Source organism: Monodelphis domestica, chromosome 3 (genome assembly GCF_027887165.1).
Source record: "Monodelphis domestica isolate mMonDom1 chromosome 3, mMonDom1.pri, whole genome shotgun sequence".
Lineage (NCBI taxonomy): Eukaryota > Metazoa > Chordata > Mammalia > Didelphimorphia > Didelphidae > Monodelphis > Monodelphis domestica.
In genome coordinates, this window is record NC_077229.1 from 189,123,614 (window position 1) to 189,411,971 (window position 288,358).

Sequence of the window (288,358 nt, forward strand, 5' to 3'; positions counted from 1 at the left end):
AGTAGGACCCTAATAACTGCCCATTCCCTTCCTTGCCCCTTGCTTAGATCACAAGGGTGATAGTAAGCTGGGGAAAATCCAGATGACAACCAGGATGTTATCTATATGGCATGAGGGTTAACTGAAGAAATAGCAAGATTTAATTCAGGAAAAAAAGATATGGGAGAAGTCCTGATAGAATATTTGTGTTCAAATTTGTGTTCAAAATTGTGTTCAAATCTTCTAAAATGAAGGTTCTTAATTTGAAGACACACTGGGGACATCAAGGGAAGTCACAGAAATTAACAAGTTGGAAGGGACCTCAGTGGCTATTTGGCCAAACTTGGAAGGAATCATCACTATGCATACTGGACTTTAAGATTTATCAAGCACTGTTACCTTACTGCCCCTGCTTTCTCAGTCTTCTCTCACATGTGCCAATTGACAATCCTTTTTAAAACTATGGTGTCCAAAATTGGAAAATGAGGGGATGCCCATCAATTGGGGAATGGCTGAACAAATTGTGGTATATGTTGGTGATGGAATACTATTGTGCTCAAAGGAATAATAAAGTGGAGGATTTCCATGTGAACTGGAACAACCTCCAGGAAGTGATGCAGAGCGAGAGGAGCAGAACCAGGAGAACATTGTACACAGAAACTAATACACTGTGGTATAATCGAATATAATGGACTTCTCCATTAGTGGTGGTGTAATGTCCCTGCACAATCTGCAGGGATCAAGGAGAAAAAAACACTATCCAAAAGCAGAGGACAAACTGAGGGAATAGAAACACCAAGGAAAAGCAACTGCCTGACTACAATGGCTGAGGGGACATGACAGAGGAAAGACTCGGAGCGAACACTCTGATGCAAATACTAACAACATGGCAATGGGTTCAAGTCAAGAACACATATGATACCAGTGGAATCACGCGTCGGCCACGGGGGGTGGGAGGGAGGAAAAGAAAATGATCTTTGTCTTTAATGAAAAATGCATGGAAATGAACAAATAAAATACTATAAAATTTAAAAAAAAAAAAAAATAAAATAAAACTATGGTGTCCAAACTAAACCTGGCACTCCTTATTTGGTCTCACCTAGGCAGAGTACAGGGACGGTATAGCTCCTTATGTCTAGAATAAACTTCATTCTTATGGTCTGTTCAGTTCAATGCTTTAAAATAACATTTTGGTTAAAGGGAAAGCCTATTAAATCGCAGATAACACAATAGTGAGGATAATTGTTTGGATGACAGAATGGTGGCCTGAAGCTAATGACACAAAATATGATAAACACAGATGTAACATCGTCTCAAAGGGCTTAAGAAGTCATCCTGTATAAATATAGAATAGGAATGGGTTGGGGAAATAGAGCTAGAGTTCCTATGGAAAAAAGATGAGTCTGTACTATCATAATCAGAAGGTAATGTGGAAGGCACAAGAACTAACGTAATCTTGCTGTTTTAAGAGGAATGAGTATTCAGAGCTGCCCTCTTCTCACTCATAAAATTGTTTTTTGGAATTTAAGCACAAGAACCATTGATGACTATACTTCTGAGTGTCATTCATTAAACTATTTCTGCATGTGCCTCTACCTTCTCCACAATTGTAATAACAGGCTTATCAAGGGTTTTGATAAAATCTAGGTTAGCACCTAATGTCATTCCCCTGATTTACAGGTTACACAAGCTTCTACAAAAATCAATAAAGCAGGCTAGTTTGGCATATTAATTTTTCTCTGGCCTGAAATGTGAAAGAATTTGAAAACTGCACCACCTGTCAATGTTAGAGGGAACTCTTCATTAAAAACACTGTTTTTCACCATTTCCTTTATGAGTTTTTTCTTGTATGTGCAATATGTCTTCTTTCAGGATACAGGGAATATAGAAATATGTAGTTGATGATCACACTGGTATAGTCTGTATCAATTATTCAGTTTCAGGGAGAACAGAATTTATATGGCAAAATGTCAGAAAACAATTGTCGAAAATTCCTTCTGTGTGTAATTGGGGGGGGGGGGGGAAATACAGAAAAGGAAAAAAAAATCCAAAGATTGCCCTAAATTATCTCTGTGGACCCATCTAGCTCCAAAATTTATAATCTGTGATAATCATTTGTTAGTTTCCGCTAAGCTGTCTCATCACCATTAGTTATTAGTATCTTCTAGTAAACATTAATTTTTAAATTTCATCCGTGTTTCAAAGTTGTGGTTTAGGAACAGGGACTCACTCACATACTAAAGTTAAAACTGAGGAATCAGATATTCCTTGAAATAGCCAATGATTGTCCTTCATTATAACTCTTTTCATTCTTTTCCTGCTTAAAAAAAAAAAAGTTATTCACTGCTTTAATAATTCAGCAAGAACAGCCACCAGATGTGTCTTCACTGGCTAAGCCAACCAGTAGTAGGCAAGTGGTTTTTTAGTGTCCCATTTCCACTGAATCAAGCTATATTTGTCCATGTAATAATTTGGGTTTTGCACAAGTTGATGGAATCTATAAAAATGAAGAGGAACCTGGGAAATTCTGGGCCAAAAGGGCATTTAAAGTATTTTCAATTTCCCATTATAAGCATTTGAATACCCCTATGGCTGCAGGATGCTTCTACCTGCTGACTCTCACTTTCATTTTCACTCAAAGGAAAGCTTGGACTGCAAACCTTGGGGAAAGCTGGGCTCTGAAAGTTGAGCTTTCCTTTGTTTTTGTTCAGATAGGCCTCCATACTACTCAGGCATTCTATGTCAAAACCTTTCCTGGAACCTAAGGCTTTTTAGCTCCACTTTTTATGTTGTCTTCGTGTATTAGAATGTAAGCTCCCTGAGGATATGTACTGTTTTGCTTGATTGTATTTTTATCTCCAGCTCTTGGCACAGTGCTAGGAACATTTAATTAATGCTGTAACTATTTTTAGTGTCCTATTTAAGGTTCTGGAGAGGAAAATGCCACTAACTTCATAAGCCTTTCCCACCCCTTAGAACATAGGCGGCTTCCTAGAACACAGTTTGCAGGATTCATCCACAATTCCAAACCCCTCCTCTAAAGGCCCTTGCTACTCCCTTCTTGGCTTTCCTTGCTCCTTCCATCAGTGATCATATTTGGAGACCTATCATTTCTGTAAGGATAATTTTAGGGTTGTGACCTAATCTAAATTATTTTTGGTCACCAGGGAATACCCGAGTCAGTTTTTTAATTTATGGTGGTTTAATTAATATAGAGGGAAGGAATTAAGGAGAAGGGAGAGGGAAAAGGTGTAGGATTTCTCCTGCCTGGCCTGTGCCAGGGGCAGTTCAAAGTTCTCTGCCATGAGGTCCCTGACAAAGATTAGTGGCTTTCTAAGAGGATAGTGTTTGGAAGGTAAAGGAGAAAGAATCAGCCTAAACTCTGATAAAGCTCAGTAAAGATGACTCACCTAAACTGGGCTCAGCTTCCTTCCTCAAGTATGGTATCAAGAAAAACTCACTGCTAAACCCAGATAATAGCAGCCGCCACCCAAGATGCTTAAACGCTCAGCATGCTCCGCCAGCCACCTCTCTGCTGCCAAAGAGGCCGGAGAGAGGAAGTCATGCAAAATATATAGATGGTTTTTACATCACTTTCCTACGTCTTATATGTACCAATGGTAGGTTAAGCTTGACTTAGGACAGCCCAGAGGTCTGTCAGTTGTTTCTGATTTGTCATTTGCTAACACATGACTGTCATAGGCCATCCTCCTACTTAATCCTTAAGTATGGGTGTAGACCTTTCTGTTTTTGTTAGACTAAGTAGGGTGGAGTAATCTAAAGTTCACATCTCCTTAAAATAAGATGTTTTAAGTCAGAATACCAATGACCCCTAAAACTAAGATCCTTTTGAAAAAACATTGCTGGCTGGGTTCTCCAAACAGCTGTATTGTACTTGGCCTTAGTATTTGTCACAGCATTTAACCAGTAACCAAAATATTTGAATACACCCCCTCCTTCTCTAGTTCTATCATTTTTTTGGCAATGAAAGGGGAAAATAAAGATTCAAGAATACTTTGAAATAGCTTTATTGGTTCATAAGACCTTTCCATATAAAAAAAATACTCAAAACACTATGTGGTATTAAATTGTAATTATTTTTTTCCTTAACAGTTAAAATTACCCAGAATATACACTTTTAAAAAAGGAAAACTACTATACTACTGAACTGAATTACAAAATGGATTTGCAACTTAAATACTCTGACAAAATAGCTATCTCCTTACTGACACACTCACTCATTGCACATTGCTGCCAGTTTTTTCCCTTAGCATTGCTTTGCAGAGTACAAATGAACAGCATTTCAAGGTCAGGCATTTGGTCACGGAAGTAATTCTGCCTCCCAATTGAAGGATTTAAGATCCTGGCACAAACTGTTGATAATTTAACCACCCCCTACCCTCCCACCCTCCCAAACAGGCAATAAACTGGAAAAAAAATCCAGGGGCTCTTCCTTCTTGGCCCTCCCTAGAAAAACACCAAATCATTTACTTGTACCACAAGTTCAGCATCGTTTTTGCTTAAAGAAATCTATTCCTCTTAATTCTTCCGGTAAATATTCCTGCTCCACGGGATCCTTGTAGGCAGGATTGTATTTGTAGCCTTTGCCATAGCCCAAATCCTTCATGAGCCTGGTGGGTGCATTCCTCAGGTGCATCGGGACAGGTGGAAGAGGACCCTGGTGGTTTCTCAAGCAGGCTTTGACATTGTTGTAAGCATTGTACACTTCAATAGACTTTGGGGCTCTGGCAAAATAAACGACACACTGGGCTAGAAGGACCTGTGCAGAAGGAAAATACAGAAGAGAGAGTGTCATGATTTCGGTTTAGGCTGCTTTAGAACACTAGTATTTTCTGTTTTTCAAAACCCACTAATTACAATATCATAAAATTCCCTCCATTTTGAAATAATGTAACTATCATCCCCTTTTAAAAAATAAATTAGCAAATAAATAGAAACCCAAAATTTAAGTGGCTTACTCAGATCACATATAACAAAGAGGAAGAGAGAACTATATTTATACACAGGAAAGCAAAGAGCATAAAAACAGATGAACATGAAGCCAAACTGATTACTGTACCTCACATTCTGGCATCCCTATAAAATGACAACCCTGATAAGCAGCTACTGCGTGGGTCAATGCAGAAGGATCAGCCAGGCCTGTAACACACCCAAAACAACAAAGAAAAAGTTGGTAAAATGACAAGTTTATTGTGTAAGCAAGTCATTACTATTATCAGAGAGGAACAAGTCTATTTACATGCTAATCAAGTGGAATTCAGTGTGAAATACACTAAATGCCTTTCCCCTTTTCTTCTCTTGAAGGCAGAGTACAAAGTAAGAGCACTTTATAGAAACACACATCCCCAAATATACATGCCATGAAATTAGCTTATATGGCATTAATCAATCACCCTGTTCTCTTTTTAAAATTTCTTCCATTCAGTGAATAAACACACTCATTATGTGGAATCCACTTTTTCTGTTAAACCCCATAGCCAAATTTGTACACACTAAACTCCAAAAGTTTAGATAATACAATATAGCCAATAAATTGGCAAATGGCATGAATAGAATCATGAGGATGAATGAATTTGAGGGGAAAAACCCCATTAATTGCCTGCTAAAGCCATGGCTAAGACAGTTTTCCAGAGTTTGATCTGTCTAATATACAGGATTCTGTAATCCTTAGGAGTTGCCCAATGAGGAACTTAATTCAATTCAACAAACATTTATTATTAAACTACAGATTTACATGTGACACACTCCCTTGCCCCCAGGGACTTTTATTCCTGAATGCAAATCCACAAGTATTTATTGGGCTCTCACACTCTGAGGAACTACAGATGTTACTCAAATAACAAATATAAAACAAAAGTACTTTGTGGAAATAAACATCCCAAGACATACATACCACAAAATGAATGTTTATGTGTCATTTAAAAATTTCCTCACTTTTCTCCTCCCTCCTAACAGCATCACGACCCAATAATTTTCTGCCAAAAATACTTCAGGGTTGAAATAATGCTTCCAAAGAGTGGCAGGGCCATCCCATCATGCTCACCTATGTCTTCGCTGGCAAATCTCACCAGTCTCCGAGCTACATACAGTGGGTCCTCGCCACCTTCGAGCATTCGGGCAAGCCAGTAGAGAGAAGCATTCTGGTCTGAGCCACGCATGGATTTATGGAGCGCAGAGATACAGTTATAATGCTCTTCTCCTAGACATCAGGAGGAAAAGCATGAGAAAGATAAGGAAGGCTCACAAGAGTATAAACAAATATCAACTAACTGTTTATCTTGCATTTTGTAATAGTAAACTAATGAGAAAAGCTTAAGGAAAATAAGGTTGACAGCTGTTCTCTAAAGGGAGGGTGCATACTCAGACTGTACCCTGGTCAAATGGGCAAGATGGTGCAAATAGCATGGGTATGGACCTCGGGATGTGCGCAATGGTCATGTGACCACCTTAGGGGTATACTTCTTTGGTAACTGCAGCTCTTCTCACTCCTATCTCCGGGACGGTACATTCAATGGGAATTTCTGAGGTTACTCCAAGAGGCTGCACAGAGGAAGAAGAAAACATTCTTCTGGAAGGGTATCTTTGAAAGGATAACTACATCTACTATCTATCCAGAGGTAAGGGTCAAGGGGACAGTGACCCCAATACTTTAGCTTTAGAATACTGGCTACTGCATGGCTAAAGAAAATGCTAATCTCCAAACTGTGGGTGCTGTGCTGTCTTGGACATGGAGTGGGTGATCGTGATGGGTATCAGAGGTGCAAAAGGATCTGTGCTGCCCATACTTTCTTAAGTACTCCCAGGTTTTCTTTAAAATGTGGCAGACCAAGACACCTAGACTCAATACCATGATGCTGGGAGCCCTAAAACAGCAGTTTCTCACAGAAGAGCTCATTTACTCTAGGTAGGTGAACTGCTTACACTATGAAGGGATCTTACTAACTTTCTATGACCCTAAGGCATGCCATGGAAAAAAATCACCTTGCTGGGATTAAGATGAGTTCAACCCTAAATTCTCCCATTTTACCTCACATGTGACTTTGGACAAGTCACCAAATTTCTGACCTTCATTTCTTCTAACATTAAGGAACTGAATTGGACTAAAGGATAATTTTTAAAGTCTCTTTTAGCTCCAAATCTGTGAATATCTGTCCAAAGATTAAAAGGAATATAACAACAACACTAGGCAGAGCTGTAAAGCTTACATACATTATCTGATCCTGTGGAAGCATACAGCACTAAGATCTGAATTATGTTCTAAAAATATTAAAAAGCAATATTTCAATGTCTTTTATAGCACAACTGAGGCTTCAGTGACTTATGTTTCCATAATTTTATGACTTTTTCTAAGATCTATAAACATTCATTAAAATACATTCCAGGAAAGAAAAATAAGCCACAGACCAACAGGAACTTACAGCTAGCTAAGAAAGCCTTGGCAAAGAGGCTGTGGAATTTCTAAAATATTTTCCTGTTTTTATATTGTATTATTCTGATTGTGTATGCAAAAGGGTGTTCTACAACGATGCCCACAGGAGAATGCAGCCAGCTATTTTTAAGAGTGTTAAGAGTGCGATCCCTTCAAGAGAGGCACCTGGCATGCTCCCATCATGAGGCCAGCACAAACAATGTGCCTATGTTCTCTTCCTCATAGCATATGAGTCCCAGGAACAAATCCCAGCAGCTGAACTCCCTGGTAAGGAGATACTTAGTCTTTTTTGGAGCGAGAGGACCTTCAATAAGATACTGAGCTCTGTCAAAAGGAAAAGGGCAGTCAGGCTAACTAGAGAGAGAACCTGATATCCTCTGATTGCAAAGGAGGGCCAAAGCTAGTAAATAATTTTCTCCTCAGCTCTCAGGTTACCAAAACAATCCATGATGATCACTTATCCCAGGTAGAACGGGACTTTCCGTATTACAGGGTTTGTGATCTGAGTACCAAGGAGAGTTGTAGAAGAGTCAATGTCCTAGGCGAAATTCAAGTGGCTGTCACAGTCTGTCCAGTCTATCAACCTGGCGCCTCCTGCTCTGTGCTTGGTTCCAATTTAGCTTTACCAGAACCTCCTTGTAAAGACCACTGACAGAGTGGCAAAGAGGAGAAAGCACTGTCCACAGAGAACGAGTCTAATCCCTCCTTCACACGGAGGCAACTATGATGTGCTCTAAGTCTTCTCTTCTCTGGGCTAATCGAAATCAGTTCTTTCAACCAAACTTCTTATGTCATGAACTCAATGCCCTGCCCATACTGGTCATCTCTTCTCTGGACACTCTCTAGCCTATCAAGTCCTTCTTGAAAACTGCAGCCTTTGACCTGATAAAAAAACTGCAGAAGAGGATGAGGAGGGGAAGAATATACCGAGAGTGTCCTATGTTCTCCTCTACAGCATTAGGAGCCCCAGTAACAAATCTCAGCAGCTGAACTCCCTGGTAAGGAGATACTTTATCACCTCTTACTCTAAACTATGGCTCCTAAGCACATAAGATTTTCTGGCTGCTATACAATACAGCACTGCTGACTCATATTGAGCTTGTGGTCCCCTGAAATTCCTCCATGCCATGAGTAAGTACAGAACAAGAACAGAGTACAATGATTTGGAATTTACTCTTCTGAAATTTCTGTCTAAACTAGAAGATAATGATGCCAATCTATCTAGACTTGGGAAGCTCCCATACTATCACCACTGATCTTTGATGCTATTATTTCCCCACCTTGAAATGTCTACTAGAAGTAGAGATACTTGCATCAGATCTCCCCAAATAGAGGGTACCCTATGCACAATCTACCTCTCTTTAATATGAATCACTCAGGAGAAGGAGATACTTTGGCTTTGACTTGGAGGATCTGAGCTAATTATTCTCTGATTCCTCATTTACTGAATCTTGGTGGTGAACAAAAAAATAACACTTGAAAAGAACCAATTGTAACTTCTAGCTTGGTGTGGACTGACTTCTACAAGTATAGGCCACTCCAAAAGTACAGTTTTACACTTTGATTGGTTTTAATAGTATAAAACTACACGGCTACCCCAAATGCCTTCACCTTAAGTTTATGAAATGAAAGTTATCAGGGATTAGTTTTCCATTAATTCTAGTAGTTTCCTGACTTGTTTTGAATTCAGTCACATTCATGCCACTATCTATAGATCTCTAGGGCACTACAAGGTACTTGCTATATCAACATGAAATTTATGGGGTCCAGGAGAGGAAAATATAGTTTAAGGAGAGGCAACTGAAGAATATTATAGAGGTTTTTTGTGATATGGCTAATATGGAAATGTTTTTATATAATTTCAAATGTATAACTGATATATAGCTTGACTTTTTAGTGGAGGGGAGGGATAGGAGGAAGGGAGAGGATTCAGAACTCAAAATTTAAGAAAAAAAGTTAAAAATACATTTTTTTAATTAAAAAAGAATATAAGAGGGACTTTAGCATACTTTGTGTGAAGACTTGTGGAGAATTTAGGGATATCCTCCTTTAGCACCACTAATTTTAGTCCTATTGAGGCCTCCCTGATCTAACAAAGAAATAGGCAGAAAGTGGTTCCTATCCATATGGTTTTCCTCCATCCACTGTGGGTCATGTAGGTGGAAATCCTAGGATCAGAGCTTCCTAAAATGCTAGGAGAGCTTCTCTTCATCTCAGGAAGGGCTTCCCTAGGAGGGCAAATTTGATGGCAATAATAATAAGGCAAGACAGGATGCCTGAACATCCTGACACCAGGTGAGAGATAGCTAATGAGCACAGCTAGGAAGAGAGGGGCTTCATGAGCTTAAGATTAGGGGGAAGGGCCACTCTATTAGAACTCCAGAGGCAGGGGGTATCTATCTAGAGCTCATAGTGGAGATTTTGTTACTTTTGAATTTTCTTTAACTCCAATTTCTTTAATGTGTGTAAAAGGAAAATAGGATTCTGTATGTAGCTTGTTCCATTAAGGCTTTTGGATAGTTTTTCAGAAGTGCATATGATGGCTTGATCAGCCAAAAGCTGTTTGATTAACTGGAATTCAGGGCTCATTTGTGCCCCTGCCCTTGTCCACAATGGCATCAGTAATCTTGATTCCCTACCAGTACTTTTTATCTAAATGCTGTTAATGTGCTATTAACTACAGTTAAGCCCTGCCACAGTGACTGCCATCAGGAAGAGCAAATACAGGCCAAAATGCCTGTGTCCCATACTGAAGGTCAAATGATGAGTCAAGAGGCAGTACCAGAATCAAACTCACTTTCTATTCCCTCTTCTAACCACAACCCAGCCCTCTCCCAACAACATCTGGGTATACCCATAGAAAGCTGGGGTATACAGAACAATGTCTGTGCCAGAACACTGAATTATTAGTGTCCTATTCTGGCTGAGCTAAACAGAAGTGTAGAAAAATCTGCGTTCATGGAAGTCTTACTAAAGTAGGATCCTACAGACACCAAGTACCAGAAGACCAGTCTAAGTCGGTCTCTATCACCCACCTACTTCTCTTTATAAAAAGAAAGAAACGTGCTCTATTGGTGACATGTGAAGTTGCCAAGTCATGAATTTCATTAAGAGCTGGTATCAGATTTACTATTTGTAAATGCACTTAAATGTAAAACCTCCTGACAAATGCAAACTGCAAAATTCATTTCCTTAAAAAGCTTTCCCAAAAATAAAAGCATCAAGACCAACCAAAATGAAGGGGGGCTGGTTGGAGCTTTAGTGTTTATAAAAAGGATGCAAACAATAAAGTTTTATTCATCACCCATAAAAGGGTTCTAAAAACAAAGTAGTTTATTCTTTCAGAGTTCCTTTCTCTGCTCTGCACCACGCTGGATTATGGCCACAAGAACTCCTCACTATTTAGGGTAGAGATCAATAGGCAGGTAGCAAAATGTCTGGCTGGGAAGTCAAGAAGTTCAAGTCCTGCCTATGACAGACACTAGCTAACTGGGTGACTATGGGCAAGTCTTTCAGTGCCCAGGCAGTTCTCAAAGGCTAAAAGCTTCAGAGATTATTAACAGCAAGCGATGAATGTCCCAGGAATGAAACTGCTTAAAGACCCAAGCCCCTCTACGCCTTCCCCTTTTATCCATTCCCCAAAAGTTATAGGGCAATGCTTTATAGCAAATGTGCCTTTAAGAATACTTAACTAGAAGATAACTATAGTTACCTGTAACTGAAATGAAAATATAATCAATCTAGAGTATAAACTTGATTTCTAATACAGATACATTCTAAATTCTAATCTAGTTTTGGGTCCTAAAGAAGTTAGAATCTTTGTCCAGAGTAGTTGGGTTGAGAGATGTTTCAAACCATATTTCCCCCTCCCCCTCTTTTAAATTTAGAATATTTTCCCATGGTTACATGACTCCTCCCCATCCTCCCCCCACCCCCATCCCCCTGCTCCTTTCCTCTCCCCTCCTGGAGTTGACAAGCAGTTCCAACTGGGTTATACATTCAAACCCGATTTTATTCACTTTGGGGAACTATTCTACTCTCTTACGTGTTGAAATCCTATTGGGAATCTCTTGTATAATTTGGACCTAGTGGGTAGTCAGGAACCTGGAAGTTTTGCTACTTGTGAGTTAGTATGAATTTAAAATTCATTATTTCCAAGACTATAATCTCAACAACTCACCTGCTCGGTCATACAAAATGTGGGATCTCTGCAGGCCCTCCTTTATGTCATTTTCTGTAATTAAAACGCTTTCACCAGAATAATTTTGCACGGTCTTCTTACAAAATGGTTTCCTTGAGCCTAGCTTGGCCTGGACAGCCAACTGTAGTCCATTCAGTCCAGTCCTGGCATCCCCATCACAGAGATAAGCTAGAGTATTGACTGCTTTGTCCTCTATGTACACAAGGGGCCTGGAACAGAATTAAGTGACAAATTATCATCATGCTCAATGAATCGTCATTACACATCGCCCTGAAAGTTTTATTTCCTAACAAAGTGATCACAAAACCCACCGGGCTCAGGGTTGGTTGGCAGGGTCCTTTTTTTTGTCCTTCCTACTTGTGCTACTGTTAGGTATTATCAAGTTTCAGGAAAAGAATGTGACCGTATATACTCTGTTGTGCATTTCACTGCAGAAGCACAACGGTGCATGTGAAGGGTGCACTGGTGGGGGGGGGGGGGTTTCTATATATTTGTTCTCAATGCTGGGTTTCCTTGATTTGCTGGTAGAGGATGGAGAAGTCCTTCTAAAGGGAGGCTTCCAATTTTGACATGGCAATAGAATCTTCTTCATAATGCAAAGGAAATACAGGTCTTCTGTGTAAAGTGCATAACTTTCTGTGCTACAAAATTTTAGATCTGGAAGAGAATTGAGAGGTCATCTTGTCCAGTCTCTTAATTGATATATGAGGGCCCGGAGGCTCAAGGATACAGGTTTCCTGACAATTGGTCTAGTCCCCTTCTAGGTCTATAATATATGAACAAAACCCATAGCACAGAGTAAGGTTCTTTATGATGGAGTTTTACCTAGGAGAGACAATAAAAAGAGCATTGCACTGAATGTCAGGAGACCTGGATTCTAATTGTGAGACGATACGATCCTAAGCAAACCATGTGTCTGATCTTGGTGTCAGATTCTTCCCCTCAAAAAGGAAATGGAACTAAATGCCAAGTTCTTTTGAAATTTTGTTTAAAACACCATACTCCAATCATGTAATAGTAACATTTTTAATAAGGTATCACCTTTCCCCTACCTTAAGGTTTCTTATGAAGCCCAAGGACCCCTTCTCAGAGTAATAGTTTTAAATGCATAACAGAAAATACATAGAATCAAAAAAGGAAGTAAATTAAGCTGAAATACAATTATCAAAATATTTAAAGCATAAGTTCTCAACCCATTGGTTAAGAACTCCACCCTAGCAGGCTAAAATATTTTCCTGAAATCTCCTTCTGAAGGTTTGTAATCCTGTCCATCATGAAAAATTTCATCACTCCAAAATAATCACATTTTTAATGTTAATTATAAATATATGCAAATGCAAATCAATATGGTAATTTATGAAAGGAGAAACTTAAAAGCACGAAAACTATACTGTTTTAAAGTCAGCAGTTTAAATAGTGAGAAAACCTAGCCCATGAGTTCACTTTATAATTGGAATTTGAGACCTTCCTTTGCTACTTCCTTCCAATTAAGGTAAATATTTGAATAAAGCCCCAGAAGGTCACATAAAAATAAAGGTGTCATATGCACCAAAACACTGATAGCAACACTTTTTTATAGAGGCAAAGAATTGTAAACAAAGTTAATGCCCATTCAAATTGTGGTTCATGAAGGTAATGAAATATTACTGTGCTGCAAGAAACAATGAATATGAAGAATGCAGAGAAGCAAGTTAGACTTCTGTGAACTGAAAAAGTGAAGTAAACAGAACCAGAACAACATATATAACATAAATGAAATTGAAAATAAGCATTGTGAAGAAGAGATCAAAATGTACTTCTTTCCCTTTTCTGTAGAGGTGGGGGACTATGGACTTGGGAACCTTCTAATGGCAAATGTGATTAATGTATAGGTTAGTTGTGGCAAATCACTTTTTTTCCCTCCACATTCTTAATTCTTTTTATAAAAAAGGGACAGGTCAGAAAGGGAGAGGGACGTACTGAGAAATGAAAGTGACATTAAAAACAAAATGTATCATTTAAAAATATATATAAAGTCTTTTGCTATTTAATAATAATAATTATAAATAATATGAGTAATAAATAAAATTAATTTAAAAATTCATCATTGAAGATATGCGACTTTCTTAATATGAAGAACTTGGTATGGAAACTCTCTCCATCAACATTCTGCAACTTCTTACCCATTTACTAAATCCCAGAGAGTTGTTTGAGGAAGTAGAAGGTTAAAGTGCCTTACTCTGGGCCAGACAACCAGTAGGCATCATAGGTGAAAGAGGAACCTAGAGCTTTTGAGATTCCAACTCCAGCACTGCTATTTATTTATCTGCTGTGTTGGCCTCTGTCATTCAAGAAACTTTCCCCCCCTTTAACACCCTATGACAAAATTTTCTACTCTTTTTATTCTAGTGAACTCTAAGAACAACCATAAGTTTCAAGGCAGAAGATTGGTAAGGGCTAGGCAACTGAGGTTAAATGACTTTGCCCAAGAGCCTGAGAACAGATTTGAACCCAGGAATGCCTGTCTTCAGGATTCTCTATCCACTGAGCTACCTCGCTGCCCTCTACCTGACCAAAAAAAAAAAAGGCGATTATTTCCTTACTGAGTGAACTTCTTTTCACATGTTTGTGACTGATGAACTCAAATCACTATCAGTGTGTCCTCAGAGTTAAAAAAACTTTAGCTGATGTCCTGCCCCCCAACATGTGCTGGGTGCTTCATCCTGAGAAAGTTGGCAATTGTCTTACGACTGTAAGTTGCAGAGCAGGTGTAGACCTGCATTGGGAAAGGCACAAGGAGTTTGAAATCACAGCTTGTCCAAAAAAATAAAGATTTTTTAAAAATTTCTTTTGGCTTTAACAAATATCTTACACATTCCCAAGCAAAGAAGAGACAGGGACACTGATGATGATAAACTTGGACACCACAGCTCATCACTGCTCTGATGCATCGCTAGCTGCGTTTGGAGAGTAACCAAGTAAAAAAACAATTTAACAACTCTAGGTTTGAGTTTGCCATTTTCTGTCCATGAAACAGACCCCATGTTAATGGGGATAATTGGTTACTGCCTCAGAGCTTTACTCAAAGTAGCTATTGACACATAATGTGAAGCTACACTAAAAACACAAAATTAAGATCCTATCCTTGACCAGGAATCACCATCAGCTCCTGGATATAGAATATACTCATGGACAGTCAATCTTAGTTAATTCTTTTTTTCTTTTTGAAGGGAATAGGTATTTATATATTCCCTACTATGTGCCAGGTATTATGCTGAGTTTTTGACAAATATTTTCTCATCTAATCCTTTCTACACCCCTGAAAGGTATGTGTTGTTATTATTCTTGTTTCATAGTTGAGGAAAGGAGGCAAACAGAGGTTAAGTGACTTAACCAAGGCCACAGAGTAAACATCTGAGACCAGGTTTGAACTCAGAGGCCCAACTATTTACCATGACACACAGTGTGCTGACTTTCATTTTATTTATTTAACCCTTACCTTTGGCCTTAAAAATTGATACTGAGTATCAGTTCCAAGGCAGAGTGGTATGGGTTAGGCAATGGGTGACTTGCCCCACACAGCTAGGAAGCTTCTGAGGTCAGATTTGTACTTAAGACTTCCTGTCTCCATGTCTGGCTCTGTAACTAGTAGGCCACCTAACTGCCCTGAAGATACCTTTAAAAAAAAAAAGTCCATTATTTCCTTCCTGAGTGTCCTTCTTCCCCTAACATGCTTGTGATTTATTCATTGGCCTGAAAATATGTATTTCCCCTCTGTAAAGGAATTCTTGATGCTTTGAAATACTGATGCTTAAAATTCTTGATGTTTTAAAAAACCCACTCATTTCTGAAAAAACCATTCACTACCTTCTCTTTGAAAGAAAGAAAGAAAAAAGAAAAATAGTTAAGCAAAACAAAAACAAAACTCAAACCTAAAATAGTGAGTAGGGCTTAAATACTGACCACTATACTCCAGTAGTTCCCCTCTGCTGTGGAAGCATTAATTTCCTTAACTGTAAAACCAGAAAGTTGGCTAGAAGACCTAGAAGATTCTTTCTAGGTCTAAATCTATGGCCCCATTTATATGAATTAAACCATCCAACATTTATTACAATCTCCCACGTGCACAGAACTTTTCTAGGCACTGGAAATCAAAAGAATAACTTTGCTCTGGCCCTGCTGGAGCTTTGGACTAGTAGGCTAAGGTGACAGGAAAAAAAACTATTTTAGAAGAATCACACATGATAAATACCATGTGAGGTTCGACAGGCACTAGATCATAAGAGGAAAGGGAGATCAGAGAAAGTTTCATGGGAGAGGTGGCATCTGAGCTGAGATTCTAGAGGATGAAAATGATGTAAACAAGTGGGAATGGAATGTGCAAGGGAAGAAGAGAACACTGCAGGTGGGAGAGAAAGTATGGAAAACGTATAGGAGATGGCAATTAGTCCAGCTTAACTAGAATATAAAATACAAAGAAGAGAACAGTATGAAATAAGCATGGAGAGGCAGGAGGGCATCAGGTTGTGGAGGATCTGAAATGCCAGACTAAAAAATTTGAACCGCATTTGCTGTCATTCTTATGACTGAAATGTTTGAGATCCCCCAGATTCTAGCCTGGCTCCTTCCTTTACCATAGCCAAAGTTTTCAGTCATCTGGCCCGATTATGGTCCTGTTTGTAACAAATGTCATACTAGAATGTGCAACAAATGGCACATTCAATAGCAATTATTCTTTCTCCTTCCATATGTCTCAATCTCGATCAACAAATAGCTGAAGAGAATACTCACATCAGACACTGAGTGCCACTCAACTGGCTTTTTTCAAAGATTGGGGGTCGATTCCTCACCCAATATGTGCTACCACAGTTTCTGAAAGATAATTTTTAAAAGAATGATAGATACTGAATATGAGACAAAAGAAAATCTTTGCTCTAGGGATCAGAACTAGATATTGCACTGTAAGAACACAAGCTAATAGAAAAGGGTATGAGAAAGCTGGAAACACAGTATCTTCTGCCTGGGTGAAGACTGAACCAATCATGGTCTATGAAGGCAACGGAAAACGACTGGGCTGTAAGAAATGATGAGTATGAAGAACAAAGAGAAACTCAGGAAGACTGAACAAAGTTAGCAGAGCCAAAAAAGCAATGCACACAATGACTATGAGAATGCAAATGAAAACACCACAAAAAAAGCAGTTGATTTCAAGATTAAATGCAATAACCAGTATAGCTTCTAGGAGGGAAGGAATATACCTATGTGTGTGTAGTGTAAGCACAGAGCTCGGAGAACTATTGAGATCCAGTGTTGCATATGTGGCCAGATGCTAGGGCAGTGGGTTTTGCCTAATGTTCTTACAAGAAGGGGTTGTTCTATGTGGGGATAGATCAGGAAATGAGTAAGATGTAAAAATTAAAAAACCAAAACACATCAATAATTTTTTTTAAAAAGCACATTCTAATTATGTACAGTCAATTCTCACTTATTCCTGAAAAAGTCACTAAAAATCTGCAAATTACCTGAAGGATCCCTCCACTAGTGGCAAAATGGATTTCTACTTTCTACCTCAGCATAACTAGAGAAGAAAAGCAGTAAAATGGCCAGAAAAGAGGAAGAAGAAAGAAAAGAAAAGGTGCCTTGATAAACCTCAAATTGAATAATTAGTATGTAACTCCTCAAGAGCCAACTATGTTAGTTGACTTTAAATCTGCAATACACTTAGAATGAGCCACTAAATTACAAGCAAGGGAATGGAACTGAATGCCTTTTTGCTTTTTAAAAGCTCCTAAGGGGAGAGGCAAACAGGAACATTCACTTAGGGCTGTAACAAAAGGGCAGTTTTTTTACCTCCTATCATTCATTTCAGTGACTTCATTTGGGGTTTTCTTTGCAAAGATACTGGAGGGCTTTGCCATTTTCTTCTACACAGCACTCATGATGTTACCTCCCCAATAAAAATAACCTTATAGCTACCCCATATTTTTAAAAAAGGCAGTGTTGTTTCCCACACTTTATATTATTAATTTTTTAAATAATTTTTTACTGAATGTGACTGTCCCTCTCTTAACACAGATCAGAACATTCTCTTAAATTTAGAATCTAATAATTGTTCGGTGTTATGAAGGACTTAAATGCCTTGTTCAGTGTCTGCAACAAGACTTGAATTCAGGTCTTTATATAACTCCATAGCTGGCTTTCTATAAAATCCTATAATTAAGACTAGAGAAAAAGGGGTGTTTGTATCTTTTATGTAAAATAAAAAACAAAATGACCCTCCCCCAAAAGAGGAAAATGGTCTCAAAATTCTTATTCTCATATTAAAAGTTCACAATTCCTTTAATTTTGTAAATTTTTTTTTTACTAAAAATTTCAGAACACTTAAAAATAGAATCTCTGGTTGGATTAAAAAAAATTTTAAGACAAGTATATGTCTTTATTGAAGTGCCACCTAGAAGGTCTAGAGAATCCTCCAAGCTGTAAAAGCTTCAGCTCTGCTCTAGAAATGAACAGGATGACATCAGTTGAGGACAGGCCTGGCTCAGTCTGGAAAGACTATCACACAGGCTGGCCAGAGGGGAGTGGTTGGATTTGTCTCAGTGAGCAGGTACAAACACAGACTAAATTTTGAACCCATGAATCACATAACCCAACAAAGTATATGTTCTGCTGTGTTCTTTGTCCAGTTACTTGGGTTACACAAATCACAGGCACAATTAAACTCCTTCAATAAAATCAGAGAACAATGATGCTAAAAACAAAGTTGCCATTTCTTCATTCTTCTTTATAATCTGTGATAGTCTTTCATTCCAAATTTCACCCCCTCCAAAATGAACAAGTATTTTAAAACACAAATAAATCTGTCAGCATTTCTGTTCCTGTAATAAAATCAGATCACTGGTGGTAATGACAACTGACAAATAAATAAGACACAATAATAGAAACTACCTACACTAAGAACACTTTGCAAGAGGAGAGGGCAGAGAGATAGGGCCAGGGCAAAAAAAAAAAAAGGTGACCTGGTGATTATTTACTTGATTTGAAGTAGTGTGTCCTAGCAGAGAAAGGTCTAGATTTAGAGTCAGAAGAGCTGGGTTCAAGTTTTGCCCTGTCCCATCTCCCAGCCATTTACTAGCTGATGTGATGACTCAATCAATAAAATATTTATTAAATGTTAAATCCTTCACAAATATCATTTCACTTGATCCTCACAACCATGTGTGTATTGGTGTAAGTGATATTATCCCCATTTTATAGTTGAGGAAACTGAGGCAGAGACTAAATGACTCATCCAGGGCAACAAAGACACTAAAAAACTAAGGCTGGATTTGAACTCAGGAATTTTCAGACCCAGTAGTCCTACCCAACACTTAGGTCTATTAGATTATTTTCAAAATGACCCTTTACTTCTAACATTCCAAGTCTATAACCTCCTTGGGTGCACAGGTCTTTTACAAAAACTCAAAATGACTTTCTCCAGTATGCCCAATTTGAAAATTCTCACTTAGGTTGGAATTCAAGTTTATGCCCTCAGCTTTAAGGCTTGTGTTCGATGACCTAAGCATGTCACTTTCTTTGCCGATCCTTTGCTGCTTTTCAGGTTGAGTGGGTGGGCAGGTGGGAGATGGGAGCCTGGACTTGCCTTTCATCCAGGCTAACTGTGGAGCAGCTACACCAGGACCAAAATGCCCCTGCTAGCCGAGGCTTTGATTTGTTCTTCTTCTGACCTGGACAGTTTACCCCTCCTTACACAGCCTGGTACCTCCTGTCAGACCCCTCCCTCAGGGGCTTACCATCCTGGTGCCAGAATTAGCATGGGCTTAGTGTGGCTCAGTATACTGCTGCTCAAAACTCTGAAACTCAAATATTTCCTCAGCTTCCTCATACCAGGGATTACAGGCAGGGGTTATGCCTGGCTCCTTTACTACTTCCTAAGAATTTTTTCAACTCTGATTTTATATAAGGGTAAGGAGAATAAATACTTAGAACACAATTTTTATGATTACTTTGAATTTTAATTTGGTATTCATTTGAGATTCTTTCATCTCTTTACAGAAGAGACCCAAACCCATTGTTTCAAATTGAAACCTTCCTACTGCTACTACTCATCTAAAAGGTCCCCCGCTTTTCCCTTCAGTTCACTTAAGGAAATACAAAAATGAATCACTTCCTTCTTTCTTGCAGGGAAGATAAATCTGTCTGTTTGGGAAGTATGTATTTCTGTCTTGCTACTATTTAGAGGCTTTTTTCAAATAACCACACCCTCCCTCTCCCAACTCCCTCTATTCAGGTAGAAATATGAACTATTAAATATTAGGCAAAATCTGCACACTAACTGAGGCTAATTAGATGAGGTTATCCCTACTAAGAGCTTCAGATACTGGCTTCTTTTACAAACTGATTCAATATTATTTCTGATCAAACCCATAAAAATTATAAATAACTAAATAAAAACCAAAACTAAGTAAGTTTCATTACACCACTATTTCCATGGATGGGCTTAAACATCCTTAGAAACCTTCTACCATGTAAAAGGAGAGGGCGTGAGTGGCAAATATAAGAAAAAAATATGCTTTTGTTAAGAAAGCTCAAGATGAGTTGAAATAAACTAAATGAGCTCAAGGAGGCCTCTGATAAAGCGAAGATCTCCATATACACTAAAATACTTACAGCAGCACTTTTTATAATAGCAAAGAATTAAAAACAAAGTAGTAGATGCCCATTGACTGGAAAAGAGCTAAACCAATTATGGAATGAATTCTAAAGATTAAGTATGGCTCTGCAGAGGTAAGAGATCCACAAGGCATACAGTGTACATATTTCCAGACTTTTCCAATGTCTTATCAATTATGCTGAATTTTTCACTGTTTCTTGTCTTTCAAAAAGGGGGACATACCTGTAGAAATTATGTTAATAGCAATCAAAACAATTCTAAAAATAAAAACTAAAAGAAGTAGCACAGACAGAGGAAAAATTAGATTAGAGGGCCAATTACTGCTGGAGTGACTTTTAGGACACTACAAGCAAGGGGTTAAATTAAGAGAATTTCTATAGGCCTTTTCTAGCTCTAGTGCTAGGATCCTATTCATAAGCTTTACTTAAAATCCTGAACCTTCCTGCTACACACCAAGGATTGAGCAATTACCCAAAGAGGTACCTGTAAAGAAGACCAAAGCAAAGAGTAATGGGGGAACAGAGACAACTGTCATATGAAAGTCAGTCACTGGAAGGAAAAAATTAAAACCCAACTATCTTTCCTAAATATAGTATCTTCCATGTATTATCTTGGATATTGGAGGTGCAATGAAAATGAATTAAATTCTGTTATTTCTACTGTAAGTGTTTGGAGACCTCATTTTAAGGCATATTAATATACCTTTTCTTTATTTAAATAACAGTTCTTATGGTGTATGTGTGTGTGTGAGACACCTTTTAAAGGGTAAACACCAAAGTCCATTCTTTCTACTGTAGAAGTGCTATTGGCTAGGACTGTTTTTGTGTTGAAACAAAGCAATAACATCTTTTTCTTTTCTATTATTCAGTACAAAAGGTTATTTTTAAGAGATAAGCAAAGCACTTCATACTTTCTTGCAGGTCTCTGCCAGTGGAGTTCAAAATAAAACAAGTCACAATCTTGAAAATAATCAAAATGTTCAGGATACATTAATGAGACTCCTAAGACTGAAAAGCTGCTGCCTAGCAATGGACTACATAATCTGAGAACAAAAGGCAAAAGCTATTTCAGGTGATACTGGAACATAAGCAAAACCTAAATCTAAATGCAAAATGTTGGTAGGAAGGGAGTTAATGTGCAGCATAAACAGGATTCTCTATGGCTCTATATTATGATTTCAAGAAATTTCATTCACTGCATCTAGGAAGTAGTCAATGATTACCCTTTATAGGAAGCAAGAGATAAAAATGTTGGAGAAAGAACATGGTCAAAGTATCTGTTAATAGTTCAAACAAAATAACAAAAACACTGTTAATCTTCCAACTGGCTGACAAGTTTCCCCATCTTGCCTAAGCCCACTCCTTGGCTCCCCTTCCAATGCATTCCCCTTGTGTTTCCTACTCTGCCGTGGAAGCTGTCAGCCCCTCTGTCTGCTGTAAAAAACTAGTCTCTAAGCTTGCTAGGTGACACAGTGAATAGGGAACCCAACTACATCTCAGACACTACAAATGTGATGCTGGGCAAAACACTTAACCACCACTTTCCTCTTTGCTTCCTAATCTGTAAAATGGGGATAATAATAGCATCTACCTCCTAAAGTTGTTGTGCAGATCAAATGAAATAATATCAAAGCACTCGGCATAGTGCTGGTATTTAATAAGTACTGTATCACTAATTAGTATCAGAGTAAGATATTATCATTATTATTACTGTAATTAGTTTACATCTATGGTACTGATGCATGACATAAAACAGTGATTTGTACCTTCTCAAATGCAATGGGGTTAATGATTTACTTTCACCAAAAGTAACTGCTTGTCAAGGAATATGACTGACATAAAATTGAAGCAAAACGGCTTTCTATTAATGACAAGGATTTTCTGATGACATTGTAGTAAACACTAAAATTCTCCTTCATACAATGTATTAACAGTGCAAAAGAAACTGAACTAACCATCCATGATGAAAGAAAGAAAAAACAAACAAGCAGATTAACTTGTATATTGGCCACATTGAGAAAACATTTAATCTGGGAGTCCAAAATCCTGAGTTTACAAAGGGAAATTTACTTACATGTCCACAAGTAAGACAAGTCCTGAGTCTGTTTCCTAATCTGAAAATGGTGATAATGTTTATATTCTCCAGCAAATATTGCATCTCTAGCAAATATCTCATAGCAAATTTGCTACTATGGGGGAAGTGCTCTGTGAATCTTAAAATGCTATGTAATTCTCGGTAGTTATGGTGTGTAGTTGGAGAGTTATCAATTAACGAATATGATGCACCATCAACTGCGTCCAGAACTGAACAGTGGGTAGTGATCAAACTAAATCACATTAGAGAAACTGTTTAGTGCTTTCCAAGACTCCAAAAGGCCCAATAAGGTAAAAGTCCTTCTCTAACACCAAGATTTTCACTATTTTGCTGTGTGGCTATGAATAATGATTTCAGAAGGAATAAAACGACAAATGACCCAAAACAGCAATGGAAAGATACACAGCGGTGTCACCAAGCTGCAGGATGTTATTTGTAATAAAGAGGCATAAAAGACATTCTCAAGGATATGAATGACTTTTTTGGAAAGGAAGGAGTGGGGTTGGTCATGTAATGAGAAAAAGAGACAACAAATGGACAACGCAAGTGATTTATGAGTACCTCCAAAATATTATAAGAACAAAAGGAAGGTCTCCAGCACATTGGGTAGATCCTCTACGAAGGATTTATGGTGAAAACCTGGACAAGAATTATAGAATAAGAAGGTGAGGAAAGGTTAACATCAGCCTTGGTGGGAGAAGTGCTCACACCAGTACAATTACAGTGCCCACAGTAGCCATAAAGAAGTACAATCGACTGATAGAAGTTTTATCTCTTTATTTCCTATTAGGAAATTTCTTATTTCCCTACCCATTTCTTATTAGAAATGAAACAAAAGACTCTGAGGAAAATGCTTTGTAAATATTAGGGTGCTATAAATGTTATCAGCATCATCACCCTCCTCCTCCATAATGACTTCAAAGAGAAGATTCTAGATAATTTAGGAACTAGCCAACCAGGGCCATCCTGAGTTGACCCTACTAATGGACACAAATCAGATCAGTTCCATTTCTCTCCTAATGACAGCAATCCAGGGCATTGCTTAAGAATGATAGGGCTCACAGGAAGAAAAAAAACCAAAATAAGAATTTAATTAAATCTAAATTGCTGGCAATGCTATTGATGGAAGTGAATCACCTTTGATTGATTGCTACTTTCTTCCTCTTAGTAGCAGGAACTGAAGTATTATTTGTAGTTTTTACCTCTATTTCCAAAAGGCACTGGAGTGGTTTCTCTTAATTTTCAGGAAACGAAGGTAATCTCATAGCCTTCATTTAACTCTCTTGTTCACAGACAATAGAACATGTTTCCCTACAGGGTCTGTCACTAAGCTCACACATACTGCACTGCATCAGTTGCTCATAGGATTATAGATCATGTCGGAAAGAATCTCAGAGGTTACTAGTCCAACTTCCTAATTACGAAAATGAAGAAAGCAGGGCCCCAAAAAGTAAAGGGATCAAACAGGTACCCCAAGTAGTAGAGAGATTTGAACCAGGCCTGCTGATTTCTAAGCTTCTATTGTACCATGCTGCCTTCCTCATCATTTTCCCCTTACAATTAATATTTAATTAGAATAGTGAAGGAACATTTTCATTAAGTTATAAACACAGTCTTGAATCTATACATATTGGAAAGATATCTTATCCCAATGAATTACCTACCCCCTTCTGAATATAAGCCAAATCTTATGATAAAAACAGCCTGAATTAAAATTAATTTTTTTAAAATGGGAATATTTGAACAATTCAAACAATTCCCTGTTGCTATGATGTTTGAAGGAAAAGCAATACTAAATGCTAGGAGATAGTAATTACAAGTCCAAACTTTTGTTAAGCTAATAAAACAATCAATGTAGCATACATAAAGTCCTTTCCTAGCTCATTCCCAGTTACCTAGCACCCTGTGGACCCTTAAATACTAGTTTATATTATGAATATAAAAATGTTTGACATATTTCTTGCTCATGGCTTGGTCAATATCCTATTACGTGTCCATTCTGAAATGAACCCACCTTATCCTCCCTATGGTCACTGGGCCAAAAATGTTTCAAGTCTTTCATTAAGCAGAGCATAATTCTTAGATCTGACACAGCAAGTGGGGGAGGTCAGGGACAGAGAGAGACTGGCGAAACCCAAACCCTGAACAAGTGGAGCCTGAAACTATGCCTTGTACTTTAATCCCTACAGAAAGGAGAGTCTCCAAAACTTAGCCGGGGGCAGCCGCTAACACAGCTGTGTGGGTATACAGACTCAGCAGAATTAACCTCTTCCTAGGCCCAGATTATATTCCATGATACTTTCTCAAATGATACATGGGCATACTGTATCTGGCACAGTGGCCTGAAGAAGACCTGAAGAGGAAACTTTCTAAATCATATATAATCCAACCTAAAATTCCTAATATACACACCTGATATTACAAACTCAAAAAATAAAAAGGATTTAGGAAATTGAAGGTTGTATTAAAAGATTTTTTTTTTAAAAAAGGAATGTTCTCTAGAATTTCATTTTTTGTTGAAATTCTTTCATGGTCCATCTGACTCTTAGGAGATTCATTCAGAGAATAGAAATATATTTCAGCATTATTCAAGATAATTCAAAGAATAAATTATGTGTTTAGTGGAACTTCATTTTCAATCTATTATCTTTTTTGAAAAGAGCAAATTCTAGAATAGCAAGGAATTAGAATGAGTAAAAAAATAATTCTTTAAAAATCCTTAAGGATTTCTTCTTTAAAATTGCATTTAAGAGCTATAGTATGCTTCACAAACTTTGAACTAGGAAACTCTGGTATTCCACAGAATATTATAAGAAAGCACTTAAATGCTAGTTCTGATGTAATACTTCTTGTAGAGCTGGAGAATATGACCACAGTGGCTAGGTGTGTTCCTTGGTCCCCATCACCCTGCCCCAGAACCTTAGGTCTCATTGGAGCTCATTATTTCTTCCCCCAGTGTAAGACACTTCTAATTGAGTCCTCCCAAGACCGCAGTGCTATACACATACACTTCTAAGTGACTAGCATTTGTGAGTTCTATCAATATATTTCAAACATGGAAATGTTCCATGGTCAAATAAGCCTGTGTGACACCGATCCACTTTATTTTGAACATATTTCTCTATAATGCCTTCTTCCTTTTCATACAAAATACATGGACACATGAAAGCACTTCTAATAAAATTAGGATTCTCTCAGTTGAAAGTGTCCACTCTCCCCTCAAGCACTTGGTCTGGATCTTTTCTTTGTCCCTACCATGCTCTCCTTGCATTATACTTTTCCATATACATGTTCTATTCTCCCAGTAAAACGCAGTAAGCTCCTTTATGTTTGTTTTCCCAGGTGGTAGCAAACTACTTGCACATAGTAGGAGTTTAATAAATCTTTACTATTTTTATTGTTTTTCTTGAAAGATCATTGAAGTTTCTCACAATCTTCTCTAAAGCATTTTAGAAACTAAGTGACCAAATGTTTTATTATCACCACCATCACTATTGTAATGAATAACATTAATAATAGCAGTTCCCATTTATAGTACGCTTTATGATTTACAAAGCACTTTCCTTCTCTGACCCTGACACAGGCATAGGAAATCACAGCAAAGAATAAGTGCCAAGGCCTTGTTACTGACCCATGAGACTTACAGAGGTAGCCACTATAAACCCTACTATAAAACGACATCCTGATCCAGAGAAGGGGATTATTTTCTGCAGATACAAGTCAGGACAACTTTATGTATCTCTTGCTCCTTTCCTGGCCTCCTTTTATTTTCGTCCCCTCCATCCCCACCCTTTCTGGCCACCTGCCAAGAGATTCCTCGGGTTGTATGTGTTCTCCTGCCACAGCTCGTAGTCAACTTACTCAGAACTGCTGCTACTGCAGCTGCTGCTGTTGCCGTGGCTCACAGAGTCCGTGGGCCTGCCTTGGTCCAGCACCCGCAGCCCCAGGGAGCTGACTGCTCGCATTAAAATTGTTTTCATTGCTTCTGCTGAGAGCTTCTCCAGAACAATCACCCGGCACCGACTGAGAAGAGCAGCGTTGACTTGGAAGGAAGGGTTCTCCGTAGTGGCTCCAATCAGGGTCACCGTCCCACACTCCACGTGAGGAAGGAAAGTGTCCTAGCCATGGGAGGAAAGCAGAAGAAACTGATTCCGGTTAATGACAACCTGCAAAAACCTATGTGAGTTAGTTCTCTGCACCTCCTTTTCGTCGTTTTTGTCTTTGGGGTTTAAGGGCATCACCTCTACTTTGTGAGGTATGAATGGAGTTACCAGTAGTTTGATGAGTTTGGCCTTTGTCTTTATGAGCCCAGAAAATGCTCTCTGAGCCACCAGATGTATAGAAGTCAGTTCTCTATAGATAGCAAAGCTAGTGAATGTGGAATGTTATCCTAGTTTTGACATAAATGCTACTTTTTTCTGAGTAATCTTTCTCCCTAACCATTACTGTTGGAGCCTCCCATCCCACTCCTATACCAGCCCAAGGTTGAACTGGAATAATTAAGTTAAAACCAGAACTTTCTCTTTTATTTCTTCCCCAAAGAATAATATATGAAAAAAATGCTAATTTACTAATATTCACAAATTTTTCTCCTTTACAACCTATCGAACTATACTGTTGTCCTCCCAAAAACTATTGTGGGCTATGCAATTGTTATCTCCTATATTATTAATAAAGGAACAGTGAAATATAAGAGAAGGCCAGCATTGGAGTCAGGAAGAGCTGGGTTCAAGTCAAATCTCTTACACCTATTGGGCAAATCAACTTAAATTCCCTTGGGCCCTGCCAACTCTCTCATGATTATAAGTTATAGGTGAGTGGCTGATACATGGGTGGAAAAGGTAAAATGTAAATGAAAAATTTTAGTCAAACTACAACCCCAATCTCAAAGATTGTTTTACAAAGTAAGTCCATTTGGAGAAGAGCTTTCAGTTTAAATTTAAAATTTTTACCCCTGGTTAAAATAGTAAAATAAAAAATATTCAAAGAAAAAAATTCTTAATTAGAACACTTTTTTTCTGGCTCTAGCTGGGAGATTCCACAATCTGCTAATGCATGTAATGACAGTGATACCATAACTCGTTTTTATTTCAGAAAACCAGTCAATTTAATAATAAAGACCTGAATATCTGACCTTATATTGATGTTAATAATAAGGGCTGGGAACAAAGGGGAAAAAAATGCAGGTTCTTCAAGAACAAATATACAAGAGCTACTTTATACATAAGAGAAAAAATAATGCTAATGCTTTTGAAAATAAATTATTAAAAATACTGAATCAAAGCCTAAGTTAGAAATCCTACAGAACAGAAATTTGGTCTAATAGTCTTCTTTACTTTTGATGTTTCACCTATTTGTTAAATATTTCAATTCCCAGGTGGAGAAATCATTTCCAAGTCAGTAAAACATAACATTCTGAAGAACTGAAAAAATCTGGACCTAACAGTATTTGGAAAGACTGGTCTTGTACTTCTTCTCTGAAGTAATAAGATCACAGGTTTAGAGCTAGAAGGTACAAAAAAGATCATGAGGTCAACCCCCCATTTTATAGATGAGGAGCCAGGGCCCAGAGAGCCAATGTTTTGCTCAAGGCTGTGGCAGAGCTAGGATTTGAGTCCAGGTACTTCAACAAAACTCCCCCATGCTCTGGTGGTACACATCGCCTTGAATTTGTGTAGCACACTCTGTCCCCTCTCAGGTGCTGGTTCATCTACATCCCTTCACATGCAATTCTCAGGGTCATTCTCTGAGGCAGAGGGAAAGTAGTAAGTACCTGCTGAGATTTATTGAAACGATGAATCTCATCAATAAAAAGGATGGTTTTCCTTTTGAAAAAGTTCTTTTCATTTTGGGCTTGCTTTATGACATCTCGGACATCACTTGTCTTGGCACTTGTTGCAGACAGAGTCACAAACCTCATGCTATTTTTCTTGCTGTTGTTGGCTATGATATATGCCAAAGTGGTCTGAAAAAGAGGACAAACACAGAAACCTTAAGGTATTGGTTTAACTCAAAGAAGCATGTTCTGCATTAGCAGACCCAGAATGGCAGGTCAGAACATTTAAAAAATAACAATCTCATATTCCCAAACAGCCTTCGCCGCCTCTCACTCCTCCTAAAGAAATCAGGTGAAATGAAGCAGGAAAGGAACTAATCTCTTCCTGACTCTGAATCCTCTCCTTCCTACCTCCCCATTTTTGATCCCCCCTTTCAGGCCTGTGGGATCTTTGGTATCCCTGTAAAAAGAGCCAGTGTCCTGATTTAGCATTGGGTGACAGCTGTACTATCTCACTAAAGAAAAAGAAAATTCTCCCTCCCCCACCCTATTTCTCCTCATGACAAATAAGGGGACAGATACAAGGGAGGAAATAGGGATTACTATATCATAGAATTGGATGGGACTTGAAGAGTCTCTACCTCCTCTCTATCTCCCATTTAACAGATGGGAAACTAGTAATAAGGTTTAGAAGAAGTCTGCAAACTATATAGCTATTTAAACGATTATTTAAAAAAAACAAAAAACCATACCTTCTGTCTTAGAATTGAAACTAAGAATCAGTTCCAAGACAGAAAAGAGGAAAAGGGTTGGGCAATGGGGGTTAAGTGACTTGCCCAGGATCATTCTGCAAGTGTCTGAGCTCTCTACTTAAATGACTGTATCTCAACTCAAAGTCTACAATTCCCTTTTTTCTTTTTTTAAAGTAAGTTTTTATCAGTATTATCTTTACATTGCCTAAATTTCCCAGTGTATCCCTACTTCTCCCTTTTCCAGAAAACATCCTTTGTAACAAAATTTTTCAATTCTCTTCTTTCAAAGCAAAAAAGTAATACCAGCTAAGTTTGCCATTATTATATGGACAGGTAAAGTCTAGCCTGAAGAAAGGAGATTCAGAGGGGAAAAAAAGGAAAATATTTCAGCAAGGCAAAAATCCCTTTATAGTTAAACCTAGACTTAAAGGGCTTTTCAGAGTTTAAAAGCCTACAAATATAGCCTCCAATGCTCTCCCAGCTTTACCTTATCACATAGCCATGACTAACCAGCCATTCCATTAGGCAGGCTCCCTCCCCAAAGCCTTTTGTCTGGCACCTTCCCATGAGCTCACTTTCTCTTTTAGTTGCATTGTTCCCAACAAGAGCCAGGAGAACATGAAAGGCTTTTTTATTTCTTTAAAAAATAAAGAGAAAAATACCTTTCCCTTCTGAGTTAGAATCAATACTGTGTATTGGTTCCAAGGCAGAAGAACAGTAAGGGCTAGCCAATGGGGGTTAAGTGACTTGCCCAGGGTCACACAGTTAGGAAGTGTCTGAACCCAGGATCTCTCAACTTTAGACCTGGCTCTCAATCCACTGAGCCACAGAACTGCCCTTCCAAAGGCCTTTTCTTTACCATGTGAAGGCACCAAAGCCAGACCATCTTGTTTCAGTGATAATCCATACAGAACTCAAGGACAAGATTTCTGGAAAGCATCTCTCCACATCTCCATCCCAGCCTCCTTAAGCCAGGAAGGGATTTGTTCAGGACAGTTAAAAAAAAAAAATTATTTGGGGACTTGAGCTGTTCTACCCATAGTAGTAACTACTAATTCAGGAGATTAAAAAAAAAAAGGCTATAGTTCACATGGGAGACAGGTAATTCACTTAATTTTTCAGACACACAGACACACACAGACAGACACACAGACACACAGACAGACACACAGACACACACACACAGACAGACAGACACACAGACACACACCTTAAGGCTAGAAGCTGCAAAGCAGGCCAGGATGCACTGAGGAAATGTTCCTCAACCACTAAAATCATAGTTCTTGTTTCCCTTTCCCATTAAAAAAACTTTATGATTAAAAAAAGTGAAAAATGTGGTACAGTTAAATTATGTTTCACAGAAAACTGCTTCTCCATCTCCATGTCTCCTAGTCTGAGGGTAAGTGAGGAGTTTCCTTTCCTTTGTATCCCTGAGACATCTTTTTGGCCTCTGGCCTTTTCTCTTACATGGAAAGCTAAGGGAAGAGTGGCAAATGCAAAGCTAGAGGAATGGCAGTGCAGAATTCATACCAAGATGAAGCTTTATTCCACACTCTCCCAACCTTTTGTTTTTGCAAGGAATCAGTTGGGAGGCAGCAGTCTGGTATTGGACACATAGGGCCAAGAGTAGGAGTCAGGAAGACTTGGGTTCAAATCTGGCCTTTTGACACATAATTTGTAGTGACCCTGGGGGAGGGGAGACTTCTCAGTGTGGGATCCCCTCAGTAACTCTAGAACCTAATAAGGAGCAGTTGGTTTGCATTGGTAGGGGAAGTTTCCAAGCTAGGAGTTCCCCCAAAGAAAGTACAGGTCTTGAATTACAATATTAAAATGAAAAGGAATCAAATTTGCCTCCAAGCTGTTGCTATTTAATTATGAGGGCCCCTCCACTAAAAGAAGGAAATGAATGGGCTAAAGTCTGGTAGAATAATCCCAAGAATTCTAGAAAAAGAATTGAAATAGTTAAGACAAAAGGGGCATTACAAGTAATGGCACCATTTACTCTACTTATTGTGTTGCTGCAAATTTGTACAATGCTATCTATATGATGCAGGAATTTCACCAAACACAAAACAAAACTCAAAAGACAGGCTCTAGTTAGTTCCTAAAGCTCAAATAAAATATATCAGAGAAGCCACATTTAGTTAGCACTTAGCAATTGCTTGTATGCATTGCAATCTTGAAAAGGTTGCCAAATTCTTCCTACTAGATTTAGACAAGAAGACTGCAGCTTTAATATAGAGTAGGCCAAAAGAACAGTTGTATGCAATTTTCAAATACTTCAGTTTTTAAAATTTAAAAATAATTTGCCCAGCACAGATTCCCAAAATTCCAGTTTGCTGGTTCTATAGTCATCATCTTCTCCTCCCCTATTTGGATACCTCTTTAGAAATTTCATCTTTGACATGAAAAGGACCTTCAAAGTGTCTGTTTAGAACCAGTTTAAATTTCAGTGAAAAAGTGCTAGCACCTGTTTTTGACACCAAGAATGCTGGGAAATGATGTGGTCCCCACCCAAAAGAGGAAGGGACAAAATAGATTGGGTGACAAAGAGTGCAAAGAATGGGCTGCTTAGTGACTTTCTCAAGTATTGTTATATCTCTGGTATTTCTTCCTTTGTTTCTATCAGAAGTAGAATTAGTGAGGGTAGAAGAATTTTCTTTTTTTCTTTAATAAAAGTACAGCTGTCATTCAATTAAAAAAGCATCTCTAACACAGTATTACTAAAGAATACTCCACATACAACCTTTTAAATGCTTAGTCTGGCCTAGTCAATAGTCATTTGCTCCAAGCAAATAATTAGTTAGCAAATGATAACTTTGAAATAGCAGCAAAGAATGCTTATTTAGTCTTAGAAGGTCCTAGAGTAAAAGAAGATTTACCCAATAACTTAACTCAGAAGCAATTCTCTCTAGCTCTAGCTAACTTTTATTTTGGTTTACATCCATGATATTTTCAGTGAGGCACTCCCAGGATAGAGAATTCCCTCCATTAATGCAATCTGTTAACTCATCAATAATTTATATTCAGAAGATGGCTTGGAATACTGAGTTTGATTAGTCTATTTTTTGATGGTAAAGGGAAGAATTTGAACCCAGACTTTTCAGACTCCTCACGCCACCAGTTGGAAATATCAAATTGGCAAAGTGAGGATTCCAAAATTAGACTGAACTTTTCATTTCTCTGGTGACAATGAAGCTCATGTAAATTTTGTTACTTTTTGGATGTAATGTGAATTTTATTGGTGTATTTAAACTCTTCAGAGAAAAGTTCACCTACCAAAGCAAACATCTCAAACTGTTTGACAACTTCAAATTTCAAGCAAGTTGCCAGGAGCACTAGAAAGTTTAATGACTTGTCCAGAGCCCCTCCTCTACCAAGTGTCAGAAGCTATACTTGGTCATGAACCCAGCAAGGTCTCCTTAATCTCAAGGCTAGCTGGATAGTTTCTTTCTCAAGTAATTGGAAGGATAAATTTATTGGATTCATTTTTTTTAAACCCTTATCTTCTGTCTTGGAATCAATACTCAGTATTGGTTCCAAGGCAGAAGAGTGGTAAGGGCTAGGCAATGGGGGTTAAATGACCTGCCCAGGGTCACACAGCTGGGAAGTGTCTGAGGCCAGATTTGAACCTAGAACCTCCTGTCTCTAGGCTTGGCTCTCAATCCATTAAGCTACCCAGCTGCCCCCTGGATTCAGTTTAAAGAATTAAATCTAATTAAAATTTTAACATAAATAAGGCCATATCCTGTTGTATCTTTTGCCTGACTAATCTTTAACCAATGAGAAGAAAAACTCTGGGTTAAAGAAAAACAATTGAAATGTAAAGATCTGGCCAAGTCACTTCTTTATGTCAAATGGAAATATGGGGAGTGCACGCAAAGAAAGAATGATTTATGTCATGAGGTTATCCTATAGGACTTGGGGATTTCCCCTGCTATTTGGTATTCCATAGTATCCTATATTGTAAGCCATAGAGGGCCTACTCAGGTTGCAAAGATAGGCTAGAAATTGGGATTTGAGAAGCAAGATCCCTGAAGATGGTGGTAACACTGGAGATGTCTTATTTTATTTATGTCTGCCACCCAGGAGAGTCATTAAGGACTCATCTGTACTCCTGGCCTGGTTTATATTGGTTCCATGCAGTCCACAGCTGTTCCAATAAATTTCCTGTCTACACAACAAAGAAATAGTAATTTCAATCAGTAAAGTTTAAACCAGGTCACAAACTAGGTTTAGGAAGAAACAACTATAGGAGGCCACTCAAAGACTTAATTAGATGGCAGATTTAAAATAGTTTTAACAGGTTAAAGAGAGGCAAAAAAGCCATAGAAGACCCAAGTCCTACTTCTGAAACATGTATTGACTGACTGTGGGCAAATCTGTTCAACTTCTCAAGAGCTGTAGACAATTAAGTTTCAGATTAAATACCCACCTGCATTAGTAGGGGAGTTTCCCCACCTGGGAGTTCACTAAATCAAAGAAACAAGTTTGGTCCCTATCCCTCTAGAAGCCACCTAATCCAAACTTCCACCAGGTGAGAAATCTTCCCTACTACCATTTTAATTTATGGTTATCTAGTGTCTACTAGGCAGTTCATTATTCAACATATAAGCATGGCATGTTCCACTGCTGGGCAAGTTCCTGTAGGTAGTATGGAAGAGCAGATAGAGCACTTACTTACCAATAGGTATAAAATATGAATTCCAGTGCTCTAGCTTTGAAATTCATTAGTTCTGTAATTTCTGGCAAATCACATTCCTCCTGGGTCTATTTCATCATATTTAAAATGGGGATGATAACCTTTGGGAATTGTGAGGTCTGTTCACCTTAGAATTCAGTGGGAGGGAGGATATGAGATATGTGAACAAGATACACAAACTAGAAGGAAGAACAACTGTACAAATGGAAGCTATATCTTAAATTTTGAAATATCAGTCTAATGAACTAATATCTGACTTCCATTCATTTTCACCCAAAGATCCTGTTTCTGCCTCAGTAGCAACACAGAACAAGTCACCTTAAGCAACAACTCTTAACTACTTGAACTCGGTTACCTTCTTTCACTTCCTTAGTCATCTCTTCTCTAGAATAAACAACCACGATTCTTTCTAGTGGCTTTTGAATGGCATGGCTTTCAGACCCCCTTTCACTATCTATCTTGGTTTTCTTATGGATGCAAATTCTACTTCATTACTGCTTCTCTTCAACCCAGTAAACAGTGGCACCCAGAATTACCCAGTGTTGCTTTGTGGACCCAGGCAAGTAATTTAAACCTGTTTGCCTCAGTCTTCTCATCTATAAAATGAGCTGGAAAAAAAACTGCAAGTTTCTCCAACATCTTTGCCAAGAAAACTCTAAACGAGGTCAAGAAGAACTGCTCAAGATTCACCAACAAACCAGACTGGTATCTCTCTCAGGTTTGAAGGCTGTGGGGTGCACAGGAAGAGCACTGGCATTTGCTTTTCTCAAGTTTTTTAATTCACTGATCCCAAGGGCCTCCTTAATTAAATTGCTAAAATCCCCTATTAGATAACAAACTCCTTGAGGGCAGAGGCTATCCTTTTTTGTATTTCCAGAGTTTATCACAATGCCTGGCACATAGGAGGTCCTTAATAAAAGTTGATTGCTTTATTTCAGTGTCTTGCCACAGTACTTTTGGACTACCCAAGTCTCAAATCAATTGAAAGCTACTGAATTATCAAAAGATAGTCAGATACAAAGGATTTGGAGGCAGTGACCCCGAGTTTAACATCCAGCACTGCCTCTTTACTTGGGGAGTGGGGGAAGGAATCATTTAACCTCTAGATATCTAGTTTCATTTTACAAATGAGAGGTTGGTACCAGAATATCTCCAAGGTTCTACTAAGACAACCCTCAAACTTGGCACTTGCAGTTCACCCAAATGGGAAGAGAAGAAAGGGTTTGGGGCTAAAATATTCTCGGCACCATTCAGGGAAAACCCATGCAACCTAGTCTCATCAGCTGCCTAGGCCCCTGAGCCATTGTATTAACTCTGGCATTTTAAGAAGCACTAACAATAGGTCCCGAGGCACCGAGAGAATGAACGCTTAGGAAGGAGATGAAGGGGGGGAAATGGAGGAAGGGAGAGGGGAAGGGCTCGCCTCTTTCTAGAAGGAGACCACCCCCCCCCACTCACCTTGCCACATCCCGGGGGGCCCCAGAGGATGAGGGAGGGGATCTCGTTGGACTCCAGGAGGGACCGTAGCAGGGTCTCTTGGCCCACCACCTTGTTCTGTCCTATGTACTCCTGCAGCGTAGCAGGGCGCATCTTATCGGCCAGAGGTTTGCCCACCAACTTCTGCCAGATCTCCTCGCGCGCTGGGGTTCGGGGCTGAGCGCGCCCGGGGCCCAGGTGCCCGCTGCTTTCTCGGAAGGCGGCGGTGGAGGGCGCCGAGGCCTCCCAATCCTCTCGGTCCTCCTCGTCATCGTCCTCAGCCCCCATCGCTGCTGCTGCTGCTGCTTCTGCAGCAGCAGCAGCAGCCGCCGCCGCCGCCTCTTCGTCGTCGTCTTCATCCTCGTAGTCCTCGTCGTCCTGGGAGCGCTCGCTCTCCTTCCAGCACCTCGGGGATGCTGAGACTGCGGCGGCCGAAGAGGAGGCGGTGGCAGAGGCAGAGGCTGCAGCCGCGACCGGTCTTTTGCCGGACACCTTCCTCCGCAGGAGCGGGCTCCCGGACGGGCCGCGGACAAAGGCGGGGATGAGGTGGGCACCGGCGCAGGGGCTAGGGCAGCGGTCGTAGGGGTCCCTCCCGTCGGGCGGTCCCGGCCCGTCAGGGTCCTCCGGCTCGCCGTCGCTGCTGTCGCCAGTCGGAGTGGCGGGCGGCAGGCGCAGGGAGCCTCCAGACAGGCGCCTCCTCTTGCAGCTGCCCAAAGGCGGCGGCGGAGGGGGAGGCGGCGGCGAGTTCGGCCTCCTCCCGGGCTCCGAGGACCCGAGGCTCTCCTCCTCGTCGGGCTCTGAGAGCCCGGCTGGATGCAGCAGCAAACATCTGTCCAGGTGCGCGTTGATATGGGCAGCAGGCAGCGCCTGCTGGCACACCGGGCACTGCACCTGGTGCAGCTGCGACAGGAAAGGGTCGTCTTCCGGCCCGCTCACCTCCATCGCGGCCCTTCCTCTCGCCCAACCCCCGCTCCGGCCGCCGCCGGAACCCGCCCCGGATCCCAGGCCCTGCAAGATGCAAGGGCTCCTTTGGGAGCCCCGGAGCCGAGAGGAGGAAGGAAGCTTCTGAGAGTCCCGAAGATGGGCCCGGGATCGAGGAGAAGGAGAGGAAGGAAGGGAACTCCAAACTTCCCGTCCCGGCCCGGGCTCGGGCCTGCGGCGCCTCGAGCAGCACTTCGGGAGCTGTAGTCCCGCCGCCCCTGCCGCCCCCACCGCCGCCGCCGCTGTCGCCCGGGCTCGGCCGCGCCCAGCCCCACTTCCTGCTCTCCCTCCACAGCCAGGGGGGAAAAGAGCCCCGGGGGTGGTCTTGGCGGGAAGCGTCGCTACTTTGTGTCTTTTCTTTGCCTCCCCGGGGTTCCGAGCGTGTGTGTGTGCTTGGAGAGGGGGGGAAAAAAACACGGCATCAAATTCGAGAGCTTCATGATACTGTGCCGGGAGTTGCACGGATAAAATTGTATTATTGTCCGCCTTTTATGGTTGACAGTTTTTTCTCCCCCCTAATCCTTCTCAGCTGCCCTGAACTTCTAGGAACAGATGGGGAATCAGAGAAAGAGCCCTTTGATTGAGGCTTGCAGCTCAGGAACATGGTATTCTTATTTTGAATCACACACACATACAAATCTTGTGTATTATAAAATCAGCAGCAGCATCATAATTGTATCTTTAGAGTGCTTTAAGGTTTACCAAACATCTTTGTTCCAATAACCTTGTGACTTAGATAGTATTATTTTTACAAACGTTATTGTTATTCTCACCTTTTGCAAATTAGAAAATTATTTGCCCAGGGATCGCTACAACCATTAAGCTGTTAAAACTATTTCAAAATCAAGCCTTTTATTGTATTATACAGACTCACAATTAGAAGGAATCTCTCCATAGGAAGAACACTATTAGAATAGAAATCCATTGTACAACAATACTCCTAAGTGGTTATGTTACTTCTTTTTCTACTCTTATTCCTGTGTGACTGGATGAGTCCAGTAGCCTCCTTGAGCCTCAGCTTTCTTTAATCAACATTTATTAAGTTATGGCTCAGTACAGAGCATAGGACCATAGAAGACCCACCCATAAAAGATCATCGAGTATCTTCTAGCATAACCCCTTCATTTTACAAGTGTATCCTGGAATTAGGTGCTGGCCTCCTGTGATGCAGGTGACCCCTTATCTAAGAGAAAGGAGATAAAAATATATTTAAAACACATAACTGAACACTTTTACATGATTTTATAGAAAGAAGCAAACTAAGGCTGAGGTTAAAAAATAAATTTTATTTGAACCCCATAACAATCCTATTACACAGACTGGCATAGGAATATTATGCAGATAGCATTGGTATTATTTCACAGATGAGGAAGTAGGATTAGGGAGGTTGTGATTTCCCCAAGGCCACAACTACATACCAGAGTCAAACAACTATTAAGTATCTAGGACAGGATTTGAACTCCCTTCCAGAGCTCCTCTCCAAATCCTATAGACACTCACTAAAGCAATTTGTAGTCCTGCTGTCTATTATCAAAACAAAAGTAAAAGAGAGGAACAAAAGTAAAACATTAAGTGAAGTCTAGGGAAGAAGGTCATAAATAACCTGAGGGAATCAGGTGGACTGTGCTGAGAAGGTTGTATTAAATTGGACTTAAGTTTGGGTGGGAATACTGTGGTCTTAGGCAAGGAACAGAGGACAGTGCTAGGACTTTTCTGGGGCTGGCTAAAGGGAAGTAAAATATATAACTAGAAAACTTAGAGGGGTAGCCAACTGAGGTGGACCTTGAAGGGCAGAAAGAGAGGTTGAACATTTTTATCAGTAAATATAGTGGAGCCACCAAAGGTTTTTGACAAGGGGAGTAATATTTAAAAAAAAAAAGAAAAGTTGCTCTGGAAGTGGTGCAAAAAATGAATTAGAAAGAGGAAAAAGAATGAAAGCAGAGTCATTAGGAGAGTCCAAGCAGACTGTGTACCTTGGCATGGCAATGATAATTAATATTTTATAACCCTTGAAGTTTACAAAGATCTTTGGTTGCATATGCAGACTTTGCTAAAATCTAGGTCTTCAGCTCATTTCCCATACGTCTCCAAACCATGCACTCCCCCCTCCCCCTTCCATTTCCAACTCCACTGTTTATGTTGTCTTTCTCCATTAGAATATAAGCTTTTTGAGCCTAAGGACTAATATGACTTGCATTTGTATGCCTAATGCTTAGCACAAAGCCTGGGACAGTGAACACTTAATAAATCATATCTATCTATCTATCTATCCATCCATCCATCCTTCCATCCTTCCATCCATTCATCCATCTATCTGCCAACCTGTCTATCTATCTATCTATCATCTACCTGTCTGTCTGTCTATCTATCTATCTACCAATCTATCTATCTATCTATCTATCTATCTATCTATCTATCTATCTATCTATCTGTCTGTCTGTCATTTTACTTGAGCCTCTTAACAGCCTTATAAAGTAGGTAGTATATTATTATATAGAAGAAGCAGGGTTAGAGAGATTGTGACTTCCCTGACTACATAGCTAGTAATTTTTGGAGGGAGCACTCTGTCCACTAATAATAATACATTCCACTCTTTAAGGTCCAGAAAGTACTTTATTTATATTAATTTGTTTGATTCCATACCATGCTAGGGTTGTAGCAATGGAGAATGTGAAAATAGACAAGATGCTGACAGATGTCAAGGAGATTGCTGTGGACTGATTTGATATGAAAGCTGAGTGAGATGGAAAAATTCCTAACAATGCTATGGACTTGGGAAAAATGTGAACCTAGGAATAAAGGAACTGTTGGTAAATCCTATTCATTTTCTTTGCTCCCACAATCTATCCCTCTTTTAAACTTTGTCATTTCTTTTGAGAATACCACAATCTTCCCAGTCATACAAGTCCATAATTTCTGTATCTTCTTTGCTTCCTTTTTCTCATCCTATCTCCCTGCCAAACAAAGTTCCCAGCACTTGTAAAATTTTCCCCCAAAATTCTTTGTTGGTTCATGGGTCCACCAACCTAGATCAGGCCTTCATCATCTCTTGCTGGTGCTATTATATCAGTCTCAATGAGTTTTAGTTTGCAGTTCCCCTCTCCAGTCAATTTTTTTGTACAGCTGTCAAAAAAATACATCTTTTAAGTCATAGATCACATCTTTTCCCCTTCCTCACAAACTTCCAAAGAAGAAATACAAACATCTTAACTTAGAATTTTAGTCCTTTTGGGATCAGTCTCCTACCTACCCCTCAAGCCGTATTTTACATTACTTCTTTCAAATGTTAATTGTTTCAACCTTCTATTTATTTGCATTCACAAACTATTAACTGCCCATTCCCTCCTCCAATACTTTCTCTCCTGTAATGCTCTATTCTTTTGCCACCTCCTTCCAGAAGCCTTCCAGATCTTTTTTGCAGTTAGTACTTTATACCTCTTCAGTTTACTTGTTTATTTATCTATTGTAACATGTATCTCATCCTTCCCCCTCCCCTTGCAGATTTAGCCACCTTAAAGACATCTAGAAGAACTTGATAAACATGTATTTGTTGTTTAGTCATTTTTTCAATTATGTATGACTTCTTTCTAACTCCTTTTGAGGTTTTCTTGTCAAAGATATTAGAGTGGCTTGCTATTTCCTTCTCCAGCTCATTTTACAGATGAGGAAACCTAGGCAAATAGAGTTAAATGACTTGCCCAAAGTCACATAGCTAGTTTGTGTCTGAGGCCACATTTTAATTCATGTGTTCCTAACTCCAGACCCAGCCCTCTATTCCATTGTGACACCTAACTGCCCATAAGAAACATTTATGAATTTGGATTAATTTAGGCATACTGAATTTGACATGCTAGTAGGGCGTTCAGGTGCAGATGACTTGTCAGCAGTTGGAGATGTTAATTTTGCAGGTACCTCAAAAAGAAGTCAGAACTAGACAAGATTTGGTAATAAACTTTTTAGAGGTAGTCACTGAATCCAGAGTTGTAAATCAGATTGTCAAGGGAGAAAATGAACAGGAAGAGAAAGCTAAAAGAGACATCACCCAAATTAAGGGATCCAGGAGAGGATGCAGAACTGTTGAAGGAGACAGAGAAGCAGTAGTTAGAAAGACAGGGATTAGTTATCAACATGTATTATATAAGATATAAAAATATATATAAATATATAAACTTGATAACTTTGTTAATATGTACTTAGATGTTCTATGACTTCAAGGTGAAGATGGATATAAAGGGAGATGACAATATGGATTATCTAGAAAATGAGAACGGCAAGCTTCTTGAAATCTCATAACTATGTATCATGAACACTTTCTTCCAGAAAAAGTTTAAAAGCCTAGGCATCAAAAACAAATGAAGGTGACTATCTTAAGAGACTTGAAACCTGTTGGTTACTGTTATGAATCATATCAGAATCATGTATCTTTAGTCTGACTATTAATTAGTTAGAACCCAAATCAAAAGTAACATCTAATTGGGGGAAAGTAGAGTCAGGGTTTTCTTGACTTAATGGATTTATTACAAGGGATTTATTTTTGGTTTTTCCTTATACAATACGGTGAATGAAGAGATTGAGCAGGGATAGATATAGGATGGCCAAAAAAAAAAAGGGAAAATAAAAGAGAGTCATTGAGCTATCTTTTTTTTTAAATGCACACAACAGACCAGAAACTATAGATTGAACTTCAGTCAGTCATTCAATAAACAAATATTTATTATCCAATACACAAATATGTGTTAGGCATTGTACCAAGCTGTACCTTATAAATATATGCATATATGTATACATATGTGGCAAAAATGTATTTTGTGCTTAAATTCTGAATAAAAAATAAATTTAAAACACAAGAAAGGCTAAATACAACAATCGGGATGACTTAAACCTGATGTATTTAAGGTAAGCCAGGATAAAGAAATGGAAACTGAAGGGATGTCCATCACCTGGGGAATGGCTAATCAAGTTGTGGTACATGATTGTAATGGAGTTCTATTCTACTGTGCTATAAGAAATGATTAGAAGGATGATTTAAGAAAAATTTGGAAAGACCTACATCAACTGATGCAAAGTGAGGTTAGCAGAACCAGGAGAACATTGTATGCACTAACAGCAATATTATATGATGAACATTTATGAATTACTTAGCTATTTTTTATAATACAGTTTTCCAAGAAAATCCTCAAGGACTCATGATAAAAAATGCCATTCATCTCTTAAAAAAGAACTGATGGAGTCTGAATGCAGACCAAGATATGCTATAATTCACTTTATTTCTTCACTTCCATTAGTTTGAGTTCTCTCAGAAAAATGACCAATATGGAAAGATGGTTTACACTATTACATATGTAAACTCTATATCAGATTGCCTGACATCTCAGAAACAAGATTAGACAACTGATACTTGATCCTCTTAAAGCAGGGAGAGGGTAATAATGGGTTGGGACACATCTAAAGAAGACAAAGAATACTATGAGTATTTTTAAAGGTGAGCCATTGATCATAAATACTTGTAATTGTAAAGCTTTGAAAATACTTATAATACATTGAAATACAAAGGAAGAGGGGAAAATAATTCTACAGACAGCTTGGCATGAGACCCAACTAAACCACAAAAGATCAAAGATGAAACAGGAAGATAACAAAGCTCAATGATGGAAGAAATTGTCAACATTTCTAAAGTATCCCATCACATTTCTATAACATTATCAGTGGCAGAGAATCCATCCCAGTGGAATTCTACGTTTCTCCCTGATGCTCTGGTCTAGGAAGCAGAAAGTCCACATAAGAAAGCAGTTCTGGAAAGAGTTACTGGACCAGATCAAGTACACATTAAGAAAACAGTTGGTGAGAATCACCTAATCTTTACAGCTTTATAGCAAAAGAATGAGTTAAAAAAAAAGAACACAACATTAACAACTGCCAAACTGTATGCCTATTTTCTCATTTAAAAAAAATTTCTTTATGAAAATATTTTACATATTCTTTGATGAAAATATGAGAAGAAAACAGATGGGCTTTGAAAATAATTCTTTACACAACTTCATAGTCACACAATTCACTGGAAGGTCCAGAGCATACAAGATTTTAATGCTATTTATTTTTTGCTGATTACCTAAAGAATTTTAACTCAGAATAAAATATAATCTTAATAACTTATCACCAACAAGGAGTTTCTCATGGACGTTAAGATTATACAAGAAGAATCCTTGATAAATATAACCAATTAGATAACTATTCAATGAATCACTAGTAATTTTTTAAGTTAAAAAGTGCTCAGTGATTCTTTCTGCTTTTATATCACTGACATTTTTGGATATACTGTCATCATTCTAATATTGAATTCTCTCTTGCATTGAAGAAAAAAATCACTAAGCAAAAATAGTAAGTCCAGTGACCAGGTGTTACAACATATACAACATTCTACCTTCTTTGTTCCCCATCTCTTTCCCAAAGCAGAGTTGTTTCATTATCTGTTCTTGAGGACCATTATTATTTTGTTTTCACTTAATCAGTTCAGTTTTCTTTTACTTTTCATTTGCATTGCCCAATTCATTGCTTATATACCTCTAGTTCTACTTATTTCTTTGCCTCAGTTCACCTAAAGCTTAGTAAATTCCTTGATATTCCTTAGTGCCCAACAATTTTCCATGATATTCATATGTCACAGTTTGTCCAGCCATTTTCCTAATCAATAGATGTCCACTTTGTTTTTGGGTAGTTGATACACAAAGAATGCTGCTATGAATATTTTGGTTTAGGGTGAATCTTGTTTCTTGTCTTTGTTCTCCAGTGCATTAGGTGATATGCTTAGTAAATGGATTGCTGGGTCAAAACGACAGTCACTTAATCACCTTTCTTATATAATGCCAAATAGTTTTTATAAAGTGTTGGACCAATGCACAGTTCCAATAACAATGTATTAGTGTGCTTGTCTTCTTCCAGCTCGCTGACATTGTTTCATATTTTTGTCATCTTTACAATTTTTTATAGTGTGAGATAAAACTTTAGTTGTCAAAATTTGCATTTCTCTTCTTATTAGTGATTTGGAGCACATTTTTATGTGGTTATTCATTTTTGGGGAAAAATTTTCATATCCTTTGACCACTTATTAAATTGAGTAATGTCTCTTAATGTGTACCAATATCGTATTTATTTTGGGCCTCAATTAATTAGTGACATTTGATATAAAGATTTTTCTACTTGTGAATAATTATAGTTGAGACATAAGTCAGGGAAATAGATTTTTATCAAAAGTATAAACTTTCACATAGACAATATTTGCATCAAGTCCAAATGCAAGATGTAATACCTATAAATAAGAGATTCTTAATCTGCATTCATAAATAAATAAGGGATTCTTTTGCAAGTCTGTTGGAACCTAGTTACCATCTCCCTCCTCAGAATAGTCTTTCTAAATTCAGAAAATAAAATACCCAGATTACAAAGGAAGACAATTATACTTGATTATCAATATATTAAAAAAATAAGTTAGAAGTATACTCTGTTTCCCAAGGAGATTCAGGAAAGAAGAAAAGAATGTTCCAAAGTACTTATAGTAGCTTTCTTTGTGGTGGCAGAGAACTGGAAAACTGAGGGGGTGTCCATCAGTGAGGGAATGTCTGAACAAACTATAGTATAAGATTGAGATGAAATATTTCTGCACCACAAGAAATGATGAGCAGACTGATTTATTTTAATTGGAAAGAACTACGTGAGATAATGAACAATGAAATGAGTAGAACCAGGAGAAGATCATACACAGCCATAGAATTCATTCTGGAAGAATAAATTGTGAATGTTACCTCCAGAAAGTGAATAGAAAGGTGAAATTTGAAAGTCTTAATTTATATGTCCATGTTGGTCACTTTGATGATATTTTTTTGTGATGAAGGGAGGGTGAAAAGGCTAAGATACTAGTGGACAGGATTTATGATGTAAATATGAAGAAAGATGAGCTAAACATATACAGATTTGTGATTTCATTTGTGTACTATCTTCTTTTTTGTATATGGAAATGCTTGCTTCATTTGGTTTTGTAAATAAAAATTTTTTTAAAGTCAGAATTTCTGCTACTACTGATATTAGTTAGCATTTATTTAGCATTTTAAGCATTGCAAAGCACTTTACAAATATCATCTCATTTGATGCCAAAACAAATGAGAGAACTGAAGCAGAGGTTAGGTGACTTGCCCAGGGTCACAAAGCTATTGTCTGCAGCTAGATTTGCACTCATGTTCCTGACTCTAGGTCCTATGTGGTCTTCAATATGCCACCTAGATGCATAGCTGGTCATAGATGGTGAGGTCCTCCAAATGCTTCTGTTTATGCATGATATTGTGTTGATTGAGTTTCTTCCTAAAACTTTTCAGGCGCTTTTCTTTTTCTTTTTTTTTAAATCATTAATTATTTATTTATTTTTAACCCTTACTTTCTGTCTTGGAATCAATACTGAGTATTGATTCCAAGGCAGAAAAGTGGTCAAGTGACTTGCCCAGGGTCACATAGCTGGGAAGTGTCTGAGGCCAAATTTGAACCCAGGACATCCTGTCTCTAGGCCTGGCTCTCAATCCACTGAGCTACCCAGTTGCCTCCTTTTCAGGTTCTTTTTCAATGAGATCCTTCAGTACCCAAAAGAGATCAGCCTAACAATGTAGAGAAAAATCCAATGGATGAAAATTACCTATTGTTCAGATAATGATATTGCATTGGATGGCTAGTTCATTGAGCTGACATATCAGTATTAAAATGGGATTGGAACTCCAAAAGGACAGTGGGTTGGTCTAGGATTTGAACTGGAATAAGGATGCATGCTGGATTACATTTGGAAAACTGTATGGTGCTTTTTTAATTATTCAAAGCTGATTTCCTGGCACACACACACTCATTCACATATACACACAAATCTTTAAAAACAACATACTAAGCCTGCGGATGCTACATGCTCATAAATCCTTCCATGCCACAACATTCAAAGCATTCAAAATTGAGGATAACCTAAAAAGATTATGGTGATGTGTATGGTGGACACAAATAGGTTCTCATATTTCCAATGATGACACTGCAAATGGAAAAGGCAAGAGGGAACGCTAATTGATAAATACCTGCAGGGTTCCATTGGTACCCAGGAAATTAAAAAAGAGACCTATGCAAGGATGAGTAACCTTTAGGAAGGGTCTATGTTAGGGTACAAATGAAAAAAATTGAAAAGATGAAGAAGGGCAAGTGAGATATCTTTCCCCTTTGGTTTTCATTAAAATTGGTAGAGCACTTGCTTCTTATATTGGCAAAGACCTGGATTCAGAAGAGATATCTATTGATTGGGGAATGACTAAGCAAACTGAAGGACATGAATATAAGGGAATATTATTTTGCTGTATGAAATGAAGTATGTGAAGGGAAAAATGCTAGTTGATTATAACACATAAACAAAAAGAACCTCAAAGCAAATGAAAAGGAATTCCATAAAATTATAATAACTGAACTTGGCCCAAAGAAGATATATGAAAATGACTCTTTCTCTTCTTCTTTGCAAAGCAGAGGGACAAGGGTATGGAGCACTCATGCAACATCAGACTTGGCTGATATATTGATTAGTTTTGTTGAACTGCTTTTTCTTTCCCTTTTGTGCTCCTTGTTAGAAAGGTCAGCTTTCTGGGAGAGGTGAAAGGATATATAAGAAAGTGTTGATCATATAAAAGAAAAAGATATCTTCCTACCTCACCAAGATGGTTGTGAGAATAAAATCATGTAACATATGTAGAGGACTGCTTTACAAAACTTAAAGCATTATATAAGCGCTAGCTATTATTATTACTATCATTGCTATTGCTGTTGTTATATTATCACTCTCTCTGTCCAGTTTTTCTATTTTTGAAAACTAGATTATCAGAATTTATGCTTAGTCTATAAAATAGCATATGATTTTAAAATTGGGCAAAACAAAAAGTCATTAAACTGTGTATGTCCTTTGACCCAGAGTAACCTCTATAAGGACTACTCTACAAAGAGCAAAGAGAGGGTAAAATAAGACATACATTTTCAGACACAACTAATTTAGGAATTTATATTGCTTGACTATTTATTTTTGTTAAAAGAGCATTATTTTCCCTAGTTTTTTTTCTGCACAATGATAGGGGTTAGTGAAAAAAATGAAAGTTTTTGAGCTAAAATAGCACAAAAAAGAAAAAGAAAGAAAAGGTCACAAAGCAGTTTGAAGTTTATCTTATAGTGAAAGAATTTTAGTTCTCAGATTTGTTCATTTGGATTTTGCAGAAGGATATGGAAGGCTATTCTAAAATGTGATCATATGGTTTACTTAATTATTTGGGAATAAAATTTGCAGGACTTGATTTTTACTCTGAGGATAGCTTTCAAATATTGTTTTTCCTCTCCTCCCTGCAAATAGGCTAAATTAGTAATCCGTTTACATGTTGTAGTAAAGTGCATAAGAAGTATAATAAATGGAAGATTCTTTCAACCATTATGAAGATTAAAAGAACTAAACTTTGTTCAAAATTTCTTGATGAGATTACTTTAAAATTTTGTTTTCTCTACCCCTCTCTTTTCCATTCCTGGCCTTTTTTTACCCTTCTAATTATATTTTTAGTTTTGATTAGTCACAATTTAGCAACTGGTTCCCTGACACTTGAAAATTTCAAGGGTCTAATGTCAAACTGACTTGTAAACAAGCCTGAACACTTTGTAACACTACCAGCCTCCCTGCTTAAATTGTCCACCCTGCAGGCAAGACATGTGAGATAGAAATCAGTCAGAGGCAATAATTAAAAAAAAATATTAGGCATGAAACTTATCAGTGAAATAGCATTTAAATTAAAAAAAGAAGACAGAACTATAGTAAATCTCCCCTTTTCACAGCTTCTCTTTCTTTTTTTTCCCCCACCTCATATACTCTAAGACCTAGAATGTATAGGGAAGGATTTTAATCTTTTTTTGATGCCAACATTGGTGACTTAAGACCAATTCTTCACAAGCTCTTCAGAAATGATTTTTGTTTTATTTAGTAGAGGAGAGGGTTGTAGGTAGTAAGAAAAGTGAAACAATTCTCCACTCCAAAATAGTTAGAATCCTTAGCTGCCTTCAAAACATAATTCAGGGTCTAGCGCCTACATTGGGACTTTCTTGTTTACCTGAGTTATCACTCTTTCCCTCTTGAAATGACTTTGCCTGGATTTGCTGAGCTGCATACCTCATGCCCAACTCTCAGGAAAATGGAGGCCCTTGGAGGTCAGAGATTGTCTCCCTATACATTCTAGGTCATAGGGGATATGAGGTGGGGAAAAAACTGGAAGAGAAGCTGTGAAAAGGGGAGATTTAGTATAGTTGTTTCTCTCTCTGTCTCTGTCTGTCTGTCTGTCTGTCTGTCTGTCTGTCTGTCTGTCTGTCTTTAAAAAGCCTACCACAATGCTTGGTACTAGAAGACAGTTATTACTTATTGAATTGAATTGAAAAGCTGCAGCATCCATTTTAGCATTAGCCAAGAGTGTGCCATATAAGAGTGTGAATCTTTTTTTTTTTAAACTTTACCTTCTGTCCTATTGGTTCCAAGGCAAAAGAATGGCAAGGATTAGGCATTTGGGGTTAAGTGACTTGCCCAGGTAGGAAGTATGTGAGGCCAGATTTGAACTCAAGTCCTTCTCACTCCAGACCTGGCACTGTATCCACTGAGCCACCTAGCTGCCTCTGTCATTTTGTCTTTATACACATGTAATATGGTAGGTGAATAGTTTAAATTCCAATTGTTTTTGTGATATTATACATAAAGAGAATGCCACCAAAATCCATCCAGACTAAGAGTCCAACTCTAGTAGTTATAACTGTTGCCAAAGAAGTGCCTTACTTTTTTTAGAATTTTTCTTTGACAGACAGGACTTTTATAATTATATATTATCATATTGGGAAACTGTGGGGATAGAAAATGAATTGCTAGTATTTTATGCAGCTGGGATCAAAATAAATAGAGCAATAGATTGGATATCAGTACATAGAGGTATATGAGAATTTATTTTTCACATACTATATTAATTCCTGCATAGTAAGGAGACTTACTGTGTATTCTTGTGTCTGGAATCTGGGTCAGAGATACCATCTAGTCTGTTACTTTTTGCATTTTCATTGTTGTTGGGAATCCCAAGGAATGGCTTCCTTTTTAACAGAATTTGGATAATAAGTGAAGGAGAGAAGAGTTTTCTGGCATATGTGACCTGCCCACCTGTGGAGATAGGGAGGGGTTAATTGATTGATGGACCCCCTCTTAATTAACTATCACCAATTAAAGATATCTTGGGATGGTCAAGGGAGTGCCTGAATAATGAGCTCCTATTTATTGGGCTGCTTTGACCCATCCCTGGTTATGAGAGAGTTATGGAAACCTATGATACTGGCCTAATCAATAAACCTGATATAATCAATAAGCTTATATTCTTACCCCAAAATCAGTCTCGAGATCATTTTAATAATAACAGGTGTGATGTGACTCTGGCCTGCTACTTTCTATCTATATGGCTCTGGGCAAGCCTCTTTGAAGCTTCAGTTTTCTCATCTTAAAAATGGAGATAATTATCCCTGTCTACCATACTTCCCAGGGTTTTTATAAAGATCAAATGAAATAATATTGACATACTTTATAAACTTTAAAGTATTCTTAGGATATAAGAGATTTAATTTTGAAGGAATTTTAGTTAGACTAAGCCTAGTAACATTTTCATAAAAATTAAGCCATGGAATATTTTGGGAAATGAAATACATTGAAAAAGGCCCAAAATGTGAATCCCCAAGATTCAGAGTAGGGAATGTTTCCAGAATATAGGGAATTAGAGAAATTTTGATCAAAATGAAAAAGTCAAACCTATCTTTATGCTCTCATTTGCTTCATGTAGCAAGTATTTTAACATATAACAAATATAATAAACATGAGGAAGCAGGCTGGGCTCACAAAAGCTGAGGCACTGTGCATGTTCTAGTCTTTACCTGACCATATGGACCAGATTCTGTTCTGAGGAGCTTGCTTCTAATGAGAGAAGATAGCATCCTATTTCTTAAATTTAAGATTTTCCTAATTTATCACCTCATAGACAAAATATACTTATAGCTTAGGTAATGCCTTATGTCTAGGGCAGGGGTCCCCAAACTATGGCCCGTGGGCTGCATGTGGTCCCTTGAGGCCATTTATCCGGCCCCCACCACACTTCTGGAAGGGGCACCTCTTTCATTGGTGGTCAGTGAAAGGAGCACAGGATGCATCTGCATCCTGTGCTCCTGGAGTACTGTATGTGGTACAGTTCTACTTCCAGTGACATAATCCTTTACGTGATGCCTTGTCCTGAGAGTAACTGAATGAGAACAAGGTGCTGTGCAAAGGATTATGTGGCTGCACAATGGAAGATGTCAGCATGGTGAGTGGCGATCTGGGGGAGGGGATTCCGCACTGTGTATACTGTTGTCCAGTATAGGGGTGGCGGTGATGATGTGCAATGTGCATAGGGATTTGTTCATAGTTTTTTTTATAGTCTGTCCCTCCAACAGTCTGAGGGACAGTGAACTGGCCCCCTGTTTAAAAAGTTTGGGGACTCCTGCTCTAGGGTTTCCTCAAAAAGGGTTGGGAAGAGAATAAAAGGGTATCCAATGTACAATATGAAATTAGGCATGGGACAGGTAATTTATTCTTACACATAAAAGAAATGCTGAACTTGAAAGGCTTGTAGTATGCCCTAATACTCTACTATACCATTTTTCAACTATAGTTCAGTCATGTCCAACTCTTCATGATATCATTTGGGATTTTCTTGGTGAAGATACTGGAATGATTTGCCTTTTCTTTCTCCAGCTCATTTAATAGACAAAGAAATCAAGGCAAAAAAAAAAGGTTGTGACTTCTCTAGTGTTACAGTTAGTAAGTGTCTGAGGCCAGATTTGAACTCAAGAAGATGAGTCTTCCTGACTTCAGACCCAGCACTATATCAACTGTGCCACCTAGCTGCCCCCAGCAGAGGTCTGGATTTGCAGTTTATTAAGTGGAAGTACAATCTAAAAGGAAGGATATGTCACAGGAGAAAAATGTTAATATTATACTATACAATGTAGACTAAAGTCTGCCAGAAGCAATTTTATTTAATTTGATGTAATAATACTGTCAATAAAAGAATAATAGCTAACATTTACATAGTGCTTACTATATTCTAGGTGCTCTATAATTATTATCTTATTTGATCCTTACAACAACCCTGGGAGGTAGGTGCTATTATTATTTTTATTTTACAGATGAGGAAATTGAGGCTGAGAGGTTAGTATCTTGTCTAAGGTCACCCAGCCAGTAAGTGTCTGATTGGGACTTGAATTCAGATATTCCTGATTCCATGTCCAACACTATCAACTTTATAAGATATTTATATCGATATCTAGCCATATTATAGCTAGATATAAAGAGAAAGAGACAGGATAGCTGAATAATGAAAAAAAATATATCTAATGGAGTTTTGCTCTGACCATTTTTCCAAATTTAATTCAGCCCCTTCTGGGTCCAGGTTTTAGAATTATCAAAGTCCCCTCAATAATTTCTTTCACACACAGGGCAATGTCTAACTCTATTACCTGCCCAAAATATAGATATTGGTAAATCAATTTAATTTATATTATTATTTTAAAAAAATCTCTGAGGATAACAACTAATAACCCATACCCCTATCTTCTAATCTCTATTAAATATTTTTTTATTTTTTCAAATTCTAAACTTAAATGACAAAAAAGGACATTCCTATATTCACAGCAGAATACAAGAAGATTTATATGAAACTGGGAACCTCCATGTCATATTGTAACCTAAGCCTCAAAACTTGTTTGTATGAAGGACTATCTTTACCAGTCAAAATTAATTGCTTGGCTCTCCATATCTGTGTGAGGGGACCAGTTGGTTTCGTAGAAAAAGCTGGGGAAAAGAGAGATTCTGGGTTTCTGGTTTCCAACTTCAAAATAGAAGGCACATAACTCTATTCTTCCTTCAGCCTGAAAGGAGAGAAAGTCTTTAGGAAGAAGATGCATATTTTTTGTGGATAAATGAGCTGACTTGCTATATATGTTCATTGTGGAACTGTCATCTGGTGGGAAGAGAGTCCAATCTTGGATTTATAGGTGGGAAGGGGTTTCTCTTTCCTCATTAAGAAGTAGTGATCAGGAATGCAGCTTGAGTCTAAAAATGGCTTTCCCTAGATTAATAATATTTAAAGGAGCAAATAGATGTAATTTTATCCTTGAATACTCTCTTTCTGAGGAGAAAAGGGTGGTCTGACGCCTTCTGTGCCCAACTTCTGGCTTCTTCTCCTTCCCCTGGGAGAAGGATAAGGGGAGAAAACTCCAGAGATATCTATTCTTGCCTCCCTATGAGCCACATCTAGGCAGATCTACACAAAGGCCATGAAGTGGGCAAAACACTCTACCACACATACTTCCTATAATACTATGTGTGTTTTTAAAAATATATATATAATAAATTCCAGATATTACTTTCAAAACTACCTTGAATGTTTGCACTTCATTTTAAACTTCTCTCTTATCTCATCTACATTTAAAAACATGTTTCAGTGGTCTTTTTTTGGCATCGCTACTGCTGACTTTCCTCCTTCTCTTTCCTAATTATCTACTGGTAATTGGTGTCCCTCTTATTCCCTACCTTCATTTCCTGCCTTGTTTCCCTATTGAATTTGATATATTTCTATACAAAGTTAGCTATATGTGTTCAACTCTTTTTGTGTCTGTGTCAGATATAAGTGAGGTTCATCTGATACCCACCTACCAGCTATTCTTCTATGTTTGTATATTCTTTTTATTCTACACCTTCTTCCTCATTTTACTCCAGTAAAACAAGTATATTACTTTTATTCCCTTTATCATTTCCCTCTTAAAATCCTTCTCCATTATTATCCTTAAAGTCCTCTCATTTAACTCATTCAATACTCTTTGAAGCCATTAAAGTTGTAAAAGGATGTGTCTTTTCTTCTCTATTAAAATAGTAATACTATTTTATTATGCAGTCCTTTCTAATTACTCAAAAAGATTTATATTCTTGATTTCTCTTGACTCTGGTGCTTGTATTTCAAAATTCCAATTTAGCTTTTTTTTTTTTTTGCATCATAAATGCTTGAAGTCCTCTACTCCATTAAAAATACATTTCCCTCTTGTGGAATTATACTCAGTTTGCAGAGTAAGTTATTTTTGGTTGAAAGCCTATATGTTTTGCTTTTTGGAATATTGTATTCCAAGATCTTCTTTCATTTTAAGAAGAAGCTGCCAGATCATGTGTGGTCCGAACTGTGTTTTTTTTGGCACTTGTACTGCCTCTTTCTGGATGCTTATAGTATTCTCCCTTTGGCAAAAGAGCTCTGGATTTTGGCAATGGCATCCAAAGATTTTTTTCTTTCAGAAGGAGATCAGTGGATTCTATTGTTACTTTCTCTTTTGGATAAAATATATTTGAGAAGTTTTCATTATGATTTCTTAAAATATGGTATCCAGATTTTAAAAAATTTATGGTTTTTATGAATTCTAATAATTCTTAAATTATCTCTATAACTTGTTTTCTAGGTCAGTTGTTTTTTATATCATATATTTTATGTTTTCTACCAATTTTTTAATCTTTTGGTTAATAATTTTGTTTCATGGATTCATTGATTTCTCTTTGGTCTAGTCTAGTTTTTGTGGAGTTGTTACTTGGTTTATTACTTTCCTTTGTAAGCTATTTATTCTTCTTCCAATTCTTTTCTCTACCAATTTTATTTCATTCTTAGCTCTTGCTTTATTTCTTTATAGATATTATTATGGTTCTTGTGGAAAATATATTTCCCCCCCTTTGGGTCATTGCTTTTTGTTTTAGCATCATACTTTTCTATGCTGGATTTTTGTGCATCTCTGAAATGAAATGGTTCTTTTTTTGGTTTCTTTATAGTGGTGATGTGATATTTTTCTAATAGGGCAGCTTGATAGTGCAGTAGATAGAACATAGAATCTAGAATCAAGAAGACCTGAGTTCAAATTTAGCCTTAGATACTATCTGTGTAACCCTGGGCAAGTCACTTCCCCTTTTGGCCTCAGTTTCCTCTAAAATGAACTGGAAAAGAGAGTGGCAAACCACTCCAGTATCTTTGCCAAGAAAATTCCAAATGAAGTCACAAAGGGTAAGACAACTGAAACCATTGAACAAGAACAACATTTTTAAAAGTTTATTTTTCTCTCTAGCCTTAGTTCCTGTATCGGGGCTTTGTGATATGACGAGCCTCTGTTTTTTTTGCTGTGCTTGTGGTTGGGATGATTGACTCTACTTTTCCTTGTTGTGGGTTTTCCTTTTGGGCTGTCAATGGGCATTTCTTCCTGGTCTGTCCCAGGCCAAAGATCATGAAAGTGCATTTCTAAGTACTGTGTTGGCACTGATTGTTGGTTCTCCTCCAGGTCTTTAAAGGGTCCCTAGTGTGGGTTATTGACGTCTCTTGGGCTTTCTGACTACCCTGGGACACAACCCAGGGGGCTTTATTTGCTTTCACATAGAATCTTGCTCTGGCTCATAACTGTTTGCCTTGGGAGATTATAGGCTTATTCATCTGTACTAGGGGGTAGCTTTGCTGACAGTCCCTTTCCTATTGCCCCTAGACTTCTGACTGATCTTTTGTATACTTCTGGAGTAGAAGAAGCCACTTGCTGCCATTTCTTATTAGAGTTCATGTTTTTGCTGAAGTAGATATGGGTGAATATTTAACACTAGCTTGTACTTTTTTCTTTGGTACTCCAAGATTAATTTTGGATTTTAAAAAGGTTGAATTTTGATATTGATTTTGAAGTCATCTTCTGACTGAATTAAGTTGCAATTCATCCCACCCTTTCATTGAATCAAGACAAAGCTGTTGCTTATCTGTCAACAAACTACTTAAGATGGTGGGATAAAGGAAAGATAGTGGGATATGTGTACTCCCTTGCCATCCTAAAAGTCTCATGACTCCTGGCATCTGGAAGACCTACCTCTTTTTTTCTTTTCTTTTTTGGAAAATTTTATTTCATTAATTAATTTAGAATATTTTCCCATGGTTACTAGATTCATGTTCTTTCCCTCCCCTCCTCTAACCCCCCTCCCATAGCCTATGCATAATGCCATTGGGTTTAACATGTGTCATTGATCAAGACCTTTGCCTATATTACTGATATTTGCACTAGGGCGATTGTTTAGAGTCTATATTCCCAGTCATAGCCCCATTGACCCATGTGATCAAGCAGTTGTTTTTCTTCTGTGTCTCTATTCTCACAGTTTGGAAGACCCTACCTCTTGCTCAGAGAAAGGTCAGAGTCCTCCACATGGAGTGGCTTTGGAAAGGGACATCATTAAGAGCACAAATTTGAGTCCTAAAAGGGAAAAAAAGGGCTTTGCCCCTTCAGGGAATTGTTATATTTAAAAGCGTGGGAGCCATAAACTGTGAGAATTAAAATGGTTGGAAGATATAAATTGTGATAGATATAAGAGTAGGTGAGTAAATTGTGACTGCAGGAAATATGTTTTCACCACAGTGTCTCTCGAAAATCAAATATTTAAGGTGGTCGCCAGGGAAATATTCCCAATTATGAATATACCCAAGTCAACTGGGTTTTATAGAGATTTTAATTAATAATACAATGAGGAATCAAAGAAAGAGAGAGAGAGAATAAGAAAGGAATAAGTATGAAGGGCCTTGAGCCAACATGGCCTAGACCTGAGTCTTAAGAGAGAGAGATCAGTCAGTCTTTTATCACTCACCACAAGATCTGTCCAAGCAAGGAATCTAGTGACACCAGGCCAGCATCATCTCAGCTGCCTCTACTAGCTCAATCTTCAATCTGAATTGTCCCCGAGAGAGTCTCGAGCCTTTCCCAGCTGACTCTTTCCTACTCAGATTTCTCATCTCCTTATATAGGGCATTTTCTCCTTTGTCACCTCCCCTAAATTCTTACATCCACCAATCACAGTAGACGTTTTTCAAAGGACAGACCATTCTTAATTCACATTTTGTTCTCACCTTTTCTGGGTAGACTAAAACTTCTGAGTAATTCACATCAGGAAAGCTCTGAGTAAGTTTTCACCTCTTTGCTCCTTGTAAGTTCAAAAGTTGCCCGACCTATAAAGGTCGGGCAAAAAGCACCCTTTTTGCCTTATTATAAGTATGGGTTTAAGTACTTTTCATTGTTCTGCAAGGAGTTTTCTTCCCTAAAGCAGTCTTAAGTACGGGTGGAGTAGAGGTCTTCCCATTTCTGATCCAAGTAGAGTTCTCACATTTTAGATGGGGAATGGTCCCTAATAGGGAATTGTCCCAATGGAGAATTCCCCAATGGGGAATTTTTTAACATTCACAAGTCTGAGAAATTTCAAGATTCACAATCCCCCCTGATGATCATTGGGAGACTAGTCACCCCATTGATCATTTAACATAATCATCTTGTAGTCCTAAACGCACTTCTAACTACACATGCATACAATATTCAATTTTCTAAGAGGAAATTAGAATAGTGAGGGAGGAAATAGAAAAGAAAGGAAGCAAAACCAATGTTTTGCTGGGCTCATTGACAGAAAGCCAAATTAGGGGCAGTCCTTTTGGCATAAATGTGTACATTTACAATAAATGTTCAATCAAAGTTCAGTTCAATCAATCATATCCAAAGTTCATTCTTGATCTTCTTGATGAAGTGTAGTTTTTCTGGTATCTTTCTGCAACAATTCATTCTCTGGATATAGGAGTTTCAAGCTTCTTTCTTGAAGATATTTTCTCGAACAAAATCAAAGTCTTGGATTTTTATAACAATACAATCTTAAACAAAAAAATTCAAAAATTCTTAGATTTTAAATTAAAATACAATCCCCCCTGAAGTAGGTGTTAAAAACATCCAGTTCAGCTCAGAATGCAATGTTGAGTTATGGGGGTGTATGAGTCATTTATCAAAAGAAAAGCACAATCAAAAACATAAGGAAAAAAATTCAAAATAGGCCCTTGTATAGGTCCAATTTAAAGTAATTTCTATCCCACAAGTCTGTAGGACAGGATGCAGTAATATTTCACTTAGCCATTTGCAGCCAAGACTACAGGAAGTTGCCATAATATAAGAAAGAAAAAGAATCAGAATTCCATTTTTGATGAGGAAGCGTCATTCCCTCATTTGACTTTTTGACATTCTCAGGGATATAGGGAGCCAGCATAATAGTCAAACTTTGTACTTGTATGAGTACTTCACAAAGAGTGTAGATACAAGGAAGTCCTATGACTTAACATATGTCAAGCGTCGCAACCTCGAGTCTCACATTATTATTTCCTGTGTGCTCTTTTTGGCACTTTTCAGGTTAAGTCTGTCCTTGTTTTTTTATCCCTTTTTCTGGAATCAGATACATTAATCACAGTCCCATAATATTTTATCAATAAATGGCAGGTTCCCATAGTTTAAAGCTTTTGGATATGCATTGACATCATAGCAAGAATATATATATATTAAACTTGTATTACTGCAAAAAAATATTATTTATGTGTACCTTTAGTACAAGAAATGAGAAAAAATCAAATATTCTAATCAAAATAAAGAAAAGCAATAATAAAAAAGGAAAAAATCAGTAATTCAATGTGTCTTTGAAAAATAGTATCCACTTGTTTATGGATTATTATCTCCAATTCATATGATAGGGTACAGTAAATCAGTCTCAACAAAAGATGCTTTCTTCACATGTGAGCAGTGAATTCAAGATTCTTTTTCTCCAATCTTTATGGATGTTGGAGTAGTTAACAATATTTGGAATGGTCCTTCCCATGAAGGTTGAGTTGCTCCAGTTCCCTTGAAATTCTTAATATAAACTTTGTCTCCTGGATTCAGGTCATGTAGAGAAAAATCTAGTGGTCGGGCTTGTACTGCAGCTCCGGATTCATGAAGTTCACATAGTTTGTGCTGTAACTCCTGTATATAGGAAGCAATAGTAGTATCTCCCCCTAATAGTGAGGTATATTCAGGGGAAAACGGTTTAGCCTGTATAGGCGGATGTCCAAAAAGCATCTCAAATGGTGAGATGTGTAGGTCTCCTCTAGGCCTGCTTCTAAGATAAAATAGGGCCAGAGGGAGAATTTCAGGCCATTTTAAATGGGTCTCAGTGCATAATTTTCCAATCATAGTTTTAAGTTCTTTGTTCATCCTCTCAACTTGTCCTGAGCTCTAAGAGCACAAATTTGAGTCCTAAAAGGGAAAGAAAGGGCTTTGCCCCTTCAGGGAATCCAGAGGGAGAAGGGGGTATAGGCAGCTCTCAGGTCTTGGCCCAACACTTGGAGGAGGCTTGTTAAGAGAATGGCCAGCCACATGTGTCTAGAGGCCTTTTCTTTCTCTAGTCTACTTTTTATTATTTAATAAATACTTGTAAATTAATATATAATCTCCAGAGAATTTTCCTTTCAGGCATTAAATACTATATAAAAATTATTATGATTATTGTTCTATATCCTAGTGTTACATGGCTTAATGTATGATATCCTTTAGTGCTTTATTGGCTTGTCTGCTCTGAGGTGGAAGTGACTTTAGATGTTATCTAGTCCTAGAGGCTACATGATTCAAAGTCATACAAATAGTAAGGTTCAGATTGAAAAGCCCCAGCTCCAATATTTTTCCCACTGATTTGTTTTACTATGTACTATTTACTATTAGACGAGTAGTTACCCAAGGACAGGGACCTTGTTATACACCGTGTTCCACAAAGTACATGACATATAGTAGATATTAAATAAACATTTCATTAGTGGTATTGTAGGGAGGAAACTAACTTTTCTATATAGCCTACTCTGTGCCAAGTACTATGCTAAGCACTTAAAAAATATTCTCCCATCTATCTAACATAGAATGTTTGAGTTGAAAAGGTCCTTTGAGATGAACTAGTCCAGGACCTAGTGTTACAAATAAGGAAATAAAGTCAGGCCCAGAGATTTGCTCTAGAGCCCTCAGCTAGTTAATGCTATAGAATAAACCTAGAATATGTGAATGGAAATTATGGAACACCACAATTCCTGAGGAATCGAAATTGCAGGTAATTAAAAGAACAATAGGGAGGGTTTAATAAACATGTTAAATAAAGACTGTATAAAAGGTGGTGTATAGGATATTAAAGAAATACATGATTAGAAAAGGATGTAGGCTGTTCATGATTCAGGTTTAAGAGGTATGTTAAGGGACCTAAAGGAAGGACTCCAGTGCATTAAGTACGCCATCAGTAGAAGATTGATGGTAGAGCCCACAGGAAAAGACTGGGATGAGTTGTTGTAATCTTTAGAGTTTGAGGTCTTCCCTGCAATGGTGAGAGCATATATATAACTTTGATAGGTTTGGCCATACCACATATAGGCACTAAAATTAGTGTGTTGTAGAAAATGAGGGAAGAAAAAAAATTCTCGATATTGCTTGTTTGGGCAAAGAAGATTTGAAAACATGAGCACCTTCAGGTATCTAAATGCCTGAATTTCTTCTTCTCATGAATTCTTAGGACAAGTAGCAATTCTGCAATTCTGAATAAATCCTTTACAATTCTCTCAGTAATTTTTTTTTTAAACCCTTACCTTCAGTCTCAGAATCAATACTGTGTATTGGTTCCAAGGCAGAAGAGTGGTAAGAGCTAGGCAATGGAGGTTGCCCAGGGTCACAGGGCTGGGAAGTGTCTGAGGCCAGATTTGAACCTAGGATCTCCCGTCTCTAGGTCTGGCTCTCAATCCACTGAACTACCCAGCTGCCCCCTTAGTAAATGGTTTTGAGGACCGCGGATACAAAAATATTAAATTACTTAAACATTCTTGTCCCCAGTTCCCAACATCTTGGAAAATAAAGGACTGTTCTTTCACATTCTTATCAGACAGGAGAACTTCTCAGTCATTATTGTGATGCAATATGTAAAAAAAAGAAGCTCTTTGAGGGCAGAAACTGTTTTGTTTTCACCTTTGCATGACCAGCACTGAGAACAGTGGCAGATGATAGATACTTAAGACGATTGTTGATTCACTGCATGGGATAGACGAGAGAGTATGGTGAGGAGAGTCTCTTTTTAAGAAGACAAGAACAGGTACTTGGGCATTCACTTGAAGAAAGGTGGAGGAAGGTAGGGCTGAACTAAATAATTTTTCTAAACATTTTCTCCATCTTTATGATTCCATGATTCTTATTCTTGGCCGTCGTTGTTCTGGAAGAACTCTTCCTGCTAATACTTTTGTTGGGTGGCTATGTGCTATGAGGAGATAACAGGAGAAGGTGACATTTCATCCAATCTATTTCATCCTCTCCTTACCTGACCTCCTTGAAAAGGCTGGAGTCTAAAATTAAAAATCTTCCCCATCTGACTAAGTGTGTAACAGCTGAGCAACATGAGATCAAAGGCCATCTTAGTTGAACAGAAGCTCAAACTGGCATTATAGAGAGAGGGCAGTTCCATTCAGAGAAGGGAGTAGACTCCAGAGAAGGTTGCAGAGGGTTTTTTTTTTTTTCCGAGTGACAATGATGGCTTTCACCTAGTGAGCTCCCCAATGAATTCGAATTCTTCACTTCCCCTTTTCTGTGGAACTAGTTGCTACTCTGCCCCTGTCATGATGCAAACACGGGTATTCTCTCATGTTTGTGGTAACTACAGTATGTAAATTGTTTGTTTTTAAATCTTGCACCCTGGAATGAATGCTTCTTTCTCTCTCTTTCAATTTTGACTTAGATAAGTTCTTTATATCATCAATTCTGTGTTAAATGTTTGCTGTTACTTTGCAATAGCAATAAGGTCTGTAACTTTACTAGCTAACTCTCTAAGGGCAAAATGTATGTTGTATTGTCTTTGATTCAAACTTGAGCATCAAGTGCATTTGAATAGAATATACTCATGAAAATCAGCCTTGGAAATAGCCATGAGTGTTTACCGAGGGTAAGTGATGATTTGTCAATAGAAAAGAGAGGCATGCTAAGTGTACATTTTATGTATAAAGTTCTGTCTAGTGATATTTGGAGATGTTTAAGATAAAAATTTAAGTACTTTGTGACTAATTTCAATTTTGTAGAACTTCATTTTTCAAATCCTTTTCAAAAGAGGGGTTGTAGAGTTATCACATAAAGAAGCAAGACTATATTTTACTTGACACAATTATGGCTAGATAAGAGACTGAGAAAAGAGTGATTTTTCATGAAAATCCCCAGCAGAGGGCCTCAGATCTTAATCATGAAAATGCATTACATATTAAAACATATTTTACATATTAATTATATGTGACGGCCAAGAAACTTTAGGAGTGCTATATATCATGTGATAAAAATATAGTCTTAAAAGAGTTTCTCTATAATCTTGAGTGATTTACTTACCTGTGGCATTTCTTTGTATCTATACAGGATGGAGTTTCCTCTTTTAAAATGAGAAAATGAAAACTAAGTTCCCAATAGCTCTAAATATGTAATTCCCCATGTTACATTCATATAATTCATTATATAGTTTAAAATGATTTTGTTTAAAATGACTGTATTTTACAGTTATGTGGATTGTTTGATATTAATTTGTATTTAAAATGATGAAAAATGAATTTACCAAACAAAATTTAGAGCTATTTCTTGGAGTTTTATTTTTGTTAGGAAATGGAAAACACCTTTTCTTTTAAAACCTGGTCAAGATATCAACGTTTGTCTCCATGCCTACTGACTTATCCTTTCCAATCTTAACAGAATAATGAATCTTCAGAGATATCCTTAGGTTTTTGCTCAAAAAGTAAAATATGAAAAAATACTGATATCTATTTTCTTTGTTTCTTTTCATTTCAGCCAAGAGGCAGGAGAAATCAAAGGGCATGACTATGCTATGATTTACAAAACAGCGACCCAGAGAGATGAAAACCATACACCAGACAGTAACTTAATCAGACTCACAAGCAAAATGTTACAAATGAATAGGCTGGAAGGAATAACTACACGTTATAATAGTAATCTCTTGGAGAAAATGGCATTTTTTCAGTGTATGGAAAAAGGTGAGACCGTACAGTGTTTTTTGAAAGAAAATACCAGTGAACTTGATTCAGGAGCTGAAGAGAATGAGGTAAAGCATTTCATTATTCTACCTTACTACTCTGAAAGTAGTATCATTTTCATATTTCCTCTTTAATGTGTAGTATTTAATGTATAGTATTAACTCATTCATTTTAAGTAATAGTCATTATAATTTTATTTTGATAAAAAGACTTAATAGGAATGAAATGTTAAGTATCATTTAATTAAAAATTCCAAGTTGGAATAATAGGATTTGGCTTTTGTTAGTAAGAAATAAGTTTTTATGATCACCTTGAAATAATAACCTTATGCTATAGCTAATGCTATTGAATTAATGAAAGAAAAAATTATATTTTTCATTCATATATTCGAAGAAAAATATTGAAAACAGTGGTTGTTTTTTTTTTCCCCTTTCAACCTGAAATTCAAAAAGGGATAGACACAAAGAATTCAGAAATATTAGCTAGAATTAGATTTACTTTCTGTAGGGTGCCTAAACTTTTGGTAAAGAGATATGAAAAAAAAAGAGATATGAACTATAATTTCCCCAAACCCTTGAAAACATGTGGGAATTGAGGAAGGATAGGAGATAAAGTTTCTGAGCAGAATGGGAGAGAGAGGTGCCATTCTATAGTACCATCTCTGCAAGGAATTCTGGGAAATGATAGAGATGGAGCTAGAGCCACAGTGACCATATTTTTGGGACCAAAAACCAGGATCACATGATTTATAAGGAGTATTTTTTTTGGTAATGTTTCCTTAAAAGTGCACTTTCTTAAATGATCTCAATCCTGGAGAACTGATAAGGAATTATATATTTCACTGCAATGTAAACAAGGAATGAGATATAATATATACTGTTAAATGTGTCTTGTTTTGTTAGTTGGCTTTGCTTGAATGTTTTTCTTTATTGAAAGAAAGGATTCATTGGGGGGTTATGGAAGGGAGTTTTTTTAAAGACCCATTCTTTACACAAAAGGGAGAGAGAGAGAGAGAGAGAGAGAGAGAGAGAGAGAGAGAGAGAGAGAGAGAGAGAGAGAGAGAGAGAGGGGAAGGAAGGAAGGAAAGAAGGAAGGAAGGAAGGAAGGAAGGAAGGAAGGAAGGAAGGAAGGAAGGAAGGAAGGAAAGAAGGAAGGAAGGAAGGAAGGAAGGAAAGAAAAAAGAAAAAGAAGAAAAAAGGAAAGAAATTGAGATTATCCTGGGAAATCTGGATATGCATATCTATAGGTATGCAAGAGGACTTCTCCAAGTGGTTAACTAGCTTGAACCTCTATCAGATAATCATTCAATCAGCAAGTATTTAGCAAATGTTTACTAACTTATTAACCAGGCACTCTTGAAATACAAAGGAAAAGCAAAACAGGTTCCTTTCCTCCAAGAACTTACACTCTAATGGGGGGATATAGTATAGAAATACATTAATTAATACAAAACAAAGATAGAGCAGATACAAGGTAACCTTAGAGGGGATGGCACTAACTTTTGGAATTACAGAAAAAGATTTCCTGCAAGAGCTGTCACTTGAGCTTTAAGTGTCACTTATAGGAAATTAGATACTCCAAGAAGAGTAGGTAAGACTTTAAAAATCTATCAACTGATCCATTGCTTGGGGGACTCCAGTATTACATAATACTTATTTCCAGATGTTTCATTTTGTATTACTCTTCATCCTAAAATGAAATATTTTAGTTATAGCAATGGCAAAACAAGGCATCAAATATACTAAGCACTGGGGATACAAACATAAGCAGAGACAGTCTCTGCCCTCAGGAAGTTTTACATTCTAATGGAACAGAAAGGTAGAGTGGGAATGGAAGGAAGGTGCCCTCAGAGAGCCATGATGATAAAGTCTAGAGAATCAAAAATACAGGTTTGAGGGAAACACAATATTTGAGTCAATTCAATGAACATCTATTGAGAACCTTTTCTCTATAAAATATTATGGATCATTTTGTCCTTTAAAAGAGAGAAAGGGTGCAATTTTTTTGTGCAATGTTTTTGTGCAATCTTAAATTATGAAATAAAGGGAGAGAGATTCAGAGTAATCTGTTTGATTAGCAAGGCTAAAAGATGAAGATTTTGTTTTGGTTTTGAAAATATCTCCCTGTGGACAGTACCTATTGATATCACCTTGGGATGACTGATGACATTTCCTTAATTAGGATATGAAAAGTAGCCTTGTCCTAGATGCTTGTTTGCCTACTGAGGGTGATTAATGGAGACATGATTATTCTAGCCTTGAGATTCACTCATGGTTCTGACTTAAAAAAAGTTTGTTTTTCTTTTAAACCCTTACCATTTATATTAGAATTCATACTATTGGCTCCAAGGTAGAAGAGAGGCAAGGACTAGGAAATTCAGGTTAAGTGACTTGCCCAGGGTCACAAAGCTAGGACATATCTGAAGGCAGATTTGAACCCAGGAACTCCCATCTCCAGGTCTGGTTCTCTATCCAGTGAACCACCTAGTTGCTGCTTTGGGCATGACTTTTAAAAGAAGCCCAGAAGATCTTGTAGGAAAATCAGAGACCAGAGAGTGACTACACTTAAGCTTGGACCTGGGCTCCTGGGGAAGAACAGCTACTGTATATAGAACTCCCCAGTGGATCCCAGAACTGGCAGATGAGCGGAGGCAGTGGCAGGGGAATCCCTAGCCAAAGAATTTTTGAAGGCCAGCATCTATGCGACCCTAGAGCCAGAGAATGAGCAAGGGATTGAGCCACAGTTTGGAGAGGCAAATTTAGACCTTTATCTCTGCCACGACTGTGATTTATGTGACCTGGGCAGAGCTAACTGAAGATTCCTAACTCCAAGATTGATTACCTTTGGAGAGATCACTAAAGCACAGAAAGCTATAGGTCTTCAGGACTAGGTAGGGGAAAGACTCCCTGGGGAAAGTGGACCTGACCAGAATGGGCCAAAGGTTAGGGAACAAAGGAGAGAGTTGTTCTGACTAACATAGCTTAATAATTGCTTATTGATTGATTAATTGATTATAGGCTTAAATGGTATTCTTTTATGTACTTTCTGTGAGGTAAAATAAAGATTATCCAAAGTTCCATTTATATATGGAAGGCTGAGAGTCTTTTACCTTTTTTCTGTAGAGCCAAATTCTGAAATGCCTAGGGTTTTTCCCTTAGGGGAAATACTAATTTTGGGGAAGTCTCCTTAAGACTGAACATAGTTCATTAAACCTTGGACTTTGACTGTTGGCCTCAAGTTGACCTTTGCATCTTTTTCTCCCCTCAAAATCAATTGTTATTTTTTTTCCTCTTCCTACTTTGTCTAGGATTATATATGAGCAATAGAATATATGATTTCGAATTTATTAAACTGAATTAAGGTGTAGGGAATTTAAATTTGGGCCTAGAAAATATTGGAGAATTTAGCTTTTGTTTGTAAAAGTCTACTTTTAGTCCTAGCATTCCCCAAAGAACTCTACTAGATCATTGCTTACTATCACTTAGACATCTACACTCTAAAGCAACAGAACAATAAGGCTTTCTGTGACACAAGAAAGATTAATTGGCTGTATGACCTTTGCTTGAGAAATAACATTGAGGGAAGTAAGGAACCAGTTATCGATGAGGGAAAGTTGTCATTTGCTATTATCAAAATGACAACTTGTTAATAAACCTATTTTGGGAGGGAAGAATTGTCTGGATCTATAATATAATTTGTGTGTGGAACTCTGGAAAATTCCTTTCACTGGTGCAAAGATCAGCAACTAGTCTGTAAATTAATTTGGGGAGTTGCCTGGATACCGAGAGATTAATTAATTTCCAGATTATCACACAATTCTTTTGTGTCAGAGGTCAACCTTGATCCCAGGTCTCCCTGACTCTAAGGTTGACCTTCTATACACTACTCCGTGCCAGTTATTGTCCTCATTTTAGAGATGCAGAAACTGAGGCTTGTTTTGTTTTAAATTGTGTGCACGACCACTGTGAAATCATGGATATTATATTCCTCTAGATGGCGCTGTCGACTGTGCTAAATTTCTACAAACTTTTTAAAAAGCTGCATTTTCGGTGAAAAACAAATCTCTTGATTTCCCTTTTCCTACATTATTACAGATCTTTACCCCTTCCTTATAGATCATAGATCTAGAGCTGGGAGGAACCTGAGTAAAGCTCTTCTACTTTAAATCCAATATTTTACAGAAAGTGAAACAGACCCAGTGAAATTCCATAACTTGTCCAAGGTGACCCACAGATAGAGTAAGATAGGCAAAATTCACCCTTAGATCCTCAGACTTTTAAGGCCATCACTCTTTCCATTATGTGTTAAAGCCACGTCTCAAAGAATTGTGCTTCCTGCTCATATTCTAGTCCCATTTTATTGGTCCTTGTTTCGGTGCTTCCTAGGATCCATGATCTTTTCTAGGTGAGCATTTACGTTTGATAGCCCTTCCCACATTCCATCTTGTAAGATTCTTTCTTTTTAAAAATTTCTAAACCTTAACCTTCGGTCTTAGTGTCAATCCTTAGACAGAAAAGCAGCAAGGGCTAGGCAATCAGGGTTAAGTGACTTTGCTTGGGGTCACACAGCTAGAAAGTGTCTGTGACCAGATTTGAACCCAGATTCTCCCCACTCCAGGCTTGGAGTTCCATCTACTTATCTGCTCCCATCAAGCAAGATTCTTGTCAATTGCCTCTTCTCAGGATCCTATGTAGAGAAGAAAGAGGCCCATATGCTTGAGGCTTTCCTCCCAGTCTTTTAATTCTTTAGAAGGTATTTATGTAGCACGTGAGCTTGTTATCCCTCAATTTGGCCTCAAGGCTCTTCCATCTTTTCTTCTAGTCATCTCTATCTTGATGATCTCTTTTATTGCCTCTTCTTGGCAAGTGGGATGCTCATAATAAGATGCTGCCTACATACAACCACCATGCATTTTTCTATTGCTGTCTGGTTCGCCTGTACTTTTTGATTCTTCTCATACCTGTACTGTTTTATGATGGAGTATCTACCACAAGAATATCAATGCTGATAAAAATGAGTTTACATAGCAACGATCACGTTCAGATAATTTCATGAATCTTGTTATTTGTGAAGTGTGATCTGGGTTTATTTTATTTTTATTTAAATGTGTGTTATCCTATCCATTAACTAATATTCACTATTTATGGATGATTCTTTGGACTAGGCAAGATGTGATTGATGGGATTTGGGATGAATTAAATCCCTACCTTCTAGGAGTTTCTAGTCTAGTATTCTCTGAGTTGCTGAGGGACATTGATTTACAATTTAATTAAATTAAATAGCCTGATAACTTTCTATTAATTCTTATTCCAATTCATTGTCTGTTTGCAATGTCTGTCCACCATGTGTGCACTAATAAACTAACTCAATTGACTTCCCATCCAAATATATGTTATGACATACATAATCTGAATGATATTTACAATCTTCATCTACTTTGTTCTCCCAGTGTAGATGCCTAGAAGGATTTTCTGAGTAAATATGGATCTAACTGGGGATACCTTGTGGCATCCCAGAGCTTGATTTAATCAGTAAAATGCCCTCTTCAAATAGGAGCATCTGGAGAACATCTCTGTAGGAAATCTCTTTGAAGACTTTGGATTTTTCCTAGGACCGCCTCCATGAAATGGCTAGCTATCTTTGATCCATATGAGTTGATAACTCAGTTATTTTGGGGAAATAAAGGTATAGTTCATAGTCATGCCATAGCATGGCAATGGGCAGGCACCATGCCATGCTCAACCACTGCGAGTAGGCTGATCAGTTCTTCTCATGTCTGAGATTTATTTTGTAGTGAAACCGTATGGAAATAACACTTCATATACATTTATGTGTCTTTAGTTCCCCTTTTATTCAATATATTCACAAGGATACCCATTTGACAACTAAACAGTTCTAGTTAGGGTGAAACACACACAAACACACATACACATTCTCCTGTAAACCATCTAGTTCAGTCTGCTGGAATCCACATCTCTTGGGCCTGTGTGTAGTGAAATGCTGACTTGTAGTACCATGTTCATGAACAGAGGAAGTATAGATCTAGTTGTTCATGTCTATGCTGTCTTTTGATTTTCTCTCTCTGGTACCCACATTTATTATTATTATTAATATATTATACAATAATAATATAAACATGTATTTATATATGATAACATCACAACTATAATTATACACAAATATACAATTACAAATGGTTGTATATTATATGCTTTATAGTACATATAATTGTGTATAGTATTATAGTATATACAATATATAATTATATATAGTTACATGTTATTTTCTATGTAACTTAAAATATATCTATTATATATAGTTACGTATATTATTACATAGCTTTAGTATTATTATTCTTTAGCCTCTAGTCTGGTGATGATTTCATTCTCTGAGCCTTCTACTGCAGTCTTGCTGGGTTTAATCAGTGTTTATAGGGATACAGAGATATGCTAAGTAAATGTTAAAATGTATGTATATATACATTAATCTGCATTATTAATATTTTCTTAAATCTCTATAATCAATAAAACAACATATCAAGTTCCAATTTTATAGATGGTTTCTGAGGTGTAAATGCTCACATAATTTAACAATCAATCTGGAAAGTAAACATATTAGAGCCTGGCACCCCCCTGCCTGGGTCAAAGGTGTGTGCAGTTTGCTAACTTCTAAATTGCTTTGTATATTTCATAGTACTAGAAAAATCTAATCAATTATTATCATGGGACAAAATATATAGAATAGCCATGGAAGTGGTTTAAAATTTAGGAAACAATTTTAGTTTAGTCAAGCCAAGATAACAGAACATAGAACTTGGTAATTTCTTTACTTAAGAGTTAGGAAATTTGGATAGTCATTTTTTTCTAGGACTGTTTTGTCTTAGAATGTCAATTCACTCTTTTTTAAATGATGCAAAATAACTTCCCTTATAAGACTATTGTAAAAAATAGCCATGAATACTAGTGAACAAAAAATCCTGAAAAAACTCAGAAGAGCAATGACTATTTTTGAAACAGAGCAAAACCTTTGTTGAGCTAGAGCAACTGTATATAAAGTTTCACAAGATCCAAATCATTTGTCGTTACAAGGCCAATTAAATTCCTGTTTTTTTCAATGGCAAAAATATCAGATCACATAATCCAAATTAATTTTGTTTTCTAGAGCAGCATTTTATGTATGGAAGTTTTTTCTTTATTTTTTGTTACTATAGGACACATGTTTGTTTCTGTGTCCCTTTCATGAATATCAATATTTTTATATCAATCCATATAGAATAAAAGCCTACCAGCTATTCTTAACTGTTGTTAGAATATAGCTATTTATTGAAGAGATCAGATACATTTTCTTCTCATTGCATATATCTTTTTAAAAGTATAATATGACTTTATGACTGTATATGTATAGGGGTAGTGTGGTGTGGCATGGTGCATGGAGTACTGGACTTGGAGTCTTGAAGACTTGGGTTCAAATCTCACTTCTGACAGCTATGAACTATGTGACTAGACAAATCACTTACCCTTTATTTTCCTCAGGTAACTCTGTGGCTCTAATCTACAAATACCAAGAATATTTGGACATTGTTACATGGCATTTGTAAGGAATTCTCAAGGAGAAACTCCCTCTATCAATACACATCTGCAGTTTCTGCAATTTATACTCTTAGGGAGTTGCATTTGCATCAAGATCAAGTGTGGCTTGGAACCATACCATTAATATTTGTCAGAGTCATGTGTTGAAGCTTCCAGGTCTTCTTTACTCTGAGACTAGGAACTTCACTATAAACCAGAAAGACCATGCATACAGGAAAACAAATTTTTCAAAAATTTGTAGAGCTTTTTGCAATGTTAGATGTTTTCTAAACATAGACCTAAGAAAGTTTGGAATGCCATCATTTTATACAAGAAAATTGGGAGCTCCAACAAGACAGTAAAGCAAGTCCACTTTTTTGGGGGCAGATACTCATAAAATGAAGGATGGCCAGGGAGAATGATGAAATTAGGTCAATTCTTCTGTGTCCTTCAGGATGAAATCTGGGGACCCTACTCCGTCTCACCTCTCAGAACCCTGGAGGAAACGGAGCGATCTTTCCCCTACCAGTAAAACCTGGTAGATTTTTAGGGAAGTTTTTTATCTGTGTCTAGCAGGACCAGGCAATGGGGAAAGAGAAGCCTGGACCTGAGAACCGGTGCTGATTCATGCTGGTGTAAAGGGGAGACCCTTGGGCAATTGAGGTTAATTGGGACTCAAATTCCCTATTAGTAGGAAAGCAGTTTTAGCACTTTGACAGTTGGTTGTACTCAGACAGGGAAACTTAAGGAAACTTTTAACTCTTCCTAAGTTTCTTTGTTTAGGGATTTGAGGAAATTGCAGTCTTCCTTTCAGATGTAAATAATAACTTTATCTCTTGGTATTCATGTTCTAGAATAGAAAAAAAGTAAATTTAGGAATCAACTGGACTTGGGGACTGGAGATTCTCCTTTTCTGCCTTACAGCTTCAATTTTTGCTTTTGTTAAAAAAGAAAGTAATAGTAATAGGTCTTTAGTCTCCGTGAAGACCTCTAAAATGTAACTTCCAAGGCCTTTTTCAGCTTTAAACCTTGTGGTCTTATGACTTTTTTCTTGGTCCCAGTCTTGATTCACCAGAATGTTTTATATTGTTTACAGAGCCTAGGATGCTCAGTAAACACATATTCTGTTGCAAATGGGTATTTTGTAAATAGTTGTGATGGTGCTTTAAACTTGAAAAGTTAATCTCATCAGTGTGGGTCTTCTTCCTACTGATGATACAGATTACAATCCTTCTACACATTAATAGACCATCTTCATGAGTTGTTGTGGTTATACAAACATAATGCCCAGTGACCATCTTTCAGGTGATGAGCCTCTTGAAATTTAACTAAGCTGGTCCTTGAAGGACAAACATATAGTTAGAGGTAGACTTGTATTGTAAATCTTTGCAACTTGGTTGGATCTGATGGAATCTGGGTTTCACTGTGGAGGGAGAGATTAATAATCATATAGAAGAAGACTGATTTTCTTCAGTTGTCTATGGGAAAGTAATGGAAATCAGGGAGAAAGCCTTGGTTTATGGCTTTTGGTCAGAGTTCTTCTTAAAGCAAACTTGTTTTCAGTGGAAATTTTTCAGGTTTTAATGTTAGTTACTGTACCACTTGTGGATTAAAATCTAAACTTCTGGTTTGGTAGTTTTCTACATGATCAAACAGAAATTCAACCATATCCCTGTGTAGAAAGTGTGCCTTTTTATATGGAGATTTTCCTCATTCCCTGCCTTTTTTCACACTTTGGTATCTGGCTCAGTCTCACACCTAAATCTGAATTTTAAAAAATGAAGCAATATTTATAGAAAATTATGATTTTTCAATGAAGTTCCCAGTAAAGGAAAATAAATAAACCACTGGTTGCCAACTCCAACATGTCAGCTTCCCCCATTCCCATTATACTGCTGGAGAAAGAAATTGTTAAAGGGATGTTAAATATTTTAAAGAGGCTAACCAAATTGGGTTCAAATATAGCAGGAGTATCTGGTAACTATTCTAGCTACCTCAATTTTCTGAACAATTAAAGAGTCTTGGAATCCTTGACCTGACCAGCAACCCATTGGGGGAACTATGGTCCATACTATAAAAGAGGCATTAACTTAAAGACAGTAAGTGATCCCCTGGTATCATTGTGGCTAATAAAAGTGACAGCAAGAATAAGGCCATAATTCAATTTCACTTCTAGACAAGACATTCTTACCAGAGCCTTCCAAAGGGAATCCTGCTTTGGGACTGATGAGTTGAAAAGTAGAGGCAACCATAGGTTGAAGAAGGAGCAAGCTCCTAGAACTCCTTGCTTTGACAAGGACAGGGAAACAAAGGACACCCCAAGGAGAACTGTTAGAGCCTTCCCTCTGATACTAAGGATGGTAATGAACACTTATCTCAAGTTGAAGCTTTAACAGTAAAAATACAGCTTTGAGGGAGGGGATGGAAGAGGAGGGCTCTTGAGAGGTCTTCAACTCCAAATTATGTACCTAACAGCCTCTACTAGTTTTGAGGCAGCTATTGGGAGGAATATTACTATGTTAGCCCATTCCTGTTTATCCAATAGATTAGAAACGAAGAACCTATTCCTCCTTTTATACTAACCTACATCCACTGATTTTTGACTCTGTTATCTCTCCTGAGTCAATATTTCACTCTATGATCTTACCTGAGTCAATACAATCAGAATAGGACAAAGGGAGATTATAGTAGGAAGAATTTAGGTTACAAAAAAACCCCCAAACATTGCTGACTGGGACTGGTTGGGAATAGGGAGAAGGGAGTTAATTTTCATGACACCTGAAGGGTAGAATCATTTTGTATTAACATCTATCTAGAGATTATATATCTTTTAAAATTTATTGGTTCTTTTTGTTTTTATATCTTTGTTATTTCTAATATACTAATGTAATAATTAAAATTATGAGGCTGCTAGTAGCTTTATAATTTTATTAAATCAAAGTAGTGATTGTAAAGAGAGGGAAAAGTAGGAAAGAGGTAGAGGGGTACTTGGCTTATTAATCTATTGGCCGCCATGATGGATTGAAGCTAACCTCCGATAAGGGTTCCTTCAGGTTCCTTTGCTCCAGTCAGAAGATCCCAAAGACCTCCTGGTCACCACTTATAAGCTCTTTTCTCCACCTACTAGCTCTCACACATCATATCTAAGGAACCAACCACAGTTTCTTAATTTGCCTGGACCCCCCAGAGGAGCAGTGCCTGTGGAATCAGTTTCTTGTCTTGTTTGTTCCTTGGTTCTTTAACTTCCTTTCTATGAGGACTTTTCTATACCTGAAAAAAGTGGTCTTTGAATTTCAGGTCATTGAGAGATGACATTAAAAAAAAGGTGACATAATGGAGAAGGAGATTCACTTCCAACACTAATATATATATATATATATATATATATATATATATCTCCAATATACTAGTATATTATAATATCCTTATGTTGCTTCTCTCCTCTATCCTCAGAACTGATCCTACTTTTGTAAAAAAGGAAAAAAAAGTTATACAGAACAACTGATCTAGTAACTACATCTAACATATGCAACATGTTGTCCTTATAGTTCCTATTTCTCTTTTGGAATGACATGTATGTTTCATTATTTATTTTCTCGGACTTAGACTCATTTTTAGTTACTCAGTTTAGCTTCCTTTTAATAATCTTTCAATTAAAAAATAGTAATTATAGTTTTTGTTCTTTAGTTCTTTAGTTTTTGCTTAATTTCGCTTAATTTGCTCTATATCAGTTCTTATAAATCTTTTTATATTTCTTTGAATTCCTCATATTCCTAGCTTCTTACTGCACAGTAATATTCTATTTATTCATATTCTACAGTTTGTTTGTCCCTCAATGAATGGCACCTGACTTTGTTTTAAGTTCTTTACTACCACAAAAATTTTGCTATGAATATGGATATATATATATATATATATATATATATATATATAAAAGAATCTCTGATGCCCTGGAAGAATATATTTAGTATTGGGATTGTTGGGTCAAAGGATATGAATAGGTATTCACTATTCTTGCAAATTCAAAATTGCTTTCCAGGACAGTAGGAGAACAGTGCTGATGTTTTCAGAAGTCTTCTCTTGTCTGTACCCTTCCCCCTCCAACCAAAATGTACAATTCTGTTTTTTGGTCATTGTTGCAAATTTGAAAGAAATAAAGTAAAACATCTGAATTATTTTAATGTGGATTTCTCTTATTATCAGTGATTTGAAGTATGTTTTCTTATGTCCATTGATAGTATATGCAATTTTTCTTTTAAAAATTGTTTATTCACATTTTTTAAACACCATATATTTTTGGTCATATATTTTTGTCAGTTCTCCATACATCCTGGATATCTTTTTTTTCCAGTAATATTTAATGCAAAAGTACCTGCCTCAGTTTACAGTTTCTCTTGTTCTTATGCATTGATTTTGTTCATTAAAAAGCCTTTTTATTTTATGTAATAGCATTGTTTATTTTATTTTTAAATTGAATACTTCTATTGCTTTGTTTTTGTTGTTATGCATTTTTCTCTTGCCATATTTGTGGAAGGTATTTGCTTCTCATTTCTATTTTCATATGACTATTTAGGTCATATATTCACTTGAAAAATTTTTTATTATATTCTGTAAGAAGCTAGTCAGAATGTAATTTTTGTCCAGCTGCTCTCTAGTTTTTCAGATTTTACATCAAATGGAGAGCCCTTTCACTAGTAATTTAGCTTTAGGTCTCACCAATTATCACACTACTCTTTTGTGTTGTTTTAGTTCTTGTTTATTCTGTTCTATGATGTACTTTTCTCTCTTAATAATTTTCAAGTTGTTTTGATTATTAAAATGCTTTATGATACAATTTGAAATCTGATATTGCTATCTCCTTTCTTATTTCCTTTAAGGATCAAGATCTCTTATTTTTCTAAGTTGATTACAATATTATTTTTCTTTTTCTATAGTTTCTCCTTGGCATTTTGATTGTTATAGTATAAAATCTTTAAAATAATTTAGGTACTGCTATTTTTTAATCATATGAACATGACTCAACCATTAACATTGAGTATGTCACCAATTAGTTGTCTCTATTTCTATAGTGTATTGTAGTAGTATTTATGTACAACTATGTGTCTTTGTAGGGCGAAATTGCAGATATTTAATGTTATGTTAGTTATTTTGAATGAAATTTCTCTTCTTATTTCTTCCTGGTTACATTAGTCATGTAGAAATATTGATCATTTCTGTGAATTTATTTTGCATCCTGGTACCTTATTAAAGTTAGTAATCATCTATTTCAGTTTTTTCTCTGATTCATTGAAAGAATACACACACAGATGTCCTTTTCAGACATCCATATGATCCATTAGCTTAGGTAAACTCTAATGATTCTGAAAGGATATTATAATCTCAAGTCTATGATTTTATTTTGTTCATAAAAAGCACTGTTTTTTATGTTTAGATACTTAGATGCTTAGATACAAATATATATATATGGAGGGAGACTTTTTTCTCATACTACATTGAAGTACAAAATATTTTCTGAAAATGAACAGAATACTTTCTTTAGAATAGAGGTTTTTAATCTTTAGATTTCAGGGCATCCATGAACTTGGATCAGAAAAAAAAAACATCTTTGCCTCAATATAATTGGCTTCCTTTTTCCATCCTACATATTTTATAACTTTAAAAACATTCTGGGAAGGCTTTATAAAATTATCGATGGAGTCCTTTACAAATGTACACACAAAAACAAAGAGCTGCTCCTTTAGATGTTTTTTGGGAAGGTCTTCCCCCCAAATTAACACATCATGGACATTTATTGCATAAAGGACCTGTCATTTCAATTACCTGAGGCTTAGATTAATTGACTTGTCCATAGTCGTAAAACTGTTAGAGATGGGATTTGAACACTCAGCTGTTCTAGGTTTCTTCTCATATACTGCATACAGTTGTTCTTAATAAATATTAATTGAACAAATAATGATATAATATATAGTTTTATAGTGCTTTGAGGCTTAGAAAATCCCATGAACAATTCTAAGTGCAAATGCCATTTGCTAACACATGGATGGATGAGATACATGTGCTAATGCATGAATTTGGAAGGTAAAGAAACAGCCTCAAGACAAGTGTCAGACCTGGGATTTGAACCTGAATTTGAATCAACTTCTATTTGCCTTTGAATATCCCATAGAGAAGCATCAGGCTACACATTTTGACCCATTTCGATTATGGCACTTTGTACTCAACTGGCCCCAGTTCTACTGGAGGCTCACAGTTGGGTTCTATTGTTCTCTTATCTAGATGTGAAGAAGCAGAATAACCAAGGTGCCCAGGTGCCCATTTGATGTGTTTTTTGTGTTTGGGTCAGGAGATGTCAGTAATAAATTTCCTACTCCTATTCTCCCTGACTCTGAAGAATCAGAACATGTGACAGGAGTACATTGCCTTTTTCCTTTTCCATGGGGGCCAGGAGATGACAAGGCACTGGGAGTCTTTACTTTCCTAGTGAATGAATGCCAGAGTAGCCAGCAGAAGCTGGCAGTAGGTGATGAAATTCATTCCAGCAGCTCAAATGTCACCAGGTATGTAGACAGAGCAAGATTAATATGTCTTCATCTTTTGCTTTGACTAAAGAAGTAAATCTTTAAAATATGACCCTTTTCTTCCAGAAATTAAAAAAATAAAACCACAAATGCTTTTCACAGAAATTTCTCTGTTTATGGTGCTTTCTTTTTGATATCTCTTCCCTTGGGAAAGAGATTAGGACTGTTAATCATAGCAGCAATCATCAACCACTGTCAAAAGGTGCCTTATATGAAATTTTCTGTGAATTGAAAGCCCTCCCTGGACATATTAGCTTGACTGGGGAGTGGGGTGAGAAGGGGAATTTGGGGAAAGGGAGTAAGGGTTCTTAAAAAAATCCTACTTATAAAGAAAATAACACCATACTCATAATAAAATTTTAAATTAAAATTCCAGATGATATCACCTCTTTTCTATTTTTCATTTCTTGATTACCCACATTCCAACTTTATTCTCATTTCTCTTTCCTTCTTTCAACCTTTTCTATTTTTTGAGTTCTCTTTTCTTTTTCATTGTTTCTTCTTTTGCTATTTCCCCACCCCTCATTTATCAAATTATAGATTTAGAGATAGAAGGGATCTTAAAAGTACTTCCTAATCCAAGATAAGAAAACAGAGGTCTACAGAAAAGAAATTATTTTCCCAAGGACATTCAAGATGCGAGTGGCAGAGAACTCCAATCTTTTGAATCCAAATTCAGGACTTTGTACCCTGAATTTTGTTCAAAAGTATTTCCAGATATTGGGGTTTAGTCCTGTAATTTAAAAGTTTTCATCAGGCAATCATGCTATATGGGTAGTGGGAGATTCAGCACACATAGAATTTATTTCTGAAACCAAATAAAACATAATTTATAAAATTGATCTGATCTATATTGATAAGTCACAAAGTAAAGCATTCATATAAACTATTGCAATTGGTATGCATTCACATAGACCAGCCATATTTTAAATTTAGATTCTTTTTAAAAGAATTCTTTTGATATTCATATAGAACCCCCCCAACACATGCCTAGGCACCCCTAAATATAACAGATTTAAAATACATTGTTGGTAGGAGGTGGCACTTATTTGAATCCATCGTTCATTAGCTTACACTAATTTATTTCTTTTACAAGGTCAGAGGACAGATTATTTCAAAACAATTGACTTTTAACAATCCATAAATCGAGGGGACAAGATAGGTTCCCTCTTTTCCCTCCTCTCCTCCTCTTTAAAAGGTTATCATACCCTATGAAAGGGGGGCACACTCTCAGAGAATATATATGACCAGGAAACATATGTGAGTAGAAACATGTGAAAAACACAGATACATGTATGGCCAGTACATATATGCAGCCAGGAAAATGAACACCCTTGATGTCTTCTGATGACCACGCTCCTCTCTGGGCCACTCTGTTGGACGTGGGGTCTTATAGGATCTTGGGGGTCACTGACCAGCTGCTGGCATGTTTTAGCTGACTAGAGTCTCTCTGGTGAGGAAAGACTAGAGCTTTTTTTTTTTTAAGTCTTTATCCATAAATGTTTATTTCACAAGGGCTAGATGTAATGTCACATAACCCAGTCAAGAGTTATTGGACACCACACCTAACCAGACAGTGGGCAAAGACACTCCAGGTTAAGATTTAGTCTAATATTTTGACTCCTTTACTCTAATTAGAGCCAATTCTAGGGGAGGAGTGAGAGTTTGACCAGCGGTACACAATGAGAATGGATTCTGAATCCTGAATCCCTGAGAATTTTAGTGGAAGAAGAAATGGATCTTTTTTGGAGAGAACGGGACCAGAGGGAGACTCTGAGCAGGCACAGGCTGGCTTTACAAGCTCGGGATAGGGCTGAAAGAAAACCATGACTTCTCACTGAAATCCTTGGAGACTCGAGCCTCATTCCTATGAATAGGAATGTAATGAAAGTTTGTTAAAATAAAGAGATATTAATGTGTAAAAGTGCCTAGTCTGGGGAAAGGAAGGAGAGCACCAGTGTCTGAAAGGGGTGGTAGATGGAAAGGAAAGGTAAGAGTTTACATTTTACCCTTAGTAATATTGCTGAATCCCACTCCTCCCTTTCCCACACACAATCCTTGGCAGGTATCTAAAAGGCAGAGGGCTGGACTTGGAGTTACAAAAATCCGAGTTCAAATCTGACATCCGACATGGGGTGTTTGACCTTGGGCAAGTCACTTAACCTTTTCCTGCCTCTGTTTTCCCATCTTTAAAATGGGATAATGAGAGCACCTACTAACCAGAATCATTGTGAGAATAAAAGGAGATATTTGTATTTTGCAAACTTTAAAATACTATATAATAATAACATTATTATATATTACATACAAATGTAGTATGCATTATATAATAACATACTATGTAAATTCTTGTGATTATGATGATGTCTAATCCTAGATAGCAGAGCAATGAGTGTAGAAGGGGGTGATGGCCACTACGAGGTGCAGTGTTTTCACCACTTTTTCAGGGGCTGGTGCCCTGATTCCTAGCAGCCCTACATCTATGACTCCAGGATGCCATATGAAAATCTCAGAATTTGTTTTTTAGTAAGATATACATTTCAAGATCCAAATGTTCATGAATGATATATCCCCATTTTAATGGAATTAAAAGCAGACAAAACAGTCCTGTGAAGATGAATACAATTCTTTGTAACATGATTGAAGGCTCTTAAAAATCTTGTATTTATAATGTTCTATTAAATTACTCTAGAAGGATTTAACAGAGAGCTATACCAGAAGAAAGATATGAGAACACATCCTATATGTGTATATATACAAAAAAATTTCTCTTTGAGTCAGATAAAGGTAAAGATGACTTTGTGGAGGTTGGAGATGTTGGATTCAACCAGATATAAAAACAAGAACAAAATACAACAAAATAAAACAAAACCCTTCACTTTTATCAGCTTTAACTCCTACCATGTTCAAGGTAGCCAGCGAGTGGAATGTGGGACAGCAATGGGCTTGGAAATACATCCAATGTTGGAAGAAGAGCCAAACCCCCAAATGGCAGAACTTTTTAATTATCTAGCACAAGGACATAAAAGAACCAACAAGATTCTTAATTGAGAGGAAGGATGGAATCTGATGCGGTGGGAGAGAGCTATTGCTCAGGACTCCTGAATTAATCTAATAACTAGAATTGCGATCCAAGGAGTCAGTGAACTTGACTGGGAGATGGCATTTCCTGGGTATTCATGATAGAATACCATTTGAAAAGTTTATGAGGATAGTCTAACTCCCAAAATAACTTTGCTAACAGTGAAAGTTTTTGTTTGTTTGTTTTTACTTCATTTCTCTGACCTCCAATTCTTTTCATGTTATCTATATGGGGGGGGGGGGAGGGAGAGGAGAGGGAAAGGCAAAGAATCCTGGCAGCTGACCAGTCATCTGAAGTCAGTCGCCAATTACCATTGGTGCTAATAGTCCTTGAACGAGTGACAAGTGCATTCATAGTAGTGTAAATTATCTTCAGTGTCTCAGCTCTCTGTTTCTGCACCTGTTTCAAACCTTCATAAGACCGTCATTTTTTTTTCCTTTTAAAGGTGTAGAACATTTGTGGATCGGTGCCATTGGAAATATCCATTCCAAGATCAGGCTATTCGTCCTTTGCAAGGAAGCAACAATTACCATACAGGGTTGGGCAGGATCAGTGCTTGGGAAATTCTTCTTGCAGAGATCAGGAGAGGGAGGAAAAAAATAAAACACCCGAGTTAAGTGATTTATAGAGTGATTCAAACAGAATGGATTTATCATTGAAAGGAAAAGATATTTGGATTGTAGGGAGTTTATGCGTTTTAAGCTCTTCATTCATCTGGCACACATTCCGGTCTGTGCTAACCCGGGAAAGAAGCAGACAGACTCCAGATCTGGAAGATGCAAAGGTAGAAATATTTTTAACTAAGGTAGATTAGTCTCACACCTCAGTTTTTATGCCTCTAACTAGCAACAGGGTTGCTCACTCACTGAGATGGGATGCATGCCCCTAAGTAGATTTGTGGCTGATATTCTAGCAGATGGATATCAAGTGTGGAAAAGATGCTGGCCTGGGAGTCAAGGGAAGCTGTGGGTTCAAGTCCTCCCCACTCTGACACTTTCTAGCTGCATGCTGAACTTCAATTTGATGAACTATAAAATGGAAATGATTATAGTTGGGGTTTTTTAACCCTTACCTTCCAGCTCAGAATCAGTACTGCAAATTGGTATCAAGGCAGAAAAGTGGCCAGGGTAAGGCAATGGGGTTTAAATGATTTGCCCAGAGTCATACAGCTAAGAAGTATCTGAGGTCAGATTTGAAGCCAGGACCTCCCATCTTTGCATCTGGCTCTCAATCCACTGAGCCACTGCTGGCTCCCGAGATGATTATAGTTAAACTACATATTCCCTAAGGAAATAAATGGGAGGCAATAAGATTTGCATGACAAATTTTCCAGGATTTTTCTGAGGAAAATAAATCTGAATTATTACCACTTGAGGGAATGCTTGGGATGTTAATGGAAGCAAAAAAGCACATTGTGGGTCAGCTAGGTTGCTCAGTGGATGGACAGCCAGGCCTGGAGATTGGAAGTTCTGAATTCAAATGTGATCTCAGACATTTCCTAGCTATGTAACCCTGGGCAAGTCACTTAACCCCAATTGCCTACCCCTTATTTATCTCTTACTTTGGAACTGCTACCTAGTATAGATTTTAAAACAGAAGGTAAGGGTTTAAAAAAATAAAAATATAGCATATTTCCAGAGGATGTACTAACTTTTAAGGGAAACCACCAGACTCTTCACTGAATATATTAGACTAATCATATAAATAAAATATATTATATATATATACGTATATATATAATATGAATAATACGTTATTTGTCAGAGCTTTGAAAATAGAAATATCTTCTTTTCTTATTGTTCATAGCTTCAAAGAAAAGTGTTTTCTACCTCCTTCATACAGTTGATTAAATACAATTCATGTAGAAGTTTTTCAACAATAGTGACCTCTTCTGAGAAAGACAAGTAGAGTCTTCTAAGCAGTTTCCTTTGGCTTTCTGCCTATTAACTGACACAGAAGAAAATCTAAGAATGGAAATGTTAAGGAGGAGTCAGAAAGAATAGAAAGAATGTAGACCCTCAGGGTTTTGGCATTTTTCTAAAAGAAGCTAGAGTCCTTAGGTAAGACAATCCTCAGATCAATTTTTAACATGGGATCTTGAATAGATTTCAGTGATTCCGTGAACCTGGTTGTTCAGTCATTTGTCAGTTGGGTCTGACTCTTAGGGGTCTTCTTGACAAAGATACTGGATTGATTGGCCATTTCCTTCTCCAGCTCATTTTACAGCTGAGGAAACAGAGGCTATCAGGGTTACATGAATTGCCCAAGTCACACCTTTAGCAAGTTTGTGGCCAACTCAGGTCTTCCTGACTCCTGGCCTGGGGGTGGGAAGTACCATTTTTCTATTCACTAACTTTAATTGAAATTTAGCATTTTCTTCAATTGTGACTAGGCAAAAATTTTCATCCCTGAAGGAGCCTATAGGCTTCACCAAACTGACAAAGGAGTCATCCATAATACAAAACAGATTAAGAACCCTTTTTCTAAATATGCCCTTCTACTGTTTCAAAGATCTTGAGTGTTTGGTTTAGAGTGTTATTTCCTGGTGGCATCACCAAATAATGAAGAAAAACTAATTTTTTCTGTCGCAATTTTTTATTTGGTATAAAGCAATATATTTGAAAATGTCTAAGCATTGAAAAGACATTATATGAAAACAGCACTAAAAGGTAGCTAAAGTCAGAGTAATTAAAATGTCCAGAGAGTAGAGGTGAAAAACTCTTCCTTACTCATTACAGAAAGGCTGGGGAGCACAAGTTCTAGGCTAGTCAGTTTCATCCTATCTTGATAGTGGGCATATTGTGAAATGACAGTGGAAATAAAAATTCATAAATAAAACTTTTTAAAAAGTCACAAAGCCACTCAAAGTTGTATTCTCTTATATCCACAATAGCCTATCTATCCTTTCAATAGAATAATAATTTATATAGCTAAAGATGTATTTTTTTATGTATCTATTTATGTATTTATTTTGTCTTTTATTTAATTCCAATAACAAATTTGCACATACATTTTCCAAGGTTCCATGATTTGTGTTTTCTCCTTCCCCTCTTCCTTCCCCCTGTCTTGAGGTTGACAAGCAATTCCACTGGGTTATAAATGCATTATCTCTTAAAACATTTCCAAATTATGTATTTTTATAAGTGAATTTTATAAAACCAAAACCCCAACTCATATACCCAAATAAACAAGTGATAAACCATGTTTTCAACTGCATTTCTACTCCAACAGTCCTTTCTCTAAATATGTGTGTATATATATATACATATATATATATACACACATATATATTTAAATAGTAGCTGTATAGCCTCTAAATCAAATGTATTATTTGTGTTTTGAAGTAAAACATCAACCACTATCCCTAGGCTCCTGCTGGAATGTGGCTGAAGGACACACATATCCGTCACTTTTACTTTTGATGTGAATGGCAAAAGTCTGATACTTTATGTTTTGTGCTTGCTCTGTTACTAAAAGGATGTTTTTGAAAGAACATTTCTGGTCTTTGTAATCCATTGACATGCAATAGATGGGATTAAAAACGGCAAGACAAAGTCAAAGAAACCTTAAACTATAGCTAAACATATTTTTTTTTCTTTGTATCCACAGCCCCCAGAATAGTAGCTCATGCATAGTGACTCTTAATAAATTCTGTTGAATGATTGATCAATAAATATAAGTTACTCTGAATGATAGGCTTGTGAAAAATGGCTTTATATAACTGTAAATGCATTTCTGTAGTATCTTCTGTACTTCTGTATTGTTGTTTAGTAGTTTTCAGTCATGTCTGATTCTTCATGATCCCTTTTGGGGTTTTCTTGGCAAAGATACTAGAGTGGTTTTCCATTTAATCATCTAGCTCATTTCATAGATGAGGAAACTGAGGCCACACAGATAGAAAGTGCCTAAGGTCAGATTTTGCATTCAAGTCTTTAGGTTTTAGGCCTGGCACTGTAGAGACTGTGCCAACTGATTGCCTTTCTAAACTCATATTAATGTATAAATATGGTATACTTAATGTCCTGTTTAGTGTAAGATGTGGCCAATTCAGTGTACTAGTAAGCTAGCAGTGTTAGAGTTGCAAGAAGAATCTGGATTTTATCTTGACCCCATTCTCTTGTGGGATTCCATGCAAGTCAGCTGTCTTGGTTTTTCTCAATAGGAAAATAAAAATAATACCTTTCACCAACTCTCTCATTTTGGACTTGTTTGAAGAAAAGTATTGTGCTCTGTATAAAGATAGATTTGTGTCATTTAAAAATATGATAATTTATATGTTTTAGATCACAGGGAAGATAATTTGATTTATGTGCAAAGAAAAATAGCTTAGATTTTTCTGTACTTTTAATTCAAATGGAAATGATTTGACAAGGTCACATTCTTGTAATGATTTCTCACTCATCTGACCTGACTTTCCTAGTGAAGAGTAGGAAAGATGAAAGACTTAAGACAAGAGAATTCTTTTAGTCTTTATGCTTGACTAATCTTGCACTCTTTTCTTCAAATGATCTTTTTAACCGTTTTCCAAAAATATTTCCTTTTAAACTGCCAGAGAGATTTCTTTTTACATCCATTTTGAGATCTTTCACTCGCCCTTAAGTCTACAAGGAAGTTGGCTTCAAACAGAAATTGTATTTAAACCTCCCCCCCCCCCCCCCAAACACACACACGGTTGACTGATTTTGACTATTTGATCCAACTTATCTGCTGGGGTAAATTCATAGAACAGTTGAAAAAAATTGTTCTGATATTACATAGTGAGAACAATTGATAGTTTTGGAGCTAGGAAACATGCTCTTTTCAATGATCTAAACAGATCCTATGAGAAAGTGCTTTTCTCATTTGCAAAGCACTATAGCAATATGAGTTGTTATCATTATTATGATTAATTGTCTTTATCACAAATTCTATTACTTAACAAATGTCTTTGAAGTGACTCTTAAGTTAGTCTCTATCATGTAACCTCTTCCTTCTTCTGCCACCAGCATGAATTTAGCTCTTTGATTAAGCTATCTTCCGTAGGCATCTATCTACACAAACTGGACAGTTTCAGATACACTCTAGATTTTTATCTAGCAATAAGGGAATCTTTTTTTTTTTCTTTTCCCCTTGATGAGGTCAATTAGGACAGCTAGAATTCTAAGCCTAAAGTCAGGAGGATTTGTATCCCTCAGTTCAAATCTGACCTCAGACACTTCCTAGCTGTGCAACCCTGGGCAAGTCACTTATCCTTGTTTGCCTCAGTTTCCCATTTGTAAAATGAACGGAGAAGGAAATGGTAAACTATTCTGATATCTTTTCCAACAAAAATCCCAAATTGGGTCATGAAAAGTCAGACTTGACTGAAATGACTGAACAACAACAATAGTTCTGACCAGTTCAGGAAATAAAGTATTTGAATTTTTTTCCCCAGGACTCTGAGCTAATGCTTCCCACTGCAAAAATCTAGTTTGTTTGGAATGAACTGTAAAATATGTGTGTGTATGAAAGATATGTATGTCCACATAAGTTGTCTAGATGTATAGACATGTGCCTCTCAGACATTATGGATTGCTGTCTTTAGAATCTGCCTTGTCCCTTTCCCCAGGGAGATTGCAATTTCCATCATGTAGTAGAATGGCCTTTGTTGAATGCTTATCCTTTCCTCTGTATCTCCAAGAGAGCTATTGGGCTAGATTTGTATCTGTTTGCATTTTCATATATTGCTAATCTAGGGGTACCTTATGGGAGGAGGGGTTTTAAAAATAAAAGCTATTTCCTTGATCACTGTTAAGGGGGAAGGCAACCTTTAGCTTATGCTCCCTAGCTTAATATTTTTCCACTAAATTCTTGCCTCCAAAAGATGATTAAAAATAGCTCATAGATCTAGTAGTTGTTCAAGGAAACAGGAAATAGAAATTAAGACAGTTATAGAATTTAGAATTCAACAGAAAATATGTAAGAGTGAATGACAATTTATTTATGTTTTTTTCATTATTTTTACATTTTATTTTGTTACGTTTTTCATGTTGTCTCCCTCCCCTCTTCCCTCCCTCCTCCCAGAGTTGACAAACAATTCCACTGGGTTATAAATGTATTGTTATTCAAATCCTATTTCCATATTATTAATTTTTGTAATAGAGTAATCTTTTAAAACCAAAACCCTCCAATCATATATATACCCACATAAACAAGTGGTAAATCATATGTTTTCTCCTGGATTTCTACTTCCACAGTTCTTTCTCTAGATATGGATAGAGTTCTTTCTCTAAGACACTCAGAATTGTGCTGGATCTCAATGGCCTCTTTATATGGAAGTGAGATAAGATTTTGGCTCAGCCAAAAAAGATGGACCTGATTTCAACCAAGGGAAAACTTTTTCTAAAAAGTTTCTGAGGAGGCAAGCAGGAAATCACGGATGTGTTGAGAAGCCAGCTTTATATATTTTTCTTTAGCTTCCAATATCTTTCCCATACAGCTTTCCCAGAGTCTATGGCATCAGTTCCCCTCTTTATCCAGATAGAGAGATTCACACTCAGTCTAGCTCCAACAATCTAGAGTTATATCTCCTTTAGCACACACAGAACATCAGGACCATCATTCCTCCTGGCTTGGTTTGGAGCCAAGGTACAAAAGAAATAAATAGACTTGTGTTCTTTTAGATTTCCAGAGAAATTCTAGAAAGGTCAGTAAGCATTTTTTAAATGCCTACTCTGAGCCAGGCACTGTGCTAACTGAATGCTGGAGAGACAAAGAAAGGCAAAAGACAGTTCCTATTCTCATGAAGCTCACCATCTAATGTTATGTGCCAAGTATGCTATTTGGAATGATTCAAGAGAAAAAAATTAGGTATTTATGTGTATATATTTTTCTTCTGAAATTCAGTCTTGAATATATATTTTATTATATTTATTTATTTAAAATCCTTACCGTCCGTCCTCGAATCAATACTATGTCTTGGTTGCAAGGGGCTTGAAGAATAGTAAGGCCTAGGGAAGAGGGGTTAAGTGACTTGCCCATGGTCACAGTGTTAGGAAGTATCTGAGGACAGATTTGAACCTAGGGCCTATTATCTCTGGACCTAGCTCTCAGTCTACTGGACCATCTAACTGCCTCCTTAAATATACATTTTAAGGTTAGCATTCTCAAGTTGGAAAATGGTAACAGGCTTCAGAGCCAAATTTCCATCCCATATATGTGTGAATTATAGGTCATATATAATTTAATATAAAAATAGAATTTATACTCATTATATATTATTCTTATGTATAGTTTTTATTATAGAATATATAATTTATTATTTCCTATATTATTAAGGTAATATATAATTAACACATATACATATGTCCATAAAAATGCATATATTTACATATTTTTGTTGCTCTTGTTCAGCCATTCAGTTGCATCTGACTTTGTGACCACATGGACATGACACACCAGGCCCTCCACCTGAGGAGCTCATCTTCCAGGGTCATATATTTTAGCATCTCAATATTGTCCATGAGGGTTTCTTGACAAAGATACCAGAGTGGTGTGCCATTTTCTCCTCCAGTGGTTCACCTTTATTGTCAGAGCTGGTCTACCTATGCCCTTGCATACATATGCACGGCCAAATGCTTCCTATTAAACACATCCATCAGAATACAATATTAGAGACAAAATTCAGAATTTCAGTCGTGAAAGTGAGATTGAGGAACCAAAAGTGCAAATATTAGGGGTATGTTTGTGAAGGGGAGACTAAATGTAGCCTTAGAAGTTGGGCTCGTGCTGCTCTTGGCTGACCATGTAACCCCATAGGTGGCACAGAATGCCAAGCCTGGGGTCAGGAAGATTCCTCTTCCTGAGGTCAAATCTGCCCTCAGACACTTACTAGCTGTGTGTCTCTGGGCAAGTCACTAAACCCTGTTTGCCTCAGTTTCCTCATCTCTAAAATGAGTTGAAGAAGGAAATAGCAAACCACCCCAGTATCTTTGCCAAAAAAACCCCAGATGGGGTCCCAAAGAGTCAATATGACTGAAAACAACTGACCAAAGGTGGACCTTTATAGCTAGACAAATATCCAGGAGCTGCATAGCCTGGTGCCTGTGCCCTCTGAGTCCCCTCCATGTACAAATAGAACTTTATATGATGTTTGCTATTGGCGTTCAACAGGAAAATGCCAGGTAGAGAAAGAAAGGTCTAAAAATAGGGAATGAAATATTTCCACTAGCCTTGTCTTCCCTTTGTGGGTTGTATTTGTTAGCGTAAGTGACAGCTTCTGCTGAATGTTCCACCTCACCGCTAGTCAGTTGTTTGTAATCAGGATTTCAGTCTCAGGTTTCCTTCCTATTTTTTCCTCCATACCAAAAGTAGTAAAAGAATTTCATCCTCGTGTTGAGAATTCTCATGTTTCAAAGTTCAATTTAATCTAATGGACATTTCTAAAGCATCTATTTACTACAGAAAAAATATTATGCCAACAGTGTACATTTATTAGGCACTTAACCTGTGCAAAGTGCTATAATTGACCCTGTATAGAGTTTAGATCAGAGGTTCCAGCATTCATAGAATTCCAAAATAGGGAGATAGAAAACATCCAGCAGCAGCAGCAGCAGCAGCAGTACAGAAAATACGGGATTTATTTTTTTGAATTTTGTACATATATGTACATAATATTTTATTTTATATATTTTAATATATTTTTAAGAATCCTTACCTGCCTTCTTATAATAAATACTGTGTGTTGGGCTAGACAATGGGGGTTAATTGACTGGTCCAGGGTCACACAACTAGGAAGTTTCTGAGGCCAGATTTAAACCCAGGACCTCCCAACTCTGGGTCTGGTTTTCCATGCACTGAGCCACCCAGCTGTCTCCCCAGAAAGTAATGGATTTATAATCAGAGATCCTTGATTCAAAATTATCTCTGCAGCTTACTACCTGAATGACCTGGACAAGTCACTTAATTTTACTCAGCCTTAGTTTCTTTATCTGTAAAATAAAGAGACTGGCTTAAATGAGATAGAAGTTCTTTTCTTTGTCTTACTCTATGATTCTTAATCTGTGATAATGCTATCTATGAGCTATAATACAAAAAAATAATATCTGGTATATACAAAAGATAGGAACCAATATCTAGGGGAGGTCAGTAATGACTGGGATGATAGAGGTGGGGAAGAGTGGAGGGAAAAACTGATCAGGAAGCCTTGGGAAATCTTCATTTGAAATACTATCTTTGTTCCCTTCCGTGTTTATACTTCTTGGTTCCAAATTTCCCTGTAGAATGAAGTTTCATTCTAGAAATAAAATTATATCTGTAACTGTATTATAAATAAAATGATCATTTAAAGAAAATGCAAAAGCTATTTAAAAACTTAGTCTTAGGCATTTCTTTGAGGAGAGACATTTACTTTTCTCCATTACTGACAACCCTTTCAGAAGGCTTATTACAATGATGACCACAATTAGGCATAATAATGTGTTTAGGAAGATGTATCTACCAATTATTCCCTTTGCAAATGTGGGGTAACCGGATGATATTTCCACAGATATACCTGGGAGATGCTGCTGCTTTGGTAACGGTGACTTTCAAGGGTTGAATTTCCAGTCAAAGTATTGTATTTACTGTAGGGTAAAAATTTTACTTTCAGGAAACACCTTTTAGCCTGTATCTGTATTCAAATTCTTCATGTTCTTCCCCCTCGTCTACTTTTACTTTCATTCCTATACCTAGCATTTAGCTAGTATATTGTCTATATACAGTACGTAGCCAGTCTGCCTGTTCATTAAGACCATCGGCAACTCCATGTCTGGTTTGTTCCAGTACTTGGAATCTGCTTTGCCCCCTTCTTAGTCAATGTCCTCAATATAATGGTATCTCCTGTGCTACCATCACATTTCATAGAATTCAAGGTCTCCTTGGACTTGGGGCCTCCTAAGAAGTATAGATGCTAATAAAATGAACTTGGGGATGCCTCATACCACACTGAGAAATGTAGACTTGCTCTAGTTCACCCCTATTAAAAAAATCAATAGGAAAAATGCTTCAATTGAACTTGCCTCTTAAAAAAAAGGCAAGTTTAGATGCCAGGATGAATATGGGAAGATTAGGTGATTGTCTTTTTTTTTGTGGGTTGAGGGGAGGGATCAATGATGACTCTGAAAGATAAAAAATGTCTCCCAGTCCCATGTGGAGCCCCATAAGCAGTAGCATGCTGTAGTCATGGAAAAGGGAGAAGAGTGTGATCATAATCTTGTTCTTAGGCTATGTATGGCTAAAGATTAACTGCTGTTACTCTTAAATGTTTACTTTTTATTTCCCACACATAATACACTCTTGGAGAAATGGAACTACATACAACATTGAACACTGTGGAGATTCTCTATGGAAGGAAAGAGAAACCAGGATTTTAAAAGATATCTAATGGTAAAGGGGCTTCAATCTTCCACCAAGGAAGGAATATTCATGTTGATTAAATCATAGATGAGCAAAGTTCTAAATCAAAAATGCAATGTAGTATCGTTATGGCCAATGTCTAAGTAACTTGAACAGTTTTTAGGATTCTGACTAATGTTTATATCCAAGAGAATGTAGGATCTTGTAAATGGGTAAGATAATTATTTTTCTAGTAGTAGTATGCAAATCAAACTTCAGCTGGGCTCTGAAATTTGTTCCCCTAGACATAAAAGCAAAGCCGTCTCTGGGTCTGTATTTAATTCAGCTTCACATACTGGAAGAATGGGAGAACTCAGAGAAAGCAATGAAAAGCCCCAGGATAAATCCTCAGTTTTACGGTATTAAAAGTATTTGATCTTTTGTGATTGCCTCTTTCCCTTGTTTAGTTTAGAACCTTCCCTTTGCCATAGCAGTAAAAGGCGTGATTGTAGACCTATATCATGACGTATCAACTAATTACTACTTTTTTGTTATTGAAGTATAAAAAGATTATTTCATGAATTTGTTAAGCATAAAAAAGAATATTACATGAATTTGTTAATCTTATTCTAGTTACATATGACTATGTTTAGGCTAGAAAAGATCAGTTGTAGGTTTGCTCCCTTTATATACTTGTATTTCCTGCAGGGTCTAACCTGTGGACTTAGAAGGTACTTAATAAACACTTGAAATTTAAACAGAAGATGGATTCATGAACTTATTTAATCAATTAGGTCCAAAGGCTAAATATTAGTTTAAGTAAGACTTCATGTCTGTACAGATCACAGGTGTTTCCTTAGGAAAGTGTTGGCTGAATTTAATCCTTTGGCTGGAAAGACAAGACTTGTGAGTTTAAAGTATACTTGTAAAAGGCAAATAGTTTTACTTATTAATGGTTCCTAATACTCAATTTCAAAAGTGTGATCTAGAAGTAAAGTAACAAGTCAGTTTTTGAAAGTATAAGTACTATGAGTCATTTCAGACCTCAACTCAATATAGAAATATGCAAATAGTGCTTGCTGGAGCTCCCCTTCAGCCAAGCTGGTTGGAATTAGTAATTTAGAAACTTTCAGTATGAGGATAGCAAGTAAACAGACTTCTCTACTCATGTCCTTTTCTTACTCTTTATAAGAACTTGCCAAATCTGTCCTTTTTCACTGCCCACGTAGACTTCTCAGGATAACATATATGTGCATTTGCTTTCTTAGGCTTATTTTTGTTTTTCTATCAAATTAAAAAAAAATCAATTTGGAGATATTTGCTTAATACATAGCAGATTGTTACCTATTAGAATTTCATTTTATTTAATTTTTTGAAGGAACTAGCTTGTCCAACATCATATTTTGAGAAAGCAATAAAAGAGCTTTAGAGGAAACATGCAAGAAATGTATAAAGAGAAAAATTCTTTTCTTGGGCATATGTGGCTCTGTGGTATCAGTGAACCTAGGATTTTATCAATGTGCACACTTTCCAGGATGCCGGTAGTATCTCCTTACAGTTTATCATTCTAGGCAATTCTTGCCCATGTTTTTCTATAAATCCTTCATTTCATGTAATCAGATTAATTTATTTTGTTTTTTCATGATTGTCTCTATACCTTGTTTGCTTGAGAACTATCTCTTGATGATAGCAGTTAAAAGTATTTAATTTACTGCTTTGGATTTTTTTTTTTTTAATGGTGGCCTTTCTAGAAACCCTCTCTAGTGAAAACTCCTTGTGGACAGTGACTATTTTGATTTTGTATCTCCACTGCCTTATACCATTCCTAGCACATAGTAGGCACTTAATGAGTGATTGGTTGACAAATCATCTTCCAGCAAGGGAGATTAGATAGAGAGCTTTTGCTTACTTTTTTCAGTATTTCATTGTTACCAGGATATTAAATACAGATGTCCATCATTTATCTCAATTCATGCAATTAAGTGTTTGAAAAAATATAGAGGTTCACTCAGAAAAAAATGTGAAATCAAGTAGTTTGTTCTGTCTTTGTATTTTGGTTAAATGCATTTAAAAACTGCATTTTGATTTTAATTTTAAAATTAAATTAAATTATATATGTATTATATACATTAATAATTTTATTTTATTCCATATTTATTTAATCTTATTTTCATTTATTTTTAGTATTAATTTTCCTCATTTACATATGATTTTATTTATTTTTATAAATACATTAATGATTATTAGTTATTCCTTCTATATTCCATATGCAATATGCTATATATATGTATGATTTTTAGGGATCTATACACGTATATGTATATATTTGTGTACAAATATTTTATATAAATATATTCCTTTCTCTGTGTGTGCGTGCTTGTGTTTCTTTAGCCCATCAGATTTTGGAATGGAGAAATGGAGCTGTGCTCATAGAATAGCAGATAGTGAACATTTTGCTTCTTTTCAATCAATTTTATAGTTCCTATTGATTTCATGATCATCTACTACCACATTGTACTAAAATATTACAGTGACCTCTAGTGGTAAGAAAATGAGCTGAAAAGTTAATTATGAACGTAATCTGCTTATTAAATTCCACACAGGGACCTTGTTCTAAAGTTCTCCTGGTTAAGGAAAGTCTCGAATGAGAGATAGGAATTAATGATTTCCTTCCAGAATATAATTGGAGCACATAAAGTGCTTTCTGAATGCATTTTGCCATGAAATGCTAAAAATGCCCTTTAGGGTTATCATGGTTAATTCTGCATAATTACCTTTTAGTCATTTCAGAGTAAATCTTAAATATTTACACTGAGGGAGAAAAAGCATTTGTTAAATGCCTATATTCCAAAGCACTATGTTAAGTGTTTTACAAATATTATTGCATTAGATTCTCACAACAATGGTATGAGATGGTTATTTTTATCCTCATTTTACATTTGAGTAAACTGAAGCAGATAGGATCACACAGCTGGTAAACATATCAAGCTGGATTTGAATTCAAGCTTTCCTGACTTCCAGGTCCAATGCTTTACCTATTGGACAGCTAAGTACTCCAATATCTATGCAATAAAGTAGATAATTCAGAAAAAAACAGACAATAAATTTGGTTTGGAACTGCATAATTTGGTGCTGTTGTCTCAGCTTTCTCTTCAAAATGTATTATATTTAATGATGATCAAATAGATCTTTATTCAATTAAAATGCTTATTTCAATATTTCAGGGAATCTCTGTTCTCCTCAATGTGAGTTTTCTCTCTGTAAGGGCAGACCACAACTCATCCTTCCATACCTTCTAAATCTATTTGATTCTTACCCATTTAATATTAAAAGAAGTTTAATAAAATTATTTTATGCATTTATACATAAACAATTTTACCTTTTGTAAAGCATGAACTAGTGGGTGATGGAGGAAATGTCCCAAGTTCTGAGTATACTATAGGCAAATGGGAAGGAGTTGGTGGATAGTCAGATGTAAAAAAATGAATGGGGCAATTTCTCATGGAACAAGGTTCTGGAAGAGGTGGGAAGGAATAAGATCAAAGGATCAAGTCAAGGGATTAATCTTACTGAGAAGTAGGGATGCTCTTGCAGCTATAACAGCTTGGACTTGGAATGAGGAAGACCTGAGCTCAAATCTGACCTTACAAATTTACTGGCTGGGTGATCTTATCTCTACCTTGGCTTGCCTCAGTTTCCTCAGCTTTAAAATGAGGGTGATAATAATAATAATAGTACCCATGAAAGGATCAAATGAGATGATAAACTAAAGTGAAGTAAAGCAAATATGATAAAGTAAAGATGATAAAATAAAAAGTTTGCTTCACATAGTGCCTGGCACATAAGAGGTGCTATATAAGTGCATATTCCCATCCTTCTCTTCTGTCTGCAGATCAAGGGGAAGAAAGAGAAAGTGAATAATGATGCTGGGAAAAGGCTGATAAGAGAGAGAATTCACCCCAAATGGCACAGAGTCTACATCTTTTTCAGGGAGTAGGAGGCTAGGTCCTCTGCTCTAAGAGGAAGGGTACAATTAATTGGTGGAAGGAGAAAAGTAAAAGTTTGGGGCAAGTATTTTAGAAAATGAGATCAGAGTGGATAAAGAAAGAGTAGATGGTTTGCTGAGAAGCAACAAGGGCCAGGCTGAAGACAGTTTAATTTTGTCATTCTAATATTTTAGAGAATGTCTAGAAGACCCCAGGAGTCTTCATGTCCTTGAAAGATTCTGGGGAGAGGAGAAGCAGCCAAATGATAGACTTCCAGGTAATTCCAGGTAAATAGGCTTGAGTAATTCTCACCTTTATTTCACTGTAAATCCTCAGTGGGTAGTTTCCTAAATATGCTCTTATTCTTTAATATTTTATGGATAACAGTATAACCTTCAGGCCATCCATTCAGTTCAATTCGACAAATATTTGTTAAACCACCAAGAAGCAATATGGAATAGAGCACCAGACTTGGAGTCAGGAAGATCTGAGCTCAAATCCTGCCTCAGAGGCTTACTTAGCTTTACTATGTGAAATCTGACAGAACACTTAACCTCTCTGGGACTTAGGTTGCTTATATGGAAAGCAAAGAGGTTGGATTTGAATGACTAGAAAGGTATCTTCTAGTTAGATGCTAAAGAAGAATAACCAAATTTAAACCCAGGACCTCCTGACTCCAAGCCTAGCTCTCTATCCACTGAGCCACTTAGATACCCCAATGCAAATACTTTTCAAAAGAGATAGAGAGAGAGCCAATATGGTGCACTGGATAAAGCACTGGGTCTGGAGTCAGATGGACCTGAGTTCAATCTGACCTCAGGCACTTACTTACTAGTTTTGTAATTTCTGGGCAAGTCACTTAGTCTCTGTTTATCTTTGTTTCCTCAAATGTACAATGAAGGTATAATAAACACTTACAGTGCAGTTTCATTGCAAAGTCAAATGAGAATATTTGTGAAGCACTTAGCACATAGTGGCTGGCATATAGTAGGTGCTTTAAAAATACAATTGTTCCCTAATTTCTGAAGGGATCTGGAAAGGCCTCATATAAGATAGGAGAGCTCAGCTGTGCTTTGAAGGAAGCCAGGAACTGATTGATTCTAAGAGATGAGGACAGAGTGTATTTCTCTGAGGAGGAGGAGGAGGAAAGGGGGAGACAGAATGTCATGTCTGGGTAACATTTAGCAGGTCATAAAATTTAATGAAGGGGGAATAATGTGAAATAATGTGAGAAAGGCAGATGGGTGCCAGAGAGTAGGCTGCCAAGGTGGAGGATCTTTTATTGTATCCTAGAGAGGATAGGAAACCATTGGAGATTTTTCAGTCCAGGGATGATATGGTCAGATAACCAGTATTTTAGGAACATCAGCCTGATAGCTCTGTGGAGTAATAATTGAGGAGGAATTTTTGCTAAGCAATTGGCCCATCTCCTTTTTCAGTCACCTTTCAGATGAAAAATGCTTTTGAGAATATTTGTACTCTAGCTATTTCAAAAATAGTTTAAAATATCAATAATTTGATATGAAAACATACGTCTTAAAGTCAACAAGTTGTATTAGGGAAGAAAATAAAGGAGGGCTAGTATCTTCACATGGACATCTTAGTTTAATTTAAAAAATGAGACAAAAAATGTCAGATTCCACATCTGTGTATGTCAGAAGCAATGGCTCGATTTGGACAGCTCCTGAAAGTCTTGTGAGTCTTACAATTTTTGGACATTTATGTATTCTTTATTGTCCACAGTCCCTGGGTCTAATTTATATTTTCAAGGATACATAATGGAAAAAGAATGCTTAAAATACTTGATTTAAGCATATAAGTAAAAATGAAGGCTACATTTCAACATAAAAGAATATTTGGAAGTGTCTCTTTTGTCCTTTTCTAAAATAACACAATTAAGTTATATTTGAAACATTTTGTTTCTAGATTAACAAAATCTTTTTCGAGAGGTGAATTAATCTGAATACATGTATCGTAAAGTTCTTTTTTTCATTCTAAAAGGCCAAAGTATTAAATTATAAGATGAAAAAATATGGATAGAATTCTATATGTACCTTAAAGCAAAGGCATTAAACATGCTGGCTTCATGCGGCTCACTACACTCCCTAGTGTGGCTAGAATCAGATTAAAATACATTCCTTATCTGATTTTAATATATAAATATATTAATAAAAAGAAATATGTAAACATGTATAGTATTACCTCAGGGATCCTTACATAGGATTCAGTGGCCCCCATTTCTATTTGAGTTGGCCACCATTGTTTTAAAGTATAAGAACTTAAAAAAAATCTGTGTGAATCAGAGTTTCTATTGATACTTCTGTACAATTCTTTAGTGGCATCTGATTTTCACAATGATGGCAGCAAAATTCTGAAGGAACTTTTAAATTTTCAAAGAAAGTTTATGTTCAAAATAATTTCAGTGCTATGTGTGATATGTTATGATTTAATTCTATTGGCCATGCATTCTTGGGAGAAATGATGCTACAGGAGCAAAATGGAATTTGGAGACAGAGGACCTGGATTCAAATCCTGACTTACTATTGTCTATGTCAGAGGCGTTAAACATATCTCCTGTTGGCAGCATTACTGTCTAAAATACTTCTGGGTGTGGCCTCAAATAGATTAAGATGTAATTAGAAAATATTTAATAAAATAAATAAAAAAAACATAATATTAACATAGTCTTATAAGTCAATAAGGAACCCATGGGATACTTATGTATGGGTTAGTGGCCCTATTTCTATTTGAGTTCATATGGTCTACATTTGAGTTTACACTGGTCTATATGATCTTAGATAAATCATTTTGCCTTTTCCTAATCCTTATTTCCTCATCCATAAACTGAAGGAACTGGATTAAATGAACACTATCTATTGGCAGATGCTCTAATATAAATCAGCTGCAATTCATGGTGGGACTAAGCTACTTAAATTCAATAATAACAACAATAATAGCATTTATATCATGCTTTAATATATGCAAAACATTTTATACATTATCTCCTTTGATCCTTGAAACAACTCTGCGAAGTAGATGCTATCCCTTTTTTTTACAGATGAGGAAACTGAGACTCCTAGGTGAAATGATTTACCCACGATCATATAGCAAGTCAGCCTCTGAACTCAGGTCTTCTTGGTTCCACAAACAGGACTTTTTTCACTATACCACCTAGCTTCCCCTTAAGACTACTAGAGCCTAGAACCCAAACCAAGTTAAAAGTTGGTTTAAAAGATATATGTATATATAAAACTGATTATTTACCCAAAGCCCAAGGAAATTCCAGTCTTTTAGAGTTCCTCCATTGACTCTATAGCCATTATGCCAATCACCATAAATGTCAATTCAGAGGCAAAGCAATGCCATAAGTAGAATGCTCAACTATCCTTGATGTTGCGTCACTAAAAGGATGCATAGGTAAGGTGACAGAAAAAGTAACTTTTGGGTTTCCAGTTAAACTATTTACAAAGGTCTTTGGGTCAAAAAGCTTAAGCTATTAAAAAAAAAATTTCCTCAAAATACATTAACTCTACCTCTGTCTTAAATAGGAAGAGGTGGGATTCCTGATATATAATTAAGGAAAAGTAATCTTTTAGAACCAAAGGAACTTTCAGACATAGATGGCAATGGTACTTTTCCTTTCAGCTTCTAAGGAGATAGTCTGGCTATTATTTCTTCTTTATTTCACTTCATTAAATGATGGCTTAGGGTTCTCTGTAGATAACAGAAATTCAAATGTTGACAGTTAACAGAAAAAAATTTTAAATTAATTTAAAATTGGGGGGCAGCTAGGTATGGATAGAGTGCCTGGCCTGGTTAAAGGCAGGAGTACCTGGATTCAAATATAGCCTCAGATACTTCCCAGATATGTGATCTGGGCACCCAATCGCAATTGTCTAACCCTTGCTACTCTTTTGCCTTGGAATTGATACTTGTATCGATTCTAAGACAGAAGATACGTTTTTTTTTTTAAAGATGTAATTTAACATTTGTACTAAACATCAGATTTTAACTTAAAATGCCTTGTTAAAAGAAGATGAATTCCAGAAAATATCTTCAGAGATCATTTAGTCTACTAATCCCTTCATTTTATAGAAGAAGAAAATGAGACCCAGAGAGGTCACACAACACTTAAGTAGCAAAGAATTATATTCTTCCATCAACTGAAAGCAATATTAGATTTGTTAGTTTTTATTAGTTGCTATGGTTAAATAACTTCTCACCAGAATGTTATAGGACTTCCTCACAATAAGATGCAGTTATCCCAAAGAGATCAGCCTGTCAATCCATATAGGAAAAATCAAGCTGATAAAGAGTCTATTTTGTCCAGATTCTGGCATTACGTCAGACAGGTGACTCATTGGGTTAGCCCCTTAGAAAGTTCTACTGGAAGAAAATATTGCACCGGGCCTAGAGTTGAATAGGCAGAGTATGGTCAGAATGCATTGTATTTGGTAAATGATGCAACACTTTGACTTATCCCAAACTCTTCAACATCAGTATTCCCCCTGGGCTATATAGACTTATAGACCAGAAGTCTATAAATCACAGAACACTATAATTTCCAAAGAATCAAGATTGTAGGTAACTCAAAATGCAACAGAAAGACACATGATAGATTTAAGTAAGCAACTGCACAAAATAATTTTAATCATATGCCAAAGAAAAACATTTTTTATTTGGAAATCTTCTGTTCAGTGATCCCTACGACAGCAATATTTTCACCCACTTCCAATCTGCCCCTCCCACCCCATTCCGCCCCGCCTAGTCTGACAGTATATACTATTAAGTATATACTATACTGTATAGTATATACTATTAAGTATATAAAGCATTTAAAAAATAAGTTTTAGGAAAAAATATTTAGGAATAGTCAGAAGGACCCCCTCCCCCCATCCAACCCTCCCACAAAAAGAACTACTCTAAGTATTTTTGAATAGGTAGATTCTCTCTTTTGAATCTCTTTGGGATATATGCTGGAGTCAAAGAATATATACAATTTTATGGCCCTTTGGGCAAGGCTTGAAATTGTTCTCAATAATGATTGTATCTTGGAAACTGAGGAGCAGCGGCTGGGTTGGGCTGGTGGATGGGCGTTGAGGTGGCGGGGCAGGCAAAGGCAGGAAGTAGCCAGAGCCAGCCGGTGGACACCAGCGTTTGTCTCCTGGTCTCCTCAGTCACCTAGGGCTACCAGTCTATCAGCCCATGGGCGGTTAGAAGCCTGGCCTTCCTTGCCAGCGTTGCTAGAGGATTCGGGGAGACCTTCCCCCAGCTCGTGGTGGGGAGCAGGGCTAGGCCAGACTTGCCCAGGTTGGGACGTTGTTTGGGGCACCTGCGATCCCCCTTCTCTGGCCTTGGGACTCGTAGCTAGGTGCGGAGAGCGGGTCTCCTACTTTCCCCCTACCCCCCATCCTCCCGAGCGCGGGGGCGTGTGGCCACTTTGGGCAAGTTGGTGAGGGGCATGGATCGCTACCAGGCTGCCTGCTGCTGGAGGAGGAGAACAAGGTCTGTGCCGTCCGCCAGGCCAAAGAACAAAGAGCTTCCTGGAACACTGGATCTGTATCCGCTGTTCAGGAATAACCGGAAACTTGGTGTGCACATTTCCGGGGTGAAGTCAGTCAACCAGGATCAGTGGATACAAGAGCAGATTCAGTGCATGCAAGAGATGGGAAATGGGAAAGGCAACCAACTGTATGAGACCTACCTTCCTGAAAACTTCAGACGACCTCAGACAGAGCCAGCTGTAGATGGATTTATCAGAGATAAATATGAAAAGAAATAAATGGACTGAAGCCTGGACATAAATGTATTTATTAAAAAAAAAAAGAAGACAAATGGAAAAAGAACAGGGAGCCAGTTCAAGAGAAGAAAGTGGAGCCTGTGATTTTTGAGAAAGTCAAAATGCCCCAGAAGAAGGAAGATCTGCAGCTACCCGGAAAAAGCCCCTTCAAAGTTGACCCTGTAATGGACATGTTGGGCCTTGATGTTCCCCTGGCCTCCTACAATATTTTAAATAGCAAGACCAGTAACACCCTAGAAAAGGATCTAGACCTCTTGGCCTCAGTTCCATCATCTTCTCTCAGACTCCAGAAAGGTTATAGGATCCATGCCAATGACAGGGAATTCTAGTTCTGTTCCTGAAAATCTGAACCTATTTCCTGAACCAGGCAACAAAGCATAAGAATTAGGTAAGAAACAGCTCTGTAAAGACTCCATCCTCTCACATTATGGATCACAAACTCCTCAGATGCCTGCTCAAGCAATGTTCATGTTTCCAGCTCAGATGGCCTATCCCACAGCCTACCCCCGCTTTCATGGTGTCCCCCCTACTGGCACCATGATGGGGGTGGGTTGCTGCCCCTGCTGGTGGGCATGTTGACCCAGCCTGCAGCTGCTGGAGTGGTGGCCCCTGTAGCTGTTCCACAAGGTTATGTAGATGGCATGCCAAGTGCAGTGATGGGTGTCTCCAGTGGCCTGATGGCTGCCCAACAGGCTGACTGCATTGCAGGCATGGCAGCTGTTCCTCAGACAATGTACAGCATCCCACCAGCATAGCAGCTGCAGTGGAACTGGGCTCAGATGAACCAGCAGATGGCCAGAATGAACTTCTATGGGACCAATGGTATGATGAGCTATGGACAGTGAGTAGTGGGAATGGCCAGATAGCCAATCAGGTGCTCAATACTCAGATGTGGAAATAAAAGCAGAGCACTTGCATTGTTACCACTTAATTTCTCCCAAACTCCTTCCTCTCTCTTCTCCCTGCTTTCCTCTCTACCTCTTCCTGTTTTGTTTAGAAACTGTCCTAGGAGACATACAGGCTTTGACCATCCATCCAGCCTGATCACTTCTCCCCATACCCCCATACTTGAGACCTTCTTTCTGCTGTCCATGCCCACACTTGACCACCAGAGCCTTGGTGTCCAAACCCTTCTCCAGGGGGTATCAGAGAGTCCTTTAGCACCACTGGAAGCCACATATCTTGAGCTCTTTTCCTTACAGGAGATGAGGCAGTATCTGTTCCCCCAGCCTCTAAGAGAGGTCTGTGGGAACTATGCAGACACCAAAGAAGAGGGCTAGAGATCGCTATGTATCATCCATATGTCTGTCTAGGTCCAGTGGACTAGAAATCTTATTTGTCATGGCTATAAGTAATTCTATTTCTTTTTAAAACCCTTACCTTTAAACCCCATACCTTTAAAACCCTTATTGGTTCTAAGGCAGAAGAGTGGTAAGGACTAGGCAATGGGGGGACGGGGGCCAAGTGACTTACCCAGTGTCACACAGCTAGGAAGTATCTGAGATCTGATTTGAACCCAGGACTTCCTGTCTCTCGGCTCAGCTCTCAATTCACTGAGCCACCCAGCTGCCCCCTATAAGTAGTTCTTTTAACCAGAGAATTTACATTAAAAACAAATAATGAAAAATTTGAAAGCAATTGTTATCAGTTTAGTTGGAGATATAAGAATTGATCCATGAACTTAAAAACTAAGTGCATTAAATTTTGTTTGTCTCCTTCAATAAGTGTATACACTTGTCCCGATGCTGTTCCTTGGGAACTTTTCTTTGCCCTCTCTTGAACATTAAGGGCATGTTTTCCATAATAAAATAAATATGCCTATTAATAGTTGTCTCCATTAGATTTCCCAGGCAGACAAAATACAGAACTTGTACTACAGCCAGTTTGATAAGCTGGTGGTAAGTGACCAATCTTGACTTGTTTATGAAGTGACGGGCAGGCACACACAGCACTCCCTGTTGGGCTTAGACCGGTAATCTCTGTGGGGCAATACAGACGTCAAGTTCTATGCCCATTTAAGAGATAATGAACCCATGAAGAGATGCTGACAGCCATCCTGCATCATGGAAATTCCTAGGTCTAAAATGGTCATCAAAGTGATAGATTGTTCCAGGAAAGGTCTAATCTAAGACACGTGAAGTTGTAGAATCCTCACTAAATTCTTGTGCCTCTCTGTCTCCTGAGCTCCTGGCCAACAGATGCATCTCTGGGGGTATCTAACTGTGGATTTGTAAACAGGAGTTTATATAGCGAAATAGATTGTATGCTTGAATTCCTGCCCCTAGATACTCCTCTTAAAGATTTTATTATGCACTTTGTACCTATGGGTGATGGAAACCATGCTGGATTTAGAGCCTGGAGGGTTGGGTTCTAGTTTTGGCACAGCTACTAACTTTCTTAATCTTAACCTTATTTGGATTCAGTTTCTTCATGGGTAAACTAGAATGGGAAGAGGATGCTTGGACTGTGATCTTGAAGGTCTTTTCCAGCTCTAAATTCTTTGGTTTCTTTAAAAAGAACACAACTTTTTCAAACCTTAAAAATAAAGTTGACAGCTTTTCTTTTGGAAATTGCCTTCTTACATTAGCCTACACAGATCCTAAATTACAGGTCTTCACTCTGTTACTCTGCTATGAGAATGATAATATTACTTATAATCTGTTGATGCCCATCTCCTAGATTTTAAATAAAAGCTCACTATCAGAATACCTCATTGTGAAGCCTGGATTTATCAAGTTCCAGAATGAAATTTTCCTATTCAGTTGCTGTATTTACCTCACCCCACCCCTGTCCTGGAGGCATTCCAACTCCAGTATTTATGTTAATTAACCAGAGTTTAAGTACATGCCATAAAATGTTCCTTGCCTTATTTCCCCTATGTCACATATTATGATGACAACCAACTTTAATATGGTACTTTTGTTTACTAAGCATTTCCCAAATATTATCTCGTTTGAATTCCATAATAATTTTTTAAAGTAACTATTCCAGGTATTGTTAACTTCATTTGATAGATGAGGAAACAGGTTTAGATACATTAAATGATTTGATTTACCCATTGTTACACAATTACTAAGTGCCAGAGGTGGGATTTGAACTTTTGTCTTTTCCTGACACCAAATCCCATGCACTTTTCAGTGTTGTATAATGATAATAATAGCTTTCATTTACATAGCCCTTTAAGGCTTGGAAAGTGGAATGTATACATCATCTCATTTGATCCTTATCTATTTGAACCTTGGCTATTATTATAATTAATAAAGAGATTCAATTTGTATCTTGGGAATATAAGGCATGAAGAATTTTATGACATACATTTTAATAACAGTTAATTAATAGAAACATTAGGGCATCTAGATAGAACAGTGCACAGAATAGCAGACCTGGAATTGGGAGGATCTGGGTTCAAATGTGACCTCAGATACTAACTAGCTATGTGATTCTAGGCAAATCACTTCACCCCAATTACCTAGTCTTACTTACCTTAACACTTTTCTGCCTTAGACAGAAGATAAAGGTTTAAAAAAAAAGAAATAATGGAGGTGGAATGACTCAGTGTGGGAGTTAGGGATGAAGTAAAGTGCTAATGAAGTCTGTGCTATGATTTTTCTCATTTTAAAGATGAGAAAACTAAGGCTGAGAGATTAAGTTGGTCAGTCAACAAGTGTTTATTAAATATCTTCTCTGTTCCAGGAACTGCACCAAGCATTGGGAATATAAAGAAAAGCAAAACCATTTGTTGTTGGCAAGGAGTTTACAACTGAATGGCAGAGACAGTATGCAAATAATTATGTACTATCTAGATATAGACAGGATCAATTGGAGATAAGCAACAAAAGGCATTAAAGGCAAATAAGAAAGGCTTCTTATAGAAGGCAGGATTTTAGTTGAGACTTGAAGGAAATCAGGAAAGCCAGAAAATGAAGAGGAAGAGGAAGAGGAAGAGAATCCTAGGAATGAGGGATAGGAAAGAAGCATTGAGCTGGAAGATGGTACATCTTGTTTGGGAAATAGCAAGGAGGCTGGTATCATTGTATCCTAGAATACATGGCAGAGGAGTAAATCGAAGAAGATTGGAAAGGCAAGAGGGGACCAGATTGTGAAGGACTTTGGCCACTAAATAGATTTAAAAACTGAACCTAGGGATGACAAGGAGCCACTAGAGTTTATTGAATGGGGAAGGGTGTGTGAGTGACATGGTCAGACTTGTACTTTAGGGAAGATTCATTTGACAGCTAAATGGAGGATGAATTGGAATGGACAGAGACTTGAGGAAGGAGTAATAACCAGAGGGGATGAGAGCCTGCACCAGAGTGATAGTAGTATCAGAGAAGAAAAGGGGGAATAGACATGAGATAATATGCAGGTAGAGTTGACTGAACTTGGAGATTGGATATAGGGAAGTAAGGAGTAAAAGATAAACCTAAATGGCACCCAGGGAAGTGGAAAATGAGGGAGTCTTCAAAAATAATAGTAAAGTTAGGAAGAGGAGGGGGCTTGGAATAAAAAATTACAAGTTCAGTTTTGAGTATAAGATATTTTACAACACTTCCATTTGAGATGTCCAGAAGGCACATAGAGGTGTAAGACTGGAGCTTTGGGCTAGAAAAGTAGATGGTAGTATCATTAGCATAGAGATAATTGAATCCATGACAGCTGATGAGATTGCCAAGTGAAATAGAATAGGGAGAAGAGAAGGAGGCTGCCCAAGATAGAATCTTGGGACACATCCATGGTGAGAGAGCATGACTTGGATAAAAATTCAGCAAAGTGACTTGCTCAGGGTCACATATTTAGAAAGTAATTGAGACAAGATTTGAATTTGAGTCTTCTTGACTTCAAGTCCTATACTATGTCCACTCATCCACCTAAGATTTTGTGAAATAGTACAAATTTGAGGGTAGGAATCATTTACCTTTAATGTATGATGCCATTTCATTACAAGAAGAATCATCGTGGTATAATGGATAGAGAGCAACCACTAAGTTAGGAAGATTTGTCCTGACTAACATGTAGTGGGGTTGTGACCTTGAATAAATTAGCTAATATCTTTCCCAGGCAGCTTTCTAAATCCTAAAGTTGCAAAACAGATACTAACCTGCATTGGTTGAGGTCCAATACCAAGGGGAGTTCCCCACATTGATTTAAAAAAATTATGGTCACAATATTTTCCTAACAAAATAATTGGGATATCTGATTTACAAAGGACAGTTCTTTTGTATAGCCTTGGTCAAATTGTATTTTCTTTTCTTTTTTCCAGATTATGTGTCAATATAATTTTTAATATTAATTTTCTGACATTTTGCAATCCATGTTCTCTCCCTCCCTCTCATATATCCCCTTCCCCAAGAAGGTAGGTAATATGATATATTATTATATATATATATATCACATATACATACATTCTTTTCTTGATATTTAAGCTGTTTAATTTACCTTCCTTCTTCCTTTTCTGTCTCCTTTCAATCAAATGCTTTGGTTGCCATCCCTAAAGATAGAAGTGTTAATGAATCTATATATAGAACCACCCATCAGCACCTAAGATTGAACTAAATTGAATCTATGGCATTTTGCAGAATGTGATACTGTTATAACAAAGACAGTTGATTCAAATCTAATTTTGGTTGGTTGTGCTATGAAAAATATACTTAACTTTCAATCACATGTACACTCTCTGCTCCTCAGCTGGTGTTGTGGCTGCCTTCCTCTCTAGCTCCCCAAGCTCTCCAGTGAGGTCTTCCCTGTATTCTAGCAATTTTCTCTATACTGTAGACTACAAGGTGGTTCAGTGGATATAGTGCTAGACCTGACCTGAGCTTAAATCCGGTCTCAAATACTTAATAGCTGTGTGACTCTGGACAATACATGTAACTTCTATTTGCTTCCATTTCCTCAACTATAATGTTGGGAAAATAATAGCACCTCCCTCCCAGGGTTTTGAGGATCAAATGAGATATTTGTAAAGTGCTTAGTATAAGCACATAACACATGGCAAGCACTATATACATGTCATCATAATCATCATCATTGTCGTCAATAATATCATTATATTATGTAAATTGTTAAGTTATAATAATATTACATAAATATAATAGTGTTATATTTTCTCACTTGATAAATGTCTCTTCTTTCTCTTCTTTGCTCTTCCATTTTTTCATTCCAACAGAGTAGTAAGCAAGACAGAGGAGAAACAGAAGCAAATTAAGTTGAACATGTTGCAATAGTAGTTAAATACTTTCAAAATAAATAAACAAACCCCTCTATTGCACAAATTAAGGAATTGGAAGGTGGGTATTGAGAGAATAGATGGCAAATAAGGTAGAGGTCAGCCACCCAGTGGTATGCTTGTAAATGTTTGACTGGCACTCCAAAAAAATGTACTCATAATATACTTTTAATCTGCATTATTTACATCTTCTCCATCAGTTTCCCAAGTCAAGATAATCAATAAAACAATAAATCAAGCCTTTCATTTTGCCAATTCCCAAGATATAAATTATTATAATAAAAATTTGACAATCAGCACAACCAGTTCAAGATGGGTTGGGCATGCCTCTGCAGTTACCTCATAGATGGCCTCTGGGACTATGGTGATACAGAAGAAATTTCCAAGTGGATTATTCCCATTAGAATTCTTTGTACTGACATTCCCTCCCACCCCCATTATTAAAGGAAATAATTGGGAATCAATTTAAAATTTATATTTTATTCAGTGCAAATTTGTGAATTTTAATTTGGTGCTTACATGCTTTGGAGCTGTAAGGAGCCCCTCAGTTTACTAGGTATATTATAAAGAGTTTAAGGGAACTTTCCCTAATTCTTTCTGTACTCATGAGCTTTCTGTACTCATGGGAAAGAGACTGAGCCCAAGGCCATTTCCTCACCAGGAGGCTCACAGTAGTTTGTCTTTCCTCACTCAGTGGCACTAAGAAATAGGAGAGATGGAGTCTTTTGTAGGCATACTCAGTTCAAGTCAGCAGTCAGTTAAAGGCTTTTTAAAAACCATGTAATAAGTGGGCAAGAAACAGTAGTAGAGTAATTGCATATAGTTTGAAATAGAAGGCAGGGTCCTCCACAATACACTGTCATACATTTTTGGAAGCAAGTCCCTCAAGTCTTCTCCTAGGTTGACATCAGAAAGAGCAGACTGTGATCATTTAAAGGTCATTTGGGACTCCACTTATATGTATACATACATACACACAATATTTATTTTGAAACTTTTCTTATATGAGACACAAAAGGTTTAACGTGTTATAATTTATTTTATTTGGGTATATCTCTTAGTGTCTGGCACAGTGCCTTACCCCCAAGAGGCATTCAACAAATGATTATTAAGTAGAATTAAATGCCTTTTGGAAAGTTTTATTAGGATTAGAATAAACTAAATTGTGGAATATTATATATATCCTTCTTTGGCCCATTATTATATGGCCTCATTTCCATTTTATACATGTGAGAAATTAAGATGAAAGCAAAAATGGAATCTGGACTAGGTAAGATAATTAAGTGGAATGAAAAACAAGTAAAAAAGGAAGGACATAATGTCAGAATTTTTAAAACATTTTTTAGTGGTGAATACTATATACAGTGATAATTATATTGTAACTAAAATCAAGAAGGAAGGTAGTCTTTTTTGTTTGAACAAATTAATAAAATACACTATTTGAACTTTAAGAGATCTTAGATATCATGTCTACAATACTCTTCATGCTCTAAATGAGGACCCATCGTCCACAGAAGACAGGAAACTTGTTCAAGGTTCTACAGCTTCGAAGCAGAGCTTAGATCTTCTGATTCCTAACCAGTCACTCTCTCCATTCCACCAAGCTGACCCTGCCATTCCTAATTAGAAAGGGAAGACTGAGTACTAGTAATGATGTCTGTCACATTCTTTGAATTTTACTTGAGAAGTTCAATGAAATTGAACTCCGGTCTTACTAGCCCTCCCTTAGGTCCATAAATAGAACAGCAGAGCAGATGGGGACATGGGGAAAGAAAGGCTATCTGAGAAGAGTGCTGATATAATGATTTACTATAATAATAGAGTCTTCAATTGAGGTTATAGCGATAGTAGGGAGTTGTTGGGAAGTGATAGTGATTTAGAAAAAAACAACATCAATATTTAAAAAAGAAGACAAGTGAATCACTATATTAGAGGCATCTCATTAAACATCCAACCATAAAGTATACTTACTCCTTGAATATATGTGATATATATGTAAATACTCTTTTGTTGTCTAATTTGGAATTAGTTATCTAACACTTTTTTTTTGTCTATTCCCTAAACATTAGTCTGGAAGCTAATGTTTTCCATTGTAAACAGTTAGAGGGTAGGAATTAGGTATGCTTTGCTTCTTATTCAGTGCTTGAGATTCTAGATAAGCTGTGAAATGTATAAAACATTTTGATAATAGTAAGGATTGAAATAGAATATCAATTCAACTTCCTATTTTAATAAACCAATCAACCAACCAATCCTTTTTACATTATGTAGCAGAAGCTTTAAGCTCATTCTCTTAACTCCCATTCATGGGTTGGCAGGTTGCATCCCCAGAGTTCTGGGGTAATCTAGAAGGCTTGTGGTACCTAGTGCTGTTGCTCATGATCCCTCCCATCTGGTACGTTCCCCTTGAAATCATATGAATCATTATCCTTTCCTTAATGTTAATTAACCAATTAACATCAATTAGCTTTTATGAAGAGATATTTACTGAGACAATATAGCAAGAACCAAAGTATAAAACTATCCTTCCAAGCCAATGTTCTAATACATCCCTCCCTTCTACATACCAACATGCTCTCTTGGGGAGAGTAAACTTGATTTAAATGGTAACTACCAAACATTCTCCACACCAAGTTTGCTCCTGGAGGTGGAGTAGCCATTGGACAAATGGCTCCCTTGCTTAGGGGGCACAATGTCTCATATGCCAAATTGTTTCACTGTTGGACTGGCTCAAGCTTGCTGTTATTCAGGGATAGTTCCTAACCTGAAGTAGCAGTTATGATGACTAATTGATTCTGATATGGGCTCTAATTGCTGGACTTCTGCTCACTCTTCTGACCTTTTGAGGCTCCCTAGGTTCTAACATGATCTGTCCCTATCAAAAAGTTATTCACTTATGAGCAGGAAAGATACCACAGAGACTGCATCAGGATTTGAACTCAGGTCTTCCTGACTCCAGCTCCAGAATTCCACTGCACTGTCTAGTAGTTGACTAGGCAGCTGTTACCTCAGGTTCTAGAGGATAACCCTTTAGGTCTTCATTATGAGCATTATCATTCTCATTTCCTTTCTGGTATGTCTCTCATTAACAATCATTTAGAACAAATGCATTTACTTGGAGCAGAGGCATTTACTTAAAGGGCATGCATAGTAAAAGAAAGTATCTACAAAAGATAATTCCTATAACTTTAGTTCTAGTAACAATGCAATAATCCAGGACACTCCTGAAGGACTTATGAGAAAGAATGTTATCCACATTGAAAGAAATATGGGAGTAGAAATGCAAAAGAAAAACATAACGTCACTTGTATATATGGGTATATGAATTGGGGTTTTGGCTTTAAAAGATTTCTCTATGGCAAAAATGAATGATATGGAAATAGGTAACAAGTGATAACATTTGTACAAACCAGTAGAATTGCTCGTTTGCTCTGGGAGTGGGGAGGGAAAAAAAGTGATTATGTAAACATGAAAAAATATAAAAAAAGAAGATAATCTCCATAAACCTGGGGAGTGTTCTCCCACCAATATACAAAACACATATAGGAAGGAATAGGCAAAAACTGGAAGTATAGGCACAGGCAAAAGGAACATATGGAGCCAATCAAACCTTTACCTTTGGAACTCCAGGAATATGAGATCTTTTCACTTTCTTGTCAGTATTTCTGCAGTAGGTAGTTTCAATGCTAGGTCCAGGCTTTCTCCTCAAAATGTAGAGCAGTTTTGTTGGAAGTGTTGCCCCACCTGGCCTCCTTGGATCTCTACCCTCCTTTAGATAGCTGTAGTCTCCGCCACTTTCAGCTTCAAGCTCCATTGCAATCTTCAGCTGGGGTGTTACTATGCCTTTTCAGAAAGAGCCAAGGACTCTCTTGTTTTAAGACCATCAGAAGACTCCCCAGTTCTGTAGACAACACCTCTTCCTAGTATAAGTCCAGCTCTTCTTGGTGAGAAAAATTCATCCTAACCTATGTATGGGGTTAAATCCAGTACATTTCCCAAATCTTCATCTCTGTAGCCCAGACCAAAAGCATATAACTCTTGGGTTCTGGATCCCCCAATTTCTTAAGCTCTAAAGTGTTCTGGTTGGTCTATACAAAATGAATGGCCAGGGGGGAGGTATAGAGGTGATCTGGGTTCAAGGGATAAGCTAATGGTCTCTGCCTGCTTACTCAATTATTTCTCTGGCTTTTCATATGCAAAATGAGCTACTTAAAGCTTTATCCTTGATGAGGGACAAAGTTTTATATCATTTACAAGCTGAAAAAATGATTCACTCACATTTGAAATGGGTTCATCCTTTATATATGGAAGCAATGAACATGAAACTTTGGGAGATCATGGAGTATAGTAGTGCCTGGCATGCCATTTTCCTTAGGGTTACAAAGAGACAAATAGGATTGAATGACTGAACAATAGCAGGAACAAATGACATGCTTTATAATGTACAAATGCATTATGAATATAACTTGCCTTTATAACTCATTTTCCCTGTTATTTGTCCCTTCAAACTGTAATATTTAAAGGAATTGTTGAGGATTGAATAGGGACAGGAGATAAGGAAAGTTTTGTAAAAGGGAATGAAGGAGTTGAAGGGATAGAGGGATGCTGATGTGGTAAAAGGAGAGAGATACCCCCTGCTGAGAGGCTGTCTGTGAAGTATGGGGTTCCTAAGAAATGGGCCAACTATGAAAGCTTGAGGGGATGTCTTCTCTATTGATTGATGTTGAAGATACCCCAGGGCAGGTAGGCCAGACCCTCCTAAGGGACAATCCTTCCCTAAGACCAAGGTTGCCTGGCAGGGGTCCAATAAAGACCATTTATGGTTGAATGACTGTGCTTAGGTTCTGCTCCCTCTATATCCCCCTGAAATGATAGTTCTCTTATCTGACTGCAGGCTATTTAACTCAAGATGAATTTAATAACACATTTGGATTGGGAGGGTATCAGGGTTGAGGGAAATAAGGATTGTCCTATACTTTCCCCCAGATTGGGTTTGAGTCTCTCTCAGCTTTTGAGCTGAGGCCAGGCCTTGCAGGCTTGTAGAGGGTTTCTTTTATTCTTATCATTCTTGTCTATGCTAATCTATGTTAGCTTTCTTAAATTCAAAGTCTTTAGCAGAAGACAGCAAGAGGAAGAAAAAGTTCTGACCTTCAGAACCGGTTGGGCCTGTCTCTAATGCCTTACAGGCTGAACTTAAGTTCAAACCTCTCCCCTACAATCCTTTTGTTAGATGACAGGATCACAGGAATCCAGGAAGAGCACATAGTTGGTAAAAATCAGGAATAGAGGTGCTTCTATCCAGAGACATGGAGAGAATGCTCCTTCCTGTCAGAGGGCCAGGAGAGTCCTCAAGAGCAATTGTCACTCTCCAAGTCCCCTCCCCTCACCAACTGTCATCATTGTCAATATCTTCCCTCCGACATTCCAGCTGCTGTTGGTTCTACCTCAGTGGCAGAAAGGCTAAAAGCTTGATTCAGTTTTCCTTTCCACAATATTGAAAATTTGCTCAAATCTGAAAGGGGCATCCCTTACATACATATGGGGAGTACAGGGTTGAGGCCTTTCATATGCAGAAACCATCTATTGAGCAATGTTTCACACCTCTACTGGTAGAACTTGTCTAAATGCAGAAAAAAAACAAACTGGATATGAGGTTCAAAAAGTAATGAACTGAAACCATGAACCAAAATTGAACCTAATACTAAGAGTAACATTAAATTTTTTTGTGTTAAACTGAGATTTTTAATTTTGATTCAGACCTATTTCACTGGCATAGAGCACTCCCAGTAAGGATGCTTCCTTCACTAAATACAAATCATCAGCTATTTGGAATCTTCTCGAATTAGGAAGTTGTTGGGGGACTAAAGTTAAATGATTTACCTAGAGCCATCTAACTAATATGCAGCAGAAATAGACTCTGAAAACTGGGTCTTTCTGACCCTAAGCCTGGCTATAATCTCTCTTAAAATATCAATTTAAAAAAAGTTTATTGAGCTCAAGAGAGATAGTATTAAGTATATGCTGGTAAACTCTTTTACAACTGAATGAAAAAATAATTGAACAAAATACATTTAAATTTAATATGTATTATTAACATCACTTTCTTCAGTCTACACATCTACAAAATAGTAAATCAAGTCCTGATCTGTAACATTTACTTATTTCTGAGGTGTAATTAAATGCTCATATTGAAAATTTCACTACTGGCTCTTCCCAAAGCTGACTTGAGTTGGCTCTAGCACACCCCTCTTTGGCAAAAGGTGGAAAGCATCTATTGAGATATGTTTCACACTTCTACTTACAAAACCTATTTATATATATAGGAAAAAACCCTGAATATGAGGTTGAAAAAATAATGAGCTGAAACCATGAGCCAAAATCAAACCACCTACCACTAATGGTAGAATAATTCTTCGTGTTAAACTGATATTTTAAATTTTGGTTCAGATCCATAATGTGCTTCAGACTTATCCTGGAGGACAGAGATCTGGGCTCAAAGTAAAAAGGACCTGGATTCAAATCCTCTTCTGAGACATGTTATCTATGTGATCTTAGGAAAATGATTTAGCCTCTCAGTACTTTAGGCAACTTGAAACAGAAGTCACAGAGAATGTACTAAAAAACTGCATTGATAGAGGGAATTTCCTTATCTGGGCAATCCTAATGAAATCATAGGCCTAGTTTTCTGTCCCTAATCCCTGTTGAGTTAAAAAAATAACATGAAATTTCAATTGAGTTGTTTTGAAATTCACTGTCTTAAAATAATGGGAACATTTTATTATTATTATTTTTAATCTTAAATTTCCTTTCAATGTATTTAACATTTGAATCAAATGAGTAGATTCCATTTGCCATTTTCTCCATGTGGGCTATAACTCCAAATAAATTGAACTGGAGAAGATGAATGGATCTTTTTATGATCTACTATCTCACTATAAGGACCAGTTTTGGGCAAAAGTTTATTAGATACTTGATCATGTGATATAAGTAAAGGAACTTTTAGAGGAAAAATGATCTATATGTTCTTTGGGAAAGTGGGAACATCTTCAGTAGAATTAAAATATAGAGAGATATATGGGGGTAATGGAAGAAACACTAAACTTAGAGTCAAAAAGACCAGAGTTTATACCACCTCTATCCTACACATGTGTCATTGGGCAAGATATTTTCTCTTTTTGGGCCTCAGTTTATCTCATCTGTAAAATAAGGATTTAGGAATAAAAGGCCTTTAATCCAATGATCCTTTCAGCTTTTTTACTGAACTTAATCTTCTTGGAATTTCATCTAAAACCTTCTTGATTTTGCATTTTATTAGCTTTAATACAAGGATTCAACAACCTTCCCATTATTTTGATTCAGATAAGCTAACTTGCCTCTTTTTTTTTGCACGCGCTTGGGCACCAGATAGGATGTGTTGATATAGTCTGGAATTCCTAGGGCCAAAGTAAATTATATATGAGCTCTGTCCACACTAAGAGCCTTCTGACCAAGGGGTTATAAGAAAAGCACAAGAATCTTATATTCCTCTGGTTGGGTAAAGTTAATAAGCACTTATTATTTTTTTATCACAGGCATTTTTATTAACAGACCATTAGAAAAATGATCACTGTAGAGACCTTTAGTTCATTCTTCTAATAAGCCTGTTGATGTGGTCTTCCCTGTTACCAGCATTTCCACCTTCCATAAAATGTGTAGTCTTTTTCTTCATTCCACCCCATGGAGATGATAATTTGAAGGGCCACAGGAAATTGTTGACAGCTTTGAAGTGCTTGCCAACAGTGTAGATCTCATGGATCAAGTCCTCCATGCAGATAATTCCATATTTACCAAGAGATTTTGCAATAAGGGCCTTATCAGTCAGGGCAATTCTTTGTTTCTTGATCTTGCCATAACCCTGTTTGTAAATCAAGTCATTCACAGACTTCAGGTTTGGGTAACCCCATGCAATATATGGTACCACCATCCTCAGAATGCTAATCGAAGCCTTCTTAAGCGTAACGTACCATTGAAGATCTGGTGAAGATGAAGAAGCTGCAATACTTTGCAGACCTTTGGGCTAACACCATTGATACCTCTGATTCTGATCACAAAAGCCAACTTGGGTTCAGCAGATACATAGTAGTTGCCAGCTTTGCATGCCCATTCTAGTCAGCTGGATTTCACTTCTGTACATCTGTCTGTACTCCTTATGAGAGGCTTTAGCTTTTTCATAGATAACTTTTCTCCATATCTTTTGAACCTTTTTTATAGCCATCTTCTTCTTCAAAGGTCTTTTGCTTTTCCAGAAGGGATTCTGGAACAGATGGTAGCTTCTTTTTTTGCGCCCACCATGATTCCAGCCAGGAAAAGAATAATAAGTACTTATTAAGTACCTATAGTATGCCCAGCATTTTGCCATGCAGAGTATGTGAAGGTGACAAATGAAGTATCAGATATTGTTCCTACTGCTGAAAATTTTACAGTCTAGCTGAGGAAACAAGAGTTGAATGCATGAAACAACTAGGGAATAAGAACTGGCAATATATAACAAAGGTTGGTTTTTAAGAGTGGAAGTATAGTCAGATGATCTTGATTAAATATAATAGGTATCTTTTACTAAAACCTGGCCACTTAGAAGAACTCCTAGGGAGCCAAGCCCCAACTATTCTCTCTCTTTTGTCTTCCCACAAAAAAATGCTCAACGGTGTCCCGGCTACCATATTGAGTGCCTCATGGTAATTTCATTCCAATTTGGAGTAGGAATCATTGTGGCCACCTATTTTAGTATCCTTTCCCCACACATCTCCCATCCACGTAAGACTCACCATTGTTCATCGAACTCCCTTATACCAAAGTGTAAGAATGATAGTATGGGTACCAGAAGTAGAAAGGAGTGAAAGGTATAAGTGTACTTGTAGGGTGGCTAAATTCCATATAGAGTGAAGTGGTCTGTTGTCTCATACTATCCCAAACCAACTGATCCAGCCTCAAAGTAGTTGTAGGGAGTTGGTGTGGTTTGCCTTTCTCAGTGCAGAGCTGCATAAATGACTGTCTGTTTCCATCCTTTTGTCAGGACTGATTTCCTAATAATTTTTTTTTTGCCATCATTTTGTCATTTTTAGTTGTCAAAACTGGAAGTTCCAAAATAAGCTTTTGATATGATTTTTTAGACATGAAATTGCATTTGGTGCATTTCCCCCTCCTGCTGAAATCTCCAGTGCTGATATTTTTAGTTCACTCTGGTGGAGTAAAAGGCATTACTTACATCGAGTTTTCCATATAACCACTTCTGATGATTATCCCTTTCAAGTCTTTTTTTTTTTTTAGGCTATCCATCCTGAATTAACTTTTCTGTAAGAAAAGGTCTTTCGTGGTTTATAAATTTTAATGCAGGATGCTAACTGCCAGGGTATTTTTTGGACCATGACCAAGGATTTTAACCAGGCTCCCTTCACAGATGAAATGAGGTACAACCTTCAGTGCACCTGGAGACAGTACTTCTTTCATTTTTTAGTTTCAAAGTTATGACACCTCCTGGTTTTAGCCTCAGGACGTCAAGAATTTTCCTTTAAAACCCGCTTCCTGGAAATAGTGTTTTGCAGGGGTAGTGGATAATTTTTCACTTTATGTTTTTTCAGGGTGTAGAAATTCAACCTCTTTTCTCCACCCTGTAAATGAGTAGGAAAAAAGAGAGTATGGGGACAGGGGCAAGGGCCCTCCCCTTTAAGAGTACAGGGTGCCCCATGGATGTACAGGCTGCCATTAACGTCATTAGTATCAGGGGAATCCCACACTGTGCCATTCATCCACTACCCTTCCTGACACACTGGACCGATTCTTTTGACTGAAATTGCTGAGTAAGTGCAGGAAAATTAACTCCTTAATAACCACATTGAAGGACTTCCATTCCCTCATCAGTTCTTTTACCAGGCTTGACTTCATAAACCTACTGAGAAAATAGGAATGCTTATTGCCTTTAAACAGAGTCTATATGGAATGGCACAAAACTTTTCAATTGACATCCCATTGACTTTACATGCTGTATGAGTTATCTTCTTCTATGTGCTTGGATTTTAATTAGAGCAAATACAAATGAATCCAATTCATGGTAACATTTTATATTCGGAAGGGGAGTAGACTTGGAGTTAGGATACCTCTGATCTTCATTCATCTGCAAAATGGGGATAACAAATGCAGTCTTGTTCTCAAAGGATTATTATAGGAATTAAATGAGATAAAATTCACATAAACATATCCACACACATATGTCTTATAGACCTCAATGTCAATGAATTATTAAACCTATCAAATGAATTTTTTGTATTATCAGTTTTTCAAATGCTTAAATTTAATTTTACTATTGCTTTCTATATGGTTAAATCTTCCTTCTAGTGTTGAAACTATTGTGCTAAAGCTGTTTACATATATTGAACTCTGATATAAAGCTAAACAATATTCAATTGTGTTAATTAATAGCATATTGTTTGGTCAAATGAAGTCATCAATACTCCCACATCCAGTGTTCAGTCCTGAGTATCAGAGGAATATTATCAGAATGATGTTTATCTAGAAGCAAATGACCTGTATAGGAAGGAGTTTGAATACCATTTTGGAATGGTCAAAGGAGAGAATATTAAGAAGTCATTTGCGACCTTGGAAAGAGTAGTTTTAGTCAAGTATTGTTAATGAAAGTAACTTTGAAAAGGTAAGTTATTGTGTATTGCTTCATCCAGAGTTGGAAGTAGACAAAGTCAGTTCTTGATGGTCAAGAGGAAAGAAGCCAGAAGAGGTCTGAGGGTGAGCAAGTGATGAAGCAGGAATAGTGAAAACAGAGAATTCTAGAGTGAGAGGATACTAGCCTGGAAGAGAGACAAGAGAAATTTTACTTGTATAGTGATAGTTGATATCTGCACATATTTTTGGGAAGAGCCGAAAGGGAAAGATTAAAGGTGTATGTACATGTGTGTTTAAGAGAAAAGAAGAACAGGGGAGAGAGAATGATATAGGAAATTCTATATTTTGAATAGGAAGGTTTTTAAATTTGCATATTTCAATATCATGTAATCCTTACCAACTAACTGCAACTTTGTAGGATTATGTCAGAGAATTATTTTGTTATAGTCCTTGGTCTAGGGATTAGGAAGAAACTGCCAAGCTATTTTATTTCAGTGCCTCTGATTGTATTATTTAGCCAAAGTACTTAAAATTCTGATTAAAAGATCTCTCCCAAGTAATTTTCACCTCCAAACGTACTACAAGCCTTAAGCTTTTTCTCAGGATGATGCTCAGGAACTTCATAACTTTAGATATCTTCTCCCCTTACATTATGAATAAGAATGATTCTTTAAATCAATTTTTACATGAATTAGGATTAGAACACAGTATTCTATCCTCATTTTTCATTACTTCAAACTCCCCAAGACATGTTTTCTTTCTCATATTTGCTCCATAGAGATTTACAAACAGAAATGGTATGAGGGAAGGGTAGTGCCCCTACTGGTGGCTAAGAAGCATCTAGAATATCCTGTGTGTGTTGGCCTAGTGCACATCCTCATCTGCAGCAGGTGCTGAGGGAAGAGGAAAAGGGGCCAATTTTCTGGCAAGAGGAAAAGGAGGAGAGAGACAAAATTATTTGATAACAATAAATTAATGGAAACAAATGACACAGGTGGTCAAAGTTTTCAGTAGAGAAGACAGGTTTGTTGTTGTTAGAGTTAATGTCCTCAGGTGGCAGTAATATCCATGTTCCTATGAGTTTTTACTTAATCCACTTCAGGGATCATAGCCAGAGACTATTGGAGTTAGAGTCTACTACTCAACCATTTCCACTTGAACTCTTTCTTATAATATTGGATGCCAGGAGCTATAAATTTATGAAGTGCTCTGTCTGGATCATGAATAAATAGAGTAGGAAATATGAAAAAGACTAGACCAAAATGGAAGGACAGATGCAGGGTAGTTGGGGGAAGAGGTATAATGTGAAATTATGAAATGAGGACTCCAAATTCCATCTATGTAATAGTTTTTATGTGGAGATTATTATATCTCCTTTTGTCCTTCCAATGCCCTGGGATGTTGATTTGCTTAGGAAAAAAATATTTATTTTAGTGCCTTGAAGTAGTTCTTCATGATATATAGGTTGGAATTGCAAGGCAGAGTTTTAACCTGAAAATCAATAGAAAAATGAATTGTGGGGCTTCCTACTTAAAAGGAAATAGTATTTTGAAACACTGCTAAAATGTTTTTTCTTAAAAATTGTCTGATTTTGGGATTTAGAAGCTAAAATTTTAAAGGCTTATAAAATTTCAAGCATGTATACATAAGTAATTGAGAAAACAAAATACAGGCAAACCTTAGAGATATTGTGAGTTTGGTTCCAGACCACTGCAATAAAGCGAGTCACACAAATTTTGGGGTTTCCCAGTGCATATAAAAGTTATGTTTACACTTTAGTCTATTAAACGTGTAATAGCATTGTGTCTTTAAAAGTGTACATAAGTTAATTAAAGAATACTTTAGTGCTAAAAAATTCTATCATCTGAGCCTTTAGAGAGTGGTAATATTTTTGCTAGGGGAGAATCTTGCCTCAGCATTGATGGCTGCTGACTGATCAGGGTGGTAGTTCTGGAAGGTTGGGGTTGCTGTGGCAATTTCTAAAAACATGACAATAATGAAATTGACTCTTCCTTTTACTTGAACACTCAGAGATATTGTAGAGTTATTATTTAGCCTAAATTTGATATTGTTGTGTCCCAGGGAATACAATACAGGGAATAGGAAGACCTGAGAAGAGGGAGACCAAGAGTGGTGGGTTGGTGGAGTAAAAAAACACCCAACATTTATCAATTAAATATGCCATTTTATATGGGCATGGTTTGTGGTGCCCTAAAACAACTGCAACAGTAACATCAAAGATCATAGATCACCATAACAGATATAATAAAAATGAAAAATATAATAAAAATGAAAAAGTTTGAAATATTGTGAAAACTACCAAAATAGGATACAGAGACATGATGTGAGCACATGATGTTAGAAAAATGGCACCCATAGTCTTACTTGACTTAGGGTTACCACATTCCTTCAATTTGCAAAAAACACAAAATCTACAAAGTACAGTAAAGTGAAAACACAATAAACGAGGCATACCTGTAATATCTAAGTGATAATTCAATTATGGAACTATATAGTGCTTTCTTATATGCCCCATGGTAATAACATCACATTTTCAGGATATTAGAGGTTAAACAAACCATAGAAACCCAAGATTTCATTTATTTAGCAATATTCTCATGATGAAAGTCCTTCTACCAAGAAAGATCAGCACCTGTTCTTCATCTGGTCTTAGGAGTTGTCTGAGTCATTGAGAATGATTTGTCCAGGGTCACACAGCCAATCTGTGTCAGAAGCAGATTTATACCAAGGTTTTTCTGTCTCTGAAGCTGGCTCAATCTTCTACCTTTTATGTTTTCTACTATGGGAGCTTTGGTACCCAAATCCAAAAACATAGCAAAAACCTTTAAAATTTTACTTCATTAATTTGGAATTTTTGCCCTGTTCAAGGCAGTTGATTAGATTAGTTAATTACTTAGAATTTAACTTTAATGTTTTTAATGTAAAGGGCATTACTAATCTAATTACTGATGTAAACAAAAGTCTGAGTGAATTGTTTAAATTACTTAAGGAACTTTATTTTAAATCATTTGTGCATTAGAAGTCATATGTTAATTAAAATGTGCTTATTAAAATAGCTTTTATTATTAAAATATATTAATTAGATTATATATTAACAATTAATAATAATTAATATATAATATAAATATATAAAATATATTAAAATAGCTTTAGTAGGTCCTCTACTTGATAACATTTAATTCCCTATATGTGCTACTTAATTATTTTTGAAAATAGTGAAAATACATTTCTCTGAATGCACTTAAAACTTTTCACAAATTCAGATTGTTTTTTCTTCTACTCCCCATTACTCTGAATTAACAAAGTCTAACTGTAATATAAATAACAGAAAGAAGACGGGAAATATAATGTACCATCTGCATCAAAGTACCATTTGCATCAACTCACTAACACAGGGAAGAAATTTGAGGGCTATTAAATGCTATGAATGTTCACAGTCAATTAAGGCTAAATTATTTGGCACAGTCACTTCTGTTAGGGGGTGGGAAACAGTCAAGATTTAATTACTTTCAACCTCACAGCTTTACCCATGAAATGGTGGCCTTCTCTTAACTCTTCTGGGTGCTAATATAAAACATGTGGGGAAATGTGCCTGGGGCTAGAAATCTATTGACATATTATGGTTTGCATGTATGTTTGTGTTCTGTATTGATTGTATATGGACTTTTAATACTCTTCAATGGGTTTTTCAAGAAAATCCTTCTTTTATCCATTATCTCCTGTCCATTATATGTGAAGAAAATATAGTAAATTTTCTTTGTGTAGACAACTAGAACTGAAAAGATAATTATGTCTTTATATATGTGGAGCCTGTAGTGTATTTTTGTTTCCAATCATAACTTCTGTTTGCATAATCTATTTCTGTAATATACTACATTACTATATAATATCACAGAACAATCAGATGACATGTAGTGAAGACTCTCCACCTAAATAGGTGGGTGACTTTGGGCAAGTTGGAGCCTTGTTTCCTCATTTATAAAATGAAGGTCCAAGACTAGATGATAACTAATACTAGAGAATAACTAATAAAGACTAGGTAATCATTACATAACTAATTATGCAAATTATTTTAATCAAATAATCAAAAATATTTATTAAGTTCTTACCATGTACCAGGCACTAGAAATACAAAGATAAAAGCAAAAAGAGTACCTACCCTCCTCAGTCCTGAGAGAAAGGTAGAGACTGCATTCACTCTATGTATTTATTTCCTGGTATATCTCAATTTATAACTTTTCTGATTTCTGTTTGCTATTGACTTGGATAAATGGGTCTGTTCCTATTCACTCTTTGTGATGGCCTTTGTGTAATTAGCATTTGATGAGAAAGGAGTCAATCTAGATATAACTTGGGCTCTTCCTTCCCCATTTAAGGATGGAGACCAGGAGAATGGCTTGGACTGCAAATTATTTTTCCTAGTCTAACAATATTTAGCAGGGGAGAAAGATATAATTCTACCTTGCTTTCTCCTTTCTGAGGAAAGCAGAGAAGCTGGCTTCTTGGCCTTTATCTCCTGCTTCTTTCCAGGCAGGAATCAACGTCTTCTTTAGAGAAAGGTGAGTCAGATGCGAGAGATATCATTCACATCTTCCTGTTAGCTGCATTTAAATAAATCCACACAAACATATATGTAATTTAAATGGGTAATACACATACACTTCACATGAACTTACAAAAAAATTCTCTGTCGTAAGTAGAACAGATGTGATCATTCCTATTTTACATATGACAAATCCGAGACCAAGAGCAGATAAGTCCCTTGCCTGACACCATAAATCAAGTTACTGGCAAAATCAGGACTAGAACCCGGTACCCTCAACTTGTGGTCTTTCTGTTAAATCAGACCATGATGTGGTGAGAGGATTTTTGTTTATGCTTCTGTCTAAGCATACTAATCAGAATAGAGATATGCCTATCTGAAGGTCTCCCAAAGATGCTTTTATCATCAGAGTTTTTGATTCAGAAAGACCAGATTTAGGGTAGAATTGTTAGACAAGTAGTTGAGATGTTAGGCCACACTCTTCTCCTGTGGCTGAAATCAGAAGTAAAGAGAGGCTCATGAGGCTATCTCTCAAATATAACTCCTTTCATTGCAAAGCAATGGTACTGAGAAAAAATCCACCACAGAAGCAGGTGCCATTCGGATTGTGAGAAGAGTGGGGATAACCGCCCTTCCAGCCTGCATTCCGGAGGTCTGTTTAGGCATCTGCCATAATATATTTGGGCATTTTTCTTCTTTTTAAAAAAATATTAGCTCATTTAAAGATGTTTGATCAGGTGTGAACTTCTTTCAAGAAGACCGTAAAAGAGAAATTTTAATAAGGGAGTCTGAAATGCCATAATGACCATCAGACATCACCTGAAGTATACACTGGACTTGAGAAGTGAACAAAGTTGCTCTTTCTTTTTTGTTTCCACAGAACACTTCTGGAAAGAAGGTTCAGAAGTTCAGGTTACCCAGGGTTGTCAGTGGTGTCCAGCCCTTCTCTGTGAGTGAGCAGAGAGGTTATTTTTAAAGCCGAAAAAGAGAAGAAATACAGGCTGAGGCACTGTGATTCATGTGCGTCGGTCCATCTGTGTTCTTTTTGTAATTCTCCTTATATTATTTATGGTTCACTCAGCTCTAGCTGACAAAGCCAGTGCGGGCAGTGCCTTCGGCAGGGCTCCTGTAAGCAGCTCAGTCACTCAGAACTCAGCACTGTCCTCTTACTCCTACAAAGGAGCATTCACAGGGCTGAAAAAAAGTGCTGGCCAGCGTGTGTAGATGCTCAAATGGCAGCAGTCCTGGTGGAGTGGGTGGTGGTGACACGTAACAAACTGCGGGCTCCTGTGCCTGGAAGGGAAAAGGTCCATAAATCTTTAATTTCTAGGGACCTCAGGCTGGTACAAGTTCTGAACTTTCCTGTGCAGAATTCAAACTTTTTCATCTCATCCCCAGACATAGAAAAGCCTTTCATTTTCCATATGGAACAAGCATATGGAACTCTTGGAAAAGGGAAAGGGAAGGCGAGCAAAGACTTCTGCATGCATAGACTTGACAAGAGCATCATTGTTCAAGAATGATTGACTATGGACGACATGTTTTAGAGAACTTGACGTAGACCCAGTTCTTGCTTGGAACTTGGCGGTATTCCACGCACGAACTCACATTCTCCTTCAGAGATTTGATCTCTTATCAGTGCCACTGGCTCCCCAAAGAAGATATGTGTGTAGAAGGCTTCAGAACAGCCTTGAAAACTAGAACTAGGGATTTACTAGCTATGGAGAATTTTTTGAAAGAGATTGCTCTTTCTCTTCAGAAGGTGGCAAATTGAATGAAATCAGCATTCTTTGCCTCAGAAATAATTGTTCATCTCTGGCAAGAGTGGGAGTGAGTTTAAAATATTAAAAAAAAGTTCTGATGCCCTGCCTTCCCATGATATTTCAGGACATTGCCTAACTTAATCATTATAATGCATTTAAAAGGTGCAGGACTTGAAAGGGTTCATAATTCAACCTCTTGCTCTCAAAAATCACTAACTGTGGGCAAAAGCACTTACTATTTTGAAATTCTTTCCTTATTTATAAAATTGGGGACAATAACACTTGCACTGCAGACCTCACAGGGCTGTTATGAAGGAAGTTCTTTGTAAACCTTAAGCCTTGAATAAGTATGTCATTATTCATTCATTATGATGAAAAGCAGGATGTTTTAGTGGACAAGAGAGAGCTGATCTCAGAGCCAGGTTAAATCCTGTTGGAGACACACACTGGTTGAGAAACCCTGAGCAAGTTTCTTAACCTCTCAGGGCTCCAGGTAATCCTGGGACTATAGCAGAAATTGCAGAGAAGGTGCCAACTGGAATCGTTTCCTCATTTGGGAGTTTCCTATTATGCCAATGAAATAGCAGATCTTATTGCTATTATTTAATGAATGTTTACTATAGAGAAGATACACTATTAGACACTCTAAGGGATATGGAGAGAAATAAAATACAATCCTTCACCTATCGGGAACTTACAGTCTAGTCGGCATCAGACACAAAAGAGGTAAAATTCTTAATCCACCGAATTCTGACCATGCTAAAACTCAGTTGATTCTCCTTGGATTGCTCATGGTTAAAGCCTTTCCTACCAAGCCAGTGACAGGGAGACCTACTCTCTGATATAATACCAGTGACTACTTTGCAATGTCTGTTATGTAAAAGGGTGGATGTTCTTCCAAATTTCAGGGTCACACATAGAGGTAGCTCACATTTCAGCAGTGCTGAACAAGTCCCAGTGACAAAGGACCTATCTATAGACAAACAAAAGTTTTTATTATGCAGAGGTGAGGAGAGCATACTATTATGGCAGTAAGGAAGACAGTATGTAGAGCTCGAGTTAATAAATCCTTGTTCAATGAGTCAAGAAAATTAGTTATGTTGACAAAAATAGGCATAGTATTCTTTTTTCCAAGTTATCTTCACATTGATTATCTCATTTTATTTGTGACATAATTCTATGAGGTAGGGAGGAGCAAGTAATATTAATATTATACTCATTTGTCATAGCAGAAAATTGAGGCAAAGAGATATTAAAATACTTATTCAAGATCATGTAGCTGATTGTTTAGTGGAAATGGGAATAGATTTTAGCTCTCTTTACAAAGGAACTCAAGTTGATTTTTTTTCTAGGATATTTTTTAAGCATTAAAAGAATTTTAAGCATGAAAAGAATTTCCTTTAAGAATTTGCAATGCCCCTAGAATTAAAATGCTGGGTTTCAGTAGCATATCAGTGGCAGTGAATAATTGGTATATAGTCATGTCTCCATACACTCTTGTATAAATTTGAACACATTTATAGAAATCTGGTCCTTTGCAGATAGGCACAACTAAGATGGACCCTGTCCAACTTCAGAGAGAACCTTTTAGAAGTAGCCAAACCATTAGGGATTTTAGCTATGACTTGGGCAGAAGTTTATTCCATTTAGTTTACTTTAGAAATTAGTTCTGCTCCCATTTTTAGGTCATTCAGGCCAACTCCTCAAACCTGAATTCCTAAAAGATTAATTTTCAGAGATTATTTGCTTAGCTTGGGTTCCTTTGTATTAAAGGAGAGCTGGAAGAACCCTAGAGATTATCCAGTCTACCTCCTTCATTTTAAAGTTGAGAATAAGGTGCACAAAAGTTAAGTGATTTACCCAAGGTTCACACAAAAGTGATTGCCTTAGATTTCCATCTCAAGCTTTGATCATTTGCATCACCATAGACCAAAGTGATGGCAGTTCTCTTGGTCCTCAAAAACTCTGAGTAGTTCTCCAAAATAGGAGTGGCGCTCATCATGTTGTTATTCAGAGAATGACAAGCTCTCCTTCACAGGGGAAGATTTCTACTCTCCGAATCTGTTAGAGACAAGCTGCCCTAAATGGGCTAGCCTAGAATCTGGCACACAGAGACTAGACAGGTGAAAGCCAAAAGAGAACCCGCTCACATAGGTGAACTTTATTCAGGAGAGGTCATCTTATCAAGTGAAATACTTATGTAAGCCCCAGAAATTCACTAAAGGCATGATTATAGAGGAAATCATATCACTAGCTCAGAGGTTTAAATTGCCATGTATTAGTGGAGAAGTGGTAGCATTTTATTCAACAGGCTCCATTCAGCTCTGGAAAATAGCTCCTGAATTTTTTGCCTTCTCCAGAGTATATTTGTCTCTATGGCATATGAATATTTTATATTTCCTATAGTGAAGTATTGAAGCAAGATCTCTTGGCAAGGATACAAGAGGCTCAGGGCAGTAGTCTCAGATACTACATAAAAATATTTGTCCACTTAATGCTGTCTTTTGAAATGATACTTCATGGAATTTTAGTTAAATTGCACAACTCTCCTTTGGTTACATTTTTTTAAAGGCACACTCAAATTTCCCTTCCCTCTCATCATCTTAGTCATTCCAGACCTCAAATTAAGTTGCATATTAAACACATGACCAGAACAAACTGCAATGTTGATGCCAAAGCATATTGGCATTGTGGGCCTTTTTCTGATAGAGGCATCTCAGTGACTCAGGGGATAGAGAAGTAACACTAGAGTCTGGAAGACTTGAGTTGATATTTTACCGTGGACACTTACTAAATATGTGATCATAGGCCAGTCTCAACTTCAGCTTGCCTCAGCTTCCTTAACTGTACAGTAGGGATAAAAATAGCACCTACCTCCCAAAGTTGTTGTGAGGGTCAAATTTTTAAAGTGTTTAGTACAATGCCTAGCACATAGGCGCTATGTAAATGTTAACTACAATGATTATTATTACCCTTTTCCTCTCAAATTCTTTTGGTGACTCTGGTCGTTGGAGATGAATGTCAAACAAAAAAAAATCACAATTATGATGTTCAGCAAAAGTTTTTGGCTAGTTATGTTGCAATCTAGGTTATATAGTATCTCTAGCTATTTCCAGGTTTGGAGTCTGGTTGGAGTTTAAATCTCTTCAAAAGTTCATGAGCCCAGTCTCCCTGAATTCTCAATCACAAGACCAAGTAGTTTTACTGTCAATTTGATAACATATGGAAGTGATGAAAATGAATAATTAACTTAAAAGAGAAAAACAGGGTTAAAATCAAGAAACTGTATTGATGGTCAATCCTCTTCACCTATGGCTCAAACCAAGCCCTTTCCCACTGCTTAGGTTTGGAAGATTTGCAAGTGTGGCTTAGTCTGGCCCCAGTGCCCCTTTATTCTCTATTTAGGCTCATTGAATTTAGAATTGAATTTTAGATGAAATTTAGCCCAAATTGGATCCTTATCATCAGCCTCTTGGACCTTAGATATCATCTCATGCAGACTTCCTGATTTATATAAATGAAGAAATGGAGATCTACAGAGGTAGTAGTAGGACCAGGATTAGAACTCAGATTTTCTATTTTCAGTACTCTTTCCATAATATCATGCTTTCTTGATACTATAATATCTTGTTTTGTTGGCAGTTTATCACCTGCTCATTTATTTTTCACTGGTCAAAAATGGATAAAATAGCTAAATTTAGAAATTCATGATCTTGTCAATGCTTCAGTGAATGAAAGACAGATGAATATATCTAAAGAACTGCCAATATGATCTTAGGTCAATATTTTGGTTTTCTTGCTGACTGCTTCTTTCCTTGCTGTTACCTTTGCAGAATAGAAGGAAAAGTTCATTTGAAACACTTTGAGAAAGCTACAGCTGCATGCAGTAAACATAGACTGAGCACAATTTTATATGAGGTTCCTAACTCAAAACAGACTTAAATTTTGTTCTTGGAAGACTAGTAATTGAACTTTCCATCTGTGATTGTACATTTCTGGTGTGGAGGCCAGCTGTCACCTCATTGTCGGCTTTTATTTATTTATTGCTGTTTTGGGTGTCATTTAGCAAATAGTTTTTGAGATGGTAAGAGGAAAAAGACTCTACTTCCTTTATGTAACTACTGGAAAAGACTACATGGTCGAGTGGAGAGAGTGATGAATTCGAAGGCAGGATCATCTGGATTGAAATCCAATTGGAACTATTTAATACTACAATATTGAGTACAGAATCTAATCTTCTTTCTCCATAGCAGTACCTTTGATCTTAAAAATAGCACAGAGACTTTTATAAAGATAAGAATTGCAAAAATAATCTTTTGCATGTCCTGAATCCTTGTTTTCCTTCTAACATTAAAAATGATATTAAAAAAGTAGGTATATCATTTTGTAGGTTTTGTCAGGATCCATAATTTATTAGATTCCTGACTCATCTTCTTGATTTATGGCACACTTTACTCAACCATAATATGGACAGAATATTTGTAGTACTTTGGAAACAAAAATAATCAATTCTCAGGTATGCTCTATTTTGCATCTTATTTCTATTCTATTCTGTACAACTGCCTATTTTTTTTTTTTACCAATGTGACACTGGTCTATTCACTTTTGACCATTTAGTCCATTCCCTCATTTTTAAAATGGAAGGGGGTAGTTGAATTATTTTTCAGGTCCCTCTATTATCTGACAGTTCACTATATTTAGAGAGGATTTTCTATATGATGAGGATGTAGTCTTTTTTTGTATGAGCCCATTTGGTCAGGTTTGGTAATTACCTAGCTGGTGAAATGCTCAATAATGGGAAATAAAAATAAATGGATGGGTCATATGTCAGGTTAGAATAAGGAAGTTCTATTCTCCCCCCACCCCCCGCCCCCAGGGAATAGGAAATCATTGACAAAGTTACCAAAGAATGAGAAGCAACAAATATTTTCTCTGCATAAAATAAATAGAAATATTCACTTCTAGTTGATTTTCATAAACGAAGGAAGGTAATTGGAATAGATAGTCTCCACGCAGAAACACATGCAGATTTTTTTTTTTACTATTGGGACTCCTGAAAATAGTTATGGGACATTAAAATGTAGGCAGAGGAGTCCATTATTCTGATCAGTGTCACTGGCTGGGATCATAAATTTAGAGTTAGACAGGGTCTCAGAGGCCATTTAATCCAATCCTTTGTAAGAGAGAAAGTCAGATCCAGCATGGAAAAGAGCAACCCAAGGTAGGGAAGGGCAAGGAAGATGGAGGATTCAAAGAAGGAACATGGAAGAGTTGAGGAGAAACTGCCAGATCCCCTCACTTCTCTTTGGGAGCTCTCCTGGAACGGTTGGTCTGAGAGAAACCTCTGCGACAGAAGACCTTTCTGAGCATTGACCACCTCTCAGAGAACCCAACCCCCCGTGAATCCAGCTGGAGATAAAGGAGTGGATGGGACCTGGTTAGAAAGCCATTCACCCAAAGAAGAATTCTCTCTATACCCTAATATTTGTCCTTTGAACTTCAAGCCACAATTAGGTTAGATATAAGGAAGGACAAATCTCACAATTGACCAAAGAAGCTCAGGCAGAGAGCTTGAACCCTCAAGATTTGGGGAGGGGGGTCAGTTGTTAGCTCAAAGGGATCACCCATTTCCCACTTTCCTTACCCAACAACTCCACTCTCCCTGTCTTGTGTGTCCCTTAGAATAAAATTATTCTAAGGAGGAATATAATTAATATAATATAATATAATATAATATAATATAATATAATATAATATAATATAATATAATAATATAATATAATATAATATAATATAATATAATATAATATAATATGGAGGAATAAGAGGAATAAAGTTATTCCTCATATTCAGTCTGCCTGTCTCATAACATCAAGGAAGGGAACTGAAGCTTGGTGGAGAGCTATATCTTTCTCCTCAAGGGGGGAGAGCCAGCTCCAATCTTTAACTTCTGCATTCAACCCAATCTCTAAAGGAACATATTCTGTCCTAAAAGACAACTTGTGTTGTCTTCCCTAGGGGAAAAGAGGGGAGGACCAATTTCTCCCCTCTCTCCATCTCTGACTCTTTCATATCTTTCTCTCTAGTCCCCAAAGTAAACAGAAGTGACCCCATTCTGGTCATCTATTACTCCTTTCATTTGACAGAAGGGGAAACTTAATCCTATGGAGAGTACACAATTTGCCCAAGGTCATACAGGTAAGCATTTGAACCCTGGCCCTCTGACTCCAAAGTCAATCTCAGCTCAGATGAGTGCTTTACTGCTGGTGACCGCCAGCTCAGCCAGTCAGTGTTGGAGGTTGTAGGGAAATTAGAGGAGGTTGGATGTATATAAGATCACACATTGAGAGCTTGATCAGACTTTGGAAGTCGTCTGGTCCAAGTCCCTCCTTTTACAGATGACGAACCTGAGACATAAAGAAGTTAAGTAACTTGACTAAGGTTATAGAGACAGTAAGTGACAGAATCAGGATCCAAACCCAATACTTTAAAATAGTTGATTTTTCAACATTATTTAATCTGTGATAACAGCTTCTGATTAATTTAATTTTTAATGCAGTTCTAAGTCATTCATTCTTTAAAATCATACTTGAAAGAGGACATATCTGAGAGACAAAATCAAATCCAGAAGAGATTATGATTTAGCTCTGAAAGGAAAAACAGTCTGATGTCATTTCACAAGACCAATCATTCCAAGACCCTTTGCATAAGTTGAAATATGTGGCTAATGACAAAGCCATTATTTGATATGTATACTCATGTAAGAAATACTTATTAAATATAAATATTTACTAATACTTGTGCTAATAATTAGTACTAATAAGTAAATACTAATTAAATTGAAGTATTTACTAATACTTATGTTAATAACTAATACTAATAAGTAAATACTAATTAAATATAAGTATTTCTTACATGGACATATATATATATATTTCATTTTGTGACTTTTCTTAGGCTTCTCAGAGCTACCAGTATCACTACTCTTTTACTTTGGAGCCATTATTAATAGCGAAAAAGCATTAATGAAACAAAGGGAAGCACTGATGATCTGAGGTGGACATGTGTTCCAAGCAAGAGCAGATAAAGATTGATGCAGGGGCTAATGTTTGGTGCAAAATAATGTAATGACTCACACTAACACTTCTCAGAGAAAGAATGAGTGTGACTGGACAAACTGCTATGAGGTTTTACATAGCTTGGGGAAATGGCATGGATTTAGCATGTAATTAAAAAAATCATTTTATGTATTTTTCTGCCTTTATTTTTTATTTAACAATTGTTTATACTTGAAAGTTCATGTAAAATAAGATCCTACTATAGTCTTATATATATATATATATATATATATATATATATATATATATATATATATATATATATATATATATATATAGGAAAAAATCCACATCCAGGACTTTCTCCTCTTCTCCTCTCTATTGCTCTAACAGAGTGCCTAGCACAGTCCTTGGCACAAAGCAGGTTATTGCCTAAGAAGAATAAAGTTTTAGAGCACAAAGTAAGCATGGCCATCATCAGAAATATTGTAGCAGCAGCAGACTAGAAAGCCCTCAGCCTAATGCTTAATAGGAATATCTCTATTGCTGTCCCTCAAGTAAAGAGGGGTGGGGCTGTGTGGCTTCTAGCTGGTGTCTGGTTATCCTTAGGTAATACCCTCTACTGTCCCAGTTTCTTCTCACAGTTTCTTCCATTCCCCAAATTCTGATTCTCTGATCTCAGATCTATTTTTCTATGTTGTTGTTTTCATAGACTTAAAAATTATTTGGTTGTTTTAATGGTGGTTGTAGCATTGACCTAGCCTACTGGCCTCAGCAACTGCTGTACTCATCCAGTTTTTTTCTGGGGATGTTTATCCTGGAGAAGAAACTATTTGGGGGAATGTGAGGGGAGAAGGACCATGAAAGCTATGTTCAAATGTCTGAAAAATTGTCATAGAGAAAGGAAATTCAACTTGTTATGCTTGGCCTTAGAAGGCAGAGCTAGGAGGTATGGATGGAAGTTGCAAAGAAGCAAGTTTCACTTATAAGGACAATCTCGTTAATAATTTTAGCTGTTCAGAATTCAAGTGGGTTCTATCTGGAGGTAGTTCTCTATTGCTGGAGGTCTTCAAGCAGTGGCTGGATGACCACTTGCCAGGGATATCATAGATGGAATTCTTATTCAGGTATGCCTTGAACCAAATGACTGTTGAGGACTGTTTCTACTCCTAAATGTGATCCTATTTTCTATCCAACCTTCTTTGTTGAAATTTAAGCTGATTTTCCTTTGTTTTGAACCCAGCAGAGAGGTTAGATAATAAGTTATCATGCTCAGATGCTAGGTTTTTTTTTTCACATTTAAAGATGGATCTTGGCATACTTTCCTCAGCAACAGAAAGCAAGAAGTTTCAAGGCAACTATTTTTTTCTATTCCAAGCAAAATATAAAGTAGATGAAATATAATACTTAAGTATTAAACCAGTTGCTTGATGACAATAATCTTTTTTTTTTAATTTTTGAGGAGACAGTTTGGGAGATCATTCATATGTTGCAGTCATAGTACCTGATTTTGATCACTGCATTATCATGTAATGGGAAGACTGGCCAATGAAGGAGGAAAAGGGAAGGGAAGGGAACATGAAGTTATTAAGTATGTCTATTATGTGCCAGGCACTTGTACTATGTGTTTTGCAAATCTTATATTATTTGATCTTACGGCATGCACAAGAGCACTGTTTAATATCAATCAGTCCATCTTGCTGAGGCTTGATGAGCCTGCTTCTAGAAATGCACCATGAATCCGGCTCTCCAGGATTCAGGGTATATGCAGGAATGAATTCTCTCATTTTCCTATTGGCTTACAATGTGGCCATGAAAAGTCTTTTTAATTGGAGGTTCAGAAAGCACTGATTGAACTATAAAAAAGCTTGAATAGAAGAAAGGTCCTTCTTCTACTCGATAGCCAGAGGGACAAATTTGGAAATCTGTGTGCATACAAAGGTCAGAAAATATAGTCCATGTTTATGAAGACCATTCATTCCCTCATTGGCCATTCTCTTCTCCTCTGCCCCCATTCCACCCCTTACAATTGGAACTAGGGATGCTTGTCCTGGACAGAAGAGAAGAGAGGATTTAGGAAGAACATGGTAGATGTCTTCAAGTATTTAAAGGCTGATATTTGGAAGGAGAATTTAATCTGTGTTTCTTGGCCCCAGAGGGAAGAACCAAGAGCAACGAGAGAAGTCAAAGAGCTAGACTTGGGCTTGATGTAAGAAATTGCCTCCTAACCATTAAAACCTTCCAAAAATGAACCGAACTTCCTCAGAAAGTAATGCGCTAGTAGGGCAGCGAGGTGGTGGCTCAGTAGATTGAGAGCCAGGTTGAAGGATGGGAGGTCCTAGGTTCAAATCTGGCCTCAGATATGTCCTAGCTGTGTGACTCTGAGCCAAGTCATTTTAACCTGCATTGCCTAACTCTTATCAATCTTCTGACTTGGAACCAATACACAGTATTGATTCTAAGATGGAAGGTGAGGGTTTAAAAAAATAACCACTTGAAGAAGATTCTAGGAAGATGGATGATAAAGTGGATAGAGTAATAGACTTGGAGTCATGAAGACTCGATTTAAAATCTTGCTTCAGAAACTTAAAGGCTGATATTTGGAAGGAGAATTTAATCCTGTGTGATCCTGTGTGATCCTGGGCAAGTCACTCATGTTCTTGTCTCAATTTCCTTATCTAAAAATGGGATTAATAATAACATTAACCCCTCCCCATAGGCTTTTTATAAGGATCATATAAAATTATACATACAGATACCCCTTCTACATCTGGCTTTCCCCATTAGAGTTTTGATATATCATGCATTGGCATAAGAAATTAAATGGGAATTCTGGAGGAGTTTTGTGGAAGCTGCAGTCTATAGTCGAAGGTCAGCAGATGACATAGAAAAAGTTTGGAAACTCAGAAATGCATAAAATATATGCCATGTCCAACCTTTCATGTCCCCATTAGGGTTTTCTTAGCAAAGAAATTGGAGTGGTTTGCCATATCCTTCTCCAGTTCATTTTACAGATGAGGAACTGAGACAACCAGGGTTATGTGATTTGCTCAGGTTCACACAGTTGTGTGAAGCCAGATTTGAATTCAGGAAGATGAGTTTTCCTAACTTCAGGCTTAGTACTTTATCCACTGAATAATCTAGCTGCCCACATTAAAAGATATATTAAGTTAATTTGTGGTTTTCTAAGTCAATAAGCTTCATTCAGCATTTCTATTTGAGTCTGACACTGTTGTTATAGACTAACATTCTGCTTTGTAATTTTCTTTCTGTTAACTGTTTAATGGTCCATGAATCTCTAATTTATCCCAATATCAAAATCAACCTTTAAGTGGGCTGGCCTGATACAGGCTTGTTGAGAAGACAGATTCTTTTTATTTATTTATTAAAAAACCCCTTACCTTCTGTCTTGGAATCAATACTGTGTATTGGCTCCAAGGCAGAAGAGTGGTAAGGGCTAGGCAATGGGGGTCAAGTGACTTGCCCAGGGTCACACAGTTGGGAAGTGTCAGGGGCCAGATTTGAACCTAGGTCTCTAGGTCTGGCTCTCAATCCACTGAGTTACCCAGCTGCCCCCTTAGTAAATGGTTTTGAGGACTGAGGATACAAAAATATTAAATTCCTTAAACATTCTTGTCCCCAGTTCCCAACATCTTGGAAAACAAAGGTCTGTTCTTTCACATTCTTACCAGACAGGAGGAGAACTTCTCAGTCATTATTGTGATGCAATATGAATAGAAGCTCTTTGAGGGCAGAAACTGTTTTGTTTTTACCTTTCAAAGTTCTGGAGGTCTGGAGAAGACAGATTCTTAATCATCACAAATATTTTATTTTTAAAACCTTGACTAGGCTAACTTTTACAACATCCCTATCACTTGGAGAGATGAGAGGATGCTAAAAGAGTAGTTTAAGTATTTTGCTTGAAGGGAAAAAGAAAATGAGTTTTAGAGTAAGGACTTGAATATAGAAGTCCTTAACTCCCCAGCAAATCACACATCACTTTCACCTCATGAAAATCAGAAATCTGCACCTTTATCCTGTCTATGTGCTCGTCCATTGTGAAAAAAGAGCAAGCTGAAATTCTTAGTCATTACTTTGGGAATCAGGAGACATGAGATGGATGTTGTGATAAAGGAGTCCTTAAAATAAAAACTAAAATGTAAACCAAGAACACTATGTGAAATAACTTGTTATAAAACCATCTGCAGTGGGAAGAAATCAAAGAGCTTTATTAGGTGAATAAAAAACATTATAAACTTTATATAAAAACATTCCTGGGTTAGTCTTTGAACTATATAAAAGTAGAATTTAACTAGGTAAGACTTACTTAAGAAGTTAGATATTCATGAAGAAATAATAACAAGTTTTATCTGCATTTGAAATGACTAATAAAGAGAATACATATATGTGTAATATATACAATATGCATATGACTATATATTCATATATATGGATGCATGTCTCTAATTGCTACTTACTACTAGCTAGTTTTTATTGCATACTTTCTGAATTAACTCAGGCATCATTTAAAGACATAATTTAAAAAATCACATTTGATTGAAAAAAAACTAGAGTATAACATTTACTCTTTATATATTCTTTTAGATACAGTACTATAACAGGCTGTGGATTTCAGGAACCTTTTGAAGCAAATGAGGAAAATAGAACATTTCAAAGAGATTCAGAAATCATTTCATTGAGGCAGAAGAGAAGAGCCAAACCTGTAATTTAATTAGTGTGGGGAACTTTTGGTGTATCTGGGGTCTCCCATTATAGAAATATCCTCCACCCTGTTTTGTGGGTCAACTCATATGAATCTTAGAGGATTAGATAGTTGCTTATGACACTGTAAGGTTCAATTAGTTGCCCAGTGTCACAGAGACAGTATGAGGCAGAGGCAGAGGTTGTATCAAGGTCTTCCTGATTACAAGGCCAGTCTTCTATCCATTGCACCATCCAAATGTTGTGATTCCTTTTTAGAGATACAGAAACTCCAAGACTTCAAGTGGTTAGGTGACTTGATCAAGAAAAATAATGCAGAAGGAAGCAGTGAAATAATTTTGAACCCAGAGAAATAACAAGATTTGTTTGTGAAGTAGAGAGGAGGAAAAAAGAACAATAAGAAATCCAAAGTCATAAGGCAAAGGTGGGAGTTGATAAGTTGTACCATTTTTCATAATATTGGGGTAAGGATAATTATGAGTTAGAAATAAAATGATTTTCCTAAGCAAATGGATGATCCAATAAATAACAGAGGGAAGAAAATGTTCAACATAGTATTAAAATGCTCAATAATGTTTTCACTATGTGTGTACAGGGAAAGTAAAATTCCTTACCCACATATAGACTTCATGTTTTTATAATACTTGATCATTTAAAATAATTTTCCTTACAACGATCCTATAAAAGAGGTAGAGAGAGCACATATTATTATCTTCATTTTAAAGATGAAGAAACCACATGTTAGAGAAGTTAAGTAACTTGTCCAAAGTCACACTACTTATATGTGGGGGAGCTAGATCTCAGACCTATTTAATTTCCCTTCAAGTCTGTGTGCTTTCCATTAAGCCACACATTCTCATTTGTCCCTTTGAAACTAACAAAGGGAGATTAGATATACGAAATAGGGAAAAGTCATTGGATAGTAATCAAACATGCTCTGTAATTTGCTCTCCTGGTCCTTGCTGTTTATCCTAGGAAGTCCACATCTGTGTACAGCTGCTGCGAAGTCTTACTTCTTAGAGACCAAACTATCATCCTCAGTTTGTATATCATCTTCATGGGCAGAGGACTTAATAATTGAAATAAACCATTTGATTTTTCCTTTAAAAATACTCTCGGTCAAGAGTTACCTTATGCCATACATGTTAATTTTAATAGGCATTCCCAAAATACATCTCATTAAGGATTGTAGTATTTTTTCACAAGAGAGATCAACTATGCTATATTATTTCATGTTCTGTTTGATTTGTGTTATACTATTAACATAGCTAAACCATCTAGCATCATAATTTGAAAGTAGTCATTAACTTTTGATATCAACACCTTAATTTCAAAAATACTTCATAGTATTTCATCCAGTATATGGACAATGTATGATGCTCCATAAAGCTCTAATTTTCCAGGCCAAGTTATTTATTTTGGCAGTTGTGATTGACTATATTTGATGTCATGAGCAGCTCAGTGAAGATTCATTTACAGAAATCTGAGGTCATTGGGAACAGCCTATCTTCTTGGACCTATCATTCAGATCGTGTCCTTTCTTAAACAATGGCTCTCTGTATAGTCCTTGAAACAAGTTAACTTTGAGAAAAAAAATTTTTTTTAAACACAGTAGTCAGAGTTGCTTTGTTACTTTAATGCACAAGGAATTTGAGTCTGCTATGAGGAAGAATGAGCAACCATATAGAAGCAGTCTATTAGGGTTGTCATATAAATAATTTACAGGATCATCTCTCAGGGCTCCAAACTTAAATATTTTTCCTGAGAAATTTTTCTGTTTGATAGTTTCTCTGTTTACTTTTTCTGAAGATTTATTTTTCTCTTTGCCCCTTTGGGAACTTACCAGGGTTGGAGTAAATGGCGACAATTCCTTAATTTGTTTTCAAGTTTGGGTTTGCCTGTCTCAGTGTGTTAACTGCTAAAAAGAGAGTGTTAATTTTAGAATTTCATTAAGCAGTCATATGAAAGGCACACAGTAAAGGGCAGGTAAATCATTAGTCTGGCTGTGTCCCACCAAGTGGAAGATGTTAGAAGGTTGAAAGGAATGTCTCCTGCAGCTGATTCTGAGTGTGAGGTATGTGAAAATCTAGGCATCCCATGGAATGATGTTGAGATCCCTCAAAGGCATCTGGCAAGGGCATGTGACTATGCCCTCAGCCAGGGGTTTCAGAGCTAAAAGGGATTCCAAGATAGCTGTTTGAGAATATTGTCTATTATCACACACTAACAAATAACCGTCTAGAAAGATGAAGAATGGATATGGAATATAATTCTGAGAGAGGGTGAAGCCATATCCCAGGTAGATATAACACCCAGTTTTTGGATTAAAGTGTCTGTCTTGTTAAGATGTTTATGTCTTTTGATAATTTAGTCTGGACTGGACTTGTAAAGTTTAAGTACTATGAGGTTAAAGATTGTTTTTGTCTTTGGATCTCTGACACCTGCCATATAATAACACTTACACTCCTCTTTCTGAGCTCAAATCTGGTCTCGGACACATACTGGCTATGTATGAGCAAGTTATTTAACACTGTTTGCCTCAGTTTCCTCTTCTGTAAAATGAGCTGGAGAAGGAAATGGCACTCCTGTATCTTTGCCAAGAAAAACCCCTAAAAGGTCAGGAAGAGTCAGATACAACTGAAGTATGACTGAAAATTTGGTAGATTCGTATTCTAAAATCATAAACTTAACTATGAAAACCCCGATTCCGTAAACCGAATTTTAAAAATGAAATAGTATGAAACAACTATAAAATCCAAATTACTTATGAACACTTTAGGGAAATAAGGCATAATCCAGTGCAAAGAGCAATGGATTTGGAGATAGACTCAGGTTCAAAGCCTAGTTCTGCTGCCACCAACTACTTATAGGGGCAGCTAGGTAATACTGTGAATAGAGTGTTTTATCTGAAGTCAGAAGATTTATCTAGATGAGTCACTTAAGCTCATATGCCTCAATTTTATCATTTGTAAAAGGAGCTGGAGAAGGAAATGGGAAACCACTCCCAGTATCTTTGCCAAGAAAACCCCAAAGGGGGTCATAAAGAATCAGATATTACTGAACAACATCAACTTACATAATTAATTTTTTCCCAATTGTCTTTTCTTTAAAAAGATTCTAAAAAAATTTCTATTTTCCCAATTATATGTAATAATAATTTTCAAAATCTATTTTCTGAAATTATAAGACCCAAATTGTCTCAGAGGGCAAGCAATTTGATCTGAGTTATAAATATGTACATATGTATATTATATCACATATATTACTTCCACATTGGTCATTGTTTTAAGAGAATACTCATATAGAGCCAACATCCTCAAATAAGAACACAAATTAAAGTTAAAAATCACATGATTTGATTTGTATTCTAATTCCAGCAATTCTTTCTCTGAAGGTAGATAGTTAAGAAAAATAAATAAGACCATTTTTAAGGGCATTGACTTGTATAATCTGATTATATATATGTATGTGTATATATATCTGTTGACACATAAGCATTGGGTCTTTTGGCCTAGCTGGGACAGGCTTGGACTCTAACATTTTGTAATTTATAACTTTCTATAATAAATGTCAGCATGGCTCAGATAATTGCTTCCCAGCATTTATTTTTCATTTTTACACTGCCCCAGGGAATTTTTTCTTAGGGAGTTCATAGATGATTTGTTCAATTTCTTTTTCTGAGATAGGATTATTCCAGTCTTCTGTTTCCTCTTTACCTATATGATTTTTGATGAGTTATTTCAGCTTCTTCATTTGTCAAAGGAGGCAGTTAGATGAGATGACCCCTAAGTTCCTTTCACGCACTAATTCTTTATTGCCATAAAATAATTGTTAATAAAATAGTAGCAAAAATATTTCATTTGCTCTTATGCTGCCTTTTAATCCCATTTTCTTTTTTTGTATGTTTTTGTTGCTGTTATAACATTTACATGTGGTATGTTTAACTTCTAAAGGCAGAAATGCTTTTCTGAAATGGGAAAAAAAAGAATCCAAATTGTTAGCAGAGCAATTTTTTTTCTAGATCTGGTAAATGTATTTTGGGTGCTATGCTCCTCCATGCCTCAGGATCAGCTTCTCAAGCATAATACAGACCAGAAAATTAGATTCTGAAAAATAGTGTGGCTTAGAAAACAGAGAAGCCAGAAATCCAGATCCTATTTCTAATACTTTGTAACCTTGAGCAAGTGACATATTTCTCAGGGTCTTCCCCTGTCTGCTGTCATTTATTTAGCAGATAACAGTGGGAGAACTTCTTTGGGAACCTTGAAGAAAGTCATCACTTAAATGAAGAATGGGTTTATAGAGAGAGTTGGTCTGTATCAAGGCTGGCCTCTGGCACATACTTTCTGTGTGACCCTGAGAAAATCATTTATCCTTTCAGAGCTTGTAGGTAACCCTCAAAAACTGTAAGTTGCTGGACAGGAGATGATATATTTTGATCTCCTCCCCAGAAGCTCCCTATGTCCATGAAATCAAAGTCTTATTAAAAAAATATAGTAGATTGTCACTCATTCAACTGTAAAGGAATAGTTCTTGGAAGTCTGTCAATAAGCATTTATTAAGCTCCTATTGCGTGCTAATACTGGGAATTTAAAGAAAAAATTACTCTCAAGAAACTCATAGTCTAATGGGAAACAACATGCAAAAATTATATCCGTATGAAATATATTACAGAGTGGATAGAAAATAGTCTCAGAGGTAAGGCAAGACCTAATAGCAGAAAAGGGATGACAAGAAAAGACTAAGCTAACTAAAAAAGTTGCAGCCTCCTAAGATAACGTCTTTGTACTTTATAGTGCAAATTAATTTTTGGATTAATAGGAAAGGAAACAAAGCATATAAAGAATATGGCCATATCTCAGGGAGACCTTGAAATGTCAGTTGACTGAGTTAAGGAGAAATTCAAAGAGAAAACTAGTTCCTGTCTCATAGGCTAATCAAAAGACTCATGGGACTAGAGAAAGGGAAGATGTAAGAGGCCAATTGGATCTGAGAAGCATAAAAGGGGGAGGACTGGGGAGTATACTTTAGGAGTGGGGTGCTTGGGATGATTAGTTTTGAGGCATATCAGGACAGAAATTATGATGCTGAAACATTTCTTCCTCCCTCCACTCCTTGATGACCCTATATCTCCTTTTTTCTTGAGCTTACTAACCAGTTAGCTTTCTGGGTGTACTTATTGGGACCCACAATCTGGGGAAGCAATTAAGGAAGTAACTTTCCCAGAGAAGAGACAGAGTTTGGGGACTATTCTGGTAAATGTTTAACAACTAGTTCTTAAAAAAAACCAAGTACCAAGAATATCTTTTTAAGTTTAATCTACATTACTAACATTTTCTCCAATACTTGTTAAATCTAGATAATCAACAAACTAATAAATCAAGCCCCAATTTGTGTTTGTTAATTCATGAGGTGTGACTACCTCTGCTGAAAATTTAATGATCAATTCTGGAGAGACTATAGGAGACAGCTCTAGCACATTCTTGTTAGTTATAAAAAAAAGTTAGTATTAAAAAAAAAGTTACTAGAAACTTGATCGTGGCTGGGGGCTCATAGCTAACAAAAAGTATATTAAAAGTCCTTTGGGGAATTAGGCAGTGTGGTGGATAGAGCACTGGGAATGGAGTCAAGAAGTCCAGAGTTCAAATCTGATATTTATTAGTCATGTGACCCTGGGCAAATCACTTAACTTATTTGGTCAGTTTCTTCATCTGTAAAATGAGCTGGAGAAGGAAAGGGCAAACCAATCTATTACTATTGCCAATAAAACTCTAAGAAGGTATCATAAAGTGATCGACTACTGAAAAAAGGATTGAATAACAGCAAAATTCTTTAATACTCCTTCCCATACTAGAGAAACACCTACCAGGTATAACCCCAAAGTCCACTGGTATGGGACTCTCTCCTTATAGTTTTCCCAAGTAACTTCAGCAGAAATACAACAAAGAGAGACTTTGTGATAGAACATTCTCTTATATTGCATATGTGAGAGAATGATAATGTAGCCTACATATGACACAATTTTGGTACTACTTGTTACATCATAGGACTGCACAATCATAAGATCATAGTTTTAGTGTTAGAAGGGACTTCAGAAGTCATCCAGTTCAATTCCTTCAGTTGAGAGGTGAGAAAACTGAGCTCAGAGAGATTAAGTGATTTGTCCAGGAGTAAACTTCAAAGACAGGATTTGCATCCAGGCTTTCTGATTCCTAGAACCATGACCTATGGAAAGTAGCTTATTGGGAGTACCCGAAATGTTTTATTTTCCTATTTTAGTGCCTATCTTGTACTTCAGAAGAAGTAACTGAAATTACTTAATGTTGAGTTAATGGAATTAGAAAAGAAGAAAAAAATATTTCTTTTTATTGGAAGTTAATGCAAAGTTCCTCTAGATGTCAGTATTACATCAGAAAATATAAATGGCATTGACTACATTTTTAAGTTCTTCCTGTCGATATTCACATGTGATATTATTAGTGTACAATGGTTCTTTGGGGGAAAGGTATTACTCTTGTGTTTCTAAATGTGGACTGGAATGTCTGAAAGCTATAGAACAAGAATGAAGTCACAGTTTTTAGAAATTCCACTCAGAAAGAGCTATAAAGTATATGAACTATAATGATTTGAAAATGACTCTTGGTGTTATGACTGGAGCTCTCAAATAGGCTTCTGGAAGGATGGGTAAAATCTCAGACCAATTACCTTTACAGAAGCCTGGATTGTATCTGAATTACCTTGTCATATTAGACGTGCCATTTTGGTGAACAGAGCCATTACCCTGGGATGGTTACCAAATAAAACTCAAGCACACAAGTTGCTTGGGGTGAGAGTAAGAGAAACAATTTCCCTTCCATGTGTCAGGACCCAAACCTTCTTTCTTAAGGGTATGGGGAGGGTCGTACTGAAATGCCTACCCGATAGAGGATTCCATGTAACTCTCTTAGTGCAGCGATGCCCATTTTCCCCAATGGCTTACTTGGGTCAGTTTCTCTCATTGCTGAGAAGCCAGTTGTGCCAGTCGGGTAACAGGGCTGTGCTCAGCTTTCATCTATCAGCATAGTGTGATATTATAAAAGAAATATTTATCAAATTAAGAGATTCATGTTTGCAAGAAAGTTAAAAGCACTCATTTGCAAAGAATATCATTTCAGTATACTGAAATTAGCACTGGTACTTTGATGTGATAATTACAAATAATTTGTATTTAGTAATTACAGCCAGATCACTTTTCTGGTTGATATTCACATATGATAACCACTTGGGGGACAAGATTACTTTTGTATTTATTTATGTGGAAAGGAATGTATGACTACTGAGTCATTTTCTTTCACCTTTTTAAATGCCCCAATTAACTGTTGCTTTGACCTACTGCTGAAAAACAATAAAATTGCTCATATCACCTGTTTCTAGCATTTTCTTTCTTTAGATTGTCTTTCCTACTCTCCTCTGAACATTTGGACTTATAGCTCTTCCAGTTATTCTCTGTGTCCCATTTGTATATTCAGGTTTTGGTCAGGAGGGGTAAACCATTGAGTTTTCTACTGTCTTGCTATTTCTTTTTAGTTTTACCTCTAAGTCTCATCTACCAGAAGAATCTTTCTATACCAGGAGAAAAGAAGGTGCCATGATTCCTGGGGTAGTTCCATTGTTCCCCATGGTTCTGCTAGGCTTTACTCTTCAATGGGCTAACACCTATCCCAATGCGATTCTATCAGATGATAGCACCAAATTCTTTTTTTTTTTAACCATTACCTTCTGTCTTGGAATCAATATTGATTCCAAGGCAGAAGAGTGATAAGGGCTAGGCAATGGAGGTCAAATTACTTGTCCAGGGTCACACAACTGGGAAGTGTCTGAGGCCAAATTTGAACCCAGATCCTCCCATCTCTAGGCCTGACTCTCAATCCACTGAGTCACCCGGCTGCCCCCAGCACCAAATACTTAACTTGATATTTTTCCAAGAAATTAATGATTATTACTAATTCTTCAACATAAAATAGATGAATGAAACATCTATTAAATGCTATGTGTCAGGCCCCAAATATTGGTATTACAAAAGCCAACCAAGCATAGTTTCTGCCATCAAGGAGCTACCATACTAATGGGGAGAAGACAACACATAAAAAAGGGAGCTGAAAAAGTGACAAGGTAGAGAGGAGATAAGAGATGTAAGTTTGTGGACTTCTCAAAGTAAGTTTCCTGGTTGGAATTCACCAATTGGGAAAGTGGATAGAGGCATCTTCTAGGTTGAGAAGGACTAGGGAAGAGCACTGATTATATAACCTTGTTCAAACTACTCTGTATACCCTCATAGTAAATAAATACAAACCTTGAGTTTAAATATATTATATAGAAGTTACAACAATACCACCTACAAATATGCAGGAAGATTCTTAAGACATGCTCATTGGGAGATTTCAAAGAAATTTCTTATTTTATTGATTTGGGCACAAGCCTTCAAAAAATACAGTTAAGCCAGTATTTTTGTGTTGCTATGCTTCTGACTGTACCAGTCGTAGCTCAAATGATCATAATGCTTGAAGCAATATTAAGAGATTAACTAATCTATCCCCCTCTTTTTCCAGAAGAAGGTCATATGACTTGTGTCAGGCTACATGAGTATTAAGTGAAAGATCTTGAATTTGAACTCAGGTCTTCTGACTCCAAATCTACTGATCTTTAAAAATGAACAAGAAAATATTGTTTTGCCTCATACAAATAAATCTTACTTTGCTTCTCACTTTATCTCTACCCATACAACTTATTAAGTTCCCATTTTATTTCTTCTTTCCCAGACAAGCACTTTTCTTTTCTGGCCCTTCATCTCCCCAAAGAGATAAACATGCAGTCGATGTTCTATAAATATGGATATTTCTCACTAATACTTGTAATAGTTGTCAGCTATGATCCATCAGGCTGCATGGCTAAGAATTTGCCCAGTAGCTCAAAAGATGACATAAGCCGGACACTGAGTGAAATAGTGTCCATGGCTATCCTGTGCAATTAGTTGACTTGTAGTTACTGATCCATTAGTTCACACCTGGAAAATGAATTAACCCAAGCCATTCTTTGACCTGTGTTCATTGTTCTATAATATTATAACCCTCTTATTTTTTTTAATTAAAAAAAAAAACAACTCTTTACCTTTTCTCTTAGAATCAGCGGTAAGGGCTAGGCAACTGGAATTATGTGACTTACCTAGAGTCACATAGCCTAGGAAGTATTTGAAACCAAATTTGAACCCAGGTCTCCTGGACTCCAGGCCTAGTGCTCTCTCTACTGTGCTATCTAGCTGACCCTTGATATAATGGTCTTCTAAGCTGGTGGAAAAACTTCTTTCTCATCCCATAGGACACTGGTCAATACCAGCTGTTTTGATACATGACTATACACAAGATCAAAATCTTGGACCTCTGTCCTACTGGTTCTGTTAACAGACCTACTCTTAATTCACCTGAGACCAAACTGCCATGGATGGAACCAAGGTTGGCACCTGGTGGGTTCAGGGAGTGCAAGATAACTAAATCTTGATTATATTACAGTCTACATTGCTGTTTCTACATTGTTTCAAGCATGTATTCAAGTCAACAAAAGTATACTATTGAAGACACATCTAGATGCTAGGAATGCTTTGATGGATCCAAAAATTCACAGATATGGCCATTCCCTTCAGTGGTACTGATGACATCTCTTCTTCCCCCTCTTATCCCATACAGCCCTTATCTATATCTCCCTTCGAATTTCCTCTAGGGATTTCACCTACCTCATGGGGTGATTTCCCCTGGATGGAAATGGAGAAGAGGGATCACATTTTGTATTTCTTTGTATCACAGACGTTATCCAGCACAGTGCCTTATACAAAAGAGTAGAGTTGTTTTTGTTTGGCATTTACAACTCTTCATACTTACCTGCAGTCTAGCTTTTTAGACCTTTTCACAATACTTTTTATTCGTCATACATCATTGGCTATATACAATATTCTATCTCCACCACCATGTTTTTCTATAGGTTATCTTCCATCTCTGGAAAACTATTCTTCCTTAACTCCACTTCTTAGAATCTGTACGTAGGAATTCTGAGTTATCAAAGCTCTTGACGGTAGCTAATATATCTTAATACTCTATATCCGCCTAACTCATCATGAAACACCCTTCCAACGTCAGTGTAGCCTTTACCACTAGGCTTTTCTTGATTTCATTTTTCTCTTATGAATTCTGTCTCCTCTCCACATCTGGTAAGTGATTATATACTTTCCATTTACTTACATATATACTTGCTTATACGTATACATTTACTTATATATCTTAAATGTTTTCAGCAAAGTTTAAGTTTACTGTGAGGGCAAGGATTGTTTCTTTTTGTCTTTGAATGTCTGGTGCCTGGCATATAACATTTTGTCTCAACTTCCTACATTCAAATCTGGCTAGAGCCACTTAATTAGCTGTGTGATCCTGGGCAAATCTCTTATTCCTGTTTGCCTCAGTTTCCTCATCTGTAAAATGATGTGGTGAAAGAAATGGCAGATCATTCCAGTATTTTTGCCAAGAAAACCCAAATGGAGTCAAAAAGAGTTGGACAAGCCTGAAATGACTGAACAACAACAGCAATTACTTGTTTATTTGAATGAATTGATAAATGCTTGAAAAATATTTTCTTTTTATTTCCTTTCTTTTTTTTTTAACCCTTACCTTCCATCTTAGAATCAACATTGTGTGTTGGTTCCAAGGCAGTAGAGTGGTAAGGTCTAGGCAATGGGGGTTAAGTGATTTGCTCAGAGTCACACAACTAGGAAGTGTCTGAGATCACATTTGAACCTAGGACCTCCCATCTCTAGTCCTGTTTCTCTACCCACTGAGCGATCCAGCTGCCCCCTGATAAATATTTTCTAAAAATCGTAGGATCACAGTTTTATCCATAGAAGGGCCCTTAGAGTTTATCTAATGCAGGCATCTCATTGTTACAGATGAGAAGACTTAGGCCCAGAGAGGTTAAGTATCCAAAGCCACACAGAGAGTAAATTGGAGGGATGGAATTTAACCTCCAGTTTTTCTGAAACTCCAAATCTAATGTTTTTCCCACATACCACCCCGTCTCCAGATATGTGGTTGTTTAGGTTATTAACTGGTAGAAGCAGACCGTGTCTAATTTAACTTTTTGAAGAGCATTTGGTATTTAACACTGACTGATGACTGTAATACTTTGCTTGGTTGTTCCTTGAAAAATTGAGTCATTTATTATAACATCCTGGCACAGTGAGAGAATACACCAATAACAAGAGAATTGAGATTCTATTGTAAAGTGTATCCAACCTATACACAAAAGGATTTCCCACATTTAATTTAAACTTCACAAATTTGGAATTTATTATGTTTGTACAGAAAAAGAACTAACATTTACCTTAGTACCAGCTTTGTAAACAGAATTTGCCACAGCCCATTAACAGTGTAAAGAAGATTGTCAGAGCAATGTTTGCCTAAGAAAACTACCTCTCCAAAAGGGTAAAAGGGCCTCTTTACATACAAACAATATCTTTGCAAAGTAAACCACAGGTCAGGATTACTCTGGCCAATAATTCAGTATATTAATTAAAGAGTCATTATCTATTAATTAAGGTTGGGTCTCATCTATCAAGCAAGAAGAAGTCATAGAGTACTAATTGCTATATCTCTTCCTCTGTAAAAGGAAGGCTTTGGAATAGTTCTCCCAGCTCCATGCCAATTCAAAATCTTATGATCTTGCCAGTTGAAAGTAATAATGTTTTATTTGTTTTAAAATATTCTATAATTCAGATTAACCTTCCTCCCAACGACTCTGGAACATTTCCTGGAAGTTGGAAGTATATTCTATAATATCTCAATTGTATATTCACAGGCAAAGGAGACGGTGTGGCATCATTTAAGCCTGAAGGAAACATGTGTTGTAAAGAAGAGAACTCTAGACCCCACAGGTAGTATCTTATAAGAATACATGTTCAAGGATAAAAAGATTTTTTGTTGGACTAAACTGTTGTACTTGACCACATGAAAGATGCACTTATGAGCTAGGATTTAGAGAGGCTATATTTGATTTATATTTAGTTGGCTTCCTGCCCTTATTGAATGCATGAAAGAAAAAACAAGCCAACTAATTGGCAACTGCTCCATCATCTTACTTCATCTTGCTATGTTTAAAGTTCATATTTACTAAGAGAAAAAAAATCGCGTGTGTGGTTGGGAAGTATAATAGTGTTGTTGATGGAAAGCAGAACTGGCCTTGTCATCAGGAAGACCTGGGCTCAAATCTTGCCCCTAACACTTACTGGCTGTATAATCATTGACAAATCACTTATGCCATGTTTTGTGCCCTACGTGACTCCCTAAGACTATAAGTTATAGATGAGTTTTTGATGATCTTGCTTCAGTGGAAGGAGTTTTCACCTTGGGAGGTGCTAATTCTCTGTAACTATAGAACTTATAGGACTCTAGATAAGGGTGGTTGTCAATGTGTGTACATGTGTGAATATTTATATATCCACCTATATATGTATAAATATATACGTGCAGAAGAGAGTGAAGAGGGTGAAGTATGGAATGGGGAATGATAACCATTATGGCATTAAATTATACACATCTCATGAACCTTCTATTAAAATCCTGTGCTTTGTACTGGCTTCTAGAGAGATCTACTCAGAAGAACCAAGCCTGCTCAGAGAAAGAAAAGATTCATAAACTCAACAAGGAGAATGCTGAAAAAGCTTGTGCTTCCCTGGTTCAGAAGAGTTCTCCCACAGGAAGAATTCAAAGCCCAGGAGAAGATTTTCCTTCCAAAGAAGAATATAGAGAGAATATTGAAAGAGCTACATCGAAGATGGGAAGACAAGAAGAGGTAACCATTAATGGAGAAAACCAAGACCCTGTGGAAAAACCCAAAGCTTTGGGAGATGTGAAGAGATCTCAAGAGAGTATGGTCTCCAAAAGAGAGAAGAATGCACTTCATGCTAAAGGCGATACCAATGAGGAAGAAACTGGGGAGGAAGGATCAACAGGTGCAATAAAGGAAACATTAGAAAGGTATAAGAGTTGGCTTCCAATAGAACAGATTGATAAAACTGAGGGGAGAGAAATTTCATTCAAGGTAGGGTTTAAAGCAGTGGTGTCAAACTGGGATAGAAATGAGGTCTATTAAACTATATTGAAGGATTTCTGCTGGCCTCCTATTGATGGAGGAAAAACTCAGATGAATATTATCTATGTTTTGTACATTTTAATTTATTTTAAAATTTATTTCCTAATTACATTTTAATCTGGTCCAGAGACACTTTTACTTTAAAGAATAGATCGCTTTGCTAGTACGTTATAGAATAGCCTCGTATGCTCATTAAAAATTCAGGCATTAAATGAATAGCAGCATCAGTAAGGTCTCATGTGCCATTTTTTAATGGTTGTAATTTTCAAAGTGTTTGTCTTGACTATTTCACTGGGTCTTTGTGTCATCTCTGAGAGGTAGGCAAGGATGATATCATTATCTGTACTTTGAAGGTGAGGACATCGAGGTCTAGAGAGGAAGTCATTGTTCAGTGGGAAATGCATCAATCATTTAAAGTCAGAGGACTGGTGTTCAAATGTTGTCTTTTTTTCACTTTCTGTATGGCCTTAGGTAAGTCATCTAACTTAGTATCCTCATATGGGATGAGGAGCTTGATCTAAATGCCAATCTCTAAGATTCTTTCCCAAATTCCAGTCTTCCAGTCCCAAATTCCAAGTCTTGTCCAAGGTTACCCAGGTGGTGAGTGACAAAGCCAGGACTGGAATCCAAGCTGCCTCGAGTCCAATGCTGTGCTTTTTACCTAAAGATAATAACTATCTAAGAAATGACACTCATGATGTCAGTATTGGGGAGCTTTTTGTATATCTCTTCTGGGTTTTCCATTTTTTTTGCTACTTTTTCTTTCCTTGCCTGCCTTTTGCTATTTCAATAGCTATTCACCCCTCTGTTGTTTTTCAGTCATGTCTGACTCTTCATGACCTCATTTGGGGCTTTCTTGGCTCAGATATGTTTGTCATTTCAATCTCTAGCTCATGTTAGAGATGAAGAAACCAAGGCAAATAGGATTAAGTGACTTTCTCAGGGTCATACAGCTAGTAAGAGTCTAAGGTCAAATTTGAACTCAGGTCTTCCCAACCCTAGGCTTGGCACTCTGTCCACTGTGCCCCTAATAATAATGAACATCATCATTATAAAACTAACATTTATAGTAGCACTTTAAGTTTTGCATAGCTCTTTACAAATAGCACTACATTTTATCCTTACAAAAAGTCTGGGATGTAGGTGCTATCATTAGTCCCAATTTACAGATGAAGAAATTGAGACAGATGTTACCCAAATTCATACAACGAGGAGAGTGTATGATGCCAGATTTTACTGACTCCAGGCTTAGTGCTCTATCCACTATGGTGGTAGACAGGGACTACAGAAATTGATGAAATTGATATTGGTCAATTTTGTAAACTGAGAAGTAAAAGTTTCATTAAAGGATGAGAGGGCAAATCTAGTCTAGAAACCAAAATAAAATTAATAGATTAGATGTCATAATTTTAGACATATATCCGTTATCAAATTATATCTTCTCTAGTGAGGGGGCAAGGAGGTTGGGAGGGATTTAACAGGATCTTTTAATGTAATAAACTAAATAATTTAATTTTATGTTCAATTAAAAATAGATTGGATGACACTATAGCTTGAAAAACCATATTTAAAGAATTTATGCCACTGACTCATAATAGTCATTGCTTCAAAACTTTAAAAGTAACTTATTAAATTACTATCCTTCATAATTAAGACTGTTATATATAGGTATATATATATATTCAATTTTAGGGTCTAATGAAAACTAACTGATCACAATCAATATAGATAAAACAATAATCTGGGCAATGTTGATCATCAGAGGCAAAAGACTAAGGCATGAGTCTTAGTTTTATCATTCCTGTATGACCCTTGTTGATGTAATTCACCTCTTTGAATCTATTCTTATTTTATTCATCAAGAACAACTCATGCTAAACCAACTTAATTTTCTTTTTCAATAATTAATTGAACTGGTAGCTTAGGGGAATGCTATAGATATAGTTTACCTAGATTTTAATAAAGTTTTTATAAGACAAATACTTTGATAAACAAATCTCTTTTATGTAAAAGAGATTTTCCAGGTCAGCAGTATCAAGTTCAAATAGAAATAGGGGCTACTAAACATTATATATGCATCCTCCAAAAGTGACATATTAACTTAGAAAACCACATATTAACATTATCTATGTTCTATCATATTTCTAATTTGTTAAAAATTTCCCAATTACACAGGTTTGAGAGTATTGTAGGTGCCCCGTGTGTTTGACACCTGTGGTTTAGATGATAGTAAAGTTAGGTGAACTTGGAATGAGTTGTATTTTGCATCTTAGAATTCCTAGTTTCCTTCAAGAAGCAGTTGAATGATACTTTCTGCATGAAGTCTTTTTTGGTTTCCTTCCTCGTACCCTCCCCCCTCCATTTCCCTTCATCCCTATAAGGTTACCTTGTGTTTGATTTGTATATGTTTTGCATCTACCTACCTGCCTGCCTGCCTGCCTATCTGTCTGCCTGCCTGCCTGTCTGTCTGTCTATCTATCTATCTATCTATCTATCTATCTATCTATCTATCTATCTATCTATCTTCCTCTCTTTCTATCTTCTTCTCTCCCTCCTTCCTTCCCTCCATATCCATCCATCTTTTTCTCTCTCTCAATCCATCTACCCATCCATCCATCTATCTATCTATCTATCTATCTATCTATCTATCTATCTATCTATCTATCTATCTATCTATCTATCTATCTTCCTCTCTATCTTCTTCTCTCTCTCCTTCCCTCCCTCCCTATCCATCCATCTTTCTCTCTCTCTATCCATCTATCCATCCATCCATCCATCTATCTATCTATCTATCTATCTATCTATCTATCTATCTATCTAACACACATACATTTATACATATTCTGAGATCTACATATCTACAAAAACACAATAACCCTTGTCTTTAATGAGCTTTGTAGTGTATGGATTTTAACCAGTAAAGAATATGAAGCCATTTCCTCAAGAATAACATTGTTCATTACTGATGTCATGCAATCCCATTAACAAAAAAATGGATCTTTTGCTAGCCTCTTCCATAAAAAGACTCCAAGTGAATCCTAGTCAGAGTTCACCGTGGCTGATCAGTCCTGCTTTTAATTCTTTTGAAATATTATCAAAAGACAAAAGGTCTCAAACCAGTTTGATAGCCTTGGGAGAGGGGGGACATGTGCCCTGGGAGTAGCTATAGCTTAGAAGCAGGTTATTTTAGCCTGGTCTTGGGGGCTGAGGAGAAAATGATTTCACACAGAAATACTGCTACTACTAATATAATCCAATATTAATTTTCCTCAGCCTACATTAGAGGAAAAATGATGTGTGTGTGTGTGTGTATGAACATATATAGATATAGGAGATATCTATATAGTTGTATAGAAGTGTACAAATATATATATATGTAGGCATATGTGCACATATATATTCATGTATACATGTACACATATATGAAATATATCTATATAAATAGATAAGTTTCCTATATTTATCTTTAACTATCTATCTATGGCCTGTCTATGCATACATATTTATCTATTTATAAAAGCTGTTATGAGGAAAATGCCTAAGAGTTAATTCCGCAAGAATATTTGCCACAAAAGATAAAAAACATAATTATTATTATGTTTTAGCACTGCCTTTCTAAGTAATATAATTTAAAGGATCTCCATTTGGAGGATGCTTTATTTTTATTTTTTAAATGAAGAACTTTACCAATTTTGTATTTTCCAGGTATAATGACAGTAAAAAGGATAATTCTTCAGTAATATCCTCAGGAGGCCAATCCATGAGGCTTCTTTCCCAGAATGCTGAGCTAGCTGCTCTGGCAGACCACAGCAGTAAGCGAAGAGTGAATGATGGAGGCCTCCTTACTGATGATAAGAAGAAGAGTAGAGTTGACATAGAGGGCAGAGATGAAAAATGCAAAGCCCAGGAGCCCACCAAAATAAAACAAGCCCTGAACAGCCTACTAAGCAAATCCCAGGAGTCACCTAAGATTAAAAAGGGGCATCTAGTAAAGTCTCCTACCAAGGAGAAAGATCTGGCAATACCACAAGGTAGGAAATGGTTTATTTCTCAGTATTAACCTTTTTTTTCAAAAATAATTTAAAAATTGTACTTGGCCTAATAGCTAAAGAGGCAGTAGAGAAGACTTAAAACCTTGAAATACATAGAGAGATAGATAGGATCCAATCTGATGATCTCCCTTTTCTGTCACATTCATAATATTTGAAGTTAAAAATCAAATGTGGAAAATATAACCAGAAAAATAACTAGAAATCCTGGCATCTGGAGAAAATTCTATTGAGAGAAGAAGGGTATATTAAAGTGTAGGTGGGCCCTTGAAGAGACAGTTCAATAATGGGATTAGTCATGAAAAGAAAGGGGTCAGCCCATTCCCTTCCTCTTTTCCCATGTTCTCTTCTTGTCTGCTTTCTTGCTACCTTGCCTTCTCTAAGGGCTACGTTTCTCCCTTAATCCCTGTAGGTATGTTTTGAGGCATAGAGATTGCAATGACATTTGTAACCTTCTTCTTCCTCTCCATCTTTGCTCCCATGTTTGGGAAAAGCTTTAGTTATTTCCCATAGTTATGACTTTGAATTTACTACAGATGAGTTGAATTCTTCTTTTTTAAGATTATTGAGTTTTTTCTAGACAAATGAACTAAATTGGAAGCTTTTGGAGGTGAAGGATTGAGTCCTCTCCTTCATTTGTATTGACCTATATTACATATGCAGTCAGTACTAAATAGTTGCTGATTGAATGAACAAGTCAGTGAATTAAGGTATAAGTTTATAAAGGTGAAAGAATGAGTGGAATGAATTAATTGATATTTGGGTGATGAATGAAGAACAAATTACCAGCTTTTAAAGGAGAGAGACATAGAAAAGAAACTGACTGCTAAGGAATTATTATTACCTGATGATACAACTTGATTGAAATCAAGCTGCAGCAGGTTGTTCTCCCACTAGAGACTAAGGGTAGGAACCATGAACACTTAAATAGTTTTAGAATGAAAATTTATCCAATTTTACAGGGTGTTTCATTTCCAGTCAGAAGAAAATCAGTTTTGTGACTTGGACTTCATTTTAAGTTTAAAATATTTTGGAAAGTGATCTATAAATTTTTAAAACTATTAATAGCATTAAACTACATGTTTTCTTTCTCTCAGCTGATTAAAATAACTTACTGTTTCAGTAATGCCTTTGATGAGATTCCAAATAGTTCCTTATCCTTTGTTTGAAATGGTCTAGAATTTGGGAAAGGTATCCAATGGAACAATATTCAGACTGGAAATTCTTCAACTGTTTGACATTTGATGCTAGGAGCCCTAAAGATAGTGCAGACGGTGATTCATTCATCCTGAGATGCTTTCTTTTAAAACACTGGCATCAAGCTGTTTATTTTGTAATGCATAATGTTAGCATTAAAGAAAACATGAAATGTAATTTACAGCTCTAATTCACTAGGAACAAAACATGTGACCATTTGGCCTTTGATTATGAAATGAGGAAATTGTCAGCACAAAGCATATTAATAGGTGCTATTAGAAGACCCGGGAACTCAAGAGGTGATTCTTTTTTCCTTTTGCTTCCTCTCTAGATAACAGTCCTGCTCCCCCAGCCCCATTTGATCACAGGATTGTCACAACCAGACAGACAGCAATCAACAGCCTCTATATTGTGAATAAGAGGGAAATCTTAGGAGGGTAAGCAGTCCCTGATTGCATGAATTTACTCAGCAGAGAAAGTGTTGAAGAAAAATCTCGAGATCTTCTTAAATGCATGCCAGCCTAGAACTGGTAACCAAATATGTTATATAATCAAACACTTAAAAAGGATTCTTAATCACCCTCAAGCTCAAACAGATGCGGGCTGGGTCAGTGGGGGTGGCAGTCGCTAAATGCAGCATTTATTAGGCTGATTTATCTCTGAAAAGGATAGAGACCAAACCGATTTCAAGACCAGTTAGAAGCTGTCCCGTTCTTTGGCTTGCAAACTGAGAACCAATGTTTGGAATTGGGAATTCATTGAGTTAAAGACCGTGTCTTATTTTGCAAAGTTGAAGATGAGATCAAAGGGACCTAGTCTTATGTAACTTTGGAAATCTTAGTCTTTTGCATTTTAAGCTCAAGCCCACATGCAAGAGTGATTATATCAGAATGCTGGCAGAGCTATCCCTATTAAATCCAGATATGTTCATAATGATTGGATTTATCTAGAAGATTAAAATTGGATGGAATCTGGTACAGGATATGTACTATTGGCCTGCCCATATGGTCTCAGAAAGCGAAACCACCAGAGTAATAGTGTGCTCATTTGATTTGTTCATTAAGAACACATGGAAACATCTGATCGGAAACTATTGCCATGTTCCTGCTTGACCACTAGTGCTTAGACCTTTGTGATCACGTTGTCTCTTGTGCTCCATATTTTTCCCCCCAGGGGACGGTTTGGTCAAGTACACAAATGTGAAGAAAAAGCCACAGGCCTGAAATTAGCAGCCAAAATCATCAAGACCAGAGGGGTTAAGGAAAAAGTAGGTACTGAGTAATGTGGACTTTGCCCCTCCTTGTTCTTGTTACATTTTAAACAGCCCTGGGTCTCAGAGCCCTTGCTTCTTTCCTTCCAGGATGAAGTAAAAAATGAAATCAGTGTCATGAACCAGCTGGACCATGTGAATATCATCCAACTCTATGATGCCTTTGAATCCAAGAATGACATTGTCCTGGTGATGGAATAGTATGTGTTTTCTTTTCCTCGTTGGTTTTCCCTATCTTTCTTCCTTTTCCATTTCCCCTTCAGAGCATAGATCACAACAATAATATTTTCCACCAGATTTTACAATTACTCCTGTAGTTCAATAACCCTTTAGAGGCTGTAGGATTTTTTGCTTTTTGATATTGACTTTTAAGAAAACTATAAGATCTTAAAAATTTTCTAAAATTTGATTTAAGTATTTTTCCATGTTACATGATTCACGTTCTTTCCCTCTCCTTTTCCCTCCCAGAGCCAACAAGCAATTCCACTGGGTTATACATGTATTATCATCCAATACCTATTAACATATTATTCATTTTTGTAATAGAGTAATCATCTAACCCCCAAACCCCACCTTCTATACACATATAAACAAGTGCTAAATAAGGAAACTAAAAGATCTTATAAAAATTTGCTTACTATTGCAAAGTACTTGAAGGTTTAAAAAGTGATTTCATCATATTTCCTATCCTATAAAATAGATAATATTATTTCCCCCTTTCTGAGGTGAGCAAACTGAAGCTTTCTTTGAAAGGTAAGTGAAATGCTAGGAAGTATTCATGAATTCATAACTCCCAACTCACAAGAATAGCACTTTTTCAACTACTCCAGGGAAATTGTTCACAAATGCCTCCATTTATAATATATGTTAGTTGATAGACAGCATGAGACTTTACTTAGTATAGTCCCTGAAAAACAGTAGGTGCTTACTAAATGCTTATTGACTATGATTGCTTCAAATATCTGTTTGCTTTTTATCATGTAGGATACTTTTAGGGTCTTTTATTTATGGGATCATAGAGTCTAGGACTGAAGAGAATTTAAGGGTTTATCTGGCTCAACTCCCTCATTTTATAGATGAATATGCTGAGGACTAGAGGGTTAAGTGACTTGCCCAAGGATACTGAGGTTGTGGTAAGAGGTAGACTGAAGCAGAGGTCCTCTAATTCCAAGCCCAGTGACTTTTCCATTTACTCTGACTTCAGTATTCCAAGGATCTGCCATTTTATTAGTCTGCCATTGATAGCAATCACAACTTTTCCATGCCTTGGTAGACCTTAACCTTGAGTTACTGTGACCCAAAGAGGTTACTTCTTTATGGTGATGAGCCTCTTTGAAATTACCTTAGCTGGTCCTCAGACAGTTGATATGCAATCTATCGCCAGGGCCATAATCAATCACAGATTTTCTGTCTTTATACATCCAGGCAGAGCTTGGATGTCATGGAGGTAGCCTTTGAGGAGCCAAGGTCAAATTGGCATATTGTGGTATCTCATGTTCAAGTTTGGGATCAGATAAAACACTCACCCCCTCTATGTTAAAAGTTATAGCTGAGAAAGGATATTCAGCAAAGATACAGAATCGATTCAGCTGAGCTGGACTTCCCAGTCATTGCTTCCAAAGCTGCTCCACCAGTCAGAAATCTCTAAGGTTTGTCAGTCAGTCAACTAGTGTTTATTAAACACTTATCATGTGCTTTTTTTCTTTGTATCTCTAGTACTTAGCAAAGTGCCTAGTCTATAGAAAATTCTTAAAAAATGTTGAAGGGGGGGCAGCTGGGTAGCTCAGTGGATTGAGAGTCAGGCCTAGAGATGGGAGGTCCTAGGTTCAAATCTGGCCTCAAACACTTCCCAGCTGTGTGACCCTGGGCAAGTCACTTAACCCCCATTGCCTAGCCTTTACCACTCTTCTGCCTTGGAGCCAATACACAGTATTGACTCCAAGACAGAAGATAAGGGTTTAAAAAAAAATGTTGAAGGAGCAGTTAGGTAGCTCAGTGGACAGAGCGCTGAGCCAGGACCTGGGTTTAAAATTTGCCTCTGGCACTTTCTGGTTGTGTGACCCATAGCAGGTCACTTAACCCCAATTTCCTAGTCCTTATCATTCTAGCTTGGAACTGATACTTAGTATTAATTCTAAAATAGAAAGTAAGGGTTTAAAAATAAACAAATAAATAATAAATGCTTGTTGTCTGGTACCTGAGTAGAACTTTAGTGGATCCACTATTTCAGGCCAAATTATAATATGAATCTAGTCACTATAATATATTTTTGAGTCAGATCAGATTTATCTGTCAATCATTTTGAATGTGGCCATCAATAGGAAATTTCAGAACTTGATATTTAAAAACCTGAAAATAAAAAGCATAATCTATGATAGAAAAGAACCAAGCATCTAGCCTTTACTAAAGAAAACAAAATTATTTTAAAAACAGGAATAATCAAGACTAAACATTGTGAGACCAGTCCTAACCAGGAACAATGAGCTCTTGATGAAATATTTGTTCTGGAGGCTTAGAATTGTTGCTTATGAGATAATCTATGGTTCAATTCAAAACTATGCACATAAAATTCTAGGCACTAGAGATACAAAAGGAAAAAATGTCACAATTCCTACCCTCAAGGAACTTATAGTCTAACATTTTAAGAATACCTCAAACTATAATAATAACAATAGCTAGCATTTATATAGCACTTTAAAGTTTGCAAAGCATTTTATGAATATTATCTCATTTGATTCTCACAACAACCTGGGACAAAATTGAAGCACAGAAAGATTTGGTGATCTGCTCAGGGTGGCATAATAAGTGTTTAAGGTAGGATTTGAACTCAGAACTTCCTGATTCAAAGTCCAGTACACTAGCTGTTTTACCATCTGACTGCTTTATAGGTCTGTAAAATACTTGAAGCAGTTTACTTACTACTTAGTCTTTCTTCAGGCTTTGTCCTGACTGTTCTTCTTAGACTCACAGACTTAGAGCACAACAAATTAGGACTCATCTAAATTTTGTTTTAATTGCATAAAAAGTTCTTCTGGTCTTAGCATCCATAAAGTTAATGTTATAAATGTGCAAAACCAGAACTTTTCATTTGGCCTCTTTTTGAAAGAGGCCAGATGTCAAAAAAAAAAAAAAACAAAGATAGAATATTTGGAAAAGTAAGAAAAGCTGAAATATATCTATTAAAAGTGTTAGTCTTTAATAAAATATGGCCAATGACTTTGAGAGGAGAATATTGTGAATTTTTGTTCGTTTGGTTTGCCTGGAATTGAGAGTTCCTTAGGGAATCTCCTTTCCCAGTGTAGACCAGCACTAGTCCTAGAAAGTTGCCTGGGGCCCCTGAGAGGTTAGCCAATTGCTCAGTCACACAGCTAGGATATGGCAAAGGCAGGAACTGGAACCCAGGCTTGACTTCCTGAGATTGGCGCTCTCTGTCTCTCTCTCTCTGTCTGTCTCTGTGTCTCTCTCTCTTCTGCCTTTTTCTCTCCTCTCTGTCACTGTCTCTCCGTCCCTGTCTTTGTCTCTGTCTCTCTTTCTGTCTCTGTGTCTCTGTCTCTGAATATATCTGTGTCTGTCTCTCTCTCAGGATAATTAGGGAGTATAAGTTGCCACTCACTGCTCTGAGACTCAAAATGAATGCTTAAAATAAAATTCTTAAGTTTTTCTTTGCTTTTCTCAATAGTGTGGATGGAGGAGAACTGTTTGATCGAATAATTGATGAAAACTACAATTTAACTGAGTTGGATACCATTTTATTCATCAAGCAGATATGTGAGGGGATCAGACACATGCATCAGATGTACATCCTTCACTTGGATCTGAAGGTAAAGCATGTGCTTTGTAGCATGTAAAATGTTAACCTTTTCCCATCTGGCCCCAAATATATGTTTGTGTCCCTGTGGGACATCATGCCTTGCCCATTTATATCATGGCTAACTTAGGAGATAAGAACCCTCTCCTCGAACTTTTTTCCCATCCTTATCTGGGCTGTTCTAATCTTTCAGGGCAAATTATTAGAAATCCCCCATGTCCAATTCAACAAATAATTCCACAATTGAATTAAGCACCTGCTAAAGAACTTGGGCTTAGTACTGGGGGTGATCCAGAGTTCACATACAACATGGTCCCTACCTTTATGCAGCTCCGCAGGCAGTGACATGAACACTAAAAAGCCTGGCTGGAATAGTTAGCCGCCTCCTGAGTGTTTCTCCTCATTATTTTCAGATGTGTGTGTGGGAGGATTTCAAATAAATCCTAGTTGAAAACAGGTTAGCCAGCTCTCCCGGATCTTCCAGGAATTTTTAGGGATGTTTCACGTTCTTGATTTTCAGGGATGATAGAGAATTGGGTAGCACCCTGGGGAGATGGGGCTCCAGGCAACTGGACTCATGTGACTGAAAAGCCAGGGAGCAGAGCAGAAGGGGGCAGAGGAATGGATGGCACCAGGCTATTGGGGAGATCCAGAGGGATGTGTCAGAGGTGACTGAGGCAGGCTTTCCTTCCTCTTCACTTTCTCCTCTACTTTTCCTTTCTCCTACCTATGATCAGTAAACAATGACTAAAAAACCCAGGAACACTGGTGAATTGGCCTGATGGAGTAGAACACCATAAAGGTTACCTTCTCTTTAACAAAATGAGGGGGTTGAAGCCAATCATCTCTCACATTTCCTCTAGTTCAAAAGCTCATGAACTCTGAAGATAGATGAATCAGACCCTTTCAGAGCTCTGAGTCTATACTAACTTAATAATGGTGACTGAGGAAGATATGATAAAAATAACAGCTGGCACTTTATATAAAAACAATACTAATAAAGCACTTTAAGGTTTGCAAACTGTTTTATATTTATGATTTAATTTGATCCTCACAATAACTCATTAAGGTAGGTGCTCTTTCTCTCATTTTACAGATGAGGAAACTGAGGTTAATAGAAGTTAATAGATTCTAGAAAGTATCTGAGAATGGAATTCAACTCAGTTCTTCCTGAATTCAAGTCTAGTACTATCCAGTCCACCGATTAACTTGCCACACATACATGTATGTTCCTATACATATTCATACATGTACACAACAGTGTCATGGCTACTAAAACAACTATGTATACATTCCTCAGGAAGGCAGAGGCCAGTTAATGTCTCTGTATCCTCTAGGACAGTAGAATGCACAGAGATTGCATTTAAGTATTGGAAGGAAGGAAAAAGAAGAGGAAGGAAGGAGAGAAGAAATTAAAGAAAGTGAATGTATATATTTGTAGAACTTACATGAACTTGAATGAATTAACCCCATTTAAATAGGCCTGCTTACTTTCATCTTTCTTGCTTTAATTTGGCTCCCTATTACCCCAGTAGGCATGTGATGTCCACCTCTGCTCCTAGTTCAACTTCAGAGGTAGGGCTATATAGAGTTTTTTACAAGCACTTCAGAGCATTTGGTTAAGAACTGAACATAATTCTATGTGCTTTTGCAAAGCATTATTAATTTAGTGTGAATATTCCACAAAGAGTCCCAAAGGGCCCTGATCAGTCTGGAAATAGACAATGATATACTAGAAACCTAATGACTCCTACTTGAAGCTTGTAATGTATTAACTCCTGAGGATTTGCTGTGGGCTATACAATCAGGCAGCTATTTAGTCAAGACCTTCTTGGACTTATTTTGCTTGACTAAATGATAAAGGAAAAATCTAGATAAATCATAAGAGATATTTGGAAAAGTGCCTCAGATGGCTCTATTCCCCAAATTCTATTGAAAAGCAAAGTTATTCAGTAAAAGCATTCCATAATATTCCAAAAACTTTCAATATAATAGTGCATAGGAGTATAAATTTAGAGCTGGAAAAAAATCTTAAAGGTTAGCATAGCCAACCCCCTCTTTATTCAGAAGAAGAAAATGAAGCACAAAGATTAAGTAATATACCCAGGTTCACCCAACTAATGAGTATATCTGAAGCAAGAATTTGAACCTAGGTCTTCCTGATTCTCAAGTCTGGTGGATGGAGATCTACTATTCCAAACTGTAGGGTATGGGGTATTCAAGGAAGACTGGTACTTATGGTGTGATGGCTTGCTGAACTCTTTTCAGGGCTGTTTCCATTCTCTGGTGTCCATCTGCCACCCAATTTTCACCCATGGCTCCAAGAAGCCATAGGTTTCAAAGCAGCTACACTCTAGGAAAATTGTCTTGGCAGACAGGCTAGATCAGTGAGGGTCATAATAGACAGGTCTCAGACCCATCAGTGATGGAGTGATGGAGTGATGTCTACTTCAATCATTGTGAAGACTTTCCCTGGTGGAAGGGGCAGATGAGAATACTTTGCTTTGATGACCTCAAAGCTTGTGGAAGCAGGTTTAGAATTTGGGTCTAACACTGAAGATGCCAATGGTTATCCATTGCTTCTTGACTTTTGTTTTGTCACTGGACTCCAATGACTCTGGAAGATAAAGTGTGGCTGAAAACTTTACAGAACTCTGCCTCAATTACATCCAGTTTATGCATGAGCCAAAAGACACCCTCAATGATGCTATTTTGGTCCTCTTTAAGTATGGAGAACATCACCCAACCAATTATTCCATGTTGCCCTCCAATCATTGGAGCACGAGACTGTAGCCTGTAGAGATAATTAATGGCTAAACATCTACACATGATGTGGTTCAGACCTATTTTAATAGAAGGCTTCAAAACTCAGTGACCCCAATTTCAATTCAAGGGAAAGAAATTCTTTAGTATTGAAAAGGAAATGTTACATTGCCTCCTAATTAACAATAATATATTGCAGTTGGAAAGGGCTTTTCACTTTTCTAACCAATTTCACATCTATTATCCTTTCATTCAATCTTCACTATAAGGCTATGAGTAAAGGTAGGGTCAGCGTCCTTGTAGCCACTTGATAAATAACAAAAATGAGGGAGGGACAAGGATGTTTATGAGTGTCTGAGATTAATTTGTAGCAGAAGGACCAGAAGCTTGGTCTACTTGACTCTATGCACCAATTGAAATCCTAAGCACTTTCCACTGGAATTCCAAGTTCACTCTGGAGTTCTACTTTTGTTTCAGTGAAAAACTTTAGGGAAATCCTTTCTTGGTTATAACTAATTTTTCCCCGGTCTAAGGGGATCATTGTTATAAACAAATTGTATCATGCTGAAAGATGGTCTACAAAATCTGAATGCTTTTACTTCTAACATTTATTTTTTTGTTAATTCACTGAGGAAACTCCAGATTTCCAAGCTAGCGCCATATTTCAGGGGAAAATTGTGTTTAGAATGCGAACATTAGGACTGTAGGTACAAAATGTTAAAATGGATAAAAATTAATATAAACATGCTTTTTTAGGCTCTGGAGGCAAGTCTGTAGTATGAAAAGAGTATAAAAATTTTCTTTCATTTTCAGTACAGCTAATAAGGAAATCCAGCTGTCTGTTAGAACTAGGTTGAAAACATATGTCTGTAGTAGGAGAATTCTCCCCCAACTAGAGTAGAAATCATACTTAATGATTTTGGAAGTTTTATGTCAAATCTGAGAAAACATCTTAGTAATATTCTCCTTCTCTTACTTCCCTAGAGAAGGTCTACGTCTGAACTTATGTGTTATGTTAAATGGCAGGACCATGAAGAGGAGAAGGCGATCTTGGCAGACTATATCAAACCTCAACTGCCACATAATTAAAGGAGAAAATACCCACAAAAAAATGTGCACCAAACCAAAAGCCCTGATAGGCTTATCCTGTTCACTGTCCTATATTTAGTCACGGTTCAAATACAATTCAGTTGAATGATAACTGCTATCCTTTCTAATGTCTTTCTCCTGGCAGCCTGAGAACATCCTGTGTGTGAGTCGAGACGCCAAACAAATAAAAATTATTGATTTTGGATTGGCAAGAAGGTATGTTTCTGTGTGCTTAGCTATTATTTTATAGGAGTAGCATGAGTACTTTATTCAGGTCTGAAATGTCTTGCTTTCATACATCCATTTAGAGAACACTAAAATCATTCTTAGTGGTGTATTTCTCTGAATATGTAAAAATCACTCCATCATTTGAAAATAATGAATTTGTATAATTTTAGGACATATTGGTTCAAAATATTTGATAATTTGCCTTAGATATAAAATTTACCTGTATTCTTTTTGAAAAGAGAAGGCCTACTAAAGCAAGTTAATAGTGCAAAGAAAATTTCAAGGGAAGATTAAACATACTTAAGGAAACAGGAAGTTTTATGGATTTTGGCACATTAATTATTTCTTTGAAATTGAATGTTGCTAATGACCATCTCTATCCTTATCAATAAATTAAAGCAGACAGCGTGGTCTTCTTATGTGGCAATCTTTTATTAGTACTTCTAGAAATTGTATATACATGTATAACTTTGCAGAGAATAATAATTAGCATTTTATAGTTTGTTAAGGTTTGCAAAATATCTTACGAAGATCTCATTTTGTCCTCACAACAATCATTGGAGTTATTATTATTCCTATTTCATGTTTAAGGACATAGAGGGAAAGAGGAGTTACAGTGACTTGGCCAGAGTCACAGATACCAAAATATCCGAGGTGGAATTAGAACTCAGATTTTCCTTGTTGCAGGTCCAGCATTTAATCCATTGTACCACCTAGCTACCTTAATGTATGTGATGTCAATATAACATATATATATGTGAATATATGTTATACATATATTATATAAGAAAGGGAAGGAAACAATTCTTTAAGTACATACTATGTGCCAGACACTGTGTTGAGTACTTTAGAAATATTACCTTATTTGGTCCTCACAACAATCCTGGGAGGGAAGTGCTATTATGATATATCATATCACATATAGGGTGGCTAAAAAGTCTTATAGTTTTTAGCTTTATGCACTAAAATTTTTGGAGCACTCTGTATATGTGTAAGCCAATCAGCAAAAATTTGTTAAACACATACTATGTTCTGGATACTAGACAAGCTACCAGGGAAACCTAGATAAAAATATAAAAGAATGAGCTCCTTTCTTCCTCCCTCCTTCCTTCCTTCCTTCCTTCCTTCCTTCCTTCCTTCCTTCCTTCCTTCCTTCCTTCCTTCCTTCCTTCCTTCCTTCCTTCCTTCCTTCCTTCCTTCCTTCCTTCCTTCCTTCCTTCCTTCCTTCCTTCCTTTCCTTCCTTCCTTCCTTCCTTCCTTCCTTCCTTCCTTCCTTCCTTCCTTCCTTCCTTCCTTCCTTCCTTCCTTCCTTCCTTCCTTCTTTCCTTCCTTCCTTCCTTCCTTCCTTCCTTCCTTCCTTCCTTCCTTCCTTCCTTCCTTCCTTCCTTCCTTCCTTCCTCCCTCCCTCCCTCCCTCCCTTTCTTCCTTCCTTCCTTCCTTCCTTCCTTCCTTCCTTCCTTCCTTCCTTCCTTCCTTCCTTCCTTCCTTCCTTCCTTCCTTCCTTCCTCCCTCCCTCCCTCCCTCCCTTTCTTCCTTCCTTCCTTCCTTCCTTCTCTCTCTCTCTCTCTCTCTCTCTCTCTCTCTCTCTCTCTCTCTCTCTTTCTTTCTTTCTTTCTTTCTTTCTTTCTTTCTTTCTTTCTTTCTTTCTTTCTTTCTTTCTTTCTTTCTTTCTTTCCCTTTTGTTTAAAGAATTTGTCTTTAAAAGGACTCCCTTCCCTATCCCACTAATGAATCCTTTCTTGTAATAAAGAAAAACATTCAAAGTCAAATAACAAAACAGACATTTAATGGTATATGCCATATCTCATTCCTTATCTACAGTACAAGAAGATATATGTATATATAAATATAATATATGTGTGTATGTAGTATACATTTTGGGGACACTGTATATAGACCATCCCAGTAAGTTTTAAATATAAATACCCTGGCACTTAAATTTAAATGGAACTATGCATAAAAATTAGGCCAGTCAGTCAGTGATGTAAAAACAATCAGCCTTTATTTGCCACATTTAATTTATACAAGGAATAAACATAGTTTAATTCAAAATACTCCAGGATGGGAAAGACAGGGATAGCCAGGAATACATCCAAGGGCTGTAGTCCTAAATCCCAAACTAGAGATTTCACTTTCAGCATTGGATTGGGAGGTGTAGGGATATTGTTAGGCCTCAGGCACGATGACCTTTGAGCTGGAGGAGGAGGAGGGAGGCCAAAGGGGGTAGTGAGTGACCTCCCCAGCATGTAGCACATTTTCCCATTTCCTTTTGCACTAGGATCTCATCATCAGTCCAGGTATGAGGGCAGCACCCACAGGTATAGTTCAAGAAGGGCAGTGTGGTGCAGTGGATGGAGAACTGATATCAGTACCAAAAAAGACTTGTCTGTGACCCAATACTAGATCTGTGGCCCTGGACATATTACTTAACCCTTCTGTGCTCCAGTTAAGGCACTCTGGCTATCAGTTATGGAATAGATGCTGCCCTTCATTGATAGAGGGAATTCTCTTAGCAGGTTGTTCCTAATATATATGAAATTACAGGCCTGCTCCCTATCATTAATTTGCATGAAAAACAAACCCTTAGAACCTCTCTGAGAGAGTTGTTGGTAAAGGATGTTTTCCTCTGCTGTCCAATTTCAGTCACAACAACTAGAGGGAATGTTTTTTCAAGCTTTTAACAATTTCTGACACCTTTATTCTCTTCTTCTTAATGCAGATATAAACCTAGAGAAAAGCTGAGAGTAAACTTTGGAACTCCTGAATTTCTTGCTCCTGAAGTTGTGAATTATGATTTTGTTTCGTTCCCTACTGATATGTGGAGTGTTGGCGTGATTGCCTACATGTTGTAAGTAAGCCTAGAATCAGCATTAACAAAATTGTTGTCATCCCTCTCTTATTCCAGAGACTTGACTAGTTTTGGGGAAAAAAAGCAATAATAGCTAGCATTATAAGATGTTAGTGCTGAAAGGGCTTTGAAAAATGAAATCTTATTTGAACCCCATTATTTTACATAGGAGGAAACTGAGGCCCAAGGTCACAGAGAAGGTTAATGTTTCTTACAAAATAAATGAATAAAAGTGTGATGCATGAACAACAAGCATTAAATACATACCTCGTGCAAGATATTATGCTAGAAACATTAGGGATATAAAGAAAAAGCTGGACAGTCTCTGCTCTCAAGGAGCTTGTTTTCTAATTGTGTGTGTGCGAGTATGCATGTGTACATGTGCATGTATGTATGTATGTTGGTGGGTAGTGCATAATGCATGGACACAAATAAGTAAATAGAAAAACACACACACACACGCGCACACACACACACACACACACACACACACACATATATATTTCACAAACCATTGTGACTTTCACATCCTGGAAAGTCAATCAGTCTTTATTAAGCACCTACTTTGTGCCAGGCACTGTGCCAGAGATACAGATATGAAAAGAGGAAGACAATTCTTGCCCTCAAGTTGCTTATGATCTACAGTAGATGACAAAATGCAAAAAGAAGGTGAAAAGCTGGGTCGGGAGGGGGAAGGTAACTGAAAAAATAAATAATGGGAGGTAGATTAGAGTCATCTTTCTCCTAGGGTTCTTCAGTTTCCATACTGAAGGGGTGTCTAGGACCTCTGCTATGGCTTCAGCTCCCATCAGTGGTGTTTCCTCCAAATGCAGGGGGTGCTCCCCTGTACCCCAGTTCCATTAGCCACAAAGTCAGATTAGTTTACTTCATAATCACATAAATGTAAATGTGTTCTCCCAATATTTGGAAGGCTTAATCCCCTTTCTGCCTTGTTCCACCTCAGTCTTTGAGGAGGGGAAAGGGATTTGATTCATAATTTGCCTCATTTCCTAAAGAATCCCGTCCCAGTTCTAAAAACAAACCTCTGTCCCTCCTCCCTCTAGGTTCGAGTCCTAGGTGTTCCGGCTTCTCAGGGTTTCCATGCAGGGGTGGCTGGCTGCGCCATCTTGCCTGAAATCCTGGCTCTAACACCATCTTGGCTTGAATTTCTAGGTCCAAGGAAGATTGCCCTTCACCGCCTGAAATGAAAGACAAACAGAACAGAACAGAAACAAACATCCCCAGGCCCATTTCTTAGATCTGGGGTATAAGAGGGAGAACAGAGAAAGACCTTCCTGTCTTTCCATTTCAGTCAATGGTACTTGGAGTGTGGATGAGCTGGGATCTTCACCTTCTAGATGGAACAGGAAAGAGAGGCAGATAGAGAGGCTGGAGAGTGAGAGACTGTTTCAGTGTCCTCAGGTTTAAAGATACAGGTAGTCAATCAAAAGAAATTATACCTATCTAGGTGGTAGGGGATGCCTCCATGTTAGACAATCTAGAAAGGCTCCCCAACCCTCCAGGACACTTCCATATTAGGGCATGCACAGAAAAAATGATATATATAAAGTGGAGTCAGTGTGGCATAGAGTTCAGAGAACTGTCCTTAGAATTAGGAAGAGATCGCTTCAGATTCTGTCTCTGACCTATACTGACTGTGTGGACTTAGGAGGGGTAACTTCTCAGTAGACAAGTTGCGGTAAAGATGGCAATCTGCATTGTGGAGGGAGTTTTCTTATCTAGGAATCCCTTATATGAATGCAGTCACAAATCCCGATTTCCAACCTTAAATTTAACGTAATTTTGAGGTGGATGAGAACAAACAGTACTTTCTAGGAACCAATATTATGGAGGCAGTGAATTTATTCTTTCTCAACTTACACATTGGCTCCTACTCCCAAACTGGCAATTGATGCAATAAAAAGGGACAATTTATTAAATAGTTTCCAGATGGCACAGATAAATAAGAATTACTGACCTTCATGTTCAGAGATGACATTGCTGATGGGTGATCGCTATCTGTGCGTGGGTGTGCCTGGAAAGTACTTTCCACACACACAGAACATGTGAGGGTTATTCTTTGATTTGTGGCTTTGGTCAAGGTTGGCTAAGCCCTCATACTGTTTTCTTTGTGACCTTAGGTTTGTGATGGACGGCTGCTCTGAATTCTTTGCTTATTTGAAGTCTTTCAGCTCAGTGTTTCTGCCTGTTGCTGTTTGGGCTACTGATTTGCTACTTTCCATCCATATTGTTTGAGGTTCTGCCTCAGAGAAGCCTTAAAGCAGGTCTTCTGACCTGACTGGGGTTTTTTGACATTGGCTGGTTTTAGAAAAGTTTATCCCAGCACCATCTGGCTGGCGTAGGCTCATACAGAGAATAGCTTACAGAAAGTTTCCTGGGAAAGTTCTTTTATGTGCATGGTCTATTCTGGTCAAATTCTTATTTTCTCCAACCTGGGGCATTTTTGGTAGCTGTAACCCTCCCCCAGTACATGACACTTCAACCAAAGTTGTTGCCTTTCTCAAGGGGACAAGGTAGCTGCCTGTTGATACCATGGGATAGAAATTATAATTCCACACCCCAATCCATGCCTTCCCATTTCATCACCATCATCAAAGCTTCTCAGAAAGAAACTGTGAAATGGCTTGAATAATTCGTATTTCGACCTTCCTCTCCTGGAAGCAAGGATAGGTTTGTGGTTGAATTAAAATGTACTGAGGGTTCCTTCTTCAGCTAGTGGCACAGTAGATAGAGAGGTAAACCTGGAGTCAAAAAGATGTGGGTTCAAATCTAGCATCAGGACTTTAATATCTGTATGACACTAAGCAAGTTGTTTTTACCTCAATTTGCTTCATTTTCAACAGTAAAATGGATATAATCATAGCATCTACCTTTTAGGGTTATTGTGAGAATCTAATGAGATAATATTTGTGTTTAAAAAGCACTTAGCATGGTGCCTAGCACATAGTAGGTGCTACAAAAATTCTCATTCCTTTCCTTCTGATCTATTTTCTTTGTCATCATAGGTAATAAGAGTTTCCTTAGCATTCCTCTGTCTCAGATATCTTCACATTGCCTGATTATCCATAATTCATTAATTCAAGTACCCAAGAGTATGCTAGTTTATCTATTTCCTTGGTGACAAGTGAGGGGAAGTTGCCTCAGAAGTCAATTTTAATGGGAGTATCAGTGATAAAAAAATTCACATTGACATTTTTGGAGCATCTATTACATGCTTGGCACTCTTCTTCTCAGGGCAAAGGCAAAGTTTTTTCCCCTCTAATATACTTCCCACACATAATTTGATATAGCTGCAGTCTTTTTTTCCTGGACTATGGACAGTTCTATTATTAAGACATGGTAATATGAGAGTCAATATTTGGCATAGGGAATTAAAAAGCCAGCCTCAGAGGCAGGGGGAACTGGATTCAAGCTCTGCCTCTACCATAGAATGATAGTGTGACCCTGGGCAAGTTATTGAAGCTTTTAGGGTCATGGACAACCAAGGAGATAAAAAGTCCTTTAGCAGGAACTCCCTTCAACAATGACTTCCCAGGTCCAGTCCAAAATATTGGGTTGGCAGAGGAGAATATAATTCCTGCTCTTGAGGGCTCATATTCTATTGTGGGAGGTAAGGGATGAGGGATGGAGTTTGGATAAAACCAATCTACAGCTAAGCAAACACAAGATAATTTGATGAGAGAGAGAGTGAGCCTTTCTGTAACTTGTTTCAGCAACATTGATACCAAAGAGTATATGTTATCAGGAAATTTTGTACCCTCTAATTCCCACCCTGGGACATTATCTTTCTCATCTCTGCCTCCTGGCTATCCTGGCTTCCTTTAAGGCTCAACTCAAATATCACCTCCTGCAGGGAGCCTTCCGCAGTCCTCCATAATCTTACTGCTTTCACTCTGAGATTGCCCCCAGTTCATCTATATTTTGTTTGTACATAATTATTTGCATGTTGTCTCCTCCATTAGACTGGGAGCTCCTTGAGGGCAGGGCCTGGTTTTTTGCTTTCTTTGCATCTCTGATGCTTAGCAAAATGCCTGGCATATGGTTGGTACTTAATAATTACTAGTTGATTGACTGACGATTGATGAATTTTTTCAGATTACATTTATTGCATTTTGCAGTGTGATTCTCATTTTCTTTTATAATCTAATTTTGCATTATTCCCTGTTATACATGCTCCATTCCATCTAAATAGACCAACCATCTTGCTCACAACAAAGAAATGCTTCCCACCGAAACATGAGCAAAGCTAGTTTAACCCTATTGATTGACCCTTTCTACTGTATGACCTCTCTGAACTTAGTTTTCAGGATCTAAACATTTCTTGGTTCTCTTGAGACCTTTTAGGTTTCTCTTTTAATCATTTAATTCTCTGTCATTGTTGTTTCATCCCAAAATTTGGATTTTTTTAGGTCAAGTTTACATATGAACATGATAAGAGGTAACCCATGTTACGCCTTGCTTTCCTTTTTTTTCATTTTATAAAAAAGTCATTTTTTAATTTATTCTTTCCAACTCTTCCCTATATTTTCATATCATACTGAGCTGTATGGTCATGCAGACCTAGATAGCATTAGCAAACTCATATGTTATCCAGTTGCCTATCTGGGACTGCCTGGTTGGTCCTAAAAAAAGGTTTCGAGAGCAATAAGTTTCAGACAGAAGGGAAGGTCCAATGGAACAAAGAAAAAAAATGGAAATAAGATGATTTTAACAACAGGATGTTCAAAAGGGCATGTGATGGGCAGGAGCACTATTGATGAACACTGGGATATGCTCCAAAGACTGATTTGCAAAACAAGTTAGGTTGTCATCCTTTGATGACATGTTCTAGTCACAAGGTTAGGTGTTTTAGGGGAACTGAAAATTCTGATGTCACCAAAGACTGTTTTCATTGGAGGATTCCCCACAGCACCACTTTGTGCCACAGTAATCACCAGATATTTTCTATTTAGGGTTTACATGTTAGGTAAAAGAAACAGTTCTTTTTTTTTTTTTAAAGCCATAGTCAGTTGATATAACTCACCTGAACATTCAATTCATTAATCACTTATTACCCCTTTAAGGTTTATGGAGCCTTTTCTTCCTACAATTCCTCTGAAGTTGGGAGTGGAAGCATGATTATCCCTATTTTACAGAATGAGAACGCTAGACTCAAAGTTAGGTAAACTTGTTCAAGGTCACCCCATTCCAAATCCATCAACCAATGATTAACTGATCAATCAACCAACACTCATTATGAGCCATGAACTGTGCAAGGTGCTGGGGACGAAAAGAAAGAGCTAAAAAGTCCCTACCTACAAGGAACTTACATTCTAGTAGAGAATTACATATAAGAAATGGGCACGAAATGAGGTTGCTATTTAATCCAAGTCTAGTGTTCAGTTCAGTTAAGAAACATTTGTTAAATGTTTGTTATGGGTAAGATATTACATTAGGCACTGAATATTCAATGAGAAAAATATAGTTCTTTGCCTCAGGAAGATCACAGTCCCTCAGACAATATAATATGCACATGGATAAGTTTAATTTTATAGAGACAAAAGAAACAAAAGAAATCTCAGACAAAAAATGTTCTTTCATGACCTAACTTCCCCTCACCCTTCCAGTCTTCTATTTCCTTGTTCCTCAGCATGTCCTCTTCAGTCCAGTAGACTCATGGAGATTCCACAAACAAGACACTTCATCTCTTGGCTCTGGATAGTTTCTCTGCCTGTCTTACATGCCTGGAATGTTCTCCCTGATCATCTGCATATATATATATATATATATATATATATATATATATATATTTTTTTTTTTTTTAACCCTTACCTTCTGTCTTGGAATCAATACTGTGTATTGGCTCCAAGGCAGAAGAGTGGTAAGGGCTAGGCAATGGGGGTCAAGTGACTTGCCCAAGGTCACACAATTGGGAACTGTCTGAGGTCAGATTTGAACTTGGGACCTCCCATCTCTAGGCCTGACTCTCAATCCACTGAGCCACCCAGCTGCCCCCTCATCTGTATCTCTTGGTTTCAAGTCCCAACTAAAATCCCTTTCTACTGGAAGCCTTTCCTAATCTGTCTCAATTTGGTAGATTATTTCCTATTTATCTTGAATATAGCTCCTTTGTGTGTTGTTTCTCCTATTATATTGTGAGCTCCTTGAGGACAGGGACTGCCTTTTGCTTCTTTTGTATCTGCACTGCTTAGCCCAGAGCCTGCCACAAAGAAGGTACTCACTGGGTAGTTCCTCATCTCAGTGAAATCACAGGCTCAGTTCCAACTCCTATTTGTCTCTATCTACCTCTGATCATGTTACTGTCCTTGAAAATCTTCAAGGCCTCCCTATTATTGCTAACATATGAAGAACATACAAAGTAAAATACAAACATATATATACATTTACAATATATAATGTACAAACATATAAAAACATACAATCATCCTTTTAACATAGAATTATTTTCAGATTAGTTATTTCATTTTGTAGTATGATTCTCATTTTCTTTTATAATCTAATTTTGCATTATCCCCTGTTATACATGCTCCATTCCATCTAAATAGACCAACCGTCTTGCTCACAACAAATTTATCTCTCAACTTTATGCCTTTACACAAGGGATTCCCACGTTGGCAACACACACAGTCTAGGTACTACATTATCCTTCCAGTATCACTTTGTATCTGCTTATCCAACCAAAAGTTAAAAATCCCTTGTAGAATGTAAGTATAAATGAGCAAATATTTATACTTATATTTATAATTATAAATAAAATACTATAATTTATATTTAAATATATAATATGAAAAATATATAAAATATATAAAAATAAAAATAAGCAATTAAGGGTAGAAAAAGAAAGAAACAAACATTTATTAAGCATCTATTATGTGCCAGGTACAGTGCTAAGTAAGCACTTTAATTTACTTTATCTCATTTGAATCTCACTATAACCTCAGAAAGTAATGTTATTATTATCCTTATTTTCCATTTGAGGATATTGAGGCAGAAGTTAAGTGACTTGTTCAAGGTATCACAGTTAGTAAGTATCTAAGAGCATATTTGAACTCAGCTCTTCCTGATTCCATATCCAGGACTCTACCCACTGAACTACCCAGATGTCTCCTGACATGATTTGTTTTAGTTTTATCTTTTCTCGCAGGGCTTGAAACTGATCTTTAATAAATATTGAATTGAATTGAATTCACAGGATCATAGATTTAGCACTGGAAAGGATGTTAGAGGCCTCCAATCCAACTCTCTCTTTTTATAGAATGAGGACTAGAGGCCCAGAGAGATAAATGACTAATCCATCTAGTGTGTCTGAGGCAGAATTTGAACAAAAGAAGTCTGACGCTTCATTCACTATACCATGATTGTTCAGATGAAAAAAGCCTAAAAAATTAGGCATTCTAAAATTTCTTTTTTTGCCTTTTAGACTCAGCGGATTGTCTCCTTTCCTGGGTGATAGTGATGCTGAGACACTAAGCAACATCTTGGCTTGTAGCTGGGATTTGGAAGAAGAAGAATTCCAAGGCATTTCTGAAGAGGCCAAGGAATTCATCTCTAAGCTTCTGATTAAGGAGAAGAGGTAATCCCAACTAATTCCATAACTTTGAAGTGAACTTGGGGTCAATACACCCTGAAATATTCTTAGGGACTTTCATGCTAATAATCACCAAAGGATTTTAGCACTGTTTATGATTTTGGTGCTGATTTATAGGTAGAATATTATTGGCAGCCTTTGTTCTAGTCCTCTGTTTGCCAAGAAATAATTTAACCAAGTACTTAGGTGATAAGCCTTCTGTTATTTTAAATAATTATTAGTTCATAATTCAGGGGAACAGAAAAGTGGAACTGAATTTTAAAGAGTTGAATTTTAGAGGCATATTGGTGCTTTGATGTGCAGTCATGTCCAACTCTTTGTGACTTCTTTTGGAGTTTCCTTGGCAAAGATACTGAAAATGGCTTGCCATTTCCTTCTCCAGCTCATTTTACAGATGAGGAAACTGAGGTAAACAGGGTTAAGTGACTTGCCAGGGTTACCCAGCTAGCAAGTTTTTGTGGCCAGATTTGAACCCACAAAGATGAGTCTTCTTGACTCCAGACCTGAAACTCTATCTCCTCTAGTTTAGCTGCCGCTGTATTTAATAACTAATGATAGCTAATATTTTTCAGTTGTGTCTGACCCTTCACAACTCCATTTGAGGTTTTCTTGGTAAAGGCACTGGAATGGTTGGCCTTTTTTTTTTTTCCAGCCCACTTTTCAGATGAGGAAACTGAGGCAAATAGGAGTAAGTGATTTGACCAGAGTCACACAGCTGAGGCCAGTGTCTGAGGCTGGATTTGAACTCAGGAAGATGAATCTTTCTGACACCAGCTCTATCTGGGGGCCTCCCAGCTGCTAGAGACCTTGGTTTCACCTGAATTAGCAATGAGAATAAAAGGAATTCTAAGTGGGGGTAGGAGAGGATTAAATATTTAGCATATATTCAGATGAAAAAAATAAAGGGAAAGTTAATGAGCTCTACATCCAAACTATTCAGGATAGATAATTGTTATTCTTTCCTAGAATGATCTCTCAAAGTGGAGATTCTTTGACTGATTCCTTGCTTCAGGATTCATTTGTCCCTTTAGTGATTTGGTCACCATTGTGCAACACTGCCATCATTTATAGCTGCCTATTTTGCAGGAAGAGGGTGAACAGAAAAATCCAGTCAGTAGAAGGAATTATTTTGGTCGCATGGGGCTAAAGGGACAATATAAATTCATGATTCTTCTGTTCCTTGTTACTCTTTTCCACGGACTGCTCAGATGTTGAATGTCCTCTCTCCTTCAGGAGCTTTGGAATTCCAAGGTTGACATGCCTCACTTACTTAATAAAACTCTTATTTTTCCCTTTAGCTGGAGAATAAGTGCGAGTGAAGCCTTAAAGCATCCCTGGTTGTCAGACCACAATCTACATCGCAGACTTAACTCACAGGTTGCCAACTTTTATTTTTCCTTCAATTAAAAAAAACAAAAAACAAGCCAACAACCTTTTTACTTTGCTGACCAGATGTTAGAAGTGCAAGCATGTTTTGAAGTTCTTTCCATTGCTCTGTGTCATATTAGCCACAAGATTTTAAGCTGAATTCAAATGGCTTAAAACTTTTTATTTTAAACTCAGAATGCATGAGCATATGACCATTTCACTCATGGAACTTTATTTTATTTTAAACCCTTAATGTCCAACTTAGAATCAATACTTTGTATTGGCTCCAAGGCAGAAGAGTGGTAAGGACTAGGCAATGAGGGTTAAGTGATTTGCTCAGGGTCACACAGCTAGGAAGTGTCTGAAGTCATATTTGAACCCAGGACCTCCTGTCTCCAGGCCTGGTGTTCAATCCACTGAGCAACCCAGCTGCCCCTATTCATGGAACTTTAAAGCTGGACAGAAACTTAGATTTCATCTGGTTCAACACCATCACATTATATAGGAGGAAATGGATGCAATAGAAACTGTGCAAATTATACAGCTAGTAAATGGTGGACCCAGGACCAGAATAAGTGTTTTTCTATTTCATTCAGTAAACATTTTTGAAGCCCAATTCTTTTTTTTAATTGAAAATTTTTATTTAATTAATTAATCTAGAATATTTCCCCTTGGTTACAGGATTCATGTTCTTTCCTCACCCTCCCCCCAGGCCAACATGCAATTCCACTGGATTTTACATGTATCATTGCTCAAGACCTATTTCCATATTATTAATATTTGCACTAGGGTGATCATTTAGAGTCTATATCCTTGATCATATATCCCCATCAGTCCATGTGATCAAGCAGTTGTTTTTCTTCTGTGTTTCTTTTCCCATAGTTCTTCCTCTGAACATGGACAGTGTTCTTTCTCATAAGTCCCTCAGAATTGTACTGGATCATTGCTTTGCTGCTAGTAGAGAAGTCCATTACATTCTATTGTACCACAGTGTATCAGTCTCTGTGTACAATGTTTTCCTGGTTCTGCTCCTCTCGCTCTGCATCACTTCCTGGAGGTTGTTCCAGTCTCCATGGAACTCCTCCATTTTATTATTCCTTTTAGCACAATAGTATTCCATCACCAGCATATACCAGAATTTGTTCAGACATTCTCCAATTGAAGGGCATCCCCTCATTTTCCAATTTTTGGCCACCACAAAGAGCGCAGCTAGGAATATTCTTGTATAAGACTTTTTCCTTATGATCTCTTTGGGGTATAAAGCCAGCAGTGTTATTTGAAGCCCAATTGTGCTTAAGACATTATGCCAAATATTGAGAATTAGCAAGAGAGGGAAGGAGAGAGAGAGAGAGAGACAGAGACAGAGACAGACAGAGACAGAGACAGACAGAGACAGAGACAGAGACAGAGAGAGAGAGAGAGAGAGAGAGACAGAGACAGAGACAGACAGAGACAGACAGAGACAGAGACAGAGACAGACAGAGACAGAGACAGAGACAGAGAGAGAGAGAGAGAGAGAGAGAGAGAGAGAGAGAAAGGAAGAAAGAGAGACATGATTCATAAACTTATGGGACTTTATGTTCTAGTAGGAGCATAAGATGAGCCAATATAATACCATATGATAAGTACACCAGAGAGTTGTGGAACAAAATGCTATGTGCTAAAGTATAGGGACATTTTTGATTAAGGAAATTGGGGAAGGTTTCATGGAGGAGGTAGCATAAAGCCCCTTTGGATTTCAAAAAGATAGAGATACCCCATCCCCAACCCACTGCAAGTGACTTGAAAATATGCTTCTATATGGAAATTAAGAGAAAACTCTAATCTCTTCTAATATGTCTTATGACTTTCCTAGAAGAAGAAGAAGATCCCAGGCTCCAAAGCTCAGTAACTGGCAGCCCAGGACCCTGCTGAAGAGTGTTACAAGTTGGAAGGTTTGTCTGGTTCCCTCTAGTTTTATCCTTTCTTAAAAAAAGGAATATTATCTGAGAGGGTGAATATTATCCTCAATAGTGATGATAAGGGCAATCATACGGGTCATCTTCCTGCCTTCCTGCACCATAGAGAGCAGCATCTTTGTACCAATAGCCTCATTTCTAGGCCTTCTACTCTGTGGTTCCAAATTCTGTGGGCAGCTGGGTATCTCAGTGGATTGAGAGCCAGTCCTTGGTTCAGATCTGGCCCCAAATATTTCCTAGCTATGTGATCCTGGGCAAGTCACTTAACCATTTCCATTGCCTAGCTTTTACAACTCTTCTGATTTGGAAGCAATACATAGTATTGATTTTAAGGTGGGAAGATAAAGTTTTTAAAACAAACAAAAAAACAAAGTGAGAGCTTCACTCATTGAAAAATATACTTGAATTCGGATTGGATTGAACCAATCTAATCATGAAGCATTTATTTGGCCCTTGCTCCATGCAGAGTATTTTCAGTACTGAGGATGAAAAGACAAACTAAAGATATTCTTATTCTTGATATTTGAAAAATGAAAACAGAAAATAGTCCCTTTTGCCTAGGAGCTTATATACTAAAGAACTAGATTAATTTATTTTAGGAATGAGGGGGCTTGGAAGAAAATTAAGAAAGGAATTATTGTGATTCTTTTGTATGCCATAAATTGGATACATAGGCCTTTTATATCTAGTGAGTGAGGGGCTAAAATTGATGTTTAATTGTAGTTTCTCTGTTTGGAAGGGAGGAAGTAGCAGAGGAGACTGTTATTTCCTTTTATTTTTGATTTTTTGAAATAATAAATTTGATTGATGACTTTTGTGTTTACATCATACATTTCCAGGCCTACCCTTCACACACACACCCACTCACCCAGTAAGCCCTCCCTTCTAAACAAAACACAGAGATAAGTAAAATCAACCAACATGGTGACCCCCTCATATATACAGCAAACGTAAATTTCCATGCTCACAGTCCCTAAAATATTCACAACTGTTCCAAGAGGAGGATACAACATTTGTTCCCTCTTTTCCAAAGCTAAAACTACACATTCCAGTTATTCAGTGTTTGGCTTTGATTTAGTGTTCTTTTCATTAATTTTATTATAGCCATGTGCATATTATTCTCTTGGTTCTCCTTCACTCTATGTCAATTTATAAAAGTTTCTCTGAATTCCTCTTTGATTTTTAAAAATCCCTCACCTTCTGTCTTAGAATCAATACTGTGTATTAGTTCTAAGGTAGAAAAGCAGAAAGGGCTAGGCCATGGAGGTTAAGTGATTTGCCCAAGGTCTCATAGTTAGGAAGTGTCTGAGGCCAGCTTTGAACCCAGGACCTCTTATCTCTAGGCCTGGCTCTCAATCCACTGAGACACTCAGCTGCCCCTCTTTGGTTCTTAAAGCACCACAGAGCCTTATATCTATGGAGGCTACGTTAGTATTGTTGGCTGAAACCATAGATATAAGTGAATACCTGCTGACCTCATATATATGTGCTTTCTCTCCACTCCTGCCCCTTGGCTTGGTGCTCTTTGGAATAGCCCCCTGCAGGGGGCAGCCCCGCAGACCTTCACATAACTAAAATTGTGGAAAACAAACCTGAGAATAAGGAGACACTACTGTAATTGCCAATGACATTCATGCAACCATTTATTTAGCCAGGACCCAATCTATGGGCACCCACTCTGTTTCCTTTTTTTTTTTTACTACACAAAAAATGTTGCTATGAATGTTTGATTGTGTATACATACAATCAAACACACACACACACACACACACACACACACACACACACACACACACCTTACTTTATCTAGAGCAGGACAAAGAGTCTGGATTTGTCTTTTATTTTTCCCCTTTCCCTGAATTGATGCTTTCTTCGGGTTTTTATACTCTCATCCTCTCCCTGAGTGGTCTGAAGCTATGTGACCCTGGACACATTTTCGTGCCTTTTCCCCCTCCTCTCACCTTCTATTGCAGAAGCATTTTCTCAAACACTTTAAAAACCATCCATTCCCAGTGGCCACAAACCTTAAGGGTTCACCACAAACCACCTTCCCACCATAAGGAAGGGTGCTACCTTTGAAGCACTGTGGGAACTAGATCAGTGGGCGAAAGTGAGGTTAGATTCCAAGAAGAGCCAGTTACTAAGGGCTGGTTGCATATGGGATGGGGAGGAGTGGGGAGGAAGAATGTGACAGCTAACTTTCTTGAAATCAAGTTCAAGACCAATGGAACGCCTAGTAAGGGGGACGTAGGGGGCAGAGTTCAGGATTTGATTTAAGATGAAGCATTTGAGTTCTATGGTTGGATTTATTTTCAATGTGTTTTTGGAACTAGATATTATTTTGAGCTTTTAATACATTCTTTTTTTTTTTGTCCTGGTCACTTGTACTAGCTACCCACTTTTCCTGGGTTCCCAAAAATCACACTGTACCACAAAAAATCAACTGAGCCCCTACCACAACCCTGGGAAGAGACATTTTGTACCTTTCTGGTGGATTGTGGTTGTTAGCTTTGTTGCTACTGTTAGCACTAAATGGAAGTATACAGCAGCTTCTCAGGGCCATTTGGTTGACCATAAAGGACCAGGGAGGTCTATGGCTCAAGATTTAATCTGTTGGTTTAAAAAAAATTGTCAGTAGGCTATGTATGTGTGTGAAATAAATATAAATCCAAGCTACTAGTGCTTGAAGCAACTTTAGTCCAGCTAAAGATAAAAGAGAATTCTTTATACTGCTATCTATCAGTGTTGATATAACCTTAAGATAATATTGATTCTTAAAATCTGGTGATTGATAGCTATTTTAATGGAAAAATAAGACTTTTTCTAAGCCACATAAATATAGCTTAAAATCTACATCCTAGGTTAAAGTACACAATTTTCCTAGATTTTGTTATATGGAGTTTGACGTGTTGAAGGAAACACCATGAAAATCAACCTTACCAACATTTCAGGTCTTATTGCGACTATATCTTTGGCCCATATGAGGACATTACTCTGATCCATAATAACCATCTTATGTAGGGGTTGGTTGAGACCTGACTTGCTCAGTATGTGATGTGATTGTACAAGCCAGGGGAAATAACTCTCCTGTGTGATGGGCCATTCCGCACTTTGATCCCCAGGGTATGGATAATGAAAAATGAAATGAGTGTCTAGCTATTATTTCTGCAAAAGTTTGTCCCTTCTCTCCATTCTCACTAAAGAAGGAGTCTTTTATCTTCCACTCTTTTAAGAAGCATTAAAATATTTTGAATGAACTAAAAAAAAATTAAACCCTTGGTAAGCAGTGGGATTCTGTAAGGGCTTTCTTTTTCATGCATGCACACAGACATACATATATATATATATATATATATATTTTCCTGGTAGGAGGGAGCACAACCAGGTAATTATTATTTTTTAAAAGTACTGCTGAATCAACAAGATCTTTATTTTATTTCCTTTGCAGGAAAACTGCTGTGGTTGTTGCCCTTTCGAGGGGACTTTGGAAAAATCAGCAGTTTTGATGCTTTGACCCCAGCAGTGACTGGAGGCATCTACCAAATGGAGTAACTCCACCTCTGACTGTATTACTGAGCTGCTTTTTTTTTTTTTTAAAGTCATGCAGCTTCCAGAAGAGGAAACCAGCAGAAGCTTTTCCCAAAGAGGCATAAATACCAGAGCCCCCACATCCTTTACCTCACTTCTGAGATGGTTGCAGTAGTTTACTATTGGGAAGACAATTTTCTCTGCTGTCTTTTGCTTTCTCCGTCGATGGGGCAAGCTTGCCATCATGTTAACTGTTGCTGTGTTAGGCAGGTGGACTAGAAATGAATTTGATCTGAAAATTTCAAACCTGAAATTGTGTTTGAAGTGGCCGAGTGCTAACAAGTTTTAAAACGAGAGTATTGCATAATGGAGATTTTGTGGCATATGTTCTTTTGAATCTACTATGTATAGGAAACATTACTTTGTTCTGTGTTACAACTGATGATCACAGAAAGTTTATTTGTCATGAAAGAGTTGGGAAAAGCCATTAAAATGGATTCATTATTGCTCTCCATTGCAAACTTTGATCTAATTTTGTTAAGAGTTCTGAAAATGCCAATGAACAACTATATCCAAAATTAGTAGTAAGCAGGCAAAGTCGTCTTGGGAAAGAAAGGCATTGTGCCAGTCCTGGAATGATTTGGGGCACCGAGCCCAAATGTCTGAATAAATTTAACTATGACAGGTACATATGATACTGAATTTATAACTTACAAGTAAGGAAAATCAGTACATTCACTTGGCCAATGAAGATTAAGCTTTGCTTAAGTTCTACTGTGTACAAGGAAGCCATTCCCAATTGAAATCTTCCACCTATTCCCTGAGATAGTAAGCCATTTCATCAGATATTGAATAAAGAAAATATCCCATGACTAATGAGCTCTGTTATACACAAACTATACTCATAGGGAAAAAAAAAGCAGAACTCCTGCCATACTCTTAAAAAAAAAGGTAAAACACACAAGATACTTTTTAAATGAAAAAAAAAATTCTTTCTTGCTTAACTCACTTTCCAAATTTTATATCAAATGTTCAGTTCAGTTACTTTTTCCACATAGTCCATTTCCAAATAACTGTTGTGTTGAGGTCGTTACAATAATGTTTTCATTTTGGGTCACTTTTTCTTCTCTGATACTAAAGGGGATTGCTTTATAAAGAATCTGGTAATTAGCATTGAAGGCAGATTAAATTTCTTCAACTTATTCCTCACATTTCCAATGTCCACTTCCAATATATCTTCAAGGAGGACATATGAATAACATGCTTATTCCCATTTTACAGGTTTGTGGGAACTGGAGGCAATTGAGGTTATGGAATTTGGCCAAGGCCCCATGGAAAGGTACTGGGAAAGGCATGAAACTGCCTCCCTTTTCCAAGGTTCTTACCATCATGCTTCACTCCTTTTTTTCATCTGGCCTATTCATTTTTGTTCCAGGATTGATTTCCCCTCCTGTTTTTATGCGACTGTGCTTACAATGTTTAATTTGGTTTCCTTATGGGGAAAAAATCAGAGAAAGAAACTGTATGCCTGAAGTCTTGTATTACTGGGCTATCTTTAGCTGATGATATGCAGTATATCTGGAAAGTTATAAGCCAGTGCATGCATGAATAATCACTTATACCACAGTGTCCTGGCTTTCATTCAAATGCTAAATAGGACACAAGGGTCTGATTTTAAGCCCCTTATGGAACAGTGTGTTCTACCATAGAGCAAGGAAAGTCTACCCAGATACTTTCTTGCCTGGCTGAGTAGAGCTCAAATTTTGATTTATCAGCTCCCTTTCTCTAGATTCTAGCATGAATTTGAGATTCCCCAATTCAAACTGAGGAGATCTAGTCTTGTGAAATTCATCAGCGATGACCCTAATGTTTCTGGGAGTGAAATACTTAGATATTTAGAAATAACTCTTCTACTTTGGAAGTGTATTTTGTTTAGATTTGTATTTTAAGATCCACAATTGGGAGGGAAACTGCCCCAACACTAGCTGAGTGCTTTTAATAAGAAATTTCAGAGGTGTTAAGTTTTGCAGAGTTAATTATTGCAGGTCAGGGTTATGGAGGAATGCAAGATCATGGATTGGAGCCATGTTCTATGTCTCCATATTTCTGTAGGGCTGATCCAACTCCTTCTTGCCAAATGTTCTACTATTCCAGAAGGTCAGAGATATGCATGGTAGGTGGGGTTGCAAAGCAAGGACCTAAATTGTAGCATAGATTATGTTTAGAGCAGAGCCATCATGATCAATTTTCCAAGGGGACATAATGCCCCTCTTAATAGAAGATTTAAGCTCTATTGCTTTTCCTAATTTCTTCAAACTTTTCATAATAACTAGCATTTATATAGTGCTTTAGGGCTTGCAGAGTACTTTACATATGTATTATTCCATTTTACTCACCTATTGGACATCTCTATCTTACTACTTTGGCAAATTGTTGAAGCTGAACCTTGATGTTATATCAGAAAGATGTACCTTGTGATAGAGTTAGGGAAAAGTATACATATTTGTAGTTATAAAACCCTATAATATAGGAAGATGATTCATAGTTCTGTGGTTGCTATATATAAATAGCTCTTCATTAACTTCCCACCTAACTTTAGAGGAAATTTGGAGCTAACTTTAGAGGAAATTTCCAAGGTGGAGACAGGATATGATCATGGCCTAGTGTGTAATGTACATACATTTTTCATTAATTATTAATGATTCATTATCTAGCTTGGTGTTGACTTTATTTTTCCCCTCAATTCTAACGAAGAGAATTCTGCATTTATATATGTGTATATAATGGTGCACATTGATGTGAATGTAGTTTGGAGATGAGAATGTGTGTGCTTGTGTTTATTTACATCTTGTTTATCTTACAAAGGTGATTATATCATATTTTTTTCTTGATTTGTTCCCAAAATGTGGGTTTTTTCTTAATTATGTCTTCTCCAACCATTATAAGGTACTGTGGAAACTGTGGTCCCACTGTGTCCCAATTCTCCTTACCCAGAATCTTCCCTTTTATTCTCTTGACCCATCTTTTGTTTTCTAACCTTCATACTCATTTTCCTTCATGTTAAAGTCATGTTCCACCTCCCTTCCAAGTCTTAGCCCATTTCTAAATATTGATCTTTCCCTAAGATTTATTAAAAAAAAATTTTTTTTACCAATGTTACCAATTCATTCTCTCTCTCTCTCTCTCTCTCTCTCTCTCTCTCTCTCTCTCTCTCTCTCTCTCTCTCTCTCTCTCTCCATATCTAAATTCTCTGTCTGGACTATTCTATCTACTCTAGCCTTTTGCTATTGTGGACTATTGCTTTTTGTAGATAACCAAGGCCTAAGATTAGGACCCAAGAGAAGAAAGGAAGTCTTTTGCTGTGGAAAGAATATGATACAGGGAGAAAGAAGAGTCTGGTTTTAAAAGTTTATGAGTTTTCATAATGGAGATCCTTTTGTAGTAAATATATTGAAAAACTGGTTAAAATTCACTAAAGCTCAACAACTGGGAAACGTATAAGAAAAGCAAGATGGGAAAGTATTCCTCTTTAATTGAATTATCTTCTTACCTCCTAGGAACTCCGGAGTAAGGCTGGTAGAGGTAGTGAGCCTTTATGTTAAGAACTGTATCTGAGCTCAGATTAATGAGATTTGCTTTGAGTATGTGGTCATTTTTTCAATATATTTATTTTTATTTAAAAAAAAATTTCCCGTGGTTACATAATTCTTGTTGTCTCCCTTCCCTCTTCCCTCCCTGCTCCTGGAGTTGACAAGTAATTTCACTGAGTTATACATATGTTATCACTCAAATCCTACTTCCATATTATTCATTTTTGTAATACAGTAATCTTTTAAAAACAAAACCCCAAATCATACTGGGTAAGTGGTCTTTTGATGGCTGGTTTCACCTTCAGGAAGTCTGATAGCTCAATCATTACCCAATGAAGAAGTGAAAATGATGTCAAACTGCCTGAGTGCAAATATATTGCTTAAAAAAAATTGTGTGGCCAAAGCTGACAAAAGCCCCCATAGTGATGATGTCATGACTTTCATGTCAACTGGTGATGTTTTTTCAGGATGGATATACAGAAAAGGCTAGGTAATGTAGAGATTGCTTGTGTTGCATGTACTTCTAGTTTTTAAAAAATAAGATTTTGTCAGATTAGTGGTTTTTTGTGTTGACATAGAAATACATACAAGATTATTATGTGTTATACTACAGAATAAAGAAATTTTATTTACTTTGTGACTGATGGACTGAGTATATTCATTTGAATTTGAGGGGTAAGTGGGTAAGAGGTAAGTGGGAAATATCTTAAATACTTACAAATAATATAAAGTCAGGGATGCCCAGGACAAAAAGGGTTCAGGAAGCCCTTTAGTGGCATCATAGTTTTCTTGGTTTGGAGAGCCCCTACTCAAAAACCCTTTAAAGCACAATAGACTGTCACCAACTCCTTTTACAAAAACCTTAACTATAATGGAAGTAGAATGGAAAATCATCAGAATTAGATATTAAGTAAAAGACAAACGACAGTAATTCAGAGTCCCATAATAACCTTTAAATGAGCAATCTCCCATGTCTCATTTTCTAGAAAAGATTTGATTCTAACAGAAATTTACTTATCCTCAACCTTATATTGCTATAGTTGTTCTGTCAAAGGTTATAGCACTGCTTATTTGAGGATAAGTTGTCTTCCCTCCATTACTCATTATCATTGCCTCAAGTGATGGGTCCATTCTGGACCTTACAGGTCTATTTTCTTGTAGAATGACATCTAGGTCCATTCATACCTTAGATCAGTGATTCTTAACATTTCTGTATTATAAGCTCCTTCTCTGAATAATGTCTTTCAACACATAAATTGAAATATAAAAATATTTTTTAAAAATTCATGGATTCTCAGTTAAGTGCTCCTACCTGAGAGGAAGGCTTAAGAATTCCTCCTGAGTAAAACACTGGTTAATTCTTTTTATCAAAGTCCTTTGTCTTTATACATAACTTCAGAAATAAGGCTCCACCTGGCTGGGAGTGGTGAGTAAAGTAACACTTCTGAATGTATTGGCCACAACCTAAACTCAGAGTCTCCTAGAGTGGAGCCCATTTCCCCCCTCAAATACCTGTGAGTAACTTAAGGAGTTGTTTTCATGAACTCTGTACCTGAGTGCCTGGCAACTAGCTGGAGAGTCCGTCCAATCTTCTTACAATAAGTTTGGATGTTTCTTCCTCAAAGATAATTCTAGGAGCACCTCAGTTGAACCTTTGGATGGCTGGAATATTGGAAAGAATACTCAAGTGACTCAGAGAAATCTATCCTGGTCTGAAAACTTACTGTTGGCTTTTCACAAATCACTTTATCTTCTTGGGTCTCAGATTTCTCCTATGTAAATATATCATCTCTAAGACCCCTTGAGTTCCAAATCCTATCAAAGAATAGTAAGTTGATGGAAAATTGATAATTGTTCCCAGGGCTTGTGTATTTTCCAGTTTCCTTTCTGCCTCTAGCTCTCTGATGTCAGTAGCTTGGATTTGTATAGATGGGTCAACACACCATCTACACTTTCCCAGTTCCTTTTCCAGGCGCCCAGTGGATGCTTATTGTAACTGGAGACCCACATAAGAGTGCTGATAATAGATCGAGAGCTGGAAAGATCTTAGAAGCCATATGGTTTAATCCTTTTGTTTGATGGATGAGGAACTGATGCCCAAAGAAGGTTAAGTCACTTGTCCAATGGTATACAAGTAGTAAAGGAGCAGGGACAGGTTTTGAACCAACCCACTGATTCTAAATTTAGCTAAAATTGTTGGCTCTAGAGTAGTCTCTGAGTATGTAACTCAAGGATGTCTGAGTCTAGACAGGTAGGCAACATCTGAAGATTGGATAGAAAAGGGAAATTCTGGCAGAGTTAGTCCTAGTAAGTGCCAAGTACAGACACTAAAATGAGAATTGGGGAAATGAAAAATAGAGAGATACTAAAAATATTAGTCAATAAATGTTTATTAAATGTTTACTATATGCCAGACTTCTAAACTAAGCACTTGGGATGTGAAAAGACAAAAATACCATCCCTGCCTTTAAGGAGTGAATATTTTAATGAGGAAAACAATCTGTAAACATCCATGAATGTACAAAATACATACAATATTAATAGATCATCTTAGAGAGAAGTATTATTGAGTGGAGCCCAATTGCTTTCAAACAAATACCTATGTGTAGTTTAAGGAATAATTGTCAATAAGATTGTATGTCTCTTCCCCAAAGGATGACTCCTTACTTGCTCAGGGGCCCCCCAATGGACCCTTTGAAAGCTGATATATTGGAAAGGGTACTCAAGGGAGTCAGAGAAAATCAGGGTAGTGGCAATGTGAGTGGAGAAAAAGAAACCTATATGAGAGATGATGTGAAAAAATAAGAGTTGGCAACTTGTTAGACATGTAGAGTGAGTGTAAGGATTGGAGGATGACACTGAAGTTTGGAGCCTGGGTGACTGTGAGGGTGGTGAGTCCCAACACTAATAAGAATATTAGGAAGAAGGAAGGGTTTGAGGGCACAGTTCTGTTTTGGATATAATGAGTTTGAGATATCTATAAGATATTCAATTTGAACTGTCCAAAAGGCAATTAGTGATTTGAGATTGGAGTTCAAGGAAGAAAATAGTGTTGCATATATAGATCTGAAAATGTTTTGAGAAGGGATAAAAATTGAATCCATGGGAAATGGTGAGATCACTAGTGAAATCGTATAGAGGCAAAAGAGAAGAGAGATCAGAACAGAGTCTTGGGGAAGGCTCCCAGTTAAGTAGGCATTACGTAGATGAAAACCCAGCAAAGGAGTATAAAAAGGAGCAATCAGACAGGCAGGAGAAGAAAAAGCAGTGTTAAAACAACCCCTAGAAAAGAGAATATGCAAGAGAAGACAGTGCTTGATAGTATCAAAGGCTTCCAGGAGTTCAAGAAGGATGAGACTTGAAAAAAGGTCATTAGATGCAATATTAGTACAAATTTATTAGTACAATATTAATACAAAATTAGTAACTGGGGAGAGTACAATAGTTTCAGATGAATGATGAGGTTGTAATACAGATTCCAGAGGATTTAGAAGTGAGTGAGGAGAATAAGTGTGGGCACCTAATGTTGAAGGCTTTTAAAAGAGTCTATTGAAAAAGAGAAGAGAAATATAGGATGATCACTAAAAGTAATGAATAAACCAAGCATAAGTTTTTTTTTAAAGGATGAAACAATAAGGGTATATTTGAAGGAGTAAGAAAAAAAGATTCAGTAGATAAGGAAAGAATGAAGGTTAGAGAGAATGGAGATTATAGAGGAGACTAACTGCTGGAGAAGATGGAATCAAGGGTCCATGCATAGAAGTTTGCCTTGGCAAGGAGAAAGTCCAGCTCTTTGGGTGAATCAGAAATGAAGAAAGAAATAGTATGTGTGGGAGGTGGTGGGGAAGGCATGGAGTAGGACCAATGTCTTAGTGAAATGAGTTGCATAGGAGGAAAGAAAAGGGAGCTATCAGTGAATTAGCTCACTTTTTTTCCAGTGAATTATATTTTGAGTTCCTCAGCTAAGAGAAAGGAAGAAGTGGGGATGCTTAAGGAAGGATGAGAATGTTTAGAATAGTTGCTATAATGAGTGGGAAAGCAAAGTATTTTCTTTATGTTAACTTTGTTATTAGGAGTTATCACCTTTATATATCACATAATTTGTATAGTTATTCCATTATAGATGGTCAAACATTTTGTTTATTATTATGATAAATAAAATTTATATAAATATTTTTGGCTATGTGGGTCTTTTTTTTTTTGTAGCCAATAATGGCCTTGGGATATGGTTCCAGTAATGAAAATTCTAGGTCAAAGGATTAAGTAGTTCAGCAACTTTTCCTGTGTAATTCCAGATCATTTTTCTGAATAGTGAACCAATTCACAGCTCTACCAGATGTGAATTAGTGTGACTAATTTCTCACAGCCTCTTTTTCATTTTTCACTTAGACAATTACTGAATAGAAATATTAAAGTGTATGACTATTTTCTACATTCCACATTCTCTGTGGACCAAAGTATAAAAAACTCCAAAAGACCCCAACATAAATATTAAAGCTAGTAAGGAACATATGATGAAATTATATGAAAGAAATATTCTAAATCCTAAATAATTACAAAGAACAAATCATAGAAATAATATATAATTATTTTTAAAAAATTTATGATCCCTGAACAATTCACTTGAATTCTCTGGGCTTCATTTTCTTCTTCTGTAAAATAAGAAGTGGACTCACTGACTCCTGAGGACACTTTTAACTCTAAATCTATGATGCTATGAAATGACCGTGTAATTAAAAATGTAAAAACCCTAGAAAACTGACAAGTTAATAATCTCATAAAATAAAAAATTAAAAATCAAAGAAGACATAAGGAAAATTAAAAATTAAAACCAAAAAAGACTCAAGTTGATTAAAAGAAAATAAGAACTAGATTATTGCAAAGATAGTAAAAGAAACATTATTTGCTTATCTCATTTTAAAAAGAGATGGTAAAAAGCAACTTAAAATGAGTAGAAATCTCAACAAATAAAGAGAAAATTAAGAAAATTATTAAAATAATTTCATTATAACCACTCTTAAAATTTTAACAAAATGGACACATTTACAAAAATATGAAATGCCCAGATAAAGAATTAGGGAAAAAGATAAGGAAATCACATAGGCAAGTTTAATTAAGGCTTTTTCAATAAGAGAAATAAAAAAATTGTAAATGAACTTTGCAGAAATATAATTTGAAAATTGTCTCAACTGGAAAAAATAGAATAGTGAGGAAAAAATAGAGTAAATAAGTGAATAAAAAAGCATTCACAGTAGTTCCCTCTTGTCCACATTTTTTACCTTCTGTGGTTCAGTTACTGATGTTTAACCTCAGATTCCAGGGGAAGGAGGAAAGTAGGAAGGGGGCTGCTACCAGATGAAGGAGCAGACTAACACATAATTCAAGGATATGTGGAGGGCAGGGACAGACACTGGTACCCAAACACATACAGATGAAAAACAGATAGTTGTTTTTTTTTTGCCTGTGGCAATGCTCTCTCTGTGCACCAGTTCTTTTGATTTCACTGGAGGTTTCCTTTTTGAGGGCAGTTTGGGGGTATGGGAGGCTGCAGGGCACTGACCTAAGGGGCAGGAGTGGTTAGAGAGTGTACATACACTATGATTTGCTTATATCCACAGTTTCAGCTAACCATAAGAGGTCTTGGAACATATCCTCCATGGACAATGGGGGCCCTCCTATATTAAGTGTTTCCTATATGTCAGACACTATGCTAAGCTCAATGTCACAAAAGCAAGGCAGTCTCTTCTTTCAAGGAGATTATATTACAAGGAGGAGATAGCATATATATAGCAGTGTTGGTCAGGGAAAGAAATGTCTCAGTTGTTCCAAGGATGGTGAATTGATTTACACAAGTCAATTGACATGCCCTTTACAAGAAAATAGCAACATCCTACTATTGATTTGGTTAATGAGTCTAGAACAAGGGTTAGGGAATTATATATAAGATGGCACTATGGCAGCAGATGGCCAGTTGGTTGGGATGTGAAGCACAGCTTGATCTGGTGGTTTGAGACCTACTGGATATAGTAGACTAGTTGATTTTACACTCACCTATTCACTAATCAAGGTAGTTTGGCCAAAAGAAGGAGTTTTGAATCTGAATGGATTAACTCCCTCAGTTCCCTGAAGAATTAAAATAATGTGCCTTTCCAAACTACTTCTATGAAATAAATATTATTCTGATACCTAAACCATGGAGAGATAAGATAGAAAAGGAAAATCAAAGAAACATCATTATTGGATATTTTGAGACTCCAATGGATTGCATACTATTTTTACTGAAGCAGATTGAAACTCATTCATACCAAATCTTGTGACTCTAATCTACATTTCTCATCACACAAAGGAAGAAGGGGGAAAAAGTAAGGCCACTATATACTGTAGCTAAAAACAATCAAAAACGAAAACAAACTTGAGACATTTGAATAAGGAGCTGGATGCTTGATGGAAAAATAGCTTTTTAGCTTTCAAAAAATTATGAAGTAGATCTACAGATGTTTTCAGGTAAAATATCATTTATTAAGCAAGGGTTGGAGGATAGAGGGAAGGATAGAGGTACATCTCATCTGAAGGGTTCTGAAGCAACTATTTGTTGACTTGATAACTGTTATAGGGTAAGGTTACCCTCTTTCACCAATAGATCTAGTTTGAGTAAGTATGCTGAAACTTATATGAACTGATCAGGTAAGCACATGAGTATAGAAACCTAGGGGATTGGGGCAACTTACACATCTGACCTGTCAGTTTTGATGTTCTTTAGCCCTTTAGAGAATAGCACCACACATCACCTATTAGGTAAAACTACTTTGTGTTATCTTCTTTTCCTTCTAGCCCTTCTAGCTCTTCTGATGGGCAAAACCACTACTCTGCTGTTCATGTACATTTGAAGGTCTTTCAGCACTTAGCTACATTTATCAGGTTGTTAATAAAGTGTTATATTTTTAAGTCATAGCTCCAAGCAAAATAGCTGAAGATCCCATATTTGCAATCATCCTTTCCTTCCATCTTAAGGTATAGAGGATATTATAGGAAAGAAACATACCGAAGTTTTCTCACCTCTCAGGCAATAATAGGCAGTGAAGAATAATATGCCTAGGCAGCTTTTCACACAGCAGCAGGATTAAACTCTTTTCCAGTGAACTTCTAGAAGCTTCAGTCTATCTAATGTTATTTAACTCTCTCAGTTGATGTAGCCTTTCTCTAGCTAATCAGCTCTCAAGAAAATAAAGCCTCCCTAGTGTAGGTCCCAGAAAATCATTTGTAAATATTGCCTATCAACGTCTATATTCTATCTTCTTCAAGCAGCTTCTCCTAGGGCTTTCTATGTCATCTGTCCTTGGATTATTCTGAATTCTCTTATCCTCGTTCCTCCCCTTTTCCTATCTTTTGGCTTTGCCTTGTTATCTCCTAAAAGAGTGATGTTCATTCTTTCTGTCAAGTGATAAACCTTAGGGCTGAGATCTTAAAGAGGTTGAATCAGGGCAAGGGCAGCTTCTACACCTGTCATCTAGCTTGTGTGTGCCACTGAGCATATAGTGCCTCTCTTTCTTTTATGTTTATTCTTTTCTGGTCTTAAATGAAAAAGTATTCTGAGGTGGGAATAACAAAAGGCTTGGTGAGTTTGGTAGATCCAGAAGTTCCATTAGAGCAAGGAGAAGTTGTAGCATTATTGGAACAGCAGTGCCTGCCACAGAATGAGAAAGAATATACAGAGAACATGAGGACTGTGACAACTTCAAGAAGTTGTTCAAGAAGTTACCTCTTAGGACACAGAGAGATGTATGGTGGATGGACTCAATAAAGGCACTGACCCTCAGGAACCAGAAGAGATATACATCTAAGGGGGGAAATTCAGGATGACAATACAAGGAAGATGAAGACTTCCAGTAACCAGAAGTGGTGAGGTGCTACTTTGCTACATGCATTCTCTAAATCTGTACATCACTATCATTGGATTTTAATATTCTCCTAATATTTGTTGTGTGTGTAGGGAGAGAGTACAGTCCTGGATTGCAGGAAATGTTTTGTACCAACCATTCTTCCTAAACCACCTTAGTAAATATGTTTGCTAAAAAGTTAATTGAGATTCCTGGCTGAAAATCAGTGTAAGGAACATTGATAGGGTCACATGAACAATATTTCTTAAGAGCCAGCTCCCAAGGATACTCCTGGAGCTCTGAGGAGAATAGTGATAATCCTCTCTTTGGGACTCTAAACCACAAATATGAGTGAGGTTTTAGGGAGTGGTAGCAGAGGAAGAAATAAATAGAGGTAACAACTGTAAGCAGCTTTTTCTACGCGATTGCCTGTGAAATGGAAGAGAAATGTTGAATGATAGCTTAAGGTTACGTCCAAGACATGAAAAGTTTTTGTTTGTTTATGTTTGTTTTTAAGGATAGGGGAGACCTTGGTACATCTGTAAGCACTGGGAAGGTCTGAAAGTATTATTTCTTATATTCATGTCTTCTTTGTCTCTATCTTCTGTTTCGATCTCTGTCTTTATCTTTTGTCCTTTGTTCTTTGTCTTTGCCTCTTTTCCCATCCTTACCACACACACACACACACACACACACACACACACACACACACATGCCACATAATTCATTCTCTTGATTGGATGCATTCAGCTGAAATAGACTCTTGATGATGAAATCACTTCTTTCACCTCTGCCCCACCCTCAGTCCTGTCTTTAAATTTAGATTCCTATCTCATCCTATATACATCATATTCTCATTTCCATACTCTGCTAATCAAAAGTAGATGGTTGTTACACTTACCACATCATCGCAGACAAATGAGAATTCATCTCATTTAAAAAAAATTAACCTTTACAAGAAGAAAAACATAACCTAGTGGACAGAGAACTAAAATTAGAATCAAAGAACTTAGATTTGAATCCCAATTCTACTACTTAATACTGTAAAATATTATATAAGTGAATTTTCTTCTCGGGCCATGGGATTCCTCACCTGTCTAACTCAGCCATTGGATTCCATGATTTCTAAGGTCCCCTCTAAAATCTTATGATTATTAAGTACTTCAGCTATAATTTGTGATTAACCAAAGCCTCCAACCTCCTTTTATTTGTCACTCTGGCCAGTCATAATGGCAATACTGGGAGGGTAAATAACTTGCTTAAAAGTTACATAGGCACCAGGTATCAAAGATAAAAGTTGAACCCAGAGTCTACCTGACTTGAAGCCTAGTTCTACAATCTACTATATCACATTGCCTCTCAAAGACCAGAACTTCAAAACAAGAACTAATATGCATTGATAGAGGAAGTGATTCACTGAGAATTCCCTACATAGGTGAAATCACAGATCTGGTAAAAAATAAACATGAAAATATCCACATATTTAAATACAGAGATTTTTTCTCTCCCAAAATATCTATTTTGTTCTTCATTGAGTGTTAGCCCTGTTTGGTTGGATTTTTCAGTTCTTTAGCACTTTAAACATCTAGCAAGACTAAAAAAAAAGTCAAATGAGATGTTGAATTCATTTTCTCTTATGATGAGTTTCCTCATATGTAAAATGAACTGGAGAAAGGAATGGCAAACTAGTCTAGTATCTTTGTAAGAAAATCCCAAATGGAGTTATGAAGAATTAGACTCAACTAATTGACAAAAATTAAAAACAGAAACTTTCCCCCTCTAAAATCAGATTTACATATTAATTTGAGTTTTCAAGTAATTTTACTTTATGCTATGAAATTTAGTTATAACAACAATTTTGCACACTAGATTCTATTGTTATTTCCATTTTACAGAGGAGAAAACTGAGGCTTGGAAGGTCACACAATTAGTAAATATCTGAGGCAATATTCAGTGTAGGTCTTCTTGACTCCAAGTTTCTCATTCTATCCATTTTTGGATTCTGCCTCCCTCTTCTTCCTCTTTCTTTCACAATCTCCCTCCATGTCCAAATCTTACAGGAAAGAAGGTGCAGAATATTCAGAAATAAAAACCCATTTTCCATTTGTGTCCATAAAATAAATGGATTTTAAAAAATGTACTCTCTGTGAACATATATTTAGAAATACGTCAACGAGGGAGAAAAATCCAATGAAGGCTTTCAAATTCTTGTTAATTAATGTTTGAACCCTTTCCTCCCTTAATTATCTCCAACACCTGCTCACTGTAAAATTTCCTCTGCAGTTTTTATATTACTCCAATATTAACTAGACCTTGGAAGCACTTTTAAGGATTTTCTGAATTTTAATTATTTTAAAATTAATTTTAATATTAGGAATATTTTAAAACCTGACTGTATACCCAATAAAAATGACCTTTAAATTAAATTTTTTCTGAAGCTCTCTTAAAGTTTCTAAAGATAACTTTATGGTCTTTTATGTATGTCTTTAGAAAAAGCAATTTGGATTTCATTTATTGAAATCCTTGAAGTTACTCCCCAATAATTTCATAACATGCTTGCCTTATCAACTTTTGCTCTCTTTCACAAGTTTGAATCTCCCAAATATAAGCTCTCAAACCTGAACTAGATATTGACAGCTTGTTGTTTTTTTTTTAATATCACCAGTCCCCAATTCATGCTATTGTTTCTCAAGATAAGTAGAATATTTTGCCACAATGTACCCAGGCTCTCCAACAATTCTTCATTCTCTTTGCAATTGCTTTTTTTATTTCTTGATGATCTGTTTTTCTTTTGTTTGCTGTTTTTTTATTGCTTCACCTCCCCTCCAGACATTTCTTATTCTTGATAATACTAATGGTAGTTATTGCCATAGCTGATATTGACATCTTTTGATAATGGGAAGAAAGTTCACATGTAAGAAGGAAGGTGGAACAAGCCCACCATTTCCTCTTTTTTAAAGATAAATCTGAACATTTCATATAATTTCTCTTGGTTAAATTCAAAACCTGCTCAGCAAGGATTTTTACCTACCCAGCTATTCAGAATGGGATAATTGTGTGGAAAGCTTTGAATTTGGTCTAGAGAGAGTCTGATGAGACCACTTTGCTGGTGGTTTCTGTTTGACACCTCAAATATACTTCCTTGCTGGGTAATTAAATTAGTGATATACTTAACTTGTTCTAGGGTGACACATTTGAAATTGATTTGGGTTTCTACTGAAGTGTTCCAAGTTATCATTGGGATACCCATCAAGTACCCATGGAGCTCACAGGTGTCACATATAAAACAATGGTGAGGAGATGAGGAAACAAGGGATAAGTGAATAAATAAATAGCATTTATTAAGTAATTATAATGTGCCAAGCATTCTTCTAACAACTTGGGATGCAAATAGAAAAATGAGATGATTTTAACTCTCATAAAACTCACATTATAATTGGAAGAGACAACTCATATAGAATGGCTTAGCTGCAGGGTGAATGGAAAGGCCTAATCTTCCTTAAGATTCAGTGACAAGGCATACGGTAAGACTGGGCAGTTCTCTATCTTACTGGAAGGATTGTAGTGGATACCTCTCTGTTCATTGAAGCAATATGAGCAGCCATGTCTATCATGGACCTGAGAGTCAATTGGAACATAGCTTCTGGTTCCCTGACCATATGGCCATATATGGATGAAGTTCAGAATATGGCAAAAGTAGGGAAAGGGGAAGGAGTCATTAGTAGGAAGGTTGAGATAAAGATCTCTTTTGCTCTAGCAAACAATCAGGGTTTGTAAAAAAAAAAAAAAAGCACCAGACTCATTAAGCTACATTTTGGGACCAATTGGAACTTGAACAAAAAAGTAGATCTCTTGAGAATGAAGGGTGGGGGTAGAGGTGGGTGGGTGGGTGGGTCAGAGTGAATGTGTGGTGGTGGTGGCATCCTTCATCAATTTGGTGAGTCTTTAGGATTTTTAAGAGCCCTTCCTATGAAGGGTATAGATGTGTTCTATTTTCTTCTCTTGGAGCATACATTTTGTTGACTTTGTGTCAGGAGTCACACCTTGCTTAGTATCATTCTCTTTCTCCCTTTCCCTTTTCCTTCTCTCTTTCTCCTCTTCCATTGGATCTTCTTCTTTCTCTCTTTCTCCTCTTCCACTGGATCTTCTTCTTTCTTTCTCCTCTTCCTCTGGATTGTTTTTCTGCACAATCACACAATTTTGCTGAGCCCATTCTGACAGCTCTCTAGGGAAGCCTATTTATGTCAAATTATTAAAAAGTGTGGAAGTAGACTAGGAAATTCTGCCCTCTTGGTCCATGTGAATATAAAAGCCATTTCCCCTGTATTTTCTCTAGTAGTGTCATTGACAACTATCTCAATGGTTCTATATCTGTGAGGTGCTAAGTCTGTAGCCTCTGGACTGAGAAAGACCACCACTACCTAGTAGGTACTAAAAGCAGCTCTTTTGGATCTCTTTAGATATGAGTTCACTGGTTCAGTTTCCTATATACTTCCATATACCTTTCCATACCACTTTTTCTTTTACCCTCAATGATATTTTGAACACAGTTTGAATGACAATGTAAACACTTCTGTTAGTGATACAGTATATGGTCATATGAAGGGCTTTCAGGTAGAAGAGTGGATTGAGGGGCTGATCTTACTTATAGGAATCCTTTGGTTCAAGTGCTATTTCTGGCACATACTAGCAATGTGACCTGAAAAAGTCATTTAACTTTTCAGCTCTCCAAGTTAACACTCTAGATTGCAGAGGAATTGCCAATCTCCTATCTTTTTTAGTTAATTTGTTTGTTTGTTACATTAAAATTCCCAAATAAGGAGTCAAGATAGTGGCTTAGAAGCAGCAAAAGCCAAAACTACTCTGACTATCCTTCCATACCAATCTTTTAAAAAGTACTTCAAAAAGAAAGACCCAAGAACAAGACAGAGTCATAGGGCTCTCCTGCTGAACACAACTGGAAAGGTAGGTAGAGAGAATCAATTTCCTTGGGATTAGGGGGAGACTGGAAACAAGTGCTGGCCAAACTGCCCCCTCCCTCCCAACCATGCTAAGATCTATGATAAGATGTGGGTTGATGTTGGGATACCAGGGTGGGAGCTGCAACCAGGACAGAGCACCTCAGATCCACCACTTGACATCCTAGGTTTTGACAATAGCTAGCAGGGAGGAACATTGGCTGTGAATCACAAATCCCCAAAATCAAAAAAAATGGAATTGGACACATACTTTGGAAGAGCTTAAAAAGAAATTTAAAAAATCAAATAAGATAAGTTAAAAATGGGAAAAAGAAAACAACAGTTTAAAAAGCAAAACAGGTTAACTGGAAAAAGAGGCATATGAATCAAACATGACTAAAAAAACACATTGTCTTAAAAACCAGAATTGACCTAGTAGAAAAGAGGCAAAAACATCAAATAAATAAAAGAATGACTTGAAAAGAAGAATGGACCAAATGGAAAAGGAGGACCAAAAGATCATGGAAGAAATTCAGTCTTTCAAAATTAGAATTGGGCAAGAAGAAGCTAATGACTTTATGAGACATCAACTAACAATAAAACTAAATTAAAAGAATTCAAAAATAGAAAAAAATATGAAATATCTCATTGAAAAAACAACTGACATGGAAAGTAGATCCACAAGAGACAATATAAGAATTATTGGATTACCCGAATGTCATGACCAAAAAAAAATTTCCAGGTGTTTTAGTTTTATATGAGTGTGCTCTTACAACAATGGTCAATATGGAAGTGTGTTTTGCATGATAATAAAAATTGTCAAATATTTCCTTTCCTCCTTCCCCTCCCCCCATTAAAGAAGTCATCATTTGACAAAAAGATGTATGTATATCTAAAATTATCTTGTTTACTTCTATTTATCAGTTTTTCCTCTGGAGGTGGACATACACAAGTTATTCTTCAAATTATTTTTGTTTGCTGTATATAAAGTTCTCTTGGTTCTAATTGCTTCCCTTTTTTATAATTTCATGTAGATCTTTCCAAGTTTTTCTAAAATTAACATGCCTGTCATTTCTTATGGCACAGTAGCATTCATCACAATTATATGCCACAACTTGTCTATCCATTTTCCAATTAATGGACATCCCCTCAATTTCCAGTTCTTTACTACCATAAAGATAGCTGCCACAAATATTTTAGAACATATTGTTTCTTTTCTTTTTTTCCTTGATCACCTTAGGAAATAAACCTAATTGCTGGGTCAAAATGTATACACAGTTTTATAACTCTTTGAGCATCATTCCAGATTTTTCTCCAAATGGTTGGATGAGTTCACAGTTCCACCAACAGTATGCTAGTGTCCTCAGTTTTCCACATCACTTCCAACATTTTTCATTTTGCCCTATTATCATTTTAGTCAATCTGATAGATGTGAGATGAGATCTCGGTAGTTTTGATTTGCATTTCTCTAATTAATAATGATTTGGAAAATTTCTTATTTTTTTTACACCATTTATTACACCAGGCACTGTTCACACTAATAGAAACATCAATTTGGACTTCTTTTTTTAAAAAAGAAAAAAAGGTAACTTACTTTTAAGTAGAATGAGTTTTAAGGAAAGCTATAACCTTCCACAATTAGAATATTCATATTTATCACCACATTTCTGTGATTGTAATTTCTTTAATTCAAAATCATTCATAATTTTAAAAACTCCAATGAACTCAATTCAACTTTGAGGCACTACATGGCCAATTAGCCTTCAGTTTTGTTCACTGGACAGTCATGCTGGAATTGTTTAAGTTAGCACAACTTTTATGGGGTGTCAAATACACTCTAGGGATCAAGTGGCCTCTTGATTACCCAAAGTTTTCAATCACTGCCTGGAAATTTGGTGGAGGGCACTTGGGAAAACATTATCTCTTATAAAAGGTCTTTGTTATTATTGAAGGCATATTGGAAAGCCCTCTTTTTGCCCTTAGCTCCCTCCTCTATAAAATACTGAGCATTTGGCTTTCATCCTTGGGAGAAGTAGCTTAGCATCTTCTCCTCCCTCCTCTGCCCCAACCCTATAATGAATTTAAACATTTGTGAAATGCATGTCTAGCTTTGGTGACCTCCCACTGAGGAGGATAGGGAAAACAGGCAAATTTAGGTGATGCCAGGCTTCTCAGCAGTTTTTGCAGATCCCATCCCCTTTCTCACTGTTCATTATTGCTCTCTGTTTCTCTCCCTGAAAATGTAAATGGTATAGCCATCCCACAAACCACTGGGAACATTATTGCCAATGATTTGTAACTAAGGTACTTTCTAGCTCCAAGTTCTATGATTCTGTGTTCCTAATCCTTGAAAGCATGTCGAAGACATATGACCCTGCCTTACTCTATGTCTCTGATAATAAAAAGTATAAAATATTAATGAAAGCAAGAGTAAAAGCTTAAGACAATGTAAGATATCAATCTTTATCTTACTATGGGTATATGTCTGTAATATGTAAAAAATAAAAGTATGTAAGGTTATAAAAAGTCAAATATATTAGAAAAAATTATCAACATTTTTTAAAGTTCACAAAATTCAGGTTAAGAACTCCTTATCTAATTCAAGCTCCTCACTTTCCAGATGAGACAGATCTTTTAAAAATAAAAAAAGAAGCCTGTTATTCACTATGTGTGATTGTGCACAATTTGTGACAGTAAAGAAGGAAGGAAAGAAAGAAAGGATTAAAGAAAGTAAAAGAAAGGAAGGAGGGAAGGAGAAAAGAAAGAAGGAGGGGAGGGAGAAAAGAGAATGAAGAAAGAAGGAAGGGAGGGAGTAAAGGAAAAGAGGAAGGAAGGAGGATGAAAGAAGGATGAGAGAGAGGGAGAAAACAAAGGAAGAAAGAAGGAAGGGAGATAGGGAGAGAGAAATAGAGAGGGAGAGGGGAAAATGAAGGAGGATGTTATAGATTTGTTTGCTTGTCTCCCTAATTAGATGGTGAGATCCTATTGGGCAGGGATTTTTTTTTTGCCACTTTTTGCATCCCTTGCACAGTAGGTGATTAATAAATGATTATTGACTGACTGATAATATAGAATGAATGAATGAACAGAGATAGATGTTCTAGGATTACAAATCAGATAACTGGAAGAACCTTTTATTGATCTACAAAGCCTACTCTCTAGCCTCAGTGCTTTTTTGCTCTCAGGTCATTCTAGGATAACTGATAGGATTTTAATACTGAAAGACTTATACAATAATATACAAATATTATACAAAATACAAATATATATAAATAATATAGAATAAAATTATACAAATAAAGAAAGAAATTATATAAATGAGGAAATAGGCTTAGAAAGGGTAAGTGATTTTCCTAATGTCACAGAGCCAGACAGCCCCATTACTAAACACCGACAGCTCTTGTTTCTCAGCCCATTGCTCCTTCACTATAACAAGCTACTTCAATGGGAAATGAGATTTCTTGGTCTCCTCTGGTCCTAAAGGTCTTCCTGGGATTTATTTTAAATTCCTTTGATTACAGGAAGTCCAATTCCATCTAGATTTTGACTCTGCTCCAATTGCTGTTTGACTATCTATGTACAAAGCCAAAACTACCACTTGATTTGGTAATTTCAACTAATCATAGTATGATAGCATGAAAAAAGGGTCTCAGAGGGTCTTCTAACTCAACTCCCTCATTTTTCAGATGAGAAACTTGGGCCTAGGGAGGTCTAGTGACTTTCCAATGTCATATAGATAATAAGCATCAGAGATGGGATTTGAACCCACATCTTTCTGGTTCCATTTTCAGATCCAGTGGACTATGCTGCCATCCATAATGAGTGAGCACTGAGGAAAAATCCATCAGCCATTGATTATGGCTGTTGTTGCTTTACCAAATCTCTTGTTCACTGCAGTCAAAATGTTAAACCACAACCAGTCTCAGGACCACAGACCATAAATGCTGTTTTCAGTTAAGAGTGCTTCTTTATTGCACTTTCCCATGTTCGATGTGAAACCTCTCCACTCATTTCTAATGAAGCAGATGTTCTTCCCCAGGACTGCCCCCTCTGCTCTCTCCCAGCAGCAGCTCTCCTGGAGAATCTGTGAAAAGCTGCAACCGTCTCCATTTCCTTATCCATACCTCTTGAGTTCTTAGAGGGGCTATTTGGCGGCCACTCTTTGAGCTGCCTGTCTGCCTATTCTTCGGATGCCCTAACCACTTCAAAGGCTTGTTCCATTACTGCAGCTGTTCAGCTCTCTTATGGGAAACAGAAGACTCTGAAAGTGCTAGGTCCCCACTGTCCAGGGAGGGGGACAGCCAACACCTTCCCAAGTGGGCAAGTGATGGAACCCTTCCCAGGGCTGAACTCTTAACCCTGACCAACTGTCTCACGAGTGTTTACTGTTGGTCACAGGGGCACCAGCAAAGATGTAATTACTGGTCAGGCAATCCCTAAAGGAGAAGGCGCCTCTCCACTAAGATTTGGGCTAGTCTCAATTAACAAAGAGGAATTGAAACTTAAACACACTAGAGACGAGTTATGAGGACATAGAGGGCTCAACACAAATCCATCCCAAGTACTGGAAAATAGCAAATGCTTCATAGACAGTGGGCCAGTCTTAGAATTTGTGTACACAAATGACAACACTTAATGGACCCAAATATAACAAAGGTCTGTCTAGGGTCACCCTTTAAGCCGTAATAACCTTTGGGTGAATGACCAGTCCAAAAGTAAATGCATTATTGTCCTGGATGCCTTAGGAGGAAGGCATGGGATGGGAGGAGGCAAAGATCTGTAACTGGGAAAGGTAATGAGGCTGACTTCATCATGGTTTTACTTAAAGCTGGCACTGGCCCTACCTTTACCATTTCCTGACTCTGACTAACCATGAGAAATTGAAAACAAAAATTGTATCCATCAATCAACACCTTTTAAAATGTCCGATTCTCTAATTACCAGAATATATAACTGAATCATTCTCAACACCCCTGACTCCACCTTTGAAAAGGTAAAAGATGGTGATGTTGAGGTGAATTTCAGGGCAACAAGCCTGGGGCAAAGACTAGAAAGGATGGGAAAAGTGACAATGTGGGTTTATTAAGCCCCTCTAGGTTTCTGTAAACCTTTCCAAAGTATATGAATGTGTTTGTTTGGATTGAGTTCTGCCTGTGTCAAAACAGACAGGACTATCTGTGCTGGCTTGTTTTCATAAAGGCATCCCTTTGAACTGTTTCTGATTTGCTTGGCCCTAGTTCTAGCTTTTCAGGGAGGCCATTCAGGTTTTAGGGTGTGGGACATTAGCAATGCCCATCCCCTATGAACATGACACTTCCTCATTATTTCATATTACTCAGGCTAAATGTGACCCAACCTGAAGCCACTTTTTAGAAATTGTCACATACCTGAGAAAAAAGTCATACTCACAAATCTTTTCACTATCAATAGCTAAGGAATTGATACCCATTGAACTATTTCATAGGACAGTAGGAAAGTCTGTTTCTAGAATCTGAGGATCTATGTTCAAATCCCAGCTCTGATTATTATTCCCTTTGGGGCCTTGGATAAAGTCTCTTAATGTCCCTTGTCTTGAGTGCCCTTATCTGAAAGAAGAAGGGATTGGAATATAGTTTTTGAGGTACCTTCCAGCTCTACATATATAATCCAAAGTAACTGAATAGATCAGATAAATACTGAGGAGAAAGAAATTACCATAAGAAATTATTTTTATTCCATTTTAAGGGCAAGGATTCAACTCAATAATAGCTTTCAAGTTCACAAACATATTTTACCTACATTCATTTGTTTCTCATAATAACCCAAGAGATAGTATAGGATAGTATGAAGATAGGGACTGTCTTTTGGCTTCCTTCCTTCCTTCCTTCCTTCCTTCCTTCCTTCCTTCCTTCCTTCCTTCCTTCCTTCCTTCCTTCCTTCCTTCCTTCCTTCCTTCCTTCCTTCCTTCCTTCCTTCCTTCCTTTCTTCTTTCCTTCCTTCTTTCCTTCCCTCCTTCCTTCCTTCCTTCCTTCCCTCCTTCCTTCCCTCCTTTTCTCCTTCCTTCTGTAAAAATTAAAATTAAATCTCAATAATAAAAATATTATATTTTAAGGGATTTATTAATGATCATTAGAAATCAAGGAATAAAGAAGATACAAAATAGACCACATGCCCATGGCTGATTAGCCATCTCAAAATCCCCATGCTTAGCTTACCACTGCCACCATGCTGGCTGCAAGCCCAAGAAAAAGACTCAAGAGGACTGCCCACTCACTAATATCCTCTGTCTACAGGAAGTACGTAAGGTTAGGAAGTCAGTGGGCTCTCAGGAAATGTAGTTCTTTTTTAGGGTAACAGATTGTCAATTATACATTCCTCACTGAGATCTGTGGAAGACTATTCTCTCCAATGGATCTTGTAAACATAACCAACTTTGAAATTACAATAATTTGAGGATAAGAGGAAAAGAGAATAAAAATCAATGATTGCTAGGCACATTGACAAAAATCCAGTAGGGGGCAGTACCATTCAGCATAAGAGTACACATACAAAAACAAATACATTGAACCCCACACAGTTCAAATCATCACAGCCCAAAATTCACTCTGTATCTTCTGGTTCAGTGTGTGGTCTGTGGAGGCATCTTCATGATGCCTTCTCCAGACAGTTCACTTTCTGGATTCGGGGATGTAACATGTTTTTTAGCCTAAAATTACTCTCAAAAGAATTTAAACTTTGCATTTTAGAATAATAATACATTCCCCCTTGAAGAAGGTGATTGAAAAACATAGGGATGCATGGCTAAGTTATGAGATATATGAATCAATTGGCAAGAGAAATAAAAAACATCAAAAAATTCAAATAAAAAAGAAAAACAATTTCTGGATGAAATATAGACTATCAAAGTCTTATGTATAAAAATTTTAAGTAAAGGAAAATAAACCTATAACAGGTCCTAGAATCAGGGCCCAATTAAAGTGATTTATGTAATTATGCACTAACCCAATCAGCAGCCAGGACTACAGAAAGTTTTGCCACACAATGAAAGACAGAAAAAGGACTAGATTATAGGGGCAAGGTGGGAGCCAAATTTGAGATACTTGGTAGAATGTGGGACAAGGAAGACCTGCCTTTGACATATGTCAAAACAGCCACAACTTTGAACCCCAAACAAGTTCAAATCCTCTTGTCTTGGTTCAAAATTTCATCAATCCCATTGGTATTGGTTGGTCTCTTTGACCTTGTGCTCAATTGGCACTATGCAGTTTAGCTTTGTGTTTCTTTGGCATTGTGCAATGGCTCTTTTTGTATTTTCTTCTCTTGGAATCAGATAGAATCATTAAGCAAAGTCCCATAAGTCTTTTAAACAATTAATGGCATCATTTTTATAGTCTAAAGCTTCATGGCTATGCATTAATATTAGAAAAATGTATTTTAAACTTATATTACTGCAAAATAAATAAAAAGTTAAAGAAAAATCTCAATACTGTTGACATGTGCTTCAAATACATAAAGGAGAAAAAATAAAACTCAGATACTATATTGCACATGCAAGGAAAAACAATAATAAAAAAGAGTTTTAAAAATAAAAAATATATAGCTTACAATCAGTGACACACTGTGTCAAACAAGGAGAGGTAGAATACAAAGATTTTTTACCAAAAAAAAAAGAGATCTATTTCCTTTTTAACTTAACCACTGTGTGAATATAAACAATTTTCATAATAAAACAATAATGCATATTCAAAGAGTACCAAAATCTGCACAAAATAAGGGGCAGCTGGGTAGCTCAGTGAATTGAGAGCTAAGCCTAGAGACAGGAGGTCCTAGGTTCAAATCTGGCCTCACACACTTCCCAGTTGTGTGACCCTGGGCAAGTCACTTGACCCCCATTGCTTAGCCCTTACCACTCTTCTGCCTTGGAGCCAATACACAGTATTGACTCCAAGACAGAAGGTAAGGGTTTAACCTCCCCCCTCAAATAGCCCATTTAATGAAAATATCAAACAAACCCACTATCATTAGGATTCACATGAGTCTGCTATGTGGCATTTAAAACTAATGGTTGTCACAAGTTTTTCAGGTATAGCAATGTATCAACCTTGATTGAGATATTTAAAAAAATCTATTACAAAAATGTGGCAGAGAAGTCTAGAAAAAACCAAACCTCTATACTGTTGATATTGATGTCTATACTCTAAAAATGTCACCAAAAATCTAGATCATTCTGGTGGAAGGATAGAATGAGCAGAAGAGTTACAAATGAGAGATGCTCCCTCTTGGGAGCTATCCAGGGGTACCATGCCCTGGGAGCAACTTCCCAGCTCCTGTGGTATGAGACTGTTATGTCCAATCCATTCACATTTTTACAAATGTGGAGGTGGGTATTATAATAGTGCTTCACTTCAGCTACTAAAATGGACTCTTTACTTCTTGTTACAAATAACTCAGAGGCAGGCAAAATGATCAGTTAGAGTCATTGAAAAAAAATTTTTTAATCATGTTTGAAAACCCCTTAAAATCAATTTGAGATATTTAGCTCATTAAATTTTTCAAAGGTTGTTAGCCAGGTTGAGTCTATCCATCATCATGTGTCAATTAACAAATGCAAAATGGAAAAAAAAAAGCTGTTTTATGGGCTTTTACAATATTTTATTCAGTAGTTATAGGGGAAAGGTAACAGAATATATCTAATAGTTAAATAGTAGATTAAACTGATTCAGTGTAACAGAATAGTATTAAATACAATTATATATGAACTTAAAACAAAAAAATTAAATCTTAAAGCAAAACAATCAGCAAAATACAATAAAATACAGAGATTTTCATAATACAATGGAGTCTGAAAAGGTTTACCTCCAGACTTTTTAAAATTCCTTTCTCTATCTGTTCAGATTCCTTTTGTCACATTTCTGGAATCTCTCATAGTGAGGGAGAACCTGGTTTTGGGGCATCTCAAACTGGATGAATCTTAGAGACTGGGCAGGCCTAAATGGCAAAGGGTTGTAGTAAGCTGAATTTCTCCTTTGAATCGCAGGCAAGATAAGTGAAAAGATCAGTGCACTCATGAATGGTAGAAGCTGTTTGAAATAGGCAAGGTACTGCTCTTTCAAAGAGTATGCCATGCTTGTAATTTATTTCCTGTTTGGAAGAGTAACTTCCTTCTTCCCTTCCCCCCTGAGGTAAAATGCTAGTTTCCCCAGTCATGTGTAAAGGGGGTTAGGAGGCTAATTGTTGCCTAAGGAAAATACACCCCAGTTTTTACCAGTTGCCTGGAGATCAGCTCCAAGAACTCCTAGTTTCTTGGCGGTAGCAATCAGCAGCCCAGCAGGATCAGCAACAGTGGTCAGGGTTGGAGCAGAGGCCAATTCAGGAGCAGGAGTAATAGCAGGCCTGAGATCAGGAGGAGGATTGCCAGAGGCAGCAGTGAGGAATTGAGGAACATGGGCTCAAGAAAGTCCCCCAGCTAAAAATAGCCCAGAGAGTGACTGGGGAAAAAGTAGGGAAAGAAAAAGGCAGCAGCTCCAAAGAGAGTTTGGAGTTCTCTTGGTGTTTGCAAGGGTGGGTGGGATGGGTGAAAAACCTTGGCAGGGGAAACATGGCTTAAAAAATTTATTTAGGCTATCTTTAAAATAATTGACAGTTTTTTCCCTCATCCCTTCTGGTTACCATAAATGTAAAAATTAAAATTAAATCTCAATAATAAAATATTATATTTTAAAGGATTTATAAATGATCATTAGAAATCAAGGAATAAAGAGGATACAAAATAAAGACCACATGTCCGTGGCTGATTAGCCATTTCACAATCTCTATGCTTAGCTTACCACCGCTACCATGCTGGCTGCAAGCCCAAGAAAAATACCCAAGAGAAGTGCCCTCTCACTAATATCCTCTGTCTAAAGGAAGTATGTAAGGACAGGAAGTCAGTGGGCTCCTAGGAAATGTAGTTCTTTTTTAGGGTAACAGATTTTCAATTATATCCTTTCTTCCTTCCTTCTTTCCTTCTTTGGTTTCTTTTCTTCCCTTCCCTTCCATCTTAGAATCAATACCATATATTGATTCCAAGTTAGGAGAATGGTAAGGGCTAGGCAATGGGAGTTAGGTGATTTGCCCAAGATCATGGAGCTAGGAAATGTCTGAGGTCACATTTGAACCTAGGACTTCCCATCTCTAGTCTGGCTCTCAATCCACTGAGCAAATCCACTGCCCCCTTTTCCCTTCCTTTGTAAAGCCAGTATTTAGAACAGTTCCTGGCATGCAGTAGGTGCTTAATAAATGTTCTTTAATTAATTACTTTGAAAGAGCCAGACTTTCCATTATAGGATTATACATTTAGAGCAGGCAGTGACCTGAGAGATGATCTAGTACAGCCACTTCATTTTTCAGCCAAGAAAACTCAGTATCATAAAAGTTCAATGTCTGACCAAGGTCCCACAAAAATTTAGTTGGTGATAGACCCCAGGTCCTCTGACTCTGCCAGATTCAGGCTTATTCTACCAGGCTGCCACTCTTCACTTCTAACTCCAAGTTCTAGAACTTTTTATCACTGAACAAAAAAGAAGTTCTCAAAGGAGATGCTTCAACTTTGATAGAAATTTACCATTTCAATTCCAAGTTCCTTATAACTAAAGTGATTCTCATGCAAGTGAAAAGTCAAGGATGAAGTTCTATTTACAGTTATCCTTCAAGTGATATCATTTTTACCCACTTGGATACAAACACTGCCTATGATGACAGTCACTTTAGAGGATAGAAATGACCTAAACAGAGATGGTTCCCCAACCCACCCCATTCCCAGCCCTAAACCCTGCCCCAGCCACTTCCTGGCTTGCTTGTGAGGCTTCATTTGCCTCTTAAGAATCTGCTTTTCTGAATGTTTTTCTTTGTAATTCAGGGTACCTCCCTTTTCCCAGGCTCCTCTGGAAAACATTTTATGATTGCTCACCAGTATAATGTAGGGTCTGCCTGAATAGCCTCAGATCATGCCAAACCACTATGCCATGGAAAGAGGTCTTGGTCCCTGTCACCACCACTTAGCTCCTAGGCTTTTTGAATTAGGGCTGTGAGAATCCTGACTGTGGGGTCTAGTTTCTGCACTGTTCATAAAGTAGATTACATTAAATCATGGGCAGCCACTGCTCTAGGCTTCTAGGGAGGCCACCCCCAGTCATAGATACCAAGGGTGCTTGCATATTCCAGGGTATAGGGAGATAATCCAAGGAGGGAGGAATCATTGGGGAGGGTGGACAACAGAGGCATATTCCTATCTGGGCTCTGGTAGAAACAGAGCTAAACCTGCTGTGATTTACCCAACAGATTCTCTTTATGAGGAGAGTCACCTTTCTTAGTTCAATAGCATGTAAACTACTTGAGGGCAGAGTCTGTTCTGTTTTGAAAAAAAAAATTTTTTTTGTATTTTAAGAATGTAGAACAGTGCAAGACACACTGTTGTGATCAATGGGAAGACATTCATTTTCATGACAGAACCACAAGGTTTAGAACTGAGAGAGACAGTAATGATGGTTTTTCTGGTCCTTGCCCCCCCCATTTTATAATCAAACTGAGATAACCTCACACAGGCAGTGAGGGGCAGAGCTGGAAATGAAGCACAGGGAACAGAGGAGATAAGGGAGCAAGTTTTATTTTATTGAGTAAAAGAGGCTATCTTCACCTTAGCCCAAGTTTTCTATTATGCAGTTATCTAGTAATTTACTATTTTGTTTTTAAGATTGATAGGAGCAGCTAGGTGTCTCAGTAACTAGAGATCTAGGTCTGGAGATGGGAGGTTCAGGGTTCAGATACTCAGACACTTCCTAGCTGTGTCATCCTGAGCAAATCACTTAACCCTTTTGCTTACCCCTTACTTCTCTTTTGCCTTGGAACCTATTCTTAGTATTGAATCTAAGACAGAAGATGAGGATTTAAAAAAATTGATAGCAAATTAAAAAAAAAATCATTTCCAAATATCTTCCTTCTTAGCTACATTTAGCATAGCACTTCACTATGCTAAAAGTTGTTGTTTGGTTGTTTCATTAAGTTTTTTAATTTTTGTGACTTCATTTGGTGTTTTCTTTGGCAATGCTAGTGGAGGAGTTTGCTATTTCCTTCACTTGCTCATTTTATAGATGAGGAAACTGAATTAAACAGAGTTAAATGACTTGCCCAGTGTCATATAGATAATAAGTATCTGAGGTCAGATTTGGACTCAGTAGCAGTTGTCTTCCTGACTCCAAGACACTTAGCTGCCCCACAAAAGGCACAAAGTAAGCCCTTAATAAACACTTATTTTTTTCCTTCCTTCCTTTCTTTTTAAATTTTCCCTACTTGCTAAGCTTCCCTTAAAAAAATTTAGAAAGATGGAGAAAAACTAGTTCATTAAAATCAACCAACATTTTGATCATATCAAACAGTATATATAACATTCATTATGTATGAGGCAGCTAAGTGGTATATTACAATAATAATAGTAGTAATAGCTAGCATTTACATAGTGCTTCAAACTTTGCAAAGGGCTTGACAAATATCTCATTTAATCCTCAATACAACCCTGGGAGATAGGGGTTATTATTATCCCTTTTTTTCTGATGAGGAAACTGAGGCAGAGAAACCAGGGTTACAAAGTTAGCGTATAAGATTAGATTTTAATATATGGCTTTCTAATTTGAAGTCCATTGTCTATCTACTAGCTAGTTTCCTCATGGATTGACCTGGAATCAGGAAGAACTGAGTTCAAATTTGGCCCAATACAACTTACTTTGGTTATTTGTAAAGTGGGGATAATAATAGCACCGTACTTCCCAGGGTTGATATGAGGATAAAATGAGATTATATTTGTGAAACATTTTATAGATTTTAAAGTAGTCTATAAATGTTATTATTGTTTTTTCTCATAGTCTGAAATAAAGGGTGGAAGATATATTTTCTTACTCTCCAGATCCACACTTGGTCATTATAATCATATAATTTTTAAAATTGTTCTTTTCATTTAGATTGTTTTGCTCATTGTGTATATATCTTTTTTGGGGGGATCAGTTAATATGTCTTCTCATGTTTCCCTTTATTCTTATTTTTTATTTCTTACAGTAAAGTTATATTTTGTTACATTTGTGTACCATAATTTGCTTAGCCATTTCCCAATCAATAGACACCTACTTAGTCTTCAGTTCTTTGCTACCATAAAGAGGATAACAATTAATATTTGAGGGTAAAAAGAGTCTTTCTACCTTCAATCTCCTTAGGGTATATGTCTATCAGGGAGATTCCTGATTCAAAGCTAATTGGCATTCTAAGGTTGGGTTTTTATTTCGTTGTTTGTTTGCTTTTTAGAATGCATGGATCAATCCATAGCTCTATCAGAGCCCTTGCAATATTGACTAGCATATCTTTGCTAATGTGATTTTCCTCTTCTTAGTTGCTGTTGCTGGTAATGATGGGTGGGCCTTCTTCCTTGTGCAGTTATCCTGTGGGTTCCCACAGTGACCAAGACTGCAGGATTCATAAATGTTTACGAGCTCAGTTTGAGGGTTCTTTATTTCCCAATGTACCTTCCTAAATAGGAATTTAAGGAGAGTAAGTATAACAACATTGTTCACTCTATGTGTTGACTAACTAAAATTGGCTTTTAGGATCAAGCAGCAAAACACTGACAAAGCATTATATTTCATGGGCAGCTGTGCTAGGCAGCCTGCAAAGTAATTAGGATACTTCTAGGCTTGATTATTCAAAAAAAAAAAAGGCTCTTTAGCAGAACCAGGCACTCACTGGAGGCAACTAAAAACAGCTTAGAAATTAAATGATAAATTTTCTTCCTCCTTCTCTCTCTCTCCTTCTCTCTCTTTCTCTTTTTTCTCTCTTTCTTTCTCTCTCTCTCCTTCTCTCTCTCTCTCTCTCTCTCTCTCTCTCTCTCTCTCTCTCTCTCTCTTTCTCTCTCTCTCTCTCTCTCTCTCTCTCTCTCTCTCTCTTTTCTCTCTTTCTCTCTTTCTCTCTTTCTCTCTTTCTCTCTTTCTCTCTTTCTCTCTTTCTCTCTTTCTCTCTTTCTCTCTTTCTCTCTTTCTCTCTTTCTTTCTTTCTTTCTTTCTTTCTTTCTTTCTTTCTTTCTTTCTTTCTTTCTTTCTTTCTTTCTTTCTTTCTTTCTTTCTTTCTTTCTTTCTTTCTTTCTTTCTTTCTTTCTTTCTTTCTTTCTTCTATGTATTGGTTCCAAATCAGAAAAGTGGTTAGGGCTAGACAATGAGAGTTAAGAGACTATCCAGGGTCACATAGCTAGGAAGTATCTGAAGCCACATTTGAACCTAGGACCTTTCACCTCTGGGCCTGGATCTTAATCCACTGAGCCACCTACCTGTCCCCAACTGATAAATTTGCAATGAGAGCATTTGTAGCATAAATATGGTAAACTACAGATCATAGCTTGATATATTTATTTTTTTAAGTGTCTAGACTTAAGAAAGCAATGATGAATTGTTAATAATGCAGTTTCATTCTTAAATGTATGTCTGTATAATTTTTTCTAGAGAGAAGGGTATTAAATATTTATTAGCATACCCCTTGAAGAACCCAAACCTGAAGTTTCAGCAATTGCTGAGGGTTTTTTTTTTCAGAGAATACAGTTTGGAAAGTGCTATGTTATTCCACAATTTTTGTAGGTCTGTGTGGTATAATAGAAAGAATGCTGAATTTGGAGTTAGAGCAACGAGGTTCAAAGTCTATTTAGGCTCTTTATTATGTATGTGACCATGGGCAAGTCAAGATCCCAAATGTCTGTTTCTCTTTTTTCCCCTTTTAATCTATAAAATGAAGCTTTTGGGCTAGAAGACCTCAGAGGTCCTTTCCAGCATCTTTCAGACATCCTAAAATCTCTGACTTTTTGGGTATCTTTTTCTTTGATGTTCAATTGTTTCAGTTTTGTCTGACTTTTCATGACCCTATTTGGGGTTTTGTTTGCAAAAATCCTGGAGTCATTTGCCATTTCCTTCTCCAGTTCATTTTACAGATGAAGAACCAGAGACACACAGGGGTAAGTGACTTCTCCAGGGTCACACAACCAGTAAGTGTCTGAAGCTGGATTTGAACTCAGGAAGACAGGTCCAGCCTAGCCCTATATCCACTGCACTGCCTAGCTTCCCATTTCCTTATCTTAGCTGGGATAAATACAAACTATATTAAAAAGCACTTTTCCTCAGGTTACTATCACCTCTCACTAAATTTATATTTTGTGGTATAAAATATATGAGAGTATTAACTCTATATTTTATGGTTCAGTGATCCTTTCAATACTTTATGGTAGTATGTAAAGCACATTTCACCATTGAAGGATTATGTCAAGATGCAATATTTCTCCTTGATCAGACAGGTACCTCAAATAATAAAGTGCTGGGCCTGGAATAAGAAAGACCTGAGTTTGAATCTGGCCTCAGATATTAGCTTTGTAACCCCAAACCAATCACTTAACCTCTGTCTGTCTCATTTTCCTCAACTGTAAAATAGGACAATTATAGGAGATAGGTTGCAAGGATCAAATGAAATATTATTTGTAGAGTGCTTAGCATAGTACCTGGCACAAAAACTTAAGAATTAGTTTATTTATTTGTTAGTCATTGAATATAATTTCTCTGTGAATTTTTTTTATGTGAATCTATTGCTTTCTTGAAGAACTTTGTAAATATCATTTTTTGAATACCCATGAGGCAAGAAAGTGGTGGGAGCCATAATTTATATTGTTTATAGAGAGATGAAGGGAAGTTGCAATTCATGGAAGATTACTGAGTGTTAATGACACTACATTACACAGTCTATAAAATTTCAGAGCCTCTAAAAGGACATTATAGACCACACAATATTACACCAAAATTTCCACAATTTCCTCTACCTTTTCCTGAACCTATGCGAGAGATCTTTATTAAAAAATTAAAAAAATTAATATAGAGTTTTTCATCAGACATATTAAATGCACACTACAAACAAGATACTCTTTTGGGAGCCATTATTATTATTTTTGTTCCAGATCTGGAGTTTTCTCTGGGCAGGAGATTCTCAGTATGAAAATTTCCTCTATTGATGAAGTTTGGACATTTATTTGTAATTTATAGTCTTAGGAAGTTGCCTGGGACAGTGAGAAATTAAGAGACTTGATCATGATCAAAAGCAATTTTTTTCAGGCACAGGATTTGAACCCATGTCTTCCAAACCCCAGGTCTATAACCTCTAGAGCACCTCCTAGCCTTCATCACTATACTGAGAACTAATTTAAGAAAATACAACCCCAGATTACCTTGCTCTCAAAATAATTGAAAACATTCTGCCCACTCAAAAATATGTTAGAGCACAGAAATTAGAGAATTCTTAGAATTAGAATTAGAAATAGAAAGAGAATGGAAGGGAAGAGAAGAGAAGGAAAGGGAAAGGAAGGGAAGGGAAGGGAAGGGAAGGGAAGGGAAGGGAAGGGAAGGGAAGGGAAGGGAAGGGAAGGGAAGGGAAGGGAAGGGAAGGGAAGGGAAGGGAAGGGAAGGGAAGGGAAGGGAAGGGAAGGGAAGGGAAGGGAAGGGAAGGGAAGGGAAGGGAAGGGAAGGGAGGAGAAGGAAGTGAAGAAGGGGAAAAAAAAAACCCTGTTCATAGAGGTAAATAAGTGGTAATTCCTAGTCCTGAACCTAGGATTTCTAACTCTAACTCTAGTGTTTTCATTAAAGCCCAAGACATGATTACAGTGTTTCTTTGTTAAAAGTAAATAATAGACACAACTTAGTATGTTTTATTTTGGGATATGGAAACTTTCTGACATTTTCTAATGATCCTCCTACTGGCTAATTGTCTTGGAGCATTATTTCCATAGCTCCACATACCCAGAAAACCCTTGGTAGCCATGATTCAGACTCATAGAAGACACATGAAATCAGAGATGTTAAACTCCAAGGTGACCCAGAGAGTCTGAGAACTGGCTATATTGACCACTAGAGGACAGTATTGTCATTTCCTAGAAATAAGATTCCGCTTCGGATGCTCCTCCAGCCCCAGGGGTGTGCCAGACTTTTTACAGCCTCCAACTTTTACAGTACAAAACTAGTATTATTTTTTGATTTATAAAGTACCATTCCTCTGCAGGTTGTTTTTTTTCCCCCTCCAAGCTGCTTTACAGGAAAAGCACGCAAAAGCATGAACATGTAAAAAATAGCAACCCTCACAAATGTATATGGTGATCTGAAATATTATTTCAGACCCCGGGAAAGGCATGCAGGTGGATATCCCTGAGGAAAGCCTACCCAGGAAAAGAGACTTCATGGGCAGAAGCCTGAGGCAGTCTGGAAAGAGGTTAACAGCAGGGTAACACATGTCAACCATAAGCAGGAGAAAAACACCTCTCTGTTTCTGTCTCTGTCACTCCTCGTCTCCTTCCCCTCTCTCTGTCTCTCTCTGTCTCTATCTTTCTGTCTCTATCTTTCTGTCTCTGTCTCTCTCTGTCTTTGTCTCTCTGTGTCTCTCTCTCCTCTCCTCTCCTCTCCTCTCCTCTCCTCTCCTCTCCTCTCCTCTCCTCTCCTCTCCTCTCCTCTCCTCTCCTCTCCTCTCCTCTCCTCTCCTCTCCTCTCCTCTCCTCTCCTCTCCTCTCCTCTCCTCTCCTCTCCTCTCCTCTCCTCTCCTCTTCTCTTCTCTTCTCTTCTCTTCTCTTCTCTTCTCTTCTCTTCTCTTCTCTTGTCTGTCTGTCTTTCTCTCTCTTGTCTCTGTCTCTCTCTTTCTCCCACATCCCCCCTTCTCCAGTTGGGCATAATGTCTGAATTTGTTCCCATAAAAGATAGAAGGAAGACCAACTTTGGACATTAACAATCAAAACATTCCAACCCGAGTCCTGCTGGGGCCCTTGTTCTGAGTCCAAACTGTGACTGACTTTGGAAACACTTTGTTCAGTCTAAAGGGAACAGACCGTGGTCCTCATTGTTTAAGGAATCGATGCAAATGAGCCCACAGTGCAGGGCCTGGATGACGGGGAGGCTTTTTTTTGGGGGGGGGGTTCCCTTGGAACTGCTGAGTCTAGCAAGATCATTCTGAACAGGGTGGAGGCTCCAAACAGAATTCTTTTAACGACAGCTGAAAGGAATTATAAATATATTGTACTGGGTCATTTAAAAGGGGGTAAATCATTAGTAGGGGGTAAATCAGAGGGGAGTGTGTTGTTTTTTTAAAAGGCTCGGTTAAAAAATTACACAACCCTCAGTGTCAAAGGGAGAATATGAGAAAATGGAAGTTGGCAAAGCAGAAACATGGAGAAAGCTAGACTTGTCACACAATTTCTAAAAAAGTTGATTTCTACTCTTAATTTTCTCCTATATAGATTGAACATCAATAGCACAGTGGTGTCCCTTCCTCCAATATGTGTTGCTTTATTGATAGTGCCCAGTATAAGATTCTGTGCTTTCTCCCCTCAAAAGCTGACAGAGTACTTTTAGGGCAGGAATTGTGTATAGGGTGTGAATACATAGCAGAAAGCAATAGATTTGGGATGTAGTCTCCACAGTGGTTGTATTCCACTTTTGTTTGTGGATAAAAATCTATGATTTTCTATTTTATTCCTTGGATTCTATGTAGGACATTGAAGTTTACTACACCCGAGGTGTCAAATTCCCAGCTAAAGGCACCAGATTAAAATGTAATTGAGACACGTTTAACAAAATAAATTAAAAATGCAAGAAAACACAGATAAGGTTGATTTGTGATTTTCTAAGACTTGGCAGGGGCTAAAACCAGGTGGAGGGTAACTGACAGACTTCAAACCCCTTGGTGAGTTAGGGGGTGTCAATCCTAGACATGTAAAGAATTCCTCAGTAGAAGGGTTGGATGAGAATATTTTGTTCCAATGTTAGAAGCAGGCTCTGTGGAGAGCTTAGGAATTGCTTAAACACTGAAGAAGCCAAGGTCATCTACGGCATCCCACGCCATCACCAGTCTTCTTGACTTTTGTCTTGTCATTGGACTTTGATGACTATTGAAGAGAAAGTGAGACTGCAAATTGCCTCAGTTAAATCCAATCTGCCAGTGATGCCATTTCTCTTTGAGAATGAAAGACAACAACCATATGGCCCTTAGGGAACTATTTCTATTTGATTTTGACACCATGGTACTATATAGTTGATATAATCACCCTTATTGTCATATCAGGAAGATTGATGTTCTTTAAGGGCATTAAGTATCAACATCAAAGGTAAAAGAGTGGGTATTGATATTAAAGTAACAGGATACAATCTAGATTTCTATGTATCCCATAAAGTTCTCCCAGAGATTCCCTCATGCATGCTTCACTACTTCCTTGATGTCTTCATATTTGGCACATTTCTCCACAAACCATGACAGATACATTGGGAGTAGGAACCCAGAAAGTGATCCCCTTTTGCTTTGGGCTGGCATTACTCCCTAACTAAACAGCTTCTATGGAAGTGTGGGTTTTAAAATTAATATCCAAATAACGAATGCATTATATTTTAAAAGTTTTATTCATAATAACTAAAGTAAAAGGAAGTATCTAAATCCAGCCTGGTGGCAAGAGAGAGCCTGGGAGGAGTCACAGCAAACTTAAATATTATCACACAAAGGTGATGATGTAGGAAAAGGGTAAAGGATTCTAGGTAATACAGAAAGGAATTTTGGATAATGTAGTTTTAGGGGTTCAAGAATTTCTAACTATACAGAAGCAAGGTTTTATGTTTAAGTCAGCACTCATCACAACACAATTTGCCAGAGGAGCCCTGTACAGTTTTTTGGGTAGCTGTAACATCACAGACATTGGCAAAGGGACAAAAAAGTTGACCATGCAGAAAGTGTTATTTATAATGTTATGGAATTTTTGTATCTCTAGTGGTTCCGTCCTATCTCAAATACAAGAACACTAGCATAAGGAGTAGAGATGATGGCATGCTTAGTACTACCCATTGGGTAAGGCACTATCTTTTCTAAAGGTGGAATTCAGATTGATTCCAGTGGAATCTACTAAATACTTAATTTAAGTGAGATCACTCTCCTGGCTTTTTTATTGATGACCTGCTTTTCATTCTGAGCCTTGATAGTGCCCTTGAATATGAAGAGATATTGGTTAAAATATAGGTTGAATCATATTAGAGCCTATAAACCATAGAGTGAGGTCAATGAAAGGGTCACTGATGGCCACAACATCCATTATATGTGAGTTCACTGCAGCACTGGTTACCAGGTAACCAAATTCATTCCTTCCTTATCTTGTCTCATGGAGGCAAAGTGGATCCTGATACCATGCTTAGGGGAAGAACTAAATAATGGTGTGTTTAAAAAGTTCAAGATATAGATAAATTCTAATAATTATTTATATATATTAGTTTTATTGTTTTAATAGTTTATATTTATTGCTTTAAGTTTGCAAAGCATTCTTTCTCTCTCTCTCTCTCTCTCTCTCTCTCTCTCTCTCTCTCTCTCTCTCTCTCTCTCTCTCTCTCTCCAGTTGATTTTTATACATGATCCCATTTGGTTAGTGCTAAAATGACTCCAGGAGTAGATAGGTGGTGCAGTTTTGAATGCCAGGTCTGGAATCAGGAAGAGTCATCTTCCTGAACTCAAATCTGGCCCCACACATTAAGAAGCTGTGTGATCCTGGTCAGGTCTTTTAACCCTGTTTGCCTCAGCTCCTCACCTGTAAAATGAGTTGAAGAAGGAAATAGACCACAAATGGGGTCATGAAAACTCTAAACTAAAGAACTTAAGTGACTAAGGTTTCCAAGCTAGTGTCTGAGATAAGCTTTGAACTCAGGTTTTCTTCATTCTATGTCTAGTACTTTATCCACTGTGGCTCTTTGCTCTTAAGGAAGCATTTTGTTCTGGTAAATCAAAAGCTTTAAAACAGTCGACAAACAATAGAAGTTGAGTGAAATCTTATGTTAGCTCTACCTTTCTATGCAATCTGCTATAGAAATTTTTTTGTAAAAGCTTTTCTGTTCTTTTATCTACATTCACCAAGGATGCCTTCTATGAATGTGCAGATTATTTTCATGGAGATTTCATAAATATATGTATGGGTAGAAAGTTATTGCTATTACCCTGATTTTCTTTAGAGGTGATAATGAGGTATGTGTTTTTTTTTCTGGATGTTTCGTATTGTCCCTTCTTACAGATATATTGATATTCAATCTTTCAATCAACCTTAAGCACTTACTCTATTGGTTTGCTTATTGTTTGGTCAGGTTCCTTTCCTGTCTTTGTTGTTGTTTTGGGTCTACTTAGTATTTCTAGTTTCTCAAGAAGTATAGGGAACATTGTCATGCGTGCAAATGTGGTGACTTCATTGTGACTGACAGAGAAAAAGATCTTGGTATAGATACCCTAAAAGATCTTTTCCATTTTTCATGTCTCCTAGTTTTAGGCTTCAGTGTTCTTGGAATTATCTGGTGCTTCTGGATCTCTTTAAAAGCCTTTTCAGGCCATACTGCTCATACTCTATCATCATTTTGTTTGTAAGATTTTCTGTTTATAACGTAAACTGGTGTTCATATCATCTATAGCTTTTCACTTAGCAGAGATAATAGGTCTGGTGGCTAAGGCTGAACACCTTTTGATCTCCTTGTAGAGGTGATTGATTTACATTCCTTACTCTTTAGAAAATGGTATGAGTGTAAATATTTTTTTTTCATCCCTTTTCCATTTAAGGGCATCAAAAGTTTAGAATTGCTGCCCTAATTGTCCTCTATGTCTTCTCATTTTTATTCTTTCTTCTAATTTGGTGATAGTTTTGACTGTTTTTCTGTAATAAATTGGAAATGACTTCCATTTGATTAATCAGTCATTTCTTTTCTTGTAGATTTTAATCTATTGCATGTAGGCCTAACACATAGCTTGCTCTTCTCTATCCATCTTCACATCATTCCTGAGATTTGAATGTCAATCTCTTGTCCTGGGACTCTGCTTGCTCCTGATTAGTGAGAGTTTTCCATAATTAACCAGGTGCACATCTACCAAGCTGCATATTGCTTTCCATTCATCTTTCTATATGAGGTAACACTGTTTCTCCTCTCCACTTCCTCCCTCCCTCTTTCTAGTCCTAGCTTTGGGAATCATAATCAATTAGTACAAGCATTCCTGTACCATGGCTGTCCTTTGGTTCTACTCACCATTCTTGTGACTTCTCAAACCCAAAATGCCCTCCTGGGTGTAAAACTGAAAAAAAAAATAATAGTAGGAAACAGTTATCTGAGCCATATTGCCATTTATTGTAGAAAGTTGTAAATTACGAAATGTCAGGGTTCAGGCCCATACCAACTTGGGTCAAGTGGTATATAGAGTCTTAAAAGGGGGATGATCTTCTTAGAGGGGTCACCAGAGGTTTCTTCAATGATGACATGACCATTTCATATATGGTAAAAGCCAAGGTCATCCTTGAAGCTTCAAAGCCAACTGAGATATCACACTACCTGGACACTTGGCTAGAATATCTTGCCAAGGAACTTCAGAGGATATTCCTCATAATTTTTTTACTTGCAAAAATTGATTATTGATTCTCATTCATAATTATTCAATTAATTAATAATTGGGATTATTCCTTATCATTCATTCTACTATGATTACAACTTATTATTATACTATTGGCTATCTAAGAGAATTATATGCAGAAGTTATATACACAAAATATTACTAAAACAATGAATATATCCTAATTAAAACAGCTTAGCAAAATTATCTTTTTCATGAGTTGCCACTCCCCTATATATGCCATCTTCCTTTATTAGAATATAAACTCCCTGATGGTAGGGATCATACATTTAGACGAGAAAAGGACACAAGGAAGTCCATCAAATCCAATGCCTCTATTTTATAGATAATGAGAATTGTCTTGCTTTTCATGTTTGTATCACCAGGCTATTCACATGCCTATCATGTATCATGTAATAAATGATATATTAATGTGTTTTCATTCATTCATCTCTTCTATGTCATTGGAAATCTGTTACCCTAAAAACTACATTTCCCAGGAGCCCACTGACTTTCTGTCATTATGTACTTCCTGTAGACAGGGATATATTGAGTGGGGTTCCTGGTCTTTCTCTCTTTGCTTCCTAGGTTGTGACCATGGTGGTAAGGGGGGGGGGTTGTGAACAGGTTGATTAGCCATGGGCACATGGTTTTTTATTTTGTTACCTTTTATTTCTTCATTTCTAATGATCATCAATAAATCCCTTAAACTATAATATTTAAAATTATTGTACATTAATTTTAATTTTTATACTTCTGAGAGATTTGACACTTGTCACTTCAAGCATTTTAATGGTATTTTTTGATAAAATATCCACAACAAATAGATAGGAGACTGAAAGGATTTGAAAGCCTTTGTTTCTCTTATTTTCATTCCTGAATCATATTTGTAAACTTTCTGGCCTCCTCACATTTACATTTCTATTGAAGTTATTGAGTGTTAGAGTATATGTTGACTTTATTTAGAGGTTCTTAACCAATTCTTTATAGAATTCTTCTCATCCTCTGCAACAGATGTTGTAACCAGTATACAATTGCCTATGTGTTGATTTTTTTTTAACAAGTATTTGTTATAAGCATTGAGATATACTTGTTTCTTTGCATCAGTGGATGCAAGTTTCCATGCCAGGAGTTCCACACACCAGTGGTATTCTAGATCAAACTATTTTTACAATGTTTTAATGTTTGCAAAGAATCTCGAATACATGACCAAAATGCCCCATGAAATGATGTTTCTTGTCACTTTTGGATATGAAATTAAACTAACTGTACCCGTTCTTTTGCCTCTCTCAGAGGAGAATCTGTAAGGTAGCCTTCTATTTAGTTGCAACTGTCTTATGTGCTCTTCTTTCCACTTAAAATTTATAATGAGAATGTCAGGACTAATATGATTTAGTTTCTCTAGTAAAAATATACATATATATTCATTAGTCACTGGATAAGAATCTTTCATTGATCTAAAAACCATATGATTCAGAGCTCCATTTGTGATCCCATCCCCTCCCTCTCTTTTAACTCTGCCATTGTTACTTCAGAAGGAGAATTTAGAGGACAAAAGACCATTTCCTAGTTTGCTTTGTTTTATAGATCACACGTGATAGTGCTGATTAAATAGACTATGTGGGATTAACAAAAGTTGGAGGCTCTGGAATGAGAAAGGAGGAAGGATAGATGAGCTCAAGACCTCAGCAGTCAGGTTGCATTCCTCATTAGGCAAAGTGGATGAAAGACGATAGGTAGGCTGCAAATATTGGTACTAAGAAAGTTGTGAGGGATTTGCAAGTGAAAGGTATTAATGATCTGAGAGTATATTACAAGTCCACATGGGAAATTTAAACTGAAAATGGAAAAGACAGCAAGCTAGCCATGGGGATTTGTCTCAGTCTGACATGTCAACTTATAGAAATAGATGAATTGCTTTGAGTTGGCTCCAGAATTAGAGAAGGGGGAAGGGAAATGGAAGAAGAGGAGAAAATGAAAAATGAAATGATGTCCAGCCTTATAGAGAGACCTTTTGTGCAGACAGTGCCAGTATTTCCATTACCAAGTTCCATTTAGGGGCTTGGATAATGGTCCTTCTTACATGTCGTTTTTTCCCCCCTTACATGTCATTCTTAAATAATCCTGAAGCATAGCAGTCAAGGGCACATTCAACTATTTTTGTTTCACACATTTGTGCAATCTAGTTGGCTTCTATCAGAAGCCAGATTGAAAATATAGTTTGATCTGAGAGAAATGTGCTGCCATCTGGCAGCTCTCTGGTCTGGGCTCTGGTGGAGACAAGTACAGCTGCTATTGGTCCAAGTGCCCACTTTGTGACTTACCCTTAGGCTAGACGTGACAGCCCATACAAGTGAAAACAGCTGAAAGCTGACTGCTCTAGAGATGTCTTATCCTCCGCTTCAACAGGTGTTTCTCAGTCTCTGGTGTTTTAGTGACATTAGACTTCTGGGGTGAGAAAATTTCCACTGTTCAGCTTATCCTTACGGTATTCTGTGGTTGAGCTGAGATCTTCAGTTGCTAATACATTCAACAGTATTATTGATAAATAACTCTGTTCATTTTTGGAGAAAGTAACATTTCTTTTAAAGAGTTCATCTCAAGTGTACCAAAATTCTTATTTCTCCAAATCCAATCTCTATTCCATTCTTGCTACCTGGCATGTCTGTCAAACTGTCACATGGTTATAATCATCCAAATAACAAAAATTTAAATATCAGAAGTATGATGTTGTTCTAAAGGTAGTAAAGTGAATAGAATGCCAGGCTTGGAATCAGGAAGATTCATCCTCATGAATTCAAATCTGGCCTCAGACAACAGTTGTATAACCCGAGGCAAGTCGGTTAACTCTGTTTGCCTCAGTTTCCTCATCTGAAAAATGAACTTGAAAAGAATATGGCAAAATACTCCAATATCTTTGCCAAGAAAATCCCAAATGGGGTCACAAAGACTCAGACCCCTGAAAAATGACTCAACAACAAAAATGCTTAAAAAACTGACAAAAGTCCTTGCCAGCTGTCTTAAAAATCCATGCAAAGTATTGGTTTCAAGGCAGAAAAGCAGTAAGAGCTAGACAATTGGGGTGAAGTGACTTGCCCAAAGCCACACAGTTTTGAGGTCAAATTTGAACACAAGTCCTCCCAACTCTAGGTCTGACTCTCTATTCACTGGGCCACTTGGCTGCCCCCAAAAATGTTTTTAAACATTTATCCTATGGTTCACCTTGAGACGGGGCACAAAGTAATATTGTAGAAAGAGTACTGAATCTGAATTCAAAGGAGACCAGAAAGAATTCCACTTTGATAGTCACTCGCTTTGTGGCCATAGGAAAGTCAACTAACTTGAGGTTAGGTGCAGAGATACTCACATTTACCTCCCAGGGTTGTATTGAGGATCAAAGGAAAAAAAGTCTGCAAGGTGCTTTGCAAACATTAATGCACTATAAAAATGCTTTGGTCTGGAATAGCACCAATGTAAGGAATTCTTGGTATGGAAACTTCCTCCATCAATGCAAAGAAGTCCCACTGAGAGACCAAGTGATTTTCTCAGTGCCTGTAGAGACAAAACTTAAACCTCCATCTTCCTGTTTCAAGTCTGACTTCCCACTCTGCTTCATACTATATAAATATCAACTATTATTAGTTTTAGTACTGTGGGGTTAGTACTGAACTGAGCTATGGAAGAGTCATTCAGGTCTCCTGAGTGAAACTGCTCCACAAAGGTAGTTTACTTAACCAGATTTAGTGGCTTCTACTCCTCTCTATGGTCCTAAAATCCTTAGAGTGCCTCAATGCACCCCAAGCAGGATTATAGGCATTCCTCCAAATGCAAATCCCCTAAATAAACATTTTATTCCCAATTGACAGGGAATCCAGTTTGGTGCTTGATGGAACTGGGGTTCACAACTGACTGCTTTGACTTGACTCATTCATTCATCCTCAGAAGAGTAGACTTGTCTGTGAGATAAGCAAATGGTCAAATTGCTTCTGTGCTGGAATTCAATTCAATGAGTGATTTCTTGAGCTACCAACCCTTGCATACAGACTATTTTATTCAGCACTAGAAGAGAAACGAATTTATATTTTATTTCATGTTCCTCTGATTGTCTAGTTTCTCTCAGAATCTCCTTCGAAAGGAAAGCTCTCAGGCCAGCCATGTCTTTGTTCTTTCCAGGCTGTACTCCTGTCTCTCTGGACTCTCTCTATCACCATATCCCCGTGTGAGTACCTCTTCCCCTCCTATTCTTCAATTTCTTTTTAGGTGTTTTCTTCCACCAAGAGAATGTAAACTCCTTGAGGACAAGAGCTTGTCTTTTTTTCTGCTTGTATTTGTACTCCCAGCATTTAGCAGAACTTAGTAATTACCTAATAAATATTTGGTTGATCTGACACATTCCCTGTCTTCATGAAATCTAACAAACCAATCAGATATGAGAGAGCATCTGTATTTCATTCATCTTGGAGATACATGTGACAAATAATATATTAGAGGCATAATAAAGTAGGGCTAAACCTGGCTTAGGTTTATCCTAGCCCATATATCAATATTTGCTCCTTTTCGATCACTCTTTCTTTGGTACGTTTAATGGAAATGTAGTACTGCTAGCTCTCAAGATGGGTTCCCCAGATAATACCAGCCCTGGCTCAGAGGCACTCTGTGGATTTGCACTTTTAAAACTGGGTCTCCTGACTCACCCATTAGTAGAAGTGCTAGAGGCATTCACAGCTTGATCTCACTCTGATTGGCACCAAAGCTGTGCCCTAGTCTATGGAAATATACCTAGGTCAGTGTGATCTTCCTTTGGCAACATGCTGAGAAGTTCATACATATTTTATTCTTACAAAAAAAAAAACTACAAAACACTTTCTTTTTCCCATTACTAAGGGAGTTTTAACGACTAGTTCGCCTTATTCGCCTTATTCAATTAAGAGTCACTTTGCTCTATCTTAATAAGCCATGTGACCTTGGGGAAGTTATTTTAACCTATCTCTGGCCTTAGTTCCTTCATCTGAAAAAAAAAATAAAAGAGTTTAGGCTAGATGGTCTTTTTCAGATCAAAATCCAAAAGAAGAAATTTTGAAGTGGTTTCCAAACTAACCCTAATCAATTGAATAACCTTAAAGAAGATTATAACTATAAAAGTTCTCTCTTAAAATTATTATGCAAATAATTTCTTCTCTCTAAAAACCTTAAAAACAAAAGAGAAGTCTATATACCAAGGGAAGAAGAGGTCTCAGACCCAAAAGAGGGACCTAACTTTGTGCTGTGTGCAGACACAGGTACAAAATGGATGCAGAATGATTGTAGATTCTAGAGTAAGAAGCCACCTCAGATCCAAGAAGTTGCTGTGTGACTCTGACACCAGAGGAGTAGGTCCACAGTTCCAGCCCTGAGCCCAGTTAGAGGCTGCAGGGGAACAACCAGTGTAGGAATCCCAGAATAATGGGGAGCCTAATGTTTTATCACTCCAGCCCTTTTGGGATGATAGTGACTGAATTCATCAGTAGTCTCCTGTATCTCCAATTAGGGACCAGTCTACAGGTATGTTGCTCAAACTTAATTTCAGGAACTTCTAAAACTTAGATGAGTAGGACAGTGATAAGACCTTGCCCTGGATAAGGATACTATGGAAGGGAAGAGGGATAGGAAGGGAACAAATATTAAATGCTTATTATGTACTCAGCAATTTACTAAATGCTTTACAAATATTGTCTCACTTTATTTGGAAACTTTAGGAAGACTGAAAGTTGGCAGGTCCATAGCCTGAACTGTCCTTGAGATCCTTAAATAACACAATATTCAATAACATCAAGAAAGTAGCAAAAGGTCTCAAAAGGACAAAAACTCACCCAGACATTCTGTCAAGACGAACGTAGAGTTCATCTCTAACATAAAGTCTGAGGTCAGGAAGTAGGCTAACTACAATGGGTGGAGCTCAAAAAAGAGTTTAAAAGAAAAGGATATATATATATATATATATATATATATATGTAATGGGATGTGAATGAGGGAAAGATATGTAAGGATATAGATCTTTAGATAAACACACACATATTAGAATATGAATAAAAGGGGAACAGAAACAGATTGTACTAAACCTAGGACATTGGTACTGAGCAGACATATTCTCTAATACCATGTTCTTTATAAAGAGGAGGAAAGATCAGAAACAAAAGTATAAGAGAAGAGAATGAAGGACATACCATAATAAGTACTATGAATTTCAATGGGATGAACTCATCCATAAAAAGGATAATAAAGAAGATTATGAAATTTAATAAAATATTGTTTACAAGAAGCACATTTGGAACTAAAAGATTTACACAAAATTAAAATAGGTAGCTGGGGAAGAATCTATTGTTTCAGTTGTAGTTTGAAAAAAAAGCAAGGGCAACAGTTGTGATTTTAGACAAGAGAACAGTAAAAACAACTTAATTAAAAGATACACATAGGGAAATTATATTTTGATGAAAGATACCACAGGTAATGAACTAATTTCAGTATGAAATATATATGTACCAAATAGCATACTTAAAGTAAAAGTTAAATGAGTTATAGGGAAAAATAAACAGTAAAACTATAGTAGTGGAAGACCTCAATTTACCCCCTTTCAATCCTAGATAAATCTAGCAACAGAAAATAAGAAGTTAAGACATAGTAGGACTTTGGAAAGTTGAATATGATGAACATCTATAAATAGGAATGGGAATAAAAAAGAATATTTATTTTGTAGCTGTGATAACACCTTTACAAAAATTGACCATGTAGGAAATAACAACCTCACAAACAAATGAAGAACAACAAAAATATTAAACATATCCTTTAAAACCTTGATTCAATAAAAAACTATATTCAATAAAGGGCTTTGAGGAAATAATTGAGGCTAAATGACAACAATTTCTTTGTCTTAAAATTTTTTATTTAATTAATAATTTAGAATATTTTTCAATGGTTACAAGATTCATGTTCTTTCTCTCCCCTCCTCCCATCCCCCTTCCAACATGCAATTCAACTGGGTTTTACATGTGTAAATAATAGTTCGAAAGAATAGATTGATCAAAGAACAAATCCTAGAAATAATCATTAATTTCATTAAAGATAATGACAACAATGAGACAAAATATTAAAAATTTTGGAATGCAGCCTAAGCAGTCCTTAGAGGAAAAATTATAACTCTAAGTATTTCCATTAATAAAAGAGATAAAGAACAGATCAATGAATGGATACATAACTTTAAAAAAAACCCCAGAAAACTAATAAATAAAAAACGCTAATTAAATAACAAAGTAGAAATCCTGAAAACCAAGGAAGAGATTAATAAAAATTGAAGCAAACAATTCACCCTAATTGGTTAATTAATATAAAAAACTATGAGCTAGTTTGAAAAAAAAACAGAACTATTAGCTAATTTGACATTTTAAAAAAGAAAACCAAATTACAAGTATCAAAAATGAAAGAGATAAATTCATATTCCAGTTTATCTGGAAGAATTCTATTCCTTTTAGAAAATGGAAAAAGGAAGAACTTTAATGTGAAAATAAAGAAATAGGGATGCGGTGAGGATAGGAATGCTTAACTGTGGGAGGATGCAGGAGGATAGAAGAATGGGAAACTCCATTTTACAGCTGGTACCCAGCCTAGTTTCAGATGTATAGAATAATAGGCTCCTACCAGGACAAGCTCATCATTTCTAAATTCATTACCATGCTGCTAACTCAAGCTTTGACTGACTCCACCTCCTTCAGTCCCCTCTCCCTTTTGTTTAGAAACCTGGAGAGTGGAGTATCTTCCCAATGCCTTCCTTCATAAGGGCAGACATTTGACTCGGATTACTCCATTATGCATTTGGCATCTGCTGCTTGGTTTCAGCTCAGTGGAACTAAGTTCCCCCCTTCCCCTACTGGGTATCCTCTGTTGTCTTGCCTCCTTCCCTGCTGATGTCTTGCTTCCTTTTGTGTGTTACCTCCCCCATTCGATTGTAAACTTATTGAGGGCAAGGATTATCTTTTTTTTTTTTATTATTAATTGTATCCTCCAGTGCTTAGCACACTGCTTGGCTAGGCGTTTGATACATGTTTATTGTACTGAATCAATGGAGTAAGGGAAGTAGGATGAATGACCACTATATATTTGAAGCTAAATAACACTAGATATAAAACCATCCCAAAGAATTGGGTTTATATTCTTTTTTTTAACTTTTGAATTAAAAAAACAACTTTAATCCCTGACCTTCCATCTTGGAATCAAAACTGAGAATGGTGAAGGTTAGGCAATGGAGGTTAAGTAACTTACAAGTACACCCAGCTAGGAAGTGTCTGAGGCTAGACTTGAACCCAGGATCTTCTGTCTCTGTGCCTGGCTCTCAATCCACTGAGCCACCTAGTTGCCCCCAAAGTTGATGTTCTGAAGAGGAAAGCAACTTCTGCTTATTAAAAAATTTTAAACTGTAAGGGATGTTAGACGCCATTGAGGTCAATTCCATTATTTTACAGATGAGGAAAATGAAATTCAGAAAAGTAGATGACCTGTGCCTGGAGTCACCCAGCTAGTTAATCCGTGAGGCAGAACTCAAATGCAGATCTTGCAGCTATCTCATTCATTAAGGGTCTGCTAAGAAAGGAAGAGTAGCCATTATCCGTAACTTCCTGCTTACTGAAACAATTACTTTTTGGCCTGATAGCAACAACAAAGAGTTCTGCTGTCTTCCCAAGGCATGCATTTAAGACATAATTGGGACTGTCCAATAGCTTGTCAAAACAGAAGATCGCAACCCATTTCTGGTGATTCATATGAACACATGGGCCACGGGCCAGTCCCTTGGACTCCGTGCTTGTGTGAGAGTACTTTACAAATATTTGCGGAGGTGTTTTCTAACAACTGTGTTTTATTGTATCACAATAAATACCCCTTTCTAAAAAACATTATGTAAGGCCAGTTGACTAGCTAATTCTCCACCGATGATCTTGGGAGAGAAGTAGAGCAGGGGAGGTTTTAGGCAAATGGCAGCAGAGAATCACCCCTTAGATACTGCAGAGATTCCTCGAGAGCCCTAAGGAGAGGCATGTAGCCAGTTTAGCTCTGGGAACCAGTTTCATCAGTGAGATTGCAAGCTGAGATGAGGTTCCTCAGAGTTTATATGACTTTTCGTGGGTGCAGCTATCAAGCTAGATACCATAGAGAATAGCATAGTTTCGATATAGGAAAAAGAATGAACAGCAGAAATGTCCAGACATTCACAGGAGAAAAAAAAATCCAAGAAAATAAAGGGAGGAAAGTCTGGAACAATGTTTTTTTTTTCCCCCTAGTCTTTTTTAATCTAGTAATCTGATAATTACCTACTTGACACCTTGGCCACCCTCTCTCCTCTTATATCTGGAATCTTCCCTTTCAGACTAGGAGCTTTCAGTTTATTAGACAATTGGTAACTTCTTATTGGTGACCACAGGTGTGGGGAATGGATGGATGCATCTGAGCAGGACCCTCTACTCCTTGTAAAACACAAGCTGCCCTGGTGCTGGAACTTTGTGAACTGTCCTAAATCATGGGGTAAAGGGGCATCCCAGAGTATTGGGGATTTCCTCCTTCTGACTTGAACTGAAGATTCTTGTATCTAAGGCTTCCTGCTGACCCCCATGGTTATATCCCTTCTTTGTCCTTTCTCAGTCCTACTTTATAAATGTTAAGTTCTGGGGGCAACTAGGTGACTTGGTGGATTGAGAGCCAAATACAGAGACAGGAAGTCCTGGGTTCAAATCTAGTCTCAGAAACTTCCTAGGCGTATGACCCTGAGCAAGTCACTTAACCCCCATTGCCTAGCTCTTTCCACTGTTCTACTTTGGAACCAGCACAGTATTGATTCTAAGATGGAAGGTAAAGGTTTAAAAAAAGAAGTATTAAGTCCTGACCTCAGTCTGGGATTTCTGGGCTATCCTAGTAACATTTCCTTTTTGACCCTGCCTCATTCTCTTCTCTTGGGTGTCTCCTCATGACCTTCCTTTAAGTGAACCAAATAAAAGGACTTATTGCTTCTAACTTTGATTACTCCTTAAGTCTTCATTCTCTCTCAATGTCTCTCTCTCTCTCTCTCTCTCTCTCTCTCTCTCTCTCTCTCTCTCTTTCTCTCTCTCTCTCTCTCTCTCTCTCTCTCTCTCTCTCTCTCTCTCTCTCTCTCTCTCTCTCTCTTTCTCTCTCTCTGCATATATATATATATATGTAATATAGATGTGTGTGTAGGTAAAGTCACAAAGTGAATTAGAAATCTTAATAGAAAAATAGAAAATTCTTAAAACCTTAATATGAAATTAGACTTCCTATATAGCACTGAATGTCCATGGGATGAGAACTATTACTAGAATATTTCAGCCCATTTAAATTCAATAATCCCTTGCTAAATGCCTTCTATGGGCCATGCACTATGCTAAGAATATGGTACTAGGAGAATATCTATTAATCAAAAGAAACCCAATAGGAAAAAGGAGCAGAGTGCTAGTATCAGTGTATATTAAGGAGCTTTACTAGTATGGACAAATCCAGTATTTAGGAGGAAAGCTTAGCAAAGAGTATGTAGCTGAAGATCAAAGGAAGAAAACAATGATATTGGCATTGGAAAAGGATAGAAACTGGTTGTGGAGGAAAAAGAAATAGATGAATAATTCAGAAAATAGATTTTAAATCTGTCTCAGAAGAACCACTTAGTTTTGTTAAAGGGGTAGGGCAACCCTTTTCTGGCGATTTTCCATAACTCTTTCTGTTAAAAGCAGAGCAGTTAATACTTTCTGGACTTGCTTTGACATTAATTTCATCTTCCAATAGGCAGGGGATTTTAACCCTGGGTCCATGAACTTGTTTTAACTCTCTCTCTCTCTCTCTCTCTCTCTCTCTCTCTCTCTCTCTCTCTCTCTCTCTCTCTCTCTCTCACTGCATTTCAGTGTAATTCAGTTTCCTTTGTCATTGTGTGTCTTTTATTTTGTGCATTTAAAAACATAGGCTTTAGGAGATTGCCAAAAGGGAACCAAGACATAAAAAGATTAAGAAACTCTGAGATGGAAGAACTAGTCAGGCTTATTTTTTTTCCTCTTTCTCCTGGTAGAATAATTCTTGTCTAATGATAAGCAAAAGACCCTTTCCTGGGCCTGGGATGGGAACTGTTGGGGTACTCACTTTCTCCCTCTCTTCTTAGGGATTCCTCTCAGTTGTAGTCCTATGTATATACAGAATAGGTTCAGTCTGAGGGGATGCTTGGCATCTTGGGAGTAGGATGAGACACCTTACTTTCCTTCCATTAGTTGTTTTTTGTTTGTTTTTTGTCAGAAAAAAAGATTTACAACTAAGTAGAAGGCTCGCTCACAAGTACTCTTAAGGGAGGCAAAGTAAGGCTAGTGAAGTCATTTTTAGCATGGGTCTCAAAGAGGATAATAAACAGTGAAATGAATAGAACCAAGAGAACATTATATACAGTTACAGATTTAATACTTGATGAATAATTTGTGAATGTCTACCTCCTGAGAATGAACTAAAAAAATGGAAACATGAAAGACATAATTTATACATACATATATGTTTGCCAGATGATGCCTTCTATGATATGGGAAGAAGAAGGAGGAGCTATTAATTTTATTAATTTTATTATTCTAGTAATACTTAATTCTATCAATTAAAAATAACAGAAAATATTATAGTCTCAAAGTCATGGGATATTTGGTCATCTTGTGTTGCAGTGCTCATAAGTACTGGAAAACACCACCACTACCCTCATCATAATAGTAATACTAACAATAATAACCAATATTTACATAGTATTTATTTTGTGCCAGTCACTGTGCTAAGGACTTTTACAATTATTATCTTATTTGATCCAATAATAGCCTTGGGAGGAAGGCACTATTTTATTCCCATTTTATAGCTGAGGAAACTGGAGTAAATAGAAGTTAAATGAGTTGTCCAAGATCACACAGCTAATAAACCTGAGGTTGCATTTGAATTCAGATCTTCTTGACTTTTCAGTCTAACATTCTATCCACTAGTGGATCTCTAGGTATTATGAAAATAATAATAGCTCCTACACTAATATCTGTTTTCAGAGAATGCAAAAATAGAAGAATTCTGTGAAGAACTCAGTAAGACTCTTGAAATAAGTAACCATATACTTGAAAGCAGTGAGTTCAATACAAAAATATGGAATTATGCCAGGTATTAGAAATATATTGGAAAGTCTGCTAAGAAACAAGGAAGGAGAGAGACTTGTAGACTGTATGGAAACCTCATGACACTACATCATGAATATATTCTTCAGGAAAAGAATCAGTAGGTTGTAGACATAGTGAGTAGTGAATAACATTATGAAAAATGAAATTGATTATATATATATATATATATTTAAAAACCCTTACTTTCTGTCCTGGAATCAATAGTATGTATTGGTTCCAAGGTAGAAGAGCAGTAAGAAATAGGCAGTGGGGGTTGTGACTTGCCCAGGGTCACACAGCTGGGAACTGTCTGAGGTCAAATTTGAAGTCAGGACCTCCCATTTCTGGGCCTGGCTCTCAATTCACTGAGCTACCCAGCTGCCTCCTTGATTATATTTTAAAAGACAAGAAATAACCTGTTTCTGATGTTGGAGTCATTCCTGAATCAACTGCCCAGTATAGTCAAACAACCAACTTGTTAGAACAAAGATCAAAATTAGCATAAAGCTAAAAGAAGGAATAAAACAAATGAGAAAAAAGATTTAGCATATAATTGAAATAATTCTTTCCTAACCTATTTAAACAAGGTAGTGATAAAAGGATAATGGATAGAAAAAAAGACACCCTTTTTGTAATAATTTCATATAGTCGTTATATATATATTTATATATGGAAGATTATATGCAGTATCTCTTCATAAAGCAGAGAGAAGCAATACAAAGTAAAACCAGTTCAAAGCTTGGCAAGAAGCCCAACTAAGCAAAGTGATCCCAAGGAAGCCTATTCCACTTTTGGACAGCTTTAATTGTTAGGAACAACTTTATTGATGGAAAGCCTAAATAGTCTTCTTTTCAAATTCCACTCACTATTTCTGGTTCTATCCTTGGGGGCCAAATAGAACAAGTTTAATCCTTTTTTTGCATGACAGGTCTTCACATATTTGAAGACAGCTACCATGTTTTGTTCCCCTCCTTACTTCTCACCCCCAAGTCTTCTATTCTTCAGACTAAAAATCTTTAGTTCTTTCCACCAATCCTGGTAGGACCTGAATTCAAGGCAGTTCACAACTGATTTGTCCTTTGGATGATCTCTAGCTTAAGAATGTCCTGTTTTAACTATGAAACAGAACCCAATTTTCCAATGAAAGTCTTTCTCAATATTTCTTTTTTTGTTACAATTTCTTTTTTATTTTTTCATATATAACATAATATAATATGCAACACAACAATACATGATACATATGACTCATCATAAATATGTGATAAATTATAATAAATATGTTTATCCCAAAGAAACAAATTCCCACATTAGCCATGTCCAAAAATCCATATCTCATTCTTTTTTTTTTCCACCTCCCTCCTATACTTCTTGCCTCCCCAAGAAGGCAGGTAATATGATATAGGATGTACCTATATTAACAAATGATACATATTTTCCTGTTCATCAAGTTGTAAAATAAGACACATATTGTTTACACCAGAGCAAAATTCATTGAGGAAATAGAGTGAAGAATGGTATGTTTCAATCTGCATTTATGCTCCATCTGTTCCTTCTCTGGCAGTGGATATACTTTTTCATTATGAATTCCTTGGAGCTGACCTAGATCTTTGCCTTGCTGATAATACTTATTTCCAGTTGAACATCATACATTATTGTTGTTACTGTGTACAATATTCTCATGGTTCTGCTTACTTCTCTTTGCATCACTTCATAGAAGTCTTTTCAGGTTTTTTTTTTTTAAACCCTTACCTTCCATCTTGGAGTCAAAACTGTGTATTGGCTCCAAGGCAGAAGAGTGGTTAGGGTTAGGCAATGGGAGTCAAGTGACTTGCCCAGGGTCACACAGCTGGGAACTGTCTGAGGTCAGATTTGAACCTAGGACCTCCCGTCTTTAGGCCTGGCTCTCAATCCACTGAGCTACCCAGCTGCCCCCTTTTTCAGGTTTTTTGAGATTATTTTGATGTCATTTCTTATGGCACGATAGTATTACATTACAAATATATACCACAATTTGTTCAGCCATTTCCTAGTTGATGGGCATCCCTTCAGTTTCCCACTCTTTGCCACCACAAGAAGAAATGCAATAAATATTTTTAGAATATATGCTTTCTTTTTTCCTTTTCCCTTGGTCACCTTAGGATATAAACCCATCAGTGGTAATGCTGGGTCAAAAGAACAGTTTTATAACTCTTTGAATATAATTCTAGCCAGATCTCCAAAATGGTTGAATCAGTTCATAGTCCCACCAATAATGTATTAGTGACCCTATTTTTATACCTCCCTAACATTTGTCATTTTGCCCTTTTATCGTTTTAGCCAATCTAATAGGTATGAGATGATATCTCACTGTTGTTTTGATTTTTATTTTTCTAATCAATAATAACATAACATAACATGGTTATATATAGCTTTGATTTCTTCTTCTAAAAACTGTCTCATCATATCTTTTTACCATTTATCAATTAGGGAATGGCTCATTTTCTTATATTTGACAAAGCTCTCTCTATATTTTATATATCTATTTGAGAAAATGTCTATAAATTATAAACTTTTCCTCTAACAATTCTTTTCTTCAAATCCTGGCTACATTAGTTTCATTCGTATATAACTGTTTCAATTTAATGTATTCAAAACCGTCCATTTTTACATTTCACAATGCCTTATGCCTCTTGTTTCTTCATAAATCCTTCTCTTATACATAAATCTAATAAATGTTTTCTGTTTTTCTAATTTGTTTATAATATCTCCCTTTTTACTAAGATCATGTATCCATTTTCATCTTATCTTGGTAAATGGTGTAAGATATTGGTTTATATCTAATTTTTGTAAACTGCTTTCTAGTTTTACCAACAATTTTTTACCAAATAGTGAACTCTTATGCCAAAAAACTTAGAACTTTAACTTTATCAAACTCAAGGTTAAAATAATCTTTTAGGTCTATTTGTCGTATGTCTATTTGTTTAACTGATCTATTTTGCTCTTTCTCAGCCAGTACCAGGCAATTTTGATAATTACTGCTTAATAACACAGTTTGGAATCTGATACTACTAGACTTCTCTCCTTAACATTTTCCATTATTTTCTTGAATATTCTTGACATTTTGTTTTTCCAAATGAATTTTATTAGTATTTCTAATTTTATAAACAATTATTTTTGTAATTGAATTGGGATGGTATTGAATTAGTAGATTCATTTAGGTAGTGCTCTCATGCTATCATTTTAATTAGATTGATTCAGCTCATTCACGAACAATTAATATTTCTCCAATTATTTAAATACAAATTTATTTGTAAAAAAGGGAATTATAATGATGTTCACATAGTTTCTGGATTTGTTTTGGGAGATATACTCCTAAACTAACTCTTCTTCTGGGACATTGTTAGTGATAGAAGGAAATGCTGATGATTTATGCAGGCTTATTTTTATATCCTGTTACTTTACTAAAATTGTTGATAGTTTCAATCAATTTTTAATTGAATCTCTGAGATTTTCTATATATATCATATAATCTCTGAAAAATATAGTTTTACCATTTCTTTGACCATTCTGATAACATGGAATTCTTTTTTTTTTCTCTTAAGACTATTGCCAACATTTCTAGTACAATATTAAATAATATTTGTGAAATGGGTACACTTATTTTACTCCTGATCTTGTAGGGAAGGCGTCTAATTTATCCCCATTAGAGAATGTTTGCTGATGGTTTTAAATATATACTTCTTATTAATCTAAGGAAAAATCCATATATATCTATGCTTTCATTTTTTAAAAAATGGCAACGAGGATTATATTTTGTCAAATCCCCTTTCTGCATCTATTTTGTTGATGTAATCAATTATATTAATAATTTTCCTTATATTAAACTCATCTCTGCATATGTGGTATAAATCCTTTTTGGTCATAATGTTTAATCTTTGTGATATGTTGTTGTAGTCTGCTGCCTAATAGCTTATTTAGAATTTTTGCATCTATATTCTTGAATAAAATTAACCTATAATTTTTTTTCTCTATTTTTGTCCTTCCTGTTTTAGGTGTCAACACCTATTTGTTTCATTAAAGAACTTGGTTAGTAGTATTCTTTCTTTCCCAATTGTTCTAAATAATTTATTTAATTTTGAAATTAGATGATTTTAAAATTTTTTATAAAATTCACTTGACTTTTTTCTTTGGAAGTTCTTTTATAGGATGTTCAATTCCTTTTTCTAAAATTGGTTTATTTAAATATCCCATTTCCTCTCTTGTTAGTCTAGTTATATTTTTGTAAGGATTTATAGATTACACTTAAATTATTAAATTTTTAAATTAAATTAAATTATTAAATTAAATTATTAAATTTGTTGGCATGTAATTGGGCAAAAACTCCTAATTATTATTTTGATTTAATTTTCATTAGTGGTAAATTCATCCTCATTTTTGATGTTAGTGGATTGATTTTCTTCTCTCTTTTAAAAAAATAATTAAAAAAATTAATCAACAGTTTATTTTGTTAGTTTTATTCATAAAACCAAACCTTAGTCTTATTTATTAATCCAGTGGTTTTCTTACACTAAATTTTGTGAATATCACCTTTAATTTTCAGGATTTTCAATTTAGTACTTAATTGGAGTTTTAAAATTTGTTATTTTTCCATTTTTTTAATTCTACACCTCATTTTTTATCTGTTCTTTCTCTATTTTATTGATATAAGCATTTAGAGATAAAAAAGTTTCCTCTAATTACTGCTTTTGCTATATCCCCTAAGATTTGGGATGTTGTCTTATTATTATAATTATTTTCAATAAAATTTATTGTTTCTATAACTTGCTCTTTAACCCACTCATTCTTTAAGATTACTATTTAGCCTCCAATTTACTTTATTCTGTGATTCCATAGTCTCTTATTAAATATAATTTTATTGCACTATGACCTGAAAAGAATGTATCTAATATTCCTGTTTTTATCTGCATTTAACTATAAAAATTTAGTTGATTATGATCAATGTAATCATTTCTTAATTTCAGTACTTTTTAAACTACTTCCTTTACATCCTGTATATAGTTTGCTTTTTATATATTGGTTTGCATGTTGTCTCCCCCACTTGTTTATAAACTCCTTGAAGTGAAGGCAAGGATTGATTTTTGCCTCTTTTTGTATCCCTATTCCTTAGCCCAGTGATAAGAACATAATAGGAATTTTAAATTGATGATGGCAGAGTGGAGTAGGACTATTATTTTTTTTTCTGGGAGCTATGTCATTCTTTTTCCAAAAATACCCTTACCTTCCACCTTAGACTCAATACTGTGTATTGGTTCCAAGGTTAACAAGGTTCCAAGTTAAATGACTTGCAAAGGATCACAGAGTTAAGAAGTGTCCGAGGCCAAATCTGAACCCAGGACCTCGCATCTGGTCATGAAGAGTCAGGCAAGACTGAAACAACTGACCAGAAATCATACCTCCTCCTTTTCTCCAAGAATAAGATGAAATAGAGTACTTTATCAAATAGGGAACAGCAACTAGCAGAATGGTAGGTTTTCTACACTTTAATTGTCTCAGAGAATTAGAACACTGACTAATTAGGTGGCTTGCTCAGAGTTGTATAGCCAGTAGATGTTTTTGGTTTTGGACTCAGATTTTCCTAGATCTGATAATTCCTTTCTAGCAAATACTTTGTTAAAATCTAGGTAACCTCTTTGTACAACATTCATTTCATTTACCAGTTTAATAACCTGATAGACAGTCTAGTATGTTCTTACCTCAATGAAACAATGTTGGCTCTTTGTAATAATTGTTTCCTTTGCTAGATGTTTAATAACAATCTCTTTTATAACAGTTCTAAAAATTTCCCAGTAAATTAATCCAAGCTTTCTGGTTTATAGTTTGCCGATTCTGTTCTCTTTTCTTAAAAAAAAAAAAGCAAAAAACAGTTCCTCATTGGCCCATCTCTAGTACTTTTGTATCTCTGTTATTTTTCATTATCCGTCAAATATCAATATTACATTTGCTAGATTAGACAAATTATATATAGTAGGTACTTTCTGTGGGGCTTTTGAGGACTTGATTCTTAATGTATATGAAGGTGGGAAAATATTAATGGAGAGGGGAAAATCTCAGGGGTGAAAACCAAAAAACGTAACCAAGATTCTGTTAATAACTATTGACATATGTATATGTTCCAATTTCACAGTAAATTTTTACGAAAATCACCTATCCATGTGGAAGGCATCATTTATGTATTATTTGGAAGTATACAGGATTTTAGTAGTGAGATTTTACAGTAGAATACAACTTTACCATAATATATTGATCAAAAGAGGTAGAGAACTAAAAATCTCACTATGCATATTGTTGATTACTAAAACACACACATATTTAATATCTTAGAGAAAAAGTCACCTTAAGGCCTCTTTTTCAATAAGAAACTCCCAACTATATGCATCTAATAACTATAACCATAACTAATAACTATTGATATTCCTTGAAAGATTATCAGTCATTGAGCAATGTTAGATTTTTGTTGTCATTCAATCATTTTCAGTCATATCTGACTCTTTGTGGCCATTTTTATTGTTTTCTTGGCAGAGATATTGGGATGGTTTGCCATTTCCTTCTCTAGCTCATTTTACAGATGAGGAACTGAAGCAAACAGCGTTATGTGACTTGCCCAGGGTCACATAGCCAGCAAGTTTTTGAGGTCAGATTTAAAATCAGGAAGATGAGTCTTCTTGACTCCAGGTCTAGCACTCTATTCATTGTACTATGTAGCTACCATAAGGTTAATGAACCTCTGCTTAATGAACCTCTGATTAGAAAGATTAGACAAGGCATCAAACAGGGAAATAATTTATGCTAACTCTGATAGAGCAGAGGAAATATAGAATCCAAGTTGAAGAGAGATTCCTTGTGGATAATGAGGCTCTCTGGATGCTTTTGTTTGTGTCCTAGAAATTGCAGAGTGTCCTAGAAGAGATCTCTAACTACTTCAACGAGTTTAATTCATCTTTCTGCTTGGAAAAACCAAATGGACGAAGAAGGACTAGTGCCTAGAATCCAGGCCCTAGATTATGAAATGCAGTTGGATGGACAATTTAAACAACTTGTTTTATAGTTTATGTATATCTGGAACAGAGAGTACATATGGATACCAAGTGGATCCTAGAATTAAGTGAGAGGAAGAAAGTGGGCTGGATTGTTTTCAGGAGATTACAAATATACTTTAATGACCCCAAGGTTCTTCCAGAAACAAAGGTGGCCAACCATCCGAGTCAGACTGCTTAATTTTGCTCTTTTATAGTTTTTCTTACCCATGTGTGACAACACTGAGAGCCTTTATAGTGATGGCATAGTTCTTCACAAACTTTTGATAACAACCACTGTAAGAACACCAACATTTTTGGGGTTCACATTTGATTTTGGGACAAAATGAAGCACATATCATTGAGCAGTGGACAAAAGATGAGTTTACTGTGCCTTAACATAGTGAGAATGTACAACAGGAATATGGTGGCATTTATTTTTAGCTTTGGCAGACAAATCTTCCCTCACTTTTCTGTGGAAACAAGTGTAATGGGCAGGTCATTATATCATCTCACCACAACTGAGAGGCATGTGAGGGTCCAAACTTCTAGGTCACTTCCTTCCATTCTATGTCATGTCCTCTGCTAGCCTTTTTAGCTCCTCCCATTAGATTATAAGCTCCTTGAGGTCAGGGACCATTTTGCTTATATTTGTATTCCCAGTATTTATTACAGTGCCTAGAACATAATAAATATTTACTAAGTGTTATGTCTGTTTCTATCTCTCTGTCTAGATCAGTACCTTTGCTGGTACATCTGCCTGTTTCTGTTTCTTCTCACTTCGATCCATTCTCCATACAGTCACTAAAATGATTTTCCTAAAACACAAATCTAATCATATCACTCCATCCTCCCCCCAATAAAACCCAGTGGCTCCCAGTTCTCTCTAGGAATAAATACAAGAAGCCTTCTCTGTTTGGCATTGGAATCTCTTTATAACCTAGTCCCTTCCTACATTTCTTACACCTTACTCCACAAATCTTCATTCAGTGATACTGACCTGGCTGTTCCCAAATAAGAGATTCCATCAGAAAGAAACCGGTAGGTATTTTCACTGACTATTCCTTACGTCTGGAATACTCCTCCTCCTTTATTCTGATTATTGACCTCCCAACCTACCTTTAAATCTTAACTAAAATCCTACTTTCTACAGGAAACTTTCCCTAACCCCTCTTAATTCCAATATTTTCTCTTTTTTAATTATTTCCTATTTATCCTGTATATGGTTTCTTTTTTTATTTTCCTTGTCTCCTGCTTTAGATTGTGAGCTCCTTGAGATCAGGGATTGTCTTTTGCCTCCTTTTTAATCCCTAGTGCTTAGTACAGTGCCTAGCTCATGAGAGACACTTTATAAATGTTTATTGTATATATTTTTAAAAATGCTTACCTTCCATCTTAGAATCAATACTGTGAATGGGTTCTAAGGCAGAAGAGTGGTAAGGGCTAGGCAATGGGGGTCAAGTGACTTGCCCAGGGTCACACAGGAAGTGTCTGAGGCCAAATTTGAACCCAGGACTTCCCATCTATGGGTTTGGCTTTCAATCCACTGAGCTACAGAGTTGCCCCCAAATGTTTATTGTTATTGTATGGTATCAAGTAGCAAATGTGGAAAGCACTTTGCTAACCTTAAAATGCTAGATATTAATTAAACATTATTTTTCTTCTCTTGTAAAACTAAAAGCAACATCTAGCAGAGATAGACAGACAGACAGGCAAAAAGACAGATAGAGAGAAAGAGAGAGAGAAGGAGGGACAGAGAGAGAGAAGGGATAGAGAGAGAGAGACAAATAGAGAGAGAAAGAGAGAAAGAGACAGAGAGAGACAGAGAGGGAGGGAAAGGGGAAGGGAGAAAGGGGGAGAGAGAGAGGGAACGGGATTAGGCAAGTATAAACCCCTTGGGAGCTTAATTTGTCCAGCCATGATGGAATACTCTAGGGCATTTCTTAGATGCTTCTAAAAAATTTCTTTAGGGGAAGAAAAACCACACCAATTTTAAGTTTTGAAAATTTGAAGTTATTTAATAAATTCAGTGGAACATTTTCTAACCATATTCAAAGGTTACATAAAATCTAAATGCTGTGGAGCCCTCCTGTCCATATTGTACAGAAACAAGTTGAATGGATAGGGTGTGATTTGATTTTTGAGAGTTTGTTTAGATTTCAGGAAGTGAACAAGATAAGCTGAATGGCCCTTTCCTGCTCTTTTTTTTTTTTTTTTTGGAAGTCTGGACAAGAAACACTTGAAAGAAACCACTGACATTTCCTCACTTCAAAAGGCACCCAAACCTAAACTGGGGGTGGGGGGTGGGGAGGAAGATCACAATTAGAGCCATATAATGCAACAAAGACATATCAGGCGGTAATAAGAACATGACAAAATTAGAACAAATCAATCAATTGAAGTGGTGTCTTCATGTTGTATGTTTAGTGTAAACTTTCCAGTTGAAAAGAATGTAGTGAAATCTTATTGGTCAGGTCTGGAATGCTTCTCTCACCAATCTCCTGGACTATTGCAATAGTCTCCTAATTGGTCCCACTGCCTCAAGTCTCCATTCTCCAATCCATCCTCCATGCAGCTGCCAAAGTAATATTTCTAAAGCATAGACGTGACCATTTCACTGTCCTGCCCCCAAAGCTCCAGCAACAACCCATAGATTGAAGATCAAATACAAACTACTGTGTTTGACACTTGAAGTCCTTTGTATTTGAATGTAGCTTACCTTTCCAGCCTTTTTACACCTTCCCTTTGTCTATATGCTCTGTGCTTCAGCAAACCGGCTTACTTGTACTTCTTGACATCTCACCTCCCATTCTTTTGTCTTTGCTCTGGTTGCTCTCCAGGCCTAGAATACTCTATTTATCTCTGCCTCTTAGAGTCCCTTGATTCTTTCAAAGTTCAGCACAGGCACCACCTTCCACGAAAAGCATTTCATGATACCACCCAGCTTAATGGTGGGCTGATAAATATTTAATACTTGGCTTTCTAGAGCAAAAAAAAAGGCAAGAAACCCTTAATATTAATTTGCATGATTATTTTCTTGACTTTATTCTTTAGAGAGTCAATAAAATAATAAACCAAAACTTGATATGTAGCATTTAATTATTTCTGAGTTATATAAATGCTTACACTGAAAATTTAACAATTGGCTGTGGGAGCTGGCTCTCTCTGCCCCAGGTGAAAATGCTTCTGCCTCCAAAAAATGACTGTATATTCATTTTGCAATATATTTAATATTTACTTATATACAATATATTATTTTTCCTAATGGAATAAAAGCAAATAATGTTTTGTTTTTGGCTTTATGTCTGAAAGGCCTAGAATATAGTAGGTGCTTAGTAAATACTTATTACTTTTTTCTCCTTTTCCCTTTCCTTCTTTTCCTCCTCCTCTTTTTCCTTTGCTTCTTCTGTTTCCTCTTCTTCATCCTCTTTTTCCTTTTCCTCCTCCTCTTCCTTCTTCAAAGACCCCCTCAGTAATTAATGAAATTATATCTATAGGAATTTTTAGATTACTTTACTCTTTACATTGATCAAGACCTATGATTTCATCATTTTAGGGAATCCTTCTTCCCTTATAACTTTATAGATTGATAATTCCCATATAACTTTTGTCTTAGTTGCTTAGATTCTGAGAGGTAGTGACTTGTTTGTGATTATGCAATCAATATGTGTCAGAGGCAAGAATTAAAACCAAGTCTTTCAGGTCAATCCTTTATCCTATATACTATGTCGTATCTTTCTCTTTTTTTGAACAATGAACAGAAATAATTGAGATCTGTCCTGTTTTTTGTCATCATGAAAGCTAATGACCACTTATCCGAATTATAAAAAAGGACCGCATTATTACATATCACATAAGCACAGTAGCAACATTCACAAAATATTCTAGAAAAAAAAACTGGTTCAATGTCTAGTCACTAGGCTGAGTTTTGAGGTAAGCAAGCCATTATTGCTCCTGTAAATTGCCTACTATGAGCACTGTCACTATAAAAAATGGAGTTGCCCCACAGGCCAGCAGGCAAGTGTGCCCTTTATGGTAGTTCACCATCTGGACTTTGACCCATTGACCATGAATCATTTCCTTTCTGCCCCAAGGAGACCTTTCTATTCTTTACAAAAGGCACCACATAGTGATCACCTTGCCACAGAAAGGTTTGAGTTTTATAGCCTCCCCTGAAAACCCGTTGTTCAGCAAAATCACTCAACTACTTCAGGAAATAGAAAAAGAATAGTCTGAGCAGGCGAGGTCTTCAACATGGTGTGCAGAAAAGCTGGCTCTCTCAAAAATTAAAAATTCCACTTAAATCTAAGGAAAGCACATGCCATAATAATAATAAATGATTCATGTTACTTTATGATTAGAAAACAGTATTCACATAATACATGCACATGCATATAAATATCTGTATACACATACATACACATGTGTATTTATATAAAATTGTGTCACACATAATAACTTTGTGAAGTAGACAGTATAAGTATAATTATATCCATTTACATTATTTTTTTAATTGGACGATTATTGTTTTTGTTGTTTGGACTTTTGGGGATTAGTTATAAAACACTGACAATTTAATGTAATACAAGAAATATGTTACTTGTGGGAGTGGTTTTGTATTGGATAGTGTAATGGTTAAAAAATAACTCCCATTTGGTACACAATTTTAGAATGTTTCACTGTCTGCTGAATGTCTATTTTTCCATCTCAGCATGTCTAAAACTATACTCATTACATTCTCCCCAAAACCTGTTCTTCTTCATAATTTCCCTATTCCTGGCAGTATGCTCATCACATTGTACTTTAATGAGGAGCAACTATGAATAGTGAAAAATGTACTATATTTAGTCAGAAGACCAGGATTTAGAAGTTGGCTCTATTTCTTCTGTGGGACCTTGTACAAGTCACTTAATTTCTCTTTGCCTCTTCTTTCTTCATCTATGAAATGAAGGAATTGGATTAGACAACCTTTAGAGCTCTAAATTCAACAAGTTGACTGAAATGAGAGTCCCATTTGACTCGGATACTCCTTGCCACCCCAGATTGATGAGACATTTTGAGTAATCACAATTATGTAAATATGGCTTCAGCCCACATTTTGGTTCTTTCTTAACCAACAGACCAATAAACCAAGGAACCATAAACCAAATTTAACTAGGACAGAATAGTGAAATAAATAACAAGAGGAAAAAGTAATTGACTCACTTGGCACTCCCTACTGGCTCCCCTAACCCCCATACATAAAGAAGTGTGATATTCTACAGACTATCATGGGAGAGGGAATATTCCCAAATGACTCATATTTTTAATGTTGCATCATGGCTGAGAAACCCTTCCTAGCTCCATCTCCTCATAGCACATTTTGCTTCACTTATGTTCCATTCTGCCTCTGCAGCTGGAGTCCTTGCTGTCTCTTTACTAAATGACAGCTGCTATCTGTTAGGAATGGTATTTGCTGTTCTGGTTTATTCTTCTCTGCCAAATGCTCCTGCCATATACATGGGCTACGTAGCTTAGTGACAATGGTCAAAGCAGTTAACCCATTTCAGTTTCAGTCCCTTCATCTGTAAAATGGGATAATAGCACCTACTCTGACTTTGCAAATCATAAGGTGCTACATAAATACTAGTGATTGTCATCATCATTATTAACTGTTATTATCATAATCTTCTGATGGAGCTTTTTCCTGGAAGAAAAAGTTATCAGTCTTTAGTCAAAATACTTCTGTGTTAAGCAGTAATACAATTTAACTCCTTTGATTATTAAAGAAAGTCACTTTTAGTCCCTCAGACTAAAGACCCTTTTGGTCTTTCTTTTTAAAACTTTACTTGACCCTTCCTCCTCATTTGGAAATCCTGAGCTCTCTTGCTCCTAGTTCCATTAAGATGAGTGAATTCTTTTCATCTCTCATCATGCTCTTTGCTTGGATCCTAATCATGCAAATAAGCACAAAGCAACTAGACAGCTAGAGGCACAGTGGGTAGAGCACTGAACCTAGAATCAAAAAGACCTGGACTCACATACTTACTACCTGTATGATACCCCTCTCTGTCTCAATTTATCTATCTGTAAAATGGAAATAATAATAGTTTTTACTTCTGTGAAGATTAAATTTATCTCTCCCCTGATTATAACAATGAAATAAATTAATTCTTCCCTGATTGTGAAGATTAAATTGTAACCCCTGACTATTTTTAGAACACCCTACTTAAAAGTTGAGTATAGAGATCTGCCCATTTTTAGATCTAATCACCAAAAGTGTAAACATCCCACTTAATCATTGAGTGGGAGATCTGTGATCCATGTGTGAAATAGGGGTGATGAATCAGAATCGACTGACTGCCTTCTGGGCAGTCCTAGAGTAGAGTGTCAACTGTGATAAGTAGAAGTAAAATTAGGGGAAGACACAGGAAGTGACATAAGAGAAAGCGTCTTTAAAAGGGAGTGACAACTTCCTGAAAGGGGTTAAATTCTTCATGTGTTTGAGTTGAGGCTGGTGAAGAAGGGCAGAAGAATCTGCTGACTGTACCTGAGACCCTGTTCCTTTAGACTGACACATGGTGAGTGAAAAGCTGACTCTTAACTACTGGATATTCAGAAGAAACTAACCTCAGGAGAGATCTATCCTCTTGAGAGAGATTCCCCGCATCCCCAGGGCCTCAGCTACAAGGGCTGAAGCCCCTCCAGTTAAGAACTAACTCTCCCTGCCCAGGGGCCAGGAATAAATTACTTAGTGTTTAGGCTAGATATCTTACCTTATCCTCTCTCTGATTTTTTACTTCACTCTTTCTACATTTTGTAAATAAAATCTCTTTGGAATTAATTAAATTCCTGGTGACCATACTCTTAAATAATCAAGTCCAACCCTTTAAAAATTAACCCCACTTCCCCCTTACAGCTCCTAGGGTTGTTCTGATGATAAAATGAGATAATATTTATAAAGCACTTTCCAAATCTTAAAGTGTCATGTAAATGTTAGTTATTCTTTTATCTATTAACCTAAAAAAGGCATGTAAGGATAGCAGAAGGGATTTGGTAAAGTCTGTAGCCTTTGCCTGAAGTTCCTGCCATTATGGCAATAATTGTCTTCTTCGTTACTCTATGGTTTATGGATCCCCAGAAGCACCCATTATCTCCCTACGATGTTTCTAGGTTGCAAAAGAACATGGAGCAGTGAAGAACAAGATCCCCAAAACTCCTAATCAAAGAGGAAAGAAGATGGCATTTGTTCTCTCATCAGTGGCCAATATATATGGCAGGTATGAAGGTGATTCAAAGATATCAATCAAACTTTTTTAGTTATCTGGCAGATTGAGAACATTATGGTTGGTCCAAAGACAAGCACCATTTCTATGAGAATTAAGATGTTTCAATTAGATTCATGTGGATTTATTTATAATTAAAACATGAACATAAAAGAAAAAGTTAAGTGCCTGTCTTTCCTGTAATACTCTACATTGTTCTCTAAGCATTTTCTTTTAAATCCTTACCTTTTGTCTTAGAATCAATTTTGAATATTGATTCCAAGGAGAAGAGTGCTAAGAATTAGCCAATGGGGGTTAAGTGTCTTGCCCATGGTCACATAGCTAGGAAGTATCTGAGACCAGATTTGACCACAGTCCCCCTGACTCCAGGCTAGACACTCTATCCACTGTGCCACTTAGCTACTCCTCTGAGCCTTCTCAATATCCCCTTTCAGATCTTTCTATGAGAACTTCTCTGACTTGTTTTGGAGAAGATTTTCTTTAGAGGATCTACTTGCTCCACCTGAGACCAGACAACCCTTGATACTTTAATAGATTAGATCACCAAAATTTGACTTAGAAAAGCCATTGTGTTGCCATATAAATTTTCAATTTTTAAGCGTGTTTTCATATTTTGGACCACTTTTGTCTTCCCCCTCCTGTTATTCTTATAGTTCCTTGAGATCTTGACCATATTCTTCACTTAGAGCAGAAATTCTGAAAAGTTGTTGTGTTGTAAACTCCATTGATAGTCTAGTGAAATTTTTAGGACCCTTCTCAGAATATTGATTTTAAATGCATAAAATAAAATAATGAGGGTTACAAAGGAGACTAATGGTGCTGAAATAGAGTTCAAATTACATTAAATTATCAAATTAAAACAGAACAAAACAAACTCACAGACCTGAGGTTAAGAACTCACACCCTCAGGACCTAACACCCTCAAACCAACCCATACTATTTGAAAGCATTACAAATTTTTTATTAAATTTTTACTATTTGCTATAGTTCTTACTATTTCCCATTCTCCTAAGCCCTAAGTATGCAAAAACAAGCAAATCATACGGTTACTGCCCTCAAAAGAGAACACAACATATGTAGGGGAGTAATGGTTTTGGACAAGGAAGCCTGATAAAATGGTGATTGAAGTACTTGGGCAATAGACTGATATATCCTCATCAAGAATAGAAGTGCTGATTTGAATGGTACCAACTAGAAATTAGAATAGAGACAATGCCAAGCTTGGAATCAGGAAGATCTGAGTTCAAATTTGACTTGGACTCTTACTAACTGTGTGACTCTAGGCAGGTCTCTTAACTTTGGTTTGCTTAATTTTTTGTAACTCTAAAATGGGAATAATAGCACCTATCTGCCAGTGTTATTGTAAAGATCAAATGAGATAATAATTGTAAAGCACTTAGCACAGTGCCTGGCACATAGTAAAGACTACATAAATGTCAGCTATTATTATTACTGCTTTCAGAGATAGAGTTGAAAAGTAGAGGGAGGGACAGAATGAAGTGGCAGGGAGATGTTGGGAAATACCATAGTGGGCCTAAGACCAGGTGTGTTAGGCAAAACCCCCATCAATTAGAGCCTGGTGCTATAGGGTTAGGACCTTCAGTTCTTGCTGGTAAGCAGGTGGCATGGCATGGAGCGGCAGCTTTGATAGTCCTATTCCACTAGAGAGGAAGGGAGCAGAAATGTTGCCTTTGGGCATCTTTTTATATTCTTTTCTTGGACTAGACCCCAAGATAAAATTTGGCTTTTTCTCTCTTCAGTATAATTATATCTTGAATTCATTTGAGATAGAGGGACCAGTGAATCATGCACAGCTGTGGGAGTTACATGGCTCTATCACCAACTTTCCAATATTTCCAGCTTTTTCTTTCCTGAGTCATTCTCTATCTATAAAGAAGGACTTTGAATCTTGCCTGTTACCCATCTCTCTGGGCTATGGTGCTGCCCACATTCAATCTGATAACACTCATTCCAGTGTGGATGAATGAGGGGGACAATCTTGTGAACAGATGGGGACTTTGTTACCCTACACTCCAATTACAAAGACATTCTATTACCATACAAAGTACATTTTGCTACCCCTTGAAATCCAGAAAGAAGTAATTTTGAAATGTAGCCAATAAAAGCTCTGGAAACTGTGATGTGAGCTTAAGCTGGAAGCTAGAGCAATAAGCTCCATGCTGGTTCTTCATTTCTTTTATTTATTTGCACGATTTGAACTAATTTCTCAGATGAAATCAACACCACGCCATAACTTATGAACTTCCCAGAAATCCTCAGGATACACTGAACTCTCAAGTGGGGTCTGCTTAGCCTTTAGTATCTACTGCCAGACAGTTGTGCTTATTAATTCTCTATAAAGGTCCTTGTGAAATAAACAAAAAACAAAGGAAAGTGAATGGCCAAAGTAGAAATCCAGCTTTGTTGGGCGACATCATTGGGTTCTTTCTTTGGGTTACAGAGGAAATGGCAATGTGTGTGTGTGCCCTAAAATGATGGGTCTAACTATCACAGTGTGCCCCACTGGACACAGGAGTTGAGAAAAGCTATGAAAGACAAAGGCAGGCTGCTTCTAGTCACTGGCAACATCACTTCTCTACCTCTTATCCAGAAATCAAGGTTTTAGTTTATTTCCCCCTACATGTGATTTGAAATACAAAGACATTGTTCTAAAGAATCAAAGAAACAATCAATTCTGGGTGTTAATAATGAAAGATTCATCACTTCTTCCATAGATTCACCAGGCAAAATTGTTCTTTGAAAGAATGTTCAGTTTTCTTTTCTTGTTTTCCTTGCACACAGGAAGAAACCCACTGTGTGTGTGCTTATGTGTGTGTGTGTGTGTGTGTGTGTGTGTGTATGTTTCCATGTTTATAATCTTTAATTCAATCAATATTTCTTAAGTATCTCCTCTGTGGGAGATATAAAAATAGAACAATTTGCTTTTCCTTCACTCCTTGAGTTTATAATCTAGACAAATACACAGATAAAAACAGGATGAAAGGAAGAAAGGATGGGATTCTGACAGAATTCATTATGTAGCATTTAATAGTCCAATTATCCTAGGTTAATGACTCTGGTCTCCAGATTCTGTGCTTATAGTCCCTATAGGGCATAGAGAACCATGCCAGTTTCTCTTTACTAAGTGGGAGAAGATTTTTGGAACTTCAACAACCAAGCCTCTAGGGAGAGAGGAGACAATTCTCTCTGTGTGCCTAGGTAGTTTATGGCCTCTGTGGCGACCACCAACAATAGGTAAATTTTGTAATGATTTTTTTAGACATCAATTAATTAACTAAATTTATTAGCTGTTTTAATTGAAGGACACCAAGTCAACCTTGGATGGAAATGATTTCTACAACCTGAGTAACCATACTCATAAAAGCCTCCATCTGCTTGAAGCCTCTCCTGCACCCTCCCACACATTAACTTCTTACCTTCTTAAGGTGAATTTTATATCTTAATGACCCCTGTGAGTACTTCCTTACTATAGTCTAGAACATCTTTGCATATCTTCTTCAACAAATTATTGTAAACTTAGAAACCATCAACAAAAACAGAAGGTACACTTTTAGTTGAGACTTGAAGGAAGTTATCGAAGCTGCTAGACAGAGAGGTGAGGAGGGAAAGAATTCTAAGCATTAGAGACAGGGGGTGAAAATGTGCTATCAGGAGACAGAGCACTGTGTATGAGGAATAGCCAGGAGGTTAGTGTTTCAGAAGCAAAGAATATGTGGAAGGGAGTATGATGTAAGAAAATAGAAAGCTAGGAAGAGGCCAGACTATGAATGGCTTTAAAAATCCAAAGAATTTCATATTTCATCCTGTAGTTATTAGGGAGCTACTGAAGTTTATTTGATAGGAGGGTGAATATCATGATGATATCTGAGCTTTAGGAAGGTCAGTTTGATTGTTAAGAAGATCAAGGCCTGGAGGAAAGCAGGGGGACCAACTACAAGGATATTTCAGTAGTCTAGGTACAAGATGTTGAGGGACTAAACCATAGGGATGGCCAGGGACATATATTTGAGATGATATACAAGTAGACTAGACAAATTAGAAAAGAAAGATGAGAGAGCAAGGAGTAGAGAAAACCTCTAGGTTGTGAGCTTGGGTGCCTGGGAGAATGGTGGTATCCTTGACAGTAATATGAAATTCAGGAAGAAGGGAGAGTTTAGGGTGTGGGAAGGGATAGGAGAAAGGAATAAACATTTATTAAACACCTACTATATATGCCAAGCACTTGGCTGAGCTCTTTATTAATATCTGAATTTGATTCTCACAACAATCTTGGGAGGCAGGTATATTATTATTATCCCCATTTTACAGTTGAGGAAGTTGAAACAGACAGTAGCTAAGTGATTTGTCTAAGATCACATAGCTGGTATCTGAGGCTAATTTTGAACTCAGATTTTTCTGAACCAAGGTCCAGTGCTCTATCCATAAAATCATGTAGCTGCCTCTAAGGAGAGGATGATGAATTCAGTTTCAGAAATGCTGAGTTTAAGATGCAATGAGACATCCAGTCTGAGATGTACTATTTGGTAGTTGGAGATGTGACTGGAAATCAAGAGAAAGGTTAACTGGGTAAAAAGATCCGAGAAACATCCATACAGAAATAATAATTGAAACCATGGGAGTTGACGGGATCACCAAGCAAGGATAGAAGGAGAAAAGAAAGACTAGAAAAGAGTCTTGAGGGACATCCACAGTTAATGTGTACAAACTGGAATGAAGAGCCAGGAAAGGAAACTGAGAAGGAATGGTCAGAAAGGTTATAAGAGAATTGGAAGGAATAGTGGCATAAAGCCCTAGAGAGAAGACAGTATAAAGGAGAAGAGGGTGATCAACAGTGGCAAAGGCTGCACAGAAGTCATAGAGAATTAGGAATGAGAAAAGACCATTAGATTTGACAATTAAGAAATCATTGGTAACTTGATTATTTTCCACCCATAATAATTAGGGAAATGGCATTTATCCTGAACCCCTCAAAAAAGCATCATATCAATATATTACAAATACCAGATATATAATAGATAGGCATAATTTTAACTCAATAGCCTTCTTGGAGATAAGAGAGTGGAGGGGTTAGAGTCCAGCCACAGCTCTTTTCCTATTCAGACAAAAAAAAAATCACAGATCTCTTGGAGACTTGGATTGAAAAGTTCTGATCTTATCTTTGTAAACATATCCCTGGAACTCAATCTGTTTGAGTCCCAATGCTCAATGCTGAAACTGTTAGAATAATATTTAACGGCACATAATTTATTCAATCAATGACCACTCATTAGATGTAGAGTTTGTTTTCAGTTTTTACAAATTTACAAAAATTTACAAATTTTCAATTGTTACAAAAAATAGTGATGAATAATTTTGTACAGATAGGTTTTTTTCTCCTTCTTTATATGATATTTTGGGAATAAAGTTCTAGCAACGAAATGCATGAATTGAAAGGCAAAACCATTTTTGTGCTCTACTGTACATTTGTCTATTACTCTCCAAAATGTTTTCACTGGCTGATCCTGAATCAATAATGTGCTGAAGACACTGTTCCTCCATTGTCATACCAATGTTGGACTATCATTTCCCCCTACTTTTGTCCTTTTAATGGATGTGTGGTCTTTTTGTCTGCCTTATTAAACAGAAACTCCCTAAAGGAAAGAGAAAGAATGTACATTCACAAAGTTGCAATAGTTTTGGGACTGGAATCAAATTTACCTTTGCTTTCTCATAAATGAAGGCCATACTTCTTCAAAGTTTTTTTCTGCATCTGTTGAGATGATTATGTGGTTTTGGATCTTGGATGTTTTTGATCTTTGTTTTCTCTATGAAAAAAAAAAGTTTTTTAAGAAAAGAAGTAATTGTACAAACATTTTTTGGAGGGAGGGTGGAGTATAATCTCTTTAAGGTGATGTTCTTTTCTTTGTCTTTTTGGCACCTAGCACATAACACATAGAATGTAGCTTGGTACATAGTAGGCATTCAATAAATACTTGTTGATTGCTTGAAGTAGTTTAGAAACAACCCTTCCAATTACAAATAATTCATATGCTAATTCCATTTTTTTTTCCTATTCAAAGAAGTCTATATGTCAGAAAAAAAACACATCCAGAAAAGCCTCCCATAAGAAGTTCCCAAGATGATTCTTTTGGGTAACTTTCTGCCTAGTTACATGGGAAATTAAAGGCTCAGGATTCCTCTCCAAAAAATCCCAAGGAATTAATGGATTGCCCTTAATCTTATCCCCAAACATGAAAATATTCTTTCTAAACTAGACTTCAATATTTGGAACATAGTAGGTGCTTAATAAATGTTGATCTACTGATTAAAGAAAAAAACCTAAACCTTACCTCCTGTCTTAGAAATGACATTAAGTTTTCATTCCAAGGCAGAAGAGTGCTAAGATCTAGGCAGTTAGGTTTCATTTCTTAAAACTTATTTTAATATCCATGTCTTTCATCTGTTGGGTAAAGCCAAAACAGTCTGGCCAGGTTTAAGTTACAAATTAATACATTTGTTTAAAAAAAATTTTTTTTTTGTAAAGTAAATGAACATTGTGGCAATAAGGGGCCATCCTTGGAGAAAGTGAAACCCATATTAACAAGCACTTCAAAACTAGAGTCCTGAACATGCAGACTAACTGGTCCTGAAAGGAGTGAATTTTCTCTGAGGGCGAAGAGGGCAGGAAGTTAGAGGGAAGATGTAAAGATGCAGCATTTCTTTTCCAAAATAGAAACAAAGTTTTAAAATAGAATTCAGGATCCAATCAAGTGAATCAGAATAGGAACTCATAGAATTGAATGAGGATTCAATTATTGGAATAATTTTTTTAAAGGTCGAAGTTTCTTCCATATCAGTGCACAAGTAGCTACCATCCTTTTAACAAGGTGCTTGCTTTCAGTCTTTGAGACCCCAGGAGGGCCTCCTTCCTTCACAGCCTTTAGTGTTTGTCCCAAGGTTAGAAGCAAAAAAAGAGGAAAGCTGTAGGGACAGGCACTAATGAAGCCTCTAAGGATGACTCCCACTAGGCAGTTAGGTTTAAGTGACTTTTCCAGGTCATATATCTTGGAAGTGTCTGAGATCACATTTGAATTCAGGACCTTCTGTATCCAGGCCTGGCTCTCTCTCCACTGAGCCATTTAGCTGCTTCAATTGATTTTTTCCTTGAAACTCATGCCTCAGTGACCCATGCCTCTATGAAAAGAGAAGTCAATTCTGTATCCACACAGAAAAAATACCAAATAAAGTCAGCTAGTTTGGCTCAGTGGAATTCGATGATCTTAGGGTCAGGAAGACCTAAGTTCAAATACAATCTCATATGTATACTATGTCACTTTGAGTCACTTAACCTTTTTTTAGCCTCAGTTTTCTTATCTATAAAATGGGGATAATGACAGGAGAATGACCATTTAGTCATTGTGAGGATCAAATGAAATTAAATCTCTAAAGTGCTTTGAAAACCTTAAAATATTATTTTACTGCTATAATAATATCCTTTATTTTTAGTCTCCATGTTTCATTTTTACTTTTCACTATGTCTGGGAATCATCCTCCATTTCATAGCCTTTCCTTGCCTATTGAAATCCTATCTTGTTCAAGACCCAAATCAAAACTCTTTCTCCTCCATGAAGTCATCCTTGATCCCCCAAATCAGACTCTTCTCTTCAGACTCAAAACTTTTTTTATTTCTCTAATGCACATCTCTTCTATGTTGTATTTTAGTTATTATTGTACATGTCTTCTCCCAGGCTAACTAGATGATGAATTCCTTGAGAGAAAGAATGATGTCTTAATTATCTTTTGATTTTCCACAATGCCTAGAACATGAAACTTGAGTTTCTAATAAAGCCAGGACGATTTTTTCCCCACCAGAAGATTCTATTTATTGGTAGAGAGAAGATAAATGCCCCACTATAGGCTTATGTAAAGGTCAATCTTCCAGACTCTTCAAGTTTACTCCAGGGAGAAGAAAGAGAAAGAATCTCAATATATCCCAATTTTAAGTTTTCCTTTCTAGAGGCTTAAGGGAATTTCCTCTTTGGTTAGATTAGGGGTTGATTCCTGAATATTCGTCCCAGTCCCCTATGACTTCACTTTACTAATGCCAATTTGAGTTGAATCTTTGGGGGTTTGGTTCCAACTCTCTATGGAAGGTATGGACACACTTCAATGAGGATAAATGAATAAATTCTCAACATCTGGGGATAATTCAATTGACTAAATTTTTTTCTGATTCAGTGCCACTTTTAAAGACCTTTGTACTAGATCTATAATAGAGATAGCACAACAGAGCTAAGAGTAGACCTGTGGGCTTAGAAAGGGAATTGTCGAAGACCTTGACCATATAGGACAATCCATCTTCTACCTCTATGCTTTAGCAGTCTGTCCTTTTACTGGAATGATCTTCCTATTTGTTTTCACCTCTTGGAGCCCCTAGCTTCCTTCAAGGTTCAGATCAAATACCACCTCCTACATGAGACCTTTTCTAATTCTTCCAATTGTTAATACCTACTTATTTCCCACCACTGAAATTTCTTCATATTTCTTTTGCATATATTTATCTGTATAGCTATTGTCATTCCTTAGTATGGCATAAACTCCTCAAGGGTAGGGACTATTGAGTTTTTAACCTTGTATCCATAACTCTTAGCATACTACCTGGCAATAGTATATTCTAAATAAATATTTGTTGAATTAAATTGAATTGCATATATTTTTTTTCTCCTGAGAGAAACTAAGGGCAAGTAGAGAAGTGGAGGCAGAAGCAAAATGGCATTGAAAACCAGTGACAGAGCTTTTCATTTATGTGATCTGAGTCATACTAACCAGGTTTTTGGGTAGAAGTGTAATTTTCTGCATAATGCTGATTTATTAGAGAATGACTAGACACAGTCTTCCAGAGAAAGAATGGAGAGTTCTTTAATAGTGCTGGGTTCTTGGAAAGAAGAGGATCAAACATGTGTTCTTGGAGTTATAGGAAGAACTATTCATGTCCATTAACATTTCTACTGGGGAAGTTGAGGATACCTCACCCTGATCTGTGATGAAGTCATTTGTAGCAAGGATGTCTCTCCTACTCTCAACTTCTCTCTATGGGTGAGCACATTGGCAAGTAAGACAGAGATTTCCAGAAGGGACAGCCACACTGATAATCTAGAAATAATCTTGTTGGAACAAATTATCTGCTACTCACAACTATAGCTCCTGAGCCCCCAAAGTGTCTTCCACATTTAAACAAATCAGGCAAGATGATACTATGAAACATTTACTAAAGAAAAAAGCGAAAGCAAAAATAATCATGAGAGAAATCAGTGATAATCAGTGAGATAATAGTTAGATTAGACTTCTCAAGTTCTACAGAGTTGTTTGTCATTACAGTCTTATTGATATTATATAAATTGTTCTTTGGGTTTGGGCCACTTCACTTTGTGTCCATTCATTCAGGTTCTTTGCCACCACAAACAGGCAGTTATAAATATTCTTGTACATGTTAGTCTTCTTATTTTTTTAATTTGGTCTCTGGAAAATAAGCCTAGTAGTGCTTTTGCTGGGTAAGAAAGAGGCACCTTTGTTACTTTTCCTTCATAAGGCATGGATGGGTCTAAAAATATCTAGACTCAGGAGATGTCCTCCATCAACCCTGTTCAATGTGTTAGTGAATGTTTGAAGGCAAGTCCAAGTAGATATATTCAAAATCCAAAAGACTCACCTCCCTGTAATCATGTCAAGTTGATCAGATTCCCTTAATAATTCCCTTTACCTACTTTAAATCACTATATATGCTTGAAAATAACTGCATTATTTTAGAAACAATATTTTAAAAATTAATTGTTCCAGATGAGTTTTCCCCTAGAATTGAGGTTTTCTGGTTATATCTTTGTAATTATGTCTCCAGAATATAAAAATCTCAAGGACCTTTATGATACCATAAGTCATACCTTTATTATACCAAGGCCAGCATATGATGGGGGGTCCTCCAGTGATATTTCAAATCTCTCACTTAAGGCCTATTAACCAAGAAAATTACTTATATATTTCATTATTGTATAACATCTTTTTTATAACTAGCCAAAACATAAGCAGATATTAATGATGAGATGTTAAATAAATAACTATTTGTAGTCATTTTAATGATCAAATTAAATGTCAGACAGTCAATAAACATTCAGTAAATATGTACTAAGTGACAGGCACTGTGCAAAGTCCTGGAGATAAGAATATTAGAAATAGATAGTTCCTGTTATCTAGGAGATTACAATTTAACAAAGGAAGACAAGATAAAAAATCGAGCTGAAAATCATGGAAGAAATGATGGCACAATGGATATTTTCTAAGTCCAAAAGAGTGTAGAGTCTTAGGAAATAAGATGCCCAGTTAATAATGCAATCAGTTAGTGCAAGGAAGAGTAAAGAGCCCTATACAGTAATACCTTGGTTTTACTGACATCGATTATACTAGATTTTGGTTTTCATTATTTTTTCCAGGAAAAATTTGTCTTGGTTTTTATCAGTTGCCTCTGATTTCATTGGAGTGCCCACTTGATCTCCATGATAATTTTGTGAAAACAAAGGGCAACCCATGCATCCTCTTGCTTGGTGTGAGCAATACATGTATCGAAAAACAAATCAATCCATTTATCCATACAGACAGCAAACAAAAATCAGATAAAGCATATGGAGGAGTACACACGACAATAGACAAAATGAATGAGCTCTCTCATTGGGAGTGAGATATCTCATCTCAGTCAAGTAGAAATTCTCTCATAGTACCTCATTTGAGAAGAGCGACATAACCAAGGTAACAACTCCTCTACATGTCAGCTTCTTTCAAAAGTCTTTCCAGATAGTGCCTTGATACCTAAGGTTCATATGGAGGGGGATTCCTCTTCCAAACAATAACTTCTCTCTCCCCTCCTCACTATCTTCCATATACCAAGAAGCGTCTTCAGAAAGGTAAATGCCATGTTAAATGTTCATTTATTCTTTTCATTAGTCTTTTATATTCATTTCTTATTGTTTTTAGTATTAAACACTATATTCTCTATAAAAATGTGTTTTTGGTATGTATTTTGGAGTATCTAGAATGAATTAATTGGATTTACTTTGATTCATATGGAAATTATTGCCTCAGTTTTGTTGGTTTCCAGTTTTGCTGATTGTTTACAGATTATGGACAAAAAACAAGGTATGGCTATATCCTGAATTGCCTGGTTTACTTCTAGTTGAAATAATCATCTAAAAAATCCTTTCATTATGATTGAGAGACCAAGGCCTGGAATCTTGGTTACAAATGAGAAAAGTGAGGCACAGTGATAATAATAATAACAGTAAATTAACATTTGTATAATAACTATGTGCTAGACACTGCACAGAAAATATCTCATCTGATAATCACAATAACTTTCCATTTTATAAACTAGGAGACTGAGGCTAAATGACTGCCAAAGACACAGCAAGTAAATGTATGAGGTTGGATTTGAACTGAGGCATTCATGAGTCCATGCTTAGTGCTCTATCCATTGGAATATTGTGCTTCTAACAGCTTTTATTCAGTCACATTCCAAATTAGCAGCACATTTAGATAGAAAAATCCCCAGATTTACACCTGACAACCCTTCCTCTAGCCAGAACTAACATTGTTTTTCTCTATATGCAGAAAATATTTCTTATCTGTAAATGGAACTGGTGACTTTTATAAAATCCAAGGGTGAGGCAGTGTGCGTGGGAGCTTTTTGACACATATAAAGCTATCTTGGCAATACTGTGTCTGCTCCAGGCCATAGCAAATGGCACTCTCCCTTAAAAAGTGAAAATATTTTTTGTTGACCACTATCAGCTACATTTCTACTGCATGAATAGTCAAAAATACACAATGATGTTGAGTTGGAAAGAATATGGCATGAGAAAGTCCCTTTTCAGACTTCCTCAGGATGTCGTTTGCATTTAGAAATGTCTGAAGGTTATAAAGTGTCCACCCACGTTTCTAACTTGAGTCCTTTCGGGATATTCAAATTCTCCAAAGTTCAGCATGCCATATTGGTCTTAAAAATAGCCCCACCTTCTACACTGGTAATCCCCTTTGGAAGGACTGCTTGCCCCTATAATAAGGCCAGGGCAGACCATTGTCAAAACCAAAGGGGTTAATTCTGCCCTTTTGCATAATGATAAATCAAAAGTTTTGCCTTTTCCCTTCACCTCATTCCAACTCAAAAGGCTATTAAAAAGTCAATTTTCTCCTTCCCTAGAACCATAGAAAGTTAGAGTAGAAAGGGTCTTTTGAGATTATTCTAGTTTAGGAGTTCCCATTTATTAGTTCTTAAACCCGTTAGAAATTTGCTACAATAGTTGAAAGGAATCATACTAAAAATTCTTTAATGGTACCTTAATCAGCATATAATGGTAGGGAATATTATAAGTAGTATATTAAAATTTATTTTTTCACATGTGCAATAATATAAAACATTTTTTCCATATTAGTCATTTTGTGGAAGAGAACAAATTAAAAAATGAGGAAAGAAAGTGAAATATGATATGTCTCAGTCTTACTCAGACTCCATCATTTCTTTTTTCTGGGAGGAAGGAGATGGCATTTTTCATGATGAGTCTTTGGAGAATGCCTTGGATCATTGTTCTACTAAGAATTGCAAAGTCATTCACAATTCGCAATTGCTGGTGATTTTGTTTTCTTCTTCCCTTTTAAAAATCAAATGTTCATCATATAATATTGCCGTTACTTTTTAGTGTTTTGGTTCTGTTCACTTCACTCTGCATTTCATTTAAGTCTTTCCAAGTTTTTATGAAATCATCCTCATTGTTTTCTACAGCACAATAGTATTCCACAATAGCTATATACCACAATTTGTTCAATCATTCCTCATTTGATAGTCATCTCCTCTATTTCCAATTCGTTGCCACCATAAAAAGAGCAGCTACAAATTTTCCATTCTAGATACACATCCCACCTGGTCATAGTATAAGATCTTTGTGATATATTGTTGTAATTTCCAGGCTAGTGTTTTATTTAAAATTTTTTATATTAATACTCATTAGCAAAATCAGTCTATTGTTTTCTTTCTCTGTTTTTGTTCTCCCTGGTTTGAATATCAGTACTGTTTTTATGTGGTAAAAGGAGTTACATAGAACTCTTTCTTTAGCTATTTTCCCAAATAGTTTTTTGTTATTTGGATTGTCTTTTAAGTGTTTAGTATAATTCATTTGTGAATCTATCTGACTCTGGGGATTTTTTCTTAAGGCAGTTTACTGATGGCTTGTTTAATTTCTTTATGGAGTTAACTTTTTTATTTCCCCTTCTGTTAACCTGGGTAATTTGTATTTTTGTAAATATTTATCAATTTCACTTAGATTGTCAGATTTATTGACATATAATTGAGTAAAATATCTCCAAATAATTGCTTGAACTTTCTCTTCATTTGGGGTACATTTATTTTTTTTTTTCATTTTTGATACTGGTGATTTGGTTTTTTTTGTTCCTTTTAAAATATATAATTAGCCAATTATTTATCTTTTTATTGTTTTTATGATTTTATTTATCTATATTGTTTATTAATAAAACCAACTTCTAGTTTTATTTATTAGTTCCATCACTTTCTTATATTCAATTTTGTTAATGTCACCTTTGATTTACAGGATTTCTAATTTGGAGTTAAATTGAGAATTTCAAATTTGTTCTTTTTCTAGATTTTTAGTTCATTAATGTTTTTTTTCTCTATTTTATTGATATAAGTGATTATAAATAAAAATTTTCCCCTAAGTACTACTTTAGCTGTATGTGATAAATTTTGGCATATTGTGTCATTGTTGTCAATTTTCTTAATATAATTACTGATTGTTTCTGTGATTGGTTCTTTGACCTACTTACTCTTTTGAATTAGATTTTTGGGTTTCTAGTTAATTAAAAAAAAACCTTTCCTTCCATCTTATCAACACTATGTATTGTGTTGATACAGAAGAGTGGTAAGGGCTAGGCAATGGTGCTTAAACGACTTGCCCAGGGTAATACAGCTAGGCAGTGTCTGAGGCCAGATTTGAAACCAGGACCCCCCATCTCTATGCTTGACTCTCAATTCACTGAACCATCTAGCTAGCTGCCTCCTTAATTATTTTTTAATCTCTCTTTCCATTGCCTTTTATTGAATATAATTTTATTGCATTATTTTTTTTAAAATATATTTTATTTGATCATTTCCAAGCATTATTCGTTAAAGACATAGATCATTTTCTTTTCCTCCCCCCCACCCCCCATAGCCGACGCGTAAGTCCACTGGGCATTAGATGTTTTCTTGATTTGAACCCATTGCTTTGTTGATAGTATTTGCATTAGAGTGTTCATTTAAAGTCTATCCTCTGTCATGTCCCCTCAACCTCTGTATTCAGGCAGTTGCTTTTTCTCGGTGTTTCCACTCCCATAGTTTATCCTTTGCTTATGAATGGTGTTTTTTTTCTCCTGGATCCCTGAAAGTTGTTCAGGGACATTACACCGCCCCTAATGGAGAAGTCCATTATGTTCGATTATACCACAGTGTATTAGTCTCTGTGTACAATGTTCTCCTGGTTCTGCTCCTCTCGCTCTGCATCACTTCCTGGAGGTTGTTCCAGTCTCCATGGAACTTCTCCACTTTATTATTCCTTTGAGCACAATAGTATTCCATCACCAACATATACCACAGTTTGTTCAGCCATTCCCCAATTGATGGGCATCCCCTCGTTTTCCAGTTTTGGGCCACCACAAAGAGCGCAGCTATGAATATTTTTGTACAAGTCTTTGTGTCCATTATCTCTTTGGGGTACAGACCCAGCAGTGCTATGGCTGGGTCAAAGGGTAGATATTCTTTTGTCGCCCTTTGGGCATAGTTCCAAATTGCCCTCCAGAATGGTTGGATCAGTTCACAACTCCACCAGCAATGAATTAATGTCCCTACTTTGCCACATCCCCTCCAGCATTCATTACTTTCCTTTGCTGTTATGTTAGCCAATCTGCTAGGTGTGAGGTGATACCTCAGAGTTGTTTTGATTTGCATCTCTCTGATTATAAGAGATGTAGAATACTTCTTCATGTGCTTGTTAATAGTTTTGATTTCTTTATCTGAGAACTGCCTATCCATTTCCCTTGCCCATTTATCAATTGGAGAATGGCTTGATTTTTTGTACAATTGATTTAGCTCATTATAAATATGAGTAATTAAACCTTTGTCAGAGGTTTCTATGAAGATTTTTTCCCAATTTGTTGTTTCCCTTCTGATTTTAGTTATATTGGTTTTGTTTGTACAAAAGCTTTTTAGTTTGATGTAGTCAAAATTATTTATTTTACATTTTGTGATTCTTTCTATATCTTGCTTGGTTTTAAAGCCTTTCCCCTCCCAAAGGTCTGACATGTATACTATTCTGTGTTTACCCAATTTACTTATGGTTTCCTTCTTTATGTTTAAGTCACTCACCCATTTTGAATTTATCTTGGTGTAGGGTGTGAGGTGTTGATCTATTCCTAGTCTCTCCCACACTGTCTTCCAATTTTCCCAGCAGTTTTTATCGAATAGTGGATTTTTGTCCCAAAAGCTGGGATCTTTGGGTTTATCGTATACTGTCTTGCTGAGGTCGTTTTCCCCCAGTCTATTCCACTGATCTTCCTTTCTGTTTCTTAGCCAGTACCAAATTGTTTTGATGACTGCTGCTTTGTAATATAGTTTGAGGTCTGGGACTGCAAGGCCCCCATCATATGTGTTTTTTTTTCATTATTTCCCTGGATATCCTTGATCTTTTGTTCTTCCAAATGAACTTTGTTATGTTTTTTTCTAAATCAGTGAAGAAGTATTTTGGTAGTTCAATGGGTATGGCACTAAATAGATAAATAAGTTTGGGTAGGATGGTCATTTTTATTATATTGGCTCGTCCTATCCATGAGCAGTTAATGTTTTTCCAATTGTTCAAGTCTAGTTTTAGTTGTGTGGCGAGTGTTTTGTAGTTGTGTTCATATAGTTCCTGTGTTTGTTTTGGGAGATAGATTCCTAGGTATTTTATTTTGTCTAAGGTGATTTTGAATGGGATTTCTCTTTCTAGTTCTTGCTGCTGAGCTGTGTTGGAGATATATAGAAAAGCTGATGATTTATGTGGGTTTATTTTGTATCCTGCAACTTTGCTAAAGTTGTTGATTATTTCAATTAGCTTTTTGATTGAATCTCTAGGATTCTTTAAGTAGACCATCATGTCATCCGCAAAGAGTGATAACTTGGTCTCCTCCTTGCCTATTCTGATACCTTCAATTTCTTTATCTTCTCTAATTGCTACTGCTAGTGTTTCTAGTACAATGTCAAATAGTAGAGGTGATAATGGGCATCCTTGTTTCACTCCTGATCTTATTGGGAATGCATCTAGTTTATCCCCATTGCAGATGATATTAGCTGTTGGTTTTAGATATATACTGTTTATTATTTTTAGGAATGACCCTTCTATTCCTATGTTTTCTAGTGTTTTTAATAGGAATGGGTGTTGTAATTTTATTGCATTATTGATGCATTATACATTTCTGATTTTCTAAATTTGATTATAGAGTTTTTATGCCCAGTACATGGTAAATTTTTTGTGTAGGTACCATGCACTGCTGAGAAAAAGATATATTTTTTCTACTCCAATCTAATTTTCTCTTGAGATCTTTCATATTGAACTTTTATAAAATTCTATTTACCTCCTTAACTGCTTTCTTGTATATATTTCAGTTAGATTTATCTAGTTCTGAGAGGGAAAAACTGAGGTCCCCTACTAGTATAATTTTATTGTTTCTTTCCTCATGCAACTGATTTAACTTCTTTAAAATATTGGATACCATACTACTTGTGTATATGTTTATATTTGATATTACTTTCATTGTTTAAGGTATTTTTAGCAAGATAAAATTGCTTTTCTTATCTCTTTTAATTAGGTCTATTTTTTTTCTTTAGCTTTATCTTACATCATGATTGCTGCCCCTCCTTTTTTTTTAAACTTCAGTTCAAGTACAGTAAATTCTGCTCTAGCCCTTTACCTTTACTCTTTATGTTTCCCTGTGCTTCAAATATTTTTCTTGTAATCAACATGATGTAGGATTCTAGTTTTTAATCTATTCTGTAGTCTTCTTTCATTTGTGGGTGAATTCAACCTGTTTACATTTACAGTTATGACAATTAACTTTGTATTTTCCTTCATCCTACTTTCCCTCTGTTTATCCTTCTCTTTCTCCCCTTTCACCTTGTCCCTCTTCACAAATATTTTACTTTTGACAACAGTCTTCTCCAATCCCTTTTCTCTTCTATCTGTCCCCTCCCCCCTTTATCTCTGGCCCTTTTTAATCCCCTTTAGGGTAATATAGTTTTCTATATCTGAGTGTGTATGTTATTTTCTATTTGAGCCAAATCCAATGAGAACAGGGCTCTAGTGTTACCACCTCTATGTTCTTCCTCTCCATTGTAATAGCTCCTTTGTGCTTCTTTTATGTGAGGTAATTCACCCCATTCTATCTCCTCCTTCCTCCTCCCAATGCAGTTTTCCCCCTCCTTTTTTAAAAAATATTTTCTCATTAGAATCAATTCATACCCACAACAAGCTCTTTACATTCTTTCTAATTTCCTTACAACTGGTAAAGCTCATAAGACTTATATGTATTAGCTTAATGTATGGGAATATACTCAGTTTAATCTTATTGAATCCCTTTTGTTTTCTCTTTCCTGCATACCTTATTAAGCTTCTCTTGAGTTTTTTGTTTGTTTGTCAAATTTTCCATGTATCTTTGATCTTTTCATTAAGAATTGTTGGAAGTTCTCAGTTTCTTTAAAAATTAATTTTTTCCCCTTGAAGGATTACACTGAATTTTGCTGGGTAGGTGCATCTTGATTGTAATCCAAGCTCCTTTGCCTTCCTGAACATTATGCTTCAACCCCTCTGACTCTTTAAAGTGGAAGCTGCTAAATGCAGGATAATCTTGATTGTTGCTTCATAATATTTGAATTGTTTCTGCTGCTTGCAATATTTTTTCTTTGGTCTAGAAGTTCTGGAATATGGCTATAATATTTCTGGGAGTTTTCATTTTGGAATCTTTTTTAGGAGTTTTCTTTTGATATATATTTTAATCTCTGATTTTAGGATGTCAGGGCAGATTCCCTTAATAATTTCATGAAGTATGATTACATTTAAATTACATTAAATTAAATTAATAATATTTAAAAATAATAAATAAATAAATTACAATAAATTAAATTAAACTACCTTTAAGTATGATGTTCAGATTCTTTTTGCACTCAGAGTTTTTGGGTGGTCCAATAATTCTTAGGTGATCTCTCCATAATCTATTTACTAGGTCAATTGTTTTTTCCAATAATTTCACATTTTTGTCTATTTTTTTCATTCTTTTGATTTTTGTCTATTGCTTAGAGTCTTATAGTCATTAGATTCCACTTGTCAAAATCTAATTTTTAAGGAATCATTTTCTTCAGCTAGCTTATGTATCTTCTTTTCCATTTGGTTATTTTTTTTTAAGATTTTGTTTTCTCCAGTGAATTTTTGTACTTCCTTTCCCACTTGGCAAATTCTACTTTTTAAAGCATTATTTCTTTAGCAAATCTTTTGGTATCTTTTCTCATTTCTTGAGAAATGTATGGGTGTATGGGGTGCTCAGGGAGGGGTAGTATCTCTGGTATGGAGGGCTTGTCATGCCCTTCTAGGGCAGCTCTCCAACCTCTGACCCCCACCTGACACCCAGCTCTCACTTGTGGCTCCTAGTAGCTGGTAGCATGCGGCAGCAGCCACACCCCAGGCAAAGGCTTCTACAGGCCGGCTAAACCTTGTGAGGGTAGCCATTGGGTCGTAGACCCCTGGTGAACCAAGGCTTTGCTCACCCAGCATGTGAAGACTGCTTTGGCTGAACAGATGGAAGAAACCAACAAGACGGTTCAACGGCTGAGATGGCCATGCAGCAAGGCACTGTGGAGTGCTTAGGGTGTGTTGGAGCACAAAAGACAACATGGCCACCCAATGCAGCTGAGGAAGTCTCCAGGTATAATGATTTTTCATGCCACTGGACCCAGGCTTCCAAGGCCAAGAGAGTGGGACTGTCTCTGTGCATCGACTTTTCCACTTAAATCTTCTTCACGCACAAGTGTATGGTCATACTCGGTTACCAAGAGACTACTACTACATTTCCTTTATTAAACTATTGATTATTTTTTCATAGTTTTTCCACATAACTCTTATTTTTTACCCTGCCACCCCCAAATTTTCTTCTTTCTTATTTGATTTTTAAAGTCTTTTTTAAGCTCTTCCATGAGATCTTTTGGACCTGAGATCAATTCAATTTTTTTTTTTTGATCCTTCACATATAGCTATTTTGACAAGATTGTCCTCTCCTAGATTTATATTTTCATCTTCTCTGCCACCACAGTAACTATCTATAGATAGATACTTTCTTTTTGGTATTTATTCATTTTTGCCCATTTATCCTGTGATTGTTAAAGATTGTATATTAAAGCTGAGTTCTATTTATATATTGGAGAGGGAACTGTTTCTCACTTCTTATACTGAGGCTTAGGGCATTGCTGCTGGGTTGCACCAGTCCTTAGGGTCTATCTTCTGGTCCACACTAATAGGGATGGCTTGTACTGGTGGGAGATCTCACTGCTAGCCTGTATTGAAGTCAGACTATCATTGCTTGATAGTTCCAGTTTGGACCTTCATTGCTGACTAGTGCCAAGGATGGAGCCTTGTTGTTGACTGAACCTAGCAGTGGAGTTCACTGCTAATCAGTCCCTTGGGGCAGGGTGTCACTGGTGGTCCACACTGAGGGCAGAGACTCAGTGCTGGCCATTTCTGGAGGTAGAGCACTGGGTCAGGTTGGGACCTCACTACTGAGTACCCAAGGCTTCATGTGACCTTCTGGGTGTGGCCTGCCCTTGCTGTTACTTGCTTGAACTTCACTTTCCTCCAAGCTACTCTAGTCCAGAAAACTGTTACAAAATTTGGTTTTAGGCCTTGGTTTAAGCTTTTTTGGAAGGGGATTTGGGAAAGCTTACTTAGGAGGGTTGCTATTTTACTGCATCATCTTGGCAACCAGTTTATAAAATTTTCATGGAGTTTCACAACATAATTTTTGGTTGGAAGGGGCTCCTGAAAAAAACAAACAACACATTGGAGACAATTGTTCAAATTCAAGAATATTCAACCTAGAGTCAGGTAACCATGACAATGGGTTAACCACTCTTTACGGACCTCAATTTCCCCCTCTGTAAATTAGAAATTATGATACTTATACTACCTACCTCCATATATTATTGTGAAGTTCAAATGGCATAATGAGTATAAAGGATTCTACAAATATCTGAAATTATTATTATTTTGCAAATGTAAAAACTGAGTCCAGGAGAAAAGAAGTAAATTTGTGCAATGACTAATTGATAACATTAGGAATGGAACCCATCTTCTAAACCAAAGTTTAATGAGCTATTATTTTATGTCATAAATATTCATGTAAATATAAATATACATATAAATTTAAATGGCTAATATATATATTTGTGTTTTGTGATTTTTGATTGTCATTTCCTTATTTGATTATATGAACATTTATCATCATCTATCCAGAAGAAAATCTTTTCAAATAGATCTTGAGTAGAAAAAGAGAAAAGCCAACAAATTTCTTAAAATCAATAATTTCTCTTACCCAAGTTCTAGTCATGGATCTGTGATTTAACTGGTATGGGTATGCCCTTCAACAATGTGATCATAGCCATCCAGGTCTGCCTGGATCCATGATATCCTTCAAAATTTTTGTTCATCTATACAATAAATACTGACATTAATAGATGGTAGGAGAATTTCACTAAATTTACTTGTCCTTGTGCTCTTTTCGGCATTACAAAAATATCATTGGGGCATATGGGCAGGATGCTTCTCCAGACTATAGTAAGTGATATTATATCTCAATTATTCATGTGACTACCCATCATCTTTTCCTAGTATTAGTATCTTTGATCACCTTTGAACTGCATCTCATATACTTTATGTTGAACCTTTCCACAATCATTTTAATGACACTCAATTTTACTTTTTCAGAGAAAAGAGCATTTGGTGACTCACACAAAAGCAGAACAGTGTTGTATTATTAAAAATGATACCTGAAATATAAATTTTTTCTTGCTTTATTTTTTCCTTTTTTGTAAAATATGTATAATATGGAAATATTTTTGCATGATTTAACATGTATAATTGATTGATATAATTTTGCTTGCTTCTCATGGGTAGGAGAGCTATAGGAAGAGGGAGAGAATTTACAACTTAAAATTTAAAAAGAGGGGGAACCTGGGTAACTCAGTGGATTAAGAGTTAGGCCTAGAGATGCTCCCATCTAGATCCTAGGTTCAAATCTGGCCTCAGACATTTCCTAGCTATGTGACCCTGGGCAAGTTACTCCATTGCCTAGCCCTTACCACTCTTCTGCCTTGAAACCAATACACAGTATTGATTCCAAGATGGAAGATAGGGGTTTAAAAATTTTTTTAAAAGAAAATAATGCTAAAAAAATAAATTATAACTTTTTTTTAATGAGAAAAAAATGAGACCTTTATTTCCAAGGCCCAAGATTTAGACCTTGATGGTATAAGATTAGACATTAATATCCAAATACTCCAAGTATTATATTTTATAAAGTTTATTAATAAATACTTAAAGCCTAAGGAAAATAATAACCTCAGTAAAGAGAGAAAGCTTCCCAGGACCCCACATGTGGCCACAAGAGTGCAGAGCACCATCAGAAGAGAGAGAAAGGGTGGAGTTACACACAACTTATTTACAAAGGTGATGAGGCAACATGAATGAAGGGAAAAGGATTCTGGGAGATGAAGTCCAAGGGTTCAAGATTTCTAATTACACAATGGAGTAAAGCAATTAAAAATTCAAAGATGGTATTAACAGTTGAAGTTTTTAGGTTGCTTGTAAATCTTAATTTGGTTCTGAGATCTAAAAGTATGATCATTATTGAATGACCAGTGATTGATTTGTTAGAACAAAGATTGAAATTAATATGAAATTTGAAGAAATAATAAAAATTAGAAAATCAATGAATTTTATCAATTATGAATTATAAACAGTTTTTATATGCCAGCTACAATGTTAAATGGTGAGGATGCAAAGACAAAGTTGAAAAATATAACATAATCAAAACATACTAACGATTTACCACAACTCACCATTTATATATATTCAAGATTTATTAATATTAATTTTAAAAGTTTTCACTTCCAATTTCTTCCCTTCTTTCCCTTCCTCCACCAATTGAAAAGGTAAGCATTATGCTATTCAATATGCATGTTAAATCATACAGAACATTTCCATATTAGCCATGTTGGTAAAAAAAAAAGTGAAAAAAATATACTTTAGTCTGCCCTCAGAATTCATTAGTTCTTTCAATGGAAGTGGATAGTATATTTCATTATGAATCATTTGGAATTGTCATGGATCATTGTATTGATCAGAGTAGTTTAGTCTTTCACAGTTAATTACACTATTGCTGCTCCTGTGTACAATGTTCCTTTGGTTCTGTTCACTTTGCTTTTCATTAGTTTATATAAATCTTTCTATAAAAATTTATGAAACTATTACTTTTGTCATTTCTTTCAGCATAAGAATATTCCATCACAATCATATATCACAACTTGTTTAGTCATTTCTTAACTGATGGGAATCCCATCAATTTCCATGTCTTTGCCTCCACAAAAGAGCTGCTATAATGTTTTTATAGGCATGGGTCCTTTTCCTTTTTCTTGATCTTGTAAAGCTACAACCTGTAGCAATATAGCTGGGTCAGAGACTGTGCTGTTTCATAGACCTTTTGAGCATAGTTCCTAATTATTTTTTGGAATGGATGAATCCGTTTACAACTCCATTGACAGTGCATTAGTTTACCTATTTTTTCATATCTTTAGTATTTGTCATTTTCCTTTTCTTTTATGTTAGTCTGATAGGTATTATTGTTTTTACTTGCATCTTTAATGATTCATGATTTCAAACTATTTTTATATCACTATTGATAGCTTGTTCTTCTGAAAATTGCCTGTTTATATCCTTTGACCATTTATTATTTGGGGAATGGTTCTTATTTTTCTTTTAATTGACTTAGTTCTCTAAATATTTGAGAAACGAGATTTTTGTCACAGAAAACAAAATGTCTTCATATTATTGTGAGAATGTTTTTTATTTCATAGATTTCCTGAAAGGATGTCATGGCCCTTCAGGGGACCCAGGACCACACTTCAAGAACCATTGGAATATGGATTCTAAAGTGCAAAATAAGATGAGGAAAAGTAGAATAAGGACAATGAAAGGTTAGGGCTGACATGGATGGGTATGAGAGAGTTATTTATGCCTCAGAGGGAAAAATAGGGAAAAATAATAAGTATTTTATGTAATGCCTACTACCTATCATGTATTTTTTACAAATATTATCTTATTATTATTTTATTTTATCCTAATAACTCTGTAGAGTAGGTGCTATTTTTATCCCCATTTTAGAGTTGAGAAATTTGAAGCAAAGATAGGTTAAGTGATTTGTCACACAACTAATAAATATCTGAGACCACATTTGGACTCAAGTCTATCCTAACTCCAGTCTCAGAACAAAATATTCTTTTTTTTTTAGAGCTTTAGAACAATTTAATTTTTTTTAATTTGGAAATTTTTATTTAATTAATTAATTTAGAATATTTTCCCATGGTTACATGATTCATGTTCTTTCCCTCCCCTCACCACCCCCCCCAATAGTTGACACACAATTCCACTGGTTTTTACATGTGTCATTAATCAAGACTTATTTGCATATTATTGATATTCGCACTAGGATGATTGTTTAGAGTCTACATTCCCAATCATATCCCCATCAACCCATGTGATCAAGCAGTTGTTTTTCTTCTGTGTTTCTGCTCCCACAGTTCATTCTCTGGTTGCGAATAGCATTCTTTCTCATAAGTCTCACAGAATTGTCCTGGGTCTTTGCATTGCTGCTAGTAGAGAAGTCTATTACGTTTGATTGTGCCACAGTCTCTGCATATAATTCAGAACAAAAATATTCTGAGCCACCAAGGGCCTCTACTGTTCTAACCAAAATTATTTAACTATTATGCTAACCTAAATATTTAGAGAATCTTAAAACTAAATGACTCCAAGATGGATACATAGAAACGGTGTATCATACATAAAATTATTTACTCAAATGTCTCTTTACCACTTGATTCACTTTGAATACATAGTTATTATAATGCAAGGGCAACATTTAACAAGTGTGAAACATGGGGGTTGTTAAAGCTCCTCAGTACTCACCTATAGGCCATTGACATTTACTAGATGTGTGGCCCTGGACAAGTCACTTAATCCTTTGTGCCTCAGGTTCCTTATTCTGTAAAATGAGCTGGAGAAGGAAATGACCAACCACTCCAGAATCTTTGCTATGAGAACCCCAAATGGGGTTATGAAGAATTGGAAACAACTGAAATGTGGGAAGAACAAGTTTCAAGTATTACACACTGGCCCAGTGTTTTTTCTTGCCCCTAGTTCTGTGTTATTAGGCCATACTAGAGAGTAAAGGCAGAAGACTACTGGGTACTAGCTGCCTAGAACTGAGGATCTGGTGCAAGTCCGTATGGTGCCTTGAAAGAGTAATTTGGTTGGTTGCTTGAATTTTGAGCTATTTGTCTTTTGATCTATTCTTGATAACACAATGCTCACTATTTTAAAGATTGTTCTGGGATTTGGTTTGGTTTGGCTTTGCTATGAAAGCTAAATGATTTTCAGGGACTGTGGTTAAATGGTAGAAGCTTTCCAGGAGAGGGGCTGAGCTAGGGGTCTTGAATACAAGCCACGAGCTGACTTAAGGAGTAACCGGAAGATAGGGTTAGCTGGACTCTCTTCCCACACAACACTGGCTGGCTTGTTACCATAAATCGTTCAACAAGCAGCAGCAGTCCCCCCCCACCCCCCATAATCATGCAGCATTCACAAATATTGCTAAACATGGAGAAGGAAGTTGTAGAAGGCAAAGAAAAGGTACCTGACTAATAACTAAAATGGATTAAAAAAAATAAATAGACTTTAAAAAGATGTTACAGGAATAAAGCCCGACAGTTACCAAGCTTGATTTTCTTAGATGGCCACCACTGTGCTAGTCAATCCCTTGGGCATTGTTTGACAATGTGTAGCTGGTCCGAAAGAAGAGATCCAAAGGGGACATTTACTTAGCATCAGCAGGTTTGTTGCTCTCCCCAAGAAGGGTTATGAGATGAAAACTTTGGAGGCACTGAATGATAACACGGCTATAGAGACTACCTGCATTTAACTGCGAATTAAAGAACCAACTTACATTTCCCACACATGGCCAGCTTTGAGAGGAATTTATAGTTTTATGCTTAAATGAATGCTTACAAACACAAGAAGCATTAATTCAATTCAGTCCCCCAAGTATGCGCCAGGTCCTGTGCTGTACCTTGGGGATACAAAAATAAAATAGCCATTGCCCTCTGATGGCTTATATTATACTGGAAAGAAAGGGATAAGAAAATAAAAAATATATTCAGAGTAAATACAAAGTAATTTCAGAGAGTGGTGAAAGCACTAATAAGGAATAGGAGAGATTAGACAGTGCTATGTGTATCAGAGTCAAAAATATTTTTAATTGCCAGAAATAATTTTAATAAATGTTTTATATAGTATATGACATATAATATATAATAGCATTAACATGATAAAATTAATTCTAGAAACGCAAAACATTTTTGAACCATTCTTATATTCTTTTTAAAAAATTAAAACCCTTACCTTTTGTCTTTGAATCAATACTGGGTATTGGTTCTAAGACAGCAGTGTGGTAAAGGCTAGGCAATAGGGGTTAAGTGACTTGCCCAGGGTCACATAGCTGGGAAGTGTCTGAGGCCACATTTGAACCCAGGACCTCCCATCTCTAGGCCTGGCTCTCAATCCACTGAGCTACCCAGCTGCTCTCATATTCTCAGAGAGAAGTGAGATTATTAGTAGTATGTTTGCCCAACGTCCCTGGTGATGAACATACAGTATCAAGTAAGTGGGATAACATTCAAAGTCTACTGTAAGCCATGCCACTGAAGGTGTCTATTAAAATCAAGTTTGGGTTTTTTTTCTGAGTAATAATTTTAATTTCTCTACACTTATATGCAAATAGTACACTAGCTACATTTACCACTATGGTGGTTTTTTCTTTCTTTCTGCCTTTCCCACAAATAAGTGAACTACATACATAGAAAGAATATTTGGAGGACAGATAGATGGCTTGGTAATTGAGAGTAAGGCCTGGAGACTGGAGGTCCTGGGTTCAAATTTGACTTCAGATAAGTCCTAGCTCTGTGACCCTGGGCAAGTCACTTAACCCCCATGCCTACTGCTAACCACTCTTCTGCCTTGGAACCCATATATAGGACTGATTCTAAGATTTAAAATAAGGGTTTTAATAAAAAAGAAAGACTATTTGGCAATTTGTACTCCACAGAAAGGTGGACCTACAACAGCTCATTTTATATTAAAAGCTATTAGTGGTCTTTCTTCTTGCTTTTGACATGGATTTCTCTAGTTTCCTGAGTCATCTTCATTATCATCGTATTCACCTTCCTCACGGGCAGATCTTCTATGTTCAGGAATGGCTAATGGCTGGGGTCAGGCTTCCACAAGTCACTTTATCATGTCCTCCTACAGGCTGGGCATCTGGGCACCACTGCTCTGACCAACCCCACTCAACAGGCAATTCAGGGCATTGTCCTCTAGAATACCTAGGTTCCATGCTCAGAGCCACTTTAGTCCATATCATCTACAGACTACCAGGGCACTGTTCTCTCTGAGGATGCGCCAGTACAGGTGGGTGATCTTGTTGGAGGAATTGGTCTTCTCTCCCCTTATGGGGTGAATACCAGAATCTGAACTGGTATCATTGCCCTCATTCCTCCCAGCACTTTCTACATCAATATATTGTGACAATTAAAGATTCTGGCTTCTAGGAAAGAATATCAGTTTATTGATTAGGCTGACATTAACCAATACATTAATGGTCCAAGATCATCTTGATAATCAAAGACCCTGAAGATTCCTCATGCAAATCCATAAATAGACACTCTGGAAGCTCATGATCCAGCCCCTCCCTTGGACATCCCAGAAAAAGGTCAATGATAGCCAAAGAGGTAATGATCCATCAGAACTTTCTTTTTTTTTTCTTTTTTCTTTTTCTTTAGAATATTTTCCATAGTTACATGATTTCCCACCCCCTCTTCCTTCCTGACTCCTGGAGATGACCATCAAAACTTTCAAGCCCTCTCTATCCCCTGAGTGATGATGGGAACTCACATACTTACTGTTATTGGCAAAATCTCCTGGTTTAAACCAATCCTTATTCACTGAGCAAGATGAGCTTCATTATCTTCACTTCCTATTTGCCAGACTTTGGTGCGGAGACATTCCTTGAAGTTCCTAAGAACCAAGGAAGATGTACAAAGGTCAAAGAACTGATCTCAGTCCCAATTCAAAACTCAATTATAGAAATAATTCAGTATATTAAGAAGAAGTCCTCCCAGCATGAATATCTAATGTGAGCATTGGATCTTCCATCTAGAGACACAAACTATGCCTGAGGACCCGGATATTGCTTCCCACCTCCTACTTCCATAAGAGTTTTCTCTTATGGAGGAGCTGTACCTCACTATTCATTTGAGCCAAAGCAGTATTGTTAAAGGATGTGGAGATGGGCAGAGATTCTGACATCTGACTCTCGTGGGCACCTGCGTCTTGTAAGTGCTACTTAGATAGTGCTTGTGAAGATAGATGCTGAGATTTTACTGGGTTAGAGGATTTGGGAAGGGCTAGGCATGAAGGAGGGAAAACTCTGCCTAAGGTCTTTCTTTTTCAAATTGTTGGTCTGCTGGGACAACTTCTGGCTGATTCACATAGGAATGTTCCTCTGGCAATTTCATTTAATGAGTGGTGATGACCAAGACAGGCAAGACATTCCTATAAATACTAACATTGACCTGATCAGCAAAGCTGCAGCAAATTAATTGGCCTGGCCAATGCTGTCATGAATACAAAGCTTCAAGCACAACAATCATAACCTGAGACATAACCTAATGCACCAATAAATGTTTAACAACTGGCTTGGGGGATTAAGAAATACATACTCATATACTTTTAAGTTTGATCTATATTATTAAGATTTTCTACTTTACTCCATTAAGTTTAGACAGCCAACAGAACAATAACTTGAATCCTGGTTTGCAGAATTTTTTTTTATTTCTGTGGTATAAATGTTCATGTTGAAAATTTAATAATTGACTCTCATAAGTCAGTTTGAGATGGTTCCAGCACAATCCTACCTGAGACTCTTAACCAGCTCCTTCCATAAATATATCCTAGGAATCCACCCAGCGTATCTTCTATAATTTCTCCTAACACAGAATGGAGACAAATGGAGCATTCAGGTTGTCTACAAATTATCACTTACCTTTGCTAATTATTTTATAATATCTCTCTTTAATAGTTCCTTGTTTATAATGTGTTGCAGCCTACTAATTCTCACAATACAAACAATCTCTCCATTGCCATATGGATGGTCATCAAATCTGATTTTTTCAAGTGGTAACACTCCATGCCTCAGCCATATAATAATGCTAAAGGAAAAGGGATGTTAAAAATGTTGACTAAAGCCCTACACAGTTCTGGTCCTAGTTTATGTCCATTTGTAACGTGGCTATCTAATCTATGTATATTGATGGAAGCTGAAACCTGTCCAATAATGCATTATAGTCTGGACAATAGACATTCTTCATCCTCCACTTTTTTTCCTGTGGGACTATCTCAATTAGGAAATTCTGCAACATCTCGTAGTTCTTTGATACATTCAATACAATGTCTTCTGTAACAGAAAAATCAGAAAGACCTCATTATCTACAAGGCATCTCTCTTTTATTTGGACTAACCTGGTCATTCTCTTTAATATCAACAGCCTCTGGCAAGATTATGTCTCCTTTTAAAAAAAATGGTCTCACTTGATTAATAATCAGTGATAATAATTCATCAAGCAAAATTATTTGTTTTGTTGCCTTTCAAAGAATCTTGTTTGAATTTTGATGTCTGGTTGAAAAATTTCTACTACAAGGAAAGTCTTTAAGATAGTACTTTGCTTTATGAAAGTGAAAGCCTTTTTATAGTCAACAGGCAATAAGCAGAATAAGATCTCTTATTTTCTACAACGTTCTACAGAGTTCTACAAAGAAATAACTTATTTTTATGTGGTGCTTTAACAACCATGAGAGATATGTAGAAACTCTGACCAGGTAAAGAAGGAGGTCAGATCACAGAGGTAATTCTGGAAGAGAGGTTAGGGATCATCTAATTCAACAGATCCCTTTTACAGAGGAAGAAATGGAGTTCTAGAAAGATCAAGTGATTTGGCCAAATCTGGTACGCTTTTTTAGTTTGTGTTCCAGACAGTCTGTGGGGGATTTCCTGAGAGCAAGCTCTCTGTGTGTGTGTGTGTGTGTGTGTGTGTGTGTGTGTGTGTGTGTGTGTGTGTGAGAGAGAGAGAGAGAGAGAGAGAGAGAGAGAGAGATGGATTTCTCATTTGTACTCCTAGCTTCCTGCATACCCAAGTTTAACATTTAGAACATTTAAAAAATAATGATACTTGAATTTATTCATAAACTCAAAGCTAAAAAAACTCCACACATCTTTGCTTTGAAACTTTTTTAAAGCCTAATAAATTGAGTTTTTGCAAAAAAAAGTACTTCTTTGAGGTTTGGCAAGCATGTAGATATTGTTAGGGACCAGGGATCATACATATAATTTAAACCTTACTGCCATTATTTTTATGTCTCTTACTGTCAGTGTTTTTCTTTTAACCCTCAGACTTGTTTCAATTATTTTAGGAGACTAACAAATCAGGCTTCTTGTGGCAGTGTCAGGACTGGGGAAACTCCCACAGAGGATCATCAGATAAAAACATCTCTTTTGTATTCCAAAGACCCTCCAAATACCTCTAAGATGGGCCTTAAGGAAATTCCCATTTACCTGTTCCAAAAAACATAATGAAAAAAAATATTTTCCTTTGACAGGTTAAGGGGGAACATTGAAAGAAATATTATAGGAGGGAATGGTTCATGATCCATCCCACACCTTCCTGTATGTAGATCCTTCCCTGACTTCTCAAAGGATGAAGCCTCCTATTCCTTCCCAAACTAACCCTTCTATTTGTGGTCTGGAACCCATCCTTTCACATCTCATGAGGGACTTTGCTCTGGCACTTAGCCGCTATTTCTCCCATGAGTTTTAGTTTCTATATCCTGTTCAAAAGCCTTTTCTCTTGGTTGTAAACACTGAGCTCTCCTCTGCTATGAAACAAACAAATTGCTTTTGAATCCTGCCTTCATTTTCTGCCTAATTTCCTTGGTTTAAACTTCAACAAAAGGTAGACCATTCTTAGTCTGCATTTCTTTCCCTTCAGTTCTCCTATAATCTGACTCCCATCTAATTAAAGAATTAATCACATCATCTCAGGGTTGTAGGAAACATTAGAAGTTAACCAATTCAACTCATATGAACCAAAATATGGCAACATGGTGTTTTGAAAAAAAATATTGAATTTTGAGGGAGAAAAAACTGGATTCAAATCTTGGTTCAGAAACTTGGTAGCTATCACTTAACTGTTCTGGACTTTAATTTCTCCTCTCAAATGAAAAGGTTAAACTCAACAACCCTCCAGTTCTGAATCTATATTAGAAACACATGCAACAAGTGATTATCTGGCTTTCATTTAAATATCTTCATTGATAAGGAACTTACTACATGACCATTCCATTATGTGGCATTTCTAATTATTATAAAGTTCTTCCTAAGAGTTAACCAAAATTTTCCTCTTTGTAACATTACCCATTAGTCTTATTGCTGACCTGTGGAATCCAGTAGAGTATATCCTCCAATTGACAAGTCATATAGTTTTTGGAGTTGGTGATTAAGTTTCACCTTCTGGTTTGTTTTTTTCTCTAGGTCCCCAATTCCCAGTGCCTTCATTCCCTATGTGACATCATTTCAAGTTTTCTTACCATCTTTTTGATCCTTATTGTGTTCAACAGCAATGGGGAGAGAGCAAGCATAGTTGGGGGATTAGTGAGTTGTTATTCAAATTTAAGTCCAGGTTATAAAGAGAGGCAACAAACCCAAAGGAAATAGGGGCAGAGTAGCCTGAGAACATAGGAAAAAGACAAAGTTTAAAGGAAAGAATTCTGCTGTCAAAAATATCTAATGAAAGGGTGAGGTGGGAAAACATGGCCCAACTTCCAAAGTCAAGGATGTTCGTGTATTCTAGGGTTAGAAAAACAACCAAAGAGAATAGAGGAGTGTTTTGATATTGACCTAAGGCAATGCCATTTTATGGTGACACGTTTGCCATACTTAGCTCCACAGTCCTTTGTATATCACACATACACTTGCATATACAGTCACATCGACACACATATACACTCTGTTAAGGGCAGTGCAGATGTGGATTTGGACAAAACTTCTTTGATCTCCAGTTTGTCAATATTCCTTCTGAAAAGGAGTCCAGAACTATGTACAATATTATAGATGGGGGTCTGACCAGAATAGATTATAATGGGTATATTGCCTCTACAGTGCATTTACTATTTTAAAAAAATTAACCCTTACCTTCCATCTTAGAATCCATACTATGTAATAGTTCCAAGGTAGAAGAATCATAAGGTCTAGGCAATGGGGGTTAAATGACTTTTCCAGGGTCACACAGTTCAGAAATGTCTGAGGCAAGATTTGAAACCAAGATTTCCTATGTCTAGGCCTGGCTATCAATCCACTGAGTCACCTCATTGCTTTGGTATTTATTCTTATTTTCTAATTGCTTTTTATGCATATGTGAATTTTAAAACCACTATGAATTGCAATATTCTTTAGAGCAGGGATAAAATATTCCACATTTTAAAATATCCAGATCATATCATTTATTGTGCTGTGCACAAAATAAATGATTACTAAATAAGAATCTGAATAAGTAAATTTTAGATAGAGGGAATATTATTTTATTAAGTTCCAAAAACATTTGTATGTTTCAAAAAATTGAAAAATTAAAATAATTATTTTCTTTTGACAGGTTAAGGGGGAACATTGAAAAAAAATATGCTGATTTCATACTAATTTGATATTAAAATTGTATATGTCATTCAACAATTAAACAAGCATTTATTAGTCACTTTTTGTGTACAAGGTTCTGTGCTAGGAATTAATACTACAAATAGATATTTCTGAGTCTGTTCTCAAGGAGTTTATACTATTGTAGGGACAAAAGCATATAAAAGCAACTTTAAGGGACTAAGTCATTTTTTACATTTTCCCCCTTATTGTTTGTACCTCACTGTTTGTAGACTGTATGTAGACATTATCTGACCGTGGTCTGTAGGAAATCAAAGATACTGCTGCGTAAGCAGAGAAGGCAACAGAAGAGTTTAAGTCAAATACTTTAAGGGCAACTTTAAGGGACTAAGTCATTTTTTACATTTCCCCCCCTTATTGATTCTGGACAGAGACACTGGCAAAGAGCCCTTGTCACAGCAGGCACTGGCTAATGCCCCTTGCTGTTCTAATCATCTCATGGAGACTTTCTTCCTTGGAAGATGCTGATTGTCAACAATTCTTCACTTCTTGGTGAGGTGGTAGGACAAATTAAAACCAACAAACAAACATTTTTTTTTCCCAAAGTTGAGCATGCTCACAAAAGGCCTCTCCTCAACCAGAAAATTTGCATTCTATTATCAGGGTTTGGATTTTGCAGTCTGCATTCAGCATCCTCTATTATCCTTATTATATTTCTAGTTTCTCAGGGCAAAGCCCAAGTGAGTAACTGAGATGAAGCATGCCTTGTCTTAAACACTGAAGGGTTTTAAAAAGTAGATGAAAACTTCTGTATAAGAACTACTCTAAAATGAAAGACTATTAGCTGGACCTGTCTTGGGTCCAGTCAAAGGGTTTTAAAAAATATTTCATACTAACTTTGGTTTTCTTGAAGGGATGAACTCTTCAAGTAGAAGAGTGTGAGTACCGGTGTGAGTGTTGGTTTTCTCTTTAACAAAAAAGAGCTTTGGATTTGTTGGACGTTTAAAAAAACCCTTAAAGTCCTTATCAATTGCCTTACCACAGACACCAGGTATTTGTGTAAATGTTTTGTTACCTTAGTAAAATATAAGTTCCTTGAAGGCAGGCATTGTTTCATTGTTGTCCTTGTAGCCCAAGTCCTATCACATAGAAGAACTTGCTTAATAAAAGTTGGTTGAATAGAGCTTCCCAGATGAAATATTTTACTGAAATTACAACCTTCTAACCAATCTCTTTTGCTTAATGAGCTCAAGTTTCCAGTCACAGGGTTAATAAGCAAGTATTAAATAAAGCTCATACATTTGAGTCCACACAAACTGAAAAAATTTCTATTATATGTGTGAGGGGCAACATGATGGAGTAGATAGGGCACTAGCCAAGGGGAAAAGGACCTATGTGTACAAAAATATTTATAGCAGTTCTTTTTGTGGTGGCAAAGAACGAGAAACTGAAGGGATGTCTGTCAATTGGGGAATGGCTGACCAAGTTGTGGAATATGATTATAATGGCATATTATTGTGCCATAAGAAAAGATGAATAAGAAAATCACAAAAAATCTGGAAAGATGTGAAATAATGCAAAATGAAGTGAGCAGAACAAGGAGAGCATTGTATACAGCAACAACAACCAAGTATAGCAATCAATTGTGAATGACAACTATTAACAGCAAAGGAAGGATTCAGGACACTCCGAAGAACTCATGATGAAAATGGCTATCCACTGCCATTGAAGGACCTGATGGACTGAAAGGAGATTGAAATATGCCATTCTTCACTTTATTTCCTAATTGAATTTTTCTCTAGTATATGTGATCTGTGTTTTCTTTCATAATATAAGGAACATGGAAATGTGTATTGATTGATAACACATGTACAACTTAATCTCATTTTACCTGCCATCTTAGAGAGGGTGGATGGGTGAGAGGGAAGGAGAGAACATGGATTGCAAAATGTCAAAAATTTATTATTAAAATTGTATAAAAAAGATAAAGCACTGACTTTGGAGACAGGGAGACTTGGATTTAAATTCTGACTTGGATTTTTATTAGTTATGTGGCCCCTGGGCAAGTCATCTAATTTCTATGGGCCTCCATTTCCTCATCTGCAAAATGAGGGGTTGGACTTAATGATCTCATATCATTTTTAGTTCTAAATGTATGATCCTATGAGGTCACCAACCTATCACTACTCCTTTTCTCCCGGCCAAAACTTTGACAAGAGTAGGGATGACCCTCTCTTGTAACCTGGCAAAAGCCCACTTGTCTTCTGGGGTCATCTATCCTCCAAACCCTCTGCCATTGACAAAGGAAGACTTCGGAACTTATCTTGGTCTCAGTCAATCTTGTCCTTGATCACAATTTAAATTGTTCAAGTGATTATGCCCAAAGGGCTTTAAAAGAATGCATGTTCTTTGATCCAGCAATACTACTACTGAGTTCGTATCCCAAAGAAATAAAAAATGGAAAAGGTTCTGTTTGGATAAAAATACTAATAGTTGCACTTTTTGTGGTTGCAAAAAATTGGAAAATGAGGGGGTGTCCTTTGATTGCGGAATGGCTGAACAAATTGTAATATCTGATGGTGATAGAATACTATTATGCTATAAGGAATAATGAACTATTTTGATTTCTATAAGAACTGGAAAGACCTACATGAATTGATGCGGAGTGAAATAAGCAGAACCAGGAGAACATTATACACAGTAATTGAAACATTGTGAGACAATCAAATGCAATTGACTTTGTCACTAAAAGCAATGCAATGATCCAGGACAATTCTGTGGGACTTATGAGAAAGAATGCTATCCACATCTAGAGAAAGAACTTTGGGAGCAGAAATCCAGAAGTAAATATATGATTTATCACTTATTTATATGGGTATATCATTTGGGATTTTGGTTTTACAAGATTATTCACTTATAAGAGTGAATAATATGTATAACCCAGTGAAATTGCTTGTCAACTCAAGGAGAGGGAGAAAAGAGAGGAGGGAGACAGCAAGAATCATGTAACCATGGGGAAAAAAGAAAAATTAAATGCAAAAAAATTTGTCTAAGTGAAATGACCATCTTGCTTTGTTCTCAGTAACACTTAACATGATACCAGCCCAATAGCAGGTATGCACAAAATAGCTGTCAATATCAGAATTGTCAGCTTGGGTTTTTTCTTGGATCCAAATACACTACTTTTCATCTTTGATTTATATTTCTTCTTTCTACCTTTGCCTTACATGTGGTAGGCACTTATACTTTTTGAACTTTTAGTTATAAAAATACAATTATGGCAATAACCCTAACTATAATGGCAGATTTTTCTGTCTCAAATTTCTTCTTGCTCCAAACTATCAGTCACCAAAGAGATTTTCCTAAAGAAAAGGTCTGACAATGTCACTGTTACTTATTAAAAAAAATTCCAGTGGATTCCTATTGCTTCCAGAATCAAATACAAAAATTTCTGTTTATCATTCAAAGCCCTTCATAACCTTCTTATCTTTCAAATTTATTATAATTTACTCTCCATAGACTTTTGGATTCAGCACTGGTCTTTTTACTGTTTCACAAACAAGATACCATCTCTCAGTTATGGGCATTTTCTCTAGCTGATCCCCATGCCTGCTCTCCTTCCTCATCTTCACTTACTGGCTTCCATGGTTTCCTTTTAAGTTCCACCAAAAATCCTATCTTTTACAAGAAACCTATTCCAAAACCCTCTTAATTCTAGTGCTTTTCCTTTTTAAATTATTTCCTATTTATCATGTGGAAGATCAGAACCATGTGGGATGTATGGGTGTTCAAAGAAGACTAGTAACTCTGGCGTGAGAACTTGCCAAGTCCTTCTCAAGGCTGCTCATCCACCTTTGTTATCCCCCGGGCACTCATCTCTCACCTGTGGTTCCAAGAAGATGTTGCATGTCTAACAGTCACACCCCAGTAAACCATCTCAGCACTTGGGCTTCAGCCAGGATGAGGGAAAGTGATAGGCCACAAGCCCATTGATGAGTTAGTGAGGTGTCTACCTCAAGCTTGTGAAAACTTCTTCTGATGGAAGGGGCAGATGAGAACAATTAGCTCCAATGGTCATAAAGGTGGCTGAAGCAGGCACTATGGAGTGCTTAGAGCTTCACCAGACATTGAAGAAGCCAAGGTTATCTGCTACTTCCTGAGCCATCACTGGTCATACTGACTTTTGTCTTGCCTCTGAAATTTGGTGACTGGGAGGGAGAGTGAGACTGACTATTTTGTGCAGCTCTACCCACTTAAATCAAATTCATGCACAAGTCAAGACATCAACCATGATGTCATTGGTCTTGTGGGAAAATGAAGGACAAACAATCACCATCACAATATTTATCCTGTATATAGCTTGTTTATACATTTCTGTTTGATTATTGTTTCTCTTCATTAGATTGTGAGTCCTGCTTCTTCTTTTTAAATTCCTAGAACTTAGTATAGTGCCTGGAATATAGTAGGTATTTAATAAATGCTTATTGACTGACTGCTGATTTCAGTCTAATATCCACAGTGATAATTAGATTACAAAAGAAGCCTAAAGAGCGAAGTTGGCTTTTTCACAAGACCTTTTGATATAAATATGAGCAGAACACCTTGTTTAATAAACTGTTATTTTTAGAAAGAACCTTTATAGGTCATTTAGTCCAACATCCTCCTTAAATCTCAAGAAACGGAGGCATAATATTTTAGAAAGGACATTGATAAGTTAGAGTGTGTCTATGAGGAAGAAACCAATATGGCAGTGGGGATTAGAGTTCATGCCATATGGGGATCGACTTTTTAATCAGTACTAAAGGAACTTATTATTTACTAGCCTGGAGAAGAGAAGCCTTGGATGGGCATTACACCTCAAAGTGTAATGAACTTCATCAGAAGGTAATATGATCTATTTTATTTGAAGTTTTTAAGTAAAAAATGGATGGCCACTTGTCAAATGTTTTGTAAAGAGGATTTGTTTCATTAGCTATGAGTTGAATCTCTGAGACTTTTTCAACTCTCATCCAGTATCCTAGGAAGTGAAATGCCTTGGACTAGAACCTTATCTCTTGTCCTTGTCATTTGTATTACATTGGATTGCCCACCAGGAATTTTAACGTGAGAAATATCCTGCCCTTTCAGAAATCAAAGATGGCATCTGCTCCATAGAACCCAGTAACATTGCTTGATAGGATCCCTTCCTTCCATGTGACATGGTCTTCATGAAATACGAGCCAGGAAAGATAATTTGATTGTAGTGTCTGTTCAATTAGACAATGGCCCGTGGTTACTGCTATGCCATAATTGGGTTACAAAATATTAATCTCAAATCCTGACCACTGATATACAAGGGAGGGACCTGGTTGACCACCCACAGGTGTTTTCCAGTGCATAGATCCAACCTGCAGGTGGGGATTCTCTTTCTCAATTGACAGGGGAAAGTCATTAACCCAAAGGGAAAAGTTACAGGGAAAAGGGGAGTTTTTATTGTATCACATTTATGTTGGCTTGCTTGATTTACAGCTCTCTGCACAAAGTTTTAGGACATGGAGAAGACCTGTAATCTGTCCTTACAATTTGCGCCCTTCTTGTCCAAATTCCCTTTATGCCTTTCGGAAAGAAGTTGTAGAGTTAAATTTTATAAAGCTGTTTTATACTGCAAAAAAGTGTGGTTTTATCATGACCATAAAAAATTTCAAATCATTGGGATTAGCCCCTTTCTCCTTTCCTGTGTGCCTTCAATTAGCTGCTTAAAAGCAAACCCATGGCTTTAGAACTGAAAATAGCTAGAGAAAAGTGACGCAGATTTCACCCGAGATGAAAGAATGGATTCCAGAAGCCTAATTAAAAGCAACTGAGAAACCAGTATTTGATACAGAGTTTACTCACCTGAAAAAATAAACCAAGAACTATAGCTAGGCTTTACTGGAGAGTTGTGGGAAAGGGATGCAGGGGTTTCACTCAGGTCATAGGAAGGCCCAGCTCTGCGAGAACACAGAATCTTACTGTTTCTTCATGCTTGAAGTCAGGGGGAGGTCAGCCAGGGAGTGGAGGCCACCATCACATTGGGACTATTTAACACTGTGTGCAATTAAAAAAAAAGAACAGTCTCCCATCAAGACCAGGGTGACACTCTGTCATCCCCAACCCTTTTGCATTTTTGCCTTTTGCCACCTGATAGGTCATCTAATTAGCTACACTGAATCACAATGTTATTTTTGCAATTCACCCAGGTTCTCTTAATTTCCAGACCTCCTCCCACTAGGAACACCCTCTTCACTACCTTCCCTGAACTCAGACACTGTTCTGTGCATTCAGAGTACCTGTAGGTTGTTTTTGATGGCAGGAACCACTAAAGACTCTCCCTGAAAAATGCAAACCCTCCCATGCAAAAAGGAAAGTTCTCTAGGTTCTGAGATAAATCACAATCACAAGTTACTTAGGAAGAGGAAGGAATTAAAAGCCCCTCTTTTAGTCACCAAGTTTCTCCTTCCCAGGAAATCACTGCCTCTGATGGAAGGCTGGCAAATAAAAAATAGCCCTAGTGATACCTCCAAATGGAATTTCCATCTTGTCCAAGATTTTACTTGGAGGCAAGGGAAAGAATTGATCTAATTTTCTTGGACCTCAACTACTGGGGGGAGACATTCTTCAGTATTTTCTTTTCCAAGTTTGATATTCGTTACCTCGAGGGGAGAGAGGAAGAATGTTCTCTAATGTGGGAGGGCATACAGGGTGTCCCAAAAATAAGTGAGGTGATTTTGATGATGGAAATAAATAAAATTGCTTGCACTTATTTAGGGACACCCTGTTCAAGAGCCTCAGGCTTTGACACTCTCACCTCAGTGAACAATAAGGTGGGGTCACATTTTTTACTAGGGCCCTTCATCTCTTGAAATGACCCACAGCTTAATGACTGCTAATATTTCATGTCAGTAATCATTTCCCAGATTTTGGAAAGACATTCGAAGTGATGCAAAGTAAGGTCAAATGAATAAATATAAAATATACATTGACTACAACAATATTAAAACAACTGCAACAAAACTTTTACAAGTAGACTGATGGATTCAATTTAACAACCATTTATTAAATGGCTACCCTGTGCCAGGTCCTCAAAGACAAATACAAACAGTCCCTGCCCTTGAGAAATTTGCTTCTACTGAAGGATACAACATGTACATGGCTAAGTAAATACAAAATGTAGGCAGAATAAGACAAAGCCATTTCAGTGAAACTAAAGCACTAGAAAGGAGATGGGGGTCAGGAAAGGGCTCCAGTAAGATGGGGTATTTGAGATGAATCTCTAAGAAGAGGACACAGAAAAAAATGATTATGGTACTATTCTGTGAGCCAGTTAATAAGCATTTACTGTTGTTAAATGCACCCAAACTTTGTGACCTTGTTTTCTTAGCAAAGATAATGGAGTGGTTTGCCATTGACATCTTCAACTCATTTTCCAGAGGAGGAAAACTGAAGCAAACAGGGTTAAGTGCTCAGGATCACACAGCTAATGTTTGAGACTAGATTTGGACTCAGGAAGATGAATTTTCCTGACTCTGGCCCTGGGACTCTAACCACTGTGACACATAACAGCCCTAAGCATTTTTTAATCACTTAGTACATATCAGGCATTGTGCTAAGCCAATTACAACCAAAAAGATAGTCCCTCAAGAAGCTCACAGTCTAGGGGTGAAAATAGCACATAAAAGAAGTTGAAAAGGGAAGGGAAGGATGCAATCTGGAATTCAGCCTGATGAGAAACCAAATAAATGCCAGACCTAGTGCCTTCTTTAAATGGCAGCTCTAGTATCAGTTTTCCAGTCAGAGGGAAGGGCTACAGGATGGAGCATGCTTCTAAGATATGAATTCCAAGACTAAAGTCATTTTCCAGGATGAAGAGTTTTCTAGGGTATGGTGAAGAAGTTCAGAAGAATACAACCTGGAGAGATAGGAGATATTCTTTAAGGTTATATAATGGAATGATTATTTTTCTAACCAAAAACACAAACAGTTTGAATTCTCAGGTTTTATTTTGATACTGCCTGTTTTATGTATTTTTATTTTTTAGACAATTATTTCAATTTTAATAATTGATCAAACATTATTTTGTCAGATATTCTTGTGATTTTTAATTTTTTCAATATTCACTATTTAGAAAGTTTTTCTACCAGTATGCATTGGCGGATCTATAATTTGTAGTCTTAAAGCCTTCCCTAAAGCACTAAAAAGTTAGCGAATTCAAAATGAATAATGGAAAAATGTTTTATATGATTGCACAATATAAAATCTATACCAGATTGCTTGCCATCTCAGGGAGGACAGAGGGCAGAGGGTGGGAAGAGAGGAGAGAATTTGGAATTTAAAAACCCAATAAATATTAAAAATTGTTTTTCATGTAATCAGGAAAAATAAAATATATTTGTTAAAATGTTAGTGACTTGAACCCACGACTTCTCAGATCTAAAGTGGACTTTTTATCCATTATGCCATGTTGCCTTGTCAAGTTCACATTAATAAAGTGAAAATAAAATATAATAATTTAAAAAATGATAGACTAATGGAAACTCTCTAAATGATCCCATCATCAAAAAAATAACTGAGTACATATACATTCCCAGTATGATTCTGCTGGTTACTATTTTTACTATTTTACTATTACTATTTATAATAACTTCTGAACACATAATCTTACCATTCCCAGACAAATAAAGTTCAAATTTCTTTGCTACTGGATCACTTTCATTCTTCTATGTCTTTCCTTGGGCTCTCTCTCACTGAAATTCCCTTATTTTCCCTCTTTCCCCATTGAACTCTTCCTTTCTCCCACTCTTTGTCTTGACAATAACTTTCCCTCAGAGATCTCTGGTAGTGTTGTTTTCTATACTTCTAGTATAGAAGCTGAGTTGGAAGGGAGCTTGGAGGCCACATGTCCAATTCCTTCTTGAATATGGAGCTTTTTAAAACATTCTTAATAAGTGAACATACAGCTTTACTTGAAAAGATGTGGCATCCACCACCTCCAGAGACAGCCCACTCCATTTCTGGTCGAGTTTAATTGTTAAGAAGATTTTCCTCAGATAAAGCCCAAATTTGCCTTCTTGAATTTTCTACTCAGTGCTTCTATAGTTTTGACCTTTGAACATAATTCTGTTATCCTCACTTCCATGAAGCAGCATTCTAAAGACGAAGATAGCTCTCATACCCACATCTACCCCATCCCACCTTTTCTTCTCTAGGGTACATTCCCTTGTTCCTTAGTTCTTTTAACTCACTTGCATGTAGGATGAACTCCATCATCTTGGTTATCCTTCTCTGGATGCTCTCCAGCTTACTGGGGGGTCTTTCTTAATATGTATCACCTAGAATTTAATATAATATTCCCAATACAATCTGACCAGGGCAAAATCACATTGGGATATTACATTGCTAGGCCTTGAAACTATGCCACTTTAAATACAGACTATGTTAAACTTTCTTGATTTTCAGACCATTATGTTGCCTTATATTGAACTTATATTGAACACTTTAAAATCCACAGATCTTTTTCAGATTATCTACTGCTTTGATATGCTACTCTGATACTATACTTTTGAAGTAGATTTTTTTAACCCAGGCAAAAGACTTTATATTAATTCACTTCTAATTAAATCTGGCCCATGTTTTCAAACTGTCTTTTGAATCTTAACTGTCATACAAGTATGCTAGCTATCCCTTTCATCTTTGGGTCATCAGGAAATCTAATAAAATGCCATGTATCCCTTTATCTAAGTCAGTGATAAAAAAGTTAGATAGCAAGTTTGTACCCAGGTGATCCCTATGGATACTGTATGCATTGGTGGGAAAATGTTTTCATTTTGTAGAAGGAATGCTATGTAATCATTATCATTATTCTTGCTTTTCCTTCTCTTTAGTAGATTTTAGTAACTCAGAATTAATGGAGTTTAATTGGTTGATTTCTTAAAAGGAAAGCACACCAGTGGGGAATAAGGAGCTAGAGGGTACAGTGATAGGAATGTATAATTCCTTCTTCCATCCATTAGGATTACTCCTATAGCCCTTAGGTGGCTGTAACAATAGCCACCCCTTCTGGGATTCCCTCCTTTCTTTTGCAAGTATAAATGTAGATGAGTGAATGAGCCAACCAGAGGAGATGCTGGGTGTGAGGGATGGGGATTGGTAACTATGCTATACTTGTTTAATCTCTAAGCTTTCATTTTTTTCATGAGAAATACCCTGTACTGATAGATAGGTACACAAATAAGGCATGTTTGCCATAATTCATAATACTTTTTTCGAGAATATTAAACATATATAATTTTATTCTAAAAGTCCAATTTTGGGGACAACCCAGTCCTTTATCCTGCTTTGTACAACCTCTCCATGTGAAGGGAGGGGTTTGTATCCAAAGTTCTCAATCCTCTGCCTAGCCCAAATATAGGTGCCCTTTGTTGTAGCTTATTTGGAGTCTATGGCTAAAGATGCCAATAGCTCCCATTGATGCCTTTTATTGGGGGAAAATTAATTCTGAATCCTTGTTTCCCTCTAAACACAGATGAATGCATGGATTGCTATAGATTAAAGGAATCAAACATATGGCATACAAAAATCTGCAGGAATCAAATTAAATTTTTTAATAAAATAAATTTTAAAATACAATAAAACATAATAAGATTAATTTGTGGTTTTCTAAGTCATTATAGGTATCCATTTCTCTTTCAATTTGACGCTACTACCACAGATAATAATAGTTGACATTTATATAATTTAGCATGGTGAAAACATAGATGACTTTGGAGTCCAGTTACCGGGATTCAGTCCTAGTTTAGCTACTCAATACCTGGGTGACCATGAGCAAGTTTCTTAACTTCTTTAAGATGTAATATCCTCCTATGTAGAGTAAAGAAGCTGGTCTAGTTTATCTTACAGGGGATCATCCCAGTCTAAATCTGTGACCTCTGACTCCCCTGAGAGAGAAAGGGTTACCCCTCTCTTACAAATGATAAAACTGAAGCTCAGCAAGATTGTCACATCCTTGTAAGTTTTAGGAGCAAAATTTAAAACCACATTTATACTAACTCCAACTCCTTTAGATGCTGTAGAAAAAGGAAGCAAGTCTTAGAAATTTATTAAAATTTCCCTCTCTACATACATGGCTATAATTAAAATATAAATTTTATGTAAAAGCATTGCTAAATTTATAGTAATCTTTTATCATTATGTATTTTCCCAAACAGAATCAACTCATCAACAACCATATATTAAGTTTCTATTTTATTTTAGACTCTGGAGGAACTTTTATGGGGGCAGTTAGAGTGGGGAAGGGGCAGGAAACAATATATATAGGGACACAAAGATACAAAAAAAAAGATACAAATACATAATATCCATATACATACAAGATGAATAAAAAGTAATTTGAAAAGACATTAGTGATATAGAAGGGATCAAAAAAAGGCATTAGGAAGAGACTAACATCAGGCCTGAGCTTTGAAAGGATTCTTTGAGGTAAAGGTGAAAAGAAAGTACATTTTAGTTAAGGGGCAGCTTGTAAATGGGCATGGAGAGGGGAGGCTGAGGAGTTTTCCCTTAAGGAATTCAACTTTAGTTTGTTCTGAAGAATATTCCTGTGTATTGAATATAGGATTGCCTAGAGGTGGAGAATGGGCGACTTAGCTCCTTGGGGAAAGTCCAATTAAATCTGGAGGTTTTTTCAGGGCAATTTGTAGGTTTATTAGGCATATCACTAGACTCTGGAGTTATGACAAATCCTTCAGCAGTAATTTCTGACATGTTATTGCTCCCTTTGTACATGAAATTTTGGTGTGTCAGACTAAGAACAATTCCATTTGAGGAAGGACATTACCATATAAAATAATTACTTAATAAATAAGATCCAAAGCCAATAGAATTTCAAATTCTATGAGCTTGGGATCAATAAAAAATATTGATTGAAAGCATACATTTAGTTCTAGAAGAAACCTTAAAGGCTGTTTAAAACAACCTTCTCATCTGACAGATGAAGAAACTGAGGCCTCATGAGGCTACGTGGTTGCTCAAGGTCACATAGATAGTGACAGAGGGAGGACTTGATTCCAGGTTTTGTTCCATTGTATTTAGCTCAATAATAAGGGGGAATTCAAAGAAGTGGAAAAGACACAATCCTTATCCTCAAATAGTTTTTAGAGTTGGTAGTAGAGGGAAGATGGATGAACCATGCATTTGTGAATGGATAAAAAATACTAAAAAATCCCAAATGTGATAAATTTCAAGTGAATGGTTCCAGTGGTCATTATAAGAGCAGTTCAGGTAACTGTGAGACTAGGGTTTGTTTATTCCTTGATGCAAGTGTGGTGTCTGAAAACAAGGCATTTCAAATGCTGTCAACAACAGAAGATCATGAGAAAAGCCCCATTCAAGATGCTTTGTGGCTTACAAAATAAGTTATGATGGGTTTCTGGACCCAGGTCTGAGGTTTACCAATAATTTCATACCAGAATGAAAAACAGAAAATT

General features: G+C 36.7%; 2 protein-coding genes and 2 pseudogenes across 9 annotated transcripts; 2 read left to right on the forward strand and 2 right to left on the reverse strand.

Moving 5' to 3' along the window:
* Positions 1-3,991: 3,991 nt before the first annotated feature.
* On the reverse strand, positions 3,992-44,113 carry WRNIP1 (WRN helicase interacting protein 1). 2 transcript variants are annotated; one of them, XM_007488055.2, is made up of 8 exons: positions 35,066-44,113; positions 28,151-28,342; positions 26,239-26,495; positions 16,401-16,481; positions 11,610-11,839; positions 6,044-6,199; positions 5,060-5,139; positions 3,992-4,759 (listed from the first exon to the last, which is right to left on the reverse strand). In XM_007488055.2, the coding sequence occupies exons 1-8, from the start codon at positions 36,023-36,025 to the stop codon at positions 4,484-4,486; spliced, it is 2,232 nt and encodes a 743-aa protein (XP_007488117.2). In that variant the 5' UTR covers positions 36,026-44,113; the 3' UTR covers positions 3,992-4,483. The 2 variants fall into 2 exon arrangements, with proteins under 2 accessions (XP_007488117.2, XP_007488118.2); XM_007488056.2 differs by lacking the exon at positions 16,401-16,481.
* On the forward strand, positions 26,426-182,520 carry MYLK4 (myosin light chain kinase family member 4). Of its 7 annotated transcripts, none has more exons than XM_007488057.3 (15): positions 26,426-26,557; positions 60,875-61,145; positions 145,284-145,359; positions 146,068-146,461; positions 150,281-150,606; positions 152,153-152,258; positions 152,995-153,088; positions 153,182-153,291; positions 156,771-156,912; positions 160,897-160,967; positions 163,699-163,827; positions 171,269-171,421; positions 172,735-172,813; positions 174,660-174,738; positions 178,211-182,520. In XM_007488057.3, exons 1-14 carry the CDS (start codon positions 26,502-26,504, stop codon positions 174,693-174,695), a joined length of 2,043 nt encoding a protein of 680 aa, XP_007488119.1. In that variant the 5' UTR covers positions 26,426-26,501; the 3' UTR covers positions 174,696-174,738; positions 178,211-182,520. The 7 variants fall into 7 exon arrangements, with proteins under 7 accessions (XP_007488119.1, XP_056679334.1, XP_007488121.1 ...); XM_056823356.1 differs by lacking the exon at positions 26,426-26,557 and adding an exon at positions 35,429-35,629; XM_007488059.3 differs by lacking the exon at positions 26,426-26,557 and adding an exon at positions 59,489-59,713.
* LOC103105805 (stromal membrane-associated protein 2-like) lies at positions 98,005-99,346 on the forward strand (annotated as a pseudogene).
* On the reverse strand, positions 112,220-140,407 carry LOC103103448 (60S ribosomal protein L7-like; annotated as a pseudogene).
* Positions 182,521-288,358: the final 105,838 nt, after the last annotated feature.

Excerpts from the sequence above, each read along its gene's own strand:
- MYLK4 (XM_007488057.3), top strand. The coding sequence starts at position 26,502 with ATGGGAGGAAAGCAGAAGAAACTGATTCCGGTTAATGACAACCTGCAA. Across the intron at positions 160,968-163,698 it reads GATTTTGGATTGGCAAGAAG|ATATAAACCTAGAGAAAAGC; the intron begins GTATGTTTCTGT and ends TTCTTAATGCAG. Across the intron at positions 172,814-174,659 it reads ATCGCAGACTTAACTCACAG|AAGAAGAAGAAGATCCCAGG; the intron begins GTTGCCAACTTT and ends TGACTTTCCTAG.
- WRNIP1 (XM_007488055.2), bottom strand. The coding sequence starts at position 36,025 with ATGGAGGTGAGCGGGCCGGAAGACGACCCTTTCCTGTCGCAGCTGCAC. Across the intron at positions 6,200-11,609 it reads CATTTTGTATGACCGAGCAG|GAGAAGAGCATTATAACTGT; the intron begins GTGAGTTGTTGA and ends CCTGATGTCTAG. Across the intron at positions 4,760-5,059 it reads TAGGGATGCCAGAATGTGAG|GTCCTTCTAGCCCAGTGTGT; the intron begins GTACAGTAATCA and ends CCTTCTGCACAG.